The 283,675-nt window shown below is 46.7% G+C and overlaps 4 protein-coding genes across 9 annotated transcripts; 2 read left to right on the forward strand and 2 right to left on the reverse strand.

Annotated features, from left to right (window-relative positions):
* The first annotated feature begins 47,187 nt into the window (after positions 1–47,187).
* On the forward strand, positions 47,188–58,581 carry TMEM106C (transmembrane protein 106C). 3 transcript variants are annotated; one of them, XM_035102915.2, is made up of 8 exons: positions 47,188–47,342; positions 52,686–52,912; positions 54,147–54,210; positions 55,289–55,448; positions 55,559–55,699; positions 55,806–55,855; positions 56,518–56,571; positions 56,974–58,581. In XM_035102915.2, the coding sequence occupies exons 1-8, from the start codon at positions 47,233–47,235 to the stop codon at positions 57,188–57,190; spliced, it is 1,023 nt and encodes a 340-aa protein (XP_034958806.2). In that variant the 5' UTR covers positions 47,188–47,232; the 3' UTR covers positions 57,191–58,581. The 3 variants fall into 3 exon arrangements, with proteins under 3 accessions (XP_034958806.2, XP_034958814.1, XP_034958820.1); XM_035102923.2 differs by having other exon boundaries at positions 47,255–47,376; XM_035102929.2 differs by having other exon boundaries at positions 47,263–47,417.
* A 1,283-nt stretch (positions 58,582–59,864) lies between these two features.
* Positions 59,865–180,513, reverse strand: AGAP2 (ArfGAP with GTPase domain, ankyrin repeat and PH domain 2). Of its 3 annotated transcripts, none has more exons than XM_035102953.2 (18): positions 180,008–180,513; positions 85,835–85,893; positions 84,714–84,801; positions 82,620–82,705; positions 82,322–82,463; positions 80,767–80,901; positions 78,525–78,622; positions 77,787–77,939; positions 76,338–76,424; positions 76,121–76,225; positions 75,244–75,406; positions 71,387–71,488; positions 71,109–71,255; positions 67,799–67,950; positions 67,016–67,106; positions 65,526–65,748; positions 64,246–64,501; positions 59,865–62,433 (listed from the first exon to the last, which is right to left on the reverse strand). In XM_035102953.2, the coding sequence occupies exons 1-18, from the start codon at positions 180,165–180,167 to the stop codon at positions 62,227–62,229; spliced, it is 2,454 nt and encodes an 817-aa protein (XP_034958844.2). In that variant the 5' UTR covers positions 180,168–180,513; the 3' UTR covers positions 59,865–62,226. The 3 variants fall into 3 exon arrangements, with proteins under 3 accessions (XP_034958844.2, XP_034958837.2, XP_060128080.1); XM_035102946.2 differs by lacking the exon at positions 180,008–180,513 and adding an exon at positions 128,046–130,149; XM_060272097.1 differs by lacking the exon at positions 180,008–180,513 and adding an exon at positions 128,046–130,149 and having other exon boundaries at positions 62,280–62,433; positions 65,539–65,748.
* A 21,191-nt stretch (positions 180,514–201,704) lies between these two features.
* On the forward strand, positions 201,705–222,172 carry TSPAN31 (tetraspanin 31). Its single transcript, XM_035102969.2, has 6 exons — positions 201,705–202,056; positions 210,292–210,459; positions 214,853–214,933; positions 215,867–216,007; positions 218,576–218,689; positions 219,302–222,172. Exons 1-6 carry the CDS (start codon positions 201,994–201,996, stop codon positions 219,374–219,376), a joined length of 642 nt encoding a protein of 213 aa, XP_034958860.1. The 5' UTR covers positions 201,705–201,993; the 3' UTR covers positions 219,377–222,172.
* Positions 222,173–224,150: 1,978 nt separating this feature from the next.
* On the reverse strand, positions 224,151–244,034 carry CDK4 (cyclin dependent kinase 4). Of its 2 annotated transcripts, none has more exons than XM_035102985.2 (8): positions 243,890–244,008; positions 240,534–240,782; positions 235,171–235,306; positions 234,862–235,029; positions 233,786–233,895; positions 229,425–229,475; positions 227,105–227,240; positions 224,151–225,373 (listed from the first exon to the last, which is right to left on the reverse strand). In XM_035102985.2, exons 2-8 carry the CDS (start codon positions 240,749–240,751, stop codon positions 225,281–225,283), a joined length of 912 nt encoding a protein of 303 aa, XP_034958876.1. In that variant the 5' UTR covers positions 240,752–240,782; positions 243,890–244,008; the 3' UTR covers positions 224,151–225,280. The 2 variants fall into 2 exon arrangements, with proteins under 2 accessions (XP_034958876.1, XP_034958869.1); XM_035102978.2 differs by having other exon boundaries at positions 224,152–225,373; positions 243,962–244,034.
* Between the last annotated feature and the right edge of the window lie 39,641 nt (positions 244,035–283,675).

The raw sequence follows: 283,675 nt of genomic DNA on the forward strand, positions 1-283,675 counted from the left end.
TAATCCAGCCTAGTTTTCCTGGACATGATAGAAACAATATTCAGATTTTTATGTTGCACAAGTACCTACTGGTATATCAATGAGGGGTCACTTCTGTCCTCCCTCTAAGGCAGGCACCCCCAAACTTCGGCCCTCCAGATGTTTTGGACTACAATTCCCATCTTCCCTGACCACTGGTCCTCTTAGCTAGGAGTCATGGGAGTTGTAGGGCAAAACATCTGGAGCGCCGCAGTTTGGGGATGCCTGCTCTAAGGTGTACATATTTCTGTATTTCTTAAACCAGACAAATATCTGTTCCAGTTATAGGCCCATTTTACTTCAGCAGTTATGGCAGAGACATTAAAAAGGTTTGCAAAGCATAGCCTATGCTAGTTCAGCTCCATTTATTTGGGACAGGCGAGCCAGACAATATCCATCTGATAATAGGCTAAATAGGGACGTGGGTGGCGCTGTGGGTTAAACCACAGAGCCTAGGGCAGGGGTCCCCAAACTAAGGCCCGGGGGCCGGATGCGGCCCAATCGCCTTCTCAATCCGGCCCACGGACGGTCCGGGAATCAACATGTTTTTACATGAGTAGAATGTGTGCTTTTATTTAAAATGCATCTTTGGGTTATTTGTGGGGCCTGTCTGGTTTTTTTTTACATGAGTAGAATGTGTCCTTTTATTTAAAATGCATGTCTGGGTTATTTGTGAGGCATAGGAATTTGTTCATTTTTTAAAAAGAATACAGTTCGGCCCCCCACAAGGTCTGACAGACAGTGGACCGGCCCCCTGCTGAAAAAGTTTGCTGACTCCTGGCCTAGGGCTTGCCGATCAGAAGGTCGGAGGTATGAATTCCCACGACAGGGTGAGCTCCCGTTGCTCAGTCCCAGCTCCTGCCAACCCAGCAGTTCAAAAGCACATCAAAGTGCAAGTAGATAAATAGGTACCGCTCCGGCGGGGAGGTAAACGGCGTTTCCGTGTGTTGCTCTGGTTCGCCAGAAGCGGCTTTGTCATGCTGGCCACATGACCTGGAAGCTATACGCCGGCTCCCTCGGCCAATAACGTGAGATGAACCCCAGAGTTGGTCACGACTGGACCTAATGGTCAGGGATCCCTTTACCTTTAATAGGCTAAATAGCCATGATAATCTTCCTTTGGCTAGGGTTGCCATTACATTTGAATTATGTAAAGGAAAAAGCCTCTCAAAGTGCCAAAATTTCATCACCTTTTTTCCCCACACAAAAGGCGGTAGCCTCATACCCTCAGCACTAGAAGTCTTCAAAGCCAAACCCCCATCTCAGCTACAATACAAGGCACAGCTTTGGCCCAATGCTCACCTTGATCCCACAGAAACTGTTCTGTCCATGTTCTTAAGGCAAATTTTCTCAGTCCCATCTTGTGTTCCAAATGCTTATTTGCACTTGGAGGCCAACCTTCCCTCAGTTGAATTACAAATTTGGTATAGGATATTTACATATTGGCTTCGTCTGAATTTAACCCCCTCTGGTCTGTTAACCTTAATTTTGCAAGACTGTGACAAAAGTGCTTGGAACAAAGCTATTACAGCGGTACCTCGGTTTATGAACACAATTGGAAGTCTGTTCATAAACTGAAGCGTTCATAAATTGAAGCGAACTTTCCCATTGAAAGTAATGGAAAGTGAATTAATCCGTTCCAGATGGGTCTGCGGCGTTCATAAACCGAAAATTCGTAAACCGAGGTTCCACTGTACTCAAAAGCTTTACTCCTCTGGTTGATCACCCAACATTATTAACATTGGGTTTCGATAAAGCAAATAATTTAATTAGGCAGTGCCTATATGACATTGAGAAGAATACTCCTGCTTAGCAGGAAGCAACAGGAGGAGACGCTAGGAAGCCCATATGTGGGCATGTGCACTTCGCTCGGAGTGAGGGGGAAAGTTGGGGGCATGGCCAGCGGCTTCCTGAAACATACCAGGGGCCTTCCTGATTTGCTTCTGGCATTGCCTTGTCACTCCCCTAACTGCAAAAAAAAAGTCCTTTGAAAAAGTGGATTTGTTGCACCAAAGTGCTTTAACTGAACAAACTGACATTGTCAGCATGCAGCTGAATCGCTCCTGCAAAACACTCCCTCTCATAACTGGCCTGCCAATCATAATTGAAAACCTATTGCTTTCTCCCTCCTGCTTTTGGCTTCCACCAATGACTTCTGGAGCTTGTCTTCACTCTTATTTCTTTTATGACTGAAGTTTCCCATGCAAAAGCATTACAGTAAGTGTTGCAATCAGAGTAAGTGTTGCAAGATCTGAACTGCTAAATAAAAGCAAAACAACTTGAAGGAGGTCACTGCCTTTGCTTGTGACCTAACCTACATGCAGGGAGCGGTCTTCACGTCCCACAGCCAGGCGATGTTCCTCCGGCCTCATGAGGAGCCTCTTTCTAGGGCTGGTGAGTCTGGGCCCAACCCCTAGGCCAGGTGGAAAGGCCCTTGCGGGGAGCGGCCTTCATGCCCCTCAGCCGGGCGATGTTCCTCCGGCCTCATGAGGAGCCTCTTCAGTAGGGCTGGTGAGTCTGGGCCTCGCCCCCTAGGCCAGGTGGAAAGGGCCTTGTGGGGAGGGGCCTTCACACTCACAGCCAGGCGATTTTATTTCATACCACACCATATGGCAGCCATTATTATTTTTTGCCATCCACCATGGCAGCCATTTTCTCTTTTGCTATGTCCTCATTGGTAGTCAATTGGTGGACTGGCACATGTAGCACTTTATCAAAAATGGTCTGGTACTGTATAAGGCAGCTTCCTCTGATCTTATCATATGAAACATATGATATATTAATAGGAGCACAGGATGTTCTGTATTTATATCCATAAAGGGGGGGGGAATCTCATGAGCAATATGTTCAAATGTGTTTTTACGCTTTGGGGGCTGCTGCATCGCTTGTTCCTGAACCTTTTTTTCCTTCCAAATGCCCTGAAGATCCATTGCACACCTTGACTTGCATGAAACCTCCTCTCTCTTATTTTCCCAGTGAACCAGACCTGGAGAAGGAGGAATGGCCAAGATCTTCTCAGAAGAGGATGAAACGGGAGGCAGGGAAAAGCAAACAGCCCCTGAAAACATCCCCTCACTCTGGAAGAACTTGTCGGCAAAACCCCTGAACAGAACTGTATCTGCATGAAGACGCTTAGCACTTTTCTATTGGATGGCTGTCATTGAGCCGAGTTTTCAATGGAGGTGGTGTATCCTGATTAAGTGGGGGAAACAGAATGGGAGAGCATTTGGGTGTGGATGATGTCATGCAGATAGAGAACTGGAGTTGCGTATATGAGCAATGGAAAAAAGCACTGCAGATTGCCATGTGGATGTGAGAGTGCTTCACCTTATCAATGGTCACAACTCCTGAGATGAATGGATGGCTCCAATGCTCCATTTGCTGCCTTCTTTCAAACATTAGCATTTGTGTATGTTCTAAGATGTTTAAAATAGTCAAAAAGACAACAGCTTTTAATTCCTCTGAATTTTATATCTACTTTCCATTTTTCAAAGCTGGACTATTCAGGCTGAATAGTCTGATTTAGGCCAGGGGTCAGCAAACTTTTTCAGCAGGGGGCCGGTCCACTGTCTCTCAGACCTTGTGGGGGGCCGGACTATATTCTTTAAAAAAGTGAACGAATTACTAAGCCCCACAAATAACCCAGAGATGCATTTTAAATAAAAGGACACATTCTACTCATGTAAAAACATGCTGATTCCCGGACCGTCCACGGGCCAGATTTAGAAGGTGATTGGGCCACATCCGGACCCCGGGCCTAAGTTTGGGGCCCCCTGATTTGCCAAATGTTAATCACACACGCAGAGAGACATACACTGCATTGGAAACTGCATGCAGCTGAGCACCTCACATTCGGAGCATCAACACAGAAAGGAACAGAAAGAAAGCGACACAAATATTTTGATTGAAGTGTCTTAGAAAACGATTTTAAATCATGGACACCTTGGTTCTGAAAATGGTGTTGCCTGTATTGGTGTGAGTGATGGGGTCCCATGGCACAAAATTTCATGTGGTCCCAGTGCAAAGGAAAAGAGCAAAGATCTTCTCCCTTACTATAATGTCCAAACAAGGTGTGATGGGGAAGGAGAATGATAGGTTTGTAAGGAGTCTTCAATAATTTTGCCAAGGAAATTCTTATTGTTCAATGCCTAATTCTATTAGCCTCTCTTGTAAATGGTGATCCTTTATGAAACATAGCTGCCAAGTTTTCCCTTTTCTCACGAGGAAGCCTATTCAGCATAAGGGGAAATCTCTTTAAAAAAGGAATAACTTGGCAGCTATGTATGAAATGCATTCAGGACCATCAAACAAATCTGTACTGAGATACACCTATCACCATTTTTTCCTGTTGGAACTGCTCTGAATCTGACTTCAGGAAGAACGTATTTTAACTGCACAGCGTCCTGGAAAAGACACTCGGCATTAGGAAAGAAGGGAACTGAGTTCCCTCCCATTTTCAACTTTCCTGATGTTCCAAATGACCAGTACCCTGGAGTTATGATTTGTATTGTTGTCAGGATTCTAACTGGCCTAACTGACCTAAGAATTCAGCAGAGCAGTTGCTGCTGTGGCCGGCTGCTCAGGTGAACGTCAGCCCAGTGGTCAGCAGCTCAGTCTTCTTGAGGCTCAGGAGCACCTAGCAAATACTGGTCTATTCCTGGCACACTAGACTCTAGCTGAAGAACGCATTTCACGTAAGTTTATGGCTTAAACATTCCTCACTATGCCATCAGGTGTGTTTATGCTCTGTGGAAAAGGATAGCTGCAGTAGCAGATAGTAAAACAGAGAAATGATGAGCAGATTCCCATCCACAACAAGTTGAGGTTATGGCCATTTTCAAAGGAACGATGCAACAGTATATTAAATCAGTAGCAGTGTGTTGGAAGGAAGTATGCGTGTCGGCTTCTCTGGATCAGATGTCTATACCTAACCAGGGGGTGGGAGGGAGCAGGGGAACTCTTTCTTTTGCTGCTTCTTTCTGGCCAGGAGGGAGGATGTCCTTCAATGACTAGACATGCTTGTTATTCCCTCTCTCATTGCATGTTGTCTTCTCTTTTGTTTCCAGGATGCCTGCCAATGTCTCCCCGAGTCTTCTCTCCAAACCCCGCCTGCAGTTCAGACAAGGCTCTCTCTTGGAGAGGTGGCTGAGCTTAGTTTCTCGCCTCCAGTTATGTGCGTTCTTGACGGGGATTTTGGGCTGGATGATGTGCATTGCAACAACAGCCAGTGTGAACTGGAGAGTGTGGCGTGTAGAAAACATCGATGGAATCGCCTCTGGAAACGTCTGGATTGGAATCTGGGCTGTCTGTTTTTGGAGAGACCCTTCTAACGATGGCAACGCTTTTTGGCATTGTGAAGATCTCAATGAGCAACATCCAACCCTCCCAAGGGAAATTTTTATTGTTCAGGATTTAATGGCATTAGCTTCCCTTATGAATTCAGTGGCCCTAGTGTTAATATCATTTGCCTTCTACAATGTTTTTGAGCCCAGAAAACATAAGGATTTTGTGTTAACCTTTTTTAGGATTGGAGCTTTCCTGAACTTATTTGCAGGGATACTTGTCCTGATTTCTGTGATATGGAACATGTCTGCTATCTTGCAAAATGGGGAAATCAACTTCTGATCTGAACTGTTACATAAAAACAAAACACCTTGAAGGAGCTCACTGCCCTTGCTTGTGAATTAACCTACATGCAGGGAGCGGCTTTCACGCCCCACAGCCGGGCGATGTTTAACCAGCCGCATGAGGAGCCTCTTCAGTAGGGCTGTTGAGTCTGGGCCTCGCTCCCTAGGCCAGGTTGAAAGGGCCTTGCGGGGAGCGGCCTTCACGCCCCTCAGCCAGGCTATGTTCCTCTGGCCTCATGCATTCCCAAGCGATTTTGAATTGCCTCCAATTCCCAGCGAGCAGCATATTGGACCTTCCTGGGGTAATAACCACTACAGTTTCTATTTGACGTGTCTCTATTGTGGGGGTCTTGATGCAAAATTTCTCCATCCCAACAAATGCTGCACTCAGCAGCTGGAAACCCGCAGCGATATAGCCTAGGTAAATAGAAGGTCCAATATGCTGCTCGCTGGGAATTGGAGGCAATCCAAATTCGTCTGGGAAGTTGATTTCCCCATTTTGCAAGACAGCAGACATTTTCCATATCAATGGACAAATGTACTGGAGTTAATTTCAAAACATGGAACATAATCTGTTAGGAATTATAAAACAATTGTATACTGAGAATTATAAAAATGCTCCGACCACCTCCCCCCCCCTCTGCGATCGGCAGGGGCGAGGGGGCACCAGGATCAGCCCGAAATCGGTCTGTTCCGATCCCCTCCTCCCTCTCCGCGATCGCCGGGGCGGGTGGAGGGAAAGCTGGCTTTCCCTCCACCCGCCCCACAGCCAGCAAGGGAGAAGGGAGACGTCCCTTCTAGCCGGCTGGCTGTGGGGCGGGTGGAGGGAAAGCCAGCCAAACGCTTTGCGCGAACAAGTAGTTAGACTCTCGGTTTGTACGATACTAACAATAAACTTTCCTCTAGGGAAATGAAATGTTTACTATTCCCTGTTGCAGGGAGTCACATATATAATCGTATGTTTGGGGACTTCAGGTGGGCTTTGATCTCCTCCATGGCTTTCTTCTATATCAACTGCGCAGGATTCCTCTTGATTTACAAGATTTTCCATATGGCTTTCTTCTATCTCCACTGTGGAGGATTCCTCTTCAATGACAATATTGTCTGCATGGCTTTCCACTGAGTATGTTTCCTCTCTAATTACTAGGTCCAGCAGAGAACCACACTTCAAACAAGTAGTTAGACACTCACTTTTTACCTCACTTCCTGGTGTAATCACCACTACAGTTTCTATTTCACGTGTCTCTATTGAGGGGGTCTTGATGCAAAATCTCTCCATCCCAACAAACGCTGCACTCAGCAGCTGGAAACCCGCAGCGATATAGCCTATGTAAATAGAAGGTCCAATATGCTGCTCTCTGGGAATTGGAGCCAATTGAGGCAATTCAAGTTCCGGGAATTCTGGGAAGTTGATTTCCCCATTTTGCAAGACAGCAGACATGTTCCATATCAATGGACAAACGTACTGGAGTTAATTTCAAAACATGGAACGTAATCTGTTAGGAATTATAAAACAATTGTATACTGAGAATTATAAAAATGCTCCGACCACCTCCTCCCCCTCTGCGATCGGCAGGGGCGAGGGGGCACCAGGATCAGCCCGAAATCGGGTTGCTCCGACTCCCTCCTCCCCCTCCGCAATCAGCAGAGGGAAAGCCCCAGAAGGATGTCTCCCTTCTCACTGGCTGGCTGTGGGGCGGGCGGAGGGAAAGCCAGCCAAACGCTTTGCGCGGCTCTGGGGCTTTCCCTCCACCCTCCCCACAGCCAGCCAGGGAGAAGGGAGACGGCACCGGGCAGCAGGGCAGGCTGGCCAGCGGCCCTGCCTACGCCCATGGGGAACGCCATAGAACAAACTAAGATCTTCCAATATTTAGGCATAACCTTCTCCTACAATGCCAAATTGTCAACACACTTGACCGTATCAGCTACTTCAGCAGGAAGAAGTGCAAATGCCATCCTTAGATTATTCAGAAGGAAAAGTGCCGGCTTCCTTCCTATGGCCCTAAAAGTTTTTCAGGCAAAATCTTTAGCCCAGCTCCTGTATGGCTCTCAAATTGGACTTTCTGCCAATCTTAAGAGCCTTGAAACAGTACGATCAACATTTTTAAGATCACTATTCGGTACCCCAAAGAGCACACCTAATGCAGTGTTAAGGCAATAGGCAGGACTTCCCAGAGTGGAATTAAAAGTCTGGGAGCAAGCAATATCCCTCTGGTTGAAAATCCATTACAATCCAAAGGGAATATTACCTCATTTTCTAGCCACAGTTCCCTATCCACCCTGGCTTATGCAAATAACTAACAAGATCAAACAAATTGGCCTAAATCCTGAAGATCTTTTTAATGGAACTCTGAAAAAGGCAAAAATAATTATTACTCAGAGACTTTACAATGTCGAATTACAAGAAGATGCCTTACTCCCAGAGAATTATAGATGTCTAAAATCGTGGCCTAATTTTACAGCTGCCCCTTACTTATCTAACATCACTAACGAAGCTTATAGATGGGCCTTCTCTAGAGCCCGCTTTGAGGCAATGCCCTCAGCGGTGCTGTACGGTAAATTTATGCGGGTACCAATTCATGAGCGCCTTTGCCCTTGCATGTCTAACAAGGTAGAATCTGTGACTCACATTCTTTTATTTTGTGAATTTTATAGTGAAGAACGAGCTCGGCTGATTTTACCCCTTTTATCAAAATTTACACCCTTGCAATATTATTTGGAATTTCCCCCGAACTCTTACAAAAATTCCTTCTGGAAGATTCCTCAAGCCCAGTGTCATATGACGTGGCTAAATTCTGCACTTTAGCTATCAAGAAACGTAAATCCCTTCTATTGAATGACACATTGCAAATTCCTTTTGTGTAATTGTTTTATTTCTGGTGATGTTATTGCTGATTTTCTTTTGTTTGGAATTATGATATTCTGTATTGCTGGCCTTTGCTGTAATAAAAAAAAATTTGAATTGAATTGAAGGTGCTGAGAGCCCTTCTTGGTTATAATATTTCCTCTGTCTGCTCTTCTCCAGGCTAAACATACCCAACTCCCTCAAACGTTCCTCAGAAGTATTGGTTTCCAGGCCCATTATCATCTTGGTCACCCTCCCTTGCACATGTTCCAGCTTGTCAATATCCTTCTTAAATTGTAGTGCCCAGAACTGAGGAAAAGCTGTTTTGTTTTTAAGCAGAAAAATTTACTGAACGGAAGAAGAAGGAAAACAACTTTGCATCTAATCACTGAGAGGAAACTTTTTTAAAAAAAGAAGCAAGCCACATGGTGGAAAAACACAGCCCCCCCTTGTCCTATGAAATCATAATAAGAAACGTGCAAAGGCGTTGCAAGAGGAAGAGAGCAGGGTTGTGGGAGGCTAGTATAAAACCCTGCAGACACTGAGACACAGTTTTGATACAGTACTATGGTTCAGGGGTGGCCAACTCCAAAGAGACTGCGATTTACTTTCAAGTTTACAATCTGCTAGTGATCTACCCCCTTTTTTTATGTGTTCAGCTCAAACTTGTTGACCGCACGTGGGGCGTGGGGGGGGCAGCAAGGGGCAGCTGCCCCCCCAGAAGCAAAAAAATATATAGTTATAAAGTGATGAGCCGCTCGGCTTCTTGCATGGAACCCTCTTGCTCTCCCGCCTCAGCAATGTGTCAGCAATCGACTGGTAGATCCTTGGAGGTCTAGGCCCAACCCCTAGGCCAGGTGGAAAGGGCCTTGCGGGGAGCGGCCTTCACGCCCCACAGCCGGCCGATGTTCCTCCGGCCTCATGAGGAGCCTCTTTCTAAGGCTGGTGACTCTGGGCCTCGCCCCCTAGGCCAGGTGGAAAGGCCCCTGCAGGGAGCGGCCTTCACACTCACAGCCAGGCGATTTTATTTCATACCAGCATATGGCAGCCATTTTTTGCCATCCCCCATGGCAGCCATTTTGTGTGTGTGTTTATGGAGCGATCTGCGTGGACCTGGATCTGATAGTACACACAGGAAAGAAATCCAGAAGAGGAACAAGCTAATGGGAACAAGGACACAAATGCGAGAGAACACATAAAAGAGCCCTCCATGTGATTCCCTTCAACAGTAAAGAGTAAACAATCAGATCCAGATCCACACAGATTTCTACACCCACCCTTTGCCTGGTCTTCACAATCCGGGTTGAAAGATAATTAGAGATGAAAGTAAGAAAAGCATTACGCTTCTGGAAGGGGAAATGCTGGTGTGCGAGGGGTGTGTGTGTATGGAGCAATCTGCGTGGACCTGGATCTGATGGTTTACTATTCCCTGTTGCAGGGAGTCACATGTGTTCTCTGGCATTTGTTGTGTTCTCTGGCATTTGTGTCCTTGTTCCCATTAGCTTGTTCCTCTTCTGGATTTCTTCCCTGTGTGTACTATCAGATCCAGGTCCACACCCATGAAGGTGGGCTTTGATGTCCTTCAAGTGAGCTTTTGGGTGCATGGCTTTCCTCCATCTCCGCTGAGCAGGATTCTTCTTGAATGACAATATTTTCTGCAAGGCCCTTTCCACCTGGCCTAGGGGGCGAGGCCCAGACTCACCAGCCCTAGAAAGAGGCTCCTCATGAGGCCAGAGGAACATCGCCCGGCTGTGGGGCATGAAGGCCGCTCCCTGCATGCAATGTAATTCACAAGAAAAGACAGTGAGCTCATTCAAGGTATTTTGTTTTCATGTAACAGTTCAGATCTTGCAACACTTATTCTGATTGCTTATGTCAGTTTGTCCATTTAAACAGAATTAAAGCATTCTGGTGCTATAGGGTGGCAATGACCAGGGCCAGAATAATCCTGGTCAGGCCACGCAGGAGAGCAAGAAGAACTCCATTTTGTATATTCAATTCTAAATCTCTCTGCCTCTGATAGAAAGCAAACAGGCACAGCATGTTTGCACATCTAATGCAAAGATCTAACCACACACAGCACTTCTAAGAAATTCTAGCATAAACCACAAGAGCAAGAGGATGCAGCCCACCGCAAATTCTAAGTAGAGCACAACCACAATTGTGCCTGTAAAATTCCACATAGACACGTGTATGAAGGTACCAGGTACATAACGCCACCTAGTAGAGTTGGGCGGGTGACTTTGCATCTTGGGGTGCTCTCTCTTGATTGGTTGATGAAGTACTGCAGAAAGGCTGATCTTCACTCTGTCAAAAAGGTATAAAAGCACTCTGTGTATGCCCATGGGTCGGGCAGAATGAGAAACTCATTCTCACTGCCACCATTTATTGCAATAAATGTTTTAATAAATCTGTTTTATAATATGTACAACTGCCTGAGATTTCGTCTGGTCAATTTGGGAAGCCAATCATCCATATTACATTTCTGGTGTCCTAACATTTCTGGTGCCGTCCGTGACTCGGATGAGGGCATTTCCCTGAACCAGAGGCAGTCCCCTTTTGCCCCACTGGACAGGGCGCAGATTCCTAACGGCGCCTCTGGTCTGGTGCACACCGGCAGACTTTTTCCAGAGGATCAGAGGTGGCCCTTGAGTTTCCGTGCCCTGGACGAAGAGGCAAAAGGACCGAGGTTGGAAGGGAAGAACAGGAAAAGCCGGCTGGGGTAAGTAGAAAGGGAAAAGGTACCTTGAAGGGAATTGGCCCCCTTTAATGAGGGGAAGGGAGATCCTGATCACATCTCCAGCGTGTTGGTAGTACTCAGTTAATTAGAGGTCAACTGGGAAAACCATGCGCTTTGGGTAAGAGGCAAAGGGAGGAGGAAAATGTGTATGTTAGTAGTCAGTAGGGAGGAGGTCCCCTGACAAATAGATACTTAGGAAACAAGGAAAAACTGGGAGGTAGAGTGTGGTAAAGTGTCCAATGCATGGTATGTGTGGCAAAGTTTGCAGTGCATGCTCTGGTTGAATGAGGGGATACTTTACAGGGCCATAAATGGGAGGAGTATGGTCAAGAGGAGGGAAAAATGTGATTTCCCTAGAATTCATGATAAATTCAGAATACTATAAAAGAAATTTAATTTACAAGTCCTGCCAACAACAAGTTCAGAGAAAAAGGGTGGCGCAAACCAGTATTCCCCCCCCCCCCAGAGAGAAGAAAGGCATTTTGAGAAAGAAGATGAAGAGAAAGGCAGTGGTTAAACAGCAACAAATGATGGCTCAAGGACCAGTGAGGAACCAGAAGGGGTTCAAAGGTCACTGGTGAAGGTCAGTTGCTAGGACGGAGATGTCTCGGTCAATGTAAAAGAGGAAGGAAGAGTGTTCGGAGAAAGATGGGACAAGGGGGTCCCAGCAGAAGAGAGTTTGTTGGCTTGGCAGGCATGGCAAGGAGCCGTGGTCAAGGTGACCTAGGAGTTACCTGTTGGACTTTGTTATAAACATAGGCACCCAGTATTCTGTTTTTAAATATCCTTGAAACAGCACCAAAAAGCCAAAAGAAGCATCAGACTGATTTTATGCCTAAAAGGGCTGTACAAACAGACAGCGGAGGATTGGTTCAGAAAAATCATCTCTGCAACCTTTAAAATGCTATTCACCACACTAGAAATGAGGCTACCGCCGCACAGGATACTGACAAAATGCCAGTAACGGTGCTCAGAAAATGTTTTCATATGCTTCAGTTGGCTTCAAAAGAAAAGAAAAGGAAAAAATCATGTACTTAAGTAGTTCACAACGCAAGAGACAATAGATTTTATTTGAACAATTAACATCTTTTCCCCAAGTCCTGTTGGAACTGTGCAGACTTTAGTTTTTGGGGAAACTTACAAGAATGGGGAAAAAGAGACATTTGAGTGCTTCAAAAAGCAAACTACGTTTAAAGGGTTTAACCCTCCTACCTGCAACCCCATTTCATATGTTTTTGTGACAGCAACATGTTGGAAAATTTGTAGAACTGCATATTTTAATGAAATGAATGTCTGTCAACTAAAGAATTCAGGATAAGGTAGAAGGAAGTTATACTGAACTAGTATCATTAAGCCCGTTAAATAAACGGGCGCTAGAACATATGTGGTGAAACATTTGTAAGAACAGACTGGTTATAGTGCATAATAAAAAAGTGGACAACCATGCAGTTGATTTGTATTTTATTGTATTTATTTTTTTAGAATTGTTAAAGAAGAATAATTTGAAGAATTTCTTTTTCTTTTCTTTTTTTGATGTTATAAACCAAAACAATTTAGGTATGGTAAATGTTTCTTAAGTGCAAACCTTGTCAAACAATTGTAAATAAGCAAAATTAGTGGGTTTTTTTAATTTTTGATTTTGTGTTTTTGGTAGGTTATGTTGAATTTCTATAAAATTTCTTTATAGACAACATTCCTTGTGAATATTTTGTCACAGTTTTCCAACAGTTTGCCTTGGTTAGGACCTTCTATGACTTTCACCATGACATCATTAAAACTCCTTACTCTTGATAATGCAACATATAACTGACCATGGCTGAATACTGGTTCCGGCAAGTAAATTCCAACTTTTTCCAAGGTTTGCCCCTGAGATTTGTTAATTGTCATTGCAAAAGCTAATGTTACTGGAAATTGTCTTCTTCGTAAGATAAACGGTAAATCAGTTGTTGTTGGAGCCAAATCCATACGGGGAATAAAGACTATGTTTCCTTCCGCTGAACCTGTTATTACTTGAGCAATTATGATGTTTTTCTTAAGTTGTTTGACGATGAGACGGGTGCCGTTGCACAATCCTTTTTTAGTGTTTAGGTTTCTAAGGAGCATAATTATAGCGGCCTTTTTAAGGTTGAGTTTATGCTTAGGCATACCTGTTGGAGTTATTTCATTGAGGAACTCAATTGGATAGTTTTGAATATCTTCCTCACTTGAGTCATCAATTGAGTTTGAACTGAGGTATGTCACGGTCTCTCCTTCTAAAATGTTAAGTACCTCTTCATTTATGGAGTTTACATCACAGTTCTTTGGGCAAAGAATAGATTTTTTTGCTAAGTTAGGGACATCTGTAACAGGATTTTTGTCTCCAAAAAAGTTTTTTATAATATCTCCTGTGCATAAAATTTTGGAAGGTATTTCAATTACATCTTCAGGCAAACCGTCAATGTGTGGTGTATCACCACTGCCCACTTTGATCAGCCAATTGCTGAATTCAGTGTCTACTGAGCGTATATTCTTTTTAAGTTTAAGGACTTGGAAAATACTCCACAGACTATTATTCTTAACACAGGCCTCAACAATTTTTGTACGGTCACCGTGAGGTACTACGGGAAGTGTTTGCCTGAAATCTCCTCCAAGTAAGATTACTTTTCCTCCAAACGGTTTGTTGTTGTCCATTATTTCTTGGAGCAGTCTGCTAACCACTGCAAGAGCTACAGAGGGGGCCATAGTACATTCATCCCAAATTATTATTTTTGAATTTCGTAAACGTTCAGCATCAACAGAATTGAGTCGTATATTTGATGTTGTATTCTCAACTATAGGCACAGGTAACTTGAATTGGGAGTGGTATGTTCTTCCACCCTCAAGAAGATTGGCTGCTATACCTGTGGAGGCTACAGGTAGTGCAATATTTCCTTGTCCACGAAATGTGCTGAGCAGGGTCTTGTAAAGATATGTTTTACCACTACCTCCTGGGCCATCTATGAAAAAACAGTGGTTACTAAGGTTGTCATTTTCAGTTGCTTGCAATATTGTTTGTAAAGCTGTTTTTTGTTCTTTGTTTAATGTAATTGTCATTTCTTCTGCTTTTTGTTTTTTGAAAACTTGGTTGTAGTTATCAGTAAGTAAGTTTGAATTTGGTAGTATAGGTGGTAACCCAAAATCTTCACATTTTTTCCCATGGAGTTGTAGAATGTTACATATTTCCTGTAACGCGATATAACGGCATATTGTGCATTCATCGTTGTGATGGATATGTTTTTGAACGATATCTTCGGTGAGGTACTGTTCATATTTTACAAAAAGATCATTCATGTTCTGTAGGGAGGCAAATACACAAATGTACGCAAATAACTCTCTTAGTTGTTTTGGCATGCTGTATTGGATAGCATCTTCTAAAGTGTTCTCCCACACTTGATCATCATTGATGAGGCCTCTTTCTTTTGCAGCATCTTGGAAACTGGGATAGATATTTCCATTGACAGTTCTCAGATCTTCAAATGATATTGCACCGGGAACATGTAGCAATAGGAGACGCATGCAGTAGCGTTCTGGATCTGATGATAAATTGACAGAATACATTCGTCCAATGATTTTGTCTGCACCCCGCTGTCGTAATTTCCATGTATTGGTTTCAGAGTCAAATACATAGTGTATTGGAATGTCTGAATATAAAATTTTCCTTGCTTGCTCTTGCTCTTGATTTAATTTAAACCAAGCCGTCAATTGAGTATTTCTTGTTGAAGCTCTCTGGGCTGCTGTATTGATGTCATTCGGATTGAAAAATACAGATTGTTCATCAGGCAGATGCACTGCTAACCTATGGATGGTATGTGATTGGTAATGCATTTCAAACCCATTTAAACGCCATGCTGCTTCTGGAGCGCTGACATATCTGGAATCCATGAAGGTCTTAATTTCATCATGATTTAAAGTGCCTTGTTCTTGAATCACAACATTTGCACAATCATGACCTTTGTACACATATTTAAAAAGGTATTTGACACTTTTTATGGATGCGCAGACTTCAACATTAATGTGGCAATTGTAATTTAGGGCAAGATGTGGATTATATGGTACAACCCAATGGTTATCTATTGTCCTGCCATTCACAATTGAAGTTTGGTTTGTGTTTCGTCTTCTATATTTTGGATAACCATTTGTATTTGCTGATGTTTTTTCCTGGAATGGTTTTGGAAATTCCTTAGTGCATTTGTCATTTGACATACATGGTGAATTAGGGTTGAGTGGTCCGCATGGTCCATGGATCATATGTTTTGTAACAATTGCATGTAAGCGTGGAGTGTTGGTTATATTTGGAATTTCAGCAGATACTATTTTGTCTATCAGTTCTTCGGTTTTGGGTTTGCAGTCATCTTTAAGAATAAGTAGTATGTGAGCATGAGGTAAACCCCTCTTCTGAAATTCTATTACGTAGACCATTGCTTTTGGTACTCCAAAAATATGTTTTTTACAGAGATCTTCAATTAAAGCTTTCAGTTTTAGATGAAATACTCTTGCAACTAAATCAGGTCGAGCATCAGTAGTTTGGCCATGTTGTAGGTTTTCAACAATCTCTTGCCATTTGGGGTTGCACGTCATTGTGATGAAAAGATCAGGTTTGCCATATTTCCTAACAATTGCCATTGCATCTTGATAATTTTGGAGCATGTTTCTTGGGCTACCTGCAAATGAGGATGGTAATATGTATGTTTTTCCAGGAATCAGGCCTTTCTGATTGGATTCATTAATTAAGTGGTCCATCAATCCTGAGTATTTTTCAACTCTCAATTTTTGCTGATTTTGTCGTACATAGTTGAGTCTGTTGGATTCAGTTTTTACATATGCATCAACTATATACTGTTGTGTAAGGCGGCCAGCATTTAAGAAGGGGTTAAAGTTGTCTCTGATGGAAAGACGATACCCATAGTATTGCATTTGTGTAACTCGAATTCTAGGATTTCGTGTTTGATTTGTTAAATTTTGTAACGCTTGAGGTCTGTGTTGCAAAGGTATATCAATTCCCCAGCTTTGATCACCATAAGGGAAGAGTAATGGATAAACCATGGGTTCCAGATTGGGGTCAAGGACACTAATCCTTTGTGTTGTTCTTTTATTTATATCATCTGTACTTGCTTTGCAGTGTATTAGAAGATCTCTTTCTAGTGGTGGTTCGCCATCATCATTTTGAAAAATGAATGCAACCTCATTATGTTTTGGTGCATTATAGCGTCTTTGGTCATTTCTTCGATCTTGCACTATTGTCATGGTCACTTCCTTAATAATGTTTCCAGTTGTTGCAGCATCCTCCTCATATTCTTTTTCAACTTGGTACAACATTTTGCAGGCCTCTGCAAATGGATTTGTTTGAGCAATGAGTGTGCTTAGTTTTTTTATAATTTCTGGATTTATTCCAGTATTTGCGGAATTTTGCATTCTTTGCTCTGCTGCTTCAGAAGGATCTAAAATATATAATTGAGCAAACTGTCTGTTTTGTCCCTGTTCTGGGTGCAGTGTGCCTGCTCTGTGACAAATTGATCCGTGGATCCGGAAACAATATGGGCCATTGCCAGGTGGTGGAGTAATGTTTGCTCCCATGGAGGCAAATGCTAATGCACTATTTATAGATCTAATATTGTTGAAGAAATTTTTGCTGTAGTAATGTTGTCCAGTCATGAGCTGTTGGATTAATGGATTTGTACTGATTGAGGGAAGATTTACTTTTCCTTTTGAACAACATTGTGAAAATTTTCGATCAGAAGGTCTTTCAGCTTCAAAATGTTTAGCACTACAAAACTGGCATATCTGATCTAAATGTCCACACGTGTGTGTTTTAATGATGTCCTCATTGAAGTTTTCCAATTCATTCATAAGTGTCATTGTTAGTTTTGCAGGCCTTGAGTCTTGGTTTTGTATTGTTTCTCTCTCTATGTTTTTCCTTTGTCGTAATTCTCTTTTCCTCTGTGTTAATTGTTGTTTCCGTAATTGGCGTTCATCTGGAGGCAGATGTGTTAACCTTTCTCTTTCTAGTGTGGCATGTCGTTTACATTGTATTTTTCGTTCCTCTGGAGTTCTATTTGCTCTCCTTGCTTTTTGTCTTTCAGCATCTTGCTGTCGTTTTTGAATTTCTTTTTTAGCATTTCTATTTTTCTCTATATAAAATGTTTTGTTTTTTCTGCGAGTTAGTGTCTTTGCATCTTCATGTAAATGTCTTTTATCTGTTATACTGTCATTCTTGTTTGTGTTTTGTTTCTGATTTAGAGGTTGTCGGTCATTATGAGTTAAAGTTGCTCTTTTAGATCTTTTTCTTTCAGTGTCTTTCTTTTGATTTTTTACCTTTTCTTCAATTGATCTATTTACTCGTCTTTTTCTTTCCCTTTTGCTGTTTTGTTGACGTATTCTTAGTTGTTCATCTGGGGTTTGACTTGCTCTCTTAGCTCTGCGTCTTTCTGTGTTTTTATTTAGCTCATTTTCGTCTCCTTTTTTTGTTTTTTGTGCTGGTTTTTGTCTTTCACTTTCTGCTTTTTGTTGTCGTAAAGATTGTAGTTCTTCAGGAGTCAGATTTTCCCCTCTTTGTTTTACATTTAACATGCTTAGGGTGTATACCTCAGAGGAGTGCATAGTAGTGATATTTGTGCAGGTTGTTTTCAATTAAACTGACGCTTCACTTGGGTTTTTATAGGTTTTTCATATGACTGGTTTGATGTACACATATAGTATTTACCTAACACAGACTGACAGGACTTTGGATTTGGGACAGGCTTCCCCCCACAGCCCTTATAGGAAAGAGTTTTGAAGTGAATGAGTGGAATGGATCACTTAGTACTGCAGTTGTCGTAAAGATTTTAGTTCTTCAGGAGTCAGATTTTTTCTCTCTTTTTTTACATTTAACATGCCTAGGGTGTAGACTTCAGAGGAGTGCAGAGTACTGACCTTTGTGAGGCACAGTTTATTCAGATTAGCTTTTGGTCCACTCACAGTAAATGGGGACAATAAAAGTTTCAGAACAGGCTTGAGTTGCAACCAGATCCGTAATGAGTGTCAGTTTACCAACAGTCCCTTGCTTCAGAAACCAATACTGATCAGGAGATTTACATGTATTTCAGACGGAGAAAAGATTTCCCAATCTGTAAGTAGGTAGTGGTGGGGGAGGCAAGCAGAGCTGCTTTGAGAAAGTAAGGATATGTTAGGCAGATGGGTGGGTGTGGGGAGAGCTCGCACGTGTGCCGCTTGCTGCTGGTCGCCTAACAAAAGCAGCCTCCTTCTCCTCCCGTAAGGAAACGTTAGCAGAGGGGTGGGGGTGCGGAGAAGCGAAAAGAAGCAGCCTCCTTCTCCTCGTGTAAGGAGACGTTAGGCAGAGGGGTGGGGGTGAGGAGAGCGCCTGCGTGGAAACAGAGCGCGCGCTCGCACGGAAACGTTAGGCAGAGGGGTGGGGGTGAGGAGAGCTCGTGCTTTGAAGCGAGTGCGCCTGCGTGGAGACAGAGCGCGCGCTCGCACGGGGCTATCTTGCAGCCTCATCCTCCTCAAGCTGCTGTTTTGAAGCGTGTGCGCCTGCGTGGAGACAGAGCGCGCGCTCGCACGGGGCTATCTTGCAGCCTCATCCTCCTCAAGCTGCTGATTTGAAGCGTGTGCGCCTGCGTGGAGACAGAGCGCGCGCTCGCACGGGGCTATCTGGCAACCTGATCCTCCTCACGCTGCTGCTTTGAAGCATGTGCGCCTGCGTGGAGACAGAGCACGCGCTCGCACAGGGAGCTGCGGTTGGCGGCCTCAGGTAGGTCGGGAGGGGGGGGAGAGCGCGCGCGTCCAATCCCTGTGTCCCTGGTTGTCTCTCCGTCCAATCCCTGTGTCCCTGGGGGACATGCGCAGTGACCCAGGGACACACGGGACATCTGGACGCAGGGACAACATGGACATTATTATATAGGATTGAGATTTGTGTGTAAAGACATTGTTTGAATCTAACACTACGTTGGAAGACAGGCTGCAACATCTCAATAACTCTCAAACCTCCGGCAGAGATGTGTGGCGTAACCCCCCTTATTTGGTTACACAAGCGATTCTGCATGATTTGTATTTGCACAACTTGTTTTCTCCTGCAACCTGCACTTGGAGACTGTGGCTGTGCCTGGCTGGTGTTGCCATTTCGGACATTCTATTGTGTGACATTGTGTGACCAAGACAGTTGCTGTGAAAGTAGGGAGAAAAAGATGTTATGCTTTGGAGGTCCATGTTTCGGCTTACAAAAACACTACTGCTCTAAATGCTTTGACTTTAAAATTTTTATGTCTCACGGAAACAGCCCGTTGCTACAAAGCAGCTGTAAGTTTTTCTTCTTCTAGAAACCACAAGACTTTGCATAATTTGAAAAACAGGCTTCAGTATCCTAGCAGAACTCAGCCGTCGGCAGCTGGATGGGAGGCAAATACGGATTTAAAGCGCCCCCCTCGACCCTGCACATGCATGAAGTTCTGTGGAAGGAAAGAGAAACCACGGGGAGATCCTGAAAGATGGACCAGACGTGGAATCCTGTTGCAAGCCTTGTGAAATTCGGCAAAGACTGCTGTAAGACACTGCTGCTATATCCCAGAGATGACTTCTCAACTAACTGCTGCTACATCCCAGAGATGACTTCTGTGTGCCAGACACACCTCAATGTCCAATACGTGGGACGCACTACCTCGGAGAGTTTGGTGGTGGACTTACCAGCAAGAAGTTCTAAAACAGCAGCGGCAGCTACAAGGACAATCTCTCTCTCCCCCCCCCTCCTTTGTTTTTTATCTACAGGAAATCACTCGAGCGAAGAGCGTGTAGCCTTGCGGAGCCTGACACGATGGTTCCAGCCTGACGCTAGCGAGTCCCTGAGTGAATCCTTGAAGGAAGGGAGAACGAGACCCTCTTCATTCCTAGGTGGTGAGGTATCCATTCCATCCGGTGAAAGTGCCTGAGATGACCCCCTGGATCCACACCCTGCTGTACCTAATCAGGAGTGGGTACCCAGCGCACGGTGCACCAGTTTCCCCTTGCAGCGTCTGACCGGCAAAAGACGCCTAGCGCATGGGAAACCGAAGTAGCCCCTGCTGTGACACTCCGGACGCTGTCACTCGACGCACGGGTTGAGGAATGTCCATCTTATGCAGCACCAAACATCAAGGAGACAAGGAGACGCAGTAAATCTTAGACCCTTATATATGTATGTATGTATGTATATTTGTATGGGAGGCATCAATTGAGTGGGACCCACAGTAGAAGTCTACCTGCCCCCAAAGCAGTATCCTTAATTTGGAAGGAAGGGCAGTGTACCTGCCTCACTTGAGCGAACAGACCCAAAACAGTTTCAGAAATTGAACCATGGGGTGGGTTCCAGCAACTCCCTAGGTCATACAGATATGGGGAGGGTTCCAGCAACTCCCTAGGTGATACAGGGCTATAGCTGGGTTGGGGATGTAACTGGAAGAAGTTGGCCAGGTGCACCCCTCAGTTCTGGCTTTGGAAATGATGGTAGCCCACTGATGTCTAATGCAAGCCTCTCCTGACTCTGGCAAACTGGAACAATAGCCATTCTTTCTGTAGCCAAATGCTCAGCTAGGACAAACCTCCAATTGTTTTATATATATATATATATATATATATATATATATATATATATATATATATATATATTCCTGGCCTTTAGAACTGTGTAGGAACTCTTGAAACCCACTGATTTGCATTGAAGCCCAGTACTGAGCTGAGAGAGAACTGTGTATTTTCCTGCTGACATAAAGTTTTGGAAACAGTGGCCAAAGCCCCTTGGCTTTTAGATTTCCAGCAACTATAGTTACACACCCAGTATCTCTGAAGACTAGTGTGGCCATTATAGATTCATGGCCCACCTGAGAGAAAGAGCCCTTTGTTGCCAAAAGTCTGTATTGTGATTTCTAGGGGAGTGGGTGAATCACTATTGGGAAAAATCTGGATTTAAAACTCAGCTTTTGTTGTGCCTCTAATGGAAATGCAATGTAGTAGAAAGTGGCACTTGTGCTTCGACAAAAATGATGTTTGTATAATGCAAAACTGTGTTTCCAGTTAGGTCTAACACAAAGGCTAAAAAACTTCAACAGAAAATGCTTAGGAGTTATGGAAATAGCTTAATCAAAAGCTGAACCAGGCTTAAATTCAGCAAGCATTTTTACTCTGGTTTATAGCATCAAGCTGAAGCAGGAAAAGAAAAAGAAAAAACTTTCATGGTTATTTTACACTGACAGTTCTGCAGACTGAATGCCTTAATCTACAGGCTCTCAGAGTTTGTGTATAGTCCTATGAATTAGCTGATGGTGTCTGTCCTAACAATGAATTATTATTCCCCCCTTAGGAAAGATTTCCAACCCCATGTGTATGTGTGGTAGCACTCTTAAGAAACTGTTTTGTGATGCACGTTATTCACTTGGATAGCATAATTACACGTTTTAGAAACACTGTATACCTTAACTTAAGAAGTTTCAAAATGAAGGTCTGAATGTGCCAGGTAACAAAATGTAGGTCTGTTTGTAAAATATTTTGCTATTTGATTTAAGAAAAGCAATGCACTAATGTCTTTAATGACTGCTAGTTCCTGATCACAGCCGGAGGTTCCTAGGTATTTTAATTGTTCAGTAGAAAAGGCAGTCCCCACCCCGAAGTTATCTATCTGCCTTGCACTATTTCCCTGGAAGTCAAAAACCTAACATTTGAGCAAGCTTCCAGTTAGCCTTCTTCTGCCCTACATACTTCTTTGAAGCCCAGCAATCTTCTGAGGGCTCTGAACTAACATCTGTATACAACTAGAGTAAACGTGTTGAGAGTGATGTTAAAAACATTAAGACGCAGGCTGACTTGTACCACAAGGTTAGCCTAGACGGTGCAGGTCTGCCCAGTGTATGGAGTTAGATTAGTTCTTGGCTCCCAGGTTGGTCATAGTTAAAAGAGATTCTGCTTGTAATATTAATTTTCTTTCTTATTGTCTTAGCCCTATGCAGAACCTTGGTCTGTATAAAGCTTCTGGTAACCCTTCTGAGACAAGCTGAGTAACAAGCTGGGAAAAGTCAGCAGAAGCTTCCTCACTTACTTTGCTCTCTGTTGCCCATCCTTTGGCCTAACATTGGAGCATGGGAAGCTGCTGGCTCCTCTGTAGAATCATAGAGTTGGAAGAGACTACAAGGGCCATCCAGTCCAACCCCCTGCCAAACAGGAAACACCAGGAAACACTGTAGTGCAATGGGTCAATCAAATGGAGATGCAGAAGCAGACCTGTTCTTCATCTCCATATTGAAGAGGAGGGAATATAGGGTGGCAATGACCAGGGCCAGAATAATCCTGGTCAGGCCACGCAGGAGAGCAAGAAGAACTCCATTTTGTATATTCAATTCTAAATCTCTCTGCCTCTGATAGAAAGCAAACAGGCACAGCATGTTTGCACATCTAATGCAAAGATCTAACCACACACAGCACTTCTAAGAAATTCTAGCATAAACCACAAGAGCAAGAGGATGCAGCCCACCGCAAATTCTAAGTAGAGCACAACCACAATTGTGCCTGTAAAATTCCACATAGACACGTGTATGAAGGTACCAGGTACATAACGCCACCTAGTAGAGTTGGGCGGGTGACTTTGCATCTTGGGGTGCTCTCTCTTGATTGGTTGATGAAGTACTGCAGAAAGGCTGATCTTCACTCTGTCAAAAAGGTATAAAAGCACTCTGTGTATGCCCATGGGTCGGGCAGAATGAGAAACTCATTCTCACTGCCACCATTTATTGCAATAAATGTTTTAATAAATCTGTTTTATAATATGTACAACTGCCTGAGATTTCGTCTGGTCAATTTGGGAAGCCAATCATCCAAATCCACTTTTTTAAAGGACTTATTTGCGGTTGGGGAGTGACAAGGCAATGCACTAAAAAGTGTAAGGTAAATTACTGATGGCAGAACCCAGAAGCAAATCAGGATGAATGCTAAATATTGGCATCATCGAACCTCCACGTAAATTTTGTGCAAGCAAATCAGGTTGAATGCTTAATTTTATTCTTTTTTTCAAAGATCTTTATTATTTCTTACCAGAAACCAGATACAAATTAGAAATACAAAAACAAAATTATTCCCTTCTACATCTTTTTACAACAAAATATCCAAACCGATTTCTCAAAGTACAAACAATTCAGTACCAGATTAAAATAAACCTTTAAATTAAACAGACTCATACAAAAAGACAATATCAAATACTACTAACAATTTTTTTAAGGATCTGCATGAGCCCCTTTTTCAAAAATATGTTTTTCCACGGGTTAAGGCACTGAGGGATGATCCCCCCCCTATGATAAAACATGCCTTTTGCGCCACCAAACCTTGTAGGGGAGAATTTGCAACTGTTTGACACCATTTTTTAGTAAATTGGATAACATCAGATTTTTGGTGAAATTGTGACCCCGCGAGTTAGTCATTTTTTTTATTTTGTGTTTTTGTCCTCTATAAAAGGTAAAAGCACAAAAAACCCAGAGTTGAAGCAAGAAGGCATCTTAAAATAGTAAATAAATACAAGCAGTGAATTCCCAGGACTTGGAAGCCCCCTGGTGATGAATTCACTGTTTCCACCCCACCCTCCTTTCAAAAATGTGCATGGAATGAGTGAGCTGGCATTCAAATCTATTCTTTTAAAAGCACATTTTCTACTGTTATTGTGTTTTGCTATGTCCTCATTGGTAGCCAGTGGGTGGACTGGCACCTGTAGCAATTTCTCAAAAATGGTCTGGTACTGTATAAGGCAGCTTCCTCTGTTCTTATCATATGAAACACCCCACTTTGTTTATTAATAGGAGCACAGGGTGTTCTGCATTTATATAATAATAATAATAATAATAATAATAATAATAATAATCCTATATAATAATATGCAAGTGTCCCTGCGTCCAGTCCCTGTGTCCCGTGTGTCCCTGGGGTACTGCGCATGTACCCCAGAGACACAGGGATTGGACGGAGAGACAGAACGCGCACACACGCGCGCTCTCCCCCCCCCACCTACCGTTTCCCTGCGGCCGCCAACTGCTGCTCCAAGCGAGGAAGTTCCTTCCAAGGGGCGCCTTGAAGGAGCGGGCGGGAGAGAAGAAGCACGTCTTTTGCCAGCAGTACAATTCTCTGTCCGCTTACACAGCAGTAAACCCCGCTGTCCCTATAGGATTGCTTCTCCCTCCCTCCACCCGACAGAGCCGGCATTTGGCTCTGTCAGGTGGGGGCAGGGAGAAGCAGAGGATCGGATTGCTTCTCCCTCCCCCCCACCCGACAGAGCCGGCAACCCCGGGATGTTCTAGCGCCGGCATCCTCAGTCTGCCGATGTGAACAAGAGGGGAAGAGTGAGAGCTGTGGAATGCCATCCTGCAATGTTGAAATTGCCATTGTAATTTCCACTCCCTTCTCCGTTGCCTCGCTCGCTTTCTCACCTCCTTGAACCTCCCCCGCCCTGTCCTTCTTTCTTCCTTTCCCCCCCCCCCCCTGCACTCTGGGGTCTGATTAAACGAGAAGGAAGTTTGGGAGTGGAGGCTGCGAAGCTCTCCCTTTAAGAGGCAGCCTGCAACCACGAATTGTTGAAATTGTCATTGCAGGCTGCCTCTTAAAGGGAGAGCTTCACTTCCACACTTCCTTCTCATTTAATCAGACACCGGAGCACGGGTGAGCGAGGCAACCGAGCAGGGAGGGGACGTTTGAGGAAACCCTTCTTGGAATGGTTTAAAGCCACAGCGTCCCCTGGTAAAAGGCTGAGATTTCTTCACCAGCCCTGTTTACTTGCTACAGCCTTTCACCTTCTTCCCCCAGTGTCCTGCCAGGTTGGCCCCTGATCCTGTTATGGCACTTAGGTCTTTTATTGGGCAGATGATGAGACAACTTTATAGGGACAGGAAAAGGCTGGATCTTCCTGAAACTTTTTCTTTCTTTCTTGGCTTTCACGGGGTGGGTGGGGAGGATGAAAGGGTGTCGTTTCCTCCCTGTCACACAGCCTTTCACTTGATCGTGGAGAGTGACGCTGCCCCGTCAAGAAGGGGGACGCAGCTGGCCCCCCTCTTTCCCTCATCCCCCCCCCGCCAATATTTCATATTGTGTCTTCCGGGGGAGGGTCCCACACGATATATCTGCGCTTTTGGGCTTAGTCACAGGTGCATCGGTGATAGCAGCACTCCCGGGCGAGGGCAGGGCGCCGACTCTCTTCTCCTAGAATGTGAGAATTGGTGTTTTCTAGGCAGTGCCATCTGAAGTATTCGTATTCTTCCCCTGTGCACCATCAGTTCACTAAAGCATGAGACTCATTAATCTCAGGGAGTCAAGGATTCGAGCCCCACGTTGGCCAAAAAGAATCCTGCATTGCAGGGGGTTGGACTAGATGACCCTGGGAGTCCCTCCCAGCTCTATGATTATTCTATCCATATATTCTGAATTAAGTGATCAGGCATTGCTAATGTAATCGTCTAACTGCGGTCACTGAACCCTCCTGTCCAAACTGTTCTAAGGCTGCACCTCCGCTGCCCTTAGTACACAAGTTAAACATTATGTCTTATCATTAAAAGCATTTCTTTCTAGAGAGAGAGAGAGGGAAAGCCGCAGCCCCGCTGCTCCTCTCACATATCTTCTAGCGCCCGTTATTGAACGGGCTGAAATACACTAGTAATAATAATAATTTTATTTATACCCCGCCCTTCCCAGTCAAGACCGGGCTGAGGGCGGCTAACAACAAAAATATCAACGCAAGCATAAAAGAAACAATTCAATTAAAATGCAGATTAATCCAATGTTAAAATTCATGTTTAAAATTAAAAATCTACAAGTAAGATAAAACCATTGTGAGATAAAACCTTAGGGGAGGGTTTATCCATAAAGGGGGGGGGGAATCTCATGACCGATATGTTCAAAAGTGTTTTTATGCTTTGGGGGCTGCTGCATCGCTTGTTCCTGAACCTTTTCTTCCTTCCAAATGCCCTGAAGATTCATTGCACACCTTAACTTTCTTGGAACCTCTCTCTTATTTGCTTAGTGAACCAGACCGGGAGAAGGAGGAATGGACAAGATCTCCTCAGGAGCGGATGAAACGGGAGGCAGGGAAAAGCAAACAGCCCCTGAAAACATCCCCACACTCTGGAAGAACTTGTCGGCAAAACCCCTGCACAGAACTGTATCTGCATGAAGACGGTTAGCACTTTTCTATTGGATGGCTGTCATTGAGCCGAGTTTTCAATGGAGATGGTGTATCCTGATTAAGTGGGGGAAACAGAATGGGAGAGCATTTGGGTCTGGATGATGTCATGCCAATACAGAACTGGATTTGCCTATATGAGCAATGGAGAAAAGCACTGCAGATTGCCATGTGGATGTGAGAGTGCTTCACCTTATCAATGGTCACAACTCCTGAGATGAATGGATGGCTTTTAATTCCTCTGAATTTTATATCTACTTTCCATTTTTCAAAGCTGGATCCCAAAGTTATTTCAGGCGGAATAGTTGGATTTAGGCCCATTGCTTTGCCGAATAAAAGGGCACATTCGACTCATGTAAAAACACCAGGCAGGCCCAACAAATAACCCAGAGATGCATTTTAAATAAAAGGACACATTCTACTCATGTAAAAACATGCTGATTCCTGGACCGTCCGCGGGCCAGACTTAGAAGGCGATTGGGCCGCATCCGGCCCCCGGGCCTTAGCTTGGGTCCCCCTGATATAGGCCCATTGCTTTTCCGAATGTTAATCACACAAACACACACTCTCTCTCTCTTCAGTAGAAACTGCATGCAGCTGAGCAGCTCACATTCGGAGCATCAACACAGAAAGGAACAGAAAGAAAGCGACACAAATATTTTGATTGAAGTGTCTTAAAAAATGATTTTAAATCATGGACACCTTGGTTCTGAAAATGGTGTTGCCTGTATTGGTGTGAGTGATGGGGTCCCATGGCACAAACTTTCATGTGGTCCCAGCGCAAAGGAAAAGAGCAAAGATCTTCTCCCTTACTATAATGTCCAAACAAGATGTGATGGGGAAGAAGAATGATAGGTTTGTAAGGAGTCTTCAATAATTTTGCCAAGGAAATTCTTATTGTAATGCTCTTAGCCTATCTTGTAAATGGCGATACTTTATGAAATGCATTCAGGACCATCAAACAGAATCTGTACTGAGATACACCTATCACCATTTTTACTATTGGAACTGCTCTGAATCTGACTTCAGGAAGAACGTGTTTTAACTGCAGGGGGTCCTGGAAAAGACACTCGGCATTAGGAAAGAAGGGAACTGAGTTCCCTCCCATTTTCCACTTTCCTGATGTTCCAAATGACCAGTCCCCTGGAGTTATGATTTGTATTGTTGTCAGGATTCTAACTGACCTAAGAATTCTGCAGAGCAGTTGCTGCTGTGGCCGGCTGCTCAGGTGAACGTCAGCCCAGTGGTCAGCAGCTCAGTCTACTTGAGGCTCAGGAGCCCCTAGCAAATACTGGTCTATTCGTGGCACACTAGACTCTAGCTGAAGAACGCATTTCACGTAAGTTTATGGCTTAAACATTCCTCACTATGCCATCAGGTGTGTTTATGCTCTGTGGAAAAGGATAGCTGCAGTGGCAGATAACAAAACAGCGAAATCATGAGCAGATTCCCATCCACAACAGGTTGCTGAGGTTATGGCCATTTTCACAGGAACGATGCAACAGTATCGGCTTCTCTGGATCAGATGTCTATACCTAACCAGGGGTTTGGGAGGGAGCAGGGGAACTCTTTCTTTTGCTGCTTCTTTATGACCATGGAAGGAAGAATGCAGGAGGGAGGATGTCCTTCAATGACTAAACATGCTTGTTCTTCCCTCTCTCATTGCATGTTGTCTTCTCTTTTGTTTCCAGGATGCCTGCCAATGTCTCCCCGAGTCTTCTCTCCAAACCCCGCCTGCAGTTCAGACAAGGCTCTCTCTTGGAGAGGTGGCGGAGCTTAGTTTCTCGCCTCCAGTTATGTGCGTTTTTGACGGGGATTGTGGGCTGGGTGATGTGCATTGCAACAACAGCCGGTGTGAACTGGAGAGTGTGGCGTGTAGAAAACATCGATGGAATCGCCTCTGGAAACGTCTGGATTGGAATCTGGGCTGTCTGTTTTTGGAGAGACCCTTCTAACGATGGCAACGCTTTTTGGCATTGTGAAGATCTCAATGAGCAATATCCACGCCTCCCAAGGGAAATTTTTTATGCTCAGGACTTAATGGCATTGGCTTCCCTTATGAATTCAGCGGCCCTAGTGTTAACGTCATTTGCCTTGTACAATGTGTTTCAGCCCAGAATACATAAGGATTTTGTGTCAACCTTTTTTAGGATTGGAGCTTTCCTGAACTTATTTGCAGGGATACTTGTCCTGATTTCTGTCATATGGAACATGTCTGCTGTCTTGAAAAATGGGGAAATCAACTTCCCAGACTTCCCAGAATTAGAATTGCCTCCAATTCCCAGCGAGCAGCATATTGGACCTTCTATTTACGTAGGCTATATCGCTGCGGGTTTCCAGCTGCTGAGTGCAGCATTGGTTGGGATTGAGATACTTTGCTTCAAGACCCCCGCAATAGAAACTCGTGAAATAGAAAGTGTAGTGGTGATTACACCAGGAAGTGAGGTAAAAAGTGAGTGTCTAACTACTTGTTTGAAGTGTGGTTCTCTGCTGGACCTAGTAATTAGAGAGGAAACATACTCAGTGGAAAGCCATGCAGACAATATCTCAGTGGAGATAGAGGAAAGCCATGTAGAAAATACTGTAATTCAAGAGGAATCCTCCTCAGTGGATATAGAGGAAAGCCATGAAACCCAAATGTCGCCTGAAGGACCTCAAAGCCCACCTGAAGTCCCAAAACATACCATCATACATGTGACTCCCTGAAACAGGGAATAGTAAACATCTTTGTCCATTGATCTTCATTGTATGCTTTAGTAGTATTTAATAGGTACAGGAATTTAGGGATTTTGTTGTGGTTTACTATGATATTTGGCTAAATTTCCCAATGTATTAGCTAATAAATTTGTTTTTAAAAGCGATCTTGGACTCCTGAATAATGTGGACCAAAAGCAAAGAAAGAAAGACTTAAAAGGCAAGAGATGTGGAAAAATTAATCTCAATTCAAGACTGTAGCCATCTGTTCCCTGGGTCCATGCAACCAGCTGTTTTGGCACCACTCAATAATGACTGCCAAGACAGAGCCTGCAAGCTCTAAGGTAGCAAGCGTGCACAATTTATTGAAACTGGCAAAGGCTCCAAAAAACGGGCAGGAAGCAGTTGTTCAAGAGGCCCTGTCCCTAAGAGAAAAACAGGAGGCTTCAAGGTTGGTGGAGCTTGAGAGCATTAGTAAAGTGTGGGAATGCCTTGGTGCAGGGGGTGAAATGGTGAGCATCAGGCACTGAAGTTGTAGTAAAGATACCATAGCAGCAACAAGAAGCTGGACTTTTTGCCAGCAAAAAACCACTCATTTACAAGGGCAAAGTCACCATAAGAATTTGTGTTTGGGGGCGGGGGGGTGTTGCGAAGGGACACATTGCAGTGTCATTTGTAACCAACTTACTTAACAGCCTTCGATAGGTAGGATCAACAGACGGAAAAAGCACATAGGTAGGTCCTTTGGTCCCACACCTGCCAGAGTAGTTCCCCCTGCCAACATGCTCTCATCTTGGCACTATTGCAATCCACAACCAAATATGAAATAGTGTGCAGAGCTTGGGAGAAGGGCACATGCACTAAGGTGTGAGGCAGGGAGCGCAGGAGAACAACAACAAATCTACTTATTCCAAGACCTCCCTTAAAGCAGTAGTGGATCACCACGAAGAAGGCGCCACCACTGAGAAGGCCTCTGCCTGGTTCCTGGTAACTTTGCTTCTCACAGGCGTCTCCTTTGTTTTTCTTTCCAGTGCCTGCTGAAAAAGTTTTTTTTCACCCCCCAGGGGCGCACTTCATTGCCTCTCAAAACAGATGCCCACAACTTCCCAGGGAACTCTGGGAATGGTAGTTCTGGGTGGGGAATAAGGGGTCTCCAAAGGGCTCTCAGCTCCACCGCTAACCAACTACAGCTCCCAGAATCCTTTTTGGTGAAGCGTTTCAAGGTACCATATGGCTTTTAAGTGGATGTTGTAAGTGTAAGTTCAGCTGTCAAGCGTTCCCCATCCACTGGATGTCAGGATTTCCAAACAAAAATATCCGGAAAAACCTCTAAAACAAACTCACACTCCTTTCTACCCCCTAAAAAAATACCATAAACTGGAGAAAATGTGGTTTATCAGCTAGTGTTATTGGTACAACCTGAAGCAGGTGTCAGAATTGTAAGTGAGAGAATCGTAGAACGCTAGAGTTGGAAGGAACCCCGTGGGTTATCTAGCCCAACCCCCAGAAATGAGGGAATCAAGAAGGGTCACTGCTTGCAAAAGCATTTAATTCCTCTGAATTTTATATCTACTTTCCATTTTTCAAAGTTGAATCCCAAAGTTATTTCAGGCGGAATAGTTGGAATTAGGCCAGGGGTCAGCAAACTTTTTCAGCAGGGGGCCGGTCCACTGTCCCTCAGACCTTGTGGGAGGCCGGACTATATTCTTTAAAAATATATGAACGAATTACTAAGCCCCACAAATAACCCAGAGATGCATTTTAAATAAAAGGGCACATTCGACTCATGTAAAAACACCAGGCAGGCCCAACAAATAACCCAGAGATGCATTTTAAATAAAGGACACATTCTACTCATGTAAAAACATGCTGATTCCTGGACCGTCCGCGTGCCAGATTTAGAAGGCGATTGGGCTGCATCCGGCCCCCGGGCCTTAGCTTGGGTCCCCCTGATATAGGCCCATTGCTTTTCCGAATGTTAATCACACAAACACACACACTCTCTCTCTTCAGTAGAAACTGCATGCAGCTGAGCAGCTCACATTCGGAGCATCAACACAGAAAGGAACAGAAAGAAAGCGACACAAATATTTTGATTGAAGTGTCTTAAAAAATGATTTTAAATCATGGACACCTTGGTTCTGAAAATGGTGTTGCCTGTATTGGTGTGAGTGATGGGGTCCCATGGCACAAACTTTCATGTGGTCCCAGCGCAAAGGAAAAGAGCAAAGATCTTCTCCCTTACTATAATGTCCAAACAAGATGTGATGGGGAAGAAGAATGATAGGTTTGTAAGGAGTCTTCAATAATTTTGCCAAGGAAATTCCTATTGTTCAAGGCCTAATTCTATTAGCCTCTCTTGTAAATGGCGATCCTTTATGAAATGCATCCAGGACCATCAAACAAATCTGTACTGAGATACACCTATCACCATTTTTCTATTGGAACTGCTCTGAATCTGACTTCAGGAAGAACGTGTTTTAACTGCAGGGTGTCCTGGAAAAGACACTCGGCATTAGGAAAGAAGGGAACTGACTTCCCTCCCAACTTCCACTTTCCTGATATTCCAAATGACCAGTACCCTGGAGTTATGATTTGAATTGTCAGGATTCTAACTGGCCTAACTGACCTAAGAATTCAGCAGAGCAGTTGCTGCTGTGGCTGGCTGCTCAGGTGAACGTCAGCCCAGTGGTCAGCAGCTCAGTCTACTTGAGGCTCAGGAGCACCTAGCAAATACTGGTCTATTCCTGGCACACTAGACTCTAGCTGAAGAACGCATTTCACGTAAGTTTATGGCTTAACCATTCCTCACTACGACATCAGGTGTGTTTATGCTCTGTGGAAAAGGATAGCTGCAGTAGCAGATAGCAAAACAGCGAAATCATGAGCAGATTCCCATCCACAACAGGTTGCTGAGGTTATGGCCATTTTCACAGGAACGATGCAACAGTATATTAAATCAGTAGCAGTGTGTTGGAAGGAAGTATGCGTGTCGACTTCTCTGGATCAGATGTCCATACCTAACCAGGGGGTGGGAGGGAGCAGGGGAACTCTTTCTTTTGCTGCTTCTTTCTGACCATGGAGGAAGAATGCAGGAGGGAGGATGTCCTTCAATGACTAGACATGCTTGTTCTTCCCTCTCTCATTGCATGTTGTCTTCTCTTTTGTTTCCAGGATGCCTGCCAATGTCTCCCTGAGTCTTCTCTCCAAACCCCGCCTGCAGTTCAGACAAGGCTCTCTGTTGGTGAGGTGGATGAGCTTAGTTTCTCGCCTCCAGTTATGTGCGTTCTTGATGGGGATTTTGGGCTGGATGATGTGCATTGCAACAACAGCCGGTGTGAACTGGAGAGTGTGGCGTGTAGAAAACATCGATGGAATTGCCTCTGGAAACGTCTGGATTGGAATCTGGGCTGTCTGTTTTTGGAGAGACCCTTCTAACGATGGCAACGCTTTTTGGCATTGTGAAGTGCTCCATGAGAAATATCCACGCCTCCCAAGGGAAATTTTTATTGCTCAGGATTTAATGGCTTTAGCTTCCATTATGAATTCAGCGGCCCTAGTGTTAACATCATTTGCCTTGTACAATGTTTTTGAGCCCAGAAAACATAAGGATTTTGTGTTAACCTTTTTTAGGATTGGAGCTTTCCTGAACTTATTTGCAGGGATACTTGTCCTGATTTCTGTCATATGGAACATGTCTGCTGTCTTGCAAAATGGGGAAATCAACTTCCCAGACGAATTTGGATTGCCTCCAATTCCCAGCGAGCAGCATGTAGGACCTTCTATTTACCTAGGCTATATCGCTGCGGGTTTCCAGCTGCTGAGTGCAGCATTGGTTGGGATTGAGAGAATTTGCGTCAAGTCCCCCGCAATAGAGACACGTGAAATAGAAACTGTAATGGTGATTACCCCAGGAAGTGCGGTAAAAACCGAGAGTCTAACTACTTGTTCGAAGTGTGGTTCTCTGCTGGACCTGGTTATTCGAGAGGAAACATGCTTAGTGATGGAGGAAAGCGATGTAGAAAATATTGCAATTCAAGAGGAATCCTCCTCAGAAAGCCATGAATCCCAAAGGTCACCTGAAGTCCCAAAACATGCCATTATACATGTGATTCCCTGCAACAGGGAATAATAAACATCTCTTTCATTTCCCTGGAGGAGTGTTTATTGGTAGCCTGGTTCCCTGTAACTTTGCGTCTCACAGGCGTCTCCTTCGTTTTTTCTTTCCAGTGCCTGCTGAAAATGTTTTATTTCACCCCCCAGAGGCGCACTCCATTGCCTCTCGAAACAGATGCCTACAACTTCCCAGGGAACCCTGGGAATTGTAGTTCTTTGAGGGGAATAAGGGATCTCCAAAGGGCTCTCAGCACCACCGCTAACCAACTACAACTCCCAGAATCCTTTTTGGGGAAGCATTTCAAGGTACCATATGGCTTTTGAGTGGATGTTGTGAGTGTAAGTTCAGCTGTCAAGCGTTCCCCATCCACTGGATGTCAGGATTTCCAAACAAAAATATCCCCCAAAAACCTCCAAAACAAACTTGCACTCCTTTCTATCCCCTAAAAAAATACCATAAACTGGAGAAAATGCGGTTTATCAGCTGGTATTATTGGTACAACCTGAAGGGGGTGTCGGAATTGTAGGTGAGAGAATCGTAGAACGCTAGAGTTGGAAGGGACCCCGTGGGTCATCTAGCCCAACCCCCAGAAATGAGGGAATCAAGAAGGGTCAGAAGTGAGAGAATAGACCCAATACTTGTCAGAATAGACCCAATAACAGTAGAAAACATGCTTTTAAACGAATAGAATTGAGTGCTAGCTCACTCATTCCATGCACATTTTTGAAAGGAGGCTGGGCTGGGGTGGAAAGAGTGAATTTATCACAAGGGGGGCTTCCAAGTCCTGGGAATTCACTGCTTGCATTTATTTACAATTTAAGATGCCTTCTTGCTTCAACTCTAGGTTTTTTGTGCTTTTACCTTTTATACAGGACAAAAACACAAAATTAAAAAAATGACTACCCGCGGGGTCATATTTTCACCAAAAATCTGACGTTATCCAATTCACTCAAAAATGGTGTCAAACAGTTGCAAATTCTCCCCTGCAAGGTTTGGTGGTGCAAAATGCATGTTTTATCATGAGGGGGGATCATCCCTCAGTGCCTTAACCCGTGGAAAAACATATTTTTGAAAAAGGGGCTCATGCAGATCCTTTTTAAAAAAATGAATAAAATTAAGCATTCATCCTGATTTGCTTGCACAAAATTTACGTGGAGGTTAGATGATGCCGACTCTATTTAGCATTCATCCTGATTTGCTTCTGGGTTCTGCCATCAGTAATTTACCTTGCACTTTTTAGTGCATTGCCTTGTCACTCCCCTAACCGCAAATAAATCCTTTAAAAAAGTTCAGATATGTTGCACCAGAGTGCTTTAATTCTGCTTTAATTAGACAAACTCACATTGGCAATCAGAATAAGTGTTGCAAGATCTGAACTGTTACATAAAAACAAAACACCTTGAAGGAGCTCACTACCTTTGCTTTGTGAATTAAATTACATGCAGGGAGCGGCGCAGGGGCGTATCCAGGATCAAAACTGGGGGGGGGGGCAAGCCATGGTCATTCAGGTTGTGACATTTCAGCATGGAAAAGGCGAATGAAACCAAAATTTTAAGAAAATTATATATAATTATAGCAGTGCTTTATTACAGTAGTTATTACAATTATTTGCTTGATTTTTTTTTTTAAAAAATATTCTAGTTACATGTCTTAGTTACTAATATCATTTTTCTTGGGTTTGAAGAAAACTTGTTCAAAACGTTCATTTCAATCCAGTCCTGATTTTCCTTGAAGAATTTCCGATGGACGCTGATCAAACACAACCCAGTCAGTCTGTCTACTCCCATTGTACTTCTGAGCCAGGTCTTTACCCTTCGAAGGGTACTGAAAGATCGTTCAACAGTAGCCGTGGTGGACGGGAAAGCACTTAAAATGAGGAGTGCATGCCTTGTTGCAGGGGAAAAAATATTAGCCTCCTCCAAAAGTGCAGCCACTTCAATGTCCTTTAATATGTCTCCTGCTAAATCCTTCTTTTTCCACAGATTATACCACAAATCTAATTCTGCAGAGATATCACCCAACTCATAAAACAAGCAGTCCTACATCAGTAATTGTCACAGTGGCCGGAGTGGACTACTTCAGAGTAACGACGCTACGCAGCTCTGCATTTTATTCTTTTATTGGTGCTGCGTATTTACAGTGCTCAAGTCATTGCTATTTACACGGAGCGATGTTGTCAGTCGGTTTCAGAACCTCCTAATGGCTTTTGGCGCGTCTTTCTCCAACACAAAAGCTTTGGCAGACCCATCCTCTTGCCCCTCCTCTTCCTGCGTAATTCTGGAGTTGGAGGGATGGGTCTTCCCCCCTTGCTTGCCCCTTCCTGTCCCACCTGGGACCCTGGCTCCTCTACCTTGCCTGAGCCTCGGACACGACTTCCTGCTTCCCCACTGGAATCGGAACTCTCCCTGCTTTCCCCTTTGCTCGGGGACGGGCTTGAACTCAGGAGGGGAGGGACTTCGCGATATCCCCTGTCCCTCACATCCACCCCCCTCCCAAGCTCTCCTTCACCCCTCCCCAGGCCCCCCCCATGTGTCGGTGACGACTGGAAGCCTAAGAACTCAGTGCTCTCCGAGCCCGTTGGTGTGAATACCTCCCCCCAGTCCTGCGAGCCCCCCCCTTCCGCCTGGGCGGACGGGAATCCCAAAAAGTCCGTGGCGTCAGAGCTGGTGGGGGTAAAAACGTTCTGCCAATCTGCTCCTTCCTCTGACTGGGTGGATCTCGGTGACACCCATACCTCATCCTCTGGTTCCTCAAACTCCGCTTCCCAGCGCCATGGTGAGCTGCTCTCCCGTGCCTCCTCCTCCTCCCCCTCCCTTTCCATGTGCCAGGGCTTGGGTCTGTGGGGAAAGAGGGCGTGAAATTCTTCCACCAAGAATTCCTCCTGTATCTGAGTGGCTGGGACCCATTCATTCTGGGACGGTGGAGCATCCTCCCATGCCATGAGGTACTCCAGTCCCCCCACCCCCCACCTTGAATCCAGGATGGCCGTGGCCTCATTGAGTTGCTCCCTGCCTTCCCTCTCCCCCCCTCCCTCGGGGGTTTGTTCGCTGTCTCGGAGCCTGCTGCTTTCCCTGTACGGCGACAGCAGCGATCTATGAAACACTGGATGCACCCTCATGTCCTCTGGCAGTGCCAGCCTGTATGCCACCGGGTTTACCTGTTGCGTGACCGTGAAGGGGCCCAGCCTTTTGGGTGCCAGCTTTTTGCACCTCCCTCTGGTGGGAAGGCCCTCCGAGGACAACCACACCTTGTCCCCCACCCTGATGACCTCCCCTTGTCGCCTGTGGCGATCTGCCCCCTTTTTGTACGCTTCCTTGGCCCTCTCCAAGTGTTCTCTGAGCTGCTGGTGCACCGTCTCCAGTTCCTCTGCCCAATCCTCAGCCTGTGGGCCCTCCTCCTCCTCCTCCTCCCTCTCCCTCTCTGGGAAAGATCTGAGGTCGCGCCCGTAATTGGCCTTAAAGGGCGACACCCCTGTGGAGACGTGCACTGCATTGTTGTAGGCAAATTCTGCTAGTGGCAAGCGATCCACCCAGTCCGTTTGCCGCTGGCTGACGTAGCATCTCAGGTACTGCTGCAGAATGGCGTTGACCCTCTCCGCTTGTCCGTTGGTCTGCGGGTGTCTAGCCGTCGACAAGCTGACCTCCACCTGCAGGAGGTTCATGAGCCGCCGCCAGAACCTGGAAACAAATTGGCGGCCACGATCCGAAATAACCCTTAAAGGTAATCCATGCAGTCTGAAAATGTGATCAACAAACAGTTTGGCTGTCTCTTCTGCCGAGACTGCCCTGGCACACGGTATAAAGTGACACATTTTGGACATAAGGTCCACCACCACCAACACTGCAGTCTTACCCCTGGACGAAGGCAGATCTGTGATGAAGTCCATGGACACCACTTCCCACGGCCTGTGTGGTGTGGCTAAGGGCTCCAGCAACCCTGGTGGCGCTGCTCTGACCACCTTCGCCCGCTGGCAGGTGGTACAGCCCCTTACATAGTCTCGAACATCTTCCCGCACCCCTGGCCACCAGAAGTGTCTCATGACTAGGTGAGCGGTTTTGTCCCTTCCAAAATGCCCCGCTGTAGGGTTGTCGTGCATCTGCTTGAGGACCGTACGTCGAAGCTGGGTGGTGGGTAGGTACAGCGCACCCTTGTAGAAAAGCAGCCCTCTGCGTTCTGCAAAGTCTTTTGCCTGCTCCCTCCCCCCTCTCAGTTCTCTGAAGATGCGGTTGGCAAATTCATCCGCTGCCGTCAGTGCTGTGAGTTCTGCCTCGCTCACCACAGCTGCTCCGCAGGACCATGCCGACGGGGGGAAAATGTGCCTTGGGGCTGGTGGCGCCTCCTCCTCCATGTACTCTGGCTTGCGGGAGAGGGCATCCGCCCTGACATTCTGCTCCCCCGGGATGTAGTGGATGGAGAAGTTGAAGTTCGAGAAGAACTCTGCCCACCGTATCTGCCGCTGGTTGAGCACCCTGGCAGTTCTCCAGAACTCCAGGTTCTTGTGGTCTGTGCACACCTGGATGGGGTGCTTCGCGCCCACCAGGAAGTGTCGCCAGTGCTGGAACGCAGCGTAGATCGCAAGAAGTTCCCTATCAAACACTGTGTAGTTGCGTTCAGGCTGTGTCAGCTTCCTGGAGAAGAAGGCACAGGGTCTCCACTCCCTGTTGGCGTCCAGTTGCAACAAAATTGCGCCCACAGCTTTTTCAGAAGCATCTGTCTCAATGCGTAGGGGCGCGTCCTGCACCACATGGAACAGGTTTTGGTCTGAGGCGAACACTCTCTTGAGGCTTTCGAACGCTGCTTGCGCCTCTGGTGTCCACTTGAACTTCTGCTTGCCTCTCAGGCAGTCCGTGATGGGAGCCGTAACGCGAGAGAAGTTCTTGATGAACTTCCTGTAGAAGTTAGCGAAGCCTAGTAGGCGTTGGGCATCTTTGCGCGTCCTGGGGCTGTGCCAGTCCAGGATGGCCTGCACCTTGTCCTTGTCCATCGCCAGCCCCTTGTCTGACAGCTTGTAGCCCAGGAAGTCCACCTCTTTGGTGTGAAACTTGCACTTCTCCAGCTTCACATACAGGTGGTTCTCCTTCAGGCGTTGCAACACCTCTCTGACATCTTTCACATGCTGCACTGGGTCATTCGAGTAGATAAGGATGTCATCTAGGAAGACCAAGCATTTCCTGAAGAGGAGGGACCCCAGGACGTGGTGCATGAAGGCCTGGAAGCATGCTGAGCCCCCTTGCAAACCGAAGGGCATCACCAGATATTCAAAAGAGCCCAGAGGCGTGAACATCGTGGTTTTCCATTCATCTCCTTCCCGGATCCTGATCAAGTTGTACGCCCCCCTTAGGTCCAGCTTGGTGAAAATCTTGCCCCTGCGTGCCGCTGTCAGGAGATCATCCACTCTGGGCATGGGGAAAGCCACGGGCTCTGTCACCGAATTCAGCCGTCTAAAGTCCACCACAAGACGGCGCTGTTGCGTGTCTTTCTTGTCCACCCAGAAGACCGGGCTGCCCCCTGCTGCCTTGCTTTCCCTTATGAACCCCCGCTTGAGGTTCTTGTCGATGAAAGCGCGCAAATCCTCCAGCTCCTGGTCTGACATGGCGTACAGCTTGGCTGGGGGTATCGTCGCCCCTGGCACCAGGTTGATCTGGCAGTCAAAAGGCCTGTGCGGGGGTAGGTGGTCGGACTCCGCTTCGCTGAAGACCTCCTGCAGGTCCCAGTACTGCTTGGGTATTGCCTCACCCCCTTTGATATGCATGGTGGCCACCGTGGCTATCGGAGGCCCCTCCCCTGGTTGGTGCTGCATGCAATGTTCCAGACAAAAGTCTGACCCAAACGTGATGCACCTCTGGTGCCAACTGATGGAGGGGTCGTGGCGCGCCAGCCAGCTCATGCCCAAGACGATGGGGGGGTCTGAGATGGTGGTGACGTTGAACGCCAGTGTCTCTGAGTGCCTTCCCACCGTCATTCTCATGGGGGGGGTTTGATGTGTGATGGCCCCTCCCAGCAGCTCCCTGCCGTCAATGGTTGCTACGTGCAGAGGAAAATCCAACTGCAAAAGCTGGATTTGGTGCTCTTCTGCAAAGCTTCTCGAGAAGAAGTTGGCGGACGCCCCACTGTCAATTAAGGCGAGGACCGTCAGGGGATAGCCATTTGGGAGCGTTAGCGTCACTTCTAGAACCACTCCTGCTCTGGGAGGGGTGGGCTGGCTCTGCACCTCTCTGTGCGGGTGGGCGGGCTGGGGCTGTTGTCTGCTGACTGTGCCTGGCTGCTGCCCCTTGTCTCCTGCAGCCAGGCTTTCCCGTTTCCCTGCTGTGGTGCTGCGTCAGTGGGGGAGGGCACCACCGTTCCCGCCTTTCCTTGCCACTCCCTGCGATGTGGGCAGTCTCTGACGAGATGCTGGGGTGAGTTGCAGAGAAAGCAATTCCCGCCCCTTCCCTCCTTGCGTCTTGGCGCCGCTGGGGTTTGAAAAGCCCGCGCGCGCGCGCTATCAATCTGCATGGGCTCCTGGTCCTGGCTGGCTCCAGGCGTGGCCTGAAAGGGTTGTTGAGGGAGTGGCTTCTCCTGCGACCGTGGGAACCAAGCCCGCTTTGCGCGCGTCGCTTGCTTGTCGTTCCACCGGGATTCCTGCCTCACCCCCACCGCCAGAGCTGCTTTGCTCAGCTGATCCATAGTACTGGGCTTTGGACCTCTCGAGAGTTCATCCTTCACCTCCTCGCTCAAACCCAAGTAAAACGCAGCTTGCATGGGAGGCGAATCCAAAACCCACCCCAGTCTGTGCACCAGCATGGTGAATTTCGCCCAATATGCGCGAACTGTCATATTTCCTTGGCGTAAATTATGCAGTTCCTCCTTAGTCTGGTCCAAATGACTATCGGACGAATACATCGTCCTCAAACCTTCTAGAAATTGTTGGACATTTTTCATGCAAGGATTCTTGGTTGCGATTAATGGTCTTAGCCACTCCCTGGCTGCTCCGGTGAGATGTTCCACAATAAACGCTACTCTGTGCTCATCATCGGGGAACTCATTCTGGTGCAGCTCAAGAGCATACACGATCTCAGTCTCAAAGCCCTGAAACTCCTTCGGGTCTCCATTGAACTTGCTTACAAGGGTCCCTGCTCTCCTTCCTGGCAGCACTTGGACTTGGGGAGCCCCTCCCGCCTTGTTTTTCTCTGCATCCAGCTTGTTTTGGAGGTCTACCGCCACCGCCCTTAAATGCTGCTCTTTTTCCTGGAGCTCTCTCACCTGTTCCGCAAGTTGTAGCCGGTCGTCCTGGACCTTCTTAGTCTCCTCTTTAGCTGCCTTCAATTCTCCCTGCGCCTGCAGCGACAGCTGTTGCAGTTCTAGCTGGGCTTGCTCAGCGATCTGCCGCCACTTCTCCGCCTCGGACACGCTCATCCCGGCAACTCCGAAGTAGCCCAAAAATGATTAGGAGGTTGCTGTCACAGTGGCCGGAGTGGACTACTTCAGAGTAACGACGCTACGCAGCTCTGCATTTTATTCTTTTATTGGTGCTGCGTATTTACAGTGCTCAAGTCATTGCTATTTACACGGAGCGATGTTGTCAGTCGGTTTCAGAACCTCCTAATGGCTTTTGGCGCGTCTTTCTCCAACACAAAAGCTTTGGCAGACCCATCCTCTTGCCCCTCCTCTTCCTGCGTAATTCTGGAGTTGGAGGGATGGGTCTTCCCCCCTTGCTTGCCCCTTCCTGTCCCACCTGGGACCCTGGCTCCTCTACCTTGCCTGAGCCTCGGACACGACTTCCTGCTTCCCCACTGGAATCGGAACTCTCCCTGCTTTCCCCTTTGCTCGGGGACGGGCTTGAACTCAGGAGGGGAGGGACTTCGCGATATCCCCTGTCCCTCACAGTAATGTTCATTAATTTTAAGTAATGCACTTTTGTCATTAGATCGCAAAAATAGACGCACCGCTGTTTGCACAGGCTGCAACCACAAGATCGCCAAGCCACAGTTTGGCTGCAGAACCAAGCAGCGGCATCTTCACGAACACTTGTCACAGAATTGTAGAGTTGGAAGGGACTCCAAGGGTCATCTCGTCAAACCCCCTGCTATGCAGGAATCTTAACAAAACCATACAAGACAGATGGCCATCCAATCTCTGCTTAGAAACCCCCGAGGAAGGAGAGTCTGCCGCCTCTCATGGGAGTCTGCTCCACTGTCAAACAGCTCATACTGTCAGTAAGTTCTTCCTGATGTTTAGTCGGAAATTCCCTTTCTTTTAACTTGAATCCATTGGTTTGGGTCCTAGCCTCCGGAGCAGCGGAAAACAAACTTGCGCTATCCTCCCTGTGGCAGCCCTTTAGATATTTGAAAATGGCTATAATATTTCCTCTGTCTGCTCTTCTCCAGGCTAAACATACCCAACTCCCTCAAACGTTCCTCATAAGTATTGGTTTCCAGGCCCATTATCATCTTGGTCACCCTCCCTTGCACATGTTCCAGCTTGTCAATATCCTTCTTAAATTGTGGTGCCCAGAACTGAACACAGTATTCCAGGTGTGGACTGACCAAGGCAGAATAGAGCGGTCCTATGACTTCTCTTCTTCGAGACACTATACTTCTGTTGATACAGCCTAGAATAGCATTAGCCTTTTTTGCTGCTGCATCACACTGGGGACTCATGCTCAGCCAGTGTTGCAGAGCAGAAAATGCCAGGGTCTTTTCCACCGCTGAACCCCCCCCTCTCTTTCCCCCTCCCATGCTTTCCCACACCAGACACTGCAGTGGCTCTAAAGCAAACCTGCTGCCCCCCTCTTTTTTGGGGAGGGAGACAGAAGAGCCGTCTTGCTTCCATCTCCTCTTTGCATGTTAAAAGGGGCAGGGAAAAGATGGGAAACCAGTTCGCCTCTAAAAAAGCCAATGCAATTCTGGGCTGCATCAATAGGAGTATAGCATCTAGATCTAGGGAAGTAAGAGTACCACTGTATTCCGCTCTGGTCAGACCTCACCTGGAATACTGTGTCCAGTTCTGGGCACCACAGTTCAAGAAAGATACTGACAAGCTGGAACGTGTCCAGAGGAGGGCAACCAAAATGGTCAAAGGCCTGGAAACAATGCCTTATGAGGAACGGCTTAGGGAGCTGGGTATATTTAGCCTGGAGAAGAGGTTAAGGGGTGATATGATAGCCATGCTCAAATATATAAAAGGATGTCATATACTGTAGAAGAGGGTGAAAGGTTGCTTTCTGCTGCTCCAGAGAAGCGGACATGGAGCAATGGATTCAAGCTACAAGAAAGAAGATTCCACCTAAACATTAGGAAGAACTTCCTTGACAGTAAGAGCTGTTTGACAGCGGAATTTGCTGCCAAGGAGTGTGGTGGAGTCTCCTCCTTTGGAGGTCTTTAAGCAGAGGCTTGACAGCCATCTGTCAGGAATGCTTTGATGGTGTTTCCTGCTTGGCAGGGGGTTGGACTGGATGGCCCTTGTGGTCTCTTCCAACTCTATGATTTTATGATTAACCACACAATAAATGGCTACATTAGAAAGGATAGGGATCTCAACACAAAATCTGCAATAATGGATTTCTACCCAAGCAAATGATTCTCTCTCTCCAGACTCTTTGGCAAAGCCCCCCCCCTTAAACACACACACACACACACACACACACACGACACACACAGACACACCTCCATATGATTTATTTCTGCAGAGAGACAGGGAAATGAACCCCCAGTGTAAACCCCAACATTTGCAAGTACCCCGCTTTTTGGGGTGGTGGGGAGGCAACCTCTGTGTTTCGACTCGCTTTCATAGCCCGGCGGGCGAGAGAAAGTATTGATAACCCCAGTATAACATCCCATCACACACCCCCAACATTTACTTACAACGAGGAAATAAAAGCTGTTTTGTTTTTAAGCAGAAAATTTTACTGAACGGAAGAAGGAGGAAATTTTTTTTGCATCTAATCACTGAAAGGAAACTTTTTTTAAAAAAAGAAGCAAGCCACATAGTGGAAAAACACAGCCCCCCTTTGTCCTATGAAATCATAATAAGAAACGTGCAAAGGGGTTGCGAGAGGAAGAGAGCAGAGTTGTGGGAGGCTAGTATAAAACCCTGCAGACACTGGGACACAGTTTTGATACAGTACTATGGTTCAGGGGTGGCCAACTCCAGAGAGACTGCGATCTGCTTTCAAGTTTACAATCTGCTAGTGATCTACCCCCTTTTTTATGAGTTCAGCTCAAACTTGTTGACCTTTTTTTGGGAGGGAAAATGCCTCCCTTTTGAGGGGTTCAGCTCAAATTTTGATTGGAGTTTGGCATAAAGTTGTTGAGCGCTTTTTTGTGAACAGGGGAAATGCATTCACAGCTCAGCTCACAGAGCACAATAAAATACAGGGAGGAAAGAGGGGGCGGGGCAGTGTGCTCCTAGGGAAAAGCAAAGGAAAAGGAGCTCAGGATGGATGTGCCAGCGAGGGGCGGGGGGGCAGGGGACAGCTGCACCCCCCAGAAGCAAAAGAAATAGTTATAAAGTGATGAGCCGCTCGGCTTCCTGCAGGGAGCCCTCTTGCTCTCCCGCCTCAGCAATGTGTCAGCAATCGACTGGTAGATCCTTGGGAGTCTAGGCCCAACCCCTAGGCCAGGTGGAAAGGGCCTTGCGGGGAGCGGCCTTCACGCCCCACAGCCGGGCGATGTTCCTCCGGCCTCATGAGGAGCCTCTTTCTAAGGCTGGTGACTCTGGGCCTCGCCCCCTAGGCCAGGTGGAAAGGCCCCTGCAGGGAGCGGCCTTCACACTCACAGCCAGGCGATTTTATTTCATACCGCACCATATGGCAGCCATTTTCTGTTTTGCTATGTCCTCATTGGTAGTCAATTGGTGGACTGGCACATGTAGCACTTTATCAAAAATGGTCTGGTACTGTATAAGGCAGCTTCCTCTGATCTTATCATATGAAACACCCCACTTTGTATATTAATAGGAGCACAGGATGTTCTGCATTTATATCCAGAAAAGGGGGGGGGGGAATCTCATGAGCGATATGTTAAAATGTGTTTTTACGCTTTGGGGGCTGCTGCTGCATTGCTTGTTGCTGAACCTTTTCTTCCAAATGCCCTGAAGATCCATTGCACACCTTGACTTGCATGAAACCTCCTCTCTCTTATTTGCTCAGTGAACCAGACCTGGAGAAGGAGGAATGAAGGAAAACAGAAATCCGGCCTGAGAATGGAGGTCCCTGTCAAGAGAATGGCCAAGATCTCCTCAGGTGAGGATGAAACGGGAAGCAGGGAAAAGCAAACAGCCCCTGAAAACATCCTCACACTCTGGAAGAACTTGTCGGCAAAACCCCTGCACAGAACTGTATCTGCATGAAGACGCTTAGCACTTTTCTATTGGATGGCTGTCATTGAGCCGAGTTTTCGATGGAGATGGTGTATCCTGATTAAGTGGGGGAAACAGAATGGGAGAGCATTTGGGTGTGGATGATGTCATGCAGATAAAGAACTGGAGTTGCGTATATGAGCAATGGAAAAAAGCACTGCAGATTGCCATGTGGATGTGAGAGTGCTTCACCTTATCAATGGCCACAACTCCTGAGATGAATGGATGGCTCCAATGCTCCATTTGCTGCCTTCTTTCAAACATTATCATTTGTGTATGTTCTAAGATGTTTAAAACAGTCAAAAAGACTGTTTGAATTTTATATCGACTTTCCATTTTTCAAAGCTGGATTCCAAAGTTTTTTCAGGCGAAATAGTTGGATTTAGGCCCATTGCTTTGCTGAATGTTCATCACACACAAACACACACACAGACGCACACACACTGCATTGGAAACTGCATGCAGCTGAGCAGCTCACATTTGGAGCATCTACACAGAAAGGAATGGAAAGAAAGCAACACAAATATTTTGACTGAAGTGTCTTAGAAATGCAATTTTACATCATGGACACCTTGGTTCTGAAAATGGTGTTGCCTGTATCAGTAGACATTCCTATTTTTCTAATTTTCTGCATACAAATTCCTAACAGATTATGTTTCATGTTTTGAAATTAATTCCAGTACGTTTGTCCATTGATGTTCATTGTATGCTTTAGTAGTATTTAATGTGATTATAGATACAGGAATTTAGGGATGTGGTTGTGGTTTACTATGATATTTGGCTAAATTTCCCAATCTGTTAGCTAATAAATTTGTTTTTAAAAGCGATCTTGGACTCCTGAATAATGTGGACCACAAGCAAACAAAGAAAGACTTAAAAGGCAAGAGATGTGGAAAAATTAATCTCAATTCAAGACTGTAGCAATCTGTTCCCTGGGTCCATGCAACCAGCTGTTTTGGCACCACTCAATAATGACAGCCAAGACTGAGCCTGCAAGCTCTAAGGTAGCAAGCGTGCACAATTTATTGAAATTGACAAAGGCTCCAAAAAACGGGCAGGAAGCAGTTGTCCCTAAGAGAAAAACAGGACGCTTCAAGGTTGGTGGAGCTTGAGAGCATTAGTAAAGTGTGGGAATGCCTTGGTGCAGGGGGTGAAATGGTGAGCATCAGGCACTGAAGTGGTAGTACAGATACCATCTTGCAGCAACAAGAACCTGGACTTTTTGCCAGCAAACATCACTCGTTTACATGGGCAAAGTCACCATAAGAAATAGCATTTGGGGGGCATTGCAAAGAGACCCAGTGCAGTGTCATTTGTAACCAACTTACCTAAAAGCCTTCTTGATCTGTCAGATAGCGAAGATTGACAGACGGAAAGAGCACATAGGTAGGTCCTTTGGTCCCATACCTGCCAGAGTAGTTTTCCCTGCCAACGTGCTATCATCTTTGCACTATTGCAATCCACAACCAAATATGAAATAGTGTGCAGAGCTTGGGAAAAGGGCACACGCACCAGGTTGTGAGGCAGGGAGCGCAGGAGAACAGCAACAAATCTACTTATTCTAAGATGTTAAGAAATATGAGAAAACCAATAAAAATTTACTGATTAAAAAAACCATTTGTCTAAAGTGAGATATTACGTTATCCTGTGGTCCTCCACTAACTATTCCACATCAGCACAATCCATTTCCAAGCCCATGGAATTTCCCAGAGACACAATTTCCTCAACAATACTGTGACTGTATTGCATAGCTGCCAAGTTTTCCCTTTTCTCGCGAGGAAGCCTATTCAGCATAATGGAATTTCCCTTTAAAAAAGGGATAACTTGGCAGCTATGCTGTATTGGGATCTGCTACCCCAGCGCCTCCTGCTGTCACCTTATTTCGCTTTACGGGTGGGCCTGCCCCTTTCAGGCAGACACGCCCCTCTCAAGAGACACAGCCTTCACTGCCTAACCCAGGGGTCCCCAGACTTACGGAGCGGCGGGCCGGTGCCCGCCGCGCCGACCGCGCGGTGGGCCGGACTGCAGGGGAGTGCGCGCGCAGCGGGCCGGAGGGCGGGGGAGTGCTCGCCCGTGCGCATGCGCACACGCACACGGGCGGAAAAAAAATCGGCGAAAATCGCTTGTGCGCATGCGTATGGGCCTCCCCCGACCCGGAAGTGCACCAGAAATGACCTCTTCCGGGTCGGGAGAGGCCCGTACGCATGCGCACAAAGGATTTTCGGCGATTTTTTGCCGATTTTTCAGATCGCCGCTGCGCCGCGCGCCGTGAGAGCGGGCGGCGGCAGCGGGCGGCGGGGGTCGTCGCGGGCCGGATTGGAAGGCCGATTGGGCCGCATCCGGCCCGGGGGCCGTAGTTTGGGGACCCCTGGCCTAACCTAACCATTGTTTGCACATGCGCAGAGAAACCAACAGTATTCCCTTGTTGGGGGGCTGAGGCTTCGGCGTCCCAGCGCGTCGTCGCTCCTGCGCGTACTCCTCGTGATACGCGCTGACGTCGGCGCTAGGGCTGCGCAGGCGCGCTGGTGTGTCACCTACGTATGCCGCGCTCGGCTTGGGCCCGCCCACTGCCGGCCCCGCCTGCGCACGGGGAGGTGAGCGACTCGTTATATGGGGCGGGTCTGAAAACGCACCTTCTTCTGTTACGTATTGCGGCTCAGGGCGGGGACGATGAAAGGAGGGGGCGTGGCTTCCTCTCGGCACCGCCCCCTCCCTCATTGTGATGCTGCTGGGTGTCGTAGCGAAGCTAAGCGGCTTCCCCAGATGTTGAGGAGCCGCCGGTGAGGCAGCAGCTGCGGCGGTTTCAGCCCGGAGGTGACCGTGCGTGGGGTGGTGGGAGCCCTTTAGAGCGTGGGGTGGGTGAACGTGTGAAGCGGGAGAGGGAAGAGAGGGTGGCCAGTGGACTGGGGCCCGAAGCTGGTTGGCGTCTTCCTCAGCTGAGGCGAAGCGATTTTAAGACCCATTTTCAGCGCCTGTTTCGACAAGACCAGCCTACCCCCAAATGTTTAGAAAGTTGTGGTTTTTAATAGGGTTCAGCGTTTTAACTTTTGTATTGTTTCACCCTCTCCCTTTTACCGTTTTATCTTTCGTAAGCTGCTTTGGGGTCGTCGTTTCTCAGTCAGGCGGTGTATAAAGTTTTATGAGATAGATAAATACCTCTCCTTTTCCTTCAAGGAGCTCGGGGTGGCGGCGAGGCCGGCTCCACCCCCCCCCCCATCTCACATATTTTTATTTTATTCCCGCAACACTCTTGTGAGGTAGGCTTTGCTTAGAGAGGGGCAGTGGCGGGTGGGGCTGACTGGCCAAGAGCCCTTGAGTCTTAGTTTGACACTCTAACTCTTATACCCCGCAGCCTTTCATCTAGTATCTGTCCCAAAAGTGTTTAACCTTACCTGCTATATGAGACTGGCCTCAATTATTCTTTTTTTAGGAGTAGCTCTGTTAGTAGAACAGGCTAATCTTAATCTCAGGGTCATGGGTTCAAGCTCCACGTTGGGGCAAAAGATTCCTGCATTTCAAGGGGTAGGACTAGATTGACCCTTGTGGTCCCTTATAGTTCTATATATGGCCATCTTTCTACCTTTGTTTTCTCTCCCTACCCTCTTTATCCTCCTCCATCTCATAGTTTGAAACTAACATTCTCCTTTTAAAAAGAAATTAAAGGGTGGTTCTGCCTTTGCACAGCCTATCCAACATGTTTCTGTTCCTCAATTTTGGCTGTAAACCCACCAGGTGAGGTATCTCATTTAGTCTTGCTATCTGCTTTAGTAATTCAAAAGCCACTTGTGAGAAAACTGCTTGCGTGCCATGAGAAGTAAAGTTTGTACCCATCCGTGAAAGAGGCCATCTGTTGTGTCTCTGCAATGCAGGATTCACTATATGGGTCTTGCCTCCTTTCAGTTAGTCTCTGCCAGGGGTGAGAGGATAATCCTGCCACCTCTCTGCATGGGGTTGTGTGATGGCATCATTTGGTTACCCCAATATAAAGAGAGTTGCACTTTTGAGTGCCTCTTGACTGTAAGGTGGAGGCAAGTATGAATTGAGTGGTCCTTGTAGAAAGGTGAATGTGCACTCATCCTATAGAGAAAAATCAGCCACCGTCAGAATAGCCACTTTCAGATTAAAGAATGATGTGTGCCTCCAACTTTAAATTTGTGTGGGGGATTGTACTGAATAGTCGGGGATGGGAATTTTAAGAACCAGCTCCTGTATGATCTTGCCTGTCTATTGTGGTCCTCAGTGGAGGTTGTTCTCTGTTTCGCAACCATGAGAGGTGTGGCTGGAGTCCACATATGGTCTTCTTCATTTCTGGTACTTTTTGCACGTGCAAAAGTTTTGGGCATACAACTTGGTTTCCTGCCAGTGCATGTCCTTTAACTTCCTCCTGAAATTATGCAAGTTTTATGCCATAAATGTCCTGGCTTTTTTTTTTGTCCCACTCTTGTTACCGGTACATAGTTCAAAAGCGCCTCTCCAAATGGCAGTAATGCAGTAACACTGGGGAAGCATCACAGAACAATTTATAAAGCGGAATGATGGGTGGATGGTCCAGTCTAAACCTGCTACAGTGGTCCCTTGGTTTAAGAACAGCTTAGTTTATGAACAACTTGGATTAAGAATGCTGCAAACCCGGAAGGAGGTGTTTTGGTTTGTGAAGTTTGCCTGGGTGGGAAGCGGAACATGTTTCCGCTTCCTGTTGAGTGTGTTCCATTTGTAAATTGAGTCTCCTGCTGCATGTGAAAGCACGCCTTGGTTTAAGAACGCTTTGGTTTAAGAATGGACTTCCGGAATGGATTAAGTTCATAAACCAAGGTACTAATGTTCTGTTACTGCTTCAGTGACATATTGCAGAACCCGCCCCCAAACAAACAAAAAAACAGCCTGGAGGTGCCCTACGCATTTTCTATTTTTGGTTGGTTGGTTCTGTTAATTTTTAAGTGTTCTAAGGTGTGCTTGAGGGCCTTTTAAAATGGCCAGGTGTCCTACTTGGATTACCAGGAATGTGAAAACATGAATTTACCGTAATCTGAAAAGGACTGTCCTCAACATTTTCTCTCAATATTCTGTCATATACCCGTCACACATTGTCCTAATGACATTCATCTTGCTAGTAAATAATGTTTTTGACTTGGGGGCAGGTGGGGAGGGAGCTACTTGTAGAGAAATGGGGTGGGAGGCCCTGTAGGAGAAATGGGTCAGGGCCATGAGAGAGTTGCTCTTGAGCAAAGCTACTTTGTGGGTGGGTGGGGAGTACGGTAAGAAGAAGCAATGGGTTTAAGTGGGGGGGGGGTTGTAGCTGGATGTGGCTTGTGCTTAGGGAATTTGGATTTCCTCACTTTCTAGGCGAAGTATAATTAGATACTGTACTGTTATGAGTGTTTCTGGTCTTGCTTAGTGACCATCTCTCTTCTTTTTTGCCCATCTTGAGTGGTGAAGGGGCTGGTCTTGACTTTATGTGTTTTTCTTTGTATGCTTCTTTTAAGGTTATGTCCACAAGTAGAGCTTAGTTCTTATTTGTTTTATTTATTAAAACATGTTTCCCTGTCTTGTCTTTGGGTGGCTCTTAAGATGTCTCACCCAACACATTTTAAGAACAATACCACCGGGGTGGATTTGATTTAAATCAGTAAGACTTGATTTAAATCAATTTCTACAGAAAGAATCATTCTTGCTGGTATAATCTTAATATTTGCAACCAGACGAAGGTTTCGATGTTGGAGTAATAAATTTTAGAGTAGGTTTTACAGTTATAGCAAACATTACTGATTTGGTTATACTATTAGAAATTATTATTGTGAGGTTTAATAAGTTAACTGTTTATATTTAGATAACTTTTCCGCTGTACTTTATTGGAAGGAGAAAAATAAACAACAATTTCCTTAATAACAATTTAAATAATTTATTTAACTAAAACAATAACATTATAGCATATGTATCCATATTTGTTAACTAATGCGGTTAGAGACTTTCTTGTTTAGACAATGTCAGGCGAGCCCTGGGAAGAAGGGCCTGGAACCAGTGAACTCTTATTAGTTGACTGACAAGCACTTCAAGGACTTGTCAATCCAAGTTACTATTTCCACCACCCCCTTTGGATTTGCTTCTACATTCAGGTGTATATTCTGTACAGTTAAGTGTTAGTGCAGTTGTTGGAACTCAGTGGGGGATTTTTTTTAATTAAAAAATCTGATTTAAATTAAAAATCCTATTTATTTTATTTTTAAAAAAAATCATTGATTTTTATCCACCCTGAATACCACAAATGAAACACCATTAAAATTCATCAGTTGATCAGAAAATGTTAATCCTGTCCACATTCTTCTGTTACAAATCCAAACTGAAGTGAGCAGTGCCCTGGGCGTTCCATAGTTTAAATGTAACAGTTGGGGAAAGTCTCGTCTCACATTCATGCATGCCTTACTTCAGGTGAGGGGTGAGGAACTTGTGCCTGCCCACCTCCATGTTGCTGGACTAAGTCCCATGATCATTGGCCATGCTGGCTGTGGCCGATGGGAGTTGGAGTCTGACAATATCTAGAGGGCCACATATTTCCCCATGCCTGCTTTAGATGACGGGTTCAGGCAGCAGAGCTGCAATTCTTGAATGGTGCATATGACTAAGTTTATATTGAAGGAGGCAGTTCCTGAAGTATATTGGTCCCAGACTCTTTAGGGCTTTGAAAGTTAAGACTAGCACAAGCAGGCACTCAATGAAGCTGAAACAACACTGTATGGAAATCCAAAACAGTCTGGCTGCTGCATTCTGGAGCAATGGCAGTTTCCAGACTTACTTCAAAGGATGATGATGGATCCACAAGCACTTCCTAGGTGTTGTTGTTGTTGTTTAGTCGTTTAGTTGTATCCGACTCTTCGTGACCCCATGGACCATAGCACGCCAGGCACTCCTGTCTTCCACTGCCTCCCGCAGTTTGGTCAACTGCGGGAGGTCAAGTTTGGTCCTAGGTGTACAGTATACATTTTCTTGCCTGGGAGCATAGCCCCACCTAAGGCAGGCCAAACATATGAATCTGTATGATACAGTATACATATATAAAAATTCCTTCAGTAGCACCTTAAAGACCAACTAAGTTTTTATTTTGGTATGAGCTTTCGTGGTCTTTAAGGTGCTACTGAAGGAATTTTTTTATTTTGTTTCGACTCAGACCAACACGGCTACCTACCTGTAACTAGTATACATATATATTTATGTGCAGAGAAAACAGCGTCATTTGCTGTTTTTTTTTTCTACAGTAGTACCTCGGTTTACAAACACAAATGGTTCCGGAAGTCTGTACTTAACCTGAAGCAGACTTTCCCATTGAAAGTAATGGAAAGTGGATTAATCCATTCCAGGCAGTCCGTGGAGTGCTTAAACTGAAGCGTACTTAACCTGAAGTGAACTTTTCCATTGAAAGTAATGGAAAGTGGATTAATCCGTTCCAGACGGGTCCGCGGAGTACTTAAACTGAAAATACTCAAACCGAGGTGTACTTAAACCGAGGTATGACTGTATTGTGATTGCATTAGCAAGAGGGAGACAAAGGTGTTGCAACTGTTTATATGCTGCAAGCTGTTTGGGATCCAGATAAAGTTCAGGAAGTGGAACTGGACAATAAATTTTGGTTTCCGAGTACTGTATCTTCTTTTTATGATTTCTAGGCTGTCTTTCTAGGGCAAACCCCTCTCAAGGCAACCTAACTTCAAATTCAAAAAAGGCAGTTAACTTAAAACATTTCAAGAGCCAGCATCCTGCTCTTATTAATTAAATATCAAACAGGATACTTGGTTGTCACTCTTCTCTCTCTCTGCTTTCTTATGCCTGGGCAAAGCAAGCTGAAATTTTGAGGTGAGAGAAATGAGAGATCCTCTTGTTTTGCCCCTTCCGAGAATTTTAGCACAGCCGTAATACATGGTATAAAAGTGAAGGAAAACCGTGCAAAAATGTAGATTGTATACAGGTTGCAGAAGTCATTCATTTTCCCATCGCCATCTTGGTGCAGAGTTCTAACCTTTTTTCTGGATTACATGTGGCACTGATGGTGTCCCTTTCTGAAGAGGATTAACCTGGGGTGGGAGAGATACTGCTTTTTATGTCAACATTTGTCCTCTGCTTCACCATTTCAGGACACGTTGGGAACCCCCTCCCCCCAAAAAACCTGATGCAATGGGATCTTTGCAATCTGTTGGCACCAGCTCCTACTCCTCCAGTCGACGACAGAGAGAAGAGGACAACGATTTGCTAGACAACAAGGATCGGGAGGAAGACATTGCCAGGTTTCCATATGTTGAATTCACTGGGCGAGACAGCATCACCTGCCCCTCCTGCCAAGGCACTGGCTGCATCCCAACAGGTAATTCTGGCTCTCTATACCTTAGCCTGCTATCTTACTTCCAGAGGACGGTGAGTTTTTTGCACTACTAGGCCATACCTTAAAGGCATCCTAAAGTGCCTTTTCCTACTCCTGCAAATCCTGTCTTTTAGCATTTCCTATTATATCACCTTGGGCTGTGCAATAACTGTACTTGAGAAGTCAAGCCGGCCAGTGGCCTGTGTATGTTGTAGCTTACTACTTTGATCTATCTGGATTTGTGTGGAGTAAACCAATCCCTTGTCCTGCAGGAATCGCTGGTGTGGTATTCACACAACTTGCTGTTGTTGCACACCAGTCATGCCTAATAAGCGAGGGCTGTTGGAAGCTAGAGAATCCTACCCCCAACATAGGACTTGGACTGGGCTGCCTCCAGGCCCCTTCCTGCTATAAGGTTTTGCAATCTGTATAGCTTCAACTCCCATTGGTTTTGAAAGCATGTTTCATCCTGTGGGATCTTCCCTGCTCCCCCCCCCCACCTTGTGATTTCCCTGCCACTTGTAGTTTATGTCCTTTATAAATAACAGTCACATGGTGATGTGGTGTGCACCTTGTTTCTCAGAGGTGAGCTTGGACAGACTGAATCTCACTCTGCAGACCTGATGTTGCCTGCCTCTGGTGTGGCAAACTTGGCAGATTCTTTGGAGTGGTAGGTAGCACCTCTACATCAGTGGCACAGTCTTGATTCTAGACTCAGGTCTGCCACAAGTGTATAATTTTGTTCAAATTACATTTATTTCTGTTTCTACCCTATGCAGGGGTGGAGAACCTGTTGCTTTCTAGATATTGTTGGATTCGAACTCTCATCAGCCTCAACAAGCTTGGCCAATGGCCACAGAGGATGGGAGTGGTAGTCCAATAATATCTGAAGGGCCTCAGGTTCCCCTTCCCAATCTTGTTCTTTTTTTTTTTTACTTAAACTAAAGGTTCCAAAGGTGGACTTGAAACCAGTCTGTTTGTTTTGTTGAGTATGCATTATCATATCCTCCTCTTTTTAAAAAAGCTTAGGTAACACCTACCCCATCCCACTATATTGTCCTTGTAGAGTTGTTCACTTCTCAGTCCTATTGATAATTTACAGGAAATTCAAATAAGTTATTTAGGACTTTTTCATATGGAAATCCAGATTTCACAGTTCTCAGGCTGACTTTAAAAAACTGTGAGGTGCATATCTGTGCATTGAAAACAAGCCTGTAAGACTGCTTTCTTCTTCTAGAACAAGTCAACGAATTGGTAGCTCTAATACCATACCATGACCAGAGATTAAAACCTCAAAGGACGTAAGTACAAATGGAGTCTCTAACTTCTCTTGCTGCCTTTATGTTCTGGGCATAGACATGGAAGTAAATTATCCTGCTGAAAGGAGATATCTCACCACCGCCTCCATTTTACTATCTGCCCAACTACTCTAATCTCCCAAATGCCTTGACTGCTACAGTGGTACCCCTCTAGACGAATGCCTTGCGCAACAAAAAACTTGCAAGACGAAAGGGTGTTGTGTTGCGCGAGGCGTCTCACAAGACGAAGCCTTCTATGGCCACGCTTTGCAAGACGAAGCCGCAGAACAGCTGATCTTCTTTGCCTTCTTGCCGCGCTACAGCTTGTTCCCCTTTGCGTTCCGCTGGTCTCTGCTGGTTGCTTCTCGCCGCCGCTGCGAGGTTGACACCTGATCTTCTTTGCCTTTTTGCTGCGCTACAGCTGTCAGCACAAGCTGAAGCGAAGCTCAGGGAAGGCAGGCAGGCAGACGACAACAGCCCTGGAGCTGAAGCTCAGTGGGCGCTGCTTGCCGCCTGCCTGCCTTCCTCACCAGCGGGGCTTCCTCGGGGAAGGCAGGCAGGCGGCAAGCAGCCCCGGAGCCAAAGCGCAGCGGGCACTGTAGTGCTTTGTTTTGCTCCCCGACTTGATGCGTATCCTGAACAAAAAAAGAGTGTATTATCTGTTGCCTTCCCCCCAGAGATACTGAGGTGCATCTTAAGGATGTTTTGAGGAGCTTTTGTATAATGAAGGGTTAAATTATTTCTGATGGGAGGGCGAGGGGAGAATGATAGGAATTTGTGTGGTGATGAACCGATTGATTAAATGTGACTGCCTAGTCCAGTGCTTTGCACTTCCTTTGCAAAATGGAGGTGTGCTTTGGTGTGTTCACTAGTTGCTGGGAATCACAAGCAAGGAGGGTGCTGTTGCCCTGAGGCCCTGCTTGCTGATATGCTTCCTATAGGCATCTGGTTGACACAGGAAGCCTTTGGCCTGATCCAGCAAGGTCCTTCTTATGTTCTTATGCATAAAAGTGTGGATCTGTTAGCAAGAGCTGAGCACAGGATGGGAAGCTGGCTAAACTGTTGATCTTGTCCTCTGCAGGAAACTCTATGTTTTGGTGTCGGTGTTGCTCTGCCTCCTGGTGTCAGGGCTGGTGGTCTTCTTTCTCTTTCCTCATTCAGTCCTTGTGGATGACAATGGCATCAAAGTGGTTACGGTCTGGTTTGATGAGAAAAACTCCCTTGTGGTCCTTGCCATCACGGTAATACCCAAGTGTGTCTATATATTACTTAATGCAGCTGCAGTTTCTCGGGTCAGTGCTAAGAATCTTATTGGCTTCCTGTGTTTCTTTTCCTCTGTCCTACTTCATAGGCCACTCTCCGGATCAGAAACTCCAATTTCTACTCGGTAGCAGTAACCAGCTTGGCCAGCCAGGTGCAGTACATGAATACTGTGGTTGGGACTCGGCAGATCAACAACGTCACCCGTATCCAGGCACTGAGTGACCAGCTGGTACTGCAGCCTAGAAAGGCAATAGGGGTCTTGCCTTTATGGTGGGGGAGGGAGGAGATGCAGCCTCTTAAACTAATGTGGCTTTGCTTGTGCCCTGTTTTTCCAGGTGAATTTCACAGTGAAGGCTGAAATGGGTGGACCATCTTCTTATGTATAGTAAGGACTTGGTTTATGCTTATCTGTGTTTGAACCTTAGCTAGGCTCTGCAGCACTTGCCCCAGAGTAGCTGCCACCTCTCTCCACCCACCTCCACTTTTCTAGAGAGCTTTTGGTTAGCCTCAAGTAGTTACTTGTCTTATGCCTGCTGGAGCAACTGCACAATAGAGCCAGTGGATAAGCATAAGCTGTGCACAAGCTTTGGAAATGGTCTCTTAGCAATATCTGGCAATTGTATTATAGCATTGCCTCTCAGGATGTGGAGAATCATGACCCTCCCAGCCAAACTTACTATAGCTTTTATTGCATGCTCCCGCCACAAACCAAGAAGCCTCACTTGAGTGCAGTGTCTTGGTTCTCCCATGCCACTGCTCTCTCCTGGTCCCTAGGTTCAGGCCCAGCTATCTCAGACCAGTGTGGTGTAGTGGTTAGAGTGCTGGGCCTAGGACAAAAGAGACCCAGCTCCCAAGTAAAGATAGAAAAGGCATCAAAATGTTACCAAAGCTTGAAGAGCACTGCACTTCATTAAACACTTGTAATGAGATGGTAATTTGTCAATATGATTAACATGACAAGACTTCTCTGAGCATCTAACATTTCATATATTTTCTTTTAATTGTTCAAGTCTCTTGCCAATTTATTTCTGCCTTGGTCTTTTCCAGTTTCTTTTGCACTTTACCCAAGATCAGAGTGCACAACATGGTGATTTTCATGAGGTATGCTGCTCTTATATTCTGCTTTGCCTCTACTAGGAGTAAATTTGAGATCAGTCGATAAATCTTCTAGCGTGAATTCCTAACTAGGCACTGACCTGTAGGACCATTTGACTCACAGTAAATGTGTGGGTTGGAAGGAAGTAGAGTTTTGTGTACGTGTGAGAAATAAAATAAAAAATTATCTGCTGGGTCAGTCCAAATCTTGAAAGCTGAACTCTGTGACCAGAATAAATTACACAAATCCCCAGAACAGATTGGGGAAGGAGGGGGGGAGAATGTTTGCCTCAGTGCTTCTTTGAATGACTCCATTTTTAGCATAGTACAGTATGCATGGCATAGTAGAAAGGGGTGCAACCTTTCTCTCCCCCGCTGTGATTCCTTCTCTTTGCTTCTGCCTCTCAGGACTTCAGTGAAGATCTCCTACATTGGCCACATAACTCAGAGTTCCTTGGAGACGCATCATTATGTCGACTGTGGTGCGAATATCACCTATACCCAAGGCAGTTCTCGGCCTGTACCCACACCACCAACTAGGGTAGGTGTAGCTCAAGAGAAGAACAGTCTGAGTCACCTAATGTACTTCAGTGATCCTAGCAGCCTGGTTTCGACTACTGTATAACCTCAGGACAATGGGACTTGTTTTTTTGTATTTTTGGAGGGCAGGGAGGGGTTGTTGTAGTTCTTCCGTGAAACGGAAGATATGAATGTCTCTGCACGCAGCACTTCTCCCACACTATTACATGAATAGCTGGACAATGCCTCAGCTCTTGTTTTGGAACAGCCTCTGCTTAGTCCCTCCACCTCCTTCACGCTGCCAGCGTCTAGCTTGTTATTTTGCTCTTAGCTGATCAGCCTTGGTTCTTGAGGACACCCGCTTGAGAGCGTCTCTGTTCCTCCTTAAAACTAGGAAAAGGCGTCTTTCTGTAGGTGCTTCATTCCACTGGACTACAAAGTATGAAATAATTCCCAGGGTGGTGCTTCTAACTCTGTTGTTACCAAAGAAGGAATTAATATTCGATTGTGGAAGAGGAAGTAATCTTTAACCTCATTTCTCGTGTACTGGTTTGAAACACTTGTCTTGCTTTGTTGTCAGGGAGACAGGCTAGCCAGGAAGTGAGAAGACAAGCCAGCAATCTAGGTTTTGCAGAAGCAAATGGATTTTGCAATAGTTACAGCCCTGTTGTGGGTGGGGATTCCTAGACATTCAACGGGGTTTTCATGGTTGCAGTTCCTTTTAAGCTTGTTTTGACTGTGTCAGTGGTGTTCCTAAAGCTCCTTTGATGTCTCTTAAGTGTATTGTTCTAAAGGGAGCACTATTGATTTAGAGCAGAGGTGGCTAACCAGTGGTCCTCCTGCCCATAGCTTCCATTCTTCCTTCTTGACAACTGGCCATGCTAGCTGGATTGATGGGAATTGGAAGTCAACAGCAACTGGTAGGCCACAGGTTCCCTATCCCTGACTTAAGGGTTGTCACACATTCTGCATCAGATTTTTCTGCTAGGAAAGGGCTACGAAACTTCTGGGTCTTTGCATTAGAAATACCTATGAGCAGTGGGATTTTAAAAATCTGTCCAAGCTGGGAAATGTTGGGTCAGTTTAGTTGTCCCCTGTGTTGTTTAGAGGGGTTTGTTCTCAATATTTTTGTACTTTGTAGTAAAGAAAAATATTTATCTTTTTAGTGTTTCTGTTTAAAATGTTTCCCACTCTTGAAAGGATTAGGAGGGATACATCCTAGGTAAATTGAGAAAGTAAAATTTAGGACTGGAAGGATACTCCTCTGGATCACTACTAATCCTTTTCCCATTACACTTTCATAACTTCTAACACTTTTTTGTGTTCTTGCCAGTCTGTGGAGAAAAAAGACACCCCTTTAAACTTGAAGTGAGTTTTAACTCTGTATCTTGATATTTAAACAATGGGGAGAGTTAATGTTTCTATAGAATCTGTACCTTTTTGCTTAGAAGACTCTAGTGCTAAAAAGTTAATAAACCTTAAGTCTTCTGCTTTTGAGAGAGGTGTGCTGATTTTTCTCTATGTCGTCAGTTTGATACAACATGGCTTTGTAGGATACTTGATGGCATTGCAGAAGTTGTAGTTTCAGGTCTTGCAGTACAATGGCTGGTGGTAATAAACCCAGCCCACAGGTACGAAGCCTGCTAGGAGGGAGTTGGCCAAGGAAAGTCTGGGACCTGGAATGGCTTATTGCTCAGTGGAATGTTTATCCAAACTAATAGTAGGGTTTCTTCCCTTGGCCACACTTTCCCTCTTTTAAAACTCTGTGCTAGCCGATCACCAATTTCCATAACTCAAAAATTGATCTGCCTTCATTTGGAAATTACTACACCAGTGGATTGTGGTTGTAACAAGAATGGGCACAAGCTTTGCTGATACGATGAGAATGATTTGGTGTCTGGTGCATGTACTTGGAATGTGCTGTGTGGACAAACTGCTTGTGAAAATGAATGCCCTTCCTACATTCATAACGTTACCATCAAAGCTAGTGTACACCGGTTGCAGAGTTTGTTCCGGCACATGTTTTGTTGCAGCTCAAACAACACTCCTGGTTCAGGTGTGATACCACTTGCTCCAACAAACTGGTTTGTAGGCAGCACCTAAAACCATAGTTTCTCGGTTGAAGAGCAGCATTTATTGCAGCTCCTTTGGACCCTGAGTCCAGCAGATTTTCACACCTAGGCCAAGGAAGGAAGCAACATGAAAACGTCCAACCTTACCAGAAGCAGGATTTCATGTTAATGCTAGTATTTTGTGAGGTCTCGCATCAGATCCAGCAGTGTAGCTAATTGGGGTGGGGTATGTAAACAACCCGGGTGGCGCTGTGGGTTAAACCACAGAGCCTAGGGCTTGCCGATCAGAAGGTCGGCGGTTCGAATCCCCGCGACGGTGAGCTCCCGTTGCTCGGTCCCAGCTCCTGCCAACCTAGCAGTTCGAAAGCACGTCAAAAATGCAAGTAGATAAATAGGAACCGCTACAGCGGGAAGGTAAACGGCGTTTCTGTGTGCTGCTCTGGTTCGCCAGAAGCGGCTTTGTCATGCTGGCCACATGACCTGGAAGCTGTACGCCGGCTCCCTCGGCCAATAACGCGAGATGAGCGCCAAAACCCCAGAGTCGGTCACGACTGGACTTAATGGTCAGGGGTCCCTTTACCTTTACCTATGTAAACAAAGCAAATGCTCTCCTCCTCTGTCTCACTAGTCGTCTTGTTTTTTGTCCTTCCTGTCCCACAGACCTGTGTGGTTTGAGAAACATTTTGCGTGCAGAGGAGTGTTGTTCTGTTCTTGCTTCCCCAGGCAGAGTGAACTTGCTCGCTGCTTCTGAGACCTTGCAAGGTGAGAGCAGCATTGAAGTGTCTGTGCAGCCAGTCCTCCACCAACCTCTTGACACCCAGCCTTGATAATCTCTCTTGCTCATGGCCACAAACACTTTCCTACTCCCTCACCTGTGCAATTCAAGGTGGTCTTAAAAGGCATCATTTCCTGCTTACAACCATTTCCTGCTTTAATCTCTGCTAGGAAGGAAGGAAACTGAGTAAGAACTGCTCCCCGCCCAGCAGCAAATCAAACTCCAGACCACAGTCACAAGAAGGAATAACCAGTCTTTGTTATTACATCTTCTTACATTGTCACGTACTTACAAGTTACAATCCAAGAGATTACAACAGCGGCACAGGGCCAATACTATCAGCTCTGGCACTTCTGCATCCCCCTCCCCCCACCCCCAAACCTCACATTTCCCTCCAGGAGGTATTATAATCCCATCCCACTGTGAGGGCTTGCACCAGAGGCTCTCCTAGAACCTTGTGCTGAACTGCCATGCCCAACAGCATAAATTACATTCAGTCTTCAAGATCCCCCCATACCCCACCTGTCCCCCTCATGACCACAGGCTCTGGTCCTCCAAGGCAGGGGGAGGAGGAGCGCAGGGGCCCAAGGTAGCCCCTCCCAACATCTGGTTGTGCCAGGCCCAGCTTTCATCACTCTGCAAGGGAGGAGGCAGTGGCACCAGGATAGGCCCTTCCACCTCCACCCAGGGCCTGTAAGCCTCGTGCAACACAATCGCCAATACATTCATGAGTGTGGTCCAATTCAGAAGGGCAAAGAAAGGCCTGGGGCCTCCGTGATGTGGCCGAGGTGGGCTTGTGCATCTGGCCCACTCGTTAGCTCCAGCCCGGATATGAAGTGAGCCGCAGCCAGCCACTGTAGGGAGTCAATGCCTGTTCACCTTCCTCCTCCTGGAATTCATTGCCATGACCCTCATCACAGATTTGAAATAAAGCCTGAGGCCACACCACTCATCGCAAACCACACAGGTGCCTCTGCTGCAGTGATGGGACAGGAGGACGACGAACCCTGGCACCAGACATGCTGCCCAGCCAGAGAGAGGGAAGAGTCTTATGAAGCAATAAATTAAAACAGCAGTAGTCTAGCCAGAGAAGGAAGTGGAGGTGGCATCTGGGTGACAGGGGGAGGGAGGGAAGGGCCTTTTTTCCTTTTGTTTTCAACAACCCTTTATAAAAGCACTCTCATTTTAAAAGCAAAGGCTTGGGCTTTCCTATTGGTGTCTTTTGTCACACCCTCCTGGCTTTTTGCAGGCCACAGCAGCACAGAAGCTGCTGTAAGCTGCATTCACAGCAAACAACATCCACGCCTGAGCTGGCAAGAAGTGTTTTGGTGGCTGAAGGCGGAAGCCTCTCCCAAGGAACCAGAAAGTGATTTGAAAGGGATGAGCAGAGAGCAGTTGAGGGGGCAGATCAGTGGCAGGTGCATGGTGGGTTGGGGAGGGGGAGTGCGCATGGCGGTTTAGGGCCAAAAAAAACCCCTTGTTGAAAGGCAGAAAAGGTGAAGGGTTGAAGCAGTGCCTTCTTCTCACCCCCTCCCCAGAGGGAAAGGAATCAAGGTGCTAAGACTGAAAGGGTGTGTGGCCTATTTGGAAAGGCCAAAGGGTTTCCTCCCTCTGTAAATGGCATGAAGGCCCCCTCTCAAACCTTAGGCCCCTGCGCACTGCCTTACAAAAGATAAGACTCGCTGGACCATTTTTAACCTTTTCCCTGACAGCCAAGCTTTTCTGGGCCCTCTTAAGAGTTGGTTAGGTGAGGCTGGGTCGCTGACCACTCCAATAACACTGATTTACATTCCACCTTCAAAGCTTGTTACAAACACAGAAAGAAAGAAAAGGAAAACCCCACTCACCACTTGCCCACCCCCGCCCTCCCCATTTCTAAAAGTCCCCAGTAACTGGGAAAGAGAAAGCCATCCTGGGCCCTGATCCTTCACTCCGAGCGCTGGGACGCATTGTTCTCTCTGTTCCCCACAGGCATTGGCGGCCTGCTTTTAGAGATAGCTGTTGCCCTGGAGAACAGCAGAGCAGCTCAAGGCCTGGCAGTCGGGAGGAGAGTCGTGAGCCGCTGAGGTGGTTTGGGTGACGGCGGCGGCAGCCTGCGCCAAGCAGAGCCATTGGAGCAGAGCTCTGGGTGGCCACCACCTCCTCATCCTGTGCGAGACGGAAACTCATGATCCAAGCTCCTTGGCACGTAGTCCAGATGCCAGAGGGGTGTGGGGTCTCCCTAGGGAGAAGAGGCATCAGTTGCTGGACCCCTGTTGCACCACTGGGATAGGGAAAGAGGCTCCCCCTGGGATGCTACACCAGGGCAGTTCGGGCCTCGGTCCTTCCCACGCTGGCACTGCTGCTCTTCCGGCGCAGGCCAGGGGTGGCGATGCTGCTGTAGCCTTCGTTCGGGCAGCCGTGTTGCAAGAGGATGTCAGTGCATTCCTGGCTCCCTGATTGGCGGGCATAGAAGAGGGCAGTGTGCCCAGTGGCATCGCACGCCTTCACGTCAGCCCCGTACTGTGGGCGAAAGAGCGGTTGAGCCGTGTTAGGAACCCCAAGGTGCTCACTCAAAGAAGACACAAACATACACCTAGGCTCATGCTGAGGATTGGGAAATTAGGGTTTCACTGAATCAACGGTGTATGTTTGCACCATCTGCTTCCATTTAAATCCACTTCTCCTCTCAGTCCAGAGGCTACCTCTCTCACCACCACCTTACTTCCCTTCTTAGCCTTTTCTCAGACTCTCTTGTTTCTCCCACAGCAGTAATGGCAGGCTAGAACAACTTCCTAGGGCTGGGACACTGCCCTGTTGTTTGGTTCTTCTACGGTTATGATCGGGCTGAGTTTGGGGAGGGCCCGGTTTGTTCTGGAGTCTACCAAACCACCTGTGATTACTATCTTGTTTTTTTTTTAAAAAAAAACCTTCTTGCTCATCCATCCCAAAGAGCCTTTCAGTAAATAACTATCCCTGTGCCCCCACAATCTATGCAGCAGACCTGCCAAGCTGACATACAGCCCCAGCAGCAAACTACCCCTGCTGCAATGTAGTACTAAGTTATCCTGCATATGGAATGGTCCACCAACATTTTCATGTGTCCTGCTGACCCTTGCTAACGCTATCTTGAGTACTGTTTTGATTTTAACTTAGAACAGTTAAACCACGAGAACTCCGGGTGTGTGGGGGTTCTTCTAAGCCACATAAATACTTTGGCCTGGGATGGTCACTGCCAAAAACTGCTGGTGGGAGGACACACTGACTAGAAGCTATGCTAGTCCATCCATCCCAGTACTGTCCACTCTGATTGGCAGAGGGTCTCAGGTAGAGGTATTTCATGTCACCTGCAACCTGATCATTCATACATACACACACACATACACCTGGGTATGCCAGGTTTTGAACCTGGGACCTTCATGCAAATCTCATGCTCTGCTTGTGAACTCTGGCCCCTTTATATCGATTGCAGGTTGAAGCTCCATGGGCTTTAGATTTGGACCATGGATCCTCTGCATTTTTTTAAAGCTGCTTTTAAAAAGCTCAGCTGATACAAGTGTCTGAATCATTTCTTAAAGAGCCCACATTGCAGTTGTACATGCTACCACAGAACTGTCTTAATGTGATTTGGAGTCAGGGCATGGGAAATGGTGCTTTTGATGAATAACTCTAGTCGATGTATACAAGCTACAAAAAGTGGCATGAACGAGGGAGACCTAAACTAGCCATACAGAGTAACTCTGAGAGTCAGCTCTATGCCAGTCCTCGTAGATGCTTGTCTCTTGTTTTTCTTTCTCCCTATATAAGGCTCTCATCTGCACTCTACATTTAAAGGGGGCTGAGGGATGTTGGGAGACCCCTATTGCCCTCACAGAGCTACTATTTCCAGAGTGGTTTATGAATCCACCAACCCCTGCATCCAGGGAACTTTGGGAAGAGAAATAAAGGTGGTCTAACAACTCAGCAGCCTTAACAGACTACCAGGGCCGGCTCTAGGTAGAGCCCTGGTGGCACACTGTGGCAGGGTGCCGGGCCGGTAGGCAGAGCGCTGCACGGTGAAGCCGCGCGGAAACCATGCTGCGCCCTGCGAGGGCGCCGGAGCGATCTCCGCCCCTCAGCGCCAGGGCGCCCGACCTGCTCAAGACTGCCCTGCAGACTACCCAGGATTCTTTGGGGGAAGCCATGACTGTTGAAAGTGGTATGATACTCCTTTAACTGTAGAGTGCAGATAGGGCCTTAATCCTTTTTGACCCAGGGCACATAAGAGAGCTGAAAGGGAACATCTGATTCCCTTGGATCCCCAACGTCCTTCACCATCCACTGCCAAGAACTTACCCAAACCAGAAGCTGAGTAATAACCACGTGCGCCAGGTCACATGCCACGTGCAGTGCCGAGCGCCGGTCTTTGTCGCCCGTGGGGGCGTTGATCTGATCCTTGGAGCTGTGGGCCAGCAACAGCAGCACAGCACCCAGGTCCTGGTCCAGCACGGCCTGGAAGAGCTGGAACCCGAGGGAAAGTTCAGAGGAGGGCAGTGGTGCCAAGAACAGCCGCTGCTCGTATTTGGCTCGAATCCATGACTCCCGCTCTTCCCTAGGAAAACGGAGAGAGAGAGAAAGAGGGGTTATGATGGCTATAGGCAAATTCCACTTTCGGAGGCTGTATGCTGCGGAATACAAGGGGAACAGAAGGGAAGGGCTATTGTGCTTATGACCCTGGTTGAGGTTTCTTTCCCCCAGTGAGAAACAGGACTGGATCCTGGCATGATCCACCCAGCATGGTCCTTCTTAAGTAGAGAAGGCCATCCCGCCAACTGAAGAATAAACTAGATGATTATCAAGGACCCAACTCTACAATATAATCATTCTGAGTCTAAACCGGCCTAGCAATAAACAGGAAGAGCAAAACTCATAGCAATGTATACCTAGAGTTTAAAATCGGTGAATGTAGCTGAATGTAAATGGATTCTCCATGCCCTCCTTACATCTGCAAAAAGATTGATATTGATACATTGGAAGGACAAAAATATGGCCTCTTTCGATCAATGGATAGATGACATGACAACTCTTGCAACCCATGAACAGATCATTTTCAGATGAAGATTATGTATGGACAAATTTAACAATATTTGGAACTTATTTATTGAAACCATAGTGACTCATGAGTCAATGTATATTTGAGAGAAACAGTAAGTTCATTCATTCATTCATTCATTCATTCATTTATATATACGTTATATAGTTCTGTAATCTTAATTATATTTTATTTTTATATTGTTTTTCCTCTGACTTTTAATATGTTTTATGTATTCTTTTTCTTTTTTTACTTATTATTAAGAGGAGCTACTAAGTACGACCACAAACTCCCAACCAGTTAACGGCACAATAAGCCAGGCAAAGTGAAGCCATTATGAAAGAAAGTGTGGCAAGGGCTTAAGTTCCCCTACCTATCCCAGGTACCAGTCTTAACTGGTAGTTTAACAGCACAATTCTGCACATGTGGACTCAGAATTTCACGTCCACGACTTTCGACAAGATTACGCTCCTGCACTGGACTCCTTAGGTCCTGGAGGCTCCAGTTGTGGCTGTGTTATGCTGGCATCTTGCTCTGCACTCACCGTGACGACTCACAAGTGGGTTTCCGGCGTCCTTGCGTGCATTTCTCCCAGACGCTGTTGGCCGTTTCGTTGCCAATGGAGGTGAGAACCAGCGTGAGCTCCAGCGGCCAGTCGTCCAAGTCAAGGGAGCGGACCCGGGAGAGGTGGGTGCCAAGGTTCCGGTGGATGCCAGAGCACTCAATGCAGATCAACGCCCCCAAGTTCAGGCTGGCCCAGGTTGGGTCTGGGGGTGAGACAAGTCAGCCAATCAGAAATCAGGGAAGGCTCCTCTCTCCCCCTGGAAAGAGCTCAGAGCTACGATTCCCAGAGTTCTCTAGGAAGTGAGGTTGTTAAACCACTCTGGGAATAGCTCTGAAAGGGGAATAGGAATCTCCTACCAGCTCTCCGCTCTTTTTGCAGACTGCAGTCCCCAGGATTCTTTGGGGGAAGCCATAATTGTTTAAAGAGGCATGATGCTCTTTATATGCATAGTGAAGATGGGGCCTTACTCTTGCACAAAGCTTATGCTCATCATGCCAAGATCCACCTTGAACTGCTCACCTGTCTTTTTAAAGGTTTCCTCTACCTCCCCCCTGACAATCATATGCTCCACTGATTTTCCTGCCCACAAACAAGGGACTGTGCCATCTTCCAGTGAAACAATGGTCTTCTACTGCCTTCACATCTGAGCCCCAGGAGTTATCAAGTTAACGCTACAATACCCCAAATGAACAGACAAGAAAAACATGCAACAGAAAAGAGATGTATGCATTTCCATATAAGGACACAACAATTCATACAAACAATCCAGGACAGCAAAGTTCAATTGCTTCATAGACTTACAAACCCCATCAGTCCCAACCAGCATGGTCAATGTTCAGGTTTGATGGGCATTGTAATCCAAAACATCTGGAGGGAACCAGATTGAAGAAGGCTGATCAAGTGGACAAGGACTACCGTACTGGTTGGGTAGTTTGCTCACCATGTGATGCTAGGCCTATACCCCACTCTATACCCCACTCTAGCAGTCTACTTCAGACTGCTGTTGTAAAGATAAAGGAGGATTTCTGTATGCTCCTTTGTGAAATAAGGCTGGGATAATTTTTTTTAAAGAATTAAACACACTCAATCCCAGCTCATTCCTGTTCCCCTACCTGCAGCTATGGCATTTTGCCTATCACAGATGGTTTCATCTTGGGCAGAAGTCACACCCTCTCTTTGTTCTGAATAGCATCTAGCACATAAAATAAAGATTATGTAGAAGCTGCCATAATACTCCCTGGATCCTCTGTCTCCAGACAGGATTAACCAACATGCTAAAAGGGAAATACCCGTTCCTAAGGAACTGGCAGAAAGCAGAGCTGTGTGGTGCCAAATGGCAGCACTAATATCGCAATAGCTTTAGTGCTAATAATACCCAAGGATCAATCACTGCCACCCAAGGGGAAAGCACACACACACATATCTGGAATCCCTTCAGATCCGACCACATACAAAAGAGAAATACTTACTCAAGGCCCCACAGTCCACACATAAGGAATTGCCTTTGGCATTACGGATGGCCTGGATTGCCACTGCTTCACTCTGGCTGTCCATGCGAGCCTGTAGGGATAGAGACCGGAAAAAGGAAGGAGCTGGAGGGTGCATTTTCCTGCTAGCCTTATCTTCAGAGTGCTTGAAGCCTGGTCTCCCTTCCCAAGGCAATATCCCTCTTCAAACCTTGTGCGAGGTTCTCGCTTTGCATGCCAGTCTTCACCCCAAACTGCAACAGGGTGGCCCCTGGAGACATTGCCTTGTGCCATGTGCTTTCCTTCTTCAAGCTGAGACAAATGGGATCTGACTCTGAGATGGGGCCTGCTTTATGGAAGGCTCCACGCAGGGAGGTCCACCGAGAACCCCACCTTGCCCCAAGCTTTTGCACTGCATGTTTGGATTTCTACTGCTTTCTCTTGTTTGCTGTTGATTTTGTTGTTGTTTTTTGGTACGGTTCTTATGCAAGTTGCCGTTTCCACCCTCCCTATTCAGAGTAAAAACATCTCATCGCCACCAAATACCCGGGGTGGGGTGGGGATGTTCTTCCCTGGTGCCAGAAAAATGGGGAGAGTGTTGGATAGATGGAGAGCTATTACAGAAAAGGCCCATCTATATAACACGTTAAATGGAAGGTGTGATCATGACAACTATATGGTAGCCAATACTGAGCCAGGCAAGCCTAAATCATTGTAGGGTAGAGGGGTGTGTGTGTGTGTGCGTGTGTGTCCGTGTTTTTTTTTTTGGGGGGGGGGATTCAGTACCTTGTTCTTGCTACTCTCGCAGCACTGCAAGCTAGCCAAGATCTGGCTCTCGATGGCCTGGACCCAGGAGTCCCTCTCTTCAATGGTGCTGGCTTCGAAATGCCATGTCTGCCCTGTACTGGAGACGATGATGAACTCAAAGTTCTCCTCCTCTGTGGGTACAAAACAGCAGGTTCAAGCTGGACCGCAGTGGAGGCTGGATGAATCCTACGGCTTCCAACCAACATATTCCCCCCCCCTGCACTCCCCTAAGGGACAGGTTCAACACAACCAGAGCGTGGGGAGGATGCCCTGCCGGGGGGAGTTGCATGGACAAGAGCCACAGCTTGTGCTTGCTAACAGCTCCAAACCCCATAAAGAGAGCCAGAGGCAGAGTTTTAAGGCCTTCCTGAGAACACGAGTCCCATATTCAAATATTTGTGACTGCCAATGTGCAAACATATTTGCTACTGCAAAAGTATTTACATAGGGCTCTGAAGTTGTGGAATGCTGTACAATGTGTGTTTTGCCTGGGGTTTTTTTTTACCGGCTCTCTCACAACCATACTATAAACTGCCATTTCCCATGTTACAGATGGGAGGGGGGGGCAGGAGGAGTGAAAAAATGGCACACACTGTGGGGTCCGGAAGAGGCGGGGCTTGAACTCAGGTCCCCTCAGCCCCAGACCTGCGGCTTGAATTAATGGGCCTTAGTCTCTTCTGGAGTCTTCAAGAAAATCTCCAAAAGTTAACGGTACAGCAGTGCCCTTAGTAAGAGCAACTAAAAGGTGGCAAGCAAACAAGCAAGGTTTTTAGTTCATCAAAACCCTTCATCAGGTTAGTGGAAGGGCATAATGACGACAACCACCAGGGCATTAAAAAGGGGGCTGGTGCCATAATGCCACAAGGTGGTGGCTTTCCAAACTCTCACCCTCCAGGGCTCTCTGTCTTGTGTTGATGTGCCTGCCAAGGAACCTGTGGGCACAGCAGAAGTTTCTAGGGGAATACATTCTAGGGCACCCATGGAGCCTTCCTGTTCACCTGCACACACTAAGAGGGCAATCCAGACACACCCAACAATCCCCAAGGCAGTACAGTGCAGGATGAGATGGGCCTTATCTGTCATTACAGATCTTCCAGTTGAGGAAGCCCTGAGGAACCCGCAGGCTCTGTGGAACACAGTTTGAAAAAAGCCATCGTAAAGGAATTCCAGGAGCTCAGCCACCTTTGCAAACCCAATGTGAGGAGGAAGGGACATTATAGCAGTCCCCAAGGGCTGGGGGATTGTTAAGGGGAGGCAGAATAGGACGGAAGCTTTCTTGATCATGGGGGAAGCATTTTGGGGACAGACATCTACGCAGACTGCACGTCACGATGTAAGCACAATCGCATGCAAACAGGCGCCACGGCACAAAAGGAGCTCGCGCCTGCCCCCCGCCACTCATTACCTGTTTTATAAATATTTCTTAAACTACCAAAGGTTTTTAATTTCCACATTTTACGCTTGGCTGCGGAGGGTCCGGAGGGGAAGCAGGAAGCGAGAGGCAGAGAAAGAGAAGGAAGGAAAAGAAGAAAGGGGAGAGTGTTCAGAGGAGGAGAAAAATAAGAACCAAAAAAAGCAGAGGCTATCCAGAACCCACGGGCCCAGGGGGTGACAGTGGTGGTGGATGTGTGAAGAGTCGCAAGGGAGAGTGAGGGAGGAAGCTGCGTGAGCCGCGACAAACCCTTCCTGGGCAAGGGGGCATACAGCAAAACCGTAAGAGTGGAAATGAAAGGCTTCGCATCAGCTGCCTGGTGTAGACAGAACAGAAGAGGTGGGGTGGGAGCGGGAAGCCCAGTTGGACTTGGGGTGGTGCCTGCTGGACTCGGAATCTGTGGGGTGTTACCCTTAAAAAAAACCCCACTGGTTTCAGCACGGCCTCCCCACAGTCTAAATTCGTACTTCCTGAGGCCAAGCAGGCTGAAGACAGTGCCCGCCTTTCCTCTAGATTGGGGTGGCTAACATTTTCTTTGAACCCTTTGGCCAATTCTCCAGGGAACCACATGCCAGCAGGTTATGGGTCCAAGAGTGGGTGTGGCTCTTAGGCAAGTATCCCCAAACTGCGGCCCTCCAGATGTTTTGGCCTACAACTCCCATGATCCCTAGCTAACAGGACCAGTGGTCAGGGGTGATGGGAATTGTAGTCCAAAACATCTGGAGGGCCGCAGTTTGGGGATGCCTGCTCTTAGGGCTCATCCACACTTCCACTTTCCCTCAGGAAAATCCATTCCTTAGCGCTAAATCGGACCAAACGTCAATTGGATTTCCCTGGGATTGACGTTTGCTCCAATTGAACACTAAAGAATGGGTTTTCCAGCAGGAAGCAGTCGGGCAAAGACAAAACCGCTTGGACCCATGCCAACAAAGCAGGGGACAAGTGGAAGTGTGGATGAGCCCTTGCATGTTGGCTGCAGTTGATGAGAGTTGGGAGTCTAACAACACTGAGAAACACAGGTTCCCCACCCATGATCTCGTGTGATCCACTAGATCAGGCAGAGGGAGCTTCCAGTTCACAGGCCACATTGGTCCCAGCAGAGACCATTTCCGCCCCACAGACAACCATCTGCTCCACACTCAACTTCATAAGATCAGAGATCACCAGAGGAGCCATTTTTTCCTTTGAAAACCAGCTTGCCTTTACAGTGATGTAAGGTGACTGACAGGCGGGTGGCCCCACTCACCTGTCAACCACAGTAAATACCCAATCCCAGTTCACAGGATCATTCCCTACATTTTTCTGAGGGAGAAGGAAGATGTGAAGTGGGCATTTGGGCTGAGTGCTTGGGGGTTCGCAATAGACGTTATCTGCACTGTGGAAGGGAGTCTTCCCTCTTGTTTCAAAGACCGTCACTCTGGCAAATATATGCATGTCTTCCCAGGTATGTGGCTACTTATTTTGAATGGTGAGGCGAGCAAGCTCCTTCTCCTGTTCTTACGAAAATTCACATTACCAGGAGCAAACCAGCTGGGGCCACAGCTTTTCCTACCCTAAAAAACAACGGGATGGTCCTTCTAAGATCTCAGAAATGTTAACCCCTATCTGAAAACAGAGAGGGTGTATGTACTTTTGTAAGCCAATAAAATGTTTAATAAAAACTTTTTTTAAAATGTTAACCCCTGAAATGTAGGGGCAGTGTGATGTCACTACAGGCACAATTTTTAAAAATCAGCTCAATGCATCATTCATAAGTCTTTCTCCGCATTCTGGAGGGGCAAAGAGTGAGGTTCTCAGGGGTCGGGAGCCCACAAGCCAGTCTCCATTGCAGACAAAAACAAGGCAGCTGCCTCTTACCTTCTGCCTGCCCTGCAGACCCCTCTGTTTTTGAAGGAGTTGACAGCTTCTTCCTCCTGTGCTTCTTTCTGTCAACCATAGGGGATGGAGGTGGGTCTTTGCCACCGCTGCCCGGGCTGGAGAGCCCTTCTGCAGCCATGGCTACCTCTGCAGAAACATGCGGGAGAAACAGGTCACATGGCTGGGCGGTTCATCCTTTCCTCTTTGCTCAAGGCAGCCCTTTCCCAGCATCCTCTCTCCTCCCATCCTGGGAGCTTCCAGGTCTGTGCTGAACTTACCAGCCTTGGAAGAGGACACAGATCGCTGCAGGCGCTCAGGTTTGCCCAAGAGTTTGATCGCTGGGTCGACAGGAGGATTCAGCAGACCTGGACTGGGGCAAGCTGGGGTGGAGGGGAGAGAATGAAATTATGAAGCTGTGTCAGTCAGGACGTTGGCACAACTGGCCCAGAATTGCCACCTCTGACTCCGATCAGCACTTTAAAATCTCTCAGGTTTTCTCCAGCTTTCAACTGAAATAGGCGGAAGCTGTATCTAATACTTTCTGCATGAAAAGCATTTACACAAGAGCAAGCTGTGGCCTGTCAAGGTGTGAATATTCTAGTTTCCTAGATGTGAGTTCCCCACCATAGTACCCATGGGGCCCTAAGACATCACTTGGTGCCTGCCAAGGGCCCCTGCTTGCCCCATTTTTGTTCATCTACATAATTATGGCTTTTGAGGAGGGGGATACCTAATTTTTTTTATAAAAAAATGGACTGTGTTATGTTTGTTTTGTTGGAGGTGTAGGTGTTTGGCGTATGGATTCTGAGCATTGCCAGTGAGCATTCTTTCGTGAAATGGGTATTTTGTGGCACTCACAACAGTTTATGAGATTTCTAAACGTGCCCCATTTTTGAAAAAAAACTTGGGAACCCCTGGGCTGTGGTTTGGAGAAGCAGAATCACCAGGGCTGGTTATTTACACAGCCATTTCATCATTCTGAACCAGTCAGAAATCACAGCAGAGTGTCCAAAGCGAAGCCTAAATCTCTCCTGAGCGTATCTTCATCTCAAAATATATTGAGGCTCAAGAGATGGAACGGGCCACTGGTTAGGCCCCCAATTCTGCCCACCCCCATTGCCAATCCCATCCCCCAGTGCTGTAATTTTGCCACCTTTGAATGAGGCAGCAAATCTAAAAGGGCCTTAGGGCTTACCCCCACTTCCACTTGTCCTGTACATACAAGGGAAAATTCTATGGTTTGCAGTTGCGTGGCCTTCCTGTAGGGGCCGCTGCTGCTTCATATTACAGCTGTTTCCCCCACACTAGGGCTGAAGGGAACTTCCAGTTCTCCAGGTTTGTGAATTAAACTGAAACGATTATACTTAGCAAAGGCTCCAATTCAACTTGGCACCATTAGACACCTCGGAACAAAGAAATATGACTTCATTTAATAAGTTAAGCTAATTGCCCAAAGCCAAAATTCATCATAATTTTGTTTTATTAGAGCTTTGATTAGATTAAATAGGAATCAATTCTTTGATTCAAGCATTTTCACAGTGGAGGAGGAGGAGGAGGTGTGCAGCACCTCCAGGAAATCCGAAGACACCAGTGAATTCATTTACTGTAATCGTGCAGGAAGGGAATGTTGTGTTTTGGAGCTGGTAATTCTTGCAGCAGATGTACATAACTTGCATCTCATCAACTACGAATGGGGATGTATTAAGAGGAGCTCAATAGACCAACCTTATAAATAACCACTAGCCTGGTCACCTGTGGTAAAATGGTGACCTAAGCAGGGAAGCTTTACTAAAGCCGGCTCTTTTTATCCTCCGGGTACAAATGCCTAACATAGGTGCACGCTGCCAGCCTGGTTAAAAGAACTGGCTGTGGAATAGTTTCAGGAAGTTAGTCGCATGGCGGTAATAGATCTCCTGGGTTTGCTGCCTGCCCAAGACTGCAGGAAGCGGGTGGAGAGGGCATCAAGATCCTGGCAGGTAGTCCTGGGCGGCTGGTGTGCAGGTGGGTCACAAGAGGCCCCACTGCATGGATTTTTACATCCTATGCTGGAAAGAGGTGAATGCTTCTGATGTACAATGAGGAGGAGGAAGAGGAAGGGCGAACGCTCCCCATCAGGGGGCAAATTGCATGCTGTTTATGGAGTGGTTGGAATGTACTGAACGGCTCACCTTTACATTTCCTTTCTAAGGTACCCTCGTCATGGGGCGATATTTCTATTTTCATCAGACATAATTCAATCCCAAATGGAAGCTATTTCTCCATTTTGATGTTGTTTCCTATGACCATAGGTAAAAGGTAAAAGGGCCCCTGACCATCAGGTCCAGTCGTGTCCGACTCTGGGGTTGCGGCGCTCATCTCGCTCTATAGGCCGAGGGAGCCGGCGTTTGTCCGCAGACAGCTTCCGGGTCATGTGGCCAGCATGACAAAGCTGCTTCTGGCGAACCAGAGCAGTGCACGGAAACGCCGTTTACCTTCCCGCTGGAGCGGTCCCTATTTATCTACTTGCACTTTGATGTGCTTTCGAACTGCTAGGTGGGCAGGAGCTGGGACCGAGCAACAGGAGCTCACCCCGTTGCAGGGCTTCGAACAGCCAACCTTCTGATCAGCAAGCCCTAGGCTCAGTGGTTTAACCCACAGCGCCACCTGGGTCCCATACGGGTAATCCAAAGCATACCCAGGGACTTGCCTCCCATTTGGGATTTAATTGGAAGAGTGGGAAATACTATGCACATTTACAAACTTTTGAATGCCCACGCACCCCTTTTTGGGTGATGTCCCCCAGCTCACGTTCATGATTTGATACTCTCGATCTGTTTTATGCGGTGCGTGTGTTTCTTAGGGAGTCATCTGGGACTTCAGTGGTTCCCAAACGGTTCTCACGGGGTACTTGAAAATTGCTGGTTATCTTGGCGGAACATTTAATGCCTTTTCTGCTTGTTGCAGCAATGTCGTTAGATGTTGCATGACTTCTAACTGTATTTTTGCTGATCATGTTGTATTTTATTGGATTACAATTTGCATTCAATGGAATACAAATTATAATGCAATAAAATACAATATAAGAAGCAATAAAAATTAAAAAGCAACATGAATATTTAATGCCACAGACCACCTGCATGTAGCTTGTGGAAGCCCTATTTTAGATCACTTATGTCTAGATGCATTATTTTGCCTTAATGCATTACACCGTGAGCAGAATGTGGTTTTTATTTCCTGCTCCCAGCTGATTCACTTTTTAAGAAGAGGTTGACTTATTTTCTTGATTCCTGTGTCTGTAACAGTAGAGTAAAAATATTTCAGGAGGCAGAGCCACTTCAAACTTTCTCACACGCAAAGCATTAAATACTCACACACATATTGTCTGACAATATCACACACAGCAGTTTCCCAGTACATGGCATGTGCCAACTGGCCTGTCATGACAGCATGCACATGTACAGAGAAAGGGACACATGTTCAACCATCATGCATGACATGTGGGTTTCTCTCCCCCACCCCCACCCCAAGGGTGCTTCCCATGTAGGGAGTCACGTTACAGCCGAGGCAGCCATTCGTTAAAAACACTATTTTATTGTTTTTCATAATTTCCTTCTGTTACACCCTTCCTTGGCTGTTACTAATTAAGGTTAAACAAAAGTGTGAGTGCCTCAACGTCATAGTGCAAAGGGAGGGGGGACGCTTGGCTTCTTGAGTGGCTGGAATCTCAGAGACTTGCAAATAAAGAAAACACAACGTATCGGGAGTGTGAACTAACAAGCAGTAATTATACAAACACCTATATATACAGCCAAACACCATGCAAGTATTCCTTCCCTGGCAAACCTGCAAGGGTCAGAGCTCTGATTTTTGTGCTGTTGCTGCCGAAGAAACCCCACTTGAGTGTGGAAGGGCATCAACCTGCCTAGCCAGGATGTCCAGGCCACACATGAGACTCAGTGTGACCCCTAAAGGTGCTGGGGCAGAAAAGGAATGAAGCACTTGGGGGTCTCCTGTTAAAAGTTAAAAATCCTCTCCCGCTCCTACCCCAGCAACTTTAAAGGGTTTGGGTTTTTCGTTAATGTCAGGAGATACAATCACTGCGGTGCTCTCCCATCCTAAATCTGCTACGCCCATGATGTGGGAACAAGTCGCTTACTGCTGGTGTCCCCGACTCCTACGCTGCTCACGTCTTTGACCAAACCGTTGATGCTCGAGGAGGTGCCACAGGCAGAGATGGCTCTGGGTGGGCGTTTGCCGGGCACCTTGACGGTGGTGCGGAGCAGGTCCATTTCTTTGCCGTGGCTGCTATGGATATAGTCCTGCAAAGGCACGAAGACCAGATTCTTTTAGGGGTGGGGCGGGAATTAGGAGAATGGATCACATGCACATACATACAGAATGGTGCAGCTATTTTGGACACAAGCAGGGATGGACAGAATGGTATGCACCCAGTCTGTGTCCCTTGCACACAAGAAGACCAGCAGGTCTGTTACGTCAACTGATGGTGTAGATTTTTAGGTGAAATCTGGGGGGAAACCACATGCTTTTAAAATGGACCTATTGGAAGCACACATCTTTGTCTTCATACCATTGCCCAGGGACTGCTGTTATGACATCATGTGCTGCCACTTCCTGGGGTCTTTTACTTGAAACCTTTCAGTGAATGTCAGAAGTACCACGCTTTCTAGTATCTCCAATCAGCTAGAATTTTTTTGTGAAAAGAAAAGGGGGTGGGGGTGGGCAAGAGCCAGAAAGCCCTGGGATTACCTTGCAAATAAAAACTCCAAAAGAAAACCCCTAGCAACAGCAACAAGGTAAGCGTAAGTGGAGCAGGGTCAGAATGGTCTGTAGAAATGTGACCTAATCCCCATGTCTATTTTCCAATCCGGGCATGATCTGTCGGATACACATTTTGTGGTCTTATTGCAGAGTCTGCTGCCTTTAGATGGTAATGTATAGGACTTGACAATGCGGCAAGCCGAGCCCTGGTGTGTTTGGGAGCTGATGGAAGCTGGAGTACGTGGCGCACTTACGTTAATGCTGGGGTGATAGAAGAGAAGCCCATTGCTGGAGAGAGTCACATATTTTTTCTTCCACTCCTTGTTCAGAGAATTGCCGCTTCGTTTCAGCAGGAAACTCTAATGGGAGAGAGGCGGTGAAGCCCGGGGGTTACCCACAGTGCTGGGACTCTTGCAACCGAGGGTTCAGAGGACTGGCAAACAACGGCCAGGGCAAATGTAAGGAAGTCACCTGTTTGATGGGTATGGCTCGGCCACTTCCCGTGTTGTCCCCTCTGCTGTCCAGGCTCCGCTTCTCGGTGTCGCTCCCTCTGCGATTCTGCAAAGAGACACAGCTGGGGTTCAAATGTAACGCCAAACTATGGTTTGCCATTATGCCTTCACAAAACATGGCTTGCAAAATAGCCAGCGACACAAATCTGTAAACTATGGCTTGTAGCTAATTCACAAACCATAGTTTGGGCTAACTGATGTTACAGTCAAAACAACAAAGCATGGGTTTTTTGGGGGGTGGGGGTGGGGGTGGACATTGCTTGCCCCAAAGCTGGGAATAGCATAAGAAGTGGTAAGGAAACAGACCTGAAAGTCTTTGGATACTGGAGGTGGTGGAGTTCCTTCCACAGTGGGCTGACTCGCCATCAAATCACACTGGGAGAGGGGATGGGGGGCCCAGGGAAGATTGAGGAGGCGCAGGGCCCAGAAGAGATTCAAAAACAAGGGGAGCTGCCTTATTTGTTCATCTAGTCCAGTAATGCCTACTCTGACCGACAACAGCGGTTATCCAGGGTGTTAGAGAGAAACACTTTCCCATCTCCTGTTACCCAATCCCTCGGTGTTGCTGTGGTTCACGATGTTGCCCCTTCATAGCGGAGGGTTAGTTTAGGTCTGGACTAGGGGGTGGAGGAGAAATTTGATTCCATTTGCATTTAAAGCCTCATTTCTCAAATTTGCATTTTCCAAAACAATGTGCGAACCAAAGCACAGCTACCCTTTGAAATGTTTATCTGAATTTTGCAATGCAGTTTTCCAACCAAACTGTGTTTACAGAAATGAAGACATTCATGAAAATAATGTATAAAAATGCATGACATGATTGCAAAAACATGTAGCTCAGTCAGCACTGAATTAAAAATGTGTTTATTGGAAGAAAACCACACCAAAGACTCTTTTTTTTAAAAAAAAAAAAAGTTATTTGGAAATTGCTGCAAAAAGGTTGAGAACCAAATTTCAGATGGGAAAAATGAGAAACTTAAAGGAAAAGGTAAAGGGACCCCTGACTGTTAAGTCCAGTCGCGGAAGATTCTGGGGTTGCGGTGCTCATCTCGCTCTATAGGCTGAGGGAGCCAGTGTTTGTCCGCAGACAGCTTCTGGGTCATGTGGCCAGCATGACTAAGCCGCTTCTGGCGAACCAGAGCAGTGCTTGGAAAGGCCGTTTACCTTCCCGCCGGAGCGGTACCTATTTATCTACTTGCACTTTGACGTGCTTTCGAACTGCTAGGTGGGCAGGAGCTGGGACCAAACAACGGGAGCTCACCCCGTTGTGGGGATTCGAACCGCCAATCTTCTGATCAGCAAGCCCTAGGCTCTGTGGTTTAGACCACAGTTCCATCCTCAGCCTGGACTGGGGCACCCACCCTTTGGCCTTCCTTGTCCCGGGCTGGTGGACTCCCCTGGAACTCACCGCAAAAAGGCTGGTTCGACGTTTGGTCCCACGATGCAGGGAGCTGGGTGTGCCAATTATAGCCGTGGCCTCCCCACGCAGCTCCCGGTGGCTGATGTTGGGCGTGGAAGGAAGGGATGAGGAGTAGTCGCTCGTGTGGCCACCGTTACTTGCCTAGAGGGGGAGGAAAAGACCAGGCAGACTTATGCCAGTCCCTAAAAGCAAAGGAAGACAGACACGCAGGTCCGGCGGGGCCTTGGCTGTGCGAAATCAAGAAGCAAAGTTCCTGCGTGTGTGATTGAATGCTGGCCCCATTTTGAAAACGAAAGCAGCAGCACCCCAGATACAAAACTAGCACTGTCAAGGAGATGGCTAGGCTGTGGAATTTTTTCGTCCACACTTCTGCTTGTCCTGCCACTTTCCCCCAGGAAAACCCACTGTTTACCACTTAATGGGAACCAATGACAACAGTTTTTTCTGTGGATTTATGTTTCCTCTGATTCAGTGGTAAAGCGATGGAACAAATGAGAAACCGCTTGGACCCGTGCTTTCTAGGCACAGGGAAGTGGAAGTGCGGGCGACAAGCCCTAAGTGCCGACAGAGGAAGCTCATGCAAGGAGGTCCACTAGATCAAAGGGGCTTAGCCTCACACCCTCCCTTCTCCATTCATGGTGCTGTGCCATCGGCAGGAGGAAACTCCGATTCCCATAACTGGGCCCATTCAGGGGGATGTACTTGCACGAGGTAGATTCCACCCACCGGCGTGGAGACGGCTGAATGGCTGGGGGTGCTGGGCAAAGATTTACAAGATGCCAGGAGCTGCTGCTGTTTCTTCATATTCACAATCTTCTGAGCAACTGCAGTTGGGGGAGGGGGAGGAAAATACATATATAAATATCTGTAAATCGTAGGGCTGCTCAGATCCTCCAGTTGCCACACTGGAAATCGGCTATAACTGCTCGAAAGAAAAAAAAAACTTTGCAGGGGACATGACCACAGACCTTGCAACACCCAAGCTCCACAGACACTGTTTGAGTCCCATCCCATCCACACTTGCCAGTCCTGCAAGGGCCAGGTCATGCACACCCTGAACAATCTCTCTGTTGGGCCCCTTGACAACCCCCCCCCAACCCAGCAGAATAGGAGTCACATCCAGGAGGGGCTCGTGAAAGGGGTCTTTCCCCATGCAATTAGCCCCATGCTGGGAGGGTGCCAATTGGGTGAGAAATACACATGTGATGTACCCCTCCCCCCCAAACCTGGTCACATTATTCACATGTGCTCTTCTGCAGCATGAGATCACACCGTGTGCAAGCAGCTCCTGCATCACCTGGCACATGTGTGATGGGGAGCTTGGTCTCTCTGTGTCCAACCTGGCATGGGGAACCTGGGACTTCCCAGGTGTTGCTGGACTTCTGCTCTCATCATGCGCAACCACTGGCCATGTTGGCTGGGGCTGATGGGAGTCGGAGTTCAGCAATACCTGTAGCGCCCAAAAATTGCCACCCCTGGCCTAAACCAATAAATATACAGTGGTACCTCGGTCTAAGTACACAATTGGTTCTGGAAGTCTGTACTTAACCTGAACAGCACTTAACCTGAAGCGAACTTTCCCATTGAAAGTAATGGAAAGTGGATTAATCCGTTCCAGACGGGTCCACGGAGTACTTAAACTGAAGTGTACTTAACCTGAAGCGAACTTTCCCATTGAAAATAATGGAAAGTGGATTAATCCATTCCAGACGGGTCCGCGGAGTACTTAAACTGAAGCGTACTTAACCTGAAGCGAACTTTCCCATTGAAAATAATGGAAAGTGGATTAATCTGTTCCAGACGGTCCACAGAGTACTTAACCTGAAGCGTACTTAACCTGAAGCGAACTTTCCCATTGAAAGTAATGGAAAGTGGATTAATCCATTCCAGACGGGTCCGCGGAGTACTTAAACTGAAAGTACTCAAACCAAAGCGTACTTAAACCGAGGTATGACTGTATCGTGCTATCAGAGACTCCTCAAATGGCACGTGTCGTTGTTCTTGTATGCCAGATGTGCAGAAAGCAAAAGTACTTTGGGTCGCAAACCAGGGTTTCCGCCACGACCACAAAACTGAACACAAGAAAAGCTTTCGTCCTATAACACACTGCCTGCAAAGTGTACTCTCTCTGCTACAGACACCTCTATGTAGGCAGAAGTCAGGGCTGGAGTCAACAAATCCCCACATACACAACACAAGCTGCTTGCCCCAGCTCTTGTTATGCAGGGAGCACACCTCCCGAGAACAGCAGAGGCTTGAGCATGGCCACCTCAAGCCACTGACTCTCCAACCATTGACGTGGAAGAACCAGCTCTCACAGTTCTACCGGCCTGTAGACTCCACACATGATGGAGCACACGAGAGGGCCATGGGGTCCCTGGCACACCTCCGTTGCCTGTTTATTTACTTAATGGCCGTTTCCTCATGCCCAGAGCAGGTATCAAACTGACAGAATGAAGCAACACATTTAATGCACCAATGATAATGCCAGAGAACAACAACAACAACATAATAATAATAATAATAATAACCTCACAAAACAAATTTAAACTATTATATCAGGTGCAGTTGCTGCATCCTTGTATTAAAATATGTACGTCTTGCTAGCACAATTCACCATTTTTGCAGCAGCAGACAGATTGGCACCAAGTTGTCCATTGTGTAAATAGTAGACTGGACTACTATCAAGCAGGGGTCTTCTTATATTTGCATTGTGTAGGCGTGTAAGATGTCCACACATGAAGATGGACATGCGTGTGCACCAATCACATGAGGAATTTTGTACCACTGAAGTAGAGTAGGGTCTGCAAACCCAGGACACACTCTCTTGCCCTACCCACAGGGTTGAACTGGTCTTGTTTGCCATTAGCCATGTCTTGAAATGTGTTCTCCCTTGGCTCATGTTCACAGGCACTCTTGCAGCCACGAAACCCAGTTTCCCAGGAACACATCCCAGAAAAGTCCTCACCTTCATTGAAGACCCGGTCAACATTGAGTCCATAAGTGGCACATGTCTCGTAGTAGAGGCAGCGGCGCATGTCAGCGCACAGAGCTCTGGCTCGGGAATCCTCAATCACACGTGGGTTGCTGGCACTGATTTTATCTGCAAGGAAGAAGCAAAACAACAACAACAACACACACACACTTCATTCATCTCTGAGCTGGACAGAAATCTGGAATCAACAGGACTTGCTTTTGAATAAACATGCATAGGATTGGACTGGAAAGTATTCTCATTCTGCCTTAGCTGTGTTATCTCCTCACGACAAAAACAAGCTCCTATATACGGCCCTGCTGTTTTATTTGGGATGTAAGAAGGTATCAATTTCCTTCCTGACCTACATACACTGCATGCAGTGCTGTTGCTGTTCCGACGCAGTTCGACTTCCAAAAAAACCTACATTATTTGCCTCCCGGTCCTCTGTGGCAGAACTTGACAGAATTTATTCTGTTACTATTACATCATTCCACACTATTCATTTTAATGCAAATGTGGGAGAGGAAATGCCACCGATTACCTGTACATATCCATTTGCAGACTGGAAACAACAATAACAGTGAATACCGCTTGTATTCACTGGATTGATTTCTATTCTGGACACGGGGCAACAAATTTTGGCAATTTCCACCCCCATTTCCATTGGAATCCTTCAGCATCTCTAGTAACAAAGGGAACCACAGATCCAGAAAACTGACCGGATTTTGCTTTTTATATGGTGCTGCCCTGTCCCAATTTGGTGCTTTCATTTCTCCACCAATGATATGAACACTCACAACTAGAGTTCCTACTAGACTGTGTTTCAGCATGTGCTCTTGGTTTCTGACCTCAGCTGGTCTCTTTATTCTGCTCCAGCTACTCTCATAGGCATCTTGACCCGGCTGGACAGATGCCCTAGTAATACTAAACCGGCTTGCACTTAGCTTTGCTTCTGGTCAACCTTCCCTACTGGATCAGGCTTGCTGCTGCTGCTGCCATGCTAAACTTTGGATTGGATCCAGCAAAGGCTTACCTGGCCATACCACCCCCAGTCTGGCGTCTGGGATATGCCAAGACACTGGGTCAAGGCTAAGAGCCAACAGATGTCCTGCAATAGAATTCCTTGCCTGGCTAACAGAACAACCAGGTGTACTCGAGTGCATTGTGCCTGTGCAGAAATGGATACTAGGATGCTTTTCTTTTAAACAAACAAAAGAAGTTTCTAGTCCTTAATGAGGACAGGCTTGAAAATAAGTGGGCAATGTGGTTCAGAAACCACAGAAAGCCTGCAAGGCTTTAAGTGGTTGGGAGCGGGGGGAAAGGCAGGGTCTCTGTGCAGCCCCCTAGCAGAAGTAATTATAGTCCTAACTGGGCTGTCAATCTCTTCATGTATAAAGAAACAGTTAATAGTAAGCCTAGTGAATACAAAAGCTTCTTGCAGTTGGCCTCAGGACCCCAAGGAACAACTCCACCTGACTGCCCCTTGCAGCCCACCCATGCCCCTAAGAGTAAATTCTCTGTAGGGCAGATACTCTCGCCCACTCACCCTGAGTGCCCACGAGCGCAAGAGCCATGTCGGAGGCCGCGCGGTAGTTTGTGAGGAACCCGTAGTACTGGGTCAGATCTTGAAAACTGGCCTCATTCTCCAGGCTGAAGACAAAGATGACAGCATCTGCCCAGTTTGCAAACTGCAAGCAGGAAGGAAATCGAGAGGGAGAGGCAGATCAACGGGGGGCAGTGTTGAAGGATGCAACTTCTGAAGCAGTGTGAACTGCAGCCTGGGAGGGTCCACAGCGCCCCAAAAGGACTGTGGCTGTGGGACCGCCACACATTCCTCGGCCTACCTTGGCATCTGGAGGTCCTGCTTCCTCTCGAATCAGCAGGAGGTGGCTCTGCCCATCCACCACCACTTCCTTCTTGAACTGGCCCCCTGAAAAACAGGAGGAGGCAGAGTTGGGGTTGGGGAGCAGCCAAGCAGCAGAAACAAAGCTGTCCTTTCAGTGCAATGGCTCGCAAGTGGAAAATTAGCACAGCTGAGTCTAACAACATAAGAAAAGCACTGCTGGATTAGGCCATTGGCCCATCTAGTCCGGCTTCCTGTTCTCACAGCGGCCAACCAGGAAAGCCTACAAAGAGGACCTACAAGTAGCACTCTCCTCACTTGTGATTCCCAGGCTGCAATACCTCAAGGACCGTCTCTCCCCTTGCGATCATCATCTGAGGCCCTTCTTTGTGTGCCTCCTCCATGACAGGTCTGTAGGGTGGCACCATGGCAGCAGGCCTTTTCTGGGGTGGCTCCCCATTTGTGAGATGCTCTCCCCAGAGAGGCCTGCCTGGTGCCTTCTTGACATATCTGCAGGCGCCAGGCGAAAATGTTTCTCTATAACCAGGCCTTTGGCTGATTGAGATTCTATGGCCTTTAAATGTGTTTTGTGGGAGAGGAATTATCGGTTTGTTTATGTTTCATTATTTAATTTGTGTTCTTATTTTGTATTTTCCTGTTGTGAACCACCCTGAGATCTTTGAAGTATACAAATTTAAATAATAACTAGTCGTGGCAATCATTCCCCCCCCAAAAAAACACACGGGTTCTGTTAAATCCCCACCACACCCCACCCCATTTACCCTCCCCAAAAGCATGGCCCTCCCCCACTCAGCGCCCCCATTCCTCACACCATCCCTGTTCCTCACTCCAGATGTCACAACACCGCTCTCTCTGGTCCCCCCCGCTACGAGACGTCATTTTCCTCCCGTGTGATGGCACCTGTCACCCCGACCCCTCTCTCTCTTCCTTCCGCACACCCCATGTGCATCTTGGGAAGGGCCTGGCCTGTTCCCCTGGCTGGGCAATGCCATGTTATTGTGATGTCACAGATAATCTGTAGCCAATGGCAGCAGCTGAGACATCCTCAGCTGTGCTGCTTTGACATCCAGCAGATGGTAATACAACTAACTTTGGAAGAAGGTTTTTCTAAAAAAGAAGGTCACAGGTGAGACATCTATGTAATCTAGGTATATAAAAACACTCCCGTATTCGAATGCAACGTGTCAAAATTTCAAAGCAATCGGTCAAGTACTTTCGGAGAGCATAGATTGGTAGCGAATGGACAGTTATATTTTTATTTATATAGATGATAATAATAATACTGCCTCCAGTAGGAAAGGTAGAATGTGCAGATAGCTGGTGCAGATAGCTGAAGCCTGAGATGGGAAGGAGAAAACCAGTGGCTCAGAAACAAGTATTATACGTGGGGAATGATAGCTGGCTGGGCTCATAGCTGCCAAGTACCCCGTTTTCCCCGGGAAACCCCCCGTTTTTACTTACCTTTTCCCGGTGGTCCCCCGTATCACTTCGTCTCCTGTTTTTCTCCGTTATTTTATCCTGCCAGCGGCCATTTTTTTTCTTTCTGATTTGCCCTTCTATGGGCACCAAAAATGGCCGCCGGCTTCAAAAGTCGCATCTACGCATGTCCGGAAGTGCATAGACGCTACTTCCGGTGTCGGCGGCGGCCATTTTTGGTGCCCATAGATGGGAAGAGCGACACCGGAAGTTGCGTCGACGCATTTCCTGACATGCGTAGAAGCGACTTTCGAAGCCGGCGGCGGCCATTTTTGGTGCCCATAGAAGGGCAAAGCGACACTGGAAGTTACGTCGACGCAACTTCCGGTGTCACACGGCTGCCGGTCCCGGATTCTGCAGTCTGGGACTTGGAAGGTAAGGCTGGGCTAGGTCCCCAGGTTTAATCCCTGCATTCTCCAGTTAAAAGGATCTCACATAGCAGATGATGTGTAAGGCAAAATTTATCTGTTTACTGTCCTCGTCTTCCTTTGTTACTTCCCCACTCTTTTACGAGGAAAAGAAAACTGAGTAGGTGCGCATTGGGCAGGGCGCAAGGAAGCGAGTTAAAATTTGGGGACAGGGAGGGAAAGCAGCTCACCCTCTGCAGGTTCCAAGCCCAAGTAGGAGCCGGTCAGGTAACGATGAACGAGGGCAGATTTCCCACTCTTCATGGTTCCGAGAATACCCTGCAGAGGCCAAAGAACATAAGTCACTGGCAGGGTGTGGCTTGACATAGTACAACAACAGCACCCCCACCCCATGGCTCTCTAGGTGCTTTCGGAACATGCTGACCTCACTGTTCCAGAACTTTTCCCCATCCCCTACACACACATGCTCGCCAAAGAGTGCCCCGCCCCCATCACCAAGCCTGGAACTAGAATTAGCAGGAGAGGGAGTTGCCTTGTGGCAGAAGCTCCCCCCGAGTAGCCATGGGCAATTCTGTATGTTTTTGGTCTGTGCCACTATTACGGTATATTTGTCCTTTTCTTGCATCGGTTGGCAAGGAAATCTGCAAGAAAAGTCACATTTTAATATGTATTTAAAAAACCGTTTCTTCCTCAAAGCACTCATTTCTAAACTTGGTTTGGCACAATTTTTTTTTAAATATCAGAATTCGTAAAGGTTAAATTTCTCAAGGATCCCTACCCCAGAGAAAGTCCAGTGATGAGGCAGCAAAGCAGGATAGGTAAGCCTGAAGAGAGACAGGAAGCGGAACTGGCCACTCTTGCCACCATACGGTCATGTTGGCTCAGTGTGGTGCAGTCGAGTTTGAGTGGTAGACTGGGACTTGGGAGGCCCAGGTTCAAAGCTGGGTGATCTTGGGCCAGTCACTGTCTCTCAGCCTAACCTACCTCACAGGGTTGTTGTGAGGACAAAATGGGGAAGATGGGGACCACGAATCCCACCCTGACCTTGGAGGAAAGGTGGGGTATAAATCAAATCAATTTTGAATTGATTTTTATGTGTGCCAAAGCTACCCAAGAGAATCAGCTCAAATTAATGCAGTTGCCTAGGGACACCAATGTCCATATGTGATGCAGCATGGACAAGTAACATGAACTTGTGTTCTTTATATAGGTCCATTGGTGTGAATGTCCATTCGCAGAAGGAAAAGGTGGCAGGCCTCAATCCGCTTGCAGTCTAAGGAACACATTTGTGGTATCCAGATGCGTACTCAGTCAGTGCATGTATCGTGACAAAGGTCATCAAGACACCTACCAGTCGTAGCTCCGGAATGGAACGTCCAAGGGTCCATTCTTGGCTGTTTGCAACGGCCTCTGAGGAAAGGAAACAAAAGAGACGGGTAAGAAATAAGTAATCTCAATAATTCTTGCAACAACCCTGTGAGGCAGGCTAGTAGCTTATCCACTCCCACACTGCAGATGGAGGAAGTTGAGAAATCGTGATTCGCCCTAGGGAAAGTAGTGAATTTGCGGCTGAGCTACCACTGAACCATTGGCTTACAGCACGCAGAGCTCCGAGCAGGTTAGTCTCAAGACAAGTTGGTTCTCTACACATAGAGCTGGAGATCACCCCACCCAGACTGCTGTTTGCAGCTTTCTGAAGGAGGCAGGAAGTTGGGTAGCACAGCTGGGCATGTGTGCCTGTGTGTGTGAATGGGGAGGAAGGACAGAGAAGAAAGATTCTCCCCGTCACGTACCATAAGCTGCTCTGTGGGGACAACTCCTCTAGCCCTTCGACTCTCCCACACACAACAGTTTCTCCTTTGTGCTACTTCCGGGGTGGCAAAGGAACGGAGAAGGCAGCTGCAAGTGGGTGGGCACAGAACACAATACCCATCCAGGGTCCCTGAGACAAGAGTCACAGTGGCGGGATGCATCCGCCATGTGATAAAGAGCCAGTTTAAGGACCAATGTGAGCTGCCTGGGAGTCAGGAAGCGAGGCCTAGAGCAGGTGTCCTGGCAGGCTCCATGGGAAAATGGAGGGAAGGCAGGAGGGGAATATAAAGAGGACTTTTCCCTCTTTAGGCACCTGCAGCCAAGGTTTGAGTTGCCAACTCAGAGGCTCAAAGAAGCATTTTGATTTCCATGCCCAACCAAATGCCTGGGAGTTCTGCACCCTTTGCTGAGAACCTGGTATTGGCAACCCCAGGGACCTGCTCTAGTTTTACTGCTGGTTTTCTTAAAAAAAATTATATATCTTGGTTTAATGTTTCTTGTTATTCTGATTTTTGCCCTGTAAATTGCTCTAGTGTACAACAGGATGGATAGATGGGGATAAGGATTCATAGAATAAGAGACTGTGGTGTAGGGAGGTAAAGGAGCAATGGCTGTATGGGGCAGGCAGAAGGGAATAGAAAAGATGTCTTAGGACACCTCCAGGCTGTCAGTATTTTGTTGGAGGGATACACGCGCATACCAGAACTTTAGGTTTGTGCAATTAATGTGGATTAAAGGCCTCTGTCACCCTACAGGCACCCCCAAACTTCGGCCCTCCAGATGTTTTGGACTACAATTCCCATCTTCCCCGACCACTGGTCCTCTTAGCTAGGGATCATGGGAGTTGTAGGCCGAAACATCTGGAGGGCCGCAGTTTGGGGATGCCTGCCCTAGCACAACAAATCCACTTGGGAGGGAGAGGGTTGGGTTTTTTTGCCATTTGGAAAGTGACGGGGAGATGCACTGAAAAGTGTGGGATGCACAGGTGATTAATGGGAAAGCGAGGCAACACCCCAATGAGAGCTCATTGTTATATAACCACCCCAGAAACAAATCAGAATGAAACAAAGACCAAACATAGTCTAAGGCTCTAAGCTTTGCGGAAGCAAAATCAAGATGAGTGCCAAATAAACAGGTTCTCTTGGGAGGTCTTAATCTGGAGAGTGCTCAGTGCCCCCCTGCCTCCTGTTTTCCTTAAATACTTTAAGTATTAATAAAAAGTGCTTCTGAACATATAGTGTTTTCCCCAGCTATTGCCTGCCTTCACACACCTGTGTCTCAAGGGACAGAGGTCCCATAGCACAGCTCCCAGGAAGACTTCACTGCCCAGCAGTTCTCTTTTGAGAGACAGGACAAACAGATATATACACAGGTGCCTATGGCCAGATTGCTTGCTTATATGTCTGCCTGTTTATAGCAGGAGTAGGGAACCTTCTTTGCAGCTTGAGGGCCACATTCCTTGAGGAGAGCTTTCCAGGGGCCACATGCCAAGAACCAGGCAGCTAGATGGCACTAAGGAAGGAGCCAGCTCTGGAAAGAGCTACAGAGACAAGGATGCAAGTGCAGGCACTAATATTATTTGCCAATATTAAAATTAATCAGAGTTTCAACTTTGGCGGCTCACAGTTTGAAAGTGAAATACTGACACTGAATTTGTATTTAAGTGTGGGATTTTATCCCAAAATTTAAAATACGAATGCTAAATGCCATCGCATGTCAATGGTCAGATACTGTAAAGTATTAAGTAGTCATCAAATACTGCCAGATATCAACACCATTCCATGTCAGCTATTAAATTTTGCCAGGTGTTAAGTACTGTCTAACTGTGGATTTAGGATTATGTATCCCAGGCCTCCCTAAATTCCTCATGTGGTCTAGGGGGATCTTGGACGGAAATCCAATTTCAGCTATAAATTCTCGCTGAGTGGCTTATTATCAGTTTTGAAATAAATTTCTACCAGTGTACTCTTCCTCCTAAGAGCCAATACTCCCAATGATATATTGCCAGTATTAAAACAATTGACATTTGGGGCAGAAGTTTGGTGAGGAGTTTGATTTTGTATTGTTGACATTTTGCCTGACTCCCTTGTTGCTGCATGATATTTTGTTAACAGCTCTCCCCCTTGTTTATTAACTCTATTTTTAATTGACTTGATGTTTTTAAAATGTTTCATTGATCATGCAGAGAGTCATCATGAGGACCTAACGGTGAGGCAGAAAGGCAAAGCAGAGAGGATTCAAATCGGGATGAGGAAAATGTTCAGCCTAAGCTCCACATTTCCCTCTGGGCAATATTCCCAGGGCTGCATGGCAGTGGTACATGGAGCCAGAGGCAAATGTAGGCAGAGCAACAAATGGAAATATCCTCTTTGTATCTACACACACTCATACATCCCTCTCTTTCCTCCATCCAGGCAACCAAAGGGCATTATCAGAGCTCAAGGACACAGTAGAGGCTGGCAAAAATACTCAAGGATTGTATGAAGCAGGGCTGGTGAGGAAAATGGCCCAGGGAGTGTTCTGGTGGCTACCTAGAGGGGTTTGGAGGACTGGTGTCTGGGCCAGAAGTTCCCAACCCAAGATTTAAATCAAGGTGGTCCAACATGCGGTCCTCAGGACCTTTTCTGGTGGCCCTTGGCAACATTTGATGTCCCCCAGAGCCCACAATGCCTTCCCCAAGCCAGGTAAGCAAGGTTCTGGGCTTTGGGAAGGAGGTGTGAGGGCTCTGACAGGTTCCTAGAGAGCCAGTGTGGTATAGTGGTTAAGAGCGGTAGACTCGTAATCTGGGGAACCGGGTTCGTGTCTCCACTCCCCTACATGCAGCTGCTGGGTGACCTTGGGCTAGTCACACTTCTCTGAAGTCTCTCAGCCCCACTCACCTCACAGAGTGTTTGTTGTGGGGGAGGAGGGAGAAGGAGATTGTTAGCCGCTTTGAGACTCCTTCGGGTAGTGATAAAGCGGGATATCAAATCCAAAATCCAAATTCTCCTGCCTCACTCCCAAAGCCTAGTTAGCACTTTTCCAGAATCAAATTTAGGGCTCGCTCCCCCACAATATGCAGCAAGGCAGTGGGCGGGTTCGGTTTCAAAATACTCTTGCCACCCGCTTGGTATGAAAAGTTGGGCTGCCCCCCCCCCATTTAAATAAACATGTTCACAAAATTGCAGTCCAGGACTCAAGGCTGTTCTTTCTCCATCTCACTGATCCCAGAAAACCCTGTAGCCGTCCCAGCGTAAGCACCCAAATGACACTGAGATGCCTCCAGATTAATTACTATAATTATGATTATTTATTAAATTTGTATACCACCCTATACCCACAGGTCTCAGGGCGGTCACAACATAAAATCACAATATAAAAACACAAAATACGTAATAAAAATAAAGACAAAAGCAACTCAACCTCCTCCCCAACACATATTAAAAGGGCATTGGATGTCCATCAGCCAAAGGCCTGGTTAAAGAGGAATGCTTTTGCCTGGCACCTAAAAATATATAATGAAGGCACAAACAGGAAGCCATTGCAGAAATGCCCGTTCTTGTGTTGCCACACTCTCATGGAGGAGACACACAAAGAAGAGCCTAAGATGATGACTGCAGGGTCTTGGGTAGGTTCATACGGGGAGAGGTGGTCTTTGAGGTGTTGCGGTCCTAAGCCGTTTAAGGCTTTACAGGTCAAAACCAGCACTTTGAATTGGGCCTGGAAACTAATTGGGTCTATACCTGGTGGTTGGTAGCAAATTTGTGCTGCTGGTGATGTGTGAAGCAGACCTTCAAGCCATCTTAGCCGGCCTCCCTCTCCTCACATGTTGGGGTGGCGAGACAGCCACCATTTCCTCCTCCTCCTCCTGCCAACCCCCCCCCCCCGTCTGAACCCTAATGCCGGCTTTGCAGGCTCCCTGGCGGGATGGTCCCTCGCCTTGCATGCACCTGAGCAAAGGGAGGCGCAGGCAGCCCTGCACAAAAGCACAGCTCACGCCTTTTCTCGCTCTCCCTGTGTGTGTTACTACGAAACGGTTGCTTAGCAGCAGTACCCTGCACACATCACCAAGGTAACGGGAGAGGAAAGGGGGACGGGGAAAGGTGCAGCAGCCCCTGCTGGCCTTTTGATGCAGAGCCAAAAGGGCAAAGCTGTTGCCCACTTTGAAGCCATGCCACCCCCTCAGCATTTGACTAATCCTGCTGCCACCCGCTAACCAAGCCAGCCAGCCAACCTTCCCCTCCCTCTCACACCAGCAAACTACTGTGACCATCTTTTTCCTTTTCTGGCAGGCCTTCTGCCATACAACAGTCAAAAATTCAACAGGTGCAACCACCCCCCGCATAGCTGTAACCTGTTGAATTTCTGCCTGATGCAGCTGCCTACAAGGAGGGATACTCTACAGTACACAACAAAGGTGACTGGGTTAATTTTCTTCTCTCTGGTGCAGCAATGTCAGCTGTCAGTCAGCCAGTCAACTAACCGGGGGAAACAGCCCTTTGCTTATGATCACGGTATCTGTTGCATCTGCCCCCCGGTGGATGCCTAAAACGGGACAACAACAGCATAAACAGCTACTGCATGCATACATTATGATGCAACATTACTCAGCTGATGCAAATTGATTAAGGCATGTAATTACGAACCCTAAATAATAAATTGGGACAGCTGCCATCTTATAAGGGTGGCGTTTTCCATTCCAGGACTTGGCTCCAGTTTTACAGCTGAATGACAGAGCAAAACACATATTTGATCTGCCATTCACACGCTGCAGCTTACACGCATGTTTCCAACACAATCCTTCAACCAGAAAAACTGTGCGCTTGAACCCTGGGCAACACAAACAATAAACGCTGCTTAACTTCTCTTGGTGAAAACTGAATATATATGGAAGTGACAAAGGAGGATATATATTCAGAAGGCAAATTTCCCATCTGCATTTTTATTTTTGTTAGAGCTGAGGGGAGCTCACTCCCCCCCCCTTTCCCAGGGTGCCTCTGTTCACCACAGAGAATAGGATGTCCACTCTAGAAAACAGTGGAGAGAAGAACTGAAGGTTAGCTTCACATGACTTCCTGAAAATGTGGGCAAGGCACACCCTGGTTTTAAGCAGAATGCCAGCCACATTCACCTTCCTAAATTACCCTTTCCAAAGTAGCTTAGGAGCATTTATGTTGTTACATCACCACAGCCTCAGTTTCTAAGGGGCTACAACACTTTTGACTTTTGGACTGCAATATATTTGGGCGTGACTCAAGCATGTGCATAATCCATGTCCTGTCTTTTGGTTTTTAATTATGTATACAGTGCCATTAATGAACTATAAAGCACTTTGCAGACATTCGTAGGCAAAAGAAAAGGCAGGTTGTGCCTGGATTTGGAAAACCTGGGTTCAAATTTCCCCGCTCAGCTGCAAAGCACACGGGGGCTGTGTACACACCACACATTTAATGTACACCACTTTCCCCCAGTGAATCCTGAGAACTGTAGTTTGTTAAGGATGCTAGGAATTGTAGCTTTGTGAGGGATTAACTACAGTTCTCAGGATTCACTGGGGGAAGTTAGTTGCTTTAAATGTATGGCGTGTGTATATCAGTATCGTACCGCGGGGGGCACGGGGCGGTTGCCCTGGGCACAAAACTGTTAGGGGCACAAAAAACCAATACCAAGTGCTGCCTCAATACAGCTGTGCACTTCTGTCGCTGGCCTCAGTTGAAAACGGTTTCGCCATGTGAACCAGGAAGTGACCTCCAGACAATGGAACAACTCTTCTGATCTCTGTGGCTGCGATCTCCTGGGTGACGCAGACACCATTAGGCAGTTGAATGTGCATGCGTACTCTGTCCATTTCCCTCCCTCTTTGCGGCCCCGGGTGCTGGCAACCCATGCTACACCACTGGTGTGTACACAGTCTAGGTGGCCATTGGCAAGAGTCTCTTTCTCTCTGTTTTTAAAATACACTGTCAGGGGTTATTGCGGCTACTCCAGAGTAACGACCTTCCACATGCTTGTCTTTAAACAGTCTTTATTGGTGCACTCTATTTACAGTGTAACGAGGTGTAGGAAACATGTCTGCTCATTCCGATCCAGAATCCGGCACTGCCCCTCTGCGCGACCTGTCCCAACGTAACAGCCTTGGGACAGTGAATCTCCTCCCCTTTCTCCTCCTCCGTAATTCTGGAACCGGGGGGAAAGGTCTACGCTCCGTGCTTTCCCTTTCCCCCTTTTCTGCCTCTCTCTCTTCCCGCCTGCGGAGCCGGGGCTCTCCCATGCTGCCAGAGACCTGGCACTCTCTCTCCGCTTCCTGACTAGCCTCTTCAGAGCCCGCGCTTCCATTGCTGCTTGGGGAGGAGCTACTCCTGATGAGAGGGGGCGGTTCTCTATACTCTTTTCCCCTTACATACACCTATGAAGAAACATGGAGCCACCAGCTCTCGAGACATTTTTCTTCCTCTTTTCCTGCTAAACACCTAGCTTAACACAGTGCACGACATGGCATCACCATACTGTTAGTTTCCCTGCTCCTGCCTCTGTCTACATGCGCTACATCAGGAAGATTTTGGGCGTTACATGGCAGGATAGAGCCTCAAACAATGATGTGCTCTCCCAAGCCCAAGTTCGCACTGCTGTGTCAGCGACATTGATGCTGGCTTGGTCATGCCCACAGAATGGAAGATGGCAGGACCCCCAACTTTGAATTACAAAGATGCCTACAAAAGCGACATGATGGTTGGCAACATTAACCCCGCCATGTGGGAATCCCTTGCAGACAACCACAGCACCTGGAGACAATCAATTAGACTATGCATCCACAGCAGTGACCAGAGAAGAAATGACCGCTGGGAGGAGCGCAGAGAGAAGAAGAAACACCATGGTGCAACTGCAGTAGCACAACTGGACACCTCCATCTGTCCCAGCTGCAATAAAACATGTCTCTCCCATATCGGTCTCTACAGTCACAGCAGGCACTGCTTCCAGCAGTTACCCACAAAAGTGCACTCTTCCATTCTTTTCCGAAACAGACGGATGCTAACAACAAAATTAAGGCAAAGGTGGAAACGTCTCTGTACCTCTTTCCCAGCCCTTAAACATACACATAAGGATGTGAACATCATTTGCTGGACCCAGTATGAGAGGGTGAAAGGCCCAATATGCCGAGGGGAGGTGCAGACATTGCACCTGAGCTAAGACCTACAAGGCACAGGTAAATGATTACATTATCAATCCAGGCCATTCCTTAGTGTAAGTACTGTCCCTAAATGACTAAAACACTGGTTTGGGTCAAATTCCCTACTCTGTCTACCAGAGGCAAGTTTGCCCATCTCTGGAGTGGCAAAGACTTCAAAACAACCAGGCATGTGACCTCTTTGCAGTCTTTGGCTGCAGAAAATTGAGGCTGATGACTATCCCATTATGATGATTGCCTCTTGCTCTTTCTATGACCTTCCATTTTGCCCAAAATGGATGCGCACAATCCCTGACTCTAACTTTCAATTTAATCCTGGTTTTTTGAAGTGCCTAGTTGCATTTGCGAAATTCTTCTTCTTCTTCTTCTGGCCTGCAAATACTTTCAAAGTACTCTGGCTTCTGGCCAGCGCACTAAATAAATTTACCTTGCAGTACAAAACTACAAGTCAGGGTTAATATAGCTGCCTCTATTGCCTGAGGAGGAACTGTTGATTTAAGATCTTGGGAGGGATGTGGCATCATGGCAGAGTGGTTGGCAGGCGTCCATTACCACATGCAAGCACGCACTCACTCACAGTGTGACTTCTGTCCCAAACTCCGTACATAATTCTCCTGCAAAGAAGAGTTCCCGTGACAGGCTTGAAGCTCCCCTTTTGAGTGACTGCTCCAGGCTGACAGTGTTCTCTCCTCTCAGGATGTTACATAAGTATGGAGCAGTGTGTGTGTGTGTGTGTGTGTGTGTGTGTGTGTGTGTGTGTGGAGGATACTGGCACCCTCCTCCTCCACCTGCAGCAGCAGCAGCTTCTCTCCTCATCTGAAGACTTGGGGCTCAGAGATGCAATAAGGCAGAATATGGAAGACACTTCACAAGGCACCACTGCCCACATCCTGCCTTTGTGGTCTGCAAAAGCAAGGCCGTGCCATTGCTTGCATGCAAGGGATGTATGCTTTCAAGCCTAGAGCCTCATGTCTAGGTGACAACAGCAGCCAATTTCCAAACAGGCATTCAATTCATCTTCTGCTCCCCAAATCCTCAAAGCTGGGGCAATCAAACCTTCCCCTTCAGCAACGTGAGCAGAGGCAAACAACATTAGATACAGGTTGAAAGGGATGTGGAGAAGCCATGAGCTTCTCTAAAGTTCCCACATCCTTTATGTGTAGGAGTTTGCTCCTTCTCCTTCTCTCTCTCTCTCTCTCTCTCTCTCTCTCTCTCTCTCTCTCTCTCTCTCTCTCTCTCTTTCTCCCACACACAGGAGAATCATGTGCTGTGAAGCCGCATGAGGACACCTCAGGGTGTTTTTTCTTCCACTCTTGCTTTCTAGGCAGAAAGTGTTCCCATCTCCCTTCGAGTGGCTGAGCGCCCACAGAAGGGGTGCTGGAAATCCTGCTCCAATTACAATCAGAATGAACAAGCTGCTCCGGAGTAAGACTAGCCACCTTTCTCGTTTAAAGAGCTCATGTGTTTGCACCATCCACCAACGCTCCAGCCCCTTTGCTTGGGCCCGATTCTAAAAACAAGCATCCTGTGGACAGCTCCTTGAAATCTGCACAGAGCGGCCTAAGACATTTTGGAATATCCACAGAGCAACCCAAAACGGTGTTAAAAACACAGATTGGGCCCAGAGGCTCAACTGAGTGCTCATCCACACGTACTTTTCCTCAGCGCTCCATGTCAGAGAGCCCCCCCCTTTTTGCTCTGGAGTTTTCTCTGTGAAAACCCTCTCTTTAATGCTTAATTGGAGAAAACGGCAATCCCTAGAAAACTCAAATTACCATTTGTCGCAATTCAGCTTCAACTAGTGGGTTTTTGTAGGGGACGCTCCAGAGGGGGAAGGGAAGGAGCTCAGCTTTAAAGTACAGACCTGTGCCTGGAAAGAGTGGAACAATCTTGGGCCCAGTCTTATTCAACATCTTTATCAATGACTTGGATGATGGGCTTGAGGGCATCCTAAGCAAGTTTGCAGATGACACCAAATTGGGAGGGGTGGCTAATACCCCAGAGGACAGGATCACACTTCAAAATGACCTTAACAGATTAGACAACTGGGCCAAAGCAAACAAGATGAATTTTAACAAGGAGAAATGTAAAGTACTACACTTGGGCAAAAAAAAATGAAAGGCACAAATACAGGATGGGTGACACCTGGCTTGAGAGCAGTACATGTGAAAAGGATCTAGGAGTCTTGGTAGACCACAAACTTGACATGAGTCAGCAGTGTGATGCAGCAGCTAAAAAAGCCAATGCAATTCTGGGCTGCATCAATAGGAGTATAGCATCTAGATCAAGGGAAGTAATAGTACCACTGTATTCTGGTCTGGTCAGACCTCACCTGGAGTACTGTGTCCAGTTCTGGGCACCACAGTTCAAGAAGGATACTGACAAGCTGGAACTGGAACGTGTCCAGAAGAGGGCAACGAAAATGGTCAAAGGCCTGGAAACGATGCCTTATGAGGAACGGCTTAGGGAGCTGGGTATGTTTAGCCTGGAGAAGAGAAGGTTAAGGGGTGATATGATAGCCATGTTCAAATATATAAAAGGATGTCATATAGAGGGAGAAAGGTTGTTTTCTGCTGCTCCAGAGAAGCGGACAGGAGCAATGGATTCAAGCTACAAGAAAGAAGATTCCACTTAAACATTAGGAAGAACTTCCTGACAGTAAGAGCTGTTCGAAAGTGGAATTTGCTACCAAGGAGTGTGGTGGAGTCTCCTTCTTTGGAGGTCTTTAAGCAGAGGCTTGACAGGCATATGTCAAGAATGCTTTGATGGCGTTTCCTGCTCGGCAGGGGGTTGGACTAGATGGCCCTTGTGGTCTCTTCCAACTCTACGATTCTATGATTCTAAAAGCTAAGTATGGATAAAACCTGCCTGGGGAGCAGCAGTGGGGAGCAGAAGGCAATATCAACAGGTGAGAGCTGGTACAGCATAGTGCAGGCACCCCCAAACTCGGCCCTCCAGATGTTTTGGGACTACAATTCCCATCATCCCTGACCACTGGTCCTGTTAGCTAGGGATGATGGGAGTTGTAGCCCCAAAACATCTGGAGGGCCGAGTTTGGGGGCGCCTGGTATAGTGGCTAATAGTGTTGTTGAGCCAGGAGCTGGGAGACCAGGGTTCAGATTCCCCACTCAGCCATGAAACCCACTGGGTGACCTCTGGCCAGCCACCAGGTGCACCAACTCCATGGGGCTGAGGTCTCTACAGCCCCCTCCCCATGTCCACTGGGATGGGGCTCAGCCCCCTCATCAATCTTGAGGGGGTAGAGGAGGCATGGCTGGACATTGCCCTGGGCTGTGCGTCATCTTCCGCCACCGTGCGACATGGCAGGAAGTCTTTGGGAGATGACGTGCAGACTAGCATGGCCTGGCAGGCAAATGTTGCATCAAGAGGCAAATGTCGCACCTGGTCAGCCTCTCCTGATGCGACAGCCATCACGCACGCGACGTGAGATGCGCATGATGTCACATGCATGCGTGACATTAGCCTCCCCAATGTTGAGTGCAATTGGTGCCTGTGCAGCCACAGTCCCTCAGCCTGGCTTACCTGACAGGGTTGTTCTGAGGATTAAATGGAGAGGGGGAGAACATCAGATCCTTGGAATAATTTATATAATTTATAATTTATTATTTATACCCCGCCCATCTGGCCGGGTTCCCCCATCCACTCTGGGCGGCTTCCAACAAAACATTAAAATACAGAAATCCATCAAATATTAAAAGCTTCCCTAAACAGGGCTGCCTTAAGATGCCTTCTAAAGGTCTGGTAATTGTTATTCTCTTTGACCTCTGGTGGGAGGGCATTCACAGGGTGGGTGCCACTACCGAGAAGGCCCTCTGCCTGGTTCCCTGTAACTTAGCTTCTCGTAGCGAGGGAACCACCAGAAGGCCCTCAGCGCTGGACCTCAGTGGAACGATGGGGGAGGAGACGGTCCTTCAGGTATACTGGACCGAGGCCGTTGGAAGACAACACTGTAATAACAAATAAATATGCAGGGCATTTTCACCCAGACTTGGAACTGACACAGGTAGCCATCAAAAGTCTGTTTGCCTTAGGAAGACAATCTAACCTTGCCTTAATAGCAGGATCAGTACCAGCTTGATAAGGAGATTCAGCCATGTGTGCAGCTGCCTGCCAGACAGACTGGCCAGTTCCACCCTGTAGCTGAGCCCATTTGGGCGATGGGTATGTCATATGCAAGGGTTTTTCTGAGAGAGGTGCCAAAGAGCACATATCCCATTTTACAAAATGACCCCTGGCACAGTTGGGGGGGGGGTTCAAACTGCCAAATTAGCCACCCCTCCTGCTGCCAAGCCACATGGAAGGGAGACACCCTGTTGAAATGGACAGATATCTGAAGAAATCCATGGAAAGAAAAGCTTATGGCTCGAAGGTGGGGAAGAGAGAACTAGGAATTCACAAAGAAACAAACCTGAAACCAATTTCAAGTCAGTATTTAGATAAACAGCAAGGATGAAAAGCAGCCCTGCATGTGAGCCCCTTTCTATGCAGGGCGGTGGTGCTCCATTGCTATTAGGGGAGCAATTACCCTCTCAGCTACATCTGAGCTCCTGCAGGCCAACATGAATGAAGTAGCCAGTTCTTATCGCCCATCTTTCCTGGGCTGCTGGCAGCTCCTGTAAATTAAACTGCCCAAGCCAGAGCTATAAAAAACGCTGTCTCAGCAAGCCTGCACCTGATTGAGGAATCAGCCTCTCACTTATTCAACAAGTTGCTACCCAGCTTTGCCAGCAATGATGCGTCATAAAGAGCTATGCATAGAGGTTGCCTCAAAAGCATACCACCACCAAACGAGACACCTGTGGGGATTGTACCAAAAGTCTGCCTACTCCAGCATTTTGATCCCAGCCAGATGCTTCCAAGCAGCCGACAAGCAAGGCATGAAAGCCAAAGTGTGATCCAGTTCTTTGGCCCCCAGAGAATGGCATTCAAATATATGATGCGCCTGACAGTGAATACCATTTCACTCCAATGGCCAACAGCTGCGGATAGAGTGCCCCCCCTCCATGAACTGGTTTCCTCTCTTTCAAAAGCAAGGGTAGGAGACCTGTGGACCTCTAGATGTTGTTGGACTCCAACTCCCATCAGCCCCTGCCAGCATGGCCAATGGCCAGGGGTAATGGGAGTTGTATTCCAGCACCATCTAGAGAGCCACAGAGGGTTTCCCCTTCAAAGTCAGTATTTGCCTCCACATCTCATGCCAGTGAACACAAATTAACCAAATTTCCTGAATCTGCTGCCCAATTTCACCAGGGTCACATCCACACCATGCATTTAAAACACTACAAGGCCTCCCCAAAAGAATCATGGGGAATGTAGTTTGCTCCTCCCAGAGCTACAATCCCCTGCACACTTCGCATACTACAGTTTGGAGGAACCTTTGGAGGAGGCAAATTAAAACCTTTGGTGTTTTAATTGTATGGTGTGCATGTCACCACGGAGTTATAATTTTGTGAGAAAGGACAAAAATATTCTCCTTCCACACCATGCATCTTTTAATAATTATTTAACATGCCTCCCTGAACATGCCTCTGCGCACACACACACAAAACAACCCAATAAAAGCCCTGAACACTTTTGGCTTTTGTTTTGTTTTTGGTATGTATGTATGGATATATATATATGCTTGTATATAAGGTGCTCTAGCCTCTTGATTCATTTTTGTTGCATTTTTCTGTACCTTTCACAGATCCACGATGTACTTTTTAAGAAGATAGGGCAACAAGCAATGTACACAGTATTCTAAACATGGCTACACCAGGGATGTGTATAAAAGTTATTATGATACAGGCAGTTTCATTTTCCTAATAATCCCTAACATGGAATTTGCTCTTTTCATTTCCATTGCAAACAGCAGTTCCAGAAAACAATTCTGTTTATGGGCAGTTCCTTGTTTCGTTTCCAGTAACATTTATCCACTGAATCTGTAATTGGAAAGGAAAGATCAGTTGCAAAGTGGGGGTTCTTAATGTTTGTAGTGTTGCTGGAGAAAACATACAAGTGGGAGCAGAGAAGGGCCACCAACAGAACCTTCTTCTGCTTGGATTATGAGACCTAATTATTTTCTCTCAGTCTAAGACTACAAAAACTCGGAGACATCAGTGAAATTAGAAGGCAGACAATGTAAAGTCACGTCCAGGATGGCTCTAACTTCAGAGTTTGCAAACACTGTTTTTGGCGCAGAATGCAAGGAGTAGATGGGCTTTTGGAATGATCTGGCAGGGCTATTTTTATGTTAGGAGGATGCTGGCTGGGAATCCCAGCCATCAGAAGATGGGGATCTGGTGTCCTACACAATCCCTCATTATGCCCTACTACCCTCTGTCCCTAGGGACCCAGGTGGCACTGTGGTTAAACCACTGAGCCTAGGGCTTGCTGATCAGAAGGTCGGTGGTTCGAATCCCTGTGACGGGGTGAGCTCCCGTTGCTCGGTCCCAGCTCCTGTCAACCTAGCAGTTCTAAAGCACGTCAAAATGCAAGTAGATAAATAGGAACCGCTACAGCGGGAAGGTAAACGGCATTTCCGTGTGCTGCTCTGGTTTGCCAGAAGCGGCTTTGTTATGCTGGCCACATGACCTGGAAGCTATACGCCGGCTCCCTCGGCCAATAATGCAAGATGAGCGCGCAACCCCAGAGTTGGACACGACTGGACCTGATGGTCAGGGGCCCTTTTTAGAGTTCAAGACAAGCCCGGCAGCCCACCTTCTGATTCTGTTGGCTGTCCCTTTAGAACAGGGCTGGGGAACATTTGGCCCTTTGGGTACTGCTGAACTACAACTCCCATCAGCCCCAGCATGTGCACTCCATAGCCAAGGATGATGGGAGCAATAGTTTAACGACGACTGGGGAGCCCAAAGTTCCCTGCACCTGCTATAGAAGGCCGATTGTTAGAATGAGAAAAATCATTCTTCCTGTGTACAGAGACACTTTCCTTTATTACTACTACTGTACTTTCAACCTGTTCTGGGGTTTGAAAAAGAGGTCAAGAGGCTGTGCCATGCCTCCAATTAAGCCTTGGTCACATTTCCCCCCTGCAAGGCCCATCCAGGAGGACCCAGGTGCTGGTTAATCTCTGGCCTCTGACTCACAGACCCCGGGGCAGGGGAGCAGAGTGCATTCTGCAACCTTATGCCAGGGGCTTGGCGCGCACGTTCCAGTCGATTACGTGCAGTGATGAGAGCCGACAGCCGCTAGTTGCCCGCTGTAAATGCTCAGAAGTGCGATCTGGTACCAGAGCACCCAAAACAAAGTGCATTTCTAATAAATCTCCCCTCTCCTCTCCTCGCTCTTTCTTTCGAAGCTTGCTGCATACCGATTCTCTGGGGCTGGTGGCTTTTTTGAAACGTCAATCAGAGAGGATCAAAGGGAAAGCTGGAGAAGTCATTTTACACCCTTATAATTCCTCCTGATTAACACATCTGCTCAGACAGAGGTTTATGGCTGGGAAGGAGGGAGAGAAAAAGAAAGAGAGGAGATGGAATCAGGGCATCAAAGACAGCCTGGCACAGCTGTCTAGGGGATTCTGTTCATACAGCAGATCCGAGCGCTAGCTGGGAAAGGCGGGCAGGGGGGGAGATAGAATCATGTCATCCTTAATGCTGCAGCTGGGGTTCAGACCCCCCCCTCCCCAGACACTCCCTGGAAGCATGAAGCTTATTGCCTCTACGTTATTACAGGTAGCTAAGAGACAGAAGAATGAAGTGATGGGGGGAGGAAGAAACACAGGGCATTCAGCACTGCTAACTGACGCACCAATAGTCCTAATTCTACATCTTCAGCCTTGGATTCTAAAGCAAGTGTGGGGGACCTGTGGGCCCCAGATGTGGCTGAACTATGACTCCCACCATCCCTGACCACTGACCATGCTGGCTGGGGGATGATGGCAGGTGGAGTCCAATAACTTCCAGGTGGCTGCAGGTTCCCCATTCCTTGGTCCTGCTGTACATGGCATAGCATCCTTCCAGTGCTACCCCTATACATACATAAACATCACTTTAAAGTTACAAAGTACTTTACAATGCCAGCCGCATTCTCACAGAAGACATTCGTGAGATTGTTCACTTACTTCCACTTTACAAAATGGAAATGGAGAGATAAAAACTTGCCTAGGACCACACAATGAGTCCACAATAGAGGTTAAACATGAGCCCAGCTCTCCCAGACTCAAAGCCTCCAGAACCTGGGTCAACTAACTGTCCCCTGGGTTCACAGACTCCTACAGTGAGAGCCTCATGACCTCATAATGGATGAGGCTCATGACATCACAATGAGGGAGGCTCACGTTGCAACAAGCAGATCAACAGCAGACTGGGCAGAAGGGTAGATGTCATTTTTCTATCTATATCTCACAGTTTTACCAATTGATTTCCAACCTTATGCACACTTACATTGGATTAGGGCCCCACTGAGCTTAGTAGTGTCCAATCTGTGGGTGAACATGCATGGGACTGGCCCATAAAAATGTTTACCTGCAGAGGTTCCTTGGCACTCTCTGCAAATGCCCCTGGCAAGACAAATTGAGGCTCAACAACTGTGAAGTCATGAATTTATATAATTATTTTGATTGACAACCATGAAATCAAGATTCACAGCAGGTTAATTTGATACCTCTCGATGTTCCAAGCACAAGCTGGGTGAGAGAGGGTCAGTGTTATACAAAGAAAATCAAGACAGCAACACAAGTTCAGCTCTCAACTCAGCCATGGACCCTATCAACACTCATAGACCTGTGACTATTTTGCAGCCTCAGTTCCCCATCTGTTAAAAAAGGAATGGTGTGTCTACTTTACAGGGCTCTTATGGCTCATCAGAAGGAAATGCAGTTATTTACACTGTGCCATAGCAAGGACTGTAGATACGAACGAAACAATTTCAAAACTCTGTCTTGAGCTAACCCAAATGCTGCAACCTGCATAGATTAAGCAAAGCCATGTGCATATATCTGCATCATATAGTCTGCTTTTACTAATCACAGGAATGGACAAGGTTGTGAAGATCCTGCTTGGCTTCTCTTGTGGCTTCAAATATCTTGCAATACACTATCCTTACACTCTCATGTCAGCCCAAGAGGGCTGGAAATCAATAAAACCCAAAATCTTTTAATTCCAAATTCTTCACTCTATACAAAACTCCGTGTGGATGTGGAGTTATTGCAGAAGCAACAGCCACCTGGCTAGATATAATTCAGCCATCGCATGAAAGCATGAGACCTCTGCAATGACAAAACACAGTTTGCAATCAATCAGCAAACTAGAATGAGAAAATGTTATTTGAAAAGGCATTGCATGGTGTCCGAATCAGTTACATACACTCCATCTCCGGAGGCTCTGACATGGCATATACACATACATGCATACTTTTATTTGCAGGCCACCTTTTCACAGTTCAAGCCAAGCTCAAGGCAGCTTACAAATGAAAAACAAAGCAGACAAGCAGTTCTAAACCATAGTTTAGCCATGGTTTGGATTAGAACAAATCATGGTTTGAGGGAATGTCAGAGTTAGGTAAGCATCACTCTACACAAGCATACATTTGTCCATGAGGTGAATTCTGGTGTGTACAACTGACCCATAAGTTGTGTCAGGAATAAGTGGGATTCACCTGAACAACAGAGCTTTGTGATCCATACAACAACCACTGTTCCAGCATTTGTACAGTTCTAGGGATGGTGAAACTGAAGAGGTTATGCAGTGCCAATTTTAAAGGTACCCTCGTTCCATCATCTAAGATGTCAGGTTGCACAATCACACAGCCAAAGAAGACACATAACACAATAAATCTAAAATCAAGTCAGATTATAAATCTGTAGAAAATTGTGGCAACACAACACTACCAGTTCAGTGTGTTTTCAGCATGGTTCAGTTTGAATCATGAAAAATGTTGGCTTTAACAGGCACATGTTGGCTAGTATCCTTGACAACTGCACCAACCCCTCAGCCTCCATAATGGTTTTTTCAAAAAATTGTTTTGAAACTTTGTGGATTTGGAAAGATGTGGGGGAAGGGCAGGTCCACCACTTTGACATGGGAAGCAACTCACTGATCCATAAACTGACTTGCGGATATTTGTGTACAACCAGTTGAAGATCCCACTGTGACCACCGCTGTGGGTTATGGTTTGTTCCTGTACACAAAGAGCCTTTGGTAGTTTTAATAAAGAGACCCACTGCTCTAATTTGTCATATTCTGGACTCATGTTCTGAACTGTAATCTCTCTTACCTCTGCGCCCTGCACTGTCCCCCTAAACAGCAGCTTAGTGACCCATCCACAATTGGTCCTCCATCCTTTTTTTAAAAAAGGATTTTATTGTGTTACAAAACAAACAAATAAACAAGGAAAAATACATATTGCATCTCCATTTTTGATTCATAGAGTCTGGACCCCCTAATCTCTTGCAATGCCAATACAAACAAACAAACAAAGGACCTACCCACGTGCTGACGACACAAATCCTACACTAACACTATGCAAGAACATTACCCCCAATCTCCCTCCCCCTTCCTCCAATTGCATGATGTCTATGACAACAGTGTCTCATTCTGAACATAAACGAATTGTGAAACAGACTCGTCCATCTTTATTTGAGCATCACTACCAAAAGGAATAGTGCCCCTTTCAACCACTCTACGCTCTCCAAGGTCCTGAACTAACCAACACTTTCATCTCAGTCTAGGCCAATCTTATGGTTGAGCTGTGGACAAATTTTAGGGCTCTCTCTTCCACTATTTAGAACTTCTGCTGAAACTAGCAAACACTGATATGCATGCTGGTGTGCATGTTGGTTCTCCTGTCTCTTCCCCCCCCATCTTTTCCTTCAGTCTCTGTTCCACATTCCACTGTTCCACCTGTACAGACTAGATCATGCTACAACAACAGGGGCTGCCTCCAGGATCTCTCTAGTCAATACCGTGAGAGTCAGGACATTAATAATGTGTTGCAGTCACATAAACAGCCAGGGAGAGGCAAAGTGGCTGTGATGAGTGTAGTGACTGGTGTGGGAGTGGGTTGCCATTTTGGCATTTGGCCTGTTCAAGAAACACACAAAGGGAAGCAGAAAAGAGAGCCTACATCTCCTGGCGACTTTCTGTGCCTCATACTTTGAAAAGGATGGCAAAAAGCACGATCTTAGCTCACCAGCTGTACTCCTAATAAGGGTTGGCATCTCTCTATTATGCTGTGCTCAGAACCAAGAGAGGCAACTCACGAAGCATCTCCTTCTGTGAAGGTTTTCTCACAGAGGTTTGACAGGCACTCATCGGGGATTCTGTAGGTATAGGAACACCCTGTCATAGATCAAGGGTGTGGACTACTAGTCAATCCATTGGACTCCTTCCAAATCTAAAGCAGCACAAGGAAAAACCCCCCCCCCACCTGCAAAATGGGAGCAATAGTGGCTGCCTGTTTTATAAGTTGGTGTTTGTGTACGGATTGCTACAATGCTGCAGGTGGAGCAGTTAGAAAAGGCACTGCTTAAATACCAAGTATTTTATTATTATTATTTCTATTTGTACTAGCCAAGACCGGAAGGGACTGATTCTCTCAGCTGCTGGCCATCAAAAGACAGCAGCTCAAATACCCCTGGTGCTGTTCTCTGCAAAACAATTTATTCTCTGAGCCTTGAAAATCACATAGTGTTATTCTTCCAACTTCCTCCTGCAGCTCTAGAGAGAGAAAGCTAACCGCCTCATGACTAAGGGAATAGTGGGGGGGGGGGAGAGAGAGAGACGACGCTCAGGGTTTTTACTGGCATCAGGGAAAGACAATTGTGCCCATGAGCACCATGTTGGTGGCCACTGCTTTAAACAAATCTTGTAAATAACTTGAGATAAGTTGCTGGCTTGCCTGCTCATTCCCATGCTAGTCACACATGGCACACTGGTGACACAATCCAATCAGCTCTCCTCAATTCCACACACATTTCCCTAACTAGTAAACAATCCTTTCTTGACAGAACCTATCTATATTAGAGGCTGTTTTCAGGTTAGAGTCCTCTGTGATGAGCTTCCACCATAGGTTAAAATGACCCAGGGAGCAGTTCCTTGAAGGAAAGTTGGCATCTTATTTTGAGTGCTTGCCACAGTGAAATTCACAGCAAACCTCCTTCCTTGGAGGTTTTCAAGCAGAGGTTGGATGGCCCCCTGTCATGGATGCTTTAGTTGAGATTCCTGCATTGCAGGGGGTTATAGATAACCCTTGGGGTCCCTTCCAACTCTACAATTCTTATGATTCTATGAAATCCATCAGAAGCTGCAGGAGCCAACCTGTATGTGAAGGATCTCCAGGATCTGTCCAACTGCTCAGTCTTAAGTCTTGTTTACATGGCAACCCTCAGGCATGAGAAATCAATAGCAGGGATGGGGAATCAGCACCCCTCCAGATGTTGCTGCACTACAACTTTTCATTGTCCCCAACCACTGGCTGTGTAGCTGAGAGTTGGGAGTCCAAGAGCATCTGCAGGGGAACCACTGATTTCCCCCCCCCCATTCCCTGTTCGATGTTTTCCATAATGCACAGCGTCAAAAATCTCTGGAGAATGGCATTCTGGGAAATGTTCCCACAGTGCCAGGTGGCTGAGAGAAGGCAAGAGCAACTGTCAGCAGAACAGGGGGGATAAATATGCTCCCCTTTGCGAGGCACCCTATAGATCATGGGGGCACGTTGATGTAAACAGGGACTCTGTGTACACAGCACAGCAGCTGTTTGCCTCCCTTGAAGACGAGTGGAGGGAAGAGACCTTCAAAGACACAATGGTGGGTGATGATGCCTCGACTCCGAGCTGAAAAGTAACTGTCAGCTCCTGCACTCTGAGTCACCAGCGAGGCAGCTCATTAAAACGTCAGCCCCTGCCAAACTCCGATGCCACAAATGGAAGTGAGTGCAGCGGGGAATGGGGAAAGGGGCAGGGGAACTGGGGTGGGGGTAATCTGGCAAGCATTGTTTCAGCCTGCGTGTGTCATTAACTCATTTTTTAAAAGGCTGCTAAGAGGAATGAGCAGAAACGCCCCTGAGTGGGAGTTTGAGTGCTATGGAGCTCTTTTTATAAGAAAGAGAGGGGGGGAACAAAGAGCAATGCCCTAGTGGGTTAAAAAAAATATGGGGAGGGAATGAGCAGAACAATGTTCTTCTTCCATGACTCCTCCTGGTGATTTGCTGTTACATCCTGTCCTTGTAGGGAAGCCACCCCAAAGCGGGTTTAGGATCAAGATCACCATCACCACCTGGGCGAGGGCTCTCTGTCAGTTCCCAACATATGTTCTAGGTCACTCTGCCATTCCACAGGGCTCCACAATGAGGAAAACGCAGTAGACGATCTGTTCACTGCTGCTGATCTTCCCTTGCAATCAATGGTGTGCAGTCAGTGGACTAGGGGAACTAGGCTAGTCCCCTCAATGCTTCCCTGGCGCCTCCTTCTCAAAGCCTGTGAAGCTTCAGCCCGGCTTGAGGGAGGTGTGGTGCTCAGACGGGGTCCAAGAGCCCTCCTTCCACCTTCCCAAAGCCCACCCAGCTTTGAGAAGAAGGCAGGAGGGCTCCAGCATCCCATCAGAGGACCGATGGTGTTTCCTGCTTGGCAGGGGGTTGGACTGGATGGCCCTTGCAGTCTCTTCCAACTCTACGATTCTATGACACCTTCTTCCCAAAGCCCTTCTGCACAGCTTAGGGAGGGAGGCACAATTCTCATGCGTGCAACATCAGGACATCGTGGTGTCAGCTCCTCCGCCCCCCCCCCATTGCCCTCACAAGCTGGCGCCTCTGGCCCTAACAGTTCCCCTACAAAAAAAAAAAATCACTGCATGCCACTATTTGCAATGTACAGCTGCAGGGGAGCATCATGGCCACACTTTACCACAGGAAGAAGTGGCAAAAGCAGCACCCCAGGAGCTGCTGAAGTTGTGCAGCTGATATGGAAAAAGCTTCCCCCCTCCTCACACATGCTGATCTTCTGTTTCAAATCGTAGCTGCAGTGGCTGCAATATGTTTGTTGTTTTGTTTTTATTTTTTTAAAAAACAACTCCTGAAAAATACATTAGTGCTGGCTGCCACATAATTTAGGGGGTGGCCTCAAGCAAGCTTAAATGAGAGTCTGGGGTGGAGAGTTCATTCCAGGAGGTCAAAAGGAAAAAGTTGAAAGAAAAAATCAAAGTCAAGTTAGAGTGTGCCTTTGCTGCCTCCTTGGCTGAGATCTGCTAGCTATTTGTTACATTTACAGTAGCACCTCGGGTTAAGAACTTACAGTGGAACCTCGGTTTATGAACACCTCGGTTTATGAATTTTCGGTTTATGAACACCGCAGACCCATCTGGAACGGATTAATTCATTTTCCATTACTTTCAATAGGAAAGTTCGCTTCAGTTTATAAACGCTTCAGTTTATGAACAGACTTCCGGAACCAATTACACCCATGCTTCAGTTTATGAACGCTTCAGTTTAAGTACTCCGCGGACCCATCTGGAACGGATTAATCCACTTTCCATTATTTTCAATGGGAAAGTTCGCTTCAGTTTATGAACGCTTCAGTTTAAGTACTCTGCGGACCGTCTGGAACGGATTAATCCACTTTCCATTACTTTCAATGGGAAAGTTCGCTTCAGTTTATGAACGCTTCAGTTTATGAACAGACTTCCGGAACCAATTGTGTTCATAAACCGGGTACCACTGTAATTCATTCTGGAGGTCTGTTCTTAACCTGAAACTGTTCTTAACCTGAAGTACCACTTTAGCTAATGGGGCCTCCTGCTGCTGCCGCGCAATTTCTGTTCTCATCCTGAAGCAAAGTTCTTTACCCGAGGTACTATTTCTGGGTTAGCAGAGTCTGTAACCTGAAGTGTCTATAACCCGAGATACCACTGTATATCCTGTCTCTCTTTCAAAGCAAGTCAGCTTGACATATAATAGTTGATCCCTCCGCTGAGGGGCAGGTTAGGTCCAGAAAACATGAGAGGAGCCTGCTGAATCTGGCCAATGGCCCATCTCCTGCAGCAACCTGTTCTCACAGTGGCCACCCAGATACCTGTAGAAAACCTGCAAGACAGACCCAGGCACAAGAGCCGTCTCCCCTCCTGTGGTTTGCAGAAACTGGCATTCAGAAGCATTGCTGCCTCCAAGTGTGGAGGCAGAGGATAGCCATCACACCTAATAGCCATTGCTAGCCCTCTTCTCCATGAATTTGTCTAATCCTCTTTTAAAGCCAGAGATGAGCCTTAAAGCTGCACAAACAACTAACTGTCCCCCTCTTTCCAGTCAACTTGTTTTTATAAAACTGGTCCTCTGAAAGGTTTTAAGGCGGACAGACATAGGCAAACTCTGCCCTCCATATGTTTTGGGACTACAACTCCCATCATCCTTGATCACTGGTCCTGTCACCTAGGGATCATGGGAGTTGTAGTCCCAAAACATCTGGAGGGCCGAGTTTGCCTGTGCCTGTTTTAAGTGATTGATTTCTAGTTATTTATTTAAAATACTTTAATTAATTAAATACACTAAAGGTGGCTTGCAGTGACAGCCTTCAGGCTTGAGTGAATGTCAGCTAGTAGAGATGGCTTTGACATGCCTGCATTGCAGGGGGTTGGACTAGATGACCCTTGGGGTCCCTCCCAACTCTACAATTCTATGGTTCTATGATCAGGTGATCTTCTCCCTCCGCACCTTCAGTTATGTCAGGGTTTAGCTATGGAACAGGTTTAGGAAGAATCCCCATTAACCCCTGTGGGATCACAGGTGTCCAAGAGACAAAGGGCATGAATTTCCAGGCGTTTCTCAAGTCACGAAACTGTGAACCTTAGATCTGAGCTGGCCTCGTTGTGGGATGCATCCTCTAGAGCCAGGAAAGTGGAATGAGGGGGATTCTAGATCTGAGCATCTGTGAGGTGGCTGTTGGAAGAGACAAGAAGGCAGCTTCTGCTCAAACCTAGGCTGAAAGAAAGGTTTGCAGCCAGAATCCAAAGTCTGATGATTGGGGAGAGAAACCTCCTATTATTTACAGCAATAAATGGAAGCACAAAGCCTACACCGCAGGTGAGCCTGCATTCAAGCGTGAGCCCAGCCCACACCATCCGCTGCCGGGGTTAGCTCAGCTGTTTCCTTGAGGATGCCAACTATGCAAGCTTCTGGTGTTGTGGGAAGGAAGGGAGGAAATGCAGGAGCGAAGGGAAATATTCCAGGAACAATGCCTGTGATTCTTTTAGGCTACTCTGCTGAATGAAATCCCTGCCTTTTGTCAGCTAGTGGAGATGGCTTTCCAGCTATGTGGACTTTTGTTTATCCTTCGAGGAAAGGACATTAAACAGAGAAGAGGGTGGATGCTCAGCCTTCTGTGTTCACTTTCCTTTTTTAAAAAGTGAATAACATAAAAGTGTATATAGAAGCACACTTTTAACACTCATTTAAGTTGTCCCTTATTAAAAAAATAAATAAAACCGCATTGTACTCACAATCAGAACTGCTCTAACGCGATCGGGGGAAAGATTTCCTCGCACCCCTTCAGGGTGTGCCTTCTGCAATATGGGGTTCTAATGAGATATGTGCCAAAATGGGACATTTTCCTGAACACGCCCATTTCTGGCAACTTTAGGACTGGGATTGAATGGACTGTGATTAGAACATACTGACAAATCGCTGGATGATTTGTAGTATATCAGCAATAGCCACAACACGAAGCCCCTTTCTTCACAAATGTTGGTGTTAGAATTCCTGATCTGTAGTAACAGCTGCGGATTTGTGCTTCTAAATGGAGGTCTAAATGGAATGTGTGGCATCTGCCATGCAGGGAGGTCTCTGCCCAAAGGAAGCTACAGTCGGAGGCTGACAAGAGGGAGGGTGTCAGCGTGAGGAAGAGACGGGCATGGAGCAGAGAGGCAATTTGCACAAAAGCCTTTCCAGGAAATCAAAACTTGGGACACAGGCTTGTATCTGACATCAGAGTAGACCTACTGAAATGAATGAGCACGAATAACTGTGGCCCATGACTCTGAACTGGTCTACACCCTGCTCATGGGGTGCGGTTGGAAACTGGCTCTGCTTAATTTCCCAAGCCACCATCTTGCATCTGGCTTCCACGGATGCACCTCGGAGTTCTTAAAAAGAAAAAAGCAGTTCCCGCAAGCTTAAAATCTGCCCACATCTGTCCTAAGCAAACCCACCACTGGCATTTTATCCACATCTGGGTCAGAAGGGTCCACCACTAACAACAACTCATTGCATTTCATGCTGCATTCCACAACTACCCACCCACCCAACAATCGTAGATACCCAGAAACCTCACATGAGCCCCTGCTGGTCTCTTAAACTTTTACACGGAAGTTTTCAGAGTTAAAGTCCACAACAGAAAGGAACTCTCCTCCTGCTGGTGGACTGTAGATGCTACTTGGGTGGGGTGAGGACATCATCAAAGATCTCCCCAGTTCACCATGACCATCCCTTGGGGTAGGCCAGGATCTTTCCTCAGGCAAACAATCTCCAGAGAGCAGAATGCTTAAGAAACCGATTATATTTTCTGACAGGTGGAGGAAACTACATCTTATCAAATCAGACTCAAGAAGTAAAAATTGCCTGGGGAAGCCCAAACACCCAGAAGAACAGCTCAGGAAATGAGAGTTGGCGTTCTCAATTGTGCTGTGCTCACAACAAGGGCAGTGAGCAGGAGACGATAACAATTTGGAGTGTTTAGCAGACAGTGGAATTTTAATTCCAGTTTCCCCTTATGTAACCTGGCCAAAAGCAGGTATTCACACTTCATTGCAAGCTTCCTGCCCATTATAATCAGCTACCTTTGACTCTCCCTATGTTGTTGGACTCCACCTGCCAACATTCGCAGCCAGCATGGTCAATGGCCAGCGATGACAGGAGTTGCAGTCTAGCAACATCCAGAGGACCACAGGTTCCCCACCCCAGGTTTAACACCTTCTTTGGAACAGGATATGTTTACCCGGGGCCAATGTCCTGCATAGTTATGGAAGCCATGGAAAACTGGAGTCAAGATAGGTACTCTCTGGAAGTCACCACAACTTTCATCAAATACAACATTTCAGGGCTGTTTTGACTTAGCATCCAAAAAGCTTCAAGGCAAGTGGTGGGTGGGGTTTGGGGTGTCATAAAGCACCATTGTGGTGAAACTGGAGACTCTTGCACAAACACCCAAGAACTTTCAGTAAAAGGAAAAAAAAGGCGGTCCCATACATTGGTAACATTTCTCAAGGAGGTTCCACACACACACTCCCTATATCTGTGTGTTTGGAAAATAAAGAATATGGCAGCTTGTAATCTGTTCAGGATCAGCCCGTCCTTCATTGCCCTGATGGCTTAAACCATGGATAGGGAACTGGTGGCTCAAGAAGTTGTTGGATTGCAACTCCCATCATCCTTGATTACTGCCCATGCTGAGGCACAAGTTCACCCGTCCTGAAGCAGAAAGTATCCAAGATGCTGCTTTTGTGTTCTATGACGCCACTTTCGATCTACAAAATCCTGAATGGCTTGGGTCCTGCACATTCAGTCACTAAGGTTGCCAGACTCAATAGAGGACAGGACTTCTGTGCCTTTAATTGCCCTGTTCTCTTTTGAGTCTGGAAACCTTAAAGAGAAACCAGCAGACCCTGTGCTTGGAAATTAAACAAAGGGTCTGCTGGTTTCTCTTTAAGGTTTCCAGACTCAAAAGAGAGCAGGGAAATTAAAGGCACAGAAGTCCTGTCCTCTATTGAGTCTGGCAACCCTATCAGTCCCGAACACTCTCTTGACTACACCACCTCTATGCTAAGTTCCCCTTTATGGTAAGTACTCACAGGGGCTACCACATAACCATGCAAATACCTTCCTCTAGGTTTGCCGAAGTACAAGTCCAAACAATTCCCAGAAATAAAGCAAGGTGCATTTAAACTGAATTATTCAAACTAAAAGGGCAGCAGAGGAAAGTTAGGCTGTTCAGAGTTTTGAGGAGGCTTGCTTGCACAGGGCTGGGAGGACTGTGAAATTTGTGGGGTGGAGGAAATGGTTGGATCATGTTATATGAGATTGTTTGACAGAACACCTCTCCTTTGTAGGTTTAGTGATTTGGGTTTTACAGATTTGTCTATGGGGGCTTCTCCTTCAGAGTTAGAATTTCTGAGGCTCAATACTGGAAAATTTATTATGGTTTGTGAAATATTTAAGGCTGTAAGGGTGAAATATGATCACACTGTTGCTAGTAGGTGGAGGTAATAAGGCCTTTCCTTGGCCTTGCTACTCCAGTAAATCGGAAGAAGAGGAAGAGGAAGAAGAGGAAGAAGAGGAAGAAGAGGAAGAAGAGGAAGAAGAGGAAGAAGAAGAGGAAGAAGAAGAGGAAGAAGAAGAGGAAGAAGAAGAAGAAGAAGAAGAAGAAGAAGAAGAAGAAGAAGAAGAAGAAGAAGAAGAAGAAGAAGAAGAAGAAGAAGAAGTTCTAAGGAATCCTGCCTATCCAAAACTAGGATTTGTGGACTGTTAAGTTTCATTTGTTACTTGCCCTGGCCCCATGCAATAGGGAGAGCAAGAAATCCAAAATAAAAATAGTACAAGTACCCAAAATCAAGACTCATCACATTCTTACCTCAACCAACTTTTTAGGAAGCTTTTCAAGATTTGGCAACTCCTGAATCAGGGTGGAACACACCTGGGAGGCCAAGTCAAACACACTGGTTGTGAAACCAGTTAATCAACAACCAAAACCCACACAGAGGCTGGATCTAGACACATCAAAAAAATGTTTCAGGAAAACGCATTGTAAAACTCATAATGGGAAATCACGCTGCCAAAGGATCAAACTCTACAGCGCCATGAGGTGCCACAGTGTTATAACCATTTTAAATACTTTTAAAAAAAACTAATGAAGCTGAGTCCAGAGTAGAATGTGAATTGGCCTCAAGATCATATCTATTTCTAAGGAGAATGGAAACCTGCCCAATGCTGAGTGGGGGGAGGAAACTGGACACATAGAAATGCAGAACTTCCATGAAGAAATTGGAAATATTCCGCCTGGTACAGGACTGGTGCTTAACGCAATGCAAGTCCTTAGCATACCACAATATCCGTTCAGGTCTGCTTGCATTAGTCTCCATGTAAGCTCATTTAAAATTGCCCAATAGCGTAGAGGCTCAGCATTCCGAAAGCTGGCCGGCTCAACGCCACTCCTGATTCAGCGTGGTCAAGCCCTACCCAACTGCACTTCCCCCCTCTAAATCACAAAGCCTTCTTCCCATCTTAATTCCTCCCAATACCTTGACAGTCTTGGCAATACAGTTTGCTTTCCATTGATTTCCAATTGCCAGGCACGTGATGGATGTGCTCTGGGGGAAAAGATCGGCTTTACTCTTCCCTCCGGCATCCAGAAGAGAATGCCAACCTCACTCGTACTTGGCTTTGAACTCTGCCAAGAGGCTGCTGCATGTCTTCCTATCTTGTAAACCAAGAGGTCAGGTGGGACCCAAGATAGCAAATTACAAGATGGCTCAGCTGGCACCGTGCCTGCCTGCCACTCATGCTAATTGCTGGCGGGAGAGGGGACTGACTTGAGGCGGAGCCTGCGAAAACAAGAGAAGGAAGAGATACTTCCAGTCAATGACCATCTCCCATGTGTCCCACAGATTTCTGGGAAACCTCTCATCGCGAGACTGTTCAACGCTCATGCAGATTTCTCATATGCCTGCCTGTCTAAAGATGCTTCAGCCTCACTCACTGACTCAGGCCACATTCCCAGCATATATTTAAAAAGCACTATTATGCCACTTTAAATAGTCATGGTTTCCCCAATGCAAAGGAACTTGGGAAGTGTAGTTTGTCAAGGGTCCTGAGAATTGTTAGAAGACTGTTATTCCCATCACAGAGCTACAATTCCCAGAGGCATACCCTCCAACATTTCTCCGGTGAAAATAGGGACATCCTATTCTATAATAAATAATAATAATAATAATAATAATAATAATAATAATAATAATATTTATTATTTATACCCCACCCATCTGACCGGGTTGCCCCAGCCACTCTTGGTGGCTTGCAACAGATATGAAAACATAATAAAACACTAAACTTTTTTTTAAAAAAAGCTACCCTATACAGGGCTCCCTTCATATGTCTTCTAAAGCAGTGTTTCTCAACCAGTGTGCCTCCAGATGTTTTGGGACTACAACTCCCATCATCCCTAGCTAGCAAGACCAGTGGTCAGGAATGATGGGAGTTGTAGTCTCAAAACATCTGGAGGCACACTGGTTGAGAAACACTGTTCTAAAGGTTGTATGGCTACATATCTTCTTGGCTCAGGGATCGCATAACTCCATACCCTCCAATATTTATCTGATGAAAATAGGGACATCTTAAGGAAAAGTGAGACACTCCGGGATCCAATCAGAAACAGGGAAGGCATCTGTAAATTTGGAAATGTCCCTGGAAAATAGGGGCACTTGGAGGATCTGAGATGGTGCAACAATCAACACCTCTTCCCAGGGAACCCTAGAAATTGTTATCTCTGTAAGAGGAATAGGGGCTCTTCTCAGCATTCTTAATAAACTACAGTTCCCAGGATGCTTGGGGGTGGGGGTGGAGCTATGACTGATAAAGTGGCATAATAGTGCTTTAAATGTAAGGTGTGGGTGTGGCCTTATCCGCTTTTCCATGAGTCAAAATTGTTGGGGCACTTCCACAAAAGATTGAAAGCTGAAGTCCAGCACGCACAGCACTCACACAGAATCTACATCACTTTATTAAATAACATTTTCATCTCTCTCGCTCGGTGCCCCCAGGGCTCAGGCCTGCCTCATAATAGCAACCAGCACAGAGCAAGCGATATAGCACAGATGGGACAGAACGCTAGACTCTGAGACCCACCAGTCAGGCGCAAAAGAGACACCCTTAGAATTACAAAATTCTGAAACAAGAAATTGTCTTTTGAGTACTGAAACAGAGCACACAGTTAGGAATGGGAGAGAAGTTTGATTTAGTTCACATTTAAAGCCTAATTTGTCAAAAATTTCACTTTCCAAAACAATATGAGAACCAAAACACAACCATCCTTCAAAATTCACACTTATCTGAATTTTGTGGTGCAGTTCTCTGGCCAAACAACATTTCCAAAGATGCATATGTATTTGGGGGAAAGTGTGCATAAAATGAATATCTTAGTGAAAACAACATACAAAAAATATATATTAGGAGAAATCGCTTGCAAAAATGGGTACATTCATCAAAACTGTACACAAAATGTGTTTATTAGGATACTTTTGCAATAAAATTCTGAACAATTTTCATGTTTATTATTATTTAAATCACAAATTTCTGCAGAAAACTGGATGTGGAGAACTTCTCACAGTTGGTGCCTACATACATTCTTCATTTCAGGTGGGTTATTTTTGTTTTGGTGGGGGAGTCAATTTTAGTTGCTAATGTTAAACCGGGGTGTGGGATCAGAATCCAATGTAATTTACAATAATCCAAGCAACCACCAGTAGATCCAAATCTATTGCCTGGCAACTCTTGGCCAATAATATTAAAATCAAGTGTACCTCTGAGTACGCATAAAATAAAGCAGAATCGTTATATAAACTTTTTAATATACTTCAGTGTGCCAAGAAATTTATCTCCCTGTTGTTTTCGGCTTATAGAGGCCTCAAAATTCTCATCCTAAACTCAGGTCTTTCAAAACCTTGTAAGTTAAAAATATTGAAGATCCTATTTTCCACTGTGAAGGTGCCTTAGAAGGCGGCACACATTTGCCACCTATTTTTACAGGTCAAGATGCCGACCATGCATGTGGTTGTGTTGCATTGGACCGTACCACAATTTGGCATCCTGCAATGGTCGTAAAAACACCCACGGGCAGAATACAAAATGCATCTCCTTTGAAACTGCAGCTGGTGTGCTGCTGATAAATGGAGCCGTTCTCCCCACGTGCACGGCTAGCAGCAGAGCTCCTCACAGACATCTCCTTCCATTCTGTGGCACTCTGTATGCCGAGTGCATTACCACTCAGAACCACCCCAGGACTTTAACGGAGGAGGAGGGAATTATTTGATATTCACTTTGCAATTACAGGATGTGAACATTGCATCTCTCACTGAATCATCCCTTGACAAAGGGAACCACAAGCACATATATTGCATGTCTGCAGATCCCTTACATTACCTTATTTTGCTGAGCGGAGGAGAGTCTGTGGCCCTCCAGACTCCAGCTCCCATCATCCCTGACCATTGACTGGCTGGGGCTGGTGGGAACTGCAGTCCAACAATATCTGGAGGTCCACAGGATCCCCGTCCTTGGGCTAGACTCTATAAATGTGAGCTTTATGAGTCGAAGCCAAGAAAACCTAAATACTGCAATCTAAGCAAGTTCTGAAAAGCAAGTAAATTTGCATCTCCTCTCCCCCCCCCCCGGCACCCATAATCTATTTTGCTTGTTCTAGTCACGGGAGAGGCAAATGTCTGTGCAGTACCCTGCGACCCCACTGGAAATTCAACACTCAGGATTCAGAGGCTCCACAAAGAGTCACCCACACAGTAAGATCTTTTTGCAACCATAAGGACTAGAAACATGGAAAAAAAACCTAAATGCCAAGGTTCTCAGGGTGCTTACTTCTGCAGTCAAAACCACATTTTGGTCCACACACCCCGCCCCCCCGATCTTGCATAGAGTTGCGGTATATATGCACTTCCCCGCTGACAAACTGAATCAATGCTATTTGATGTAATGTGCCAATAAAACTGTCAAATAAATGTGCCTGGATTGCAGAGTTCACAAATTCCATTCAGCAGCTGCTGCAGTCATAATTTGCCAGTATATCGTTGGTTGGGAATGGACTATATCTCAATGGAAGCGCACATGCTCTGCATGCTGAAAGTTCTCTGCTCGATCCCTAGTGTCCCCAGCTAAAAGTAGCTCATGTAGCAGGAATAGGGAAAGACCCCTGCCTGACTCCTTGGAGTGCCACTACCAGTCAGAGTGGACATGAGGACCAGAGGAAGCTGCCTTATTCTAAGTAGCTCAGTATGGTCTGCATTGACTGCTAGAGGTCCTTCTCCCAGGAAGGACCATACTGGGAAACCATACTGGGCTAGACGAGAGAATTGCATGACTCAGCGGAAGACAGCATTATATGATGCAGTTTCTTCAAGTGTCTCTATTTTCCTGGAGCAGTCCCGGATTTACAGAAGCCATCCCGGTTTCTGATTTGATCCTGGAATGTCCCGCTTTTCCTTAGGACATTGCCATTTTCACTGGGGAAATGTTGGTCGGTATGGAGTTTTGAACATACCTCTCCCCCCCCCCCCGAAGCCAAGGAGATAAGTAACTATGCAACCTTTAGAAGACATCTGAGGGCAGCCCTGTATAGGGAAGTTGTTTAGTGTTTAATGTTTTTATATACTGTTCTTCTTTGGCGATCACTCGTAGCCGAGTAAGATTGTCTTCCATAAACACGATTTTAACAATGGGTCCGTAAGTGACTGTGGAGGCCAATTCTGGATCCACACGTCCTTCTACAGTGGGGACATTGGTTTCCGGGCGGGAGTTGATCACGGTGTGGATTTGCCAAGCGTGCCTTCCTCTTAGCACGTTTCTCCCTTGCGTCCTGAGAGCGAGTTTCTTCAAAGCCCATGACACCTTTGGTAAAGGCTGTTCTCCAACTGGAGCGCTCGCAGGCCAGTGTTTCCCAGTTGTCAGTGTTTATACTACATTTTTAAAGATTTGCCTTGAGACTTTTAACCTCTTTTGTTGACCACCAGCATTACGCTTTCCATTTTAAAGTTTGGAATAGAGTAGTTGCTTTGGAAGATGATCATCAGGCATCCGCACAACATGACCAGTCGAAGAATCATTGCTTCAACACTGGTGATCTTTGCTTCTTCCAGTACACTGATATTAGTTCGCCTGTCTTCCCAAGTGATGTGTAAAAATTTTCGGAGACACCGTTGATGGAATCTTTCGAGGAGTTTAGTGTTTAATGTTTTTATATACTGTATGTTGGAAGCGGCACCAGAGCAGCTGGAGCAACCCAGCCAGATGGGTGGGTTATTATTATTATTATTATTATTATTATTATTAAATAAGACATCCCTATTTTCATCAGAGAAATGTTGGAGGGTAGGACGGCATAGACAAAGCTATCCAAAGGGCATCCTCATACAGTATATTACATTTAAATATATATATTACACACGTAGTAAAAAGAAGTACAACACAAGTGAGAAGTAAGAGTCTGCAAACACATCACCCAAGCATACTCACCAGGAGAGCCTGGACTAGTCACAGCTCCCTGTTGAGCACACATTTGATTGTATACCCAGGTTTGCCTGTGTGTGTGGTGTATAGACAATGACCAATAGATGTGTGACCGTGCACATCATGGTGATCCACAACGAGGTGGAACGGGCTTGTGTCCACTCTGCCTTCACGCATGATGACCCAGAATGCAATCCCTACACAAATCGGGGGGGTGCCTGTACACAAAGCCCCACAATTGCATAGCAACACAGTGATGCAATAATGATGTAAATAAAAAGATGAGATTTGCAGGATATTTGCAAGCAGTAAGCAGCATGCCAATATGGCTTTGATACCACAGAATCACAGGGCTGCAAGAGATTGTAACTCCACCTGTCCAACACAAGGCCAAATTTGTTCACCTATTGAGTCCCAACCCGCAGATTGACCCATATAATCAAGGCCACAGGAATGCTGAGAGGGAGGTGCAAGGCAAGGAGGAGCTGGTAAAGCAGACAGCTCCAGGTGACTCATGGGGAGGGACAGTATCTAGGTAAACAACTTCCAGAGCGGGAAGCACATCAATCTGTTGCAGCAAAAATAAACCACAAAGTCCTGCGGTACTTTATAAAGACTTGAACCACAAGACTTGCTTTCAAACCAGGTGAGTAGTTGGGTACTCTGGACCTACTCACAGATGCTTCCTAGTATTGCCACCATCAGAAGGTTGGCGGTTCGAATCCCTGCGATGGGGTGAGCTCCCGTTGCTTGGTCCTAGCTCCTGCCAACCTAGCAGTTCGAAAGCACGTCAAAATGCAAGTAGATAAATAGGAACCACTACAGCGGGAAGGTAAACGGCGTTTCCATGTGCTGCTCTGGTTTGCCAGAAGCGGCTTTGTCATGCTGGCCATATGACCTGGAAGCTGTACGCCGGCTCCCTCGGCCAATAATGCGAGATGAGCACGCAACCCCAGAGTCGGTCACGACTGGACCTAATGGTCAGGGGTCCCTTTACCTTTTTATTTAAAATGTATCTTTAACCAGAGGGATGAAGTCTGAAGTACCAGTTTCCATAACAGAAGCCAAACAATAGGATCACCAGCAAATCTTCCTGGTCTACTTCTCTCCAGCAGATTGGGATTCCATTATTATTATTATTATTATTTATAAAAAAAACAGCAACAACTAAGGAGCGGTAAGTTTTACTTGGAGTAGGTCCACTGAAATTAATGGGCCTGACTTTGATTTCAGTGGGTCTGCTCTAAGTAAAAATTTAGTTAAAAGCCACCTCAGGCTTTCATTTTTTTTAGAAGAACGCTGCCTCAAGCCATACCACGCAGAACTGTCTACACACAGCTATTCCCCACTGCATACCTCAAGCTTATACACACCCCAAATCTGTATCTGACGACGCTCTGGGACTTTCCAAGGAAAGGCATAAAACCAAAGACCTGAAAAAAGCCCACTCCAGTCTTCCCCAATATCTAGTGTCCTCCGGAAATTACTGAACGGCAATCCTTGATGGGTGGGGCTAATGACAGTTGGAGGTAGGCCCCACATATTCAGACCATGGAAGCCCCTAAGGCAGGCATAGGCAACCTTGGCTCTCCAGATGTTTTGGAACTACAACTCCCATGATCCCTAGCTAACAGGGCCAGTGGTCAGGGATCATGGGAGTTCTAGTTCCAAAACATCTGGAGAGCTAAGGTTGCCTATGCCTGCCCTAAGGTGTTACACTGACGGGCACTCTGTCACTGGCAGAGAAGCAGCACCAACACGGGCACCATTTTCTGGTAAGATCTTGTGAGATTTCACCATAAATCCACAATGGCTCACTAGTAATTGGTGCCAGTGCTGTTCCCACTTTTCCACCAGCAGAGGCGGCACAGTGGGTGGCATTGGCAGGGCACAACGGCACTTCCTGTTTCGCCTCAAGCAGTGAAATGGGACACATCACCCCTGGTTGGAGACCAACTTCATTCTGGGAGGCTGGGGGAAAGTCTAACCTGGTTCAACTCCCTGCTTGATGAAGGGAATTCAGAGCAAGCGCATCTCCAATAGTTGGTTGCAACAACTAGAGAGGAAAAGTTGAGATCACAAAATTGACACTGGTTCACTCTTCCTCGTGGATCATAAAGCTGATCTGGCCAAGTTGGCTTTGAACTCCTGCACTAAACTGTATTTTTAACTTGCTGCATTTAATTTGGTTCCATTCCTGGAGGATGTCCAGTTCTGTGAAATTATGGCTGCCTTGTGCCTTCTTGTTTTCTGCTGCTTTTAGTTATTTTGGGCTTCATTTGTTTTTAACTACAGGTCGTCAGCCGACTGGAGCTTTGCAAAGGAAAGACAAGATATAAATGCCTTATTTAAGCTTGACGCCAAGCCTTATTTTCATATGGCGCTTCCCACCAACTGATCACACAGATGATCCCAATTCTAGGTCCCCGGTCAACAAGTCACCAGTGGCATGGGGGGGGCTGCTGGGGGGGCTGGCTTCAATGTGCGAGGGAGCTGCAGGTACAGCTTCCTCACACGACAGTCTGACACCACCAACAGCAGCTCCATTTCCAGGGTGGAGAGAGGTTGCAGCACACAAGGCGCCCAGCCCAGTAGCTCTGGCTGAGAGAGGACAGTGGTGGGCTGTGGTGCATGAATGCGCCCCCTGTGCCGCTTTGTGAGGCAAGTTGCAGTGGGCTTCTTCTGCACCCCACCCATAGCTGTCAAGTCTCCCATTTTCCGTGGGAAACCCCCGTATTTAAATCCGTTTCCCGATGTTATCCCAAATGGCAAAATATCCCATACTGTAATTCCCCCGGATTTATAAAGAAGCAGCTCCTGCCGGCCAAAAATCGCCTCTGCGCATGCCCGGGCATGCGCAGAAGTGATTTCTGGTGCCCAGACATGTGGACATTGGCAGCCCAGCACCAGAGGGCACTTCTGCACATGTCTGGACATATGCAGAAGTGACTTCCGGTGCCGCGCTGCTACTGATCCCTTATTTTCCAATCCGGAAGTTGACAGCTATGGCCCCACCCCCTTAGGGGCATGCCCTGCACACCCGCCCCAGGAGGTGTTTGCATGTGCTATGCTACTGCAACTCACTTTCCTAGAGGCGAAAATATGGTGGTCCACTTATCAACATGAGCTTATGTACACACTGTACATTTAAAACACCTAAAAAGAAGAATTATGGGAACTGTAATTTACACCCCTGCCCTGCCCCACCCCCAGTGTTGGAAACTCAGATATATATAAGTTAGGCACCATAGAATCATAGAGTTGGAAGAGACCACAAGGGCCATCCAGTCCAACCCCCTGCCAAGCAGGAAACACCATCAAAGCATTCTTGACATATGCCTGTCAAGCCTCTGCTTAAAGACCTCCAAAGGAGGAGACTCCACCACACTCCTTGGTAGCAAATTCCACTGCTGAACAGCTCTTACTGTCAAGGAAGTTCTTCCTAATGTTTAGGTGGAATCTTCTTTCTTGAAGTTTGAATCCATTGCTCCGTGTCCGCTTCTCTGGAGCAGCAGAAAACAATCTTTCTCCCTTCTCCATATGACATCCTTTCATATAGTTGAACATGGCTATCATATCCCACCTTAACTTTCTCTTCTCCAGGCTAAACATACCCAGCTCCCTAAGCCATTCCTCATAAGGAATCGTTTCCAGGCCTTTGACCATTTTGGTTGCCCTCTTCTGGACACATTCCAGCTTGTCAGTATCCTTCTTGAACTGTGGTGCCCAGAACTGGACACAGTACTCCAGGTGAGGTCTGACCAGAGCAGAATACAGTGGTACTATTACTTCCCTAGATCTAGATGCTATACTCCTATTGACCAAATGGCTCCTTACACCAGGGTTGTAGGGTTACAGACACATGGTGGAGGAAATCCACATGGTGGATTTCCTCCACCATGGCACAAAACAGATATTCAACCTGCAAGTCCTGGCTTTCATTTAGAGTTGCAAACGCTTTGCAGAAAGCCAGCCACGTTAAATGTATTTGGTAGCAGAAACAAAGAATCCCAAATCCCCTTAACGGCTATTCAGTTATACTGCCATAACTTTTGGGGCTCCTATTTGATGGCGGAAGTTCTCTAGCCCATGGATGCTTGAGTACAACAAGACTTTAAAGCCACCACAGGAGCTTTTGTTGTTTCTACAAACAGATCAGTGCTTAAGAGTGATGCATCTAAAATTATCCAAGGGGGGGGGGGGTCATATGAGCAGTGAGGCTGGGAGTGCTCTCTTCCACCTGGTTCCTGCCTTTGACTTTCCAGGTGACCTTCAGGAAGGTCCAAGGCTGCATCTTGAGCCTGTGCCTCAGTTTCTCTTTAACCAGGCCAGCGATCAACTTAGGAGGATTGAAAACTGTCAATGGTCAGAACTAGTAAATGGCTCCGTGATCCTTATACTGAGATGCTACACTCAGCTCATTGTCAGCAGCTGTAAGGAGTTCCATTAATTCTAGGAAGCCCATCTGGGCACAGAAACAGGAACTCTATAGAAAAGAATTGGCTGCTCTGACAAGAGAAATCATTCCCCGGACTCTCATATATTTTAAAAGGCAGCTGAAAAAATTGTGGCTCGTTTCCTAAAATGGCACGTATCTGGACACCACACCACAACAGAGGGCTTGATGTTTAAGTTCAATGTTTCCTTGAATTCCCCCGGAGGACTCTGGACCACCCTACTGAAACACTTCCTCAGCCTGGATGCGAAAAGGGGCTCTTCCCTTAAATTCTTATGTGCAGGAGTGTACACCCCCAACAATGTACATTCAATTTCTCCTCCATTCAATTTTATCCTGCATTAACAATATTCATTAATAATGATAATGATAGCAATAGCTCAAAAGGCGCTTTTCAGCCTGAAAGCCCTTCTTGGGCATGCCAGCAAAACTAGTAGTCGGCCAAGCTGAACACATCTCAGCTAAACTGTTGGGGTCCTCCAGACGAGGTGGCATTTTGTTTGTTTTTGAAGGGGTATTCTGCAACATGCCATTGATAGAGCTGGTCATGATAGGGGCATGATGGAAATCTATAAAAGCTATGCATGATGTGGATAGAGAAAGTGGACAGAGAGACTTTATCCCCATCTCACATCATACTAGAACTGCAACCATCCAATGAAACTGAACATTGGAAGAGTCAGGACAGGCCAAAAGAAAGAACTTCTTCAGGGCCCCTCCAGACCCTCCTCTGCAGCTATGACCCTTCTTTGCAGGTGTCATTGATGCAAAAATAGTGCATTGGTGGTGGATTTATATTGGGCTGCCCACACATTATTCCACTTCATTAGTTTTTCTGTGATGCTTACCCAATATGACTGTGTTATTGCCATCTGGAGGGGCATGTTTGGACTCAGGGGTGCCAACTTTAATAAAAATATTGGGAGACCCACCTAAGCCTCACCCTGCATAATTGAGCACATGGCACTGTGCATGCACACTATCTGAATGGCAATGCCCATCAACTATGGAGGTGTGGGCGCCAATTCTTGCAGCCAAAGCTGGCTCCAATTCTTGCAGCCAAAGCAGAACAGCAAACAACCTGAACTATTAACACCATTTCAGCTGGAAGTTGTAAGACATGTGTCAAATGAAAACAAAGCAATATGTCCATCCCAAAACCTGTGCAAGGGCAGAAAATATTGAAATCGGGGTTGCTTGTAAGCTCCTGTGTACCATCATGAGCACAAATAATCATGAATCCACAATCAGAAGGATGTCTGGAAGATCCCAGAAACGGCCAGAGCAGGGGAGCTTATCAAGCACCTGATAGGCCATAATACTCTGTAGAGATGGTCTGCATTCAGCATAGTAAGGCCTCGATCTCAAACATATTGGTTGCAGGGGTTTTAACTGTTGGCTGCTCTGAGCACTTTTGGATGGACAGCATATACATTTAAATATATTTTTTTAAGTTGCACATCCCGACTGAAGCCCACAGCTCTACCCAAGAATGGCGGCTTCTGCTCAGCTACAGCTTCAGCACTAAACCAGAAAGATGAACCTCTAACCAAAGGAGAGAGAGGCAATTTTCACCCTGCCTTCATGTGCAGGATGAACAATTTCTTCTTTCTGATATAGGACTCATCCCCTTTGTCAATGGGGACTGCCAGGCTCACAACAGGCACCACAACGTGAAATGCATTTCTAGACATTTTTCAAAATCTATGTGCACATGGTTAGCAGGCCATTTTCTTGAAATTGGGAGGAGGGTATGCTGCCAGGTTCTCAAATTTCATTGAGCCTCCCATTCCTCGTTTATTCTTTACAGAAATCGCTCTTCACACAAAGCACTCCTACCATGCAAATCTAGCCTACTGCAAAGAACTCCCAGAATGCTGTTTGGCATGAGTGCTAAGAATTTTCTGATTAGAGAACTCCGCTTAGGATTTACAGCTCACAGGGTTCCTAGGAAGAGGAAATGACTACTAAACCAACTATAAGTCTCTGGTGCAGGTGTCTGTCCACAGAGGATCATGCTGAGCTCTTTTGGGAGATCTCCCCAGACTGGGGTCAACTAGTCCTAACCTCCTTCCATCCCCCGATGTTCTCCTAATTGCCAGGAGCTATCAGTTGCCAAGGGGAGCAGAATGCAGAAATATGACCTTGGAGAAGTTCTTCAAAGTACCATATAAATTTGCAGGGGTGTTTCCTGCTAACACACAGTGGGAACAAGGGAACGACGATGACGACTAATTCCTGCCTTCTAAAATATACCCTTTAATCTAAAACTTTCCACTGCAATTAACCTCTCACTTCAGAGAGCAATTAGAAGAACAGTCCTTCTGGCTAGAAGGTCTCCCAACCCTCCCACAATGGGAACACATCAAAATCAGAAGAACAACTAGACTTTGACGGGCTGCAAAGAAGCCATTGAGAGCATAATCTGGTCTTTTGAGGGTGGCAGGAATAGAGGAGAAGACATTTTTAAAAACCACCCAGAAATGGGAAAAGTGATCCATCTTTAGGCAACCAATGGATATACCGAGGAAAGACTCCTAAGCAGGTAGAATCTTTTGATTACCAACTGATGGAGATACTTTTGTTGTGAACTTCATTATTCCACAAACACACACACCCAAATTAAAAGCCTAAACTCTGCACCAAGAGAATTGGAACATTAATTGTACATTAATATAATAGAAAATAGATGCATGCTGACATAAATTAATCTGTCAAACATGATCCTGAAGTGTGTGCCAGTTCTCACAATTTCCACAGTAATGCCTGCGCCAGCCTTTCCCAACCTGGTGCAATCCTGATATCTTGGGCTACAATGCCCATCAATCTTAACTACCAGGCTGGTGGGAGTTTGAGAGTCCACACTACCTGGAGAGCACCATGTTGGAAGAGGCTGATTAGAAGAAGATGCTCTCCAGGGACTCAGGCAGAAGTCTTCCCCCAACCATTTGCTACCTGAACCTACTGGTTGGAGATGCCAGGGATTGAAACCTGTGACTTCTACTGCTGCGCTATGGCCCTTTCCTTAAACGAACAGAAGGACAACGGGAGAATAATGCAACTGGAGACCATGACAGAAATCAGAGAGACAGGCAAAGAGACTCTGCCTCTCGTACAATGGAGATTTCTGTTGAAGTACACTGGGCAACATGAAACTTACCTTCACAACCATGAGGAATAGCAACTTGCTTTTTAAAAATAGAAAGAGACGGGCACATGCACAACTGAGATTCTCAGGTCAAAATCCACAACAGGTATCAAATAATCACGCAGAACACACACCAGTTTCTATTAAAACTTCCACAACACCATATAGCTCTGTTCCACCATTCACATCCATATGGAATGGTGTCTGAATTTTCTGAAAACAATAACAACTGTCACCCCATCTTTACTTTCTATTATATTTTTTAATTCTTGTTGCCTGTTAGATTTTGTTGGATGCTGTTATCTCTTGCCTGGTAGGAAAGGGCAAAAAGTGGTACCCAGCTCCCTATACACCGTCAAAGACAATTGCCAGTCTCTCTACTCAATTATCTTTTCTAGAACTCTAAGATTCCATTCCACACACACACACACACACACACACAGGTACATGCACACACCACACCTGCCCCTCCCATCCAATACTCATGAGGCAACCTGTAAAATCAGCAGGGTTCTTGTTCGGCACAGTGAGCAAGAGAACCATTTGCTGCAGAGGTAGATTATGCTCCTGTTCTGCACTTGCTGCTTCTGCTTTGGTGGGGTCCAATTTGTTGTGCTGTAGAGGATGCAGAGATACTGCCACCCCCCCTTTCAGAGTTAGCCGAGCACCTCCCGGGTAATCCCTAAATCACAACCATTCATTACGACAAGGCTTTGGCATGTAGCATGTAATGGGGGGCGGGGGAAGAAAATATATGGGAAGCAGAATGTTCTTGCATTTGAAAATTTGTCAACAGCTAGTCCAGGGATTTTGCTTCTTGAATGGCTTCACAACCTGTACTACTACAGCAGTAGTTCCAAGCCATCCTCAGGACTGAGATCCACCCTAATGTTACTCCCTTCAGCATCTGACCACATGGTGGAAAAAACCCACTGGAGAAAGCATCCTTACCAGCCTCCGCAGACACCCAATAGTGATAATATCATTTTTGTCACATTCCACCATAAGGGAGATATTGAGGTTATGAATCCCATCACACACACACACACACACACACACACACACACACACACAGTTTGAAAAGCTGCAGCAGCAGCACATACCTGGGCTCACCCCTCCTCACCTCAGTGAACTGCTCCATTTTGGGGTACATGCTCATTGGCTGCCATCACCTACCCATCACCGTGGCAACAAAGCTAAGCAGTCCAGAATCTCCTTCCCAGAGAAATTCCACGTTTCTCTCGCAGGGCACACCCACCAGTGGTCTTGAGGGCCGACTCAGCCCAGACCTAAATCTTCAGAGTGAAATCTACAGAAGCGACTCTACAGAGCAGGGCTGGGGAACCTGATGCCCTCTAGGTGTTCTTTGGCTCCATGACCCCATCAGCCGGCCCGGCACACCCAATGGGCCAAGGATGATGGGAGGTGTAGCCTGGCAACATCTAGAGGGCCACATGTTCCTCAGCCTTGCTGTAGAAGAAGTTGAGCAGAGGCCCACACAAATGATCTGTGGCGGATCCATGCCAGTTTTTCATTCTGGAGCTCCCTGCTGGAAAGGAACCAGCCTAGCATTCCCATCGTCACACCCCAAGGCAAAGTTATTGGTGCCAACATCTTCCAACCCAGTAAGGAAAAACCTTCGGTCCTCAAGCCCCTCTCCTATGTTCCACAGTCAAGCCTCCACCCCCAACAATCCAAAACCCAACACATCCCTTCCATTCAGAGAGAGGCCAGGCCTCTTAGGCCACTGTACTCACTGGGCAATTCACCCTTGGCCAGTTCGACGCTGAGCAGCTCCTTATGGCTAAGGCTCCAGCCAGGTCCAGGGTGGGTGGGAGTGGATGCCGGGCTCTTGGTGAAGATGCCGCTGATGAACTTGAGCATTTTACGGTCCCGGGTAGAGGCCCGACCACCCTCCCGGCCTCTCTTCAGCCCTACGGCTGCCTCTGAGGAGCAGGAGCCAGAAGAGGCCAGACTGCCCGGGCCATGGTTGAGGTCACTGTTGTCCAGAGTCTTGCTTTTGTTCTTGTGAGGGGATAGTTTTGCCCGGGATCCCCCCCTGGGGACCGTCTCCCCACTGCCCTTGGCAGCTACCTTCATGCGTCCCTTGACTTCGCTCTCAGGCCACGACAGGCGGTTGGGGGTGGCCCCCTTGTGGCCCCCTTTGCCAGCCTTTGGCTCAGCACTCACCTTGGCCCCACTGGTGGTCACTGTCTTGAAAGGCTTATTGGTGGCCAGGCGAAGGCGGCGGTTCCCAGCAGCTGGGTGAGGAGAGGAGGCTCCCGAGTGGGAAAAGGAAGAGCCACCCACCCGGCCCACACTGATTTCCAGGGTCCCAGGCTCCGGGCCACCCCAGCTGGCATGGCTCACCAACATGCGGCGTCCTGGCGCTGCAGCACTGGAGGAGCAACTGGCAGTGGTGGGCGTTGGAACTGGCGACTCGTCCCCAGGCACCCCCAAGGTCTCCTTCAGCCCAGCCTTGGGGGGGATTGGAATCACCTCTGGCTTGGGGGGAACAACAGGGACCAAAATGGCTTTGGGTTTCGGAGCCACAGCTGGAGCTGCAGAAACCACAGTGACTTCAGGCTTGGCAGTTGCAGCTGGAGGAATGGCAGCCTCAACCTTCGGAGCGGTGGGCGAAAAGAGAACAGCTGGAGGCAGCTCAGGTTTTGGGGGGACTGTCGGGGCTATAGAAGGAACAGCCGGCTCAGGTTTGGGAGCCAGAGGTGGGGCGACAGAGGCCACAGCCAGTTCAGGTTTGGGGGCCAAAGGCGGGGCTACAAAGGGCACAGCTGGTTCAGATTTGGAGAGTGCAGCTGTCGCCGGCTTGGGGGGCACCACCGGAGCACCCAAAGACCCCAGCCCTTCGGGCTTTGGAGCAAGGGGTCTTCCTTCTGGGCTCATGGCGGCTTTGGCCTTGGGGTCCCACGGGCTTCCTCGGCCGGTGCTGCCCCTGGGCGGTGTCCACACGGAGCCCGGCCGCCCAGTGCCATCTGGGGACGGGGACGAGCTGGGCGTCCCGGGGCTGCTGGGCGAGAGCTGCAGCAGGTAGTCGGACGTGCTGGCGCTGCTGGTGCTGATCCAGAGCGCATCCTGCCGGTGGAAGATGCGCTCTTGCCTCTTGAGCTTGGCGGCCGCCGCTTCCTCGGCTTCCTTGCGGTCCTTCAGCCCGGAGGGATCCGCCGCGCAGGGCGACGAGACTCGCGCGGGGCCGCCGTCCCTGCTGTCGGGCAGGACGCCCCCATCGCCGGCGCCCGCCTTGTCGTCGCCTTCTTGCTGCTGCACCGACTCGAGCTTGACAAGGGTCAGCGAGATCAGGTAGGTGGTCCGGCGCTGCAGGGTCGCTCCTCTGCTCATGAGTCTCTGCGGGAACCGCCGGCGGCGGCCACGCCGCTAACCAACATCGGCCACACGCTCCTGCTGTTGCTGCTGCTGCTGCTGCCGCCGCCCCCTTTAGATGGCACCGGTTGCCCGCCGCCGCCGGACCCCTAGCGCCCCCGCGCACAAAGGGCAGCTCGACAGGGACGGTGCAGGAGCTGCCTGGGCATCTCCCAACCACGGCGATCCCGGGGAGCCCTTACCTGCTCCTCCGCAGCGCAGCGGCGGGCGGGCAGGCGCGCATATTCTGCCGGAGGAGGAGGAGGAGGAAGAAAGGGCGGCGGAGGTGGGCCAACGGGGGGCTGGTCCTGGGTCGCTCACCGGAGGCGATCGCCCAAGCCGAGGCGGGATGTGCGCTTCTCCCGAGCAGGCTGCGCAAGACAGGGCGGCACGAGGAGATGGGTGGCTGTTCCCATGCAGACGAGCCGGAGCACGGGCGGGTTAAGACGCGGGCGGAGTGCGCGAATTGGCGAGCGGATTCCCCCTTCGCGCTCGCGTACCAAGAGGCCGCCTCTTCCCGCTCCCCCACCCGCTCCGCTGCGCCAATGCCCTCCTCCGAGCCTTCCTCCTTCTTCTTCGCCGCTGCCACCCCCCCTCTCCTCCGCCGCCTTCCTTGTGGCTTCTACTTTCTAATGCCTTTTTTTTAAAAAGGAGGTGGCTGGGTAAGTGGGGGGAGGTTATAGGCGCGCGTTTGGCGAGGTGCTCTTGCGCCTGGTTGGGCGACAGCAGCGGCTGGTGGCGAGCCGGAATGCGGAGATCAAGGTGCTGGCGGGTGGGTGGGATCGTGGAAATCAAAAAAGCAGAGCTATGGCAGCAGCAGCGGTGGCGACGCCAAACCCCTTCGCCGACGGTTTCCGAAGGAGGGGGAAAGAGGAAGAAGCTACGGCCATTTGCTGTAGCCTACGGAGTTATAGGGGGGGGGGGAGAGAATAAGAGAGAAGAGAATTAAAACGGGGTGGGAAGGCAGATCCTGAGAATTCTCACATTGGGAATGCACAAGCCAAGAAGTGAAGGATTTCTGCAGGGGCACGTGGAAATCCCGGACTGGATGGTATGGAATCTGGCCCCGCGCACGCGCGCGCACAAGATCTGAGAGATTGCCTGGCTCCCGCAGATGTTACATGTCGTGGGACTAAAATTAGCCCACGCTGATTGGCTTCCTTAGTCTGCCCCGATGGACAAGGTCATCTGGCGACCCAGCTGGGAAAGCGCAACATCTGGAGGTTTAGGGGGATGATGCGGCTAATGTGCTCAAATCCCCACCTGCTATGGGATAAGCATCCAGGTAATTCGAGAAGGGAAACTATGTTAAGGTGAGGCTGCAGGTGGAGTTACAGGTGGCTGCAGTTGTCTTAACAAGCCTGCCTTTCTGGCCCGACCACCACCCACCGGCACCTCCATCAACTGCTCCTCCCATTTATTTCCACAGAGAACAACATGCCTATGACTTAATCAAGCAGGAGTGACTCTGGTGCACAGTTTCGGTCATATGTTTCTGGGTTGTTGTTGTTTATTTAAAAAGCACATCAATTATTATTAGATTTACATTTGTTAAGTGTGTATGTGTGTGTCTATGTATATGTGTATATACTCAAAGCAACAGAACAAAATACATATAAAAATTTAAAAAATGGCAAAATATGTAAATACAAAATTCTTTAAAAAGCTCATCCAACAGCACAATAAGAAAGCCAAGTCCTATCCTACCCCACTAAAACATAAGCACCACAGCAGAGGCTGATTTAACTATTTAAAGCCTGGGTAAATAGCAATGTCTTAGTCTGGTGCCTAAAAAACAGACCATGGTGGCACCAGGCACATTTCCCTAGGGAAAGCATTCCACAAATTGGGGTGGGGCCACCACTGAGAAGGACAGTTCTCATGTGGCCACCCTTCCCATCTTCCTCAAATGAGATACAAGGAGAAGGGCTTTGATGAAGGTGGTTCGTGCGGGGAGAGGCAGTCCTTGAGGTTCATATGTTCAACCCCAAGGTTAGGAACGGCACAGAGCATCTCTGCCCAGTAAGTATGAAATCAAAGATGGGTGGCAAACTGTGACCTTCCAAGTATTGTGCAGCTAAAACTCCCAGCATCCCAAGATGATGAGCCACGGGTGTTGCCCATCAGATCTAAGGGCTGCTTGTTATTCATGTCCATTGGATGATGAAACGTATGGCACTTGGTTATTTTTAGCATGGCAGCCAGCTTTGTGAATGTGCTGGCAAATCTTTTTAACATGTAGCAAGATCACAGCTCCCTATGTCCTAAAAGGGTGTTGAAATGCTAATTGACCTAGAACATATTTGAGACATAATCTCAACACGCATGGGGGGAAGTTGTAAAACTGACCACTTTTGCAAAAATTGGTATGAACATCATTGTGCTCAAACAGGTCAAGGGAGTTAGTGTCGCTACAGTTCAGGGACAAATATGAAGGCAGAATCAAACTGTGGTTGGCGGTGGAGATGAAGGAGGTCAGGTTATGTGACAACAAGTACTGCAGACCTGGTAATTCTATGGCAATTAAAGAAAGTGTTTGCTGGGAAAAAATATTATTTTAAGGGGGAGGGGGAATAATTGCCTTGACTAAATGCTGCACACACAGAATATCTGGAGTAATTTGCCACCTTCTAGTTTCATTCAATCACTAATGCCTCTTCACCTATTGTTTTTATGTGGGCGGGGGATAAATAAGGGTATGTCACATCATAATTCCAGGTGTCAAAAAGCAGCCTGCTGTCAATACAAGGTGGCCAAAATTTGCTGGTGTTTCAATTATAGGACACTGGCTGTTTGTGAACTATGCAGGCCTCTAGTCCATTTCCAGGCCCAGTTCAAGGTTATGTGGTTTTGTTCAAAGGCCTTCATGGCTTGGGACCAGAGTAGCTTGAGGACTGTTACTCACTCATCCAAATGCCCTTCTTTGCATACATCTGCAGGAGGGGGAGAGGGGGAGAGGGGTGTACTGGCAGACGGGGCCTTCTCAGTTGTGGTGCCTAATTCATGGAATGTCATGACCTGGAGCCCACCTTGGTGTCATTTCGGCACCCAGGCCTTTCCATCTACAGTAATTTGCTTTATCTCTACTGCCATATTTATGCTGCCCACTTAGATTTGTTGCTTTCGGCATATTGTTGGTATGCATTTCCTTCATCTAAAGGGAGGAAATGGCTGCTTTGTGAAGCAATGCCTGCAGGGTGACTATAAGGCCTCTCTCCTCCCCTGCCAGACATCTGGTACAATGTGTCCTAGGTACACCAAGCAGCCTTCCCTGGGACCCTGGCCATTTCTATGCTTTCAAAACAAGTACCAAGCAGGAATCCATCCATACCATTATTGCCTCTCTAAGAAGACGTGTGCGCCCCCCTCAAAGAGCTTCTCAGTGTGCTGGTCCAGCCAGTATTCTGATGTTGCCAGCAAAGGACCAATTAATGCTAATTGCACCTAAATATCCCAACTGATGGCACCGTTGAAAATGATTCATATTCAGGAAGCAGCACATTCTGCACTGGCTGCTTCCTTTCCAAAGTGCTGAAGGAGCAATTCTAGCCAACTGTACTTACATCACAGCACATAATCGCCACAGTTCTCTTACCTGGGTCACGAGCTGCCGTGCTGTGCTGCTATAGAGAAAGGTTTCACTTGTAGGCACCCACATGCAGGACCCGTGCTGCTTTTAAGAGCAGGCGTGCAGAATGAATGGTAGAGGCACGGTCATTCCGAGACCAAATTGTCTCCCCTACATGTGAAATGAATACCCAGACACAGAGAACTGGGCTCAGGTCTGCAAGGATGTATATCATATCTGCATGGACAGAAATCCACCATAAAAAATTTCCTTCCATCAGCACCTTAGAGACCAACTAAGTTTGTCATTGGTATGAGCTTTCGTGTGCATGCACACTTCTTCAGATGCACACTTCAGCATGCACACGAAAGCTCATACCAATGACAAACTTAGTTGGTCTCTAAGGTGCTGATGGAAGGAATTTTTTAATTTTGTTTCAACTATGTCAGACCAACACGGCTACCTACCTGTAACTAGAAATCCACCAGTCAGTTTAGCAACAGCAGTGCACCAATGCAGAAGAGATTCACAATCTCCATTGCACCCCAAGGCATGTATGAGTAGCTAGGCTGTAGACTTTGCACACAGACCAGTGAAATTGCATGTTAAATCTCTGTGTCAGCACTTGCACAGGGTTAGACATGTCCCCACCCCCAGGTTTTCTTCATCACATCCATATTAATAATTGTGTATTAATCTTTGTAACTGTCTTGATTGTAAAACTTGTACGGGGGTTTAAAAGGTTGTGCCATTCTGAATGGATTGTATTTTCCTTTGTTCCCAAATGCATGTGGAAGATTCCTACCTATTCTGTGCCTTCCCTTTGAACTCAGTCTGAGCTTTCCTCTCAAAAGCATCTGATTTACAGCACAATCCTAACCATTATTTATGAAATGTATATCCCACCACCCCTCCCAAGGTACTCAGGGCAGGAAACACATCAGCAATAAAACAATACTATTAAAAACATCTTTAAAAAACCCACCACTGAAACCATTAAAAAACATTCCCATTTAAATGCAGGCTGGGATAAAGATATTGAAACACTTGTTGAAATGTCCTACTAAAATCCACTAGGGCATAAAAGGGTCATCATCATCACCATCACCACAATAATTTCAGTTTCTTAGCCACCTTTTCTGTAAGGTTGCATAGAAATTTACAGCAATAAAAAAAAAGCCCACAATATTAAAAAAAATTGTTTAAAACAAATTGCAGTCTTAGTGATCATGGTGACACTAATTATGTAATCAAGATTCCTAAATGTAATTTTCCTTTTCTGAGACAAGCTCAGGATCCAACCCTTATACAATGCCCATTGTTATTGAGACTGTCAAAAGGGTTTTGGAGAGGGTTTTACTTCATCATTATGGGGATTATTCCTATGATAAGGAAGGAGTCCTTACAGACACCTGCAGGGTCATTGTCTTGGCTGACCACTAATTTTGGATGCATCCAGCTTTCTCCTACTAGGTGATTGTACAGGTCTGTTTTTGCAGCGCAAACTAAGAAGACTCAATTTGTTACCTTAAAGAATCCAAATTCCCTTTTTAATGTACAGAAGCAAAGTCCCCCAGAGTACTAATTGCTGAGAGGCAAACAAAATGTTGCTGTCTTCCTGCAATAGCTGTAAGTCTCCAGTGACTGACCATCACTGAAACTTTAACAGGGTACAAGTCATTGTGATGTGTTTAAAACAGGTTATCATGTCATCGTCATCAATACTTCTTCTTAAAAACTCTACATGCTCATAACAGCCCTGGGATTCATGTCATTATCGCCACAAGTGTAGTGCAACCATTGAGGCCTGTCTGTGGAATATAACACCAAAGACAGGACCAAGGCCTAGTCCAATCTCACACACCACTGTGATACCAACCAACCAACCAACCAACCTACCTACCTACCATCCCTTCTTTTATTATTTTAATTTATTACACACGCTTCACCCTAAGGTCCCAGGGTGGGTTATAACAATTTAAATTTCAGTTTTTGAACGCCATAAACCCGGAAGTAAATGCTTCAGTTTCCAAACGCGCCTTGGAAGTCAAACTTCTGAGGCAGCTTCTGCTGAGTGCAAGATCCTGTCAGCTGTTGAGTCCTGTTGGCTGGGAAAACCACACGCCTCGGTTTTCGAATGTTTCAGAACTCGAACGGTCTTCCGGAACAGATTACGTTCAAAAACCAAGGTACCACTGTAGTTTTGAAACCATGCCAGTCTCTCATGAGCGAGGCTCCTCAGAGCAACCCACTCCTTTCTTCACAATGCCTGGCTACTTCAAGTCAATTTGTGCATGTCAGCCTCCTGGCCATTGCCTCGTAAGGTGGACAGCGTTACATTGGAAGGTGCCCTCTCTTTGAAAAGCTGTCCCAGTCTGAGTCTAATTTAAAGATAAGGATTCCAAGGAAGGTAGCTTGAAGTTGCCTCTCAACAGTTTGGCACCTGGGTAGCAGACCAAACCGGTCCAGTGGTCACTTTGTCTTTCCCACTATAATGAGATGTATTGTACTTCTGAGTCCCATGGACTGCAAGAGTCCCATGGACTGCAAGAAGATCAAACCTATCCATTCTTAAGGAAATCAGCCCCAAGTGCTCACTGGAAGGACAGATCCTGAAGCTGAGGCTCCGATACATTGGCCACCTCATGAGAAGAGAAGATTCCTTGGAAAAGACCCTGCTGTTGGGAAAGATTGAGGGCACAAGGAGAAGGGGACGACAGAGGACGAGATGGTTGGACAGTGTTCTCGAAGCTACGAACATGAGTTTGACCAAACTGCGGGAGGCAGTGCAAGACAGGAGTGCCTGGCGTGCTATGGTCCATGGGGTCACGAAGAGTCGGACACGACTAAACGACTAAACAACAACAACAACATTGTACTTCTGTTTAAGTTATACTATTTCTAAATGGATGTCTATCCATATAAATTAACATACTGTATACACATCTTATGCAAATCTGCATTCTTTTTTAAACAATGCATTTCCTCTGCTTTGGAGACACCGAAATTGTCAGCCCTAATCTTGGGCCTTCTTCAGAGCCTCCAGATCTTGATCTGAGAGCACCCGCCCTGTGCTTAGTCCTCAGCTAACTGAGACAAACAAGCCAATACACCGAACCACATTTACTGGGAAGCAACAGATTGTTCCGTATGAACCAGACTGTGACTAGCATTCAGCGGCTCTTTTTGTTTCACGACAGGCCAGATTTTTCACAAGCACTTGGTGTGCTGCTAACTGGAACCTTTTGAAATCCCAGTCTGTAGATTGCAGATGGAACTATGAAACACAAGATGAGAAACCCCTTTCTAAATCTTAACTGGGAGTTAGTAAATAAATAAATAAGCAAGGAAATAAATAAACAACAAGCAAACAAATAGCCACTCTGCAAGGAGCTCCCTGCCAGTCATGTTTTATCTTGGTTATTTCCATCACTCCTATCCTTGTCAAATCCGACTGCTTCTTTCTGAGTCAGAGAAGCTAACAAAAATATGTCTTTGATTTTTTTTAAAATCCCTACATTTTGTTGTTATAGCAACCAAAGCTCTGAAAATGTAGGAAAACAGCAGGAATAATTAAACTAAGCAGTGAAATCAGCATTAATGGGAACAGTCAAATGCACCTCAATTCTAAGTTCATCAAAGGAGGAAGGATGTGTGCAAGAGTGGTGGTGGGGAGGGGGCTGGAAACAAGAGTACCAACTTGAATAAAATATTTGGGGGGGCAGGTAAACCCCACCCTGCATAATCAATCACAAGACGTAGCTCATGCACACCATTTGAACGACAATGCCCATCAACTTGGGCTCAAATATTTTATTGGAGAAGGTGAAGGGGTCTCGATCCCTAGGAGTTGGCTCCTATGGCTGGATTCTGGGAAGATGATGAATACCCCAAAAGAAAGGCTGAGATAGGCTCATGAAAAAGATAAGAGGCAGTTACAATTGCAGGGAATCTCCTTCCTTTAAACTGCAAAAGGGAGAGAGAGAGATGTACCAGTAGAGTAACTGAGATTACACCTGAGATTACACTTGAGATTCCTCTAAAGCAAGGTATTACATAAATGAATAATTTAGCAAACCCATGTGTCCTTCTTTACAGAGGACTGTTCTCTGTTTGAAGGGCTGTCAGAGGAGGGCCTTCTGGTGCAAGTCCAGTTAGAAGATAAAGAACATGAGGAAGGGGGACCAGCAAGGGCTTTCATAATTGCCCCTCAACAGTCAGTTGGCAGCACCTGGAGAAACTGACTGAGCAGCCATACAAATAACTTGATCACAGCCTTCCCGATTATGGTGAGATGTATTCTATTTTGATCTAAAGGTAAAGGTAAAGGTAAAGGTAAAGGTGCCCCTGACCATCAGGTCCAGTCGTGTCCAACTCTGGGGTTGCGGCGCTCATCTCGCTCTATAGGCCAAGGGAGCCGGCGTTTGTCTGCAGACAGCTTCTGGGTCATGTGACCAGCATGACAAAGCTGCTTCTGGCGAACCAGAGCAGCACATGGAAACGCCGTTTACCTTCCCGCCGGAGCGGTCCCTATTTATCTACTTGCACTTTGATGTGCTTTCGAACTGCTAGGTGGGCAGGAGCTGGGACCGAGCAACGGGAGCTCACCCCGTTGCAGGGATTCGAACCGCTAACCTTCTGATCAGCAAGCCCTGGCCTAGACTCTGTGGTTTAACCCACAGCGCCACCTGGGTCCCTTCAATCTAAATGTATATCTGTGCAACTAAATTAACATATTCAGACCCATGTCCTCTTTTGTGCTGATGCACAAGTGACCTCCGTAACCTGACCACAATGAAGCTGTATCACTTTCACTGGCTGGAGATTGAGTGGGTGGCTTTTAACAGGTGGAGTTTGGGCTTCACTTCATTCTAGGAGGGGAAGGTGGGAGCCAGATTATAGCAGGTGGCAATTTTTTTCTATTGACTGCAATAAGCGAAATCTGATGTATTCATTTCTACGGAGGACCTGTCCCAGTGGCCAATTTACACTTTCTTGGATCTTCTAGCTCTTTTCAGAGACAAACAATGTAGTTTTATCTTGTGAACCACCCTGAGATCTTACGATGAAGGCGGTATATAATATACATATAATAAATAATACAAAAAGGAGGGCATTTATTCTGCTTACTTGGGATCAGAGGAACATCAAACAACCTATATTGCCAATGGTTCCCATGTCCTCTATATTGGGCGTATGGGGGTGAAGCTTTGAGTTCCTAAATAGGATACTCCAAAAATTAGGGATGTTACTTGGTCCATGGCTGCCATTAGTGCAATACTGAACTTCCTCTAGAAACGGGTGGAATTCAATGTCATGCTATGATGAATGTCCCATCGGCATAAGCATTGCCGCTTGCCAGTCAGAATGATCCCCTCACTCTGTTCTAGGGCCGCCCCAGAGCCAATTTCAGGGGGTGCAGGGGGCCCACAGGGGGAGGAGATGCCCATGGCTTCCCCCAAAGAATCCTGGAAACTGTAATTTCTTAAGGGTGCTGGAAATGGCAGCTTTGGGAGGGGAAAGCTACAGCTGGAAATGCATTGAAATTAATTACACCATTAATTACTTTAGTTTTGGCCACAGGGAATAGCAAAACAAAGAATGTAGGTTTCAGCCGCCGTCAAACTGTAGCAGACTGGAAACTGCTGATTGCGACAGGCGGACGCAGGACAGGACAGAATCCGCTGCCTCCTTACATCCCTGCCTCCCCACGATGTTTTGGAGGGCATAAAAAGCATTGTAAAGTTCTTGGTGTATTGTAAATGTGACATATAATCACACCAATGTCATAATGGGTATCCTATATTTTTGAACCTCATCACTTCCCAGGAAGGTTTTCCAGAACAAGCACTTTGTATAGCACTAATTTGAAATGGAAATCAAGCAGCCCTGGCTGAAAACTCAAAAGGATAACTGTAGGGTTTCCCGTTGCAAGCCCTTGTTAGGGAATACCTTTTGCTGGTCAGCAGGTGTGCTTTGCAAGCTTACAAGCCCAGGCATCCAAGTGGCTCATGCGGGCCCACAAAGCCTTGCAAACAAAATCTCAGCAGCTCTCACAGATCCAGCTGCTCCCATCTCTTTCTTTAATGCCTGTGCTAGCTGGGAGGGGCTGCCTGAAAGAGGCATCCTCCGAATCCTGTGGGCTGCATTGGCACCAGCACTAAAAATCCACAGCTGAACCTGGGGACTGTTGGTCCTTTTCAAAGTAGCTCTTTGTTCCAAGGGAGCCATTAGTTTTAGCAGGCAGCGCGAGGGAGCTTACTGCCCAATCTGCATCCCAACGAAATCAAAGGATGTGATTTTAAGCCAGTTGAGGCTCATTTGATTCAATTGAATCACATACCCTTGTAGCCCAAATTAATGGATATCAGGCCTTAACAAGAGGCAAGGTTCAGCCTAGCAACCTGTTTTTCAATGCCAGGATCTGGAACAAAGTGTATAGTTGTCCTTATTTGCTAATGTACTGCCAAAACTGTAATGGGAAGAGCACCTTCAAACCTGTACAGAGTGCAGTTCTCTCACTAGTAAGTGTCCACCCACCCACATCTGGAATCAGTGGGCAGGGATTCTAGGTCAATGGGTGTGGTTTTCAGGGAGCCTTTTCAAAAATAATAATATTTAACCACTGATAGCTACTCCCCATTAATTTCATGCTTACCCAATCACCAATTCCCACTTCATACTGGGACAGACAAAGTCGCTCAGATTCGGGAGCAGGGCCGGGGCGGGATAGTGCTAGAGTCCTGTCTAGTCAAGTTGTGTGGGATCAATTTCAATCTGTTACCTCCGAGGATGTGGACAGGCTGCTTGGACGGGTGAAACCAACCACCTGTGTCCTTGATCCATGCCCATCCTTACTTATAAAAGCTAGCCGGGAACGGCTGGGCAATGGGCTCCGCGGCTTGGTGAATGCTTCTCTCTGTGAGTGAGCCTTCCCAGACCAGCTGAAAGAAGCGGTTATTAAACCGCTTCTTAAAAAACCATCTTTAGATGCGGCCAATATGGCCAACTATCGCCCAGCCTCAAATCTTCCATTCTTGGGCAAGGTCATTGAGTGAGTGTTCTACATTGAGTGGGTTTAATTTCCAAGGAAAGGGTCTGCTGGTTTCTCTTTAAGGTTTCCAGACTCAAAAGAGAGCAGGGCAATTAAAGGCACAGAAGTCCTGTCCTCTATTGAGTCTGGCAACCCTATTGGTAGCAGAGGTCGATGTGATGGATCGACAAATGCTAACACAAACTACATTTCCCAGGATTCTTGGTGGTGGTGGGAGCCATGACTGTTAATAATAATAATAATAATAATAATAATAATAATTTATTATTTATACCCCACCCATCTGGCCGGGTTCCCCCAGCCACTCTGGGCGGCTTCCAACAAAATATTAAAATACAGAAATCAATCAAACATTAAAAGCTTCCCTAAACAGGGCTGCCTTAAGATGCCTTCTAAAGGTCTGGTAATTGTTATTCTCTTTGACCTCTGGTGGGAGGGCATTCCACAGGGTGGGCGCCACTACCGAGAAGGCCCTCTGCCTGGTTCCCTGTAACTTGGCTTCTCGTAGTGAGGGAACCGCCAGAAGGCCCTCAGCGCTGGATCTCAGTGTCCGGGCAGAACGATGGGGGAGGAGTTGTATAAGAATGTTTTAAATGCACAGTGTGTGTGAACTCATTTCTTTCCCTATAAAGCTTGAAGGCACAGTTTTAACATGCAGAATGATGGGGATCTTTGTACTGTACAAAAGTAAGGCATTATTCTACACACACACACACACACACACACACACACACACACACACCACAAAAAGACTCAGTACTGTACTTGAAATGCTTTCAACAGGTACTGGTTACTTAGGATTTGCAATTGAGTGTACACAACAGGGAGCTGAAGCTAATCCTGGTTCACTCGTGAGCGTCCATATATACCAGTACATACATGTTGGCAAAATGTGCTTGCCTCATTCCTTTGTGTTTGGGTAAACTTTACTAGACATTTGGTGGCAGACCGGGGTTACTGCTGATCACCAGTAAAGTGTCAGAAATGGCAGTTTAGAAAGGAGAACCCATCCTAGCCTGCTCTTTTCCTCCACACTGTTTCACCCAACTAGAGTTCCCAGATCTATGTTAGCTACAACTGGTAGAAGTATAGCTGAGGGAGAGCAGGAGAGAAATGGCAGATAGGAAAGGGTTAATCATCCTCTCCCGCTGCTGCTTCTCCACTCCAAATTGAGGAAGGGGGGCAGGAGCAGAAAAAAGTTCTCCTGCTGCTCTGCATCAACCCAGGTTCCTAGACTAGGATCTGCCACAGAATGTTTTGTTCGGTCCTGGAGAACATGATGTATGAAGCAGCCCATAAAGGCTCCATAAGCATAGCTTTTTTGGTTTGCTCCTTGTCACTTTGGGGATAATAATTCACATTTAGTGAGTGTTACAGGAAACTCAAATAGTAATATAACACATTACACCATGTTCTGGAAAAACACATTTGGTTGAACCTGGAAGTGGCACCATGATTTTGAGCTGTCTCCAGGGTTGGCCCTATCACCAGACAGCATAAGGTGGTTGCTTCAAGCTATTGGTTTGGGGTTTTATGAAACAAAGCAAACTCTTAATTATTTAACAAATTACAATTGTGTTTTCACTCCCAGGGAGAGGGACTCGCGGGGTTTCCCGCCAGAGGTGCCAAAATCACCTGGTTGGCCTTGGGTACAATGCCTCAGGAAACAAAATGTCTCGAGTTGGCCCTGGCTGTCTTCTTCCAAACACTTGCAAGGCCAGTCACACAGGCGCTCCCCAGTAGGAAGCTGCCTTATTCCACCTCTGACCATTGGTCATTTTGCTCAGTATTGCCAGCACTGGCAGCAGTGTTGTCAGGCAGAGAATTTCCCCAGCCAGCCCTGGAGAGCTGCTATCGGGGATTGAACCAGTGCCCCTTCCCCTCAAGTTGTGTGAACCAGCCTTTATATAAAACACAGGCACAGCTGGTTCACTTCATTTTTCAAGTGCCGATCAGCATGCCATTCTAGAGGTGGGTTCTTTTTGCTACACCTGCTAATTTCCCTCAGCCCGTGACTCACGATGCCACTGCAATGCAATTCCTGACTAGGAGCTCACTTTCCTCCATCCTGCCGACGCCTCTCAAGCCACATATCTATAGGATAGCACACCAACAAGGACGGGTGTGCAGATGCTCTATCAAGATACTTACCAGCGTCATGGAGATATGAATGATTCAGGGAATGGGAATGTTTGCCAAAAGCCAGAGGGAAATGCAGTCATAAATGTTGGTGCTGGCAAGCTACCGACTTCATAGTGGAACAGAACATGCATGCTGTAGCCACAGAAAAATCATCGCAGAGCAACTTGTTTTGGGATGTAATCACCAGCATCGCCTCCTTGTCACTCAGGCACCTTGGAAAGGGAAACATTTTCTTCCCCAAAGGGTGAAAGCAAGACAGCAGGAACAGGGCACCCAGGAAGAAGAGCTGCCCAGAATGAAATGGGCTCTCAGGCGGCCACTAGCCAAACTGGAAGCAAGCTCGTGAGCTTTCTTATCGTTCTTGTAGATGTTCCAACTTGTACTCTCCATTTTCTTTCTGGCGGAACGGAAGGATTTTTTTCTCTTTAATATGACTGATCTCTAATCCTACTGGGAGATATGGGTGCAAATTATCACTTTAACCCTTCACCTCCCTTTTCCCCAACAAACCAAGCAGCTTTTTTTTGAAAAGAAACTGTTCTCTGAATATACTATTTATAGCTCCATGCCTCCCTCACTCATCTTCTGAACATTCACACACACACATGCACACATACAGCCAGCACAATGGAATTAGGAGGCAGTGCAACTGTGTATAAAAGAGAAACATCCCTCCTGCTCCCCCTCTCCCCAGGCTAGGCTACATGCCAATCATTCTGCTTGCTCTGCAAGCCCATCTTGCAGTTGTAGGACCGGGTTTCTGACCCTAACATTGAACATTTTGCAAACATCTGCATTCTGCGTTACATTCATACCCAACATTGCAGTTTGTTTGTTTGTTTGTTTCAAATAGTCGTGTTTTGCAGGACTGTGGCAGAGAGGGGAGCTAAATGGCATGCTGGGGCGGCTATTTAGGGATGTTTAGAGTTGAAGGGAAAGGACTAAAGGTGCATTGCAGAATGTGCACAGCAAAGACATGTTACTCCTTGGCCTGTACTCCTAACACCCAGATCCACCGCTGTGTTTCATGTGTATACACAACAGACGGTGCCAAGAGCAATCTGCCTATAAGGGCAGTCTTAATCCTTTGGCGGTTGCCAGCTCTCCTTTAAAAACTGTTATCATGCTCATGCTGATCAGAAGCCTGCAAAACAGGGGGCTGGGTATGAGAGCAGCAGCGGCAACCTCTCTTTGTAGGGAGGAGCTGCTCTTAAATCCCCTCACATGCTTATATCTTCAACATGCTTGACTGCAAAGCATACGTTGCTTCAGTGCTCGGAGCCCTTTAGCACTGAGGAGGCGTTGCTTTTCTGCAACCATCTGGAAGTGGATTTAAAATGGAGGATCCACTTAAAAGTGTTGCTCACCCAAGTGGCCAAGATCTTTCCACGTACAACCTTTGTGGGCCCGTGAAGATATTTGCAAGCCGGAGATACTGATCTGGACCCCACATGTGCACCCAACACTCCCCACCAGAGCTGCAAACCCCAACCCCATATCACCCCATGCTGCAATTAGGCTTGAAACTATTTTGTTATACTGGAGGAAAAAAAGTCAAAAGAGGTTCCTTTCAGCAGAGGGAAAGGCAGGGGGACAGGTCCCTGCAGGTGCCAGGAAAGGCGTCTACGCGGGGCTGCCCTTGAAGCTGATCCAGAAACTCCAGTGGGTGCAGAATGCTGCTGTGAAGCTCCTTACGGAGTCCTTGCCGCAGGAGTTCATTCATCCAGTGCTATAGCAGCTGCACTGGCTCCCGGTGGAGTACAGGGTCAGGTTTAAGGTGCTGGTTTTAACCTTTAAAGCCCTATATCAGGCATCCCCAAACTTCGGCCCTCCAGATGTTTTGGACTAAAATTCCCATCATCCCTGACCACTGGTCCTGTTAGCTAGGGACTTTGGGAGTTGTAGGCCAAAACATCTGGAGGGCCACAGTTTGGGGATGCCTGCCCTATATGGCCTAGGACCCTCGTACTTACGGGACCACCTCTCCTGGTATGTCCCACGGAGGATCTTACGGTTCTCAAATAATAATATCTTGGAGGTCCCGGGCCTCAAGGAGGTTAAACTGGCCTCAACCAGGGCCAAGGCCTTTTCGGCTCTGGCCCCAGCCTGGTGGAACACTCTGTCACAGGAGACCAGGGCCCTATGGGACTTGACATCTTTCTGCAGGGCCTGCAAGACAGAGTTGTTCCGCCTGGCCTTCGGTCTGGGCCCAGTTTGACCCCCCTCTATGGGACCCTGTAAGTTATCTCTTTGGCCCTTTTATCAGCTCATGTGGGACCAACATGGATAGCTGGCCCTGATGAATGCTTGAGGTTCCCGACCCCTATGGTTGTAATTCGTGGGCAATCATTTAATTTTATCCTGATTCTAATTTTTAAGCTGTATTTTAATCAATTGTTTGATTGTGTTTTAATGTATTTGATATTTGATGTTAGCCGCCCTGAGCCCAGTCTTGGCTGGGGTATAAATAAAAATTTACTTACTTACTTACTCCGATGGCACATGTGTGTCTGTGGGGGCCACAATGTTGACCTATGTTCTGCTGTTTTTTGCAAGTCTGATATATCAAAAAACATGTTTCTCAAAAATAATTTTTAAAAATTTGGCCGTGCACACATGTAGACAAATACCTGGGCGAATGCTCACAATGGACCTCAGGTTTCCAGAAACTCACGGTGGCTTGGGAAGTATTAGTTAAGGGGAGGGGACAACAAGACAAAGTGAAAATGCACCACCCATGAAAGGCTGGAAGGGAAATGCAGAGACGGAGTCGAATGGAAGTGCTTGTGTGCGGATGAGCATGCACAAAGGTGCACCTGAATAAAATGGACCCGTGCGACCTGCTCTGCTGTTTAAACAGCCTGCATCAAGAAAAGCTAAATTCTGCAACCAGTATACAGTATAGCACACAAAATTAACACACTTATTTGGCACAACTTGTTCAGCTTATTTAACCATAGTGAAGGGGAAGGAAGTCCACAGGTCAATAACAGAGAGCTGCCCTACCCCCACCTTTCCTGGTTTCTCACAATTCAACTTTCACACTAACCTTACCCCCTTAAAGATAAAGGGACCCCTGACCATTAGGTCCAGTGGTGACCGACTCTGGGGTTGCGCACTCATCTCGCATTATTGGCCGAAGGAGCCGGCGTATAGCTTCCAGGTCATGTGGCCAGCATGACAAAGCCACTTCTGGCAAACCAGAGCAGCACATGGAAACGCCGTTTACCTTCCCGCTGTAGCGGTTCCTATTTATCTACTTGCATTTTGACGTGCTTTCAAACTGCTAGGTTGGCAGGAGCTGGGACCAAGCAACGGGAGCTCACCCCGCCATGGGGATTCGAACCGCCAACCTTCTGATCAGCAAGCCCTAGGCTCAGTGGTTTAACCAAAGCGCCACCTTAAGCACTGAGAATTAATTAAAGCTTAGGGCATTGGGGATGCTGAATTCTGCACCCAGTACCATAATTTGCACCTGCATGGTGCGAAATCAGGATTCTGAATACATATAGCAAGTCATGATATACGGTACGTTCCACGTCCTCTCCCAATACAGTGGTACCTCGGTTTATGAACACAATTGGTTCCGGAAGTCTGTTCATAAACTGAAGCGTTCATAAACTGAAGCGAACTTTTCCATTGAAAGTAATGGAAAGTGGATTAATCCGTTCCAGAGTACTTAAACTGAAGTGTTCATAAACTGAAGCGAACTTTCCCATTGAAAGTAATGGAAAGTGGATTAATCCGTTCCAGACGGGTCCGCGGAGTACTTAAACTGAAGCGTTCATAAACTGAAGCATGGGTGTAATTGGTTCCGGAAGTCTGTTCATAAACTGAAGCGTTCATAAACCGAAGCGAACTTTCCCATTGAAAGTAATGGAAAATGAATTAATCCGTTCCAGATGGGTCCACGGTGTTCATAAACCGAAAATTCATAAACCGAGGTGTTCATAAACCGAGGTTCCACTGTACAGCAATTTATACGGGTGCCATTGCATGAGCTGGTCATGTATCAACCCTTAGATGGTGTTCTTTCTCCCATTTCCAACTCTCTTTCGGCAGAGGAACGCACAGAGGAATAGCCCAGTTCTTCCATTTTTCTCCTTTAGACACTGATCTCCCGCAGTATTCAGCAATGCAGGAACATGCCATACTAGGAGGATGGTTGAGGAATGGCACCCTGCATCACAGTGATAGTGCTGCTGGCATCTCCATAGCGACGCACCCACATTGTCCCAGCTTCCTGCTGGCTTCATCATCTTTTTCCAACCCCCGCTAGAGCCCAGAAAAAGGGTCCCCCTGTGAAGAAATGCCCAGGGTAGAATTAGCCATCAGCTATGGAAGCTTGAAACCCAGAAGACGGCCTGAATGCATCTGATAAGCGTCAAAGGCTGAAGTTAAGGAGCCGCATTAGAAGCTAAGGATCTGCATTAAGAAGACTGTTTGGAAAGAACATTTGAACTGCTCTTCAGCTCCTTGGAGGAAGAGCCATATACAGTAGATTAAAACGGAAAATACAACCATGTCTATCTCAGTACCAAACTATCCAAAAGCAAAAAGGAAAGCCACCATTAATGCAAACCAGACTTCACCGACTTGGTGCTCTTCAGCTGTTTTGGACTACAACTCTCATCAGAGGTCTGCTTGCTTAATTCTGGAAGATTTCCCTCTCCCACGCCAGTCCCAGCCTCCCCCAACCCACACTGCTCGGCAGGCGGGCCCTGCACCCTTCTGGAGAGATTTTTCAGCTGTGGAGGCTGGTCCATTAGGGTGGACAGGGCACTGCCCCACCAACCCCTGTTTGCCCTCGGCCAGGCCCAACCTGCCTGCCTCCTTACATACAACCAGCCCAGGGGGAGGCACTACCTGGGGCAGCTTCCTCCATCCTCAGTGTTGACCTTCTACAACTCAGCAAAGAGGAGGGTGGGGACAAAGCTAGAACTGGTTGGCTTCAGGAGCGTAGTGGGGGGGAGGATGCCGGGGCAATCACCCCAGGCGCACTTTTCTGGCTGCATGCTGCTCTCGCTGCCCACCCCGAGCCAGCCCTGCACCACTTTAGGAGACCTTGCAAAGTCGCAAGTTCTCGCAAACAGAGACTGGGAGGGAGTTTTGAAGCAGGGTTTAATTTGCTGCGGAGACAGAGAGTGCAGATTCTGATGATTGACTAAAAGACACACCCAGAAGCCTTGTCTCATCTCTGAAGCATTTGGGCTGGTATTTGTGGTAACCATGGAAAGGGAAGTTACTTTGAACACACACAGATTTACTTTCCTTGCCAAACAGCCTGCAGGTTCAAGAGAAAAACCATGTGTAAGCTGTCCATGACTCACAATCCACCATGGTATGGCTGATTCTCTAGGAATGGTGAAAGGTGTGGAAATTCTTGCTGTGCAACCTTATAGACAGATGTGAGCAGGCAGACTCTCTGGGGCTTGGGGAATTGGCAAGGGGAAGGTAGGGGATTGTAAATTGCGCGGGGGGGGGGGCTGGCCACTGCAAATATCCGAGGTCTTAAACTGGGGAGAGAAAGTGCATGGTTGTTGGGGTTTTTTAAAAGACGCAGAGGCTTGCAATCAGTCATAGTATAAAGCCTAGGTTAAATGGGGCACGACTGCCCTTACTTAAAATGGCCGCCGGAGCTTCGCATGTGACACAACACCCGCTAAATTTTAAAGTGAAAACCCCTTGCCGTGCCCCCAAGTGCGTTGCTGTGGGTTATTCCCCCCGGGCCTAGTGGGGGCCTGTCATCCTGGCAGCGGCCTACATAAATCAAAGGCCGTGCTGCGGCCTGCAATCCGGGCGCTCCCCCTCTCCCCCGCCCCGGGGCTAGTGGAGGCCTAGCAGCCTGGCAGGGGCCTAGGGGTCTGGTAATGGCCGCCTTGGTGGTTTCAGTTGCTTGGTTGTCATTATTTGGCGCCGCCCTTCAGAGCTTTTGCTGGTGACAGCGTGCAATCTGCCTTTCTATTGGATGCTGCTGGAGGCTTCAGAGCTTTTGTGCACCACTTTTTTTAGTTTAACCACTATTTAAGGTATTAAAGCTGTGCTTTTTTTGGGAAAAAATTTATGCCAGATCCCTCACTGATGGGCAAGGTACGCTTTGTCCTAATTTGATGCAATTTGGTTCAGCGGTTAAGGAGAAAGGCTGTTACCTCTGTGCGTGCAATACCTACATATATATATATATATATATATATATATATATATATATATATATATATATAAAACAACACTTTTAGATTAGATGCCATTCAAAAAGAGGCAGCCCATCCCATGTGCCACCCCTGCCCATTCTCCTTGCTGCCACCACTTCTCCTTGCTTCTCTAGTGGTGGCGGCAGCTGCAGGGTAATAATAATAATAATAATAATAATAATAATAATAATAATAATAATAATAATTTATTTATTTATACCCCGCCCATCTGGCCGGGTTCCCCCAGCCACTCTGGGCGGCTTCCAACAAAACATTAAAATACAGAAATCCTTCAAACATTAAAAGCTTCCCTAAACAGTGCTGCCTTAAGATGCCTTCTAAAGGTCTGGTAATTGTTGTTCTCTTTGACCTCTGGTGGGAGGGCATTCCACAGGGTGGGTGCCACTACTGAGAAGGCCCTCTGCCTGGTTCCCTGTAACTTGGCTTCTCGTAGCGAGGGAACCGCCAGAAGGCCCTTGGCACTTGACCTCAGTGTCCGGGCAGAATGATGGGGGAGGAGACACTCCTTCAGGTATACTGGACCGAGGCCGTTTAGGGCTTTAAAGGTCAGCACCAAAACACTTTGAATTGTGCTCGGAAACATACTGGGAGCCAATGTAGGTCTTTCAGGACCGGTGTTATGTGGTCTCGACGGCCGCTTATAAGACTGTGTCGGCATGGATGTTAAAATCCCGTAGGACAACCAAACTAGGTGTCTCCAGGAGAACATCCACCACAACCTGAAGCAGCTCGGGCAGGGAATCCTTAGTGCAGCGGGGAGGTCGGTACACCAAAAGGAATCCTGTACTGCCCCTATTGCCCAACTTCCATAACATGCACTCAGAGAACTGGGTCTTCCCAATAGGACGCCTGGTATAAACTAATGACTTCCTAAAAATCACTGCAACCCCCCTCCCCGCCCACAAGGCCTGGGTTGCTGTGCGTAAGAGAAACCTGGTGGACAAGCAGCAGCAAGAACAGGCCCATCTGCTTCATCCAACCAAGTCTCCGTTACACATGCCAGGTCAAGGCATGGTACCCACAAGGTACCCACAATAGTACTACCCTGATGGATTCTGCTGCCTAAGGCAGCTGCCCAGGGGCATAGGAAGGGAGGGGCGATGGGGGGTGCTCTGCCCTGGGCAGCGCGGTCCCAAGGGCGCCATCGCAGTTCCCACCCACCTACACTGGGTGCCCCGCCCCCACAGGCAGCGGTCCCCGCCCCCAGAACGCGCACCAGCCACGCCCCCGCCTGCTCTCCACCCCCGGTGCCAGAGCATGAAGCTCCGCCACTGCAGCTGCCTCAGTCTGCCCCATGGGTGGGCCGGCCTTGCCCCTTTTCCATAACACTACAGGGTGGGTTACAATGGCACAAATAATATAGTTAAAACCCAAATAAAAACCAGCCACAAAAACAAGCACCACCATACATTAATCAGAACTTTTCAGGTATATTTGAAATTTTGCAAATATATTTGCAATATATGTGAATTGACACCAGTGTGTTTGGCAGGCAACTGAACTCATCCAGCAAGCCAAGGAACAGCCAACTCATTGTCAACAACACACACAGGAAGCAACACACACTCTGACTGCAGGGAGCATGAGGATGAAGAGCATGCATCCTATACACCTGTATTGTGTACTCCACATTAATTCAGAATAACAACCATGCCCTATTTCATAATCACGATGACTGATTCACACATGAATGTGCATCACTTGAACAACTTGCATGGGTGAACTGCCCCTACTGAAAAACAGTGTGTGTATGTGTCCCGTCCCGTTCCCCCCCCCCAATCATTAACAAAGATTTGAATTCCCACAATACACATGCACACTGGATGAGTGGGAGAAATAAATGGGAGTATTCCAGGTAGACAAAGAACAATTAATCCATGTTAATTGTCTTTATCTAGAACTAGCCCCCCTAAGTACTCAAAGGGCTTCATAAACATCCTATCAGAAACTCGTACAACCATGGTAAGGCAGAGATGGGAAACTTGGGGCTCTCCAAATCTTGTTGTACTACAACTCCCATCATCCTTGGCCCATGCTTTTTGAGGCCAAAAACATTTGGAGGGCCAAAGGCTCCTCATTCCTGTTACAAGGAAAGTCATAATTATTCCCACAGACAGGACAGGGTGGGGTTGAGGGTGAATAATGGATTGTCTGGTGTCACCTACTGAGTTCCTGGATGTGGTGAAGTTTGAACTTGATAGTACAGCCTCGCAGCTGAGATCTGGTGTAGCATAATAGCTAAGGGCTGTGAGCAGGGGAGGATCCTGGCTCCAATATGCATCACTCATGAGCTGACTAGGTAGCCTTAGGCCTGCCAAAATTGCCTCATCACTTTCAGCTAAGGATGTTAGAGAATTCTGATTAAAACATAGAAAGGAGTGGAAATTGCCAGGGTTCACTTATTTGTCTCATGCCTGGAACGTAAATCAGTCCAGTGAATACAATTGGTATTTACTGCTGTTGCTTTCAGCCTGCAAACAATACGTAACGGATTATGTTTTCCCTCCTTTGCAATGAAATCAATGGGGTGGAAGAGCGTATTGAAAATGCAATTTACATAACTAATCACATAAATTATGTAATCTCACCACTGTGGGCAGAGACGAGCAACATAGTTTTTGGTGGAAGATGAACTGCAGTGGAAGGCTAGCAGTGCTGTATGCATCTGATACAGGGCAGAACAGAAAACGATGCCTTCCTACATCCCAACATCTACACACAAAAATGATAATACTGCCCTATCTTATAGGCTTGTTGCAAGGATTATTGAGATAATGTTTGTATATATATATATATATGTGTGTGTGTGTGTGTGTGTGTGTGTGTGTGTGTGTGTGTGTGTGTGTGTGTGTGTATCCCCAGACCAGTGATGATCCAAGATGTTGGGATGCCTGAGGTGCAAAATCCACACAGCACCCCATCATAGTAAAAATTCTCAAAATAGATTTCAGTAATTTGTAATTTTGCTGCTTTTCCGCAGCATCCCCCAAATCTAGAGGAGGCCGTCTCACCCTGCCTCATGGGCAAGACCTGCCCTGTTTTATGCTTCTGCTAGGCAGATGATCACCACTGGCTATTTTTTTTTCTTTGCCAAATTAATCCTCTCCTAGGAACAGCCGCAGCGGCTTCATTCTCTTCCCTGCTCTCTCCACCCCAACCCCCCTCCATTTCAGCTGCTCCAAGGGGCTGATTCCCCCAACAGCCTGCCAGGTTTTGACAAGCAGAGCAGGGAGTTGTGTGGGATGCAACTCTCTTAGTCACGCTTTGCAACGCACTTGTCCCTTTCCCCTCCCTCCCTCCCTCCCTTTCTCCGCCCTGCCATGTGGAAGGACAGCAGCAAAGTACAGTCCTCGCCCCCACACACGAGACAAGGATGTCCTTAAAGGGGCTGGAACATTATGGGGAAAAGGCTGCGTGTCTGACTCACTCGCAATCCTGGGAAACAGTCCTTAAAACAGCACAGCAGCCCTTCGCATCTCCGCTTCCCTCATCCGTGTTGGCCCACTGTGCTTGGATATCACAGTCACACCTGAAGTCACTGCCCCTTGTCTGTGACATCACCAACCATAATGATGTCACAATAGTGGTTAGCATTATTCATGAAGCACAGACAGCATTTTTCATACTACACCAGTGTGTTTTATAATCCTTCCTCCATGGAGTATTTTATTCAGCCTTCCTCACAAACAGCCTTTCCTATTTCCATCCGTATATGGGAATTAAGATGGTGACTTGTCCATCATAGTGACTTCCTATTCCACAGCAATAGCAACAATTTCATTATTGGGCTTGGGTTGCCCCAACCACTCTGGGCGGTTTCCAACATATATAAAAACATTTTAAAAAACCACCCCCAAACACCAAACATTAAAAAAAAACTTCCTTCACAGTGGTGTCCAATTTTTTTTCAAAGATTCGATGAAGTGAAGGGCCGATCATAGTTGTTGAGCTTTCTTTCTTATTATTATTATTATTAGATTGAAGTTGTTGAGCTTTCTTTGTTATTTTACCCCAAAGTTGTTGAGCATTTCTTAGGGTTGGAGTTATTGAAGTTGTTGAGGTTTTTTTTTTAAGATTTTAAAGATTTTACCCCAAGAAATAAACTGCCACAGGGGCCGGATTAAACCAACCAGCGGGCCAGATTAGGCCCCCAAAATGGACTTTGGACTTGCCTGCTACAGGGCTGCCTTCAGATGTCTTCTAAAGGTTGTATTGTTGCTTATCTCCTTGGCTTGGGGGGGGGGTGTCACATAACTCCATACCCTCCAACATTTCACTGATGAAAATAGGGGCATCCTAAGGAAAAGTGGACATTCCAGGATCAAATCAGAACCCGGGGCGGCTTCTGTTAATCCAGGACTGTTCCTGCAAAATAGGGACAGCTGGAGGATCTGCCTTCAGGCCTGGATTTAGACGGGGTTGCTCATGGCCCCAACTCAGCCCTGACGGAATAGGGCTCCCCTGCAATTCCAGATTTTCACGGCTATTAGCCAGGCAGGCCCAGGGCCGTCTTAAGCGTATCTGGCGCCCTGGCGCCGTGGTGCGAAGATCCCTCCGGTGCCCCCCCACCCCGTTTTCCAACAGGGCTGTCTGGTGGGCGCAGTGCGGCTGCCATGGACACAGCAGCGCGTGCCCCCCCTCTCGGCCCAGCACCCTGGCGCATTGCGCCACCCAGCCTTGCCTTAGAGCCGGCCCTGGGCAGGCCACTTTAAGCCACTTTCCCCCCTTCAGTTCACCTTCTCTATCCAACTGCCTGCTCTGCTGTGCAGCTCAGCCAGCCATACCTCTTCCCATAATGCAGATTGCCCAAAGGGAACCTCACACCAAAAGGCAGCCATTAGGCAGCCAAACCAAGTCAAGTGAGTTGGCTTCAGATGCTCCTTGGAAACCCTGCTGTCTTCTTCACCTGTGCTCTGGCTGTAGTTGTGGCTGTGAGTGTGGGGGTTTAGAGCCATGTCTATTCATGCTGCAGACCTTTTTTTGTTTGTGGAATTTATTCATTTTGCAGCCTGCCATGCTCTTTCCCCTCCCTGCTCCCTTCCTTGTCCCATTGGCACATCTAATGGAAGCAGACAATGAAACCAGGAGGGAATGAAGCCCACACAGCAGGCCACAGGACGCAGCCAGGCAAGCCAAATTTTGCAGCTCCATCTAGTGAACCAACCATGGTTTCTGTGGTTGTGGCTGCAAAAAAATAAAAATAAAAGGGAGAGCCAGCTTGATGGGAGCCAATGCCTTGTCAGATTGACTTCCCCTGGGAGCTGTAGTTGGCTAAAGGAGTTGGGAATTGTACGTCTGCAATTTCCTGGACATACCTGGAATATGGCAGTTGGAAGCAGTGTCTGGGCGGAAATTGCTGAAATGTCCAGGGAAATCTGGACTTGTGCCAAGTCTAGATTTTGCTGAATTTCCTCAAAAACATCATTTTTTGGTGTCCACTTTTTGAAATATGGCAACACTAGGTAAACTACAATTCCCAGAACTTGTGAGGAGTGCTTTAAAAGTATGGTGTTTGTGCAGCTTAATGGTTGGTATCCTAATGGGCAGAGCTAAGCTGGCAAGAGGGGATTCCCCCCCCCCTCAAAATCCCAGAATCTGGAGCTGTATTCATGCTGCACAAATCAGAAGGGGAGGTGGAGGAAATAGTGCTCAGAATAAATTATGCAGATTAAGACAATCAGCCTTTATTTCCCTACTTTATGTCCTTTATATAGTGCTTCCAAGAGTCAGGTTCTCAGACAATACAGAACAATTCTCACAAAGGGAAATATGAACTAAAGGGCATGATGTTTCAGGGATATAAGTGCAGAAGATTTATTATCTTATACCCGGAAGACAGAAGAACATCAGAATGCCAGAGGTGTTGGCGTGGCCAGACCTAATGATCTTCAATATCATCATTCTTCTCTGCTGTCAGAAGACACAAATATTTCTTATGGATGTTCACATACAAATGATAAGGACAATAGTTGCCCCCTTTGAGAATGCTGAAAGCTGCCTTACAGCAGGATTTTTGTACTCTGACTTGCTGGAGTACTCTCCAGGATATCAGGCAGAGGTCTTTCCCGTTACATCCTCAAACACTCACGCACACACTCAGAAGGAGAGGAAACTAATTGATTTTAGGAAGTTCAAGGGTTTTTATTCAGGAAGCACCACCCAGAGGAGGAGCCAGGAAAGAAATGACTTAGGCCAATCAGAGCTTGACCCTTGCCACTGGAGATGCCAGAAACCCAACCTGGGATCTTTTGCATGTGCACATCCTCTGAGCTATGTGTGCTGTTTTGCCCAGTTTTGGAATATCAAAACGGCAGGCTGGGAATAAAGAGGATCTCTGCAGCACATGTTGTTGTTGTTTAGTCGTTTAGCCGTGTCCGACTCTTCGTGACCCCATGGACCATAGCACGCCAGGCACTCCTGTCTTGCACTGCCTCCCGCAGTTTGGTCAAACTCATGTTGGTAGCTTCGAGAACACTCTCCAACCATCTCGTCCTCTGTCGTCCCCTTCTCCTAGTGCCCTCAATCTTTCCCAACATCAGGGTCTTTTCCAGGGAGTCTTCTCTTCTCATGCAGCCTACACAGCCTACTAACTTCACTCAGGCAGAAGTGCCTCAGCTCTGCTTCTGAAGGCAGGACCAGAACACATAATCTTTCCTTGCTTTAAAATAACAGGCAGAGCTACATACTTCTGGAACTGTATCCACTTACCCCAGCCTGCTGGGGTCTGGAAATAGCACATGCAAGTCATTTCATGCTTCACCTGAAGGGCTCCCTATCTGAGGATCCTACCACCATGGGGCTAAAGGTACTATATAGCACCTATGCTTTGGCTATAATCAACTCCAAGAAAGGTGCCACATCGCATCCCTAGCAACCCTCCATCCTTCCCACGCTGTCCTGTTGTCATGGCAGCAGAATGCTGGGTTGCTATGTGGGAGATGGCAGCAATTGTCTAGAGCAGCAGATGCAGCAAGGTCTGGGGTGTCAGGCAAGGAGAAAGATGGGGGAAGAGTGGCAGATACACGTGTGCCTTCCAGTGAGGACAGGGTTGAGCAGGTGATGCCGCTGGCTGTAAGGTGGCAGGCGCTGCGAAAGCGCTAGGCTGTACTTGCGCCGTGGCCTAGACCTCTTGGGGAGGAGCGGAATTAGCATAAAACCGCCCTGGCGTTACAAGTGTTCAGCCTGGAATTTAGAAAGCAGCTGGGGGCAGAGGGGTGGAATGAGGTGGCAGCTACAGAGAGATAGGGGAGGCAGGAGTCCTGAGTCACAGGGCCATTAATGGGGCTGGGAAAGGGGAGCAGGAGGAGGCGTGGCAGGAGATGCTTGCCAAGGAGGGTGGAAGGCAGGCTCTTCCAAGAAACGAGCCGATGTCAGAAATGGCAGGTGACCAGTTAAGTGTAATGCAGGTATGGACGGGGGAAGAATTCAATTCAGTTCACATCTGGAGGAAAAACTGCCGGATTCATGCTTTCCGAAACAATACGTGAACTGAAACAGCCACCCTCCAAAATTCACACTTCTCCGAATTTTGCAATGCTGTTCTTCAGCCACGTAATGGGTATAAAAATGCACATGCTAGAGTAAAGCATGCTCAAGACAGCAGGGATCAGTCACCCCATATAACACAGAGTTAGCCTGATCCACAGCTTTATAATAATAATTTTATTATTTATACCCCGCCCATCTGGCTGCGTTGCCCCAGCCACTCTAGGCAGCTTCCAACACATATAAAAAACATGATACAACATCAAACATTAAAAACATCCTGATACAGGGCTGCCTTCAGATGTCTTCCAAAAGTCCTTGACATCTGGTGGGAGGGCGTTCCACAGGGAGGGTTCCACTGCCGAGAAAGCCCTCTCCCTGGTTCCCTGTAGCTTCACTTCTCGCAGTGAGGGAACCACCAGAAGCCCCCTCAGAGGTGGACCTCAGTGTCCAGGCTGGACACTGAGGTTGAAGACGCAGCAATATTTCTAATGGTGCCAATAAAGCAATGTAACATCCAAAAGAGAATGTCATACCAAGGAAGGAGGGCATGGTAACCTCCATGGAGACCCTCTCAGAGTCCTGCTCTGCCTAGCCCTTCAATTTATGCTCTCCATTGTTCAAATGGACTGAACTTGGAATAAAGGAATAAAGGAGATCGCTTAAACTGTCTCAGGGGTAGCCAATGTGGTACCCTACAGATGCTGTTGGACTCCCATCACTCCCAGCCAGCAAGGCCAATGGTCAGAGGTGATGGGAGTTGGGAGTCCACAACATTGCAGGCGGAGAGGTCTTTCCTAGCCATTTATCTGCCGATGCCAAAGACCGAGCCTGAGAGGACCATTATCCATGCAAAGCATTGCACTACCAATTAGCTTTGATGAGTTGGGGATGGTGACTTTGTAATTTCTTGTGGGCACTTCCTGTTCCATTCGCCTGGCCCTGCGTCAGGGTTGCCAGATGTCCATTATTTTATGCAAATGCTCTTTATTCTAGAACGCAGCGGCATTGCCGCTGAACATTTTGGACATACTTTTATTTCAGAACATTCTGGCTTCTGGAACTCACTCATGCAGATACCACAACTACAGGATATCTCCTTTTTTCATTAAAAGAAAATCTGACAACTCTAGTGTCTACCAACATACAGATTTCTCCCTCCTTTTCCTCAAACCATCAATAACACAAAAAAGCATCTCATGAAGGCCAAGGGGAGAGTTCTGCACTAGCCTTCTGCTCGTTCTCTCACTTCCTCTTTTATTGTGACTGAACAAACTCTGACAATTCTTCTGTTTTTGCATCAAGTTTTTTTTTGTGAGGGTAGGGAGACTTCAAGCTTATAGTATCTATTTTGTTTTTACCAGAACCCTGAGACCTACCCAGCACTACCAAATGCAAAATACTGAGGTAGCGGGGGTGGGGGAGCATGCCAACAGATTCACGGAACAAGAGTGCCTCTGAGCACATGCTCAGTGCAGGAACTTGTTTTCAGTATCAGAGCTGAGCTCACAGTCCTGCCACACAAAACCCTACCCTTGGTCCCCTGCCCTGTTGTCCCACCGCAAGCTTTCTTCATATCACCCGTCCAATTTAGAAGGGAACAATTAGGAATTATGGAATGAAATTAAGAGAGATTTGGATATATGGGCAAATCTGAAATTATCTTTGATGGGCCAAATATCTGTGATAAATATTACTGTATTGCCAAAAATGTTGTTTTTGTTTCAGGCCTTACCTATTGTTGATAACCTGAGGTGTTTTAAGGAATGGCAAAAGGCATTATCAAGATTTATCTGGGAGGGGGGAAAGCCAATAATTAAATATAAATTGTTAACGGATACTAAAGATAGAGGAGGTTTCTCACTGCCAGACTTAAAGTTATATTTTGAAGCAGCAGCCTTCTGTTGGTTGAAGGAATGGTTTTTATTGGATAACACTGATGTTCTAGATTTGGAAGGTTTTGACAATGTGTTTGGTTCGCATGCATATTTGTGGTATGATAAGATAAAGGCCCACAAAGGTTTCAAATGTCATATAATCAGAAAATCATTGTATAATGTGTGGTGCAGATATAAGGGTTTGTTAGAAAGGAGAACACCCAGGTGGATTTCACCTCTAGAGGCCAAGACCCATAAAAAATTAAATATGGAAACCAAGTGGTTAAAGTATAATCTAATCTACAGCAAATCAGAGAACTCCCAGTAAATGCTGATAAACCTTCTGTCCATATTTGGTCTCAGGGTATGCGGCATGGGTTATGCATATTTCCTACATGGAGGACTTTCATACCATGCAGAGCAGTACAAATTCTAGAAAGTGTATATATTGGGCACTGTTAGCTATTGATAAGGAAACAACATTATTTGCTGTCCCACAAAGTTGCAGGTACAGGGGGAAACTGTCAGCCAGCTCAGGGTTGAGGTGCCTCTGACTTTAAGGCCCAGCAAAGGTCTGTACAAAAGGAGTTCCACCACAGGCAGTGGAAGAGCGAATAGCAATTCAAGAATCTTTTGCCCAATGTACGGCTTGAACCCACAACCCTGATTAAGAGTATCACACCCTACAGACTCCCCTGGGCCAAATACAGCCTGAGGAAGGATGTCGGTGGACTCGTCTACCATGAACAGAGACAAGAGGATGGCGTTGCATTACATTCTTCTCCCTTTTCCACCTGAAGATTGTGGGTTGTACTCTTGGGACAACTTCCACTTACACAATGGGACTTCCCCTCCTGCTCCTCCCTATCTGTCCCCCTACCCTGTACCCTCCCAAAATCTGCTCTGGGGTTGTCCTCAACCCTCTGGAGCATATGGGGTGGCCAGGGGAAGAGGGAAGTTCTATTGTGTGAATGGAAATGATTGCTTGAGAGCAATGGCTTGATCCGATTCAACCTGGTTCTCCTTTAGAGCAGGAGGGGAGAAGTTGTGGCCCTCCAGATGCCAATGGATTCCAACTCCCATTAGCCCCAGCCGGTGAGTCCAATGGTCAGGGATGACCAACATTTGGAGGGCCAAAGGTTGGCCGCCGGTGCTTCAGAGGGACATGTGTTTGATGGGCATCTCAAGTTGTTTCCCAGAGGCTGCATACACATAATATTCTATTCTAGAATCAATGAAGAACGATCACTTGGGTTTTTTTTCTACTCAGAAAACCCTACGTTTAGACCAGGCATCCCCAAACTGCGGCCCTCCAGATGTTTTGGCCTACAACTCCCATGATCCCTAGCTAACAGGACCAGTGGTTGGGGAAGATGGGAATTGTAGTCCAAAACATCTGGAGGGCCGAGGTTTGGGGATGCCTGGTTTAGACATTTGAGGGTGGGAGAGAAAAAAAGATAGCTTGTCAAATCAGTACTACACAATGCAGGAAGCTGCGTCTGGCAGGAAAACCACAGTGTTCAGCAGCTGTGGGTTGCAACCTGAAAAACTGAGGCCTCATGATCCCATTCTCCCTTAAACCATATCTACATAATGGCCTAGCAAGCCACTTCCTGCTATTTTTACATACCGTAGAAGTACAATCATGTGCTTAAGGATTTGACAGAGAAAAATAGGTATGCTTGCTTTATGTTAAACAAGCAAGGCAGGAATTCCCGGAAAGGCGCTGAAAAGTTAAATCAAAGTAAGCCATTGCAATGGAAGTTTGCCAGGTTTTTTTTTTAACTAGCCTTACTCCTCTGACTTAAAAAATGAAAAAAGAATGGTTATCAGAAATTAAGTAGGGGAAGAAGCTTTCCCCAGCTCTTTATCCCCATGTAAGGAAAAGCTTCACTTGCTTAAATTTATACACACCAGGCTGTTAATAAAGGCATAGGAGGGTAAAATGTAAAAAAGTTGGCAACCTTAATACCATGAAGGAGGTGAAGCACCTATTAGGGGTTCGTGACAGATAGTCATTTATAGCCTTTTTTCCTCTGAATCTGTTTGACTCCCTTTTAAAACCATCCAAGCTGATGGCCGATACAATTTCCACAGTTTTAAGCATGTGGTCCCCTGCAGACATCCTTTTTATTAAGCATTTGTCACGACTTGCACTCATGATGTTATCGGGGTGGTTACATGCAATTTGCATTTTCAGTTCAATTTGTGCCTGCAAACGCTTTGAGGCAGTCGTGCTGCTTTGCTTGCGATATGTGCATGCCCTGTAGCCTCTGGCCAAAATCCTGCAACTTTTCACGCCACAAATGTTCCTGGGATTTTTTAATTTTTTGGTCCTGCTTTTGTGGTGCCACAAGTGTAAGAATATCTCTCCAGATGGCAGCAATATGGTACCATTAGGGAAGCATCACAGAACAGCTGATAAAGGGGAATGATGTGTGTGGCCCATTATAAACCCACCACTAACAAACCATTATTGCATCAGTGACATGTTGCAGGTAATGCCTGTAAGAAAGCCAGCAGCCATGGAGGGGCCCTGTGCTGTCTGAAGAAGTTCTTTCTTTTGTTGGTCCTTAATCTTCCATCGTTCAACTGAAGGGAGAGATCTGCCAATTGTATTATTGAGCTGGATCTGATCTGATCTGATCCTATAGTTTGCATTGCTTGCATTGTATGAATTCTGACTGTATGGCTGTATCCCTGGGATGTCTTGCTTAAAATGCTTTTTTTTTTCTTTGCCTCTCTCTGTGTGCCAAAGGGTAAGCCAGACAGAATGCCCTGTTAAGCTATCAAGGCCGGATGACTGTCTTGTCTGACGCTATCAGTCTGGCACACAGAACAGGCAAGCCCCCACTCAAGGCTGCTGGAAGATGCTACCGGGGTAGCATGAGTCAGCATGTGTTTATGCACAGGACCGGACACAGGAAGATCCTTATATGTACTTGTGACCCCCTTGCGTGCGCACATTTACAGAGGAGGGGGAAAGGAGCCCAAGAAGTGTATAAGAAGCTTTGCAATTTGTGTTTCTTTACTCTTGTCATGAGCTGATCACCTAGAGTCTCTTATTAATAAGAAATTAAATTCTTTCTCTGAATTCAACCCTTGGAGTCTTGTTGACTATCTCTGTCCTTGCCTGGGCGCAACTTAAAGGACCCTTAGTAGCTGATAAGGCTACACAACTTCATTGGATGGTCCCAGTTCTAGAATGATGGGAGATGCAGAAAAACATCTCTCTGTCCACTTCCTTTGCATCATGCAAAATTCTTAATGCATCTTTATCGTACCCCCAATCCCTTTACTCACCAAAGCCCCAAATGTTGTAACCATTCCTCATAGGAGAGTTGGTTCAGGACTACAACCATTTGGGTTGCCCTTCTCTGAACCTTTTCCAGCTCTACAATTTTTTGAAGATACAACAGGCAAAACTGCACAGAGTATTCCACGTGTTGTCTCACCATAAATTTGTACATTGGCACTATGATATTGGCAGGTGGTTCTTGTTGTTTTCAATCCTTTCCCTAATGATCGATAACATGGAATTCGCTTTTCTCACAGCTGCTGCACACCGGGTCAACATTTTCATTGAGCTGTCCACCACAATTACTCCAATATCTCTTTCCTGATCCTTCACCACCGGATCAGTCTTTGCAAGTGCATATGTGAAGTTAGGTTTGTTCCCCACAGCAGAATGTGCATCCCTATAGCTATGCCTTTAACAGCAATGTGATGTGCAGATCTTAGCAGGTGATAGTGCATGATATCCATGCTGTGGAAAACCAATTCCAAGTCAATGTCAAAGGCATGTCAGGCTGGAATGGTTCTAGTCAGTTAGCAACCCTAACTTTTCCTTAGCTAGCTGAGTACAACATCCACTTTTGATATCAAGCTGTAGTGCAATAGAGTCTTGGATGTCAGAGCCATACCTGCCAAGTTTGGGACGTAAAGATCCGGGATCGGCAGCGCGCGCATGACCGGAAGTTGCGTGACGCAACTTCCGGTGGCGCTTCGGCCTTCTATGGGCACCAGAAAATGGCGGCGCCAGCACCGGAAGTCGCTTCCGCGCATGACCGGAAACACATAAAAGCGACTTCCGGCGCCGGTGCCGCCATTTTCTGATGCCCATAGAAGGGCAAATCGCCACCGGAAGTCGCGTCACGCAACTTCCGGTCATGCGCGGAAGCGACTTCCGGCGCCGCCATTTTCTGGTGCCCATAGAAGGGCAAAGCGGCACCAGAAAAATGGCCGCCGGGCAGAAGCCGATTTAAGGGACAATACCGGGATTTTTCACTAAACGGGAGACCGCCGGGAAACGGTAAGAAAAAAGGGGTTTTCCCGGCGGAAACGGGATACTTGGCAGTTATGGTCAGAGCTCGTCACTGGATTTCCAGCTGCCTTTACTAGGGTGCCTCTAGAAATCGTCCCTCAAACAGATTTCCGCACAAACAGGAACTGCTGTATTGGCAAACTAGAGTCCAGATCCACATTTCTGGGCCATGTTTTCCAACCTACAACCTGCCACTTCAGATAAAGGACAGGACAAGGAGTTAGGAGTTTGAGCAGGTTTTGCTTGGGTTCTGGACCTGAATTATGTCTGATAATGCACAGCACACCATCAGAACATTTATCTGCCTACCATATGGACCGCAGGAAATCTGCAATATCAACATATCCAGCTACAGCTCTGAGCCTTTAATGGCTATATAACTGGCAGAGGAAGTTCAACAATGGAAGCTTTCCCCAACGCTGCATCACAGCAGATTTCTGGGTTCAGCAGCTATTGAAAGCACAGGACCTCTGTCTTCAGGACAATGTCAAATGGCAGCTCTACTGCTGGGGATGAGGAATATTTGGCCCTCTCAGGGTTGTTGAATTCTGGCTGCAACTCCCAGCAGCCTCAGCCAGCATGGCTCAATACTCTGGGATGATGGCAATTGTAATCCAACATCTGGAGAGAAACAAGTTCTGCATCCCTGCTATAGGTAAACTCCCAGCTGTGACTATGAGGCTGTAATATAGGTGGGGTGGCATTTCCAGGGGGCAGGGGAGGGTCAGATATATTTCTAATATCACACCCCTGCCTCCATCTGCTCCTCACTTAAATCATTTTATTTCTGGCAGTCCACACAATATAATCATGTCCGTTTCCACCAACTGTTGCATGGTGAAGGCATTTCTGAATTACAACAACCATCAGGTTAGGTAGGAGGAGCTGTAGCCCCAAATCTCCACGAGTCCACACCATGCATTTGGGAGATTAACTTGGAGATCAATTGTGGCACATGCACAAGGCTTTATTTTGTTTTGGTTTTTAATAGAGGCACTTTGTACAAGACTTCTTTATCACTCTTGTGCAAATCTGTTCCGTACAAGTGCATTTATTTATGAAATTACTATCCCACTCTTCCCCCCCAAGGGAGCCCAGGGTGCCAGAAACAATATACCGCAAAGGTGTCTGCCTCATATCAATAGGCAGGGAGTTCCAGGGTGTCGTCACACTGAAAATTCTGTTCCGTACAAGTGCAGAACCAGACATTGTGTAGCACTTGCAAAAGCACCAGTTCTGCAGATCTAAGGTGGTCTTCCCATACTGTATATGGATTTACGTTGCCCCGTGTCTCTGGGTATATTACCGGTAGCATCCATCTGTTGGGAGAAACTATACTTCTGCCTGTGGCACTTGCCTGGGGAGAACATAGAAGAGCGCCTTGCTGCTGCCCAGCAGCAGGAGGGAGCTCTCTGCTGTCAGGGCTATTCATCCCCATTGTGAAGCTAACCCCAGTGGACTGGATATCAAGGCAAGGGGTTTCCCCCCCCCCCAGCCGCTGCTCCCTTTAGGAAGGGGCGTTCCTTTTAGGCAGCCAGCTGCCTGCTGCTACTGCTCAATAGATCCATTTCAAGCTGCTGAAGATCAGCCGATGTCTCCGAGTCCCCGCCAAGATGGGAAGTGACAAGAGAGGCAAGCGCTTTTCACTTGCTGTTTCAGGCTCTGTTGCGCACAGACATTGCAAGGGATGGGCACGCACACTAGGGTATCCTGCTTTCGCCTCCCCCGTTCCGTTCTGAGGATCCCCTACTGAAGCCAAGTGGATGGTATGATTTCTTCATCTCAAGTATTGTCAAAGAGAGCAGATGGGGGGCTCGTCATCCTGGGAAGGTAGTCCATCTAGGGGAAATGAGCACTGATCTTAAACCCCCACCGGCTTGTGGCCATACTCACTCTTGAGAAAAGCTTTGGGAGGAACCCCCAAGGAACAATCTAATCTATACCTGTTGCCTTGAAGGACATATTTGGGAGAAGAAAAGGCTAAGGAGTAAACCCTACAGAAATGGTGCCTCATAGAATCATAGAGCTGTAGAGTTGGAAGGGACCCTGAGGGTCATCCATTCCAACCCCTTGCAATGCAGGAATCTTTTGCCCAAAGTGAGGCTCAAACTCACGACCCTGAGATTAAGAGTCTCCTGCTCTACCAACTGAGCTATCCCAGAAGTTTCATCCCAGGGCTGGGGAGCCTGCGCTGTTGTAGCATCTGCTGGGTGCAATTCTCAACTTGTTGGCAGCAACATCAGAAAGTGTGTGTGGGGGGGGGGCGTTTAAAAGTCTATCCTTTGCTTTCTAAGGCCTGTCAGCATGGAAGCAGTCCCCACCAACAGTTTTCCAAGGCTGTGCACACATTACAGTTTGCCCTGGCTCCCATGCTGTCTTACCACTGGTGTTTGAAGCTGTGCACAATGATGCGAGCTATCATCCGTATCAATCCTGCAACTCCTTGAGAAATGCTGCTGTTTGATGCATTACCCCTCAAACCAGCTTCCACCCGATTTGAAAATGTGTAATCTACATTCCCTTTGCAGTTTAAGCTGAGGTGTGTACGCTTGAGACAGCCACTGCACATGGTCAGACAACAGCTTTGTGAAAAGGAGTTGCAGGTTTGTCCGGGGGGGAGGGGCGGAACCAAACAGGAAATGTGCATTAGGCAAAGACATCCTTGCCCTCTTTATGGTGTGTATAGCAACATGCAAATATGACTTGAAACACACCTGTTCAGGGGGAGGGACGCGGAATGGCCTTGCTGAGTTTTAAACTGCTAATGTGTGCATTAAACACCTTTTAATTCTCCCATGTGCGTTTAGACAACGGCTGCTGTGCGATAAGTCTTCTTAGGCCTTGGCTGATTCATGCCTTCCCTGTTCCCTCAGAAGCCTAGTGCTGCCCTCATGAGGCAAGTCACCCGCACGCCTGTCAACAGGAGTAAAATACAAGGCTGAATTCAGGCCATTCCTCCACCCTAGCCTATCATGGGTTTGAAATCATCCACCTTCTCCTATCTCTGTCTAAATTCTTTTCCCTCCCATTCCTCCCATCAAATTCCCCCTCGTGCTGTCAGATTTTTCACGTAGATCTCTCCTGGTACGGCAAGCACCCCCAAAACACTCGGTGGCGGGACGTTGCGTGTGCGTGCTGAGGAAATGAAATCATTTTCTACAATTAATGAATTAACAAGTTGACATATGTTATGCCCCCTGCCAGCAGAGGCTGAGCTTTACGCTAGGGTTGCCATATTCCGAAGAGCAAAAAAGAGGACACCTTTCTAGGTGGGCCTTACCTTTGCTATCTTCGGCCTCCTGCTCACAAGATGCTGCGTGTCCAGGTGATGCGAGGCTGAGCGGCATAGCTGCCAAGTCTCCCGTATTCCCCGGGAAACCCCTGTTTTTCCGGCTGTTCCCAGCCGGAAAAAAACGGATTCCCCCCCCCCCCCGGTTTATTCTGGTGCGGCGGCCGTTTTAGAACTGGGCGGAGCATGCTCAGAAGTGACTTTTGATGCTGCTGTGCCAAGTTCCAAAATGGCTGCAGCGCGACTTCTGGTGTGGCGGCCATTTTGGAACTGGGCACAGCAGCATCAAAAGTCACTTCTGAGCATGCTCCGCCCAGTTCCAAAATGGCGGCAGCGCTACTTCCGGTCTGCTACTTCCAGTCCGGTCCCTTATTTCTCGGGCTGGAACTTGGCAGGTATGCTGAGCGGCCGTGGAAAGACCGGGTCAGGCCTGGCGGCCACCAGAAATAACACAAGGCCTAGGCCACCATGAGGCCTAGAGCGGCCCTGGTACGAATGGTGTACAAACAATAAAAAATAAAACCCAGGGCATTTTGCAAATTTTTAAAAATCCGCCCTGAATGGTGATTTTACCTTTGAAAAAGAGGACATGTCTGGGAAAATCCAGATGTATGGCCGCCCTATGCTGTGCTCTTAAGACCAGACCTTCCAAAAATAAAACACAAGTCAACACACTGAGGCTGCCACCCAGCCCAGCCACGCTGATTACTGAGGCAGCTGCATTTTACTGCCGATCTACAGGTGCTGTTTGATTCATTTATTACATTAAGGCGGCCATCTTAAACCCACCTGCCTAAGGGTAAGCCCCACTGAATTCCATAGGGCTTATTTATTCTGAGTCCATTTCTCCTCCATCTCTGACTTCATGGCTGAGAGAGCATGTGAAACCAAGTCTCCTTTGTCCTTGTCCAACACCCTTAAATATACTCTGTGGCTAGAATCTAACCACTACACCATCCTGGCTCACAAGGTTACCCGTTCACATAAATGGTGCTTGCACGCGAACAGGCCCAGAAGGCCCAGCAGTGACTTTCCCTGCTTCTGAGATACCCACATGGTGACCTTCCCTTGTGTGAGTCAGCCCAGTTTACTTGGAACGTCACTTTTAGGGACTGTTGATAAGCTGGTATTTCCATGTGTATATTAAAGGGGCACAGAGTTGTCTATGGACCCTCCATAATTCACATGAGCCACCCTGCTACACACACTTAAGGGGGAATCAGGAACAACTTTTACACTTTGGAGAGGGATTTTATATAGTACAGGTCCTCCTTTACAGCGGCACCAGAGTTTTGGAGCTCCCCCCACAATGGTGGGGTGGGGGAAGTACATTCTTTCCCCTCACTGCTAGCCTTCCAACAGAAAGGAAATACTGTTTTCTTTCAGAAGGCATTTGAGGCATCAATATTACACACACGCACACACACACACACACACACACACACACACACACACACACACAATTGCAGACTTGTGTTTCGTTATTTTTACAGCTTCTTGTCTATTACAGCTGTTTATTAATTTCATTGTAAGGTGCTTCAGTACAAGATGGTGCCCTGAATTTTTTTAAAAAAATTAATAAGCAAAATAATATATCTTTATCACATTGCAGATTCTTAAACACAAATATTGATCCCCTAAGGGCCCGAGAATGATGCACCAGAGCAGAATAGAGCCTGTCTGGGAGCATCTATGCATCATACCTGCCAAGTCCCTGCCTGAGAAATAAGGGACTGGACCAGAAGTAGCAGACCGGAAGTAGCGCTGCCGCCATTTTGGAACTGGGCGGAGCATGCTCAGAAGCGACTTTTGATGCTGCTCTGCCCTGTTCCAAAATGGCCGCCGCGCCAGAAGTCGCGCTGCAGCCATTTTGGAACTGGGCAGAGCAGCTTCAAAAGTTGCTTCTGAGCATGCTCCGCCCAGTTCCAAAATGGCCGCCACGCCAGAATAAACCAGGAAAAAACAAAAAAATCCGTTTTTTCGGCTGGGAACAGCTGGAAAAACGGGGGTTTCCCGGAGAATACGGGAGACTTGGCAGCTATGCTATGCATATGGCCAGATCACCATTGCTACACAAAGTGACTATTGTGACCATGATAAAGGCCTATGTTCCAAGTCCACGTGCCAAAGCCACCACCATCCCTTTGCTTCAAAAATAGGGGACAATTGTTGAACTGGGTATTACTATGAGGGATTAAAGAAAGACAAGGCGCAACAAAGGCTCTTCAGATACAGTGCTTTGTTAGAAGTTTAATTTCTGCATGTAGCGCAAAGCAAACCTTGCTAAGAATCTTGCTCCCTCCTCCCATCTGAATCAACAACAACATGAATACTATTGCAAGTGAGTTATGGACAGGACATGCCACGAAGAATAACAAAACAACAACTGGCTTCATCTGCTCCTTGGAATCGTATCAATATAAACTATCCCAGAGCATAGGAGCCAACGTGTGGGGGCCAAGATCCCTTTGCCACCCCCCCAATAAAATATATGAACCCCAACCCCAAGTCAATGGGCATTGCCATTCAAATGGTGTGCTTGTGCCACATCATGTTATCAGTTATGCAGAGCAAGGCTTACCTGCCCCCCCACCCCAATATCTTATTCAAGTTGGCACCCCTGTCCCAGAGTGCTAGTAGCAGCGGCAACTAGTTTTGGGCCAGCAGCACTAAACCTCTCATCAACATATCATTTCAGCAAATTTGATTACTGCTCTTCATGCACATCCCCTGTGTCTCTTTCTCTTTGTCTCCCTCCCAACCACAGTGCCTAGAACAGAGATGGGTTAACCTGATTCCTCCAGATGCTTTTGTGCTCCATCAGCCCCAGTCAGCATGGTTAAGAGACAACTTCCCCCATAAGTTGTCAGTCTCTTGCCTGAAACTACATGGTTCACATGGGTGTAAAGACAGGATATCAGTAAATGGGAGAAGGCTAAAAAAGAAAGAAAGAAATCTTCATCACATTCTCCTACCCAGCCTTCTGAACGTGACTCTGTGTGTTTCTGCTTTGAATTTCTGCAGTCAGGAGAAATCGTGAAGGAAATTGCAAAACCTACATGCATAACCACATACCTCCTTGCATGAGATCTACTATCGAGAAAGCTTAGACTGCTTGAAGCAGTTTCTTCCAATACATGTAGCTCAGATACATTTTATCAGCACTGTGGCTTCATACAACCTTGCCTTTCCAGTATGAAATATTGCCTGCCTGTTGTCATGTGTGTGAGAATCTTGCCTGCCTCTAAGTTGCTGCAAATACATGCCTGGGAATCGGAGGTTTATGTGGGAAGCTACATATGGAATTTGTGGGATTTTCTGTAGAACTTTTGCAATGCTGTTGGAAGGGGCTTGAGCCAAAGGTAGCTTGGAGTCTACTGGTAGATTTCTGCATGGTTTGCAATAGATCGACAAGCGACAAATCAGGCTGCTGAGTTAAAGAACGCTGGCCAGCTGGGAACTTCCACGCTTGCTGATGTAGCTCGGAGCAGCTTCACTTCTTGTGAAAAGATGGCGATCTCTGTTCAGCTGCGGCAGTGAAAATACATTTCCAGGCTCAGAATGTGCTCCGAGGCACACTGTTCTTTAAGTTATAACATCAAGCACGGGCTTGCTGAGGCTGCTGGGAGATGTAGCTCAGCAACGTCAGGGCCAAAGGCTGCCCACACCTGCTCTGCGTCTTTTGCACCTGCCTCTCTTGAGTTCATCTTGGAATTCTAATTTTAAAAAAGTAGGTCTGGCAAGCCCAACATCTGCCCGCTCCTGCAATACACCCTATGACTGTGCCGCCACCTTTCCTCCATTCCATTAATAGCTGAGAAGGTGATTTGATATAGATGATGATAATAATACCTTCATTGTCATTGTACAACCTGTGTACAATGAAATTAAATGAGCCTCCACTACCCCCAAACACTCAATCTCTTATCGAACAACACACCACCTCCCAAGTCAATTTCGCTATGTTATTTTTCGTTCAACAGCCTAACTGGATATGCTGGAAAAGCAAAACACTGCTTTACGATCTTATTGCTAAGGTTTATTATCAGCATTTCACTTGTATTGTAAAGGGAAGAGCCACAGCAGAAAGTCCTAGGTTCATTCACCAGCATCTCCAGGTACAGCTGGGAGGGTCCCTTGCCTGAAAATCCTGGAGAGCTGCCGCCAATCAGGGCAAACAATTCCAGGTTAGATAGACCAATAAGCTGATTCAGCATAAGGCAGTTTCCTATGTTCCCAATGCATTTTTAATATATTAAGTTAGACATTTTTAAAAAGTTATTGTATACCTTGCAGGACCTGATGTGAAAGGCACTATAAAAAGGTTTTAATAAATAAAATAATATTGTCATATCAACCATGCAGACGACACCTCAGCACATGCAGGATGCAAAATGCCAGCGTTTGCCTTGCACAGAGCCTTACACATTCATGTGTGTGTGCATTGACACACACATGCACTAGAGACGGAACACATTCATTCCCAGGGCTGTTTTAAGCATATGCGGTGCCAGGGTGCAAAGATCCCCCCTCCCCCGGTTGCCCAGTCCCAGGTGCCCAGGAGGGCAGAGCCGAATGGCCGCTTCAGAGTCTTGCTGGCTCAGTCGCCCCCAAACTCGCGGCGTAGAGCTACCCGCAGCAGAAGACCCCCTCCGTGGTGCTCCAACCGACGGGCGGGCTCTTCCCCGGACTCAACTCTCGAGTCCCAGTTGCACTTGCGCAGGTACATACCTTCACATGTGGTGGGAATGTCCCAAAATCCAATTATTCTGGGCAACAACCATACGAGAAATATGTAAAATAACCGGACAAGTAATAGAAATTACCCCAGAATTGGCCCTACTAAACATCTTTCAAGATAATAATGCCCATTTAGACCACAAAGATCTCATAACCCACCTACTTTCAGCAACCAGAAATGTCATAACCAGACATTGGAGAGACCTGTCAGGAGTAGGCATGGACCAATAGTGTTGTGACGTGGGGTTTGTGATTTCAGCTCTCTTGACAAAACATGCTGGAGACAGTTCTCTAGTAACAGCTCTTTATTAAAGTGAACAAGACTGACTGTGAGGGCAGGAAGGCTACATTTATAGGGACAGGGAACTAGCTAGAAGGGGATACATTTTGGAGGGAACAATATCAGGCAATCACAGTGCTGCCTTTTGGAGGGAACCAATAAGACAGAGGATCCAAATACAGCAGCTTAAATGAACCAATAGTAGCTGTACCCTCTGGAACCAAAAGGCAGTTACTTTATCCTAATGCAAATACAGACAATAATAATACAGAGATAAAATCCTTTGACTCAATACACAACACCCCTCCCCCCCTAGTGAGCACAGCAGACGTAATCCCTCAGGTACTGTGGGGTCCTACAACTTCTACTTGATCTCCTGACAACAGGTGTTGCAGGTTCTGGATTGGGTGTTACCTGTGGTGGAGGGGCTGCTATAGGGGTTTCGTCAGGAACAGATGGAGTCCCAGACATCTCAGGGTCCCCTACCTGTACCTCGTCATCCTGAGGACTAGCAGGCCCTGGTTCATTTGCGGAAGCCCCTGGTGACTGCACCTCTGGGCCATCTTCACTCTGGTCTCGCAGCTGTGCGTCATTAGCCAGGGATGAATTATCTGACTCCTCCCTGCTGAGCGCCCGGCGCCTCAGCTGATCTATATGTCTCTTCCAAACTTGCCCATTTTCCAAGGTCACATAATAGGACACAGGTCCACTAGCCCGGGTGATCACACCGGCCACCCACCGCGGACCTCGTGAATAGTTCCTCACCCAGACCAGATCTTCAGGGGCGAGATACCTTGTTGTGTCAGTCTCAGCCTGGGGGGTTGCTCTTGAATTACGGTTTGGCATTTTATCTGGGTGGACATAATCCAGCACCGTTACCAGTCTTCTACCTAAGAGCAGCTCAGCTGGCGACTTGCCCGTCGCAGTACACGGCGTCGCATGCTGCAAAAATAACATTCGCGCAATGCGAGCCGACCAGTTACCCTCCATTAAGCGTGCAATGGATTCTTTGGCTGTTCTTACCATGCGCTCAGCCTGCCCATTGGAAGATGGGTGAAAGGGCGCGGATGTGACCCCTCTTATGAAGTTATCAGCCAAGAATGCCCTGAATTCTTGGGATACAAAAGCTGCCCCATTATCTGATACAATGGTCTCAGGTAACCCATGGGTTGCAAACAGCTGCCTCAACACCTTGATTACGGCAGCTGATGCCATGCTAGGGACCATCGCCACTTCTAACCATTTGGAGTATGCATCAACGATAACCAAAAAGACCTTCCCTTGGAATGGCCCAGCAAAATCTATGTGCAGCCAGCTCCAGGGAGTCCTGGACTGCTCCCACCAGTGGACTGGTGCTCTGGCCACTTCTGGCCGCACCTCTTGGCATGCCTTGCATGTTCGTACCCATTGTTCTATGTTCTGGTCCATTCCAGGCCACCACACATAACATCGGGCTAGCGACTTCATCCTGACCATTCCCGGGTGTCCCATGTGAAGCGTCTCAAGAACCCTGTTTCTCAGTGGTGCTGGGATGATCACCCTATCTCCCCATAGGAGACAACCCTTATGCATGGACAATTCGTGCTGCCTTGTCGCATAAGGCCTGAATTTTTCTTCATGCGGACCACCTGGCCACCCCCTCCCCACCCAAGTGAGCACACGGAAGAGAACAGCATCTTTCCTCGTTTTCTCAGCTATATCAGTAGCTGTTACAGGAGCCCCTGGAAGTGTTTCTAGCATCATAATGTGCTCCGCCGGAGCAGGATCCTCATTGCTCCCGCCAGGAAGGGGCAATCGACTCAGCGCATCAGCGTGGCACAACTGTTTCCCCGGCACATGGGTCAAGGTGTACTGGAACCCATTCAGGAATATTGACCAACGCAACATTCTGGGGGAGAGAATTTGTGGTGTTTGTTTGTTTGGGTTGAACAACCCTAACAGTGGTTTGTGGTCCGTTTCAATGGAGAAATGGCGACCGTACAAATAATCATAGAACCTTTTGATTCCTGACACAATTGCTAGTGCCTCTTTATCAATTTGAGCATAGTTGTGCTCCGTGGGTGACAACGTACGGGAATAGAAAGAGATGGGCTTTTCCGACCCATCCGGTTCCCTATGACTCAGCACAGCCCCCAGGCCGTATTGAGAGGCATCACATGCCAAGACCAGCGGCTTCGACTCATCATAATGAGCAAGGACGCTCCTGCTACTCAGCATTTCTCGCAAGGAGTCAAAAGCCTTCTGCTGCTCCCGCCCCCATCGCCACACATTCTTTTTCTGCAAAAGTCTATGTAATGGTTCAGCTACCGAAGCTTTCTGGGGTAAGAATAAATGATAAAAGTTAATAAGTCCCAGGAATGACTGCAACTCCGTCTTGTTCTGTGGTCGTGGTGCCTCGATGATGGCCTTAATCTTAGCATCTGTGGGGTGGATGCCTGATGCATCAATTTTAAACCCCAAGAAATCCACAGTTGGCACCCCAAAACTGCATTTTTCTTTTTTCAGTTGCAACCCCACCTCCTTGAACTTGAGCAACACTGCACGGACACGCGCAACCAGTTCCTGTGGGTCTTTTCCAGCAATCAAAACGTCATCAAAAAATGGCAAGACCCCCGGCAGACCCCTTAACAGGCGTTCCATGAGCCCTTGAAAAATCCCTGGGGCCACACAAACTCCGAACTGTAATCTGTTAACTCTGAACGCCCCTTTATGTGTGACAATAGTCTGTGCTTCCGCTGATTGTGGGGTTACTGGCAGCTGTTGGTAAGCTTGTGCCAGGTCAATTTTGGCGAACACCTTGCCCCCAGCCAGTTTAGCCAACAGATGTGATACGACTGGAATGGGGTATGAGTTTCCCCTGAGTGCCTTATTGATAGTACATTTGTAATCTGCACATATCCTGACTTCCCCATTTGCTTTAAGGGGCGTGACGATTGGAGTCTCCCACTTAGCAGAGTCCACGGGTGAGAGAACTCCCTGCTTGACCAATTTATCCAGCTCTGCCTCAATCTTGGGTTGCAGTGCAAATGGCACTCGCCTTGGTTTGAGTCGGATTGGGGCCACCCCGGGGTCCAACTCGAAGTCAACTGGGGGCCCTTTATAACAACCCAGTTTTCCATTAAATAGACCAGCAAATTCCTTGCATAATGCCTCGCTCATCTCAGGGCAGGTTTGGATTGAATTAAGCCCTGAGATACTCAGTCCCAGGGCGGGGAACCAGTCAGTGCCCAGGAGACTGGGGCGACTGCCCTTCGCAATCACCAGTTTGAGTACAGCCTGTTTGTCCCGGAACTGTACTCTCACAGCACACATTCCCATAACATGGATGCGGCCTGCTGAGTACGACTGCAAGGTTGCCGGGAAGGGCTCCAGAGGGGGCAACTTACCCCTGGGGAAGAATGTCTTCGCGGTCTGGTCCGACACGATGGTGAATGCAGATCCAGAGTCCACCTCCATGTCGCACTGCTGACCCTCAATCTTCACCTTGACGTGTGCCTTGCCTTGCGCTGGAAACTGCACGGCCCTCCCGTTGATCTCCGTTATGTAGTGGCAGTCCTTTCGAAAATGAGTTGCTGTGGGCGGTCTGCGATGCTCCAGTCTAGGTGCTCCTGTTGCTCCTGACGCCGCAGATCTACAGACCCTGGCGATGTGACCTGTCTTCCCGCACATCCGGCACATAGCATCCCTGAAACGACAACTCTTCCGCCCATGGTTTCCGCCACAACCTGGGCAACTGCCTCGGTGATCTTTGTGCACTGTGCAGGCCTGACGCACCAACTCGACCCCACGGACTGGGCTCTGGCTCGGAGTAGCCTCTAGCTCGTCCATGGCATGCGCAACTTCTATCTGTGGCTTAGTAGCCTTGCGACTGGCATCAAGCTCCTCTCTTTCATAATTCTCCGTGGCGGTGGCCTCCTTCAAGGCTGAAGCAAGGGTAACCTCTTCTTTAGCCACGATGCGTCTTCTGGCTTTCTTGCTGCTCAGACCACCAATAAACCGATCCAGGAGAGTCTCTTCCAGATTTTGGAAGCCGCAGTGCTGAGCGAGCTTCCGGAGTTCAGCCAGAAATGCGGATACAGACTCCCCAGCATGCTGCTGCCTCTTATGGAACTCCATCCGCCGGGCCATCTTGGTCTCAGTAGGCGCCAAGTGGCTTGTTAGGCAGGCAAGAATATCTTGGAGAGATGTCTCACTCAGCTTCGCTGGAGCAAGTAATGCCTTGGCTAGCTTGAAGGTCTCGGGCCCACAGTAGCTCAGGAATGTGGCCCTTCTTTTGCTGGCATCAGTGATCCCTTGAGCCACTGCGAAGAACTCAAAGCGTTCGACGTAGTCTTCCCAGGTGTGGGGCTCTGATGGCTGGAAGGGCTCCAATACCCTAGGACTCTCCATTGTCCTAGCGGGCAGGGTCGTCTTCTCAGCTGGCCAGTGAGTCTTGTTCTCAGCTGCAATCCGGACTCTGAGGCAGGGTTGTGTTTAACCGCTCCTCAGCATTCCGGATCCCACCTTCGTCGCCAGTTGTTGTGACGTGGGGTTTGTGATTTCAGCTCTCCTGACAAAACATGCTGGAGACAGTTCTCTAGTAACAGCTCTTTATTAAAGTGAACAAGACTGACTGTGAGGGCAGGAAGGCTACATTTATAGGGACAGGGAACTAGCTAGAAGGGGATACATTTTGGAGGGAACAATATCAGGCAATCACAGTGCTGCCTTTTGGAGGGAACCAATAAGACAGAGGATCCAAATACAGCAGCTTAAATGAACCAATAGTAGCTGTACCCTCTGGAACCAAAAGGCAGTTACTTTATCCTAATGCAAATACAGACAATAATAATACAGAGATAAAATCCTTTGACTCAATACACAACATCCGTGGTGCTCCAACACACAACATCCGTGGTGCTCCAACCGACGGGCGGGCTCTTCCCCGGACTCAACTCTCGAGTCCCAGTTGCACTTGCGCAGGTACATACCTTCACATGTGGTGGGAATGTCCCAAAATCCAATTATTCTGGGCAACAACCATACGAGAAATATGTAAAATAACCGGACAAGTAATAGAAATTACCCCAGAATTGGCCCTACTAAACATCTTTCAAGATAATAATGCCCATTTAGACCACAAAGATCTCATAACCCACCTACTTTCAGCAACCAGAAATGTCATAACCAGACATTGGAGAGACCTGTCAGGAGTAGGCATGGACCAATAGTGTTGTGACGTGGGGTTTGTGATTTCAGCTCTCTTGACAAAACATGCTGGAGACAGTTCTCTAGTAACAGCTCTTTATTAAAGTGAACAAGACTGACTGTGAGGGCAGGAAGGCTACATTTATAGGGACAGGGAACTAGCTAGAAGGGGATACATTTTGGAGGGAACAATATCAGGCAATCACAGTGCTGCCTTTTGGAGGGAACCAATAAGACAGAGGATCCAAATACAGCAGCTTAAATGAACCAATAGTAGCTGTACCCTCTGGAACCAAAAGGCAGTTACTTTATCCTAATGCAAATACAGACAATAATAATACAGAGATAAAATCCTTTGACTCAATACACAACATCCGTGGTGCTCCAACACACAACATCCGTGGTGCTCCAACCGACGGGCGGGCTCTTCCCCGGACTCAACTCTCGAGTCCCAGTTGCACTTGCGCAGGTACATACCTTCACATGTGGTGGGAATGTCCCAAAATCCAATTATTCTGGGCAACAACCATACGAGAAATATGTAAAATAACCGGACAAGTAATAGAAATTACCCCAGAATTGGCCCTACTAAACATCTTTCAAGATAATAATGCCCATTTAGACCACAAAGATCTCATAACCCACCTACTTTCAGCAACCAGAAATGTCATAACCAGACATTGGAGAGACCTGTCAGGAGTAGGCATGGACCAATAGTACCAAGTAGTATGGGAAACAGCCTTACTAGAAAAACTAACCAACAAGGTGAAACTGGCACGGAGACAAATAGAAGAGGATCCCTTCATCCCGGTATGGTTCCCCTTTATCACACACACTCAGCCCAACAAGATAATGACAAAAAATTACCACCAGCATACAAATAAGTATGGCTAACCTGACCCAAAAATACCCACCCACCCCACTCACACATGAAAACAAAGACCATCATAGCCAATCACAAATGAACAACCACACCCTTGGCCAACCCAAATCTCTCTCACCATCAAAAGAACACAAGCGAATAAAGGAGTACCAACACAAACAAAGCTGACACCAAGCCCTACATATATTAAGCAAAACAGAAATATCGTCACCTACTCTCACCCCCATCCACCCTCCCATCCCCTATCTACCTCATTTCCCCTCTTTCTTCTTAGTGTCTTAACAAATGATACTGATTTGCAAAAATGATACATGTTAAAATATGAGTGACACTGCACACACCTTTGTAATTCAAGAAATCTTTAATAAAAAATATTTAAATAGGGGAAAAAACTCTCGAGTCCCAGCCTCTTGGCCTGGCGCCCCTGAGAGCCCAGCATCTGGGTGCCCTGCACCCCTAGAGCCTATGGGTAAGACGGCGCTGCCCATTCCTCACTCAGCTCTCTTAGCCTCTAAATATCCTTTAGTCGAACGCTGAAGACTGACAGCTATAGCAAGCCACACTGACTAAATAACAGGAACTATAAAGCAGACTGACCCTACTAAATGTAATTCGGAAACGACCCCCCCCAAAAAAAAAATTCTCAAAAGATGCTGAAAGGGAGTGAGGCTTTTTATTAATGCCCAATGCATTTTGGCCCAAAAAGGACTTCCGCTGGACAAGAGTTAATAAACTATGCTTAAAACACACTTCTTTAAAAAAATAATGCTTTTATATATTTTAAGCATGGTTTATTAATTGTTGTTCAGTTGTCTTGTTTTATTTTAGTAGAAAAGCCCCCCCAAATGGAAGCACTTTGGAGCCGTAGCCATAGCAAACCAAGTCACTTGTGAGCATATAATCCTAATAGCTGAAGGAGGCCCCTGACTGCAAGTGGCCATTGTTTCCTCATTACATATATAACTTCTGCTCCAGTCTTATCCTAAACATTTGCACAAATGTAGCATCACAGCAGCGCTGGTGTAACGAAGCTGGAAAAGTGAGCAGCGCAAGGCAGTCAAAAATTTAAATACGAGCAGACTAATTTCCTTTAAATGGACGCTTTTAAATGCATTAACAAATTGAACACCTGTGCTTAACAGTTAGCCCAGTGCTGTGGCACTCATTGGCAGGTTGCTGATCCATTGGGTAGACGTGCTTGTTACTCATCAATGAGGTACAATGCTGCCTGCATGCTTTTCGTATGGGTGCAGATTTTGCAGCATGATCCTAATGACGTTTAGCTTTTGGGTATATTGTACCTCTCGTGTGTCCCCTCCCCATTTTTTTTTGTGATGGAAGCCACTGTGAAAAAGAAGAAGCAGACATTCTAGGAAGAGGCCTTATTATAAATAATATGTATTAAATTCACCCGTATGATTAGTCAACTAAAGTGGGGTTAGGGAATTTCCAGCCTGTGGTCTGAAAGTGGCCTTCCAAGCCTTGCTGTACAGCCTATGACAGGCATCCCCAAACTTTGGCCCTCCAGATGTTTTGGACTACAATTCCCATCTTCCTCAACCACTGGTCCTGTTAGCTAGGGATCATGGAAGTTGTAGGCCAAAACATCTGGAGGGCCGCAGTTTGGGGATGCCTGGCCTTTGACAATCTCCAAAGGCAACCCCCCACCCCTATATCCGCAGGCCACCCCCTTCACCAGCCCATCTCTGTGCCTTGCCAGATTGTCTTCTTGAGTTGTGAGGATGCTTCTTGAATAGATGTGTCTACGGGCATAGAAACGTCCGGCTCTTGTGCAACTGGAATTCCCCCAGAAGATGCCCACAAGGAAAGGTAATTTTCAGGCTGAAAAGGACCCCACAATCCTGAACTAAAAGTTCAGTCAGGTTAGAAGCTTGCCCCCGTAACCAAGACTAGTTTGTCATGATGGCAAGGTACACCTGGCCAGGTAACCAGGTTGCCAGTGGGGGTGGGAGGGGGTGGGAACAACCTGGCCAGTTCTTGTGCCTTTATGGATGGCGGCTAACAGATTGAGGTTGAATCCTGACAAGACAGAAGTACTGTTTGTGGGGGACAGGAGGCGGGCAGGTGTGGAGGATTCCCTGGTTCTGAATGGGGTAACTGTGCCCCTGAAAGACCAGGTGCGCAGCCTGGGAGTCATTTTGGACTCACAGCTGTCCATGGAGGCGCAGGTCAATTCTGTGTCCAGGGTAGCTGTCTATCAGCTCCATCTGGTACGCAGGCTGAGACCCTACCTGCCTGCAGACTGAGTGGTGCATGCTCTAGTTATCTCCCGCTTGGACTACTGCAATGCGCTCTACGTGGGGCTAGCTTTGAAGGTGACTCGGAAACTACAACTAATCCAGAATGCGGCAGCTAGACTGGTGACTGGGAGCAGCCACCAAGACCACATAACACCGGTCTTGAAAGATCTACATTGGCTCCCAGTATGTTTCCGAGCACAATTCAAGGTGTTGGTGCTGACCTTTAAAGCCCTAAATGGCCTCGGTCCAGTATACCTGAAGGAGCCCGGACACTGAGGTCCATCATTCTGCCCGGACACTGAGGTCCAGCACCGAGGGCCTTCTGGCGGTTCCCTCGTTGCGAGAAGCCAAGTTGCAGGGAACTAGGCAGAGGGCCTTCTCGGTGGTGGCACCTGCCCTGTGGAATGCCCTCCCAACAGATGTCAAAGAGGAAAACAACTACCAGACTTTTAGAAGACATCTGAAGGCAGCCCTGTTCAGGGAGGCTTTTAATGTTTAATATATTATTGTGTCTTATTTTTCTGTTGGAAGCCGCCCAGAGTGGCTGCGGAAACCCAGCCAGATGGGCGGGGTATAAATAATAAATTATTATTATTATTTAACATCTGCTTAGTGAAGCTTTGTGTCATGAATAGATAAGCATTGTCACCTGCTGATGTTGGTCATGCATGCTGCTGTTAAAGGCAGAGGAGCAGGAGGCAGTAAACAACAACAACACTTGGCAACTTTACCTACAAGACATTTCTATCTGCGTGTTTTAGAGCCCTTTCATTTCAAGAGTCAATTTGACTCTTTCAGGTTACCACTCCCTTCCTTCAAGACATTCAGAGACTTTGAGGCTTTGTGGTATATGCAAATTGAGAGAGTTAAAGCATTTTTTAGATCGACCCATTAACGGCCCCAGGAGAAGTGCGGAGGGAGGGGGAGAAGAGTTCACTCCAACAGAAAGTGTTTTTAAACGAGTGGTCCGAGAGAAAAATGCTTCTAGCCTGCCCAGACGGTCCCTCCATCCCTCCCTTTGAAAGGCCCAGCCCTGTACCTCGTACGATGCTCAGGGAAGTCTTGATGTTGCTCTTCAGATGTGGGTCCCCGACCAGCTCCGCCAGCCGGAAAAGTTTGTTGAGCTGCACTTTAACGCCCTCATATCTCTGTGCCTCAGTCCTGATGGCTGCAGATGTCAACTGCCTTTGCACATTCATGATGGACGTAAAAAACAACAACACACACACACAAAAACCCTCTTGACAGGGCAGGCAGAGGATCTCAGCCCATGGTACAGCCCCCGGCTCAGTGCCTTCTCTTGCCAAACAACCTACGCATGCCTCGTGCACAGATAAAGCGCCGACCTCTCTCAGACGTTTGGCCTGTTTCTCTCTCTCTTCCTCTCTCTCTTTCTGTGTCAGTTGCACTTCCTGAGCAGAGCGTCACATTTCAGAGCCACTGCTTTCGGTCCCCCCATCCCTATCTGATTCTGACACCAGGCAAGGGCGTAGCACAACCTAAATACAGCGCAGCGACTTCTCAGCCACGGCTGTGTGAAACATCCTCCAAGGATCTCAGGCAGAACTGGGTGCTCCCAAAGCAGGCGGGACAGGATTGGCAGGTGTTTGGAGCTCTGGCTTTCCAAAAGGTGTAATTACGGCGATGCTTTTTTTGTTTTGTTTTTTCTTTCTGGCAGCTGCACCTAGATAAACAAAAGGGCCATGTGAAGGCACTCGAGAGGCCAACAGGCATGCAGTTTGTCATCGCCGTCCATGCATGCAGACACACCCACCCAACACTGACGCATCATTTTTCCTAAGTGTACGCTATCAGCCTAGCAAGAAGAAACCAGCACCGGGAGATGAAAGGCAGACTTGGGTCTTTGACGGGTGACCTTGGGAACGTAAGACCATGAAAAGAGCCTTGCCAAAGGCCCACCTAGTCATAGAATCATAGAGTTGGAAGAGACCACAAGGGCCATCCAGTCCAACCCCCTGCCAAGCAGGAAACACCATCAAAGCATTATTGACATATGCCTGTCAAGCCTCTGCTTAAAGACCTCCAAAGAAGGAGACTCCACCACACTCCTTGGTAGCAAATTCCACTGCCGAACAGCTCTTACTGTCAGGAAGTTCTTCCTAATGTTTAGGTGGAAACTTCTTTCCACCTAAACATCTTCTAATCCAGCATCCTGTTCTCACACTGGCCAACCAGATGCCTGTGGGAAACCTGCAAGCAGGACCCAAGCACAAGAGCCCTCTCCCCTCCTGTGTTTTCGTGAAATTGGTACTGCGGGAGGCAGTGGGAGACAGGAGTGCCTGGCGTGCTCTGGTCTATGGGGTCACAAAGAGTCGGACACGACTAAACGACTAAACAACAACAACAGCAGCAGATGGCCTCTGGCTGTGGAGGCAAAGGACAGCCATCACAGCTAGTACTGAGAGCCCTCTCCGCCATGAATGCATCTAATCCTCTTTTAAGGCCATCCACGTTGGTGGCCATCACTGCCTCCTCTTGGGAGCAAGTTCCTGACTCTTCCATGAGTTCTAATGTTATGAGAGAGCGAGGGGGGAAAACCTAATCTCTGTCCACTTTATGTCCTGCATAATTATATTAACTTCTATCATGTCACCTCTTAGTCGCCCAACTCTACAGGAGCCTTTTTTTGAGGTGTGTGGGGATAACCTAAAGGAGCGTCTCCACCCCCATCTTTCTGCCCAGACACTGAGGTCCAGCTCCGAGGGCCTTCTTGCGGTTCCCTCATTGTGAGAAGCCAAGTTGCAGGGAACCAGGCAGAGGGCCTTCTCGGTGGTGGCGCCTGCCCTGTGGAACGCCCTCCCATCAGATGTCAAAAAGGAAAACAGCTACCAGATTTTTAGAAGACATCTGAAGGCAGCCCTGTTTAGGGAGGCTTTTAATGTTTAAGAAATTAGTGTATTTTAATGTTTCTGTTGTAAGCCGCCCAGAGTGGCTGGGGAAACCCAGCCAGATGGGCGGGGTATAAATAATAAATTATTATTATTATTATTATTATTATTATTATTATTATTATTATTATATATTATTATATATTATTATATATATTATTATTATATTATTATTATATGTATTCCAAATATGGTTGCACCATAGATTTGCATAAGCCCCAGCAAAATTTCAAGAACCAAATGAAATTAGGGTGTGCCTATTTTGACCAGGATTGCAATCATACAGGAGTGTTAGGGGCGGTGTGAGGGTATGAGGGACACATTGTGTTCCTTCCGGGGTAGTTTGTCCACCTTTGGTCCGCACCCTGCACTCAACTCTCATCTGTGGCTCCTAGAAGCTGTCAGCATGCGACAGCAGCCACACCCCAGGAATGGCTTCAACTAGCCGGCTAAACCAGGTGAGTGTAACCAATTGGGTCTCAAACCCTTGGTAAGTTAGGGACATCTCCTGCAGTGGGGTCCCAGAGTCAAGAAGATTATTTCTGCACGTGCTGTATAAAGAGGTCAGGGGGCAGATGGGGCTCTTCCGCCTGGGAAGGTAGCCCATCTAGAAGGAAAACTCTGATCCTAAACCTCCGCTGCCTTGCAAAGTATATTTGGAAGAAAAAAAGACTAAGGAGTAAACCCTACACAAATATGGAGTGGAGTCCCTAGGACGCCTTGCATGCCTCCTTCCAGCAACTCCTGCAGCCCACCCGGTGCTTAACATATTGCTCTGCTTTCCTTTGGGCCACATCAGTGAGGACAAGAGGGAGGTCTTGTTGTCTGGGCAGCCATATAACACCAGTCCTGAAAGACCTACATTGGCTCCCAGTACGTTTCTGAGCACAATTCAAAGTGTTGGTGCTGACCTTTAAAGCCCCAAACTGTCCCATCCCAGTATACCTGAAGGAGCATCTCCACCCCCATTGTTCAGCCCGGACACTGAGGTCCAGCTTCGAAGGCCTTCTGGTGGTTCCCTCACTGTGAAAAGTGAGGTTACAGGGAACCAGGCAGAGGGCCTTCTCGGCACTGTGGAACGCCCTCCCATCAGATGTCAAGGAAATAAACAACTATCTGACTTTTAGAAGACACCTGAAGGCAGTCCTGTTTAGGGAAGTTTTTAATGTCTGATGTTTTATTGTCTTTTTAATATTCTGTTGGGAGCCGCCCAGCCAGATGGGCGGGGTATAAATAATAAATTATTATTATTATTATTATTACTCCATATACACTGCCTAGGCTTGTGCCAAAGGGAGGCCATTTCAGTGCTGCTAATGCAGTCGTTTGACTTCACCCCCAGAGGCGCACTCCATTCTCTCTCGAAACAGAGGTCTGCAACAACAACCATACAGAAACAAGCCTTCTGATAGGGTTTGGGGGGGCAATAGGTGCCATCCTATGGTCGGGAAAGGCCATAGCTCAGCGGAACAGCATCTGCTCTGCACACAAAGTTCTAGGTTCAATCAACCCCATGCAGAGCTGGGAAAGGCTCCCTTGTCTGAAATCCCAAAAGAGCCAAGTGTTAATGCTGAGCTTGATGGACCAGCAGAAGGCAGCACCCAACATTCCAATAAAAAATATTAACTACTCTGCTGGAAGGGAATTGTAGTCTGTGGGCTGGTACCACACACCTGTTCCTGTACCAGGCCAGAGCTGTTGGATGAGGCATAAAACTTTGCAGAAGTAGGTCTCAGGGAGGGGTGCTTTTCTGCCTCCAACCTGTCTCCCTGTCATTAAGAAAAGAAATCAGGAGGGAATAGCTATCATTTTGAAGTTTTGCTTCAGGTGCAAAAGCGTCTAGGCTCTCCTTAGCCTGAAGTCTGCTTTCAGTGCTAGGTTTCTGTAAGCAGTGCCCTCAGCTGGTACAGATGGAGGACTGCCCAGGATCCATGGGCAGCTGAAAGACTCGCTGAGTTAAGTCTTGGAAGAGATGCCATAGTGTCAGTCTGAACTCACATTCCATTCTGCTGCTCCAGTGTTCCGGAGACCAGTGGTGAAGGCGGATTACAAATTATGGAAACAAGCTACAGGTGCATTCAGGAGACAGCCCCAGGTCTTTTACACGGTGTCCCAGATCTTTCCACACGTAACGCCTTTTTTTAAAAAAAGCACACTGACACTGAGAACCCAACCACTTACCATCTTAGCTTGCCCAGAGATCCAAAATTGCATCTCTACATATAAATCAGCATATGCAAATTTTCTGCAAGACTGTGTCATGGGCCTATGTACCGAGCCCTCTAAGTAGCAATGGCCCTGGGTGCATTCTTGGTGGGGAACCACCAAGGGGTGGGGTGAAGAGAGGAGCCACTGGAGCAGGTGTGGAGGACCTGTGGCCTTCCAGATATTGATGGATTACAATTCCCATCACACAGTTCTGATCGTTGGCTATGCTGCCTGGGGCTGGTGGGAGTTATAGTTCAACAAATATCTGGAGGCCCACAGGTTCCAGTGTTTCTCAAACTTGGGTCTCCAGCTGATGTTGACTGCAACTGGCATCATCTCTAGCTAGCAGGACCAGTGGTCTGGGATGATGGGAGCTGTGATCCCTCAACAGCTGGGGACCCAAGTTTGAGATACACTGGGTTAGCCATTCCTGCACTGGAATGATTTTGCCCAGAAACCTAGAACATTCCCCACCCAGAAGAATATTGTCTTGAACATGTCGCCAAGGGATTCTCTCACCACCGAGTAACCACAACTACGGTTGCCAGGCTGCAGCTCAGAGTTATTCACCATTGCAATGGGAGACAAGATAGCCACAGCTTCTCCTGCCCTTCACCTGCCCATTATTCCTCCCCTAGTCTTCTTGTGTGGCCTCTTGCCTAGCTGCATAACCAGAGTCCTGCTCGCTATAGGGGGTGGGGAGCAACGGGAGGAAGAAGTCATGGGTGCTTGTCTCTAACCACACTGGGAAAAGCAGACGTACAACACAAATCTCCGAGCTACACCTTGGCATTCCTAAGCACATCCAGTCCCACACATACACACACTCAGAGTTAGAGGCTGGAGGCTTCCATGGCAGTTGGATTCACCTCTTAATTTAGAAATTTCAGCCTTGCAAATCCACAGTCCCATGGAGAGGATGGTTCGATGCTTAAGAGACTGGGGCAAGGCACCTGAGTTTCTCTTCCAGCCCTGCCACTGAACTTCAGGGCTCCTCAAGACAACCTATTTATATGAAGCATTTGTCCTGATTTGTTTGCACAAAGTTTACATGGGGGCCAGACTACAACCTCTGGAGGATTGGGTCTGTTTCGTTTGCAAGGCAGTTATATGGCAATGAGCCCCCCTCCTGATTTGCTGTGGGGCGGTGGTGGTATTTACACGTCTTCCCATCAAACACTTGTTTATATCACACTTTTATGCACATTCCCCCATCACTTTCCTAACCTATAATGCAGCAGGAATGGGTGGGAACAAAAACACAATGGAAAAAGGGCGGGAAGTATTAAATTTGATGTTAATTTGTTTTAAATTGGTGAAACTTAATAAAAAAATTAATTGAAGAGAGGGGAGGATTTGTTATGCTAGGTCAGTGACAGAGCACTTTCACTGCACACTCTCATATACCGCTAGAAAAGTTATTTTCTTTGTGGCCAGTAGCGCAGTTAGATAATTTTAGACTCTAGACCAGACTTAATGATCACTTGCTTCAAAATGGTAAGTTGGTAAGCCAACTCTGCTACATTTGGGGGCCCAGGACTATAACTGCCAAGTTTTCCCTTTTCTCACAAGGAAGCTTATTCAGCATAAGGGAATTTCCCTTAAAAAAAGGGAGAACTTGACAGCTATGCCCAGGACTCTGACCCAAAGTCCTGTCCTGAAGGGACTATACCTCTTGGCCACCATTTGTTCCCTCCATTTCCTGTGGGAGAGAGATTATGGTTTCACGTGGCTGTGTGTAGTATTGTACCTTAATGGGGCCTCAGAGAAAAATCACCTCTACTTTCCTTTCGGCAGCAAGGATTTTTGAGTCAGACCTCCTAACAGATGGGAGTCAGCAACTGTATCCTATTGATAATTGCCATATTTTCCTCAGATCTCTTAAATGCTAATGCAGTATGATCTTCTTTTGCAGCTGAGGGGAAGGCACACAGAAAAGCAAAACTAACCCCCCACTGTAGTTCTTCTTAAGAGTCTTGGATCACACTCAACAAGGCTTCCTCTCAGTCTTGAGCTGGGTACAAATTACCACTTACTCTGGCTACAGTGCCCATCCACTGCTAGTATGTGAAGCCGAGTACACATGATGCTAGCCACAACCCGTCTCTGTCCTGTAGTTTCTTGAGAAATACTCCTGTTTGATACTTCCCCCCTCAAACCAGCTTCCATCCGATTTGAAAAACTAAGATGAGGTGTGTATACACCATACATTAAAAACACAACCCTTTCCCCCAGACTCCTAGGAACTATAGTTTAATCAACAACAACACAGTCGTACTTTGGAAGTCAAACAGCTTAGTTTTTGAACGTTTTGACTCCCGAACGCTTCAAACCCGGAAGTGACTGTTCCGGTTTGCGAACTATTTTTGGAAGCCGAACGTCCGACAGGGCTTCCACGGCTTCCGACTGGCTGCAGGAGCTTCCTGTGGCTAATCAGAAGCCACACTTTGGTTTCTGAACGTTTTGGAAGTTGAACGGACTTCCGGAAAGGATTCCGTTTGACTTCCGAGGTACGACCACTGGCGGACAAAGGTGGGGGCGGGGGAGCGGTCCGCCCCGGGTGCCACCCCGGGAGCGGGTGACATCGCAGCCGCCCTCCGGGATGCTCGCCGCACACACAGACCCAGGACGCTCAGCACTCGCTGGGCACCCCCGGGACACGTGCCTCTTGCCGTGCACCCTCTCAATGCACGCCACGCACCCCACGGGAGGCGTGCCACACCCTCCATGGGCAGCGTGTCACGCCCCCTGGGACACGCGCCAAGCACGCCCCCAGATGTACACTGCTCCTGGTGCTGGCGCAGGCAGCTGTGCCACTGGGTACGACTGTAATAATATGATGCCACGTATCTGACTGGTTTATATTCCCTCCAACATTTCTCCTATGAAAACAGGGACCACCCATTCCGTAACAGAAATAAAACTTTCAGGGGTCTCTGGCGGTGTGAAGAGAGATGCCGCAAGGGTGATGGATGGCCAGCTGGGGACAAATCAAGTGTGCTCCTCTTACAGTAGTCCAGACATGAGGTCGTTGTTATCACAGCCCTGAGGGCTGAAGGATCAGAACCTCAATTCAGCACACAGCTTGATTTATTATGGCAAAGGGAGGGATATATATCCATAGCTGCCAAGTTTCGGATTTGAAAATAAGGGATCAGCACCCTCACCAGTCCTGGGGACAGTCTACGATTCTCAGGGACAGTCCACACCGCGGGGCGCAGTAATCCCCCCAGGCTACAAATTAATTTACACCAGGCTACACACCCTCATCTTTCCCCACCTTCAGAATGGACACCAGCCCCATCCATCTCCCTATCCCACCCTCCTCTTTCCCCCCTTTTCTTCCCAATGTCTCAATAACCAAAACAGATTTGTTAAAATGTTAGAGGGGGGAAATATGAGAGAGACATTGTACACACCTCTGTAATATTCTGTGCGTATTACTGTTTGTTAGCCAGCTTGAGCATCTTTGGAGTGAGAGGTAGGATAGTTTTTTTAAAATAAAATAAAATAATAACTTGTTGCTATTAAAGTGTTCAGGTACCAGAAACAATTTGGTAATATTAGACTCTGCATTTACTGGCCTTCCAGCATGGGCGTAGCCAGGATTTTTGTGGGGGGGGGGAGACATGATTGGTCAGTTCAATTCAATTCAACACCTTTATTGGCATATATATAACAATAAAATCATATAAACCATCTATATATAATATAATTTACATAGTATAGAATAGATATCTCATCGGTATACAAAGATATTTCGATTTCCCAGATACATAACAAAAACAAAGGTTACAAAAATGGTGTGTAAATAATATATAATCATAATAATATATAATCAAACGCAAAAAGCTTTGATCGTAACGTGAATGGCTTATAACTGGTATATATCTTCCTGTCAACAAAGGATATTTTTAACATACCAACTTCAAATAGCTTCTCTCCTCTAGCAGAGATGTGGTATTCATGAACTGTTGTTCGAAGTGTGGTTCTCTGCTGGATCTGGTAATTCGAGAGGAAACATGCTCAGTGGAGATGGAGGAAAGCCATGCATCCCAAAGCTCACCTGAAGGACATCAAAGCGCACCTTTTAGAAACATTTTAGAAACATTTCCTGACACATTTTCACATGAAATAATTTTCCCCTTCCAGAGGAAAGAGATGTTTATTATTCCCTGTTGCAGGGAGTCACAAGTATAATGGTATGTTTTGGGACTTCAGGTGGGATTTGATGTCCTTCAGGTGATCTCTGGGTTTCAAGGCTTTCCTCTATATCCATTGAGGAGGATTCCTCTTGAATTACAATATTTTCTACATCACTTTCCTCCATCACTGAGAATGTTTCCTCTCGAATTACCAGATCCAGCAGAGAACCACAAGTAGTTAGACTCTCGGTTTTTACCTCACTTCCTGGGGAAATCACATATTTCATGTGTCTCTATTGAGGGGGTCTTGACGCAAAATCTCTCAATCCCAACAAATGGCCTTTTCTTGTGAATTAAATTGCATGCAGGGAGCGGCCTTCACACCCCACAGCCGGGCGATGTTCCTCTGGCCTCATGAGGAGCCTCTTTCTAGGGCTGGTGAGTCTGGGCCTCGCCCCCTAGGCCAGGTGGAAAGGCCCCTGCAGAAAATATTGTCATTCAAGAAGAATCCTGCTCAGCGGAGATGGAGGAAAGCCATGCATCCAAAAGCTCACTTGAAGGACATCAAAGCCCACCTTCATGGGCGTGGACCTGGATCTGATAGTACACACAGGGAAGAAATCCAGAAGAGGAACAAGCTAATGGGAACAAGGACACAAATGCCAGAGAACACATAAAAGAGCCCCCCCCCATGTGACTCCCTGCAACAGGGAATAGTAAACCATCAGATCCAGGTCCACGCAGATCGCTCCATACACACACACCCCTCGCACACCAGCATTTCCCCTTCCAGAAGCGTAATGCTTCTCTTACTTTCATCTCTAATTATCTTTCAACCCGGATTGTGAAGACCAGGCAAAGGGTGGGTGTAGAAATCTGCGTGGATCTCGATCTGATAGTTTACTGTTGAAGGGAATCACATGGAGGGCTCTTTTATGTGTTCTCTCGCATTTGTGTCCTTGTTCCCATTAGCTTGTTCCTCTTCTGGATTTCTGTCCTGTGTGTACTATCAGATCCAGGTCCACGCAGATCGCTCCATAAACACACACACAAAATGGCTGCCATGGGGGAATGGCAAAAAATGGCTGCCATATGCTGGTATGAAATAAAATCGCCTGGCTGTGAGTGTGAAGGCCGCTCCCTGCAGGGGCCTTTCCACCTGGCCTAGGGGGCGAGGCCCAGAGTCACCAGCCTTAGAAAGAGGCTCCTCATGAGGCCGGAGGAACATCGCCCGGCTGTGGGGCGTGAAGGCCGCTCCCCGCAAGGCCCTTTCCACCTGGCCTAGGGGTTGGGCCCAGACTCCCAAGGATCTACCAGTCGATTGCTGACACGTTGCTGAGGCGGGAGAGCAAGAGGGTTCCCTGCAAGAAGCCAAGTGGCTCATCACTTTACTGTATAACTATTTCTTTTGCTTCTGGGGGGTGCAGCTGCCCCCCTGCCCCTCGCTGGCACGTCGACCCTGACCTCCTTTTCCTTTGCTTTTCCCTAGGAGCACCCGGCCCCGCCCCCTCTTTCCTCCCTGCACTTTATTGTGCTCCCTGGAAGGAAGAGCTGAGCTGTGAATGCATTTCCCCTGTTCACAAAAAAGCGCTCAACAACTTTATGCCAAACCACCATCAAAATTTGAGCTGAACCCCTAAAAAGGGGGGCATTTTCCCTCCGTAAAAAAAGGTCAACAAGTTTGAGCTGAACTCATAAAAAAGGGGGTAAATCACTAGCAGATTTTAAACTTGAAAGTAGATCGCAGTCTCTCTGGAGTTGGCCACCCCTGCTGTAGAAGAGCATGAAACGTTGTTTTCTGCTGCTCCAGACAAGCGGACACGGAGCAATGGATTCAAGCTACAAGAAAGAAGATTCCACCTAAACATCAGGAAGAACTTCCTTGACAGTAAGAGCTGTTTGACAGTGGAATTTGCTGCCAAGGAGTGTGGTGGGGTCTCCTCCTTTGGGGTCTTTAAGCAGAGGCTTGACAGCCATCTGTCAGGAATGCTTTGATGGTGTTTCCTGCTTGGCAGGGGGTTGGACTGGATGGCCCTTGTGGTCTCTTCCAGCTCTATGATTTTATGATTAACCACACAATAAATGGCTACATTAGAAAGGATACGGACCTTAGCACAAAATCTGCAATAATGGATTTCTACCCAAGCAAATGATTCTCTCTCTCCGGACTCAAAATTTTAGTTCTGGTAGGAGAGGCACATTTGGAAAAGCCCCCCCCCCAAACACACACACACACACACACACACCTCCATATGATTTATTTCTGCAGAGACAGGGAAAGGAAGCCCCAGTGTTAACCCCAACATTTGCAAGTACCCCGCTTTTTGGGGTGTTGGGCCCATCCCTTGCTTTGGCTGAGAAACTGATTGGATATGATGGGTTGATGTTCATCTTTTCACTCAGAAGCATTCGTTTTCTTACCCCTTCCTGCCCCCTTGAGGCATGGAAGAGCCATAACATCAGTAAACTAAACTCAGAAAACCACAGCCACAGAGGTTCTAATTAAAGTCATACCTCGGTTTAAGTACGCCTCGATTTGAGTAGTTTCAGTTTAAGTACTCCGCGAACCTGTCTGGAACGGATTAATCCACTTTCCATTACTTTCAATGGGAAAGTTTGCTTCTGGTTAAGTACGCTTCAGGTTAAGTAAGGACTTCCGGAACCAATTACACCATAGCTGCCAAGTTATCCCTTTTTTACAGGGATTTTCCCTTATGCTGAATAGGCTTCCTCGTGAGAAAAGCGAAAACTTGGCAGCTATGAATTACACTCATACCTCGGGTTAAGTACGCTTCAGGTTGAGTATGCCATGGACCCGTCTGGAACAGATTAATCCACTTTCCATTACTTTCAATGGGAAAGTTCGCTTCAGGTTAAGTACGCTTCAGTTTAAGTACTCCATGGACTGTCTGGAACGGATTAATCCACTTTCCATTACTTTCAATGGGAAAGTTCGCTTCAGGTTAAGTACGCTTCAGGTTAAGTACAGACTTCCGGAGCCAATTGTGTTTGTAAACCGAGGTACCACTGTATACATTAAGGCATGTAATAAATTGATATGTACTAAAAAAAACCCAGCCATATACCGTGTTTCTCATATTATAAGACATGTCTTATATTTATTTTTTCCTCAAAAAAACACACTATGGCTTATTTTCAAGGGATGTCTTATTTTTTTCCTCCTCCTCCTGCCGCGGCTGGCATTGCTGCTGCGCCTATCACTATGTCTTATTTTCAGGGTATGGCTTATATTCCTTGAATGCTTAAAAATCCTGCTATGGCTTATTTTATGGGTATGTCTTAAAATATGAGAAACAGGGTACCTGCACAAGTGATTGCCAATGACTGACAATCTATCAGAGACATTTTGTACAGTGGTACCTCTACTTACGAATAACTCTACTTACGAATGTTTCTACTTATGAACGGAGCTCCGTCCACCATCTTGGATGCGGTTTAGATAGGATTTTTTCTACTTACGAATTTTTAGATAGGGTTGCTTCAACTTACGATTTTTTCTCCCAATGCATTCCTATTGGATTCGACTTACAATTTTTTTCGACTTATGAATGTGCATTCGGAACGCATTAAATTCGTAAGTAGAGGTACCACTGTATTTGTATAGCACTCAAAGCACATGACAAGTTATCAGCAATACCTTACAGCAATCTGGCAAGGTAGGCCTTCTTCTGGGGGAGGGAGAGCTGTATTTTCAGAAAGTTTGCTGCTATCCAGCTCTTCAAGGCAGTGGGGCCTTGCAGGAAGAGGGGAGGTTGCCAATATTATTCTCAAAAGGTGTTCCAGTTACTCCAACCTGTAACAGCAGAAGCCTCTATCACTGGGGCAAAATCCCAACAGGTGGAAGCTCTGCAGAGAATGAGTGACACCTGGTCTTTACCTCGGAGATTGGGTCTCACTCCAGATGCCATTTCCGTCCCTTGCTGCCACCTTTGTCAGCTGCCAGCTGCCTCCACTTCCTCTCACAGACCACCAAACATCCCAGTGCTAACCTCAAAAAAAAGGCAAGGGAATAGAGATGAATTCAATATGATTGCAGAGGCCTGTACACGAAGGAGCAAAACAAAAGTTGTGCTATCATAGATAACACAATCTGATAACCACCATTGGGAGTGCTCTGCGGGTTCAAAGTGCTTCTTACGTGATAAGCTACATCTGTTGAAATACCCTGCACTATTTAAAAGTGCAGGAGACTCTTTTGCATCTAACCACCCTGTGCTTCATATACATCATCTCAATAATCTTTACTTTAAGCTTATAACACAGGTCATGAGAACATAAGAGAGCAGCCCTGCTGCTTCAGATAAGCGGTCCATCTGGTATAGTCTCCTCCTTGAAGAAGCCCTCAAGTACGGCTGGAAGGCAATTGTTGCCTGTTATTGCTCCAGCTCCTGCCTCCACCAGCTGTTGTTATTCAACAGCATCCGGCCTCTGAATTTGGGAGAAGGTTGCGTGCAGCCATCATGATTAGCATCCATTGCCCTAGGTCGGTAGGTTGTGTGGAGTTGTTGAATATAACACAAAGTATGCCAACTTAGCATGTGCAAATTGCATAAAATGTGGCAGGATTTGGCTAGTAGGGTTTGATAGCCTGATCCCCCAGGAATTTGTCTAATCTTTTTAAAAATCCACCCAAGTTGGCGGCCTTCAGTATTATTATTATTATTATTATTATTATTATTATTATTATTTACATTTACCAGTCATACAAAAGAAAACGTTTCAAAGCGACATGGCAGGATAGAAATAAAAGCATTTTAGAACCGGAAAAAAGTAAAGCAATGAACAATACAAAATACGTAAAATGCTCAGTCAGTAAAATATTAAGGAGTCCTAATCGCCTCACTAAAAGATGAGCGTCACCATAGGAGACAACTTAATGAAAAAAGGTCTTAGCCTGGCACCAAATAACTGACAAGGTTGGTGCCAGGCCTGTATCCCTGAGGGCAAGCCCTCCACAGATCCAGGGGTCACCACTGAAAAGGCTGTTTCTCACCACACTACATCTCTGCACTACATCACTACATTTTGTGTAAAGGTAAAGGGACCCTTGACCATTAGGTCCAGTTGTGACCGACTCTGGGGTTGCGCGCTCATCTCACATTATTGGCCGAGGGAGCCAGCGTATAGCTTCCAGGTCATGTGGCCAGCATGACAAAGCCACTTCTGGCGAACCAGAGCAGCCCACGGAAACGCCGTTTACCTTCCCGCTGTAACGGTTCCTATTTATCTACTTGCATTTTGACATGCTTTCGAACTGCTAGGTTGGCAGGAGCTGGGACCAAGCAACAGGAGCTCACCCCGTCACAGGGATTCGAACCGCTGACCTTCTTATCAGCAAGCCCTAGGCTCAGTGGTTTAACCCACAGCGCCACCTGGATCCCTGGCACATTTTGTGTACGTTATGTAATTTTGTGTGAGGAAATTCCATCATTTAACTGTACGCTATTCAGTGTTGCCAGCTTTTCAATCGGCCTCTGTAGTTGTACTTGCAAGGGCAGCAGGTGATATCTCCATGCTGTGAAAAGCCCCCTCTGCTAAATCCTACTGAACATGCCTTTTTAAAAGGTGCATTTACAAGCCTGGTTAAAAAGTTAATGGCCCTACTTTCAGTTTCTGTGATTTCTCCTATACAGACCTGCCCTGAGGTTAAGATATGCTGTGGAGGTACTGCTAGCTCTGCCAACCTCAATGGAGACCTGCTATACAGCAATAATAGATCCATAGAATTGTAGAGTTGGAAGGCATTCCAAGGGGTCACTCCAAGGGTCACCTAGACCTGTCATACAGGAATCTCAACTAGATCATACATGAGAGATGGCCATCCAGCCTCTAATTAAAAACCAACACCTCTCGTGGGATTCTGCTCCCCTGTTGAACAGCTCTTACTGTCAGAAAGTTCAGTGGTGGCGTCCCATCCCTAGAACTCCCTCCCCTCTGAGATATAGCTGCCACTCACTCATGAATCCTTTTGACACCAACTGAAGACCTTAGTATTCACCCAGGCTTTTGCTGGACTTTAGTGCCAGCGTTGATGTTTATTTTAGTAGACTGGTAGCAACAACCTGCCTCGTTTACAGTACTGTACGTGTATCTGGGTTTTTTTTTACTTTGTCACCAGCTTTGGAATTGCATTTGCAAGGAACAGCTAGTTAGAGATGCTTTAATGAGTTAATGTAAATACCATCCTGATCTGAACTTCCCACGACTTAAGGAGGGGAGGAGGATGTGTGGAAAAATAATAATGCGCATACCTCAAGCACATGCCAAACTCTTCACAGATCCATCTGCTCAACTCACTTATTCAACACAGCAATTCAGTTGTGGGAATTGACCTTGACTCTTTGTCCTCCACAGTTTTGGGGCTGGTCTCCAACTCCCGTCAGTCCTAGCCAGCATGGCCAATGGCCAGGGATGGCAACAGCTGTAGCCCGGTACTTCTGGAGGGCACCAGGTTGGCTACCCTTGTTCTAAATGAAAGTGGCTTCCAGGGAGGATTACTCCCCCCCCACACACACCATATCTCTTCTTTAATAGGCATTGCCCATATGTTTAATCAAAGTTTTGCTTGACAATGGAAACAAAGGAAGGAATCAATGTGCCAATACTACCAACTGTTTAAAGTGCAGCCGACACACGTTTAAATCACATTACTTCCCCCAGAGAATCCTGGGAACTGTAGTTGGTTAAGAATGCTGGGAATTGTTGTTTTGGGAGGGGGAAAGCTACAGTTTCCACGATTTAAATGCACGGTGTAGTCTCAAACGAACAACAGCTGGAAGCCTCTGATGCGATGTCAATTTAAAAACAGCAACAGCAACTCTGCACTCGGTATTCTTTAGCCTTAGTAACAAACTATGCATTGGTAAAAATGCTGAGAAACAGATGTTCTTTGCACAGCCAAAGGATGCTGCTGAGATGGGCGGGGAGAATTCTGCAGAGTGAGAGCCAGGTGGCCAGACACAAAGGAGCACAGGGGTCTTGCACCTTTAATCACAGTGCAGTAGAGGGAATTTCAGCAAGCTGCAGCTTTTCTGCACCTGCCCGAATCCCCTTTTGCTTAAGGTTTCTGCATATGGACCCCTACTGGCTTCTTGAGTCACCTGACAACTGAGCATTCCTGCAGTGGTGGCAGCAAAATGCACAGACGGGCAGACCAAATACTCAAACTTTGGGCAAGCTGCCAGAGATCAAGGTCAAGACATGGTCTCCCGCTCCATGTAGCATGTCAAGGGAAGACAGCAACCAGCTTCTTGCCACCTTGGGAGTTGATCATGAAACCACCCATCTTTTTCAAAGCACTACAAGACTACATAGGTATGATGCAGGCAGTGGAGACTGGTCTAGCTAGGTTCATGGAGCACTGCGCCACCAAGCTCAGCCAGACCCCCACCAGCCTAACTCCTAATTTACAACCAGTTCAAGGAGAGTAGCACTGGCTGTCAGCTTCCTTCATCTTCCTTAGTCTCAGAATTGCCCTTGTAGAACTCAGCAGGGAGGAGGCAAAACTAGAACCAGCTGGCTCTGCCTGTCTTCGGCTCTCTGGCGCCACTTACTGTTGGCATCTTATCCTTTTGCCCCACCAGGTCCAATGAGCGCCAGCTGCCATTGGATGCAAGGGGTCCACAGTAGGATCTGCCAGGGCGTTCATTTTTAATTAACAGATACCCACCCGGGGGAAAAGCTTTGGGGGCGGAGATCTGGGCAGAGGTAACTGGCAAACATCTTAACACCCCATTTCCTGCTAACATGGAAACTTGCCCCTTTCTTTCTATGCCTGAGGAAGCTCTGTGTTTAAGCTCAGAGCTACTGCTGTCATGTCTGGTTTGGCCCTGGCACTCATCTGTCTCAATGGCAAATCAGGAAATGTCACAGGCTGCGCAGCAAAGAACATAATCCACAATTTTTTATTAATGAGGCTTAAACGGACAGCTTGGTGGAGAGCCGGTTCCTGTCTTTAGCTTTTACACCAGACATTCGTCTTTCAGAGCTGGAGCTGCAAGTCTGACCTCAATTATTCATCGGCGACATGCACGGTGATTCCTTATGATGTGGTACCTATAAGATTTGTAGAAATACAGCAATTAAATTCAGACACCCCCCCAACTATTATTATTTATTAAGCATTTGTAATTCTGCTGATATATAAATAATAAACTAGGTCCCTGCCATAGCAGCTTACAGGCAGTTCCCAGGATACTTTGTGCGTGCTTTAAAGGTATGGTGTGTCACTAAACACAGTGGGGCCTGCTTCTGTGAAAATGTGTGCCGGATCAGGCCACATGAGTGGACAGTGAGACAGAAAGATCCTGGAAGGAAACAGAAAGCAAATATTCCATCATCTCTAAACAGGATCAATTGGCACAATCCTCTCCTCTTGCTAATAATGGCTGGAGGTTAGCAGAGGAGGCAGTCAGCCCCACATGTTCCCTACTGACAGCTGGAAGGCAGGAGGCAGGAGGCATGACTGCAGGTATGGGAAACCTGTAGCACTCACTCCCTGAGCATTGGCATTGCAGGCTAGGGTTACAGAGGGCTGGGAAAACTTCCAAGAGGCCATATGGAAATGGTGGGTGGGGTCAGAGGCAAAATTGGGCAGAGCAACAGATGCAAGTTTTGCCTTTGTGGAAGTGGGTGGTTTTAGGGTAGCGTGGCCGGTGCAGTCGCACTGGGCATCGCACTGCAGGGAGTGCTGAAGCAATGCTGTAAAATGGAGCACAAGAGGCAGGGGGCACCAAATTTTAGCATCTCATGGGGCACTGCTGTAATTTGAGAGCCCCAAGTCTGCCACTGCTACGGTAGCTTCCACACGCCTCTTTTCTGCATCCAGGCAAGCAAGAGGCACATCCTCAGAGTGCAAGGTAGAGCCAGAGAGGGGCGTGGCCTGAGCACTGGTCTGCATTCAGCTCCCAGGGCTGTAATTTCCCACCACTCTGCTAGAGACAAGGGACACAATGGAGCTTTATATGTGAGGGTTGCTGCAACTGCAGCTGCTGCCAAGCTTGCCGGCTCTGCCATTAGGCAGAGTAAGGTGGGTGTTTCAGGCTGACGATTTGGGGTGTCATGAAAAGACAGCAGTCTATTATTGTTGTGCCTTTGCTATCGGGGATGGGGAGAGATGCATGTGAGATTTTCTGCCTTGGGTGCCAAAATAACTTGGCAGACCTTTCGCTGCTATACATTTTGACCGGGGAGAGAAGCATCAAATGCTGCTTTCCACCTTAGGCAGCAAAATGTCTCGCGCTGGCCCTGAAGGGAGGGAGGCATGAGCAGAGAGCGTTGATGTGTTCCTCCAGGCTACTCCTCTAGAGTTCTAATAATCACCGGCTAGATGTCAGGTTGATAGGAGGAGGAGAGAGGCACGCTGTCCGGCAACAGGAGGCAGGCAGCCAATCACTTTCCATCCTGGAGAAGACTGCTTCCCTGCTGGTTCTGTGCAGCCATCAGGAACCCGCTGTCGTCAGGCAAACCACATCTGTGCAGCAAAAGGAATCAAACTTGTAATGCAGGGTTAGAAAAGGGGGGGGAGAGATTAATGGCAGCATGTAGAACTGAATGCAGAAAGCTGCAAAATGCATCTCTTTTTTTATGCACGACATCCAAACAATATCTAATAAGGGCAAAACAACAAGTTTTTCCGGAGATGGGGCTGCTACCCTAGACCTGGGTGCTGAATTCAGTGGGATTTATTTCTGAGTAGGCATACAAAAGATTGCCGGAAAGAACCCCTCAATACACACAGGACTATTTGTGGCACATGATAAATCTGTCTATAAGGCATAGGCTTCAGGTCTAACCTCATAGCGACACGCTGTGCCATTTCCGCTTCCCCTCTGTACAGAAAAACTGAAAATCCGAAGAACCTCCTTGTTTGAAAGCTGTTGTGATTTCATTCTTTTCTATTCCCTGACCAACTAGTAAAGTGAGCTAGTCTGGAATTTTGCATTAATATGAATAAAGCCTACATTATCACTGTAGGGCTGACCTAACTAAAACAATGGCTGCAATTGCCTCTCCTCTTGCCTGCTAGGAAACCTCCAAGTGGCAGCTGGGGGGACTTTTGCGTGGGTAGCAGAAAATAATTATTCGCTTTGGAACTGGCATATTAACCTACAGCTGGCTCACCAGAGTTTCAAGCAGGACTCTCAGCCAATTCTACAAGGTGTTGACAAGCATTGATTGTGGGACCTTCTGCATTCGAAACATGATGCTCTTCCACTGAACCACACCTTTCTCACTGATCTCAGGTGGTACTTGCGAGCTAGCAGGGTGGGTGGTTCTCCCTAAAAAAGGGGGGGAAAGGGTTTTTTAAGAAAGTCCTTCCAAAATTTCACACCAGAGCAAAATAGTGACAACATGGGAATAATGATCTACCAAGGACAGAGCACAGAAAAACTGGGACGGACTTTTGTGAAAAGGAACTGCTGGAGCAGATGACAACTTTTGTCAACTTTTTCATTTTCTTTTTTCCATTCTTCGATAAGCATATCATATCATTCTAATCTGTGAACTCCAAATTCCAACCAAGAGAAAAAGAGAGAGGGTTGACTAGTTTATGCCAAAGAACAGCTTCCCTGACAGAACATGGGGAGAACTGATTTTCCAAAGCTTACAAGCTCACCATGAGCCCAGTTTTACAAGAACAGCAGAAGGAAAATGCAGTTCCTGGGGAAAATAAATTGCTGAAGTGGAAGATGAGGTGAGCGTGGGGGGGGGGCTGGCGGGGGGAATCAGTTCATATTGTTATAGGACTTCTAAGGTTTATAAACATTTACTTTATATATATATAAGGCAAACACATACCTAAGTATATAAACCACATGTCTGAAATAGTACAGAACAATCCTGAAGCCATTTTGACTCTCCCAAATTGACCTCAAATATTTCTCTTCAAAGAGGAAGGAAATGGGAAAAGCTTTCCAATTGTCTTTGGAATGTAGGGGCTTACACCTCCCTGTAAATACAGTCTGGCAAGTATATGTTAAGCCAGGGGTCAACAAACTTACCGCGCACGCCCATATGCTATTTCCGGCACACTTCTGGGTCGCAGGAGCACAGGAAATAGCTTGTGTGCATGCGCACGGGCCTCCTCCAACCCGAAAGTGTGCCGGAAAAGACGCTTGCGCATGCATGCGAGCTATTTCTGGTGTCACTGCAACCTGGAAGTGGGCAGCCGTGCTGCGGCGGTAAGAGCGGGCGGCGGCAGCGAGCGGTGGGGGTCGCTGCGGGCCAGATAAATGAGTCCTTCAGTCCGTATATGGCCCCCGGGTTGTAGTTTGGGGATCCCTGTGTTAAGCTGAGCACACTATCAATATGTGTAAGAGATTCAGGAACTATTTACCATCTCAAAGGAATAGCCAGGCTACCCAGAAAAGGCAATCAAATAACGCAGGGGTCCCCAAACTAAGGCCCGGGGGCCAGATGCGGCCCAATCGCCTTCTAAATCCAGCCCACGGACAGTCCGGGAATCAGCATGTTTTTACATGAGTAGTCTGTGTGCTTTTATTTAAAATGCATCTCTGGGTTATTTGTGGGGCCTGTCTGATGTTTTTACATGAGTAGAATGTGAGCTTTTATTTATAATGCATCTCTGGGTTATTTGTGGGGCATAGGAATTCGTTCATTATTTTTTTTCAAAATATAGTCCAGCTCCCCATAAGGTATGAGGGGCAGTGGACCGGCCCCCTGCTGAAAAAGTTTGCTGATCCCTGAAATAAGGCATTATCAGGTATCCTGGCGGACAGGAGTAGGGGACCCTGTTGCAACAGTTTAATAAAGATCATGCTTACTAGTTGCTTTGCTTCTCAATACTCTCTGGTTCATAGCTGCCAAGTATCCCGTATCCGCCGGGGAAACCCCTTTTTTCTTACCGTTTCCCGGCGGTCTCCCGTTTAGCGGAAAATCCCGGTATTGTCCCTTAAATCGGGATACTTGGCAGCTATGAGTGGAGGAGAATTACCCGGCCATTTTTCTGGTGCCGCTTGCCCTTCTATGGGCACCAGAAAATGGCGGCGCCGGCGCCGGAAGTCGCTTCCGCGCATGACCGGAAGTTGCGTGACGCGACTTCCGGTGGCGCTTTGCCCTTCTATGGGCATCAGAAAATGGCGGTGCCGGCGCCGGAAGTCGCTTTTACGTGTTTTCGGTCATGCGCGGAAGTGACTTCCGGCGCCGGCGCCGCCATTTTCTGATGCCCATAGAAGGGCGAAGCGCCACCGGAAGTTGCGTCACGCAACTTCCGGTCATGCGCGCGCTGCCGATCCCGGATCTTTACGACCCGGACTTGGCAGCTATGCTCTGGTTGGCCTCTGTTACTTTCTCCTACCGATAGAGAACCTACAGAAGGACTCTATACGGGCTCTTGGAAAGGGAAAAGGAGCAGGGTTGTTGCTGTTTTTTTATAACTCTCTTTAAGGAATATCTCTGTTGCAACAGTTGCTTGGGCAGTGCAAGCAGGGAGGACAAGATGGCACAGGACTGGGTTAATAAATAACTAGCAAAATGCCTGTCATTTTGCTGGAGGTGGGTGGGTGTTTGTGTGTAGGTGGGTGGGCAGAAAGAAAGAGAACTTGCATCTATTGCAGCATCTGAATTTTTGTGGTACAGGTATTTCCTGTCAACAAGGGAGGCACAACAACTTCTGTCAGGGGCGGAGTGGAGGTTTTGTCTTCAAGAGTGTCCCCGAATGGAGCATTTTATTTCTTGTATGGATGAAGACAAAGCATTAACATAACTTACCATGGCCATATATTTTACTTCCATTGCCAAAGGCATCCTACCAGTTTTCTGGGAATCACAAGTGGAGAGAGTACTGTTAAGCTCAGGGCCTGCTTGGGGGGCTTCCCAGTGGCATCTGCTTGGCCTACTGAGAGAATAGGATGTGGGACTAGATAAGCCTTTTTGGCTTGATGCAGCAGGACTCATCTTATATTCCTAATTTGGCAATAAATGTAATGGTGTAATCATGGGCACCACTGAGCTAAACCCCAATCCTTGAATCAACATCAGATAAATTTTTTTTATATAAAATAAAAAAACCACAGCAGGAGAGAAATACATTTTACACTACTCTATTAAAATAATTTTAAATTTTAAGCAGAAAGCTTTTAATTTCCCATCTTCTCATTAGCAAGCAGGTACATCTGCAAAAATTGGCAGGGACGGGGGGGGGTCGAGGGCACTGCTATTTCCCAGTATATTGTATTGGAATTTTTTTCAAGTCCTGCATGTGTTGTCTTGTTTTGTTTTTTAAAACTCGTACGGTACGTGAATCACTACGTACTTCCGCCACCTCCTTGACCCGCATATGGCGAAGCCGAACCGACACCGGAAGTGGAGGCCGCGTCAATTTCCCCTGCCCTGTCTATTGACGCAGCTTCCACTTCCTCCTCCTCCTCTGCAGTGCCCGGATGGGATGGAACGCAAAATCCCCAATGAGGGAAGCTCCGCCATGTACGCGTGCGCAGCAGGGAGAGGGGCGGAGTGGGTAGGGCAAGAGTAGGCACGCTAAGAAAGGGAACGCGGCGCCGAGTCGGTCAGAAGCAGCGGCTGTAGTAGTAGCAGCCGTCGTAGCAGCTGCGCGCAGGCGCACTAGCGGTGGGCTGATATTTAAAGGGACCGCATCCGCGGCTGCTGCTGCTGCCGCCGCCGCCGCCCCCGAGCAGGGAAGGAAACGCCGGTCTCTGTTTTTTCTCGGCGGGGTGGGGGCCAGAGAGAGAAGGGGGGCTTCGCTTCTCCCGTTCGAGAAGATGGTGTGCGGGGGATTCGCCTGCTCGCGCAACGCGCTGTGCGCCCTAAACGTTGTTTACGTGGTGAGTGTGACAGCCGGGCGACCGCTCCCTTGTCTTAGCAAGATTGGGGGTTGGGGGTTGGGGGAGGACGCCTGAGAAAGTGGGGAGGGGAGGAGGCTTGGCCATGAATGGGGCAGCTGTGGGCCCTTTCAGTATCACAGTAGGAAGTGTCTTCCTTCCTTTTTTTAAAAAAAAGAAAGGGGTGGGGGAGGGATTGAGGGGGTGGGGTTTTACTGGGGGGAGGGGGTTATTGGAGGGGGTCAGCTCCTCCCTCTCCCTGGGATAATAGGTGAGGGTGGAGCAGGGTGGCTCTCGTGGGTGGTCTCCTGCCTGGAGAGAGGATGGCAGGCCCGTTCCCTCCCTCCGAGGTCGGGTGGATGTGATAAGAGACAGGTTGAGGTGGGAAAAGGAAAGAACTGGGTTTTTAGGCCAAAGCCCAAGAGACCCAGTAGGACTGGAGAGGTGCGATGCCAGGCCATTGCGGGAGAGGGGATCTGGCAATGGTACCCGCCTGGGGAAGACCGTGGAAGTTGCAAAGTGCAGCTTCTGTTTTTTAAAAAAGATGCTGTGACTGGTTGAGTCTCCTGTTGTGTCAGTTGCGTGTTCCTCGCCCCATCTAGTTCTAAGAGGCTGTGAGGTGTACAACACTTGTGTGCATTTTACCAGCACCGCTGCACCTGTGTTTCTTTGCCAGAACAGGTCAGAATTTTCCTTCCACGCTTCTTCATTGCAGATCTGCAACGTTGCTTCGGGGTGCTCCTCTGATTACTTGGAAACTGAGATAAATGAGGAGGGAATGGCTATTACCTAGTTTCTTGCTTGTGGGTGTTGGCACTCCCCAGCATTGGCCTATAGGCCTCCTCACCAAAAAATAATCTCTGCCGTTTAACTAGGCCCCCAGCTAAACTGCAGGGAAGCTTTGATCACCTGAGGCTTTCGCATACGAGCAATAACTTGAACAAATGTAAAAGGCTGCTTTAATAGCAGTGCAGTATTTCATGCGCAGGAAGTATTAGATAATGGTGTTATGAGCAATGGATGTCTCAACTACTTGGCGGACGGTTGTTCAGACGTAATATACCCCTGCTCTGCAAGATGTACAAAAGATTTAGGGTCAGTAAAGCATGTATGGGTGAATATAAGGGTGTTTGTTGGGGTATGTGCTGCTGTGATAATGCTGGAATATTAGGTGGAAAAAAGAACAGAACTTTAAAGGATTCTTGAGTCTGACTTATTTACTAAGTTACGCTGTAATAATAAACCTACGTATTGGTCATTAAGTTCCATCGGACACATTATCTGAGTAAATGTGCATAGGATTGCGCAGTCAGGGAGGAAAGATCACCAAAAGTAGGCCAGTCTGCACCAGGTAACCTGATTCCACATTTAACAGGCCAACCTGTAGGCACATGTAGTGTTCCTATGCAGATGTCCCTGAAAGTACAAGTAACTTTGAACTCATATTTTTAAGCAAAGTATGTTTTTATTTTTGCCTTGAACAAATAGACCAGTGGTTTTTAACCAGTGTGCCGTGGCACCCTGGGGTGCCTTGAATGATGGTCAGGGAGGCCGCAGGCTACACTGGCCTCTCTCCCTTGTCGCTTTTCCCTTCTCTGATGCCCTCTTGTGTGTCTGCCTCCCAAAGGCTTTCACAGCTGTTTGTTGCAGCAGCCCTGGCTACAAGCTCCCCAGGCGAATGGTGCCTCTGGGGCTGGCCAGAGGGTGTTGGTTGCCAGGAGCTGAGGTGACCCCGGGATAAGCAAGCAAGCGGGCGAGGGAGCCCAGCCAGCCAGTTCAACAGCCCTTGCTGTTGGGAATGGAGTATGGAGTATGCCTGGGGGCTGTGTGAGGAGCCATCTCTCTTTGGGGCATGGGGTGGGCAGAACAGAGACCAGGGGTAGCATCAGGGCTGCTGAGAGGACTCCCAAGGAGAAGGGAGGGGAGAGGAGGCTGAGGGAGTGTGTTCGAGAAAGGGTGAGAGGCTGCCAGCTCTGCAGGCAGGGGGTGACATAACTGGGTTCCCGAGCCCTACAGGGGTGCCCTAGAAAGAATCTAGTCGGTCAAGGGAGCCATGGACCCAAAAAGGATTAAAACCTCTGCCTTAGGCAGTAGAAAATCTCAGCTCGAAGATTCAAATGTGTGTTGAATGTCTTGCAGCCGTTGCTTCCTTTCCCTATAGTTTGTAGGATGGAATCTACCTGAAGGCAAGCATCCCTCGCCTCATGTTCTTCAACATGTTCTGGGGGGAGGTGTAAATGTTTCTACCAAGCTGCTAGTAGAGAGGAAAGGATGAAGAAATGTTTACTGATAGGACAATCTCTGGGAATTCTGTGTTTTCTGGTCAGATGAAACACTAGCCCAGCCAAGCTTGCATCTTTAGTGCAGGAATGCATTTAAACAGTTTGTTCAACAGTGTGTCTTTGCCGCCACAATTTCTTGGCCCAAACCAAGAGTGTTTTGTTTTGTTTTTGTTTTTTAAAAAGGTTTTTACTGGTTTTCTTGTTAAAAACATTAGCAGACAACATAATGACAAAAACAAACAATCTTCATCCACATGCTTCCTTTACAAAAAAGAAAAAAGGGAATGTGGAAACAAATGTATAAGGAAAAAACAAAGAACACAGAGACAAAAAGAAAAAGAAAGAAAGATAGAAGGCAACACACTAAATATTAGATAAATACTAAAAGGATAATCATTAAATAAACATCATTTACATATCTTCTATTTTGACTTCCAATTTACCTCTCTGCAATTTGTGAACTTTAACCTTGCTGTATCGCACAATTCTTAGCCTATTTACACCATATCTATTCCTTAATTTACATTGGGTTCAATTGTGTTCTGCCAGACCAAACCAAGAGTGTTAATGTGCATGAGATATCCAGATATGTTGATATCCAGGGCTGATCATATTCAGTATATCTGCAATTCCACATAAAATGTCCAGCTTTTAAAAGAAGCAAGTATTTGCCCCTTGATGGTTGCTGGGGTAAAATGTTTCTTCCCTCCCCTCACCAGTCATTTCTCACACAAATCATGAGAGGAGTATGTGGGCTGTATGTGGCACATTCCCTTCTCTCTTCTGTGTAACCCCTGCTCCCTGCTAAAAATGAATTGTCCTGATCTTGCTGGACGTTTCGAAATCTTCTAAAAACTTGGGAGTTAGGTCAAGCTATGCAAAATAAGCAGATACTGTAACATCATCTGATTTTGTTTAATTTATCCAATCACAGAACATGAATTCTTCTATGGTGCAGAGGATATACTATATAGTCTTTTTTTACTTTACCAACAACATTCCTGCTATTATGATGGACATCCTTTACATTCTCCTGTAAAAATGGTTGTTCCCTGTGAGCCAAAGTAATGGGGCTGTGCTCATAGATGTAGAAACTGTGGGGGCAAAGCATTCTTTTTGCTAGGCTAGGCAGATTTTGGCTTCTACCTCAACACCCTTTTCTTGATTAGGAGAATCGTAGAGTTGGAGGTTGACTTGAGGTCTTTAGTCTTTCTGCTCCCTGCTTCGTGGGGGAAATTGAGCTAGAGCCTCCCCAACAGATTATGGTTCAGCCTCTGCTTGAAAACACCCCACAACCACAACGAGAGCCCACCACTCCTCTTGGTAACTGGTTCCCTCATGTAACTCCTCTTACCATCAAGTTGCTTTCCCCAATGCTCTGCTGAAATCTAACCTATAATGTCATCCCATTAGATTTAGCTCTTGCCACCTGGAAAAGCAGAAAACAGGTCTTTGCTCACATAGAACTGAAAGAGGACAATCTTTAAGTACCCGTAAGGCTTTGTCATGTCGTCAACATCCCCATCTTAGGTTTTTCCTCCTCTAAATTATGCAGTTACTTAAATCTTTCTTCATTTATTTTCTGCAACCATCTTCATTGCCCTCCTCTGCGTCTGTTCCAGTTTGTCTATATTCTTAAAGTGTGGCACCCAGAACTTGACACACTGCTCAAGATGAGTGTGAGGACTGCATGGGAGTCAACAAAAGTCATTCACTCTTACAAATAAAGATGACTGGCATCTGAGGAACACGGTATCCTCTTAGTGGCTTGATTCTCAGTGAAGAGTGAGGATCTGATTTAGCCCTTTAACTCGGTGATGTCCTTGAGTGAACCAAGTAGAGAAAGCCATGCAACCAAAGATTTACTATAAAAAGTACCAGAACAAAAATACAAACCCCATTTCAAAGAATATTTACATTTTATTGCATGCATATAAAGCTCTGGTAGGTCACCAATTTACTGGAATGATTTATAAGGAGGAGTTGGAGCAGCTGAAATGGAGAGTCATCAGCAGATGTTGCAAGTGATATTAAGTGCAGAAGTGGGATGTTCTTCATTGTCTCTGTATGACGGCAAGCACCTAGCTTTACACGACTTGCTACAGCATGTCTGCCCATGCTCAATTCCCTATCAGTAGGCCTGGGGGCAGCTTTGAACCATTTAAATGCAGTTAACATAATTAAAAGTTAACATCCTGGATGGGTCCATGGCCAGCAAGAAAACCTTTAAGAGTGCTTTAGGTGGAATTGTTGTTGCCTTAGTCACTATATTGTAGTGTAATCTATTCTTCCACCTACTTTTATCTAGGTCAGGGGTGGCCAACTCCGAAGAGACTGCGATCTACTCACAGAGTTAAAAACTGGCAGTGATCTACCCCCTTTTGGGGGGTTCAGGTCAAAGTTATTAAGCTTTTTTTAGGGAGAAGGAAAGCCCTGTTTTTTAGGGGTTCAGGTCAGAGTTGTTGAGCTTTTCTGAGGTGGGAGGAAAGCCCTCTTTTGGGGAGGTGAAGGGCTAAAATGTTGAGCATTTTTAGGGGAGCCAAAGTTCTTGAGCTTCTTTGGGGGGGGGAGCCAGTGATCTACCACAGGCGTCCAGTGATCTACCAGTAGATCACGATCTACCTGTTGGACGTGCCTGATCTAGGTGTTTAGTATTCTGTCTTATCTATTGAAAATGGCAATAGCAAGGAAGGAGAGCATGGGTAGGATTTGGGGTCAGGGCTTTTGGTGGGCCACAGGCAGCTGGAAAGGTTCCTGGAACTTCTTCCTTGTTCTCTTATGCAGAACCAGTCTTGTAAGTCACATATTTCGGTTTCATCATCTGTTTTCCGCTGCAAGGATTAAGGAAGAAAGTTGAACCTGCAGAGCAATGTGGGGCAATGGGTGTGCGAGGATACAGGAGCAGTGACATCATGGGATTCCACCAGCTGGTCAGGGGTTCCCCAAAGTCTGGTCCACAGACCATTACTTCATTCCGTTGGTCTGCCGCAAATCTGTGGATTTGTGGCTGAAGACAGGAGACTGCAATCCATCGCATCAAATATTCATCCTGATTTTTAATTGTGTTTCAGTTTCTGCTTTTATTTCTTACGTTGTATTTTATTGTACCACTGTTTCAATTCTGCAGAATACAACACATAAGAAATGGCAGAGTTAACTAAAGTACAATTAAAATCATACAGCATCTAGTAGAGTGCATTACCATTGATACAGCTGGCAAATAAATAAATAAATAAGCAGTCCACCTTCAGCAGTTTTCGAGTTGTCCATGGTGGGGTGGGACACGCATACGCACTTGCACTCTTAACCATTTCCTGCCCACAAATGCTGTGTTTGAATTCCTACCCTACAAGGGTAGAACAAGTGCCAGGATGGAAATTGCAGGTCAAAAATAGTAAGGGGAAGAAGACCTAAGCACATCCACCTGTGAGCTGATCCTCCCTTGCAAATGCTGCCTGGTCCTTTATTTGCATTTATACAGCAAACATGGTTTTGAGGTCCCTGCATGTGTTGTGTAAAATGTAATTCTGTGTTCTAAGGTAAAGGGACCCCTGACGATTAGGTCCAGTCGTGACCGACTCTGGGGTTGCGCGCTCATCTCACATTATTGGCCGAGGGAGCCGGCGTATAGCTTCCAGGTCATGTGGCCAGCATGACAAAGCCGCTTCTGGCAAACCAGAGCAGCACATGGAAACGCCATTTACCTTCCCGCTGTAGCGGTTCCTATTTATCTACTTGCATTTTGACGTGCTTTCGAACTGCTAGGTTGGCAGGAGCTGGGACCAAGCAACGGGAGCTCACCCCGTCACAGGGATTCGAACTGCCAACCTTCTGATCAGCAAGCCCTAGGCTCAGTGGTTTAACCCGCAGCGCCACCTGGGTCCCATAATTCTGTGTTCTAGAAGCTGCTAATGGGTGTTGAAATTTCTCAAGGGCAACCATGAGAGCTAGAAATACGCTTTAAAGTAGAGCTAAATGCATCTGATCAGGATTCCATTATTAGCTCTCTAATCCCATATTCCCTGCTATTACTGCTGTCATTTCTTTTCATACGGGTTTTGAGATTTCCTCATGTAGTCATGACATGCAATAGGGATATTACACTTGCACAACCATAAAATAAAATAAAATTGCTTAAAATGGAACAAATGGGGAGCAGGGTGCATTACAGTTGACAACCATTTTACGCAGGGGTTCTGTTCCTGACCCCCACGTGCATTGGAGGAGTGCGCATGAGCGCCCCCCGCCCCCATTACACCCTTTTAGTTTCATGCTTTTTTGGGTCACTTCCAGGTCCCACAATGTGTGCATGTGCACAACCGTGTATCGTTTAGATGCACATTAATCGGTCATTGCCTGTACTACCATTGCAGGCTGAATGCACAGCATGGTGTAGTGCAGGACTAAACTTATTTTGCCTTAATCACCTCAATATGTTATTTCAGGTGGCTATGCACAATATTGGTTTATGCTGCATAAGTTCTCTAACGTATCAAATGTGTAAGAAGGTACTGGCAGTAGAGAGATCAAGATAATTTCAGCTGGGAACAGGGGCTGTTGACCACTGACAGCCTTTCAGTCTTCTCAAATTATAGCATGCACTTAATTAACATTGCACACTATAATTTATCTGTGGGCTTGTGTAAATTCTGAATATGAGCTTAGGTCTCAGAACAGAAATGGGAAACGTTAATGGCTCTTCTAGCATGAAGGAAAGTGTCTAGGGACAAAACAAGAAGCAGCATAAGACAGGTGCAACAGTCAAGAGTTCTGATCCTGCTAGAGAATGGATGATCCATTTTTCAAATAGCCCCAAACATATAGTGAAGAGGTTAGAGAAAGGAGGTGGAAGAAGAGGTTCTTATTTGCAGGAGAATCTTGCAGAGTTCATAAAACAGCTTACAAATTTAAGTGAGTGGAGTTGGCTTCCTTTTGTTAGAAATGCTTTAAAATGGCCATTAAAAGCAAACAAACATATGGTGTGAGCAGCGATTTTCATGCCTGATAAATTTCTTGCGTTTTTCAAGGAAAGCCTTAGATAAGCCAAAATGAAATCAAGTCATAGATGATGGGAAGCCTGATCCAGCAACCTGCCGATTTAGAGGACTATTATTTTAAATAAGTACTAGCTGGCCCTGCCACACGTTGCTGTGGCTCAGTCTGTTAAATGGAGGCTCAGAGTCCCCCCCTTCAGACTCCCCTCACCTTCAGAGCCCCCCTGTTTTACATGTGTTATGTTTAAACAGGCATATCCCTGTGATTCCCCATACCTGCCCTGACCCATGACGTATCACACCCCCTCCTCCCCCCAGCCCCTGTGACTGGCTCCACCGTGTCCTTACCTATCCCGTGCCCTCCTCCCCCAAACCCCCACACAAGCAAGTCAGTAACTCCATTCGGCCTAGTCTATAAAGGCTTCGGCCTAGTATGTAAACGGGTGCCGAGGTGATGTTGAGAGGGAATGTTTTATAGGTGCAGTACCAGTGTAGCTGCAGCTAGAGGGCGCTGGTTTGCAACCTGGTTCTTTTCCCAGCCTGTACTTTTGTCTGATTTGTGAGTTCTGGAACATGTGGTTTTTGGGGTTTTACCTGGCCCAGGTGTGACATCTGTCTTTAAAAACGGTATGGGCTTGCTCTCACATTTGCATGCAGCATTGTGTCAAAATTTGAACGCAATCGGTCAAGCGGTTTTGATGAAACGTAGATACTAACGGACATTGCCAGTTTACATTTATATATATCTAGATTCGTGCCTGTTGACTTGAGTAGGATTAAACCGCTTTAAACCTGAAGCATGCATGTGGCTGAAATGAAGAGGGCAACCAGAAAGAGTTGAAGATACCGTATGTATGAATGAACTAAGCCTCAAAGGAAAGAAGTGCTAGTGCTGCTAGTGTTCCTGTTCTATGCTTCTGACTCCTCCATTCTGACTCCCCTGAACTCTTTTTGCTTTCCAGCTGGTTGGGCTGCTGCTGATTGGCGTGGCTGCCTGGGGCAAAGCCTACGGCATTGTTTACAGTCTCCACATCATCGGAGGGGTCATTGCTGTGGCTTTCTTCCTGCTTCTGATCGCCATCGTGGGGCTCATCGGTGCTATCAACCATCACCAAGTCATGCTGTTCTTTGTATCCTTCTGTGCTGTTGCCAAGTGAGGACCATCCCATCTCCCCTGCCTTCCAGAAACCGGTACTTTATTTTCTTGCCGTGCAGACACGAAACTGGACGTGCCCAGCTAAATTGCACCATTCGTAGGAGCAAAGAGTTCTGCCGGTCAAGAGAGGGTTATGGTTTTATTCTGGTCTTCACTTGTGGGCTTTTATGGGGTGCAGGAAGAAAATGGGTGCACACATATTTAACCTAAAATGTTCATAGGTTTTTCCTCTTTCTTTTTCTTTAGTTTTTGGAATATTGGTTTTGCCCTAAATGACACACACACACACACAAACCTTTTTTGCAGCTAGCATTTGAGTTTGCTCTGCAGATTCTTGTTCTGTCTTTGGTGAAATCCATCCCTCTGACTCAATTAAATGTTCTACCCCTGCATATTAAGTGTAAGTGTGCAGAGTATTGTGGCCTGAGTTCTGGCAGACTCTTAAACTCTTCCTTCTTAAATTTGCACCTTGCTTTGTCATGCTGGCCACATGACCTGGAAGCTATACGCCGGCTCCCTCGGCCAATAATGCGAGATGAGCGTGCAACCCCAGAGTCGGTCACGACTGGACCTAATGGTCAGGGGTCCCTTTACCTTTACCTTACTTAAAAGAGTTAAGCACTAAAATTACAAAATAATAAACTTTTAGGATGCTAAAATTAAAAGAACAGTGTGTCAGTGGACAAAAGGCTATGTAGTTCTTAAAGAAAACAATAGCTTAAGGAAGAGGTTCATTATTTTCATAGGGTGGAATTTTGCGGGGCTGGGGCTGCCTTTCTGTATTTGAAGTTTAGCTTCCCCTGCCCACCCTGATCCCAGTCCTGGCCAAAACCATCCAAGGGTTGCCAACATACCCTCCAAGGGCATGTCAGAAATGATGCACACAATTCTTGGTGATGAATGGCATTCTGCCTTTTACAAAACTCTGGAAGCGGCATGGCTTTCTTTCATATCAGGTTTGGCAAACTTGTTGTCTTAACAACTTCTGCTGTACAAAAAATGGATACCATTTAGCTAGAGAGGCGTATAATAAATTTTACTGCCACCTTCCACCTGATAGTACCAGACAGAATGGTTTCATGTCAGTATCTCTTGTGTTCAGAGGGTGCTGCACCACTCTTTGCTTGATACTCGGCTAAGTTTTACGCAGTGGAAACACTGAAATTAACAAACACGAGTAAGTTACTGTAAGTCTTGAGTAGAGCTTAGTTGAGGAGGATTTTTGGCATGCCATTGGATTGTTCCGGAGCTTGCTGGAACCCAATAAGACAGAGGTCAGCAAACTTTTTCAGCAGGGGGCCGGTCCACTGTCCCTCAGACCTTGTGGGGGGCCAGACTATATTTGGGGGGGGGGAACGAATCCCTATGCCCCACAAATAACCCAGAGATGCATCTTAAATAAAAGGACGCATTCTACTCATGTAAAAACATGCTGATTCCTGGACCGTCTGTGGGCCAGATTTAGAAGGCGATTGGGCCGAATCCGGCCCCCGGGCCTTAGTTTGCCTACCCACACACTAAGATGCCTGAGAATGGCCTAGGTGTAGGAGGAAACGGTGGTGCCTGGCATGATTGCAGAGGCAGAGTTTGGTCCCCAAGGTTGTAGTCCTTTCTGTCCTTGATAACCCATAGTACATTGCTATGGTAACCCAGGTTTTGTGGGATTGTTACAACACACACGGCTGATGTATGGGTGATTAAATTAAAAAAAAGCTGGCATGTGGGGGGAAAGGAAAGAAAGAAATGTAATTTGCTAAGATGTCCATGGGTCACGAAAAGTCGGACACGACTAAACAACAACAACAAGAAGATGTATTGAAAAAGCGTTTGTTTGTTTTTCTGAAAAGAGCTGTAACCAAAGGAAGACTAAGCCTGTGAGCTTCACCTAGTTTTCTTCTAAAAAAATTCCTTCAGTAGCACCTTAAAGACCAACTAAGTTTATATTTTGGTATGAGCTTTCGTGTGCATGCACACTTCTTCAGATACACTTCTTCAGGTATCTGAAGAAGTGTGCATGCACACGAAAGCTCATACCAAAATATAAACTTAGTTGGTCTTTAAGGTGCTACTGAAGGAATTTTTTTATTTTGCTTCGACTCAGACCAACACGGCTACCTACCTGTAACTAGTTTTCTTCTGACACAGTTAAATTTCCCAGAAATGAGCTTTGGGATTTTTAGAGGGAGAGGGTGGTTGAGGGGGAAAGGCAAATGACACTCAAAATGAAACCACAGAGCACCTCTAAGTTTCAGGTGGTGTTCCTGTCTTGAGGCTGCTGGCCGCTGTGTCAAGACCACAACATCTGAGAGAGGACTTTAAGAAGGGTGTGGCAAATCAGGGGGTCTGGGTAGGGGGACGGGACACCATCCATTTTCTTTTATGGTAGTACTGTAGAACACATCTCTCCCCTCACCCATCCTCCAAACTGAGGTCATTTCTGTTCTTGTGGGTTTCTGAGTTCAGAAATCTGAGTTCGTGAATGACAGGATGTATGCGCGGTAGTGATCAAATCACCACTTTGTTTCCTCAGCGGCCTGGGAAGTGCTGATGTAAGATTTCCTAGTAATTACTGGTAGGGAACTTCTGGTATAACTTCTTCTGGTAGTTTCCATTAAGCAGCAGGAGGGCACAGCAAAGGCTCCTCCTGTCTGTGTGTTCCGAGATGTCTGGAAGCAGATCTCTTACAGACGTATAAAATATCCCATTTTTGCATGGAGTTCCCAGTGGTTTCCTATCGGGTTATTTATTGGGTCCACGCACTCTCCTAGCTTCTGCCACTTTGCAACGTCAAGCGCTTCCATTCAGAGGACTCCTTCCGGCTAGTTTTTCGGGAGGGTGTGTGACCTCATTAGGGAAGGCTGTAAGAATAAACCCAGCCAGGAGCTTAACACCTGTGGTTTCCTAAATCAGAGCACTGCATCAAGGAGCATTCCAGAGAGAAACTTCCCCACCTCGCCATGTGATGAATGTGGAGGTGCCTCAGTCTGTATTAGTCCAGCCTTTGACATCCATGTTAATTGCTGAGATTCTACTCTGGCTAAGGGAAGTCCCACCACCTCTGTTCTAGCGTTTTGTTTTCATTTAACCGATACTTGTTAAATATCTGGCTGTAAGAGAACATCTAAGCAGTTTAGCAGTCAGAACAGGCGTCGTAATATTGGCTGTAGGTTGCCCAGATGTCAGTGCAATTAGAATCATAGAGTTGGAAGAGACCACAAGGGCCATCCAGTCCAACCCCCTGCCAAGCAGGAAGCACCATCACAGCATTCCTGACAGATGGCTGTCAAGCCTCTGCTTAAAGACCTCCAAAGAAGGAGACTCCACCACACTCCTTGGCAGCAAATTCCGCTGTCGAACAGCTCTTACTGTCAGGAAGTTCTTCCTAATGTTCTTCCACTTGCTTGCATCCTTTTACGAAGGGTGATCCTCTGCTCGTGTGAAGACTATGGGATTGCAGAATTCAATGTAAGACCCCTCTTAAAGGCCTCTAAAGAAGGGGGGCTTTTAGAAGCTGCTGCTGCTGCTGCTGCTTCCTTCTCCACCAGAACTGTGTTGCCTCAAAATCTCCCTTTCTTGCTAATGTATGGCAGATATTCTGTGCCTTTTGATTTGAAGTCGCTGAAAGAGATTGCAGAACACCCTTCACAACTAAAGGCTTGGGAACTTTTAAACCTGGAGTTAAATTTACAACTTAAAGAAAAAACAAGGCATTCATTCCCTGTGTGTCCATGATGTCTGCCAGAGGTGGAAAAAACCCTCTCTGATAAAAACTGCTTGGTATACCATGAAATGATAAGAGTCTAAAACACGGTGATCCAACTTTCCAGACCAAGTGGGGGCTGCACAAGTACATGGAATCCGCAGGCCACACACACACTGAATTAAGATTCGATGCCGTGAATGAAGTGTTTTAATGTTATTTAATATACACAATTAATATATTTAATTATTAAGCAAATGTAATAGATGTGCTTTCATCAACAATGCATTACACAGTTGGGGCTGTTTGGGGGGATTGTATTTGATTATATGTTGTTCTTATATTCAACTAATAAAATATTCCAAAAAAATCGTTTAGGAACAGTAACTGAAAAACAAAACAACAACAATGTGTTACACAAATAATATATTTTTTAAGGCTTTAAGGGTTTTTTCCTCGAATGTTACCCAGGGTTGCAGGGGGGGGGGCACCAGGGATTGCATGCTGGACCACCCTGGTCTACAAAGACATGTGACTGAATGCATTTCAAGTTGAAAACTGGAAGAAGCCGGAGGTGTTTTATCTGCAATTAGCTCTTCAATTTGGTGTTTCCTTTTAGAACCTCTCTACTTTCCCAAGCATTTCCTTAACGTCACTTTCTCATCAGTACATGATCATTTTAGGGATAGTGTTTCTCTTCCAGTTTGGAGTCTCCTGTTCGTGTCTGGCACTCACAAGAAGTAAACAGGTAAGGTCACCTTCCTGCCTTGACGTTCATTCAGGTTTGGAGGGAACTCGCGGAGTGTGCTTTTTAACCTGCAGCTCAGGTTGGAAGAGAAATATTGCTTGGGGGGAAAACGAAAGGTAAATCTTCATTTGCACGTCACTGTTTCCAGCTCAATTGCACCCCCTTCCCTCCAGCTCTTAAGCACATCAGCGTGTTTCTATTATTAATTGGGGATGCCGGACAGAAGAGCAGGCTCAACCTCCTCTCCCTAGAGCACCGCTACAGTTCTGAGCACACAAAAGTGGCGGGCTAGGAACAATGTGTAGTAGCCTGCTGGAGACTGGTGAAAGGTTGCTCCTGCCCTCTCCCAGCAGCCTGTTGCAATCCCTTGCTGGGTATGAAGGAAGATGTGTTCTTCCTCTGGCAGCCTACAATTGTACCTTGGGAGTCAAACAGAATCCGTTCTGAGAGTTCGTCCGTTCAACTTCCAAAATATCCGAAAACCAAATCGCAACTTCTGATTGGCTGCAGGAAGCCAATCAGAAGCCCCATCGGACATTCGGGTTCCAAAAGAACATTCGCAAACCGGAACAATCATTTCTGGGTTTGCGGCATTTAGGAGCCAAAACATCCGGGTTCCAGGGCGTTCGGGATCCAAGGTATGGCTGTATTTCGTTTCTGTGCTGGGAAAGGGGAGGGTCTTCTCTCTCACCCACATGCAATTCCTTCTTGGCCATGGATACCAGGCTACTACTTAAATAGCAAGGTTGCTTTAGTAATTGATTTTTTGGGGTGCTTTTATTCTAATTTAACCATTTGCCATGAATTAAACTTGCCACCACCACAGCACAAAACTCCCTGTCCTCATTCCTGCTATTTGTTATGAATTGAGAGGGGATTGTTATTTCAAGTAACACAGAACGTCAGCCCTCACTATTTTTCCTCTCCTCTCAGGAAAGTCTCCTGAATGGTGCCTGGGAAATGAGCAACGACACCAAGAAGTCACTGGAAAATAGCTTTGACTGCTGCGGGCTATTCAACAACTCTCTTGAAGCTGGCAAGAAATTCAAGGCTGATGTTGAAATGTGCAAAGCGGTAAGTGTTCACTTCACCTTGAACCCTTCGTGTCTCAGGTGACAGAATCACTAAATTACTGGGGATAATGGATCTCAGATTAAGAAGGCTTAGTCGAGGGTCTGCTGCTTGAAGGTTGCTGGGTGATTGTCACTCTACGCTGTGAAAAATAGGCTATCAATGAATATACTTAAATAGTGAAACATATTGCTGTGATTGCGGTTGTTTAATTAAACTCTTAATCTTCGTGCTGTTTGCTGCACTTCTTCTAAAGCAGCCAGAGTTGGATGTAACCAGATTTGTGACTTGACCTAGCAGACCAGACCATTGATTGGGTTCTAAAAAACCATTGATGTTTGTATGCACTGATAGTTGGCAATACCTATTGTTTTGCCAACTATCATTCTTGCCAAACTCTCAGCTGAAACAGGTTGGCAGAACATTTCCCTTTAGAAAATGGCTTCTTTGGAGAACACAAAACTAATGTGGTGCATGACTAGCAGCCCAATCCTAAGCAAGTTTACCTTCAAGTCTTGCCAACCTCAGTCCATCAGAAACTGCAGATCTCAATGCTTCAAGTCTTTTTCACTTCTGATGCAATCAACCATTTTTCACCATCTTTATTTGGGAAGTCCATGTGTTCTTTTAATACTACCCTTTCCTTTAGGGTTTGGACATTTTTGTTTAGAAACTTGTATAAACTGACTTGTTTGGGGCTATACCCCCAAAGCTAGTCGATATATATCAGGGATATCCAACAGGTCGATCGCAATCTACTTGCCGATCCCTGGGAGGTTTTGGTAGATCAATCGCGGGCTCCCTTTCCTTTGTGGTGCCAAAAGAGCACCTGGTCCCGCCCCCTTGACCCGTCCTCCATTTGCACATGATTGCTAGAACGGAAGAACAGAGTTTTCGCTCTGAGGCTGATTGTTTCCTCAGCGATCTTTTGGTGAGTGACTTTTTGCCTTTCCCCTTTATTAAAGTTCAAAAGAAAGCTCAACAACATTGGCCTGCACCCCTCCCCCCAAAAAAAAGTGGTAGATCACTGCCAGTTTTTTATTCTGTGAGTAGATCGCAGTCTCTTGGGAGTTGGACGTCCCTGATATATATAAATGAATGACACACACACAAAATACAGTTTAAAACTAAACTGAGTGGATGGTAGTCAACTAATGAGTTCCACCAGTGGAAGCCAGTTCAAGGACACTTTGCTAGTGCAGCAGAGTTTCCTCTCCTCTCCTCTCCTCTCCTCTCCTCTCCTCTCCTCTCCTCTCCTCTCCTCTCCTCTCCTCTCCTCTCCTCTCCTCTCCCCTCCCCTCCTCTCCCCTCCTCTCCCCTGTGCTCCCCACTCCCCTAAGATTGGTGGGGTGGGGTGACGGGAGAACCCTCAGAACAGTGTGCTGGGGGAGGAGAAGACGGAGCAGAAATTCCTACGTTGATGGAACAATCTGCAAAGTGCTGTGTAGGATTTCTCCCAATGTACAGAAGCAGTAGAGAACTATGCTAAAACACAGGCCATTTTAGGATATAGGATATCTTTATTGTCATTGTCCCCTTGCGGGAACAACGAAATTATTTTAAAATAAACGATAAGGTAAAGGTAAAGGGACCCCTGACCATTAGGTCCAGTCGTGACTGACTCTGGGGTTGCGCGCTCATCTCGCATTATTGGCCGAGGGAGCCGGCGTATAGCTTCCAGGTCATGTGGCCAGCATGACAAAGCCGCTTCTGGTGAACCAGAGCAGCACATGGAAACGCCGTTTACCTTCCGGCTGTAGCGGTTCCTATTTATCTACTTGCATTTTGACGTGCTTTCGAACTGCTAGGTTGGCAGGAGCTGGGACCAAGCAACGGGAGCTCACCCCGTCATAGGGATTCGAACCCCCGACCTTCTGATCAGCAAGCCCTAGGCTCAGTGGTTTAACCACAGCTAAAATGCACTACATTTCTTTTTATTGGAGTCTCATTTTCCCTCTTCTGCTGCTGCTGTCTTCAGAGGCCTACTTTTCCTTTTGAAACCTTTTCTGTTCCTTCTACCTTCTTCCATTTGGGGCACTTAACCAATTCCTAAATTACCAGACCACCCCCCCAACTGTGTATTTCCTCCCATTGTCATATTGATCAGTATGGCTGGCCATTTAAGACTGAACAGGGATATCAAATCCAGTTCTTTTGCCTCTTCTTCCCCAAAGTGGCGTATTAGTCCTCTTTTTAACACTAGCAGTCCTTCTGTTCCTTTTGTCTAATGTGCCTTGGGGCATTTTCCCTGCCCTGCCCCTTTCTCTTTTCTGTTATTTTCCAAATGCAGGGTTGTTTCTTTGTTTTTTTCGAACTTATAATATGGGCTTTGCCTAGGGATCCCCAGTTCTTTATAGAATATTTTTGGGCCCAGACCTCTTCTGTTTCACAATTGCCTAGAACATGGCATTTCAGGAGAAGACTGGCAAGCTGTATTTTCAGAGAAGTTTGTCCGTCGTTACTGATCTCTCCCCCCCCACACATAGTGTAGAAACTGTGAACGTCTCCCTGCAAGTGATAACCAGAGTCACAGTGCTCTTTTTAAAATTTATTTACCCTCCCACCCTGCAGCCATGCACAAAATCAAAAACCGGGTGCATCAGTTGTGGTGAGGTGATGATGGAACATGCAGGCGAGGCCTTGAAAATCCTTGGTGGAGTTGGACTCTTCTTCAGTTTCACAGAGGTAACGCTGTCTTATTAGGCTGAATGGGGGGAGGGACAGGAGAATATTCTTTGTACATCATTGGTAGCTTTGCCAGGGCTCTTCCTGTACAGCCGAGAAGCAGAATCTCAACAGCTGCAGACAGTGCTGGTATGAATGGTAATGCTGTAAAAAAAATCGTACCAGTTTGCATTTCTGCCTGATACTTAAGATATTTAATAAAGGAAACTATCTGCACTGGGGAAAGAGGGCAGTCGTAAGCCTAGATCAGGCATCCCCCAACTGCGTCCCTCCAGATGTTTTGGCCTACAACTCCCATGATCCCTAGCTAACAGGACCCAGTGGTCAGGGATTATGGGAGTTGTAGGCCAAAACATCTGGAGGGCCGCAGTTTGGGGATGCCTCCCATCAAGGAGATTCTGCATCTTCCCTAAGTGACGCCTCTTCTCATTTGGAGAATTCCGTTTGAATTGCAGCTCTGATGTGACCCACATCATCATGATAGTTAATTCTTCATAAGTAAAATATTGAACAAATAAGTAAATAAGTAAAATATTGAACAAGGTGATTTGGGGTGTGATTTTTCAAGGAAGTCCCATAACTAGATCCTCCCCTCCCCCTTTTCTCTTCCAGATCCTTGGAGTGTGGCTTGCCATGCGCTACAGAAACCAGAAAGACCCCAGAGCCAACCCCAGTGCCTTTTTATAGACAATTCCTATTCCCCCATCTTCTCTCCACCACCTTTCCCAACCGACCATGTGTTTTCCTTTTAGTTAGTTGCACGTCCCTTATTCAAGAGATCCTTTTCCGTCACACGGGAAGAAAAGCAATCCTTGAAGCAGCTGTGAGGGAGCTGGGGTTTTTGCCATTATGCCAAACTGCTGATTGGATGAAATAGCAGAGCAAAGGTTGCATCCTTGACATGAAGCCTTTGGCAGGTGGCAAAGACGACTCTGCCTTTTTCTTTTTTAAAAAAAATGGAGTCATCCCTTTGCAGAGTCATTTATCTAATTGCTGCTCATAGCTACAATCACGTCCGTGTTTTTAAAACTTGTACTTTGGGTCATTGTCTTTAGTGGGGGGCCTTGGTTTTTAAGGCATGGGTTGAGCAGAACCTGTGGCCCTCCGAGATGTTGCTGGACTCCATTTTCCATCACACTTGGTTTTGCTGTGGTCTCACTTGGGCCGAGGGCAGTAGACATGAGAGCCACATGCAGCGATTCTGTAAGGGAAGTTTTTAGATTTCAGCTGAACTACATGGGTGGGTCTTTTTTTATTATTATTAAGAAGTCGTGGGATTTTTTAAAAAATCCATAAATTGAATTTTGCCTGACTTAATCATAAGTGCAGGTTCCCTCCTTCCGAAGGGAAAGCAGGGGCCTGTGTAAACCTTTCAAAGAACTGGATCACCCATAACGTAACTGAAGTTTGCATCTAGCGTACAGATTTTTAAGCTGGCTTGAAAGTGGTTTTTCTGATGACTTGGTTCTAAAGGAACAGAGAACCAGAATCTTGTTGGTCTACTGAGTCTCAGATTCCTGGTCCGTTTGCAGTCCTCCTATCCCTTTGGTTCCTTGACTGGGGAAGATAGGCTTGAAGCTGCTCGCAGAATAGATAAGCTCTATTGCTCCTAGAATATTAAGCGCTGTTCAGGCTCTTCTCCCCTAAATTGATCCAGTAAGGATGTACAAGGGAATGCATAGCTAGCTCCAAGGGCATGTTTTGAGCCCAGTTCAGATACTTCCAGTCCTGGTCTACTGTCATTTAGTTATAGATGGGCAGCAAGGAGAAACCGGAACCACAATTCCACTGAGCACCGAAATGCTGTAAATTTGTACTAAGCTCCTATCTATGCTGGTGCTTTCAACTGGCGGGGGAGGGGGGGGACGACTGCTAAACTGTGGGTGCTGCTTTCTTCTATGTATTTGTCCCTGAAAACTCACCTTGGCTGTTTTAGAGGAGGTTACTTGGACTTCAGTAGGGTGTCACCAATTTCTTCTCCAAGAACAATGCATCTTCGTTATTGGAGCTCTTAGCTGCCTACAATGGACTCCTTTTGATACCCAACATTACACCTCCTTATCCCCTGTAACCTTGGAAAACACCCACATTGGACTCCTTCCAGAGTAGCGGCTGGGCAGCGATGATGGCAGAAGGACCGTTCAGCATCTCTACAGGCTCAACAAGGGTAGATGTGACCTACTGCCTTAAAGGGGTGGGGGTGGGGAGTTACAACGGTGGAGACAATGACACCCAGAGCGGGACACCAGGGGACATTACTGCTGCAGCAAGAATGTTCCCTTTCCCCACAAACCAAGCCTCTTACGGCAGCAAGGACTCTCCCGTAAGGGGGAAGATGGGTGTGCCGTCAGGTGAGAAGCAAAGGTCTGTTCCCTTAACCATCAGCACAGGTGGGCACACACCCACTTTCCCTGGCACTTGGCAGAGTGGAGAGATGGAGACGTTGGCAAGCTAGGTTAAGAGGGAGGTGGGTTGTGCAGGAAAACATGCACTGATAGCATTAAGCCTGGGCCAGCTCAAGGCCACAGAACCTGTTGCTCACCAACTGCTTTTGGGCTCCAGCTCCATTCTGCCCCTGCCAGCAGTGTCAGGGGTGATAGGAGTTCTAGTTCAGCATCATCTAGAGGGACAGACATCATTCCTCAGCCCTGGCTCAATGTGAATGAGCAAACAAGGAAATTCAGAGTGAAGACTGTGGCTGCAGCGCGCCTCCCTCCTGTGGTGCTAGCTGACGCTAAACCATGGTTTGACACGGTGCCACCACCAAACCCATTCTCTCCCCGCCCCCCAAACAAAAGTTAAACAAAGAACAAATATTGGTTTAAAAAGCTTGTGGCTCGCGTACAATGAATGCTGAGCCAAACCATGGCATAGCCCTGGAGAGCATCTTTTCTCCAGGACCCCACTCATTCACACGATCATTACACACACAAACCAGATTTTATACTACACCGCTGCGACTGCTCTAATGGGCACCATGCTATTTATTAATTTGCGGGGGGGAGGGGGGGAGAGACACCTTTTTGCAAACATGCACCAAAGTATGAGGCAGGTTGGGTAAGGTGGCAGCTTCTGCAGAAACAGTTAAGCCAAGGAGTGTTCTGATCAGGTGCAAAAGTGCAGCAGGCAATATGACCTCGTACAACTAGTTACTGGCTTGAGCTTAGCCTTAAAACAGTATTTAAAAGATAGAGGTGGTACTGCTCTGTACTACCGTAGAGTAAGCCAGAAAGAGGACTTACTCTATTAAGCAAAGCTGTTGGCACCACTCTTGAGCTCAACTGCTGGGGTGGGAGACACAAGGCAAAACTGAACAGCAGAAGCGGCAGGGGCTGATCAGAACAGGCTAAAATGCACTTTATTTAGGGTATAGAGCACATAAATGTTGCTATGACTCCTAGCCAGTTTATAGTATTGCAAGCAGGTCTATCCTATTGACTTTAGAGGAAATGCTAAACAATATGCCTGCTCAACCACACCAAGGTAGGCAGATTTGCTGGCTGCTTCCAGGGGCCTGGGAGACTTCATTCAGCGCTGCCTATTTGCTAGAGACTATCCTTGCCCTGAACTTTTGGTAGTGGGGGAAGGAAGGGAAGAAGAGTGGCATAGGCTTAATGTGCAAGGGGAAAAAGACTCAATGCTCAGAAGTTCACATCACCAGATGGCTTTGTTAAAATCAATATACTTCTACCATCATGTACACTCTGACTGCTGCCGTTGTAGATTGGAGTTACTATTTGAATAAAGTACATTTCTCTCAAACCCAGGCCTTGTGAGTCTCGGGGAGGAGGGCTGTAGAGAGCACACTTAAGAAACAAAAATGGTACTCGAGGGCAAAATCCCACCTTGCTCGTCATGCAATTTCATACTGTGACCGCCCTGGGATGCAAATTTAATTAATAATAATTTGCATTATGTTTCCCAAAGAGAAATGATGCTCATGTCACACTTCCTTCATTCTCAAACTCTTAAAAGGACCCATCTTTACAGAGCAGGGCTGGTGTTTCATCTACTAAAAAGAAAATCTTCAAGCCGTTCTCAAAATATTTTTTTTTGCATATAAGCATTCTTGCCAGCAGAGGGCAACATAATCCCCTTTGGGTTTAAGCCAATTCAAGAGGCATTTATCAAAGGAATAGTGGTGCAAGACAGCGAGCTGTTGCCATCTTTTGAGTGAGCGCTGTCCACCACCTAGAATTGCTTTGCAAGATCAGATCAGGTCTCCCCACAGTCCAGCAAATCAGGCAGGTGAGAAGACAACAGGCCCTTCCTTCGCAGTTTGTCCCTAGCATCTACTATACAGAGGTAATCTTTATTATTAAAAGTTCTGCCAGTAACTAAGCTGTCAAGTGAAGACTTGTATGTGTGACGGCTTGCTGCATCTCCTCCAAGCAATGTGATTTAATGAAGGAAGTTGACAGATTTGCCTGCAAGGCAATTGCAGGCTGGAGAGGCCCTGTGAAGTTATCTTTCAAGAGGTGGCTGCTGCTGCTTACCAGAAAAGGGAACTGCTTTTGACAAGGTTTCCTTTTGAGAGTAGTAGGCAGTTTACTTGAGATAAGATTGCCTCTTGCACCCAGGGCTGAAACGTAAAAGAAATACCCTCCAAATTTGGCAACTAGGAAGACCAAGAATATATTTGCATCTACAATTCTCCAGTTAAGTGTTCATAATTTAGAGAGATATTCCAAAGGGTTTGGGGGGAAAGATTAAGATTTTCAACGGGCGAAAACTGGCTCGCAGGGCAGGGGGCTGCAGAGGGAGATTTTCCAGGAAGGTACTCTGGCAATCCTCAAAGGGACCGCCCACACATCCTGGCAGGAGTGGCCAGACTCGGGCACTGGGCAAATTCTCACACTTGTATACCCACAAACACAGGCTTGTCAAATGCAAGACGTCCTATTACATTATAAAATAGTTACCTGCACTGTTACTGTATGGGACTCCATGACGGAGCGACTGCACTCACAAGTGCTGAAAAAATCAGAGTGATTGGATTTTTGAAATCATTTCCCACCCCCCTTTAAGAAGATGGCCATTCAAATCTGCTTTATACCGAATCATGTAGCACTGAAACACTGGAGTATTGCTCTCCCAACCTCATTCCCACATCTGCTACTCAAAACTCTCAAGATGGGAACTGAACCAGGCACTCTTCTGAATGCATATTTTGGGCTCTTTCGCTGAGCCCAAAATACAACATTCTCTATTATGGACTGGGTTGTGGGTTTTTTATATAAAGGTTAAAGGGAACTGTAATGTGCTACTTAAAAATCAGATTCCTGGAACCAACATCAAAGATTCCCATTTCAGTACGTGGCAGAAATTACCCCTGCTTATCAGTGGGGATGCGGGTGGCGCTGTGATCTAAACCACTGAGCCTCTTGGGCTTGCCGATCGGAAGGTCGGCAGTTTGAATCCCTGCGACGGGCTGAGCTCCCGTTGCTCGGTCCCAGCTCCTGCCAACCTAGCAGTTCGAAAGCACATCAAAATGCAAGTAGGTAAACAGTGTTTCCATGCGCTGCTCTGGTTTCACCAGAAGCGGCTTAGTCATGCTGGCCACATGACCTGGAAAAACTGCGGACAAATGTCGGCTCCCTCGGCTAGTAAAGCAAGATGAGCGCCGCAACCCCAGAGTCGTTCGCAACTGGACTTAACTGTCAGGAGTCCTTTACCTTTTTTATCAGTGGATCAGCACTCAAGCAACCCAGACACAGACACTTGTTCATTCATCATACTAATAAAAACACAATACATTTTCAAGTGACAGGAAAGGGGCAAGACCAAGCTATACTTGCCTGGCCCCTGCCTATCCATATTCTTTATTGAAATTTGGTTTTTGGAAGCTTTTTTATATTAAAAGGAAAAGCTTCACATCAATGACAAATCAGACAGATGTAGCTGATCTCTCCATCTGAGCAGATCTCCCATGCCCAGATCCCCAATTACGTAGGTCTCTCCTGACCGGTGTCGTGTCAATTCAAAATAATATTTTTTAAAATGAATTGTGAATACTTTATACAAAAATATCCTTTGCTCCCGCTTTCACGGTGCTCAGTGTAACAAGTTAAGGCAAGGCTTTAGTGTCAAACTGTTAGCCGCAGGAATGTGATAAAAGGCAGGAACATTATTGTGTGTAAACTGTTATAAAAATTTATTCATTTTTAAAAAAAGTTCTTGGAGACGCCTTTGGCTATGAACTCAGATGGCAAGAGAGAGAAGCCTCAAACTGGGCTGTCTCAAACACAAACTGGCCTTCAAGAACACTGCTGGGACTCAACCCAGGAACACAGAAAGTGAGTGTGCACGTACGTCTGCGAGGGTGGTGTTGGCACAGAGATACCACAGGAATCCTAGTTATTTCCAGGTCAGGAAGGATTTCAGCGTTGCACTTCCTGCAACATGCACCTTTTCGTTCCGCATGTTGGCAACAGCTCCAGCCCCCACCCCGCCCCTCACCAGCACAGGCAGGGGGCTTGGGAGACTGTCTGACTTCAGCCTCCAGGTGGGGTGCAAATTATCCTCATACACACGCAAAGTCTTTTTGTGCACAGTCTTTTCAGCCCATGCCAGGGACCTCCTGGGGTGCCGCTAGCCTTCGCCTGCACTTTGGTCTCGAAAGTACTGGTGATGCAGTGCTTGGAAGGCAGAGATCCGCTTGTACGGGTTGAATGTCAGCATTTCCTAGAGGGGGAGAGAGAGTGGGAAACATTATGAATTATCACATCATCTTTCATCGCAGGCAGGGCAGGGTCCAGACCTCCTGTGCGCAAAATCTGCAGGAGGGTATCCTGAATGTGTGCAAACCCCAAATTGGGACACAGTGTGGCGTACTCCCATCTCCAAGGATTCTTCTTGCTATACAGCTTATGACTCTCGAGCGTCTCTAGAATCCTATTTCGAAAACATTGCCCCACATCATCCTATGACTAAGGGCGAGTTCACACGGTACATTATTCATACGCCAGTGATCGCCAACAGCTTGAATGGGTGAAAAGCCAGCAGTCACTCCCAGTTACCAAACACGTGAGTCAGTGGCATTTGTTGCCTATTTACTTCCACAGACAAATTTTCCCCAAAGGCAGGTCGCTAAGAGCCAACAACTTGGCCAGGTGGCAACTTATTCAAATAGCTTGCTTAACAGAAATGATAAAAGAAGAAGAAGAAGAAGAAGAGTTTGGATTTGATATCCCGCTTTATCACTACCCAAAGGAGTCTCAAAGCGGCTAACAATCTCCTTTCCCTTCCTCCCCCACAACAAACACTCTGTGAGGTGAGTGAGGCTGAGAGACTTCAGAGAAGTGTGACTAGCCCAAGGTCACCCAGCAGCTGCATGTGGAGGAGCGGAGACGCGAACCCAGTTCCCCAGATTAGGAGTCTACCGCTCTTAACCAATACACTACGCCACACTGGCTCTCCAACCTTGTGCCCTCCAGATACTGCCGGATTTCCAACTGCTCTCAGCCCTAACCAGCAAGGCCAATGGTCAGGGAAGATGACACAAGTTGGGAGTCCCTGACAACATTCTGAGAGCTCGGCTAGTCTAGGCATATTTAGTTTTCTTGTGCAGGGGTTCCAGTTTGATAAATCAGGGAGAATTTAATAATGTCCCTCGCACTTTCCAGCCAAAGCGATCCGCGATCAGGACCAGTTTTGCCACTGGAAGATGCTGCTTCTTTAGATTGCTCTCCAGGGTGGATTTTTAGGTTAATGGTGTGCATGGAATTTTTTTTAAAAAAGGGTAAAGGACCCCTGGACAGTTAAGTCCAGTCAAAGGCGACCATGGGGTTGCGGCACTCATCTCACTTTCAGGCCGAGGGAGCCGGCGTTTGTCCGCAGACAGTTTTCCGGGTTGTGGCCAGCATAACTAGACCGCTTCTGGCGTAACGGAATACAGTGATGGAAACCAGAGCGCATGGAAACGCCGTTTACCTTCCCACCGCAGCAGTACCTATTTATCTACTTGCACTGGCGTGCTTTTGAACTGCTAGGTTGGCAGGAGCTGGGACAGAGCAATGGGAGCTCACCCCGTTGCGGGGATTCGAACCCCGTGCATGGACAGAAGGCAGTGAGCATATGCACATCGCTCATGCGGTGCCATTCGGAGGCTACCCAAACCACGCTAAGATCTGCCCTCTCAGTGCACAAGCCGAGTAGATCCCAACTGCTGGAGAAGAGTACTGCATAAATATTAAGTGCATTTAATCCACTCTCGAAGCCACCTTTTAAGACTACTAGGCGGAAACACGGCGAGGCCAAGGCCGCCCAGCATATTCAGGATTAAATCTGCGGGAGGGAGGGAGGCACAGCTCATGCTCTTAGCCATCATTCCAACTCCAGCTCTCAGGTCCACCCACTCCCTTGGTCAATTCCCTCTGCCTCACACAGTGACCTGCCCATCTCTGTGGAACGTACCAACAGCAGCTGAGCTCCCAGGGGTTCGATTTCCGGCACAAACTTCTCGACAGGCTGCGGGGAGCGGGCAGCAAAGGCGCAGCGCGGCAGAGACACGTCCAGGGGCCAGTCCTCCTCGGATGGGAGTCCGATCAGGCTGCAAGTCAAGGAGAGATCATGAGCCAGAGTCGCCTGGTGGCTTCCCAGAAGGCAGCCCTCTGCCAAGATATGTGGGGCTCGGGAGATTACCAGGGTTGAACGTCACCACCCCAGCAGCATGTCAGTTCCTGAGCTATGCAAACCGGTTTCTCCTAATTTTGCCACTGCTGTTCTGTTTCAATGTCTCCACAGCCTTAACCAGGCTTCCTCAACCTCGGCTCTCCAGATGTTTTGGCCTACAACTCCCATGATCCCTAGCTAGCAGGACCAGCGGTCAGGGATGCTAGGAGTTGTAGTCTCAACATCTGGAGGGCCGAGGTTGAGGAAGCCTGGCCTTAACTGATGCTGAGCACAGCTGTGGGGAACCTCTGGCCCACAGACCGAATTATGCTCACCAGGCATTCCCATTTGGCCCGTGCGTCAAGTTCGGTCAGGCCATGTTCACCTGCCTTATGCTGCGCTAAGTACATTAAGGCTGGGTGAAAAGCAAGTGTGCCGGAACTACCAATTAGCAGCTGCTAATAATAATTGATAAATAATAACAGTTTTATTATTTATACCCCACCCAACTGGCTGGGTTTCCCCAGCCACACATGCTCTGTTCACCTGGTTTCACGAGCCCTGGTGATGAGTTTATCACCAACACTGTGGGCTATGTCTTTGCCCAAGCAGTTTAATTTCAAACTATGTGGGCAAGAATGGGTCAATCGCCCATGATGACAGATGTCCACTTATCAGACCTGGAGCATGGGGGTGGGGTGGAGATATAAGGATCTGGCCCCCAAGGTGGATCTGTAATAAACTGGTCTTTGGTCAAGTCACCAGAGATGAACCAAGGACGTTCAGTTCATGCCCACCACAACAGCGTTGGCCAATGTGGGAGTGCTGCTGTGCTCAGCTCCTGGCTGTGGGGTTGGCCACGGTGAGAATAGAGTTCTGGCCTAGATGGGTCTTTGGACTGCAGTTTCCCAATCCCCTTGCCTCACCTATTTCCATATCACACTGCTCTTGTGAATGTGCCAGAAGTAGATCCCCTAACATTATCCACTTCGATTTTAGTTTTCAATCCCCTCTTCCAACGTTTTACAGTTTAAGTCAACCTAGAACTTTCATAACTTTTCGGTTTCTTTAAATTTCAAATTCTCATGCTTTTCAAGGAAATCTTAAGGAAACAATGCCTTTTATTTTTGTGAGGCTGAGCTCACTTACCCAGGGGTAAGCATCAGTGAACCCAATTAAGCTTACTTCTGAGTAGACACATACAGTGGTACCTCGCAAGACGAATGCCTCGCACAATGAAAAGCTCACAAGACGAAAGCGTTTTGCGATCTTTTTGTTGACTCGCAAGATGAAGTTTTCTATGGCCGTGCTTCGCGAGACGATTTTTTTGCATTTTTTTTTGCTTGGCTTTGCTTTGCTTACATTGGAAAACCGCAAGACGAAATTTTCGCAATACAAAACGACTCGCGGAACGAATTAATTTCGTCTTGTGAGGCACCACTGTACAGGATTGTCTAATAGGAAGTGGGGGAGTTCATAGATCATTCTTGCCACTCCTATTTCCCTTCCTTTCTACTGTTTGTCCCACTTCAAGAGTGAGACATGCATCTTGAACTACTATAGCTTCTCACAATGTTGGAATGAGTTTAAGAGATCTGACAGACTAAATAATCCAACATTTGCATTCATTATGCTAGTAGCATATTTGGAAAACTTGAAAGTTTTCTGACTTGCACACACACAAATTTCATTGTGAATGATCCAGAGACCACCTATTTCAACTCCTTGCTGCAAGTCAGGATCTTTTCCTGCTAACCACCAATCGTCAAACCCACTGCAACCTTCAATTAACGGGGGCTGTCAGAGCGGATAACTCCAGCCGACATCACCAGACAGGTCTGTGCTCTGCAGTAGAGAACACACACTAGTCACTAAGACGGGGCAATTTGAACGGGGTGGGGAGAAATCCCTCAGGACCCCAGGCCAGAATTTACTAAGTAATGCCGGTAATAATAATGAGGAACTTCTCTTATGCATCCACATGCCTTGGCATAGCACACTCATAAAAACGAGCAGAGTCATGCACGATTATGCTGAGTAAGGCAGATGACCTAACAAAGCACCCTTTCCCCCGGTGGCTTTCGCCAGCCCTTTGGAGCAAACAAAAAAAGGCGAGACTCACTCAAAGATCTTGCCTAGCTGGTCAGCTTCAGAGTTGCCACAGAAGAGGGGCCTGCAGAGAGGACAAAAGGGAATTGAGATTGCTTGTCATCGCGAGCCCTAAACATGCATTACCAGAAGCCTCTGTCATCTGTTTTTTGGAGGCCACATGTAGGACATGTGATATATTGTGTCACTGCAATACTGGGACTGTATTACAGGCAGTCCGTCACAAGGCAGTTGCGACTTGATCCACAGAACCAGGAAATGTAACATTCAAAATGGCACCGGGCAAAATTCCCAAGCCCTGCCCCAGACAATGGTGACTAGCAAACAATGAGAGACAGGGGTGAGGTGAAGAACAGATCTGTTGTTAAGGTTGTAGCACCTCAAGATGGTCCAGTTACTCATCCCACTGGTCAACTGGAAAGGCTAACCCTTCCCCAGCTGTCCATGTAATGTCACCAAGCAATTACAGAGGATTTCATCATACGCACAGCAACTTCACGAACCACTCTCTCATACACACAACCAAGGAAGTCTTCAAGGAGAGCATGACAACTTTCAAAATCAAGAACCTTTTATTCTAAAAGGTTTATTGAAGCAACGCCATTGCTACACTTACGACCAACCCTTTCTCCCTCATTTCACCCTAGCCATCACCCTGCGAGGTAGGTCAGGCTGAAAGACATGCAGTGACAGGCTCAAAGTCTCGCAGTTTCACGGCTGGGTGGGGATTTGAACCCTGGTCTGCCAGGTCCGAGTTTAACCACCACAGTGGCTCACAAACCAGAGGTTTGCACAAGGAAGAACATCCCTTCAACAGGACTTTGTGAAGCCAAGTCTACATGCCAAGTTTCTGCACTCCTGTGTCGAGGTGGAGAGCCAGAAGCACAGGAAGCGCTCATGGAAAAATGCTCTGGGAGGAGGCAGCCATCTTTTTGGCAGCCACTTCCTGTTGCGCCGTGCCCCCTTCTGCACCTGAACATCTGAACAGAAGCATACACCTGGTGGTGCCATGCCTCAGATAGAAGTGCTTTTAAACAGCAGTCTTCAGCCATTTCAAACCTGAAACCTACCTTAATCTAAATCAGGGGTTGGCAAGGCTTACCGGGCAGAGATCCTTCATGCGCCGGAAATTGCATCTGCGCATGTCCGCAGCGCCAGAAATCACTTCTGCACATGCCCAGAAGCTGAAAACCACTTCTGCACAGAAGTGATTTTTGGCATCTGGGCATGTAGAGAAGCGATTTCCAGTGCCGCAGACATGCACAGACACATTTTCTCACCTATGGGCATGCGCAGAAGCAATACTGGGAGCTGTGGAAAAGAGTTCCCATGCTGCGCTGCGCCGGTTTAGCGCGGTGTGCAGGGACTCGCCGAGCGGGTGGCTCGGTTCGGGGGCGGGTCATGGGCTGGTTAAGCAACTCTCATGGGGCTGCTTCCGGCCCATGGGCGTTAGGTTGACGACCTCTGATCTAAATAACCATCTGGGGACCCCCTTCTTAATATATTAACATTATTTATTTGTATGGTGGTATGGTTGCTGTTACCCATCTTACGCCAGGCAGCAGTGGCCTCCAACTCTCCAGTTGAAAACCAGTGGATTAGACACAACAGCACTTGACAAGAGTCTCTTTGAGCAGCCTTTTTTCTTAGGGGGGTGGAGGAAGTGGTCAAGAAGGAGTCTGACTACTCTGACAGCGCATGACAAGGAGGGTTTGCAGAGAGATTGATGAGCCTTCTCATATGCCAAATAATACGCAGATTGAGTTGACAGACCAATCTAGCTGCCACCTCACCGCAGCGGCGTCTTGAACAAAGGCAGTAATCTCAGAAACACACGAGGCCTCTGCGAATGAGCACACAGTTGCAAGCCAACGTTGAGCCAAATACTGAATCATATAAATTTACCAAGAAGCAGTGGGAGGGGAACGCTGTTCTATTTTATGTTTTTATGATGTGATTATTTTTTTAATCATGATATTATATTTTACTATGTATTGTACATTGTTGAGTTCCCCACCCCCTAATATTAAGGCACCTAGAAATTTTCCTGGCAACCTTAACATTATTAGCTGTGAGGATAATGTGACCATTTTAAAAATGTTTCTGGGTGCTCTTAATTTTTTTAGAAGCTTTGCTTAATTTATTTTTAACTATTGTGTTTTCCTGTCTTGTTAGTTTGCCAGATCCTGAGTCCCTCCCATCAGATGTCAAGGAAATAAACAACTATCTGACTTTTAGGAGGCATCTGAAGGCAGCTCTTTATAGGGAACTTTTCAATATTTGATGTTTTACTGTGTTTGATGTTTTAATTTGTTGGAAGCCGCCCAGAGTGGCTGAGGCAACCCTGTCAGATGAGAGGCATATAAATACCGTATTTTTCCCCATCTATAAGACACCTCTATGTATAAGACGCCCCCTATTTTTGGGGACTAAGATTTAAGAAAATGGGAGCAGATGTATCCGTGTATAAGATGCCCCCTAATTTTCGACATTATTTTTTAGGGGGGGGGGACCTAGTCTTATACAGTACACGGAAAAATACGGTAACAATATATTATTATTATTACTACTACTACTACTACTACTACTACAAATTCCTTACCAAGCAGTCATTTTCCCAAAAGCCTGAAAACATAGCAGAAGTGCCTGCGTAATTGTAGCAGGAAGAGAAGAAAAAGACAGCCCCCAAACCATTTGCAAGCTGCTGCCCCCAATGGCATCTGTTGCCACTCCCTGCCTAGCAGTCCTCAGCCCGAAAGATAAGCAAGACAGGAGGTTTGGGCAGGCCCAGCCCTAATCTATTGTCTCCCAGCTGTGCCGATGGCCTGGGGATCCAGAGAGTGAAACGTGCCCCAATAATTCACAAGATCACACACACCCCCAAGTGCAGTTTGCAAATCCTTGGCAGAGTTTATATTGTCGAAAAGCACGGAAAGCAAGGAGGGGCAGCATGCAGGTCTTCAGAAGAGCGAGGAGACGTAACGTAAGAGTGAGGAACGGCTTAGGGAGCTGGGTATGTTTAGCCTGCAGAAGAGAAGGTTAAGGGGTGATATGATTGCCATGTTCAAATATATAAAAGGATGTCATATAGAGGAGGGTGAAAGGTAGTTTTCTGCTGCTCCAGAGAAGCGGACACGGAGCAATGGATTCAAACTACAAGAAAGAAGATTCCACCTAAACATTAGGAAGAACTTCCTTGACAGTAAGAGCTGTTCGACAGTGGAATTTGCTGCCAAGGAGTGTGGTGGAGTCTCCTTCTTTGGAGGTCTTTAAGCAGAGGCTTGACAGCCACATGTCAAGAATGCTTTGATGGTGTTTCCTGTTTGGCAGGGGGTTGTGGTCTCTTCCAACTCTATGATTCTAGGATTCTAGGATTCTAACATATTCTTGGGACCCACGTTTTCCCTAACCCTACTTGTGTCTACACCACCCCACCCCATTGGGCCTCCCTCGCTGCTCCCATTAAGTTGGAGTGGGGTACATTTGACATAACCTGTGAGCCCACAAAACTCGCCGCACGACTTAGCCTCTGGCGCAGAGTCGCTGTGAGGATAAAATGAGGTAAGGGGGAACTATGTATTCCACCTTGGGCTTCTTGGAGGAAGTGGAAAATAAATGTAATAGGATGTGTGTGAATAGGATTTTTCAAAAAGGCTGACACAAAACATACATGTGTGCAAACCTCCTTTCTCGCCCAGTCCTCCCTTGCCTCTGCAAACAGCCAGTCCGTTGCCAATTTGTGCAAAGCTTTTAACAAAATACGATGCACAAGACTACAAAAGTCTGCTCTGACAGTGGCTCCCCAGGATTCAGAAGAGGGTCTTTTCCACCACTGTCTGGAGGTGCCAGGGACTGCAAGCTGCTGCAACCTTCTCCATGCAAAGCATGTGCTCTGAACTGTGGCATTTCCCAAAAGAAGGGTGTCCTTGGCACAGAATGTGCCCTGTGCCAGTTACTGAAGACACATTGGCATTTAAAGGAGCACTGTGCCACTTCTGAGTAGTCACAGCGTCCCTCAAAAAATTATGGGAAGTGTGTTTGATTGTTCAACCACTCAGAGACCTGTAACTGTAACAGGGCTCACCGAAACAGCTCTGGGAGTACCCCAAGAAACTACAGCCAGAGCTGTTTGAAGCGGGATGCTGCTGCTTTGAACATACGGTGCAGATCGGGCCTTTGGCACACAGCACTTAGAGCTGCGGCAAACCAACTTCTCACCCTACAGCGGTGCCCCTGGCAGCCGCGTTGGAACCCCTCTAACGACAAAGGCTGCGTCTGCTTAGCCAAAACACCACCCCATTCCCTTCCTTTGGTGAGATGTGGCAACCCTGCCGCCACAGCCCCTCGCATGAACGATCTCCCCGCGCCACTCACTTCCTCCGAAACATTTCCGCAAAGATGCAGCCGACGCTCCACAGGTCCACGGGGGTGGCGTAGGCCGACTGGAGCAGCACTTCTGGAGCCCGGTACCAGAGGGTGACAACCTGCGGCAGAGATTTAGCAAGTGTTCACAGGTGAAGGAAGCGGCTTGTTTATAAAGCGCCCTCACCCCCCCCCACCGCTTCCGCTCAATGCATCACCACAAAAATCCCTCGAACAGCCTGTGCATTTTGGACTTAAGGAAGGCGTAGTTCTCAAGAGATACGCTGGGCATGGGGCCAAGCCCCATTCCTTTCAGCTACATGGCATGGCCTTTCTGGCTGCTACTGGGATACACCCAGCCCATTCCACTTCCCATTCTCAAGGGGGCTCCTGGTCAGCCAGCCTCGGCTGGGATTCAGCATAGCCTTACAATCTGCAGCTCTGTGTCCCAGTGTCAGGCTTCAGGGAATCAGATCCCCCTCTCCCTCACGGCTGGCAGCCAGAAATGGGAAGACAAGAAGTTCTTACCATGGTATTTTACTCAATATGGTACCATGGTATTTTACTCAATATTCACAGAGAGAGACGAAAGAATGTGGTCTCTCTTAGAAAATGGCATTGCTCCAAGTAAAGTCCCACCCCCTCCCGTCTCTCCTATTCTACATCATCCCTTTGCTGGCTGATCAGTGCTTTCTGCCTCTGAGCTTTCTGTTCTACTACTCTCAATGCATGCCTGGTCCTGGGAGAGGGGAGGTCAGGAATGCTTTCTATAGACACTGAGTCTGTCAGCTGTCTCTCCCCTGGTGCTTCTTCTTCCTGCTGTTCCTCTCCCAATACTTCCCAGCTTCTCCCCTCTGCAGCCTCTGAACTATGACCTTCTGCAAACCACTGTTCTAAATGTATAATGTCCTCCTCTTCTTGGGAAGGTTCAGGAAGAGAGGGGGGGGGAAACACCCAGGCCTGAAAATGGTCTTCCATGTAACATGGGTAGACAACCTGGTACCCTCCTGATACTGTTGGGACTACAACTCCCATCACCATCGCTTCCCACTGGCCATGCCAGCAGGACCCAGCCAAAGTAGACTCACCAGTGGCGTAAGAGCCATCTGGCAGCTGTAGATGCGAGCCAGGCCAAAATCAGCCAGCTTGACTTGACCAGAGCTGGTCACCAGGATATTCTCCGGCTTGAGGTCGCGATGGACAATGCAGTTTGAATGCAGGAATTCCAAGCCGCTCAGGAACTGGTGCATCATGTCCTGGGAGGGGGAGAGGGGAAAGAAGAGCATGTTGCATCAACACCCATACTTTAAATGCCTTAGGGACCCCATATTCAGATGCCCCCTCCCAAGTACCGTACCATCCCAACATCAATCCAGGATGCTCGTAGGGATGTTTACCTTTATTACCTCCACGGGTAACCCGGGAGGTGGAGTTTTTTCCAAATACACTTTCAGGTCCTGATCCACGTGCTCAAAGACCAGCGTCACTTTAGTCTCACGCTCCGTCCGTGTTGTCGTGCAAACATCCATTAGCCTACAGGGTGAGGAAGATGCTTATAAAGTGCTCCAGACCGGGGGGGGGGGGAGGAGGAGGATGGGGCTTGTGACATTGGGAAGTTAATTTTTTTAAAAAGTCAGCTCCAAATAAGAGCCTCAAATAGGGCTGGTGCAATCCAGGCTCTTCTCCAAACGCAGAATTCGGGAACCTTTCATAGCTCAAGGCTGATGGGAAAATGTAGGCGGAGAAAGAAACATAAATCCGACCTTTGTAGATAAACCCAGAGGCACTCTCAGAGTCCGAAGGCACATTCCCTCTGGGGCAAAACACTCAAGGGGAGTGAAAAGCAAAGGTCAGTGAGGGGTGGGGTGTGGCCTGGGTAGGGGGTGTGGCCTGGGGGGCCAGGTAGAGGCCAGGTGGGCGGAGGTTCCCCACCCGTGTCTTGATATAATGAATTCTGCGGAATGCTCTCCCCAGGGAAGTTCGCCTGGCACCTTCATTATACACCTTTAGGCGCCAGGCAAAAACGTTCCTCTTTAACCAGGCCTTTGGTTGGTCTGTTTGACATCCTATACCCTTTTAAATGGGGCTCTTTTCTGAGGGGGGTGTTATTGTGGTGTTGTCTTTATTCTGATTATATATGGTGTGATTTTTTTTTCTATGAACCACCCTGAGACCTCCAGGTATAGGGAGGTATATAAACTCAATAAATAATAATTATTAATAATAATGAGGCTGGAAATGATGCAGACTGCCAACAGCCTGTGGCCACAGCACTGAAACTGCGAGAACATCACTTGCTCTAACTTATGCCACCCCGCCCACTGTTAATTCTGGCCCAGATCATAACAAACTGCACCTTCCAGACCCATGTTGCTGTAAGCACAGGGTATTTTCATTGCCTGCTCATCTGCCAGAACCCTTCCGTTCCAGCCTCAAGACCCACCTCTCACAGGTGCGACATCCTACGGCCCTCACACTTTCTCTCCTCCCATATCCCCCCCCGCTCTACACTCCTCCCATTCCAGCCTTGCTATTTCCCCCACAATTCACCTGCAGTTTCGGCTGAGAATTGTCCCTTAAGGCAAACACTACCGGGGTTGTAAACCGCCTGCCGAACCAAGACCTCTACTCTCCCTTAGTCAGGAAACAACTCAGAGAGCCCGGGGGTGGGGTGGGGGCACTAGTCTGATTCAATGCCCTTTGTCTGCAGGCCCTGGAGCTGGAGGACCCAGATTCTGGGTTTGGCCTTTCCGAGTCTCCCCAAAGGAAGGAGTGATCAACCCAACCTGCAGCCAGCAGGAAGAGTGTAAGCCAGTGATGGGCAACCTTTTGAGCTTGGTGTGTCAAAATTTGCCAAAAAACCAATCATAACTTGGGTGGTGTGTCACTTTGAGGGAAAAAAACATAATTTCATGATATTTATAGTTTAAATAACAAAAATGTATAATTGTAATATATAACTGTATTTAATAAACCAAAAACTATTTAACCAAACCTAACCAAAAACCCCTTATTTATCGCAAAGTGCCCAGAGTTGTTGAGCTTTTTGGGGGAGCTGCTGACCAAAGTTTTGGAGGTTTCTTGGGGGTGCATATTTGCTTTGCTTTTTTGGGGGGGGTGCCTCAAAGCTGCTGCGCTTTTTTGGGGGGAAGAGAACAGAACTAAATGACGAATAATACCTTCGCTTGAACTAACACGCAGCACTGACATAGTCTGCCAAAGCGCCAAAAAACCCAGCACAGAATGGGTTAAAAAACGAACGCTGTTATACCCAATCATCGTCTGCCAAAGCACAGAAAGGGTTAAAAAACCAATCTCTGGCTACCAGCAACAACAACAACAAAAGGATCGGAGACAAGCTGTAGTGTGAGGAGGAGCGGGAAAACAAATGGGGGGGGGGACAACAGCGTGAATGGGCCGATGGGGCGCGTGCCAGCAGTGAGGGCTCTGCGTGTCACGTCTGACACGCGTGTCATAGGTTCGCCATCACTGGTGTAAGCAGATGAATATATACCATATAGCCGGTGTGGGCAGGCCTGCATAACCATAAGCAGTGCTTTTTTTCCTTGGGGGGACGCAGGGGTATGCATACCCCTAAACATTTTGTGAATCCAAGTTTGGCCTCACTGAGGGGCAGTATTTCAATATGAGTAGGAAAATGAGAGTACCCCTAAACATTTTTTTAAAGAAAAAAGGCACTGACCATAAGTGAAATCTGAAGCAAAGCATTGTGGGAAGTGAGTTGCTTTTCTAAAGGTTCAGGATCCAAGGAACAGGGCGTATATCACATCCCCTCTTATATACAGGGTGTGTATCACATGGCCCTGCTCCCTTCCTCTCTAGGTTTCCAGGCCAGGGATGAGAGGAGGGGTCATTTGCTGAGTCCATTGCCTTTGCTCTGTCTGAATCACCTACCAATGGGTGAGCCTCAAACAGGTTTCACCACCTGAAAACCCCAGTCTGGGCCCAAAGGAAAACGCCAACAGAGTGGACTGTGTCAAGGCCATAGGCAGCTTGCACAGACATCAGCTGCCTTTTCCAAAATGTACATTCAAGCCCTGGTTCAGGGATAAGGAACCATTTTTAGCCCTCTTTGGGATGCCGGTGGTGATGTAGCTAAAGGCAAGAGGGCAGAGCAGTAAATGTGAACGGAGCTTTGTACAGTAGGCTAGTTTCCACACACAAACACAACCCCTCTCTCCAGGGAAAGAAAGAACCAAGATCAGAGATCAAGGACACATTCCAGCCAGGCAAAAACTCTCAAGGAGAATGCAAAGCAGGGCCAATGAGAGAGAGGTGTGGCTTGACAGTGTCAAGGACCAGAGGGGCCTGGAATTGCTTCCCATTCAGTGTATTTAGGGCTGCAGCCCTAATTAAAGAGGCAGTTCCGCCTTCCAAAGTTGACCACCACCCTTCCCTTCCCCCCAACAAACCCCACTATTGCCTCTATGCAAAAACAAAACAAAAACACCAAACCAATGGACCAACAATGGAAACTGCTACCACCCCTGAAAGCAGTGTTCAAAATTAGCCAGGTGCCAGGTACATTTTGCACCTGGCTTTCAACCACTTGCAACCAAGTGAAGATGCCTGGGCACCAGGATGGCAACTGGAGGTGCATGCCTGGGGAATCACTGGATCTAGGCTGTTTTCACACACTAATGCCCCACCCTGTAGAATTCTATCAGTTATATTTTATCTGCACCATCATAATGAATTCGAGGAACCAAAATGCTTTTTCTGCACAGCCTGAGCAGGAGCAGTGAACAATGTGATAGTTAACTGTTGCAGCTCCTCTTCACTTACCCCACCCCACTGCCCCTGCTCACAGTTGTGAAAAAATAACGTTATGAATGGTCCATGTCGCCATTAAGAAAAAGAGGTCGGAACAGGCCAGTATATGTGTGGACTGTCCCTGGATCAAGGAACTTTTCATCTTTAAGTTCTCAAAGCTCTTAACCTAGCTCAAGGTTGTCATCTGAACCAGCCAGGTGTTTAATTGATAGTGCACCATTTGAAAAGACTTTAGAGCCATCCTGCTCCAAAATGGCAACCAGACATTTTGTTTTGGTGACTATAACCTTTGTTTATGGAGCCATTTGGCACCTAGCTTATAGGCCTGAGTCTCTAACACTTCCTAAAAGGTAGGAGCAATGAGGGGGATCTTGCCCGTCAGCTAGCACCTTCCTGGGGTGCCAGTTTTCAATAGCAACACTCCGGGGACAGTCAAGGTGGTGCCCCCCATAGGGAAGCTGAATTGCATCTCTAGCTGGCATAGCCAGCCATGGAGAACATGTAGCTCTTTGGGTATTGCTGGACTCCAATTCCCATCAGCCCCAGTCAGCATGGTTAATGGTAAGAGATGATGGGAATCGGAGTCCAGCGACATCCGTTGGCTACCTTGCTCTGCTCTTCACTAAGGGAAAAGGAGCTTGGCCTAAAGTTTGCATAACTTTGTGGGGAAAGGGTGCATCAGACAGATTTGAACCAGAGGCAGAAACCGAAGGCAGACAAACATACTTTGTGTGTCTGCAAGTAGCCCACTTCCTTCTTAGTTCTTAAGAAATCCCAGCCTTAAGGCGAACCGGGCAAAATTCCAACTGGCCCAAGAACAAAGACACGTCTGCTCCATCCAAAGGAGAGCCATCCACTCTGAAATGGGCTCTTTCCGGAGGGTCTCCATGCCTCCTTTGTAGAAGCCTCTCCTATAGGTCAGGTTACAAGCCAGCCATTTCAACAATCCAGGCCCAAACACTATAGGTCTAGTCCAGGACCATCTTTCACCCTATCCCAATGAACAGAAGCTGGTGTTCATGCTAGTGCAATTCTCAAAGAGGGTTCTGGAACATAAAAAATGGTGGGACGTAGGCCAAGCAAGAACACAAGTTCCTCCTGGCCTACAGGAGTCAAGACCAAGGTCTTAATTTGAGCCGGGCCCCTGATCCTAACCTCATATTCAATACAGTCCTTTCAATTCTGGAACATCACACTGTAATAAGATTATATTTGAGTATGTACAGAGCACATCTCCCTCCCATTCTAGCCTCAGCCTCCCCCTCTACCATGCTTGCAGCCCTTCAGATGCCCCTGACCACTAGTCTTGCTGACCAGGACTGATTTGGGAGGCCAACACCACCCAAAGGGCCAGAGGATCAATACAGGAATGGACGAATACAATTTGGCACACTGCTCTACTAGAAAAACTGACATTACAAATAAAAGCAATGAGACACGATAGATGACTTTTATGGTCAATGGTATAGATTTGCTCAATGGACAAAAGATAGCCCTAATAAAATCCTGCCACCCACTGAACTCTCCGGAGAGCCTTATTGGGATAAGGACAATAATTAAATGGTAAACTCGTTAAGATACTTGGAATGTAATGAAAAATAATAACATTATCATGGATACTCTACAGCTAATTTACTTACTACAGAAGCAAAAACCATGCATATCATTGGTCTTTACAGCCTCAGCTATGTTTCCTATGGATGAAATTTAAATATGAATAGTATGTTTTTTTAAAAAAAAAGATCTGAAGGGCCTCAGGTTCTCTGTCCCAACCTATACCTTTGGAATTAATAGGTGTGTCTCAGCATTCAAAGGCCATTGTTTCAGGTAGCCTTGGAATGCCAGCCCCCTTCCTCTCCCCGCCCCTGCCAGAAATCGATTGCAGCACATGTCACAAAGCACACACTCCCAAGCCCCACCCTGGGATCCTTGCAGTCAACCCCCCCACCCGTGTCATGCCCCTCACCGAACAATGTTGGGATGGTCAAAGTGCTCCAGCCGCTTCAACAGGGCCACCTCGCGGACGGTCGACAGTGGCAACCCGTTCTCGCTGTTCTGCACACGCACGTTCTTGAGGGCCACAAACTTGCCGCTCTGCAGGTCGCGGGCCTTGAAGACGGTGCCATAAGCCCCGATGCCAATCTCGGCCACAGGCTCGTATTGATCCCGCACTCCCATGGCCATCCTGGCAGTCTGTTCCAAGAGGCAGCAGAGGCTTCATGAGATCGAGGGGAAAGAAAAAGGTTCAGATCGGTTAGCTGGGCAGTCGACTTCCCCTTACAATAGGACGGCAGGTTCCCTCCAGTGTCCCAATGCTCATCTCCCTCTCCTTCGTTCTTCAGTGAAATGCCGGCCTGTTCCTCCTCTTATCTGACATCACAACCGCACCACAAGTTTAAAGCGCGTTTGTAGCATTTTAAGAGACACGGATTACTTCAAAGAATTATTGGAGCTATGGTTTACCTTTCACGGAGCTGCAATTCCCAGCACCCTTCACAAAACTACAGTTCCCAAGATCCATGTATCTAAAATGCATGGTGTGGATTTTACCTCAGCCTCTCTCTTTATTCCCCCCCACTTCAGATTCCAGGATTCCCCCTCCTCTCCAGTTATCACAACCTTTGCTTTCCCATCCCTGAGACAGGAGGAAAGCATAGGGGGAAAGTTGCCTCCCTTGTTAGACGAGTTTAGAGCACCTTCCTTTAAGGTCTGCCTTAACACTGGCCTTGGACCAGAGCTTCCCAAAGCCCAGTTTCTATTATCAAGACATGAGTACTCCTGGGCATGTGCAGATTACAGTAAACAGATAAAGGGAGACAAGCAGAGAAGCTATGCTTAAAATTCTTAAGCAGGAGAGGGAGTTTCGGCAGGCGCACAGCTAATTGTACCTTCCAATATCTCCTCCTTTGTACACCATTAAGAGTGACAAACAAATCCAGCCTTCAAAGGCTTTCAATCAAGTCTTTCGAAGTAGCCCCCCGCCCTGCCAACTGATCCCTCGACACATGCACACCCCAGCCACTCCATTTTGGGCTAGCAGATACGTTTGTTCCACTGAACACCATTAGTTGCTAGCACCTTCCTCAGACAGTGCAAGGGCAATTGCTCCATGTGCATTGGGGGGGTGGGGGTGAGCAGGACTCCAACTGCAGAGACTCTAAGCCAGGGGTAGGCAACCTAAGGCCCGGGGCCCGAATCTGGCCCAATTGCCTTCTAAATCCCGCCCACAGACAGTCTGGGAATCAGCATGTTTTTGCATGAGTAGAATGTGTCCTGTTATTTAAAATGCATCTCTGGGTTATTTGTGGGGCATAGGAATTCGTTCCATTTTTAAAAAAAAATCAAAATATAGTCCGGCCCCCCCACATGGTCTGAGGGAGGGTGGACCGGCCCATGGCTGAAAAAGGTTGCTGACCCCTGTACTAAGTGCACATACTGTATAGACTTGGCCCCACATAATCACACCATCAGGGCCCCTGCAAAAGCAGCGTCCCCAATCACGCACAACTGAGTGGGTGTGTACTCAGCAGACAGTTTAGTGAACATGTGTAGGCCAGAGCCTGCTGCCATGTTCCCACTCTTGCCCCAACCTCACTCACGGAGTATACACACAAGCGCGCCCACCCACCCACAGGTTGACTAAAAGGGACTCCTGTCTCATAAACACAAACCAGGAAGAGTGGGTGTTTTCCCCACCCTCTCAAGGCATGTGGGCAAAATGGGGATTCCAGCTCATGTTAGTACAGAACCCAGGGTGATCATTTACACAGGGTACAAGTGTGTCATCCAATGTACTTTCTGACTCATTTGCACCTTGCTTCCCGTAACTCCCCGTCAACTTAAAACGGATCGTTTCTTGGTTTCTGTGAATGCGCCAGTGCCACTGGTACAGAGATGGCGGAACTTGAGGCCCTCTAGATCAGGCATCCCCAAACTTCGGCCCTCCAGATGTTTTGGACTACAATTCCCATCTTCCCCAACCACTGGTCCTGTTAGCTAGGGATCATGGGAGTTGTAGGCCAAAACATCTGGAGGGCCGCAGTTTGGGGATGCCTGCTCTAGATGTTAGGCTCCAGAAGTCCCATCATCCATGACCAACGGCTATGCTGGCTGGCTGGCTATGGAATTTGGGAGCCTAGCAACATGTGGAGGCCCTGTTCTTCAGGAGCCCAGCCTGCTGGGCAATGCTATACAGCAGGCACCCCCAAATTGCGGCCCTCCAGATGCTTTGGGGCTACAACTCCCATCATCCCTAGCTAACAGGGCCAGTGGACAGGGATGATGGGAATTGTAGTCCAAAACATCTGGAGGGCCGAAGTTTGGGGGTGCCTGCTATACAGTATAGGGGCAGCTTTCTCCCACAATAATTACTCCACACAAAAATCCCGCCGGCATCTTCAACACCCAGTTGAGGCACCAACTGGCCTACAAGAACACACCCTACCCCCCACAATGCAACAACACTTATTCGTCCCTGCTGCTCCCCACCACCTGAGACAGTTCAGTCAACAGAGCATGAGGCTCTTCATCTCAGTGTCATGGGTTTGAACCCCACGTTGGGCAAAATATTCCTGCATTGCAGGGGGTTGGGCTGGATGACCCTCAGGGCCCCTTCAGACTTTGCGATTCCATGTTTTCAAGAGGGTGGCCACGTTGAGTTAAGTGTCAGTAAAAGCATGCATTTGCAGGCATTGAAGGAACATCCGAATAGAAGGAAAGAGTCCCCCTTCCTCGGATGCACGACGCTGTTAGCCTCAGGGCTTGCAATGCAAACTTCCTTTTTGAGCGTTAAAGGTTTCAGCAGCAGGCCATTTTGCTGAGCCCAGCGCAGAAGCCAGAGAGCCTCTCCTCCGCAGCCTCTGCCGATTGCGACTCATAGGAGCGTCCCGCGGACGGCTTTCCGCGCGCAGGTCGCGCACCCACTTCAGCCCCGACCCCTAACCATATGGGCCCCCGCCCCACTTCCCCGAACAAAGCCCCATTGTGCGCTCCCAACATTGCAACTCCTTCCTCCAGGGCCTCCCCGGGGATCGCTGCCACATGCTCCCTTCCTACCCCAGATGGGCAGGGAAACAAAAGCTCCCCGAGCCCGCGCTTCTTGCAGCCTCCAGCAAGAAACCCGAACTTGCAATAACTTGACAGTAAGTTTGCAAAGGGGGGGGGGGAGAGAAAATCCCCAGGCCAAAGCCTCTTCCCCCGATCGCAACCCAAAGTGGCCCCGTGCAATACTCCCCCCCTGCCCCACACATGCACCCACCCCACCGCCATCCCATAATAATAAACCCCCCCTCCCTCTGCCAAGCACGGAGGGGCAGCAGGTGCCTTTGTCTCGAGAGGAGCGAGCACGTTGCTGCCCTCCCCCCCCCGTTGCCAGCGATCAGGGCCCGGACTCACCCAGCTGCAGCGGCGAAGGGGCTGCTCCGTCCCCGCCGCGGTGGAGCGCAGGGAAGCGGGAGGAGGGAGGGGGCGTGGCTGGAAGACCCCGCGGAGCCAGCGAGGCGGCGCGGCCAGAGCGACCGCCAGAGCGGAAGTGGGTCGCCATAGTTACCGGCCTAAAGGTTGTGGGCGGGGCCGGGCGCTTGCTCTTTGCTCAGCTCCTTCCCTCCCTGGTAGAGGCAGCCGCGCTCAGTGGTTAAAGCCAGGGCCCGATTTACGTATAAGCTAAACAAGTTATAGTTTGGGGCCCCCCAGAAAATGAAAGGGAAAAAAACTGGATGTACATTTCCAAAATATAAGATAAAAAACAAATAAAATAAAACCTACATGCAGCAACAGTGTTTTGTTTTGTTTTGTGTTGTGTTGTGTTGTGTTGTGTAGGCTCCTATGATGTCTCTGCATGTGAATTATAGTGTGACCTATAATTCTTTGGTTTGTTTGCTAACATCAATATTGCTTTCCCATACCCTCCAACATTTCTCCGATGAAATTAGGGGTGTCCTATTCAATTGTTATTTATTATTATTATTATTATTATTATTATTATTATTATTATTATTATTATTATTATTATACTATTTATACCCTACCCATGGGTTGCCCAAGCCACTCTGTACAGCTTCCAACATTTATAAAAACATCATAAACACTAACCATTTAAAAACTGTCAACATTCAACATTTATCTGGTGAAAATAGGGATGTCCTAAGGAAAAGCGGGTCATTCCAGAATCAAATCAGAAACCAGGACGGCTTCTATAAATCTGAGACAGTCCCTGTAAAATTTGGAGGCGCTGCTTTCCCCTTTCATTTGGAGGTTCAAAGCTGTTAACAAAAAAGTTGATATTTGAAAAATTCAGTCATTAGAAACATTAAAATATTCTGATATTAAAGTAAAAGTTCTTTTTTAAAAAAACAGCAACAAATCACATAAATTAAGGGTGGGGAGCCGGTGGCCCTCCAGATAAACAATTAGAGATTGCTTTATGGAGATTAGGCTGCTGTTAAAGGCAGAGGCACCAAAGATCTGCTGTGTTGCAAACAGAAAAATCTGGCAACCCGCCGTGTTGCTTTTAGGTTGCCAGTTAAAGGCAGAGGAGCAGGGCCAATAATAAAGTTTGGCACTGCTATAATTAATTCATACCTACTGTTACAACACCAATGAGGACACCATCAAACCACAGAATAATCGTTTGCTCAGAATGGGAGTGTGTTCAGAAGTGTCTGCTTAAATTGGCGTATGAGAGCAACTTCCAAAGTCATGATGGATAAGGCTGCATTTCCAGAGGAGTGGTTGTGTTAAGGGTCTTGTTGTAGCAAAAACAGTAAGAGAATCTTTGGGCACCTTATAGTCTGCCAAATATAGCCTATTGGGCATAAGCTTTCCTGGCCGCAAGCCCATTTTGTCAGAAGCATAAAGTAAAATCCTGATAGACAGGCATATAAAGGAGAAAATTGTAAGCTGGGAGCTGAATGGCAATGAGATGCAAAAATCACAGTCAGTGGTGATTAGAACTTGATTCTATGTTAAACCTTTAGCCTTTTGCAGTGATCATTGTTGAGATGATTAAATTAACATCTGTGGTGGGGCAGGAATTTATATGCAAAAATAGTCATAGATAGCACAGATATCCTGGCATTGGTAAGTGGATTAATCTAAGTAGTGTGTTAACAAAATCCTTTGTCTCCATTGGCCATGACTGATGGTGTTGAACTTCCTGATTAACCATTATTCAGCTGTTTCACAGCTGTAGTTGTAGAAGATCCTATTCTGAGACCATCTTCAATTTTACCTCCTGGCCAGATGATAAATGACTGCTGTCTGTTAAGAGTGAGGGTGGGGGGACATAAGCTGCTTCTCAAGCAAGTTATCATCATCTCTGTTATTGCTTGCATATTTTAAATGTAGATGATAAAAGGTAAAGGGGCCCCTGACCATCAGGTCCAGTCGTGTCCGACTCTGGGGTTGCGGCGCTCATCTCGCTCTATAGGCCGAGGGAGCCAGCATTTGTCCACAGACAGCTTCCGGGTCATGTGGCCAGCATGACAAAGCTGCTTCTGGCAAACCAGAGCAGCGCACGGAAACGCCGTTTACCTTCCCGCCGGAGCAGTCCCTATTTATCAGGCAGCCCTGTTTAGGGAAGCTTTTAATGTTTGATGGATTTCTGTATTTTAATATTTTGTTGGAAGCCGCCCAGAGTGGCTGGGGGAACCTGGCCAGATGGGGGGGATATAAATAATAAATAAATTATTATTATTATTATTATTATTATTATTATTATTATTATTATTTACTTGCACTTTGATGTGCTTTCTAACGGCTAGGTGGGCAGGAGCTGGGACCGAGCAACAGGAGCTCACCCCGTTGCAGGGATTCGAACCGCCGACCTTCTGATCAGGAAGCCCTAGACTAGGGGTCCCCAGACTACGGTCTGCGGGCCAGATGCGGCCCTCCGCCCCACTGCGCGCGCACTTCCCCGCCCTACGGCACCGGCCCAAAGGCGGGTAAGTCTGGGGACCCCTGCCCTAGACTCTGTGGTTTAACCCACAGCGCCACCTGGGTCCCTCTGAATGTAGATGATAGTATACTTCAAATATATTAACGTTTTAATTGAATTTTTTATATTTACAGTAGTTAATTCTTGTTTACAGGTTTTACTGCAATCAAGCAGTATATACATTTTGTTAAATAAAGGAATGCAATGAATTATCCCTGTGAATTGGTAGGGTTTTTATTAATAATAATAATTTTTATTTATTATTTAATAAATTTGTATACCGCCCTTCATCCAAAGACTACGGGGCGGTTCACAAGATAAGATTACAAAATGAAACACAAAATACCTAATAAAACAAAAAGCAAAACAAACCAATATTCCCGCCCCTCCCCCAGACACATCTAAAAGGCCGTAGAATGTCAAACTGGCCAAACGGCTGAATTTTGTATCTTCTGTTGGAATTATTCTGTATAAAAGAAAGGATAAAGATTATGCAAAAATTTCATAGAGATTGTTGTGTATTGAGTCAAAGGATTTTATATCTGTATTATTATTGTCTGTATTTGCATTAGGATAAAGTAACTGCCTTTTGGTTCCAGAGGGTACAGCTACTATTGGTTCATTTAAGCTGCTGTATTTGGATCCTCTGTCTTATTGGTTTCCTCCAAAAGGCAGCACTGTGATTGCCTGATATTGTTCCCTCCAAAATGTATCCCTTTCTAGCTAGTAAAATGTAGCCTTCCTGCCCTCAGAGTCAGTCTTGTTTACTTTAATAATGAAGTGTTACTAGAGAACTGTCTCCAGCATATTATGTCAAGAAGAGCTGAAATCACAAACCCCACGTCACAACAGAGATACAAATAACAAACACAAGAAGTAACTTTCAGATGGGAACACAGAGTCTTGTGGCATCCTAGAGACTGGGAGTACAATGCTAGCATCTACTCAGAAGTAAGGCCTACTCAATAGGGAAACATGCAGATGGCCGCTATAGCTGCCAAGTTCTCCCTTTTTTTAAAGGGAAATTACATTATGCTGAATAGGCTTCCTCGCGAGAAAAGGGAAAACTTGGCAGCTATGATGGCCGCAGGTGCAATTCCTGGTATCTCCTGGATGGGCCGGGAGAACCTCTGCCTGAAACCTGGGAGAACTGCTACCAGTCATTTTGGATACAGGTAGGTAGCCGTGTTGGTCTGGGTCGAAGCAAAATAAAAAAATTCCTTCAGTAGCACCTTAAAGACCAACTAAGTTTATATTTTGGTATGAGCTTTCGTGTGCATGCACACTTCTTCAGATACACTAGAAACAGAAGTGTCAGACCCTATCTATATATACAGAGGGTGGTGTGGGTGGGTGGGAATGGGTGATGGGCTGATGGGAGTGGTAAACCTGTTGATGGCTGTTAACGACTGCTGATGACTGCAATTAGTCCGGGGGGGGGGGGAGCAAGGGCTGAGGTGCTAAAGAAAGCTTGATCATGCATAATGAGATAAGAATCCGATGTCTCTATTCATCCCAGGTGGCTCCATGGTTTTAAGCTTGGTAATGATTTCCAATTCAGCAACTTCTCTTTCCAGTCTGTTCCTGAAATTTCTCTGTAATAAAACAGCTGCTTTGAGATCTTGTATAGAATGTCCTGGGAGATTGAAGTGTTCTCCTACTGGTTTTTCAGTCTTATGGTTCCTGATGTCAGATTTATGTCCATTTCTCCTTTGGCGTAGGGTTTGGCCTGTTTGTCCAATATAGAGAGCTGAAGGGCACTGTTGGCATTTGATGGCATACACCATGTTAGAAGATGAGCAATTAAATAGTCCTGAGATGGTATGTTGGATGTTGTTGGGGCCAGTAATGATGTTGTCATTTTGGATGATACTGAGCTAGATTTGACTTGGTATACGGCAGCTATGAACTCCATGGAGCTTAATCCCAGATACCAGTAAATGGGGTTAGAACTGCAACTTAAAACATTTATCACGGCACATACGTTCATGGAGTAGAGTTATACTCACAAAATGTCCTCCTCAGTTGCAGGTATATATATATGCTCATAGGGTAGGGATTGTAAGCAGTAAAGTCTGACGGAAATGCAGTGCAAAAAGAAGACGGGGATGATTCATTTAGAGCTTGGATGTCTGCAAATAAACACAGCGACCCTTCACAACATCAGTGACAGGTGATAACACAATCAGCATTTGACTCACCATAGCCAAAATGTGCCATCACAGCTGTTGTGAAGGGTCACTGCACTTATTTTGCAGACATTTAAGCATCTATGGCACAAAAATGTTCTTTGTTTACAGTTAACATTTAAAGCAGGCATAGAAAAACTGGGCCCTCCAGATGTTTTTTAGACTACAGTTCCCATCATCCCTGACCACTGGTCCTGTTAGCTAGGGATGATGGGAGTTGTAGCCCCAAAACATCTGGAGGGCCGGGTTTGCCTATGCCTGATTTAAAGTCTTCCTGCTTCTTTGCATACCTTCTTTCAGCCCTTTTCAGAACCCCTTACTGTAGGTCATCAATGTTATCCCCCACATTGAAGGTTAAAGCTGAGAGAAATTTGTCTGAGCCCAAGTGCCCTTGCATTGCTGCAGGAATTTGTACATCCAGCGGTGATGTCAGGGCAGGTCAACAGCCTGCACAGCAGAGGTCAACAGAATGAGCAGGGCTGGCTTGCCACATTTGGAAGTTGTTATGGAAATCACAGAAGGCGGGGCACATCTTTAAAGCTGTTAAATGTTATAAACATTATGCATAAATGTATCCTTTCGACTTGCCAGCTCAGGGAAGTTACAGTACCTAGTTTTAAAAATCATATAAAATCAACTCCAGTTTCCTCCATTCCAACGCTATTTTGCCCTTGAAAAGGGACTCCAGGAAGTGCCCAGAGGCACTTTGCTGAGCTGATTGTTGGCCAAGCCTAATCCCATCACCAGACCCACCCAGGTGGCAGACGATCCAAAGCCCAGGACCTTATTGTTCTTTTCCTGTGGATACTCCTGGTACTTATCACACATTTACTTTTGCCCTGAACCATTACCCTTATGTTAATCTTGTTTCTCCCCTTCTCACTGTTTCTGTTCTCTGCCCTTCCCTTCTCTATGCTGACTCTGGAACTGTCAAAATTTAGAACTTACCTGTACATTGTAAATTCTTTGGGGCAGAGACCTTTATTTTTTCCCTTTCTTGTTATAAACATTGGTGAGTCGCTATAAACGGTATTACTTTTCACAGGCAGCGTCTCCACCCCCCATTGTTCTGCCTGGACACTGACTGGACACTGCCTGGACACTGAGGTACAGCTCCGAGGGCCTTCTGGTGGTTACCTCACTGCAAGTGAGGTTACAGGGAACCAGGCAGAGGGAAGGAAATGTCAAGGAAATAAACTGACTTTTGGAAGACATCTGAAGGCCGCCCTGTTTAAGGAAGTCTTTAATGTTTGATGTTTTATTCTGTTTTTAATCTGTTGGGAGCTGCCCAGAGTGGCTGGGGAAACCCAGCCGGATGGGCGGGTTATAATATTATTATTATTATTATTATTATTATTATTATTATTATTATTATTATTATTACCGGTATTACTACTACATTTCCAGGACCTGTTATTTTAATGTAAAAAACTACCAAAAAACAATTACCCTCTTAGGGTCTCTATTTTCCAGGGACAGTCCTGGATTTACAGGCGCTGTCCCAGTTTCTGATTTGATCCCAGAATATCCTGCTTTTCCTATTTTCATTGGAGAAATGTTGGAGGGGTATGCAATTAGAATTAAGGTTTAACAAGTTCTGGCTTTTTTTCTTTTCAGCATTAACTTAGGGAATACCTAGGCAGCTTCCAGGCAGAATGAAATTCTAGTTTCAAGAAATGCTTTTGGAATGTTGGTAAAATACCAAGTGAGACCAGCAATCCACCAAGCTCACACTGTCTGGCAGGAGGTACCTCTCTCAGGCTCCAGGGGGGAAGGAGTTTTGTTCAGCCCTTACCTGGAGATGCCAGGGAGGGACTGAACATGAGACCTCCTTTTTGCAAAGCATGCGGTCTGCCACTCTCGGTGCTGTGCTCATGACAGCTTCTGCTCTTGCCTTCCCACCCCCAGGAACAGACCACCAGCCTGTAGCACATGATCAGTTCATTTCAGGTGCCTGGTCTCAGTCCAAGATCCCAAGCGATCCACCTGCTAACGGGGGTGGCTTACTAGTTTGTGCATCTGCTTTGTGGTCCCCTCCAGTTCTTTCAACCAGAAGCTGAAACCCCAGCGGGCCTGACTCAGCAGTGCGTGTTTCTGTGGGAGATAATCTGAGGTCTGCCAGGCTTCTGGGAATAGGCTTCTGTCCCAGATAAGGCAGGAGGGAGTTTGCGGAAGGGAGAGGCCTGCGAGCAGAGATTTTACTTTCAAAACAATTTGGCGTCTGTTGCATTTCTAAATGTTTTCAGACACGGAGATCCATTGACATCCCCCAACCCCCCCCCAACTTCCCCAAATATATATCTGAGAGGTGTTTATTGGAGAGACGCCACTTGATTGATGATATGCAAGCAGTCAATTCTGCATAGAATTGTTCATTTTTTGCTTGCTGCAACGACGATGACAGTCTCGGGAGCTATGCAAAGGCAAAGGAGAGATGGGCTGGAGCAAAATGAAAATATATTACTCGGTTTGTTGGTTGGTTTAGGTAAAATTAAAAAATAAAATACCACCCTTCATCAGATCAGATTCTAGGGCAGTGTACAACGATAAAAAGAATAGATTATTGAAAACCCAATACAATACAATAAAATAACAACATGAACTTCTATAAGAAAAGACAGTAAAGGGGGGGGCACATGGATCAAACTACCGTAAGGAATTATGCAAATTAAAATATCTTTAGTTTTAGAACAAGGCCTGTAGCTCAACGACAGAGCATCTGCTTTGCATGCAGAAGGACCAGGTTCAATCCCTGGTGTCTTCAGGTGAGAATGGGGGAAAACTCCTATCTGCAACCCACTGCCAGCCAATGTCACTACTGAGCTAGATAGACCGATGCCGTACGTTTTAGTTAGTCTTACATGTATACCACGCTTTCTCCCTTGTCTTCTTCTCTCAAAGAGAAGTCTGCACCCAAGGAAACCAAATTCTGGATCAGATACAGCTGAATTTGGAAACGCATATGTACATTCTGGAACGTGGAGCAAATTCACAGAATTTTCCTTACTATTTCTCTCTCTCTCTCTCTCTCTTTTTGCTAGTCGAAAGGAAGGGCACAGAAGTTCTTCTCTGACTGTGTGAAATCTTACTCAGTCAATTCACCGAATTGAAAGATTTCAGCAGAAAATGGCTCCAACCAGATCTTTGCAACCATACGAACTAAAACCAATGTTTTCAGGATAGCAAATTCTGAATGCAATGCTCACATTATTTTCTTCTGTGCTCCCACAGAATCATACCAATGGTCCCTGATTAGATAGTGTGATACACACACAGAGTTATATAATCCTGATTATAATATGATTATCTATATATTGTAGTCCTAGGCATACTTACACAAGCAAGTTCCACTGGCAGCAATTTGCTTCTAGGTAATGTTTCAGGGTGGGACCCAGGTGGCGCTGTGGTTAAACCACTGAGCCTAGGGCTTGCTGATCAGAAGGTCGGCGGTTCGAATCCCTGTGACGGGGTGAGCTCCCGTTACTTGGTCCCAGCTCCTGCCAACCTAGCAGTTCGAAAGCACGTCAAAATGCAAGTAGATAAATAGGAACCGCTACAGCGGGAAGGTAAACGGCATTTCCATGTGCTGCTCTGGTTTGCCAGAAGCAGCTTTGTCATGCTGGCCACATGACCTGGAAGCTATACGCCGGCTCCCTCGGCCAATAATGCGAGATGAGCGCGCAACCCCAGAGTCGGTCACGACTGGACCTAATGGTCAGGGGTCCCTTTACCTTACCTTTAATGTTTCAGGGTAGGAGACCTTTAATGTTTCAGGGTGGACATGCCAGAAGAATATTAGCACAGCAGTTCAAAGTCTTGTAAGGAGAGAATCATAGAATCACAGGATAGTAGAGTTGGAAGGGGATCCCAAGGGTCATCTAGTCTAACCCCTTGCAATGCTTCCCAATGTGGGTCTTGAACCCATGACCCTGAGATTAAGAGTCTCTGCTCTACTGACCAAGCTATCCCAGCCAGCTGTCCAAAGCAATCAGTTTGCTTTCAGGTAAGAGGTTTGTGCACCTGTGGAACCACTGTATATGAGCAAACCTGCGCTGTATACAGCTGGCCATAGGCAAAAAGCACAGATCAAAGGGTCTTCCTTCTCTTTGGGTCGGCTGGTCCTGGATATCACTGGCAACAGGACCCAAATTGCCGTGGGTATGGATGGATGAGAGGGGTGCATAATGCCAACATATTCCCCTCTCCCTTCTTGTGATGCAGATGGGGCGGCATATATCTTCAAATGCTACCTGGGACTACGGCACAGAGTTCCCCCCCCCTTGTGCATTATTAGCCACACAGCCTTTAAATTCTTTCATCTCACCCAATGTGCCTGAGGTCAAACAGATATTTCACAGTGCAATATGTCCCCCTAGTGCTCGGCTGGGCCTGCAGCTGCTGTGGCTACTGAACACAGAGCAGGCAACCAGAGCAAGGAGTGGACTTGTGGAAGATTGAGGTGGGGTAGGGAGCCTAAATTTTGTTATTGTTTTTATAGGTAAAGGTAAAGGGACCCCTGACCATTAGGTCCAGTCGTGACCGACTCTGGGGTTGCGGCGCTCCTTTCACATTATTGGCCGAGGGAGCCGGCGTATAGCTTCCAGGTCATGTGGCCAGCATGACAAAGCCGCTTCTGGCAAACCAGAGCAGCACATGGAAACGCCGTTTACCTTCCCGCTGTAGCGGTTCCTATTTATCTACTTGCATTTTTGACGTGCTTTCGAAAGGTTGGCAGGAGCTGCAAGTTGCATTTTCTACAGATCAGTTTCATTCGTTGTGAGACATTAGTGTTGCATGCAGTACAGTGATACCTCGGGTTGCAAACACCTCAGGTTACAAACACTTGGGTTACAGACTCTACTACCCTGGAAGTAGTACCTCACTCAGGTTAAGTAGTACCTCACTCAGGTTAAGAATGGTTTCAGGTTAAGAACGGACCGCCGGAACAAATTATGTTCGTAACCAGAGGTACCACTGTATTAGGTTGGGAAGAAAAGAGGGGGGATGTTGAGTGGGGTGGGGTGGCAATGCTTCTCTTCTTCTACTTAGTGTATGTGTTGGGTTTTGTGTCAGCATCACTTGTGTGGGTTCTCTTTCTGTTTGCCGTTGAATTTCCTTGGTGGTGAGAGAGGTTGGGGGGTGGCCTAGGGTGTGATTGGTTGTCTTTGGTTGGCTGTAGTGAGATTTGTTTTTGTGGGGAGTGGGTTTGGGGTCAGGTTAGCCATATTGATTTGTATGCTGTCGGTGGATTCTTCTTCTTGGGCTATGTATGTGATAAAGGGGAACCATACTGGGGTGAAGGCATCTTCTTCTATTTGACCTCGTGTCTGTTTCTGTTTATTGGTTAGTTTTTCTAATAAGGCTGTTTCCCATACTATTTGATACCATTGGTCCATGTTTACTCCTGACAGGTCTCTCCAGTGTCTGGCTATGATGCTTCCAGCAGTTGAGTTATGAGCTCTTTATAATGTGAGTGGGCATTATTATCTTGGATGATGTTCAGTAGGGCCAGTTCTGGGGTCACTTCTAATACTTGCTTAGGTTTTTTTTTGCATATTTCTTGTATGACAGATGTCCAGAAGAGTTGGATTTGGGGACATTCCCACCACATGTGGAGGTATGTGCCTGTGGAGGAGCATCCTCTCCAGCGTTTTGGTGAGGCTCCTGGGCATATCAGCACTAGTTTCTGTGGTGTTAGGTACCACCTGCAGGTGAGTTTCAGAGTGAGTTCTTTTCTTTTAGATGAGATGGATTTAAAGGGAGGTTTAGATTGGGTGGGGTTAATTTCATAGCCTATGTCGTCCTCCCATTGTATTATTATTATTATTATTATTATTATTATTATTATTATTATTATTATTACGTTGAGGGGGTTTGTGGGATTTTGGAGCAGTATTTTGTATATTGTGGATACCATCACCTTGCCGTGTCCCTTTGTTGTTAGGAGGAGGTTTTCGAAGGTTGTCAGGGGCCTAGTTGCTGCTGATTTTACTACTGGATTGTTTAAGAAGGCATGTAATTGGTGGTGTGTTAGCCAGTGCAACTGGGTGTCCCCTAGTTTGTCTTGTATTTATTGTGTCGATGTGGGTTTGTTATTTTTGTAGAAGTCTGCTAGGCGGTATTAGCCTTTGGCTTACCAGGTTTTTATCTGGAGGTTTTGTGCTACGTGGTGGAATAGTGGGCGGTGAGCCAGGGAGAGAGCCTAAATTTTGTAAGGCCAGAGCCTCCTGCCTCAGATTAACATAGACAAAGGCATACTTCATTGGTGCATGATCTGAAGGTGTAAAATGCTTAACCAATGTGGGTTTAATTGGCCTTACTAGGGGTGTGTCAGAGAGGTTAGCCATACACACACACACACACACACAGAGAGAGAGAGAGAGAGAGAGAGAGAGAGAGAGAGAGAGAGAGAGAGAGAGGTATGAGGAGCTGAGAGATTCAGGCTAGAGACAGAAAACTGCATTGTCAGATTGTTGAAGGTGATGTGATACCGTCACGGTTACCTCTGGTGTTCACATTCGTTATTTCTATATACCCCTTGCATCTTTGGGCAAACATGTTTCAATTTTATTTTATTTTTTACATATACCTGTGAAACCATTTTGCCCCACGATGATAATGCGGCAGAAAAGCAGTGTGTGCCCAACACAGGAGCGGATGGCTCCATCATACAGTATTCAACTGTCTTCAAAGCCATTCATTGCCTGTCTCCAGGCACAGCTTATTTAATTAATGTTTGGGTACAAAAACGCCCAGAGCGGCTCAGTCCCTATCTGAGAACAGCTAGATTAGCCGTTTTAGGATTTTCAACAACTCTAGTCCTGTGCTTTAATAGCTGTGCAACAAGTTAAAAAACCAAAAAGGTTTTATCACAGCATTGCCACGAGAGGAAAAGCTTCACAGGTTGATTTCTGTCAGTTATGTAGATAATAAAGGCCAAGCTACACATGACTGGATCACACACATTTTCTTTTTTTTTAATGAAATTGAGTGGTGGTGGTGGGGCTGCAAGTTTGACTGGAGCAGGGTAGGAGGAGGTGATTTTATTTCTCTCTTTTCTCCTTCATGCCTTTTTTCTACTCAGAATCGATCCCCCAGCTGCTGCTTGTCTGTCGCCTGGGGAAAGGGAATACTTCCCTTATGGGACAAAGAGTAGCCGGGGCAGGATTTTTATTTGAGAAATGACATGGGTGTGTGTGTGTGTGTGTGTGTGTGTGTGTGTGTGTAATGATGAAACACATCTTCTCCCTGACCCTGTTGCTTCTCTGATCCATTTGGCACCCTCAATGCAAGAATGGCAATTGGATGGTTCTTATTTTTATACACTGACCCCAATCACTGTCCCGTCTAATCTATCATTTTGTTTTACATGGCAACCGCACAGGGCCGGCCCTACAGCCAGGCTGGGTGGCAACGGGCACCACGGCACCAGCCCACCAGGTGGGCGCCGCGAGCTGCGCCTGCCTGCTGGCCGGCCGGTCCGCCGCGCAGCTGCGCCCACGGCAACCGCGCTGTGCCTGCCCGCCCGCCGCGCAGCAGCGCCTGTGGCAGCCGCTCTGCACCCGCCTTGCCCACCGTGCTGGGAAACGCACCACGGCGCCAGGGGCGCTTAAGACGGCCCTGCAACCACACTCGTGATTCATTTAATCTCTAGGGTGGTGATGTTGCTTACCTGATAGAGGAGAGTCCTGTGCTTGAAGGGCTGGCAGAAGACCGTCCTCTATTTGAACGGCTCTCCGGTCAAAGGCCAGTTTAAAGAACATAGGAAGGAAGAGAGCAGGGAGGGGCCCCTGAAGTTGCCCAAGAGACTCTTCATCTCAGGCTTGTGGGTTCAAGCCCCACCTTGGGGGGGGGGAGATTCCTGCATGGCAAGGGGTTGGACTAGATGACCCTGGTGGTTCCTCCCAGCTCTATGGGTCTATGATCAATAGTTAGCAGCAGACTGAGCAGACGTAGAGATCAAACATAGCCACCCTTCCCCACTGCAGTGAGATGCAGGGTATTTCTATTTAAACTATGGTAAGTATTTCTAATAGGGACACGGGTGGTGCTGTTGTCTAAACCACAGAGCCTAGGGCTTGCCGATCAGAAGGTTGGCGGTTTGAATCCCCACGATGGGGTGAGCTCCCGTTGCTCGGTCCCAGCTCCTGCCAACCTAGCAGTTCAAAAGCACGTCAAAGTGCAAGTAGATAAATAGGTACCGCTCCGGCGGGAAGGTAAACGCCGTTTCCGTGCGCTGCTCTGGTTCACCAGAAGCGGCTTAGTCATGCTGGCCACATGACCCGGAAGCTGTACGCCGGCTCCCTCGGCCAGTAAAGCGAGATAAGTGCCGCAACCCCAGAGTCGTCCGCGACTGGACCTAACGGTCAGGGGTACCTTTACACATTTCTAAATTTGCATCTGTTGATAAAAATGAGCATATGAACCTTTTACACAAATCCACAGCCACTTTTGTTATTTGGGGTGGGGAATGATTTGACAATGTGTAAGTGGTCTAATAACCTTATGGAATATTATTTTTACTATAATTATATATTGAATTTATATACCGCCCTATACCCGAGGGTCTCTCAGGGCGTTTCACAGAATAAAATCAAGATTTAAAACCACAAAATGTTCACCTTAGTTCATACTTTGCAGCTGAAACCACAGCACAGGGTGGGATTTGCCCTGATCCTTTCAAACCAGCATCAAATCTGTTTTATCTACATGCCGCCTTGTGACAAGACTGAATTCCCATTGTTACTCTCTTGTAACAGATTGGTTACAATGTTTTCAGTTAAATGAAATATTTAAGAATGATAAAAAGATTTTCGTATGAAACTTCAACATTTCAGAGAGAAATAATAGAAAACGATACAAAATTAATATTGAAAATGTACAATCTGTTGCTCGAATGGGAAACAAAAGATGAAGAGGTTAAATCAGTTATGATTAAATGGGCACAAGATGTGGGAAACAATATGCAGATGGAGGAATGGGATAAATTATGGAAGAATTAGTTAAGGTTTACAGCATGTATGGTGATCAAAGAAAATTATATGAAAATGATGTATAGGTGGTATCTAACTCCAGTTAAACTACCAAAAATGTATAAAACTAAGGAAAACAAATGCTGGAAATGTAAAACAACAGAAGGGACATTTTCTCATATGTGGTGGGATTGTAAAATTATGAAGAAATATTGGGAAATGATTTATAATGAAATGAAGATGTTTAAAATAACCTTGGTTAAAAAACCGGAAGCTTTCCTACTAGGTATTTCAGGAGTGGACTCAGCAAAATCACAAAATAATTTATTTATGCATGCAACTTCGGCCGCATAGACACTATTAGCACAACATTGGAAAGAAGAAGGTGCCCCATCCAAAGAAGATTGGCAAGTTAAATGAATGGAATATGTCAAAATGGCAAAACTGACAATGAAATTAAGAGGAAGAGATGTCAACAAATTTAAGGAAGAATGGAATATGTTTATTGCATATATACAGAAGCATTGTACACAGGTTTTTAAAAGTACTTGTAATTTGGTTATGAATGGATAATAAGTAATTTCAATGGGTTCAAATTTAACAATGGACATGTGCTATATTGACAAACAATTCAACCAAGGAAGGGACTAGGGGGAAATCAATTTATTCTGTTTATGTTTTGATTTTGTATTATTGTTTTTTTATTTTTGCTACTTTTATTTTTGAAAATTAATAAAATGTTAACCAAAGAAGAAAAAATAATTCCCATTGTTACTCTCCGCATGGTTTCATAATTTATTTCGTAAAATTTATCTACCACCGAAGAGAAAAACCTCAAAGCAGTTTTACACAGTACAGTCTTGACCATCCGCCTAATTCAGAATAAAAAAATTCCTTCAGTAGCACCTTAAAGACCAACTAAGTTTTTATTTTGGTATGAGCTTTCGTGTGCATGCACACTTCATCAGATACACTGAAACAGAAGCCACCAGGCCCTTATGTATATTCAGAGGGTGGGGGTGATGGGAATGGGTGATGGGCTGATAGGAGTGGTAAACCTGTTGATGACTGTTAACGACTGTTAATGACTGCACTTGGTCTTGCGTGGGGGGGGGAGCAAGGGCTGAGGTGCTAAGGAAAGCTTGTTGTTGTTGTTTAGTCGTTTAGTCGTGTCCGACTCTTCGTGACCCCATGGACCAGAGCACGCCAGGCACTCCTGTCTTGCACTGCCTCCCGCAGTTTGGTCAAACTCATGTTCGTAGCTTCGAGAACACTGTCCAACCATCTCGTCCTCTGTCGTCCCCTTCTCCTTGTGCCCTCAATCTTTCCCAACATCAGGGTCTTTTCCAAGGATTCTTCTCTTCTCATGATGTGGCCAAAGTATTGGAGCCTCAGCTTCCAGTGAGCACTCAGGGCTGATTTCCTTCAGAATTGATAGCTTGATCATGCACCTAATTCAGCTATATCAGTACCCGTCAAGCCATGAATTGCGGCCTCCTTGACAACTCTTTTGGCACTTATGGGCTACTGTACTTGCCTGGTCGTCTGTGTTTGCCTCAGCAGCTGTCTGGGTTTGCTTTATAATAAGCAGTAGCAAGAATGGGAGGGTAAAACTCTGTGCCACACTTTTTTTAATGCCACACACCCTTTAGCCCAGGGGTAGCTTACCTGTGGCCCTCCAGATGCCACTGAACTACAACTCCCATCATCCCATCTGCTGGAGCTGATGGGAGATGTAGTTCAGCAACATCTGGAGGATGTTCATAAAATCATAGAATTGTAGAGTTGGAAGGGACCCCAGGGGTCATCTAGTCCAACCCCCTGCAATGCAGGAGCCTCAGCTAAAGCATCCACGACAGATGGCCATCCAATCTCTGCTTAAAAGCCCCCCAACAAAGGAGAGTCCACAACCTCCTGGGGAAGACTGTTCCTCTGTTTAGTCAGAATCTCTTTTCTTGTAACTTGAAGCCATGAGCTCGGGTCCTACCCTCCGGAGCAGCAGAAAACAAGCTGGCTCCATCTTCCATGTGACAGCTCTTGAGATATTTGAAGATGGCTGTCATATCTCCTCTCAGTCCCCTCTTTCCCAGGCTAAACATACCCAACTCCCTCAATCATTCCTCATGAGCAGAAGCCAGGCATAATTGTTTTTGTAGTGTTTCCATACGGCTGTTAAGCAGTGACCGGGTCGCCTCCCAGAAGTGGCTGCAACTCCTGTGTATCCCTGCTGCTTGTTGTATTAGTAAACTGCCACATATATTTAGGGGCCATTTGGGGGCTTGTCCGTTGAAATGGAAGGATGCTGTCACCGTGTTTGTCCTAGGAATGCACTATAGAAAAGCATGAATCCACCCACATCGCCAAAGTATTCTGTCACCAGAAATGATGGACGTTGTGCTCCAGAAGAGCCAGAGGACTAGGGAATGTAATCATTGCCCTTGTACTATCGTAGCAAATTTAAAGTCTTTCTGACTTATTTTTGGCAGATGTTCAAATCACAGATGAATGGACGGGATTGAGAACTGAGCCCAGAACGCTGCTGCTCTCCTTGATTCACGCTCCAAGGGCAAGGAGAAGCTCAGCGCAACTTTAAAGGCCTCAGGCACAAAGGAGGGATACTTCTTCACAGAGCATCTAATTCAACAGTGAAACTTACCTCCAGAGGAGGTGATCAAGGCCAAGGATCTTAACCTATTTCTGAGTAAAGCTAGTTATCCATAGGGGTGGTGGCGGTGGCGGCAGAGGGAATATAAGCAAACTGAATAAATTGAAATGATTTTAGGATTTAAGCTTATTTTTTAAATTGTCTTAATCACTAACCAGAATCTCTCTCTCTCTCTCTCTCTGTGTGTGTGTGTGTGTGTACAGTTGTACCTTGGTTGTCAAACGGAATCCATTCCGAAAGTCCGTTCGACTTCCAAAAACATTCGACAACCAAGGCGTGGCTTCCGATTGGCTGCAGGAGCTCCCTGCGCTCAATCGGAAGCCGCGGAAGCTGTGTCGGACGTTCCAAAGAACGTTCGCAAACTGGAACACTCACCTCCAGGTTTGCGGTGTTCGGGAGCCAAAACGTTCGAGTCGCAAGGCGTTTGGGATCCAAGGTACGACGGTATATTAAAAACAAACTATCTCTCTTTGCCACTTTGCAGGAGGACCAGCTCCCCTGGCATTTGTTGTTGTTTAGTTGTTTAGTCGTGTCCGACTCTTCGTGACCCCCTGGACCATAGCACGCCAGGCACTCCTGTCTTGCACTGCCTCCCGCAGTTTGGTCAAACTCATGTTCGTAGCTTCGAGAACACTGTCCAACCATCTCGTCCTCTGTCATCCCCTTCTCCTAGTGCCCTCAATCTTTCCCAACATCAGGGTCTTTTCCAAAGATTCTTCTCTTCTCATGAGGTGGCCAAAGTATTGGAGCCTCAGCTTCACGACCTGTCCTTCCAGTGAGCACTCAGGGCTGATTTCCTTAAGAATGGATAGGTTTGATCTTCTTGCAGTCCATGGGACTCTCAAGAGTCTCCTCCAGCACCATAATTCAAAAGCATCAATTCTTCGGCGATCAGCCTTCTTTATGGTCCAGCTCTCACTTCCATACGTCACTACTGGGATCACCACCACCATCATCATCACCATCATCACCATCATCATTTAATGATGATCACCACCATCATCACCCTCATCATCATCATTTATTTATACCCCACCCATCTGACTGGGTTGCCCCAGCCACCCTGTGTGGCTTCCAACATATATAAAAATAATAATAAAACATTAAACACTAAAAAATCTTCCTTATACAGAGCTGCCTTCAGATGTCTTATAAAAGTTGTATAGTTACTTATCTCCTTGGCTCGGGGGTTGATAGAGCGGCTGGGGCAACCCAGTCAGATAGGTGGGGTATAATTACTATTATTTTTATTATTGACTAGGATGTCCCTATTTTCATCATATAATAATAATAATAATAATAATAATAATAATAATAATAATAATAATAAATTTTATACCCCGCCCATTTGGCTGGGTTTCCCCAGCCACTCTGGGCGGCTTCCACCTGAATATTAAAAACAGTACAGCATCAAACATTAAAAACTTCTCTAAACAGGGCTGCCTTCAGTTGTATTCTAAAAGTAAAATAATTGCTTATTGCCTTGACATCTGCTGGGAGGGCGTTCCACAGGGCGGGTGCCACTACCGAGAAGGCCCTCTGTCTGGTTCCCTGCAACCTCACCTCTCGCAACGAGGGAACTGCCAGAAGGCCCTTGGTGCTGGATCTCAGTGTCTGGGCTGAATGGTGGGGGTGGAGATGCTCCTTCAGGTATACAGAGAAATGTTGGAGGGTATGAGGTTCCGCACCTTTGACTTTAACCTGAACTGTTCCCTACTGATCAGTGGGGTTGTTGAGCCTGCGGCCACAAAGAACAAAGGTTCAGCTTTGGGGTTCTTCATTGAAGAAGGAAGCCCTCAAGGGAAGAAGTCATGCCTGCAACTTGTCACTTAAAATGTGGGTGTGAGGGGGACACAGATTTTGAGGAGGATGTGAATCCCCACAGTCTGGAGGGGGGGGATGAATCATGAAGTGATGGGATCAAATCATAACAGATTTGCTGCTGAATTATTAGGTGTTTTTTTTTTAAAGCAGATCAGAATTCAGGACAAACATCACAGTTAAGTCACTTTTGAATCCTGGCATCAATTGCTCATAAATTGGTGGTTAAAGCATTTGCTCTGCATGCAGAACACCTGAAGTTAAATCTCTGGGGTTGAAGCCAACATTACTCATGTTTACAGTAGATCCATTAAAATGAACGGACATTACAAATTTAGGTCTATTGATTGGGTCTACTCCAGGGGTCCCCAAACTAAGGCCCGGGGGCCGGATGCGGCCCAATTGCCTTCTGAATCCGGCCCATGGACGGTCCGGGAATCAGCATGTTTTTACATGAATAGAATGTGTCCTTTTATTTAAAATGCATCTCTGTGTTATTTGTGGGGCCTGCCTGGTGTTTTTACATGAGTAGAATGTGTCCTTTTATTTAAAATGCAACTCTGGGTTATTTGTGGGGCATAGGAATTCGTTCATATTTTTTTCAAAATATAGTCCGCCCCCCCACAAGGTATGAGGGACAGTGGACCGGCCCCCTGCTGAAAAAGTTTGCTGACCCCTGGTCTACTCTGAGTAAAGCTTAGCTGGAAAGAACCCTTAGTTAGTGTCTCCAGTTAAAAATGCTATTACCTTTGGGGAGAACATACACCAGACTTCTTCTAATATTTAGACTATATTAAAAAAGGAGGAAGTACATGAGAAAGTGGTCCTGTTAGCAGGGGTTGCAAAGACCTCTCTCTGTCTGGGATCCTGCCCAGAGAATCATTACAAGGCAAAACAGACAGTATTGCTAGACAGACAAATACAAACATAAGACAACTTCATATGTTTGCATTCTGAAATACAGCATATATGGAAGACAATCTAACTTGACTACCGGTACGAGGGATCGAAGAAGAAGAAGAAGAAGAAGAAGAGGAAGAAGAAGTAGAAGAAGAAGAAGAAGAAGAAGAAGAAGAAGAAGAAGAAGAAGAAGAAGAAGAAGAAGACAGAATATAGCTGAATCTGCTTAAGAATTGGTCAAGTAACAAGCGCTATACAGTTTTTATAAAATGTGCATTCCCATGATGTTTAATGTGCCAAATTGCTGTTGGCATTGAGATAGTAAATACAAGGCTGGCTATCCTCTTTAAACCATCCAAGTTGGGCACATTTGCCAGCAGCTAATGCCACTGCTTCCTTCTTCCCACGACATCCTTCGGCCACCTCATGTTGGTGTGCTGATGCTTGGCACATGGAATCACACCCCAGAAAAGGAGGTCCATTCCATGGTCAACTCTCCCAGATCTGAATCCAAGATTCCTGTTGCTATTCATAGCTCATATAACCTGCACCCACACAACATGGCCCATTAACTGAAAGAGGGTAAAAACACACGTGTGTGTGCACACCCCTTGCCATCAAAAACTTACTGGAAAACCTGAGATTTCTAGAGATAAATATTCAGAGTTCTTGGAGAGGAGATCAGTAATGCAATGGGAGTGGGCACAAGACATAGGACATAATATACAAATGGAAGACTGGGAAAAACTATGGAAAGTGAACTTAAAATTTACTGACTGTATATTGTTGAAAGAGAATTATATGAAAATGATGTATCAATGGTATATCACGCCTGGAAAAATGACAAAAAATGTACAGAACAGGCTCCAACAAGTGTTGGAAGTGTAGAAAAAAGAAGGCACTTTTTTCATATGTGGTGGAATTGTAAAACAATAAAAAAGGGAAGTGATTTCTAATGAAATGTTTAAGAATGTTTAAAGAATGTTTAAGATAACCTTTGTTAAGAGACTAGAAGCTTTTTTGTTAGGCATTATAGGTCAAGATTTGCCAAAAGAACAGAAGAAATTATTTATGTATGCTACAACAGTGGCTAGGATATTACTAGCCTCCAAATGGAAAGACAACAGAATACAAACTAATGAAGAATAGCAATAGAAACTGATGCAGTATCTTGAAATGGCAAAGCTAACTGGAAAACTTAAAGACAATACTGTAGAGAATTTAAAAAAGATTGGGAACCATTCATGTTGTATCTACAGAAACATTGTAAAGAAGTGGACCCGCTAGCAGGGTTTGAGTAAACACAACTAAAAAAATAAAGAGAGAGGATATGACGCCATAATCGAAAAACAACAAAGTATAAGAGGCAATTTGAAAACAATTATGGTATAAAACTGATAAGAATACAAAAATATTTAAAGAATGTAATATTAAGGTAAAGGTAAAGGTACCCCTGACTGTTAGGTCGAATCGCGGACGACTCTGAGGTTGCAGCGCTCATCTCGCGTTATTGGCTGAGCTTCCAGGTCATGTGGCCAGCATGACAAAGCCGCTTCTGGCAAACCAGAGCAGCACACGGAAACGCCGTTTATATTCCCTCTGTAAAGGTAAAGGTAAAGGGGCCCCTGACCATCAGGTCCAGTCGTGTCCGACTCTGGGGTTGCGGCGCTCATCTTGCTCTATAGGCTGAGGGAGCCAGCGTTTGTCCCCAGACAGCTTCCGGGTCATGTGGCCAGCATGACAAAGCTGCTTCTGGCGAACCAGAGCAGCGCACGGAAACGCCGTTTACCTTCCCGCCGGAGCGGTCCCTATTTATCTACTTGCACTTTGATGTGCTTTTGAACTGCTAGGTTGGCAGGAGCTGGGATTGAGCAACGGGAGCTCACCCCTTCATGTGGATTCAAACCGCCGACCTTCTGATCGGCAAGCCCTAGGCTCTGTGGTTTAACCCACAGCGCCACCCTGTATACTGTATAATAAAACAAGCAGTTATTGAGTAAAGAACCAGAAGAGGTAGCTGAGGGAAGACGTGGGGCTGGGGTGGGAGAGTTGGGGAATTGTATTGTTGTTTTCTTTCTGAGAGAATGTTATTGTGATGACACAAAAATTGTAAAACTCAATTTTTAAAAAATTGCTTTTTTAAAAAAATAATGCATTGGGAGTCCTGATTATGTTATAGGGCACGATCTCAGTTTGCACATGGTGATAATGAAGCAGAGAGAGAGAGAGAGAGAGAGAGAGAGAGGCCTGGAGGACCACATTTGAGGTTCCTTACCTCTGTAGTCATAGATCTCACCTGACATCCATGTAGCCCAATACCTTTGATGAATTGAATCAAGAAAACACCTTTCCCCCTTCAATGAGAGGCAAACCTCTTTGGAAGGTGGATGTTGGACTGCAAATGGACACATGGAATGAGCACCCAACAGCAGGGGCTGAGGTGAGTCAGAACAGCCTGGCTTCACAAAAAAAAAAACCTGATATGGAAATATTGTCAGCTGCTGCTGCTGCCATTTCCTGAAAGTCTGCATTTGACTGCCTTTCTCAGTGCCTCCAGACAGGCTTGAACTCTGGGTAGCAGGAATTGCCCTCTGCTTCTGAAGGCAGACACATCTCCAGGCCTGCAGAAGCCGCTTTCTAGCTGCAGGTGCCTCGAGCTCATGAAGATCTTTGTGAGCTTATCCAATAGACAAATCCAGGGCAAGGGAGGGCGGTTTTAAAATGGAAACCTGCCTTTTTATCACTCCTTCACAGCCTCTGACCTTTGCACAGCAACCGAAATCTCGGTTCCATAGTGCAGTGGTATCAGAGCATAGCTGGAGAAGTGCTTCAATTTGGCAAAACCATTCTGCATTCCAGTTTCCCTCACCAATCTTTTCTGCCTGCCTGTTCCATTCTTAGAAAGGAATACTCATCCATTTGTGTGTTCACTACTGACCATTGAAAACCAGTTTATTTCCATCTACAAAGAATCTGAAATGGGTTTCTGGACTAGCCTGCCTTTCAGGCTTATCGCAGCATTTTTGTCATTTGCATGCCATCTGAAGAGCTCAGAGTGGTGGCACATACCGGTAGTTCTCTTCCCCATTTTATCCTCACAACCACCCTGCGAGGTAGGTCAGGCTGAGCTGAAAGAGAATAAGTAGGCACCAACGAGCACCATAACTGAGAAAATATTTGAACCCGGGTTTCTCCGGCCTTAAGTCCTTTACAGTGGTACCTCGGTTTATGAACACAATTGGTTCCGGAAGGCTGTTCATAAACTGAAGCGAACTTTCCCATTGAAAGTAATGGAAAGTGGATTAATCCGTTCCAGATGGGTCCGCGGCGGTGGATTAATCCGTTCCAGACGATGGAGTCCAGTTTTTCAAAAGTCTGGAACAGTCTTCTGTTGTTCGTCAAATGGTGCGACGAAAGTAATGGAAAGTGGATTAATCTGTTCCAGACAGTCCACGGAGTACTTAAACTGAAGCGTTCATAAACTGAAGCGAACTTTCCCATTGAAAGTAATGGAAAGTGAATTAATCCGTTCCAGATGGGTCCGCGGCGTCCGGACCGTCCGTGGGCCAGATTGAGAAGACGATTGGGCCGCATCCGGCCCACGGGCCTTAGGTTGCCCTCCCCTGCTCAAGACAGACGGATGGCAATAACAACCCTAAATCCAAGTCTTTAATAACATTTCAAATTTTAGAACTCTAGGTCTATTTCTTTCTTTTTATTCTTCTGTGCTGCTTTGTGAATATAGCAGATAATTTTGTCCTGTTTAGGCAGATTATTGAATTATAAATAAATAAATAATACTTTATGTTCCTTTTGCTATATTTTACGTCGTACCTTGATTATCCAGGTAAGCATCTGCCCCTTGCTGGGAGAGAGACATTTCTGCTACCATTCCAGGGGCAGAAATTGCCCATCTTTTCAGATAAGACAGTGACAAGTTGGAAGCATTATTTTTAAAAGGAATGGCAGATTGATTCCATGAACGATGTCCCTGAAAAATGTTACATATCACCTGGGAAGACAGGTTAAATAATGCCAGTGTACTGGAAGAAGCAAAGATCACCAGTGTCGAAGCAATGATTCTCCAACATCAACTTCGTTGGACTGGTCATGTTGTGCGGATGTCTGATTATCGTCTTCCAAAGCAACTACTCTATTCCAAACTTAAAAATGGAAAGCGTAATGCTGGTGGTCAACAAAAGAGGTTCAAAGACTCTCTTAAGGCAAATCTTTAAAAAGTAGTATAAACACTGACAACTGGGAAAACACTGGCCTGCAAGGGCTCCAGTTGGAGAACAGCCTTTACCAAAGGTGTCATTGGCTTTGAAGACGCCTGAACTCAGGACACAAGGGAGAAATGCGCTAAGAGGAAGGCACACTTGGCAAATCCACACCGTGATCAACTCCCACCCGGAAACCAATGTCCCCACTGTGGAAGGACGTGTGGATCCAGAATTGGCCTCCACAGTCACTTACAGACTCACTTTTAAAACCGTGTTTATGGAAGACAATCTTACTTGGCTACGAGTGATCGCAGAAGAAGAAGAAGCCTTTGAATACCAGATGCTGGAAATCACAAATGAGGAGAGTGCTGCTGCGCTCAGGTCCTGCCTGCCTTGCAGGCTTTCTGTAGGCATGTTGTTGGCCACTGTGACAGCAGGATGCTGCAGTAGATAGTAGATCCAGCAGAACTCTTCTTATGTTCTTAAAATACAATGTTATGGGGAAGCCATGTGGTTGAGAAAGGAGGCTTCAATGAAATGGCATGTTTTGATTCATCAGATGGCCTATTTGCAGAGAGAGCACATTGAATTGGAGAAGTTGGGATGGAGAGGGAACATCCTTCTCCAAAACAATTCTAGAGCCCCTTGGGGAGGAAGGAAATCATCTGCACATGTAAACAGGGGAATAGATGAATGGATGTGGGATATATTCATAACAACTGTATAAACAGAATATAAGATAAGGAGGCCTGGTAACCTTCAAGCACATCTAATACTTCGAGAATGGCTGTGCCTTGGTCACAAGAACTCAGAAAACTATCACAGAGGACCGCCTGTGTCATATCTCCACCACAGTAATACACACAAGCAAACAAAAATGATTTCATTGTATTTAGTGCACAAGTCCCAGGTTAGCTCACCGATGTCTTGAGCGACCTGCAGCAAGCCACTTAGCATGGTACCTCAGTCCCCACCCTGTGCCATCAAGCTAAAATTAAACAGCACTGCTCGATCTCCCCGTAGGCTCAGAGTCGATTAAGGGTAACATATTAAAAGGCTTCGAGGACTAGAGAGAATCCCAGATGGAACTAATTAAATGTTCGTTGGCGCAGAGACTTTCCCTGCCTCTTCTGGAAAGGGTTAAATACTCAGGGATCTTCTTCCAATGGGGGGATGACTTCGATTGCAGCTCTGACCATGCAACTTCCTTGTCCATTACTTTGATTGTCTTCTGTAGCATTTCCTCTAGTTAAGATTTTCGCTGTCCCACGCTATGTACCTTATGCAGCCTTATGTCTTGAGGCAGGCCAACATAAATTGGAGACAGTTGCCTGGATGAGTTTTCTCTTATGCTGCCTAAACATTTGCTTGCCAGCAGACAAAGACACTTTACTTAGCGAAGTTCTGTCAGACTCCTTCCCTTCCCTAGGGCTACAACTGCATAGCTGCCAAGTTCCAGCCTGAGAAATAAGGGACTGGACCGGAAGTAGCAGACCGGAAGTAGCGCTGCCACCATTTTGGAACTGGGCGGAGCATGCTCAGAAGCTACTTTTGATGCTGCTCTGCCCTGTTCCAAAATGGCCGCCGCACCAGAAGTCACGCTGCAGCCATTTTGGAACTGGGCAAAGCAGCATCAAAAGTCGCTTCTGAGCATGCTCCGTCTGCCCAGTTCCAAAATGGCCGCCGCGCCAGAAAAACCGGGGGGGGGGGCGGGGGAAATCTTTTTTTCCGGCTGCGGACAGCTGGAAAAACGGGGGTTTCCCGGGGAATACGGGAGACTTGGCAGTTATGCAACTGTTTTGTACAAAGATACGGCAACTTGGGCTTTCAGAGGATGTCCTAGGTGCCGTGGCTTTCCCAATCACCAAAGCCATGTTAAAAACTAGGTTATGGGACATAGAGCGCTAGGAACTAATTTCAGCTGCAGAAAAAACATGTTCCCCTTTTTATTTTTGACTGTCTTGGGTGCAGGAATTCAACCCCAATTATCTACCATTTTGTTTAACCTGCAAGAAAGAAGGGCCTTCTCACTGGCTAGGTTCAATTCTAATCCCTCTAACCTCCTCTGGGGTAGGTTCGTGGGGATGGCAGAAGGAGATAGGATCTCCCTATGTGATGTCCACCTGGTGGGAACTCTAGCTCACATGGTCCTCAAATGTAAAAGGTATGATGATCTCCGCCAACAATTCCTAGACCAACCATGTATCCCAATATGGAAAACGGAGACAGAGGTTATACGCTTCCTATTACAGGGGAGAGATCAGGAGCTCACCAAGACAGTAGCTAAATTCCTCTATTTGAACTTTTGCCGCTGAAGTACATTACAGGACTCTGCCCTTGTTGGAGACCCACAGAGGTGAAATAGATTGCTGGCCCCTCTTCCTTTTGGCAAGTGACTGTACTGATGATATGACAATGAGATTGTACTGGCCTATTTACTTTGAGGGACCCAGGTGGCTCTGTGGGTTAAACCACTGAGCCTAGGGCTTGCTGATCAGAAGGTCAGCGGTTCGAATCCCTGTGACGGGGTGAGCTCCCGTTGCTCGGTCCCAGCTCCTGCCAACCTAGCAGTTCGAAAGCACATCAAAATGCAAGTAGATAAATAGGAACCGCTACAGCGGGAAGGTAAACGGCGTTTCCGTGTGCTGCTCTGGTTCACCAGAAGTGGCTTTGTCATGCTGGCCACATGACCTGGAAGCTGTACGCCGGCTCCCTTGGCCAATAACGCGAGATGAGCACCGCAACCCCAGAGTCGGTCACGACTAGACCTAATGGTCAGGGGTCCCTTTACCTTTACTATTTACTTTGAATGTTTGTAAGTGATGCCAATAAAGGTTTTGATACTGATACTGAATGTGCTAGATAGATATCAAGTACTACAAAGGCCTTGGCCAAAAAAGAAAAGAAAATTTAATCGGGGGCTCTCCTTGAAAGACAGGCAATAAGGCCCCAGCTGTCTCCTTCAAGATCTTCCCTTTCAGCTTCATTTCTGGCTTTGCAGCATTAGTTAAAGCTCACAGTTTTTCTAGCCCAATGCTTTTTCTCTAGGCAACCATGTCAACGAGACATGTCTTGGATAGGACCGGACAGGCTACTTCAGTAAGGGTTGTCTGAAATATGTCTTGTGATGTCAAGGCAATTGATCTGGGCACCTAGAATGCATGGAGAGGAAAAGCATCCTTTTCCTCTGGATTGTATGCACTTAGGGGCAGGGGACCCACACTGGGCTTCCTCAGCCTTTTGGTGCTCACATCCGGACTTAGGAACACAGGAAGCTGTCTGATAACGTGTCAGACCACACTTTGAAGCCCAAGTCTTGCACCTGCCATCTTCCTGGGCACCACCTCCCCATTTATCTCCCCATTATCACGAGAGAAAGGCAGCCGTTTTGGTTGCCGTGATCTCGTGTGATTCCGCTCTGCGATCCCCCACAAAAGAGCATTTTTAAAAAAATTTTGAATGCTGCCCCAAAATGTGCATTTGGGGGCATCGCACAAGATCGCGGCCAGGGAATCGTGTTGCGAAATTGTGTGAGATCACAACGACCAAAACGGCTGCCATTCTCTTGTGATTTTTTTAAAAAAGGGACGTCCCATTTTTTTCTAGGACACTTGTGAGGTATGCCATTGGGGAATCTTGCTCAGTGTTGTCTGGCTCAATATAAAATAGCTACATATGCTCCTAGCTGCTGGGAGAGATGGGGCTACTTTTTTTAAAAAAACTTTTTAATTTTTATTTGATTTTAGAAAATATAAACTTATAACAAAGTCAATTAAAAATTCAGAGATTGCTCTGAATCTCAAGCCCCATCCCCTCCATGAGTCCCAATGTCAATATTTACAACTGCATATCAGTGTATTATCCAGATTTTTTTTTATCCATCCAAATTGTCCATAGTTTTTACTACTTTACAGGTGTGAAACAGGATGTTAGATACAGGTAGGTAGCCGTGTTGGTCTGAGTCAAAACAAAATAAAAAAATTCCTTCAGTAGCACCTTAAAGACCAACTAAGTTTTTATTTTGGTATGAGCTTACGTGTGCATGCAGTGCCCTTCAGCTCTCAATATTGGACAAACAGGCCAAACCCTACGCCAAAGGATAAATGGACATAAATCTGACATCAGGAACCACAAGACAGAGAAACCAGTAGGAGAACACTTCAATCTCCCAGGACATTCTATACAAGATCTCAAAGCAGCTGTTTTATTACAGAAAAATTTCAGAAACAGACTGGAAAGAGAAGTTGCTGAATTGCAACTTATTAGCAAGCTTAAAACCATGGAGCCACCTGGAATGAACAAAGACATAGGATTCTTATCTCATTATACATGATCAAGCTTTCCTCAGAACCTCAGCCCTTGCTTCCCCCCCCCCCGCTAGACCAATTGCAGACATTAACAGTTGTTAACAGTCATCAACAGGTTTACCACTCCTATCAGCCCATCACCCATTCCCATCACCCCCACCCTCTGAATATACATAAGGGTCTGACTGCTTCTGTTTCAAGTGTATCTGAAGAAGTGTGCATGCACACAAAAGCTCATACCAAAATAAAAACTTAGTTGGTCTTTAAGGTGCTACTGAAGGAATTTTTTTAGGATGTTAGATGCCATCAATAAACAATATAACTTCAGTCAGGGCTCAGTAGATCTCTGCATGTTTAAAGCCCTCATGGCCCCAGCATTCAGGAGACAGAGCTTTGTTGCCTTTTGCAAACAAAAAGCCATACATTGAATTTAGAAGACAGTTTTAAAACCTCACTGGAAATTTAATGGATAAAATAAAACTACTCTGTCTAATTTTTCTGAAGTGCCAAATATGGATTTTCCTTGTGCATAATTTAATTGGGTTTCTGGCCAATTTAGCATTATACTTCCCTACAGCATGCCATTCAGGTTGAGAATTAAGCAAGTGTTCAGCTACAAGTCTTCTTAGAACATACCATTCATCATTTAGCGGGTCGGATGCATAACATTATCCTCCAGCTCTTCTCTTTGCCTATGTTCAGAAACTCCAGGGAATTTCAGATGAAGGTTACTTTGCTTATTTATTGTACTATGAACTCACCCCCCAGAGATAGTGGCCCTGCTGTAATACAGTATACATTATCAGGGTAAGAGAGTGCTGGGTTGAGGGGTTGTTGATCTTGTTTGACTCTGGATTTGTTCTTTTAAGCATTTTCAGCTAACCTTTGATCTTGGTGATCTGAGTTCACCTTGTATGGTCTACCTTTTTTACACTATAATCTTCATTGTCCACCAATATGTTTTCAATGTATAAAGCTCAAGTGTGTATTTAGGATCACTTATCAGCTAAAATTAAATTAACAATTTGTCTACCTTAAATGATTCTGAGTATGCACTCTTGTATACTCAGAACCTTGCAGGCTGGCTCAAATCCACCTACTCCAGCTTGTCTTTGAGAAAATCACAGCAAGTGCTGAGTAGTCCACTTGAAATTAACCCAATGGATCGCTGGGAGAGTGCAGTATGCCTCCTGCTATAAGATGATGGCATGAAATGACCTGAAACCAGCTTTCTGTGTTAGAACAGGTATGTAAATAGCCACTCAGAGTAAATGTCTATCCAGAAGTAAGCCTCACTGAGTTCACTGTCTCAGGTAAATATGCCAGGGATACAGTGGTACCTTGGTTCTCAAATGCCTTGGTTCCCAAACACTGAAAACCCAGAAATAAGTGTTCTGGTTTTTGAACGTTTTTTTGGAAACCAAATGTCCAGCTATTGTTTCCGGGGCACCTGCACCAATCAGAAGCTGCGCCTTGGTTTTTGAACATTTCGGAAGTCAAACGGACTTCCAGAACGGATTGTTTGGCACTTTTGTTTTTGCTATTTATTTTGTGTTTTTGAGGCATTTTTAGTTAATTTGTTTTTGTGACTGTGTGGAACCCAGTTCAGCTACAGATTGATTGATTGATTGAGTGACTGCAGAAACCGATGAAAGGCCCCCATCCAAACAGTGGCTATCATCAGTGCAGGTAAGAATTTTTTAATTTTTTTTTATCATCTACAATACTGTCTTATTTATTTTATAGTATAGTACATTGATTATTGCTTTCATTTTATGGATCAATGGTCTTGTTAGATAGTAATAGTCACGTTAAATTGCTGTTTTAGGGGTTGTTTTTAAAAGCCTGGAACGGATTAATCCATTTTGCATTACTTTCTATGCGAAAGCGCACCTTGGTTTTGGAACACTTTGGTTTTGGAATGGACTTCCGGAATGGATTTAAGTTTGAGAACGAAGGTACCACTGTACTCTGAAAAGGCAGTGATTTGGAAGAAAGCACCATAACGACAACTGAGAATTAATGGAGGTACAGGAAGCGATAGTAAGCAATGCATTAAATGACAGTATGGATGAGCCCTTACTTTATTGTAAGGAGCTGAGATGCATGATCATTAAAGGGGATTGTGAAAATCTCTCCTTTCAAATACTCTTTGAAAAAATGGAGAAAAATCAATCCATGCAACATGCTTACATCAGCCTGAAGATGTTTAGGGATGCGAAAGGAAGACAGGCAGACAGACAGACAGACCACTTTGTTGTAATATATCTGTGTCATTGGCTGATGACATGGCTTTGTATTCATTTCTGTACTTTTGCTTTTGCTCTGTACAAAGCCGTGTGCCTCCCATTGGCTTCGTGCCTTCGGTACAGCATTTCTGGGAATTGCCCTTGTGGCAAGATTTCAGCACCACGGACAGAGTTTTGCATTCTCTGGCCTTGCTCACTCTAGCAGAGAGCAATCGGGTTGACACGATGACATTTATAAGGAGAAATGGTTGCACTTACACGCTAAGGCTTCTGCTTGTGTGTCCCACCCCCCACCCCCACCCTTTCCTTATGTCTTCCCTCCAAATAAAATTTGTCTGGTGGCAACAGTTCCTTCCTCTAAGACACAGCAGGAGTTTTGCTTTACAGTATCTTAAAATATTTATTTCTGGTTTTTTGAATGCCAGGAACAGACTAGAGAATATGGGATAGTTGCCACCAAAGAGCATATAGCCCAGTAAACAAAATTTCAAAGCACATGAGAAAGGCAACAAGCCCCAGGTAAACATTCACCCAACCAAGATTTTGAAGCATATGGGCTCAGCTAGTAATTTATTCCATGTTTAATACATAAGTACTGGTAGCAGAGACTTGGGGAATGATAGCATTGCAAACTGGCCTCTTTGATTTTGTTTGTTTGTTTATTCATTTTTTTCCAAATGGACCAAACATCTCAAAGTAATTCAGCTAGTGAGCCTTCAAACTGTGCAACCTCATTCATCAAAGGAAAAGCAAGCAAGTATATTGTCCTAGAATCATAGAATTGCAGAGTTGGAAGGGACCCCAAGGGTCATCTAGTCCAACCCCCTGCAATGCAGAAATCTCAGCTGAAGTATCCATGACAGATGGCACACTTATCCTTCACAGAGTTTGACACTACTTCAGCTTCCTGTTATAAATGCATGAAATAATGTTGGCCAGGTTTACAATGAAGTCGTAACAGGTGACCTAGTATGGATATTATCTTGCCATAATACCTAGGAAATGTGGAATTAATGACCTGCAAATATAACAGTGTTTTAGCTGGACACTTTGGCCACAATCCAGCACATAGTTAGGCATGCTTAATAATCCCTCAGAGGATGTCAGTGGCCTGGAGGAGTCTAATGGTGTAGAACACACATCATCTCATATCTAATTATTTATGCCTGAAAATAAACATACATCTTTCCACTTGCTGGACATCCACCAGTGAATAATGAACATCACATTTAGGCAACTGTCAACGCTCACCGGTGTATCTCTTGAGTTTTGTGCTATTTGCAAAAATTCATATTGAGCTGTCAACACTCTCGGACTGTCTTTATTTATCAAATTCTGAACCTCCACTGTAATGTCAGCTTTGCTGACAAAGACAAGCAAGACAAATCTGTATGTTATGGAATACCTCCAAGAAACCTATATGTATTCATGCCATACAAATCTGTTTTATTATCACAGTACACTATTCAAGCAGCACAGTGTGAAACCCAATGAAACATAATCTGCACAACACAAAACTATCAGGGCGCTGTATCTTATGATTCCATTCCATACACGTTTATTCGGAAAGATGTCTCTGTGTATTCAATGGTACTTGTTCCTCGAAAGGAATCCAAGGATATGAGGTGAAGGCACGCAATGTGGAGCTAAGCAGGCCTGGTCCTGGACAGTACATGGATGGGAAACTGCTTTGGAACCCCATGTATGTGCCATGAAGGAAAAAAGGTGCATAAATACATAAAACAGGGGGGTGGGAACTTGTGGACTTTCAGATATCACTGGACTTTGTTGTTGCTTAGTCGTTTAGTCGTGTCCGACTCTTCGTGACCCCATGGACTATAGCACGCCAGGCACTCCTGTCTTGCACTGCCTCCCGCAGTTTGGTAAAACTCATGTTCGTAGCTTCGAGAACACTGTCCAATCATCTCGTCCTCTGTCGTCCCCTTCTCCTAGTGCCCTCAATCTTTCCCAACATCAGGGTCTTTTCCAAGGATTCTTCTCTTCTCATGAGGTGGCCAAAGTATTGGAGCCTCAGCTTCACGATCTGTCCTTCCAGTGAGCACTCAGGGCTGATTTCCTTCGGAATGGATAGGTTTGATCTTCTTGCAGTCCATGGGACTCTCAAGAGTCTCCTCCAGCACCATAATTCAAAAGCATCAATACTTCAGCGATCAGCCTTCTTTATGGTCCAGCTCTCACTTCCATACATCACTACTGGGAAAACCATAGCTGGACTACAACTCCCATCAACCCCTTTCAGCATGGCCAGGCATGATGGGAGCTGTAGGCCAGCAACACTTGACCACAGCCCCCCCCCCCGAAATAAAATAAATGTGCACAGGATTGATATCACAATGTTGTAATGTATCATTGCATGACAGTGTGTACCAAACTGCATCACACAATGCGGTACAGATTGCACTTTCCCTGCTCATGATCTCCACCAACAGCCTGTGATAGTGGCATATATAGCTATTGCGACAAGTAGCCAATGATGGCTTTTCTCCTCCACAAATTACCCTAATCCTCTTTGAAAGCTGGTCCGAGTTGGCAGCCATCACTGTGTCTTGTGCTAGGAAATCCCATAGTTTTATGCCCAATGTGTGAAAAAGTGCTTACTCTTCTCTACCCTGAATCTCCCAACCTTCAGCTTGGATGACCCCAAGTTCTACGGTAGTATTATGAGAGAGGGAGAACAACTTCTGTGATGCCAGCAGTTGCATTTTGTTATTTGTTTCCCAATCCTCTCAAGAAGTGTACCTCTTGCTGCTGCTGCTGCTGCTGCTGCTGCTGCTGCTGCTGCTGCTGCTGCTGCTGCTGCATACTAGATTCATGTTTTCATTGAGCTATCGGTCAAGACTTCTGTGGCACAATGGGTCAGTGCATCCGGCTGGTAATCAGAAGGTTGGTGGTTCCAGCCCACCCAGGGGCGGATGTGGGCAGGGGTCCTGTATTGCAGGGGGCTGGACTAGAAGACCCTTGGGATCCCTTCTAACTCTGCAATTTTGTAATTCTATCATATAAGTGCAAACGTTTACATGGGTCTCCCAGAACTCTCTTTACAATTCCTTTTGTTTGTAGCCTATGTAAAAATTCCAGACACAGCCCCCCGCGTCAAAGGTGCCAACGGTGTTTTCTCTGGCAAATTAGTCTATTGGATTCCCATGCAAATCGTGCCCTGCATGATCTTCCTGCTGTAGAACAGAATGTAAATTTCCAAATGCCTAGCAAGGAAGGCAAACAAAAGGCAACGAGCTTTCAACGTGGGACAAATGAGAATGTGCACGCTCCCAAGGTCTGTTGCATGTTTCATCGAAACACAACTTCCAAGGTGAACGGTCCTCACACAACAAACGTAACGTGCATGAGGCAGGGCACTACAGCAACAATGCAGCGGGCCGCAGCATTGCCGAATGCAAAGCAGAGCACACACACACACACACACACACACACACACACACAGGGCAACGGGTATGCCATCCAAGGGTCCAGTTAACACGTGTATGTAAAGGAGCAAAACCGTCAAGGATGTTCGACGTGGTGAAATCCCAGGGAAGATGCAGAATCTAACGAGTGACTACAATGCAATGCAAGATGGCGCAACTCAGGAAAACTACAACATGTATCCCTTGGTTTGTTTTTATAAAGAGAGAGAGAGATGAAGGAACCCTGTGAATGGATTGGCTGTAAACAGGTGCTGCACTGTTGTGGAGGCTGGCCACCCTAACCCTGCCCCCAAAATAAGGATAGAAAGATAGATTTCAAACTGCTGGAACCATTAGGGGCAGGCCTTTGCACCTGCCTTGTCCCATCCTCTTGCCTGGGACCCTGAGAAGGAGGAGCTTCTGCCTAGCAGAGGAGAAACTGCTGGAAATCTCCACAGGAACCATATTTACTCTTGCTCTCTCTTAACTTTTTTTTGGCATGGGGAATGGCCTTTGCCTTTCTGGCACACAGATGCATTTTGTTACCCCCTCTTTTCAATTTCATTGGTTGGTATTGGCATTTGCGTGTCATTTTTTTTGCGAGCTTGCCTTGGGTGGCATATAAATGAATAGTAACGTATCTTTAAGATAACAGTTAAATCCAGATTCAAGCAGGTAGCCGTGTTAGTCTGCCGTAGTCAAAATAAATTAAAACAATTCTTTAAAAAGATACAGTGGTACCTCGGGTTACAAATGCTTCAGGTTACAAACGCTTCAGGTTACAAACTCCGCTAACCCATAAATAGTAACCTCAGGTTAAGAACTTTGCTTCAGGATGAGAACAGAAATTGTGATCCGGCGGCACAAGGGCAGCAGGAGGCCCCGTTAGCTAAAGTGGTGCTGGTGCTTCAGGTTAAGAACAGTTTCAGGTTAAGAACAGACCTCCAGAATGAATTAAGTTCTTAACCCGAGGTACCACTGTCGTTAAAAAAGACTCTTCTTAAATCCAGTTAATCCAGTTATAATCCAGGGGGACACCGTCTAAGATTCCATCACACCCATGGGTCAATCCAGTTGAATATTTTATTACTCTGACTGGCAGCACCTGGAGACATGAGGGATTAAATCTGAGACATTCTGCATGGACGGCAGGTGCTCTGTCATTGAGCTATGGTCTTTCCGTAAAAGACCGAATGTCTGAAGATCTCCTAAATGGTTATAATTCAATAGCTCCTATTGTCCAAAGGACATAATTTTCTTCTTTTCTTCTTTGGCGATCACTCGTAGCCGAGTAAGATTGTCTTCCATAAACACAGTTTTAACAATGGGTTAATTAATGAGGCCAATTCTGGATCCACACATCCTTCCACAGTGGGGACATTGGTTTCCGGGCGAGAGTTGATCACGGTGTGGATTTGCCAAGCGTGCCCTCCTCTTAGCATGTTTCTCCCTTGCATCCCGAGATCGAGTGTCTTCAAAGCCCATGACACCTTTGGTCAAGGCTGTTCTCCAACTGGAGCGCTCACAGACCAGTGTTTCCCATTTGTCGGTGTTTATACTACATTTTTAAAGATTTGCCTTGAGACGGTCTTTAAACCTCTTTTGTTGGCCACCAGCATTACGCTTTCCATTTTTAAGTTCGGAATAGAGTAGATGCTTTGGAAGACGATCATCAGGCATCCGCACAACATGATCAGCCCAACAAAGTTGATGTTGAAGAATCATTGCTTCAACACTGGTGATCTTTGCTTCTTTCAGTACACTGATATTAGTTTGCCTGTCTTCCCAAGTGATGTGTAAAAATTTTCGGAGACACCGTTGATGAAATATTTCGAGCAGTTGCAGATGGTGTTTATAAGTGGTCCATGTTTCACAAGCATATAGTAAGGTTGGTAGTACAATAGCTTTGCAAACAAGCATTTTGGTTTCCCTGCAGATGTCCTGGTCCTCAAACACTCTGCACTTCGATCGAGAGAAAGCCGCACTCGCAGAGCTCAGGCAATGCTGGATTTCAGCATCAATATTGGCCCTTGTAGAAAGGTAACTGCCTAGGTAGGAGAAGTGATCAACATTTTCCAATGTTACACCACTGAGTTGGATTTGTGGCGCTGCAGAGGGGTTATTTTGTACTTGTTGGAGCAGCACTTTTTTTGGATGTTGAGTGATAGGCCAAGCGTTTCGTAAGCTAGTGCATGTTTATGGAGCATCAGGTTTGAAGAGAATAAATTATCCTTTGGACACATTAATGTCACCCGTAAGTTACCAGATTGTTGTACCCTATGCTGCCTATTTATGCTCTCTAGTTTCATCCTTGGTCACCCAGAAGTGTCCTGCTTACTCCACCCTTTCTCCCATGCTGCCCCCATGCTTGCAGCCCTTTCCCAGAACACCTGCACGACTGCCCCTCTTCCGCTTCCTTCAAGCCCGTCCGAAAACCTGCCTTTACGAGGAGGCCTTTGCCTTAACCCCTTAATTGCCACCCCAGGCTCAAAGGAAGCCCAAGTGTGTGCCGTCACATTTGCTCACATTCTGCTCTCCTTGTTCCCTTTCCCCCTCTTCTGTCTCTCCACTGCTGTCAACACTTTTGACTGTAAGATCCTTGGGGGAAGAGAACTGTCTTCTTCATAGCCTTCCTTGGAACATCTAGCTCGGTAAAGCAGGCACACTGAGGGCACTCAGGCAAGAAAGATGCTAACCATAACGACGATGATTTCTCCTCCACACCCAACCCACCCTCATCATGCGTGTCTGTACTTGTGGATCATTCCCTTCTTCACTCGATAGTGTTGCTGAACAGGTTCATCTGCCATCAACTACCTCCTCCCACGCCAACCTCTCTGCCTCCCTCCAGGCTGGCGATGATGCCTAGAAAAGCCTCCCCCTCTATATTTGCCACCTCCTGCTCCTTCTTCCAAGTCCCTCCCCAGACCTGCAGTTTTCCCCAAGCCACTTTACCTAACTCTCCACTCTCTCCCCGCCCTTTCCCATTTACTTGTCAAACCCTCCACGGCTCCCTTGACCATGTCACCCCTTGCCTACAGAGCTGGCAGCTTTTCACCTTTTTTCAAACACCCACCCTTGTGGAGTGTTCCCCCAGCCTCCTCTCTTCTCCCCTCTGCTTGGGAGTCCTCTGGGCAGCCGCCGCCGCCCCTGGTCTCCAAGCTGCCCCCCACCCCACCCCATAGAGAGGTGCCTCCTCAAACTGCCCCACAGGGACCTGGGATTTGTCTGTCCATACTCCTTTCCCAACCACAAGGGCTTGGGAACTGGCTGGCTGGACTCCCTCAACCACTTGTTTGCTTATTCCGAGGCCACCTCAGCTCCTGGCGGCAACCAGCACCCTCTAGCCAGCCCCAGAGGCACCATTCGCCTGGGGAGCTTGTAGCCAGGGCTGCTGCAACAAACAGTTGTGAAAGCCTTTGGGAGGCAGAGACCTGAGAGGGCTTCAGAGGGAGGGAGGGGAGGAGAGAGGGACAGAGGCCAGTGTTGCCCGTGGCCTCCCTGGCCATCATTCAAGGCACCCCAGGGTGGCCACTGCACACTGGCTGAAAAAACCACTGCCTTAGGCGCTCCCTCTACTCCTGTCTTTTCCATCTAACACAACAGAGACTTCTGTATTCTCAGGATGGTGTAATGATTAGAATGTTAGACTGGGACAGGGGAGACAAAGGTTCATTCATATCTCCACTTAGCCACGAAGTGCACTCAATGACCAGTCTCTCTCTCTCAGCCTAATGTACCTCGCAGGGTTGTTGTGCAGATAAGATGAGGCAGAGCCATGTGCAGCACCTGGAGCTTCCTGAAAGAAGTGTAAAATACATGTTGTTGTTGTTGCCATCCGTCAGTGAGCCTTCAGGGCTGAAATCAAACCATAGGAGGGGTACAGCAGCTGCTGTGGCTATAGAGAGACGTGTTTTATATGGGAGATACGTGTTTTATTGCAGCTGAGGTAGATAAGGGCATCCAGTTTTGCTGCTACAAGTACACCATAGTATCTCTTCTCTCTGCACTCCTCCCATCCGTCATTCCTCCTCTGGTCATTGTTGTGGATACACAGCCTGTCTAGGGATTCCCACACGGTGCGAATGATGTTGCCGGTCTTCATGTCACGTTTGCAGACATATTTATTCGTAAGGCAGTCTTGGTCTGCCAACAGGCCTGGTACCTGAAACCATACCTGCCAAGTCTCTCGCGGAGAAATCCGGGATCGACAGCCGCGCAACACCGGAAGTTGTGTAGACGCAACTTCCGGTGTTGCGTTGCCCATCTATGGGCACCGAAAATGGCCGGCACTGGCACCGGAAGTCGCGACTACGCATGTCCGGAAGTGCATAGACGCAACTTCCGGTGTCGGCGCCAGCCATTTTCAGTGCCCATAGATGGGCAAAGTGACACCGGAAGTTGCGCCTACGCACTTCCGGGCATGCGTAGACGCGACTTCCGGCAGCAGCCATTTTCTGGTGCCCATAGATGGGCAAAGTGGCACCAGAAAAATGGCCACCGACAGGAACCAAAATAAGGGAAATTAACGGGAGAGGAGCTGGAACGGGAGACCTCCGGGAAACGGTAAGGAAAAACGGGGGTTTCCCGGGAAATACGGGGTACTTGGCAGCTATGTCTGAAACCAGCTCCCACAGAGCACATCCTTGGGGATCCTGCCATCTTCCCTCCTGTGTACATGACCAAGGCAGTGTAGACGCCGCTGAGATAGGAGTCTGAATATGCATGTGATATAATCTATGGTATATTTTGGAAAGTTGTTTGCCTATGCATTTGGGGCACCTCTTAAGATACCGTAACCAAATTTGGCAGGATGGTTCCAGAAAGAAAAGAGCAGGTTTCCATCTCTGTTTGGATACAATTGGACACCGTTTTGAATCAAGATGGCAGAATGAACTATCAGAGTGCACTGATTTTTTGGTTCCTTAGAATTCCCAAGCAACGACAGGTACAAGGCTGCTGGTAATAAATAAAATACATTTTTAAAAGGCTTAACACAAGCACACATGCATGTAAAGCTCCATTCTCACCCAGTCTCCCCAGCCCCGCTTGCAAGCATCCATGTCCCAGGACTGCAATGAGGGAGTGCCATGAATGTAGGAAAGCTGGGACAGAAATGCAATAATACATAGCAGGCCGTCATCTGTATCCCAGGTCCCTCAATGAGCTCTCCCTGGACTCAGCTCTAAATCTGTGTGGCTGTGCTGAGATTTGCATTACGAGATTCAAGCTTAGCCAAGATACTTAATTAAGGCAGCGATTTTATACACACCTACTATATCTGGGAACTCAGTGGAATTGAGGACTGGTTGTAAATAGCAAATTTCTGCGATCTCAAAAATAGCAGGAAATGTTTGTTCTGGTTAAGTCCTACTCAAATGGGTAGAACATACACTGCAATTCTAAGCTTTTTTACCCAAAACTATTCCTGCTGAGTTCAGTGGAATGTTGCCCTAGTGTGTTTAGGATTGCAACCTTAGCTGCAAATAACGTGCCTCATTGACAGCTGCCCTGAGAGCGGGGCATTAAATGCTTTGGATAAATAAGAATGAACACATTTCAATGGGACTTAAACCAGGCATGGAATTCGGTGCAGAGGGGCTCAGTTGAGCCTAAACTACCTCGTTATTTCTATATTGGGGTCTTGATACTTAACCTTTTACAGGACTCTCCATATGTTTTGGACTGCAATTTCCCCCATCCCTGAGCACTGGCCACGTTGGCTGCAGCCGAAGGAAGCTGCAGGCCAGCAACATCTGGACGGCAACATGTTGGCTACACCTGGGTAAACAGAAAACAATAGAAATAGTTAGAAAATTAACAATAGGTTTAGACACACACCCAGCCCCATTTACCGCAGGCTCCATAATTCCTCTGTTTTTTAAAAGAATGCTTTTTTGGGGGCTGGGCATTTAATGTCAAGTGTTTGATGGCCTGTGAGAAACTAGAATTTTACATGCCTGGTGTCATCTGTGGGCACCCAGAATTATTGAGTTAAATTGCACCCCTGACTTAAAGCAGGTTTCTCTGGCTTACCAAAACCTCTACTCTTAACAGGACAGCTGTCATTCGTTTTTTGTCATGTGATTGGGTGAGCAATTCAGCTTTGTAACGGATGCTGGCATTGTTTTGGGAAGATCCTTGTCAAATTTTGAATCTGACATGCTTGCCAAACTTCATGTTTCAGCTCTAAAGCAGGTGTATTGTAATACAGGTGAGGCTGAGGATGGGATGCCATATGCCTCTCTTTCGGCACCCCACCCCCACCCCAAATAAAAATCTGTGTCATTATGGAGAGTCATCTCAAGTCCCTTTGTTCTTAAACACCACACCCTGAGCTCCATATGCACAGTGAGGCGTATACGGAGCTTTAGCAGGTGGAGGCAAATTCCTATTCCGATAGTTCAGTAGAACTGGAATCCTA

Source organism: Zootoca vivipara, chromosome 2 (genome assembly GCF_963506605.1).
Source record: "Zootoca vivipara chromosome 2, rZooViv1.1, whole genome shotgun sequence".
NCBI classification, from domain to species: Eukaryota; Metazoa; Chordata; class Lepidosauria; order Squamata; family Lacertidae; genus Zootoca; species Zootoca vivipara.

Coding starts and splice junctions, on each gene's coding strand:
- AGAP2 (XM_035102946.2), bottom strand. CDS start 129,645: ATGAGCAGAGGAGCGACCCTGCAGCGCCGGACCACCTACCTGATCTCG. Junction 82,706..84,713: donor GGGCTTGGAACCTGCAGAGG/GTGAGCTGCTTT, acceptor CCTGTTTTTCAG/GGGGCCAGTTCAAGAAGGAA. Junction 71,489..75,243: donor AGGAGTCGGGGACACCAGCA/GTAAGCGACTTG, acceptor CCTCCACCCCAG/CTTGCCCCAGTCCAGGTCTG.
- CDK4 (XM_035102985.2), bottom strand. CDS start 240,751: ATGGCCATGGGAGTGCGGGATCAATACGAGCCTGTGGCCGAGATTGGC. Junction 233,896..234,861: donor AGATGGCTCTTACGCCACTG/GTGAGTCTACTT, acceptor TCTCTGCCGCAG/GTTGTCACCCTCTGGTACCG. Junction 225,374..227,104: donor TGGGAGCTCAGCTGCTGTTG/GTACGTTCCACA, acceptor CTCCCCCTCTAG/GAAATGCTGACATTCAACCC.
- TSPAN31 (XM_035102969.2), top strand. CDS start 201,994: ATGGTGTGCGGGGGATTCGCCTGCTCGCGCAACGCGCTGTGCGCCCTA. Junction 202,057..210,291: donor CCCTAAACGTTGTTTACGTG/GTGAGTGTGACA, acceptor TTTGCTTTCCAG/CTGGTTGGGCTGCTGCTGAT. Junction 216,008..218,575: donor ATGTTGAAATGTGCAAAGCG/GTAAGTGTTCAC, acceptor CCCACCCTGCAG/CCATGCACAAAATCAAAAAC.
- TMEM106C (XM_035102915.2), top strand. CDS start 47,233: ATGAAAGGAGGGGGCGTGGCTTCCTCTCGGCACCGCCCCCTCCCTCAT. Junction 54,211..55,288: donor AGATTAAAACCTCAAAGGAC/GTAAGTACAAAT, acceptor TGTCCTCTGCAG/GAAACTCTATGTTTTGGTGT. Junction 55,700..55,805: donor AGGCACTGAGTGACCAGCTG/GTACTGCAGCCT, acceptor CTGTTTTTCCAG/GTGAATTTCACAGTGAAGGC.